This window comes from Paramisgurnus dabryanus, chromosome 17 (genome assembly GCF_030506205.2).
Source record: "Paramisgurnus dabryanus chromosome 17, PD_genome_1.1, whole genome shotgun sequence".
Taxonomy (NCBI): Eukaryota; Metazoa; Chordata; class Actinopteri; order Cypriniformes; family Cobitidae; genus Paramisgurnus; species Paramisgurnus dabryanus.
Genome location: NC_133353.1, coordinates 31,439,690 through 31,709,689, shown reverse-complemented (window position 1 = coordinate 31,709,689; position 270,000 = coordinate 31,439,690). Strand labels below are relative to the sequence as shown.

The window sequence follows — 270,000 nt, the reverse complement described above, 5'->3', positions numbered from 1 at the left end:
GGTTATATGTGAAATTAGATAATGTGATTCGACTATGAGATTGGTAGTCCAATCAGGCTTAAATCTTCGACTATTCGGGGTCACCCTTAATTACAATACACTATAATGTTAAATACTAGTAAAAACATAATATATATAACTAATATAATTTGAATTTAAGCAATAGAAGTCACACATCCCCCATCAGCTACACATACAGACAGAATGACAGATCAAAGCTCTTTAGTAAAGCCATCATTTCCTGCTTAACAGAAGCCTGGTTGGTCATAAGCATTAGCCATTCAGTACAGATGACAGTATTTGATGACTCATTCTCTACCGCTGTAACTTATGTCATCTCTGGCTGTATGATGAAGACCCCTCCCCGCAGACAAGAATGATTGCAGTGACTTTGGAGGGGGGTGGAGGATACCAGAGGTAATCCTAATACAGTCATTACTTGCAGAAGGCCCAGGCACTAATGTATGCCAGTGGATAATATCTGCTTATGTCTGTGACAGCTGAACGAGTCCTGCAGCAAGCTAGTACAACTGCGAGAAGAGAAATAGACAGAGAGAGAGGGAGAAAGTTGGGATAAAGAAGGTATGAATAAATATGGTTAACGCCGTAATGTAAAAGAGAGGAGGGCTAAATGGATAGCAGACACCAAAGAGAAAGTATGGTAAAGTAGTGTGTGCATGTATGCCTCTACATAAAGTATTGTATTAAAGTCCACCATGGCATCATTATGTATAATTATTTCTTAGTCTCTTTATTAGAATACAACCAGAAAATACAAGAATTTTGTATGTGGTATTAAAAAATAACAGAATAAATGATAAGCTAAAGTGTCACGTGTTTAGTGCGATCTCCTCAACCTGCAGGCTTTCTTTAACCTAAATGAAACGAAATCCTAATTCTGATCTAATGACTTCAGAACTTCAGTCTCTTCAAAAGAGAGCAAGATGTGTTTAGTGCCAACAGAGGTCAACACTAAATACTGACTTTTATCTGAAGAAGACATTTTGTGTAGATTTTTCCTGTATTTTCTGTTTGTATCTTAAAAAAGAGAGCAAAAAATAAATATGGATGGTCTTTAAAACTTTGCTGAAACAAAGCTGGTGGTGCCCTAAGACTTTGACACTATATAGCCTATACATGATTATCAGTCATGTGACCTTATATGTCATTCCAGTTGCCTGCCGCCATCTTGAGTACCTACCGTGTACTGGCTATAGCTAGCTTGCTACGATTTACAGCATATTTCCGGCACATATCTTATTTTCTTGTTTTTAGTTTGTATATTCTATGCATTAGATTCATATAGCCATAAATATGATGCATTTACATATCATGTCATAGAAAAATGAGCCCATGTGTCTTGTGTCTTAGTCATCTCCACTGTTATTTTTATAATCAAAAACAGCTAACATGAAAAAAACTTTAAATATATGATGAACATAACAAGTACATGACGTAAGTTGAATCCTTGTAATCATTTCATGATTGGTTACTACCCCCATCAATCAAAACTTTGCTGGATAGACATTGGCTGGCTTTATTTTGGCTTCATATAGTCAAAAGCGAAGATGCGCAAAATGACACCTCGCTTACCCAATGTGCGCTTCTAGGACATTTTAAGGTCTCAAATCTGATTTGACTAAACAGAAAAATAATGCGGAATATTTATAACAGTCTTACGAAAGCAGAAAGAGATGAAACATGATCATAAGCACGCATGTAAACAAAGGAGGATCTTGCGGGATTTTTCCCTATTTTTCAAGTTTTTTGGATATGTCAGAAATTGTCAGAACCATATGGCAATAGGCTTGCAGCGATAGTCGGTGAAACGGTGATAACCGGTGCTTTAGCCTCTCACCGGTTATATCACTTGCCCACCGCGACACCGTCTTTCACCGTCGTTTTGATATTTTCGTGTAATTAAATCATTTAGTTTTGATGGAGAGAGCAAACACTTACAACTGAATGTGTTTGTTGTCTGAATTCAGCGGAGCTGAACGCGCGTCGCGTCACAGAGCAGCAGGTGTCAGATTTCATTTATTTCTGTCAGAGTTTGCAAGGTGAGCTGACTGACCAGATGATGACAGAAGCTGCGTGCTTACTCGTTTTTATTATAATATACCTTTATGATGTTTAATATAAGCAAGATCGTTTTGTTGTTGTGTTTTTCATCAAGTAAAATAATAAATCCATCATTCAAGCAGCGCTTTTATGGAGAAGTAGCCGGTTGCTCTGCTTGGGACTGGCGGGTTCTTTGAGAATTACCTGCGCACATTGACTCAAGCACTTAAGTAAACCAGCTGTTGCACTCGAATTGCACGCAAATTCATAGGCGATTTAACGCAGCTTACGCAAGCGCTGCATTTAAACAGTTGCGTAATTCAAAAGTGAAAGTAAAATGTGCACGTCTGCATGCGCATTTATAAGCCATCACCGAGTTTGTGACGCGCCGATTAACCAGTGGGAAAATTACGTCACCGCGGCAACCCTATATGGCAATATATTTGAGTACCAACATTTATATTAATATGCGGTCCATCTGTATTTCATTTAACCATTTTCACTCCAGTGTAATGATGGCAAAAACAAGCTCAGAACTTGAATCTTAAGTGTTTTAGCGTTCAAATAATGCAAAGTTTATGATTGATGATGGAATATTTGATGTAAAACAAAGTACAGAAACGCATAGACTGACATATCGATCTTGCAGAATCAGGTACTCAAGATGGCGGCAGACGAGTTTGAGAAGTGAGTGACGTACGCGGTTGACGTCATCTGATATTCATGTAAATACAGTCGTATGTAAAAGTTTGGGCACCCCTGACAATTTCCATGATTTTCATTTATAAATATTTGGGTATTTGGATTTCATTTTCATTTATTAAATAACTGAATAACTGAAGGACACAGTAATATTTCAGTTGTGAGATGAGTTTTATTGGATTAACAGAAAATGTGCAATATGCATCAAAACAAAATTAGACCGGTGCATAAATTTGGGCACCTTTGTCATTTTGTTGATTTGAATACCTGTAGCTAGATTAATTGGAACATACAATTGGTTTGGTCAGCTCATTAAGCCTTGAACTTCATAGACAGGTGCATCCAATCCAGAGAAAAGGTATTTAAGGTGGTCAATTGAAAGTTGTTGTTCTTTTTGACTATCCGCTGAAAAGTGTCAACATGAAGGCCTCAAAACAACTCTCAAATGATCTGAAAACAAAGATTGTTCAACATTATGGTTTAGGGGAAGGCTACAAAAAGTTTTGATGCATATTGCACATTTTCTCTTAATCAAATAAACCTCATTTCACTGCTGAAATATTATTGTGTCCTTCGGTTATTTGATAGATCAAAATGAAATTGCTGATCCAATCACCCAAATATTTATAAATGAAAATCATGGAAATTGTCAAGGGTGCCCAAACGTTTGCACGTGACTGTATATGGCATATGTGGTTTACAGGGACATGAATAGTGTATAATGACATGTTTATAATGCTATAAACATATTCCTAATGGTATTTTTATATAGATTAAAGACAGCCAACAGGTTTTTGTGATGGTTGGGGTTAGGGACTGGGGTAGGTTAGGGGAATAGACTATACAGGTCTATGGAATTGAGAGAGAGAGAGAGAGAGATAGAGAGAGAGAGAGAGAGAGAGAGAGAGAGAGAGAGAGAGAGAGAGAGAGAGAGAGAGAGAGAGAGAGAGAGAGAGAGAGAGAGGTTGTGTTTGGATTGTCCATCAGAATGATTTCCCTGGATATTATTTTGTCAAAGCGCTTTAAATCTGCATGACTTTGTTATATTGGTAATCAAATGAAACTTGCACTGTTTACCTCATTCACTCTCCCTTCATAAAACAAATAGTTTAGAGGTTAATGCTTAAAGGCCATCTGCTAACTTGCCCCTTGGATTTTTCCATTATTTTGAATGGCATTTAATCAGGATAATATCATTTCTGGATAGAATTAAAAGCTTAACAGTAAAAGCTCATTTCTGGACAGTGTATGTGTCCATCTGGCTTATAATTTATTCTAGTTTGACCTCTAACTTTCATAGATTTATACAATGTAATGAAACAAAATAATTGAATACAACTAAAATATTTTGGTTGTATTTAGAATGGAAATTGTATTTATGATATAATAATATAATTTTATGTAATGTAATAAGTCTGTGTAGTCCAGGGTAAAGATTAGATATTGATTTCAATCTTTGATATGATCTTACGCAGCCAATATTAACTCATTCCCTGCCAGCCTTTTTTTTTAAAGTTAATTTTTTGTGATTTTCACAAAAGTTTGACAAATGCCTTCCAGGGCTGCGTTCCCCGAAACCTTCTTAGCTCTACGTCGTTCTTAAGTTGTACCTTAAGCTGTACCTTATCGTTAATACGTGTTTCCCGAAACGTTCTTAGTTACGTATCCCTTCTGTAAGTCATTCGTTCGGAAGGTTGGTCTGGAGCACTCTAAACTATACCTTATCCCACTTGACTCCACTAGGGGCCATGACTGTGATAAAAGTTTGTGTAGATTGCAGTCTATATAACTAAATATCTGTAAAAAAAAAAAGTTGAAGTACACTCCGTGTTAAACTATTTTTAAATTTAAAGAATAAAACATTCACATAATAAGACATCATTAAACTGATGGTTGTTAGATTTTTTTATTACTTTTTTCCAAATAAACATCAGCTGCGGACTATTATTACAGGCTTAAGAAACTATAAAAAAAAGATTTTGGGTGGAGGAGACGGTGAAACTATGGCAGGCAGCTATACAACGAATCTTACCATTTCATTTGTGCATTTCATATCCGTTAAATCTTTACTTTTAAATCTTTACTTTTAAATCTTTGTTATTTTAGCTGCAATAAAACAAATCAAGTAAAAATCGCTTGCCATGGGAGCACATTGATCACGAAATCATAATTGTTGATATTCCTTAATATTATTATTGATGTTAAGTCGACTTTGCATCAAAGTTTTTTAATGTTTTCTAACTTTGAGGCAACTGCATGCCATATTCTTTATAAGAAACTGCTCCACTTGATTATCTACTGCTTGTATAGGTCAACATATTTTCCACATTAAATCTAATCAAAGCTAAAATCTAAAGCAATCATAATTTATATTTATATATCACATAATATATATTTTTATGTTATATTTAAGGTAAACAGACAGGCGCGGTTCCAGAAATGCGTCCATTAAGCGTTATCCGCATTGTAAACGCGCTGCTTGCGCATCCAGTGTCCAAGCACAATAAACGCGTGAACTAATGAACAACAGTTTGTTTTTATATATTTTAAGTGTAATGCACAGCCAAGCCAGGTGACTTGCACGACCCACATTTCCCTTGTGCAACGCATTATTGGGAACCCCTAATATAAATTATCCTTTAAAGTAAAGGAATAATGGATGCATTGGAGCAGTTTATGCATGATACTTTTGGACATGAAGTTGCGGGTTTTGCACGCGTTTGATATAAAATAAAATATACAAGGTTTATATTTAGTTGTTTGCAGTTTGAATTTTTTTTACAAGATATTCAAATGTAACTTGAACTATTTCAGAAATGTTTATTTAATAAAGAACACCGCTATCTCATAACGCAGCGAAGTCCCTATTACATAAAGTGAATAATTGATTGTCGAGCAATCGATATCAACCTATTCAGCACCATCGCCATGGACAGCACCTGGTAACGTCGTACGTAAGAAAGAATCCCGCTAAGGTACAGTTTGGGAAACACGCCTAGAAAAGGTATACCTGCAGTTAAGGTTTAACTTAAGAGCCTTCGTAGCACGCTAAGAGACAACGTTATCGGGAAACGCAGCCCAGGAAATTTTCTTCTATAAATATACACTCTTAGAAAGGATTAAGCTTTTAACACATTATGTGTAATTTTAACAAATTATGTGTCACTGTGCTGATTTTGTGTTAAAATAAACACAAGTTGTGTTAAAAGTAACACAAATTGTGTTGTTTCAATGTTAACATAGAGATGGGACAACACATTTAGTGAAAAAATAAGCTGAAATAATTGAATTTTTGTAAAGGAATTTTGTTAGAGATCAGATTCAGAAAGATTATCAAAACATACACAGAGTTTTAAATTAATTAAATTAGTTTTTGCTTCAGTTTTTTAAATTGGGTAAGATCGCCATCTAGTGGATAATAGCAGAATTACAGATTACCATAAAAACTTGTCATAAAAGCGTCATTGGCAGAGAGATGGTTTTTTTTTTGGGGGGGGGGGAGTTAAAGATATCAAGGATATCTTTTTACAGAATGTTTATATTATTTAGGATGATTTTGTGTAGAAAAAAAGAAATCACAAAAAATTACTTAAGCTAGGTTTTCATAGGCTGTGGTGCATATATAATGTAATGTAATGTAATACAATATAAACTTCATACAGGGTAAGTGGCATTAATTTGACTTACAGTTATTGCTGTAGGTATAGATTATAGGTTGTATTGTCTAAATTTTTGCATCTGTAAGATTTTGAACATTTTCACAATCCACTATTATTAATACATTATGTCAGATATGTCAGCTCCTCCAGTAGGTCAGCTAAAAAATGGCCATCATCATTTTATCGCCTTCACCTATTCATTTTCTTTTTGAATAAATGATGGGTTCAAATGAGCCATTCATGGCTTTTCATATGGCATCACATATTGACCTATTCACCTGAGGGAATTCACAATGAATTTTGAGCTTAACAGAGCTACATAATGTGTGGCCATTACAAGCATGCCTCTCTGAATAATAATCCTTTTATCAAGTTATCCTTTGTGCAGTATGCATTTGCATCATCTTTTCATCAAGAAAGATGAGTATGATCTCTATAAAAATCTCTGCTCGTGGCTCTGACGGTAACCACGACGACCCCGACATTGACCTCTCCGCATGCACGGCTCTCAGCCCTCTGCTAGCATTCGGTTTAATTGCTCCTCAAAAACCACAGCACTCGCTTTAGAGCTCAGGCTATCTGCTGCTGACCTTAAACCTCTGCCTCTGCTTTGATGAAATGCTGGGTTGAAAATGAACCGCCTGCGGATGCGTGACGAGCAACAGACCGAACTTCACACAATGCTTGGGGTTTGCAGGTTAAATCCTCTCTGCTCATCTGGACTACTGTTGGCTCCAGTCGTAAGGTGAAAAGTCATTGAAATACTTCACAGATAATTTAGCACTGCAGTATGCAGCACAAATGCTCGATTTCTGTTGCGTAATAGCACATGTTTGTGAATGCTGTTGATGGACACGTAAATAGATCATTAGGAAGAAACTGTCTCGGTGAAACCATTGCCTAGTAGTTAGCGCACATCCTCTAGAGCAATGATGCCTATACAAGAGACAGGTTTGATTCTGGCTTGTAATGCTCTTGATTATATATTTTAAATATTGCTGTTTATAGTTCATTCATTCAAATATAAATTTTGCAAAATGTTGCTTTTCTAATAAAGCAGGGTTTTTAAACAGAACATTTATTTCTCATCATTTTTGAGAAATTGGTGCAAATTAGTAATAGTGGGAAATTAAAGTTTTAAAGTAGACACAAGGGAAGCCACTGTGACTTTTTTTGAGGCACGTGTAGAAATTTAAATGTTTTTTCATCATATTTTATGTGCATGTTCTGAACAATGATCCACTCCAAGCACATACTACTCCAATACAAATGGCTTTTAGGGACTACAATTGCCTGTTAAATTTAATTGGTTAAATCAAAGATAAAGGATATAACAAGATTAAGCACTCCTATTAACTCTTTCCCCGCCAGCATAAAAAAAAAATTGCCAGCCAGCGTCAGCATTTTTTTATGATTTTCACAAAAGTTCACAAAGCCTTCCAGAAAATGTTCTTAAAATATGTATAAACATATATCAATATATAAAATAAAAGAACAGACCCAGATGCAGAGAGATCCTCAAAACTTACATGGACATACAGCTGTTTGCCCTAGGGCGATACTTCCGTGTTTTATACATTGCGACACTTGGTGGATAATAGCGTTATTGCGGAAAGCCAGAAATACTCGTCATTTGGCAGGAAAGCGCTTTCTCAGAGGGGCAACCTTTTGATCTCTCTGATGAAGCCAATACGAAAGTGATTTAAACTGCAATTCATAGACTGGCCACTAGAGGCTGGCTCCAAAAGGGAGTCAATTCCCATAGACCTCCATGTAAAAATGGCCAACTTTACTGTAGTAAATAACATGTTTACAGCCTGATACAAAAATTGTTTTTGGTCTTTATAGCTAATTTTGCCCCTCATGACAACTGTGATGGGGTGAATTTTTTGTATCGCGTCGGTTTAAATTATATTAAGCCTAAAAGTTCTGCATTATTAAGGACGTGGCCACTTGAATGACGTGTGAACTGCCACTGCTGTCACCACAGTCAACCAGTCACCTTCCCCACGTCCCACCTTTTTACCCATTTTCGAATATTCGCGAGTGATGCGCGGTGACGGGCGGCCAAGATGGCGACAGCAGGCACCGCTTACTTTAAGAATCTTCAGAAAACCTGTGGGTGACGTCACGGACACTAAATCCATCTTTTTTTACAGTCTATGGTTTTCTCTTAATTGACGAGTTAACTCGTTAATGGTGGGGAAAGAGTTAATTTAAATGCGACCCTCTATAAAGCTGCTCTGACAACAAAAGTCTTACATGACTGAAATAACTGCCCAAAGGTGTTGCAAATATAGCCGCCTAGTGGCGCAGCTTTCTTATCAGGACTTTTCTGAAATAGGTTTAATTCACATATCCCTGAAAATAATGCTAAGAATTTGCCACCCTTTACCAGCGTATGTGGAAATATAGGGAGCTTCGAAGATTTTGGAGATACTATCATTAGACAGTTCACTGAAGAAAATATTCCTCCTGATCCCAAACTTTTTTTACTCCATATATATTTTATAATCTTGTTGGTAAATGCAAGAAAATGGAAACTGATAGATTTTAGTTTGCTTCAGGTGTCATTGCACTAAAATGGAAAGCAACCCAAAAACACTCTCCTAGTTAATAGAAAAAGGAAATGACCTGTTACCTTGCCTTGGAAAACTGGCCTATGTTATTAAAAGACTATAAAACACATAGGCAGAGTTTGGGGGGCTGCAGAGGGGGCACTGTCCCCCAGACCAGAGCCATTTATGATTTTGTCTGAGCTTTTATTGAAATAGAAATATGAGAATTCATATTTAATTTTTCGAATTTTAATATTTCAATTGGTAGACTAAACGATTCATTTAAAGGGAAATGCTCCTTTAAATACATCAGTGCCCTTTGTTTGTCTCAAAATGCACACAAGTAATGTTTTTAGTAAGGCATGTTTGTTAAAACTAGTTAGATTTTCTAATTAAACTAAGGTCTAGTCCTGGCTTAAGCTAAACCACCCCTTTATGTTTCACTTTAATTTTATTTTGGTGGTTTTAAAACCCTTTAAAAAATTCCCCTGCTAGTTTGTATATTTTAGCAAAGTTTTATTTTTTGAAACATTTTGTTTTCCATTTTGGTGTTTTCACATGGCATTTTTATGCAATATCTCAAAATCCCATGAAAATACATGGACGGAAAACAAGCTTACCTGTCTGTCAATAAAAAAACAGGATTTGCCCATGTACAAACATCATTGTTCCAGGATATGTTGCTATGTCTCTGTCCAAATATCTGTGTGCCTGATGCAATTATGCGCAATTGAATGTGTTTACTCCAAAATAGCTACAATTTTAGAAGAGACTTAGCACAGAATAAGCAAACTAAAAGCAGAGGTGTGATTTTAAACAAAGTGGTGTTTTTAATGCACTTGAACTCAATTATCTCCTGTCACTTGTCAAGTGTCCAAATGGTCGCCCCACCTACCCAACAGCGTCTGCAACCTTCACCAGTTAAGGGGTTAATTGAATTCGTTTTCCGGGCATGTACCAGCAAAAACTACCCATTCACAATTAAGCACGCACTGATTCATCTGGACCAGCTTCAAGTCTGGCAATAATCGCCACGAAACCGATGGCTGTAAATATAAATCTGAACCTCAACACAGGATTTTTGCAAGAGGCAAAAACTGCAGACTGTAAAGGTCAATTGGCACTCTTGTCAATGCATGTATACCTTTGATGTGTGGTTAGACAAAAATGGAGGACAACACAGAGAAATAATAAATACATTTTTACAGGTGCAGTGTTTGGTGACAGTCGATCCTCCCTTATTAGGATGTGTAATTTTCACTTAAACTCTTGTCATTGGCATTGTGTAAAACACCTGGCTTACATTTGCATTACCTTGGGATAGGTAGGGTATTAGTGGAAGGGAATGGATGTGGTTGGCTTGTTAATTCTGCCATGAGATTATATTTTGATGATGGATTCTCATGTGGTCATGTTACTCATGCAGACGTGATAAATATGACTGCCTTGCACCTTAGACTCCTAACACCTAGGACTGAAGTAAGTTTTAATTGCATCTAAATGTGGCAAGGCTGTCTGATTATTAATGATCTAATATATTTTAATGAATGGATAATTGCAGTTAAACCCTGACAGTAGCAACCCACCATCTCCTCTGTTCTCGTTCGGGGCTCCAGGGTAGATGAAGAAACTTTTCTGCATTTCTGATGAGACAGTCGATGGAAACCTCTCTTTGATATAACGGTCTCATTCACCGCAGCCAGACCTGTCACGATTACATAACCGCATAATTCTCTGATCTAATCGTGTTTAAATGAGATAACAGTGCATTGCTTAGCATTTTAAATGCAGTATTGTCATTCAAATAAGGGAATATGTAATAATGCCATTGCATTATGTTTAGTGCATTGTGTAATCGAACCAAACGAATACGGGGTGTCAGTGAACCAAAGTTAATGCATATTATTAAAAATGTCTGTTCGTGCATATAGTTTGCCATCATACACTGTAAAAAGAAAAAGTTTGATCAACTTAAAATACTTCAATTGGTAACACCTATACACCTATTTTTAAAGTAAGTTTTACAAAAATTCCATGTAAATTTACTTTAAAAAGTGGATGCAAAAATCATGCATTATATTTTAAAGTAAATACAGTCTATTATTTTTAGTCCACTGCCTGGTTAGTTATATTTACTTAAATAATTCAAGTAGTTTCAACCAAAAATTATTAATTTAATTTTCTTCTTACAAATTTTACGTGACAAAATGTAGTTGAATTTACTAAATAATGTGTTCATTTAGAATTACTCACCTTTTTGTGTTATTTTTTATTAAAATTTGGTTAAACAACAAGAATACATTTTTTTTATATAGAATTTACTCATTTTATTTAGTTGAATTTACTAATCCACAAAATATTTTTTTTACAGTGTAGTTTCTTGTAATTATGACATTCAAACTGCCATTATTCATGCTTTTAAACAAAATAGGCATGTGTGCAGCAACGGGCTTTAAGACCCTGGGGAATGCCTAGGAGGGGTGACATAGGAGGGAACTTGTGCATTGATGAAATATCTTGAAATAAAACAACAGAGGACTAAATCACGATAACAAAATAAGTCTTCCGATGCAGTTTACGTTATTTACAGCAATAATTTGACATTAAATTTATCTAAACAGATTCATTAGTACTCCACCTCCAACATGACATCATCAACTAATTAGTTGAACCAACATGGTTCAAACAACGAATGTGCAACAAATTACTATGTTTTTGGGAAACAGTCTTGACTAGGTAGTTAGTTTCACCAACTATGCATCGTACTATGGTGGTTCAGCAGCGAGTTATGTCGTTGTTCGGGAAACACAAAAATAGTTCATGAAAAACATATCATTATTCCCCCTGCCCCCCTTATTTTTTTTAAACCTGTATGAGTTTCTTTATTCTTTTGAACACAATAGAAGATATTTTGACAAATGATGATAACAACAACACGGGTGACGATACCCATTGGTTTACAAAATTTAAAAAACTAATACAATGGAAGTCAATGAGTACTGTCTGTGTGCTTACCATCACTTAACAAAAAATCATCTTTTGGGTTCGGCCACATAAAAAAAAACTCATACAGGTTTCGAACAACATCAGGGTTGAGTAAATACAGTAATGACGTATTTTTATTTTCAGGTGAACTATCCCTTTAAATCTTTCCCCGCCATTTACGAGTTATCTTGTCAATAAAGAGAAAACATTTGCATTAAAAATGTGCTCCTGATGAGTTTTTAGGTTATTCTGTAATACCGTGATTATCCACTAGATGGCTTACCCAATTTATAAAAAAAACTGAAGCAAAAAAATGATTTACTAATTTTAAACTCTGTGTATGTTTTGATAATCGTTCTGAATCTGATCTCTAACCAAATTCCTTCACAAAAATGCAATTATTTTAGCTTTTTGCAAAAAAAAAATTTAAAAATAAAAATACCCATATTTAAGAGTTTATAAGTGGAGAAAAATATAGATAAGATGAAAAGTTTTTTTTCCATTTTTTTGTGTTTGTTTATTGTTTGTTTGTTTAAAGCAGATGGTCTGTATATTTGTATGTTTATATATATTTAGAAGAAATATTTCCTGGATGGCAATTTGTGAAACTTTTGTAAAAAAAAAATCACAAAAAATGCTGGCGGTCAACTTAAAAAAAAAAAAAGATTGGCGGGGAATGAGTTAAATTGCAACATAATCATCAAAATGTATTCAACTGCAGCTTTCCTAACTTAGGGTAATATGCAAATGTAACTTACAACAAGTTTGGAGTCAAACTGATGAAGTTGAGAAGAGATTTTTCGGGAAGACAGCTACTTATTCAAAACGACAAAGTGTTGGGCGGCGCATATGCAAATAAGTATTCCGAAGTGGAATATAAGAGCAGCGCGGATGCTCATCATGAGGGGATAAACTTGCCATCCTGATTAGTGGTGTGGAACTGGGATAAGCGCTCCAGAATACAGGAATATTTCTCTTCTTGGATGACACGGTACCAGCGTTCCGTGCTCGCTGTTCGTTTAGCATGGCATTCAAAGCTGGCTGCCAGCCTAATTAGCAGAGAGCTAATTTATTCCCTATAGTATTCATTTATGAAAAAGAGAATATATACTCACGCAAAAAGTGCGATTCAAAGCACCATCACCATTCATGTATCAAGCCCGGCTTCTACTCCCCCAAGAAATGCACAGGAATAGAACTAAATCTACATTATTGCTTTAGTTAACATTGAACAGATTGATAAAGAGCTTGGGACTTGTTAATTAATAGGTTTCAGAATACTTGTCTCAATGCGAGGCTGTTGTGTCGTGTAATTGCCTGTTGCACAACATTTTGCCCCATAGGTCAGAAAGAAATGGTTACGTACGGCTAAACAATCATAATGTCTTGTCTGTGAATGGGCTGTCTTCTGCGTGCAATTAAAACCCTTAATAATAATGGAGAAGACAGAATGCCTTAAGGTTTAAACAGGAGGTCTCCTATGGATTTTACGAGGCCATTATGCCAAGCAGTCAACGCTGTTCGACTCTTATTTCTTATCCTGCCAGAGCTCTAAGAAATTACCGCCTCCGTTCAGTTAGATCATTTTGTCAGAGATGCATTTGTTCTAGCGCTATCTGACATCATAGAAATGAAGCAATATATTCTTAAAACTTTATACAATAACATCATCGCGGCGCAGTCAATATGATACACAACTGTTATTAAAATGTGGGGATAAAATATTTTGCTGCGTACAGTTCATTTATTACCTATTTTGGACTTCTGGTCCTACACTTCCTGTGGCAAGCTGTTTGTATTTTCCCTTCCCTTGCATACACAATTGAATCCATATTGCTGACAAATCGATTTGCAAATGCTCACCGTTGCCGGTCGTCACCTGTCTAAAAGCGGGAGTACGCGATAACCCTCGTGACTAGTCCATCAAACCTTCATCCATCGGAAACATGTCAGTCGGAATTGGTTCAGTTCGGGAACCTCAGCCGTGAAATTCAGAATGACAAAATGCGCAGGGCCCGGGCTCGCATCATTGCCTGAATAAAGTCGTTGTTCAGGCTGAACTGTTGACCTCAGCTGTAAAAGATATTGTATTGCGCTAAATGTAATCCACTGTGCAGACTCCACATGTTGGTCATTTGGAGAAGGGGAAACAAAAGTCAGCACAACACTTTTTGAAGGCTTCGTTTAAAGTGGCTCAAATCTCTTTCTTGCTTTTGGAAAACCTACTATTTTTTCCTCCATGTCCTGCTCTCTGTTCTGAAATGTGCTTTCAGGGATACTGGACGTTATGTTGAACACATAAATGCACCTTTTAGCATTTATGTAAATGTACTTCTTTCCTGACTGACCATTTTATAGTGTGTGTTCAATTGAATATGGGAAATTGCCCGTGAGTGAAGTGTGATTAGCTTCAGTTATTGGATTTTGTCTCTGTATTGCATATAATGTTCCATTAATCCATGCAGAAGACATCCTTTATGTAATCGTACAGGTCATACAATTACCACAACAAACAAACGCAAATTCATTGGAAAAGATTTGACAGTGATTTGTATCCCATTGACTCCTGAATAAATGCTTTAACTCAGGGGTGTAATTTCCACTGGGTACAGGGGGGATATGCCCCCCCACCTTTTAAAATCCTGATCGCGTCCCCCCCCCACTTTCGAAGTCGTTTGTTTAGATTTTTTAACCACACGTTAATCGCCACTAAAGAGCAGGACAAAGAGAGCCTGCCTGCCCAACAGGGGCACCGTTGGGGGGGAGCTTAGGATGATTCTAAGGGCCCATGAACTTTTGTAGACCCAGCCATGGACTGTGCCGTATGCGCAACCCCCTTTAAATAGGTCCTAATATGTATCATTTAGGTACAGAAATGTACCTCTGAGGTACTAATATAAACTTTTTAGATGTAAGGACGCACTTTTTAAAAAAGGGACAGTTGGGGCGATTTTTGAGCATTTTTCTGGCTTTGTACAATCTGACAGTAAAAAAAAATGTCTCAATTGACAGCCATTCAAAAGTAAAAGTAAAATATTTGACAGAGGCTGTGTCCAAAACCTAAAGCCAAAGGTATACTAAGGACGTCCACGTATGTGCGCTGTCCGCATGACGTCATTTTCATCATCAGGAGGGTCCGCGGCCGTCAGCGCGCTGCCCAAAATTTTTGCCCGCATACGACAGCGTATGCGTGTGAAAATGTTGAGACAGGACACTACACTATAAACAATAACACAAAGGCAATAGACATCATTTGCACACACACCATCGTCTTTTCATCATTAATAGGCTTTATGCCCAGCTGCACTACTTCCTGAACTTCAGCCAGCTCCTTGTTTCCTGTCTGCCATTATTGGACAAACTGATTAATCCAGGTGTGCCTGACCTCAGTAATCACAAACAAACTGATTAATCCAGGTGTGCCTGACCTCAGTGGTCACAACAACAATAATCAGACACACATGGATTAATCAGTTTGTCCAATAATGGCAGACAGGAAACAAGGAGCTGGCTGAAGTTCAGGAAGTAGTGCAGCTGGGCATAAAGCCTATTTTCACTTCGTCCAAGAACAGAAAGCTGTGGAGCATTTTTGTCACCATAATGTTTGATTTCTGTTCTTTGTTTTTTTATTGTTTTAAACTTTGTGTGCAATGGTGGATCTGCTACTTTTCTTCATCTATCCTATTTTTTATGTTCTCTAAATGTTGCAAATCAGTGCTGCTCTGATAGCCTGGTAGAGTAATAATTTGAATAACAAATTATTTGTATTGCGTATATGTGTGTAGCCGCTGGGATTATATTTGGAAAGCTACGCGTCCGTGAGGCGAATGCGGAAAAAACTATACCCCGGCCTTAAGGCAGCTGACTTGTTGACTCGCTGCCTCATGGGGCAATGCATTCGGACAGCCTTATACTTTTTATAATTTAATAATTCCATATTTGAAAACTGCATTTCTCATTCCTCGCTAGAAATGCATTTAAAAGGTAAAAATATTACTTTGTTTTCACTATATTTGTGATCCAGCCTTTTCCTTGGCCACCATTTTTTTTTCCGAACTCGACCAGGCTCGACCAATCACATTCTCCTCAGACAAAACACACGCATAAAGGTGTGGGACAAGACGATGGAGGTATCTCAGGAGTCAGGATGTAAAGCAAATATTTGATTTGGGCGTGCCTTGATGTCTTCCTGCCTTAAGTTGGAATGCTGCCTCCGAAGGCATCATTTTAGAAATTTCGGATGCAGTCAGAATTTATTTCTAACATTTATTTAGCAAATAGTTCTAGTTATAGTAGATGGTTAAGCAGTGCCCATTTTAGATTTTTAACTCTTTCCCCGTCATTGACGAGTTAACTCGTCAATTAAGAGAAAACACTTCTTTGGCAATGACGAGTTTATCCGGCAATCCGTATTTCCGCTTTTATCCACCAACTTATAAAACCTGTATTCCTAGGGCAAACAGTTCAAACTCTGAATGTTTTGAGGATCGCTCTGAATCTGATCTCTATAAAAAGTCCTTTACAATACGCAACTATCTCAGCTTTTTGCTCAAAATGTAGTATTTTTTAAGAAACCTACCCATATTTGAGAGATGATAAAAAGAGAACAAATGTAGGTAGGATAGGTAGGATAAAACATTTTTTTTTTTAAGCAGAGGGTCTGTCCTTTTATTTGATATATTGTATGTTTATTTATTTAAAGAAAAACGTTTTCTGGAAGGCATTAAACTTTTGCGAAAATCATAAAAATGCTGGTGCTGGCAACTTAAAAACAAAAACCGCTGGTGAGGAAAGAGTTAAGGGCCCTTGAGATTTTTAGGGAATACTTTATTTTCTAGAATACTTTATTCTGATTGGTCAATTTTTGCATGTGGCTCTCAGATATTTTTGTAATAACAATAATTGCCAATAAAAACTGTATAATTGACCACAGTTCCAGCCCATTGACCTCTGTTCCAGCCCATTTCCAGCTCTTGTATGTTTAATTAAATAATTTCAAGTCAACATTTCAATATCTCCAAGTACTAGATTGCTCAGCAGGCATTTTAAAAGTGGAAAAATTTACTGTTTTCAGCTAGCGATAAACCCATTCAGAGTGATACTGTAAATCCTTCCTCCATCCCTGTGTTATAAGTAAGGTGTAACATGATTGACATTAAATTATAAATGTTCCAATTTCAGCTCTGTGTTTTGGCTCGCAGGTATCCACGGCACTGATTGAAAAGTGAAAACTTGAGGCAGAATGTGGTGTGTCCAGCAACTGTGTGATTTTTGCACATCAAGCGCTTTCCTCAAAGCTCACGACTCTCAGCGGACTTCAATAGAAATGCTGTGCACCACAATAGCACCATCCTCAAAGATTCTCCAAATCAGACAGAAAAACTGCAAACGTCGTGCACATGCCAGCGTCCTTTTAAAAACATCATATTATATATGATGATGTTCTCCCGGGGCTGGTGTGTGCATCATGTTGCATGTGCACGCGCGTTGGCTCGCAACACCATGAATCACAGATTCATGACAGGTCACCCTCTTATGAGCGCTGTGAGTCAGCAGTTATTTCATCTTTTGCTGCTTCTCAGTGTGAGCATAAAAGTTTTCAAACCCATCTGTGATCTCTCTACAGCTGCCGTGGCGCATCTTCAGAATTTCAAACTGGAGAATAAATGTCTGATTTGGCTTTTTGCGTTTTGAATGACGTTTGCATTTCCTGTCACAGGCTGTGATGAGTTTGCAGCAATTGATTTCGTGAAGACGTTTAAAACTCTTTCTTTTAGCGCAATTTTATCACTTTGTTCTCGCAACACATAGGGTTTCTTACGTGTATCGGTTTATTGACTGAGAAGGTGGCGGTGTTAAACCTCGCTTTAGTTTCTGATAAGAATGTGCATCCTTTGCTTTTTTCAGATCCCCCTGCTGTGGAGCCAGCGTATATGGAGATTAGGCAGGGTCTTGGTCGCCCGTTCTCACTGAGCTGCAGGGTCTTACGTGCCCACCCCTCGAAGGTACTGAAGTATGAATGGAAGTTGGGAACTAGACTGCTAACGATGGGCCAGCTTGATACCCGCGACGAGACGGAATATCACGTAAAGGCGTTAAACCGCGAGGGATACGGTGAATACACCTGTGACATCAAGAACGAGGCAGGAGCTGGACGGTGTACATTTCTTGTCACAGGTGAGACAACTGAATTTCAATTACATTTGGTGTCATCATTTTTCTGCTTTTATCAGATTGCTATATTTTTAAATAATTTAAATGCTGTCCAAATAAGTTAGTGTCAATACTGTTACCATCAAACTCTGTTACCAAGGTTGAGTAATACACATTGAATCTCTCTCTCTCTCTTTTTAACAGAGTTTAACAGTAACAGGAAATCGTCATTTTTCGGATATAAAACAATTTTTACAGAAATTATTATATTGTTATGGCCTGTAACATCTTGTGATCCTTGACAATAAGTATCAAATTATATATATATAAAACATTTCAAGAAAGCAGAAAAAGTAGTGCCTTTGGAACCAAATGTACCTGCAATTATATAATCACCCCCACAAAGCATTGAATTCAGTGGTGCTTTTAGGTCTGATGGGTCACTGATGGGTCATGACTATAAAATGGGAGGAAGGTACATCAGAATAGTGAACAATTTTAAAATCAAATATTACCTCAACTGGTAGATTAAGTAAAGGAGCTAGAAACAGCAGGAGCATGGGTTTATGATGTATAAATGTATACCCGAAATGTAAAACTCGAAAAGTTGATTTGCATAGAAGTGTATGCCAAATGCATAAATGTTAATGTTATGTTTTCTGTAGAAGGACAGCAAAAAAAGTGACTTGGTAAAAGTTAAATTAGACAGAGGCCGAATTGGACAGGTTGCACAACATGCTTTAATTCATGAAAACTGAATGCATTTTAATTTTTTCTCGAAGCAAAACCAGCTAAGAACTAGAGGTCTTCTCGGATTGTACCCGCCCGAAATGGCACTTTTTACCCGAACCCAAGATGCATAATTTTTTTTTAAAGGGGTCATATTATAAGATTTTTTTAAGACGTAAAATAAGTCTTTTGGGCAGGGTTTCCCACAGAAAATGTGTTCGTTAAGGTGGTAGGGTTGGGCGAGTGGGCGTGGCAGAGGGCATGGCAATCAAAGGGGCGGGGCATATGCGTCATGATAAAAAATTACATATTTTTATTTAAAACACTCAAATAAAACTTAATTTTGAAGAAACTATGACAGAAAATAAACACATACTAGATTATTAATTAATGAAATGGGAATAGCTGCGTGATGAAGTGAAACTAAAGGGTTAATAAACACAAACTAAAGCAGATGTTGTAGAACGTCAGGCGAACGATGATAGATGGTGCAAAAATGGTAAAAACTGATATTTCCCACTACTATTTTCATTATCTTAAAGGAGTGTTACGACTGTAGCATGTAAATAATGCACATAAATAAAGTGAGCAAGAGCGCTCAACAAATATATCTAATCAACAGGCACGTGAAACCTAGCTAGCAGGTTGCATCACCAGCTAACTTCCTTTAAAATTGCAAGAACTATAGACTAATACAATAACAGGCTTATATAACCCCAAAACATGTACGTACTATTCTCCGAGATGCACTTGACTGCCTTTTGTGCAGCGAAATTATATATATATTTTTGGACTACTTAGTTAAGGTGGTAGGGTTTCCAAACTTAGGCGGGCCACCTGAACTGAAGTGTACTGCGGGAAACCCTGTTTGGTGTGTCCTTTAAAATGCAAATGAGCTGATGAAATGCAAATGATGGTGGTTTGTTGCAATTGAAACTCAATTATGCTGTCAATTATTTTTTCTCTCTCTGCACTAAATGGCTGTGCCGTGGTTGGATAATGCAGATTAAGGGGTGGTATTGTAATTGGCCTTGCTACCTACCTCACAAAACAGGCGAAATGTAAACAAACTATTTTTCACATGCTTGCAAAAAATGGCTTATCAAAACAAATTTACTGGGTTGTTCTTTTTTCACGTTTTCTAGGTTGATAGAAGCACTGGGGACCCAATTATAGCACTTTAAAAGAAATACCCGACTGGAGACAAACCCAAGAAAATTAGACCCAAGTCCGACTCGAACCAATGGCAATTTTTTTACCTGACTGGACCCGAATGTAAACGGCACCAACTTTTGTGCAGTTTGGCCCGCCGCTTTATTTATTTTTTTTCTTTTGTTGTCTGATGATGTCACCAAGATAACCCCTAAAATGTGCATTCAAAATTGATTGACAGGTCTGTCTCAACGAAAATTAACCTACCGCTCTAGCAAAACGGGGGGTTGGAAAAGGACTCGATACACACACGCAAGATAGTTTGGGTCGTATTGGGTCCATTCGATAAAAACACATTCATTTTAAATTACCTGAGACTCGATGCCGCTATTTTTATACCCAAACAGTGTCTGATGCACATGTGCTACTTTTAGACCCAAACCCGCTCAGGGTCGGACCTCAGGTTTTCGGATCTAAGTGGACAATGCTGACTGTGGTAGACAAATGAGACACAGTACAATCATTCAGAAGTCTCTTTTATTTATTTTTTTACTGCCTATTAAGCAGATTTAGTTTTTTGCCCTTGAAATATTTCCTTATATGCATGCTACTCGGTGTACTCTCAGTCATTAATATGATGAAATGCAAATCTCTGCAACAAGCGCTTAACCAAGACAACTGCTTAACAACCGAATAGATTAAATTGCAAAAATACACTTTCTTAGCATGACGAAGAGCTTTCAATAATGTTTCACAAGCCACACATGCTTTTCCTCAGAGATTCGAAACACCATATCTGGGACTCTCCGGATGTCTGTTTTGGCACCGATAAGTCCAGCCCACCGTGTCACCTGGAACGTTCGGTTCGAGCGGCGGAGCAATTTCTCTTTGATTTTGTGCCATCACATAAGCAGGCCGATCTCGTGCCTGCTACTGCACCAGACATTCGTGTTTAGAAATGGGAACTGCTAGCTTGTGATTCCGCCCTCCCCTCTGTTGAATATTCATGGCTGAAATCCCAGCTGGTTGATGAGGCATCCTGGACCAGAGGAGGATGAGGGAGAGATGAGATACCTGCTTTCTGATGCATAGGTTATTTCTGGAGATGTTCGGTCCTAATCATTTAATTTGCATTGACAATTTCCTTCTCTGTTCAGTAGGCATAAAAGAGGATTATATCAATCATATCCGCTCTCCTTGTATCTCTCTCTCCCTTGCTCTCTCTCTCTCGCTCTCTGTGTCTCATTCGTTCTCTTTCTCCTCCATGCACTTCTGTAGGACATACCGAAGGCCATTATTTCACTCAAACCATGCATCTAGGATGAGCCTCTGCTCGCTGTAATGCAGGAGTGTGCCGCCGTGCCTGCATTCAAGCTTTCATTTATTGTTGTCATCATATGGGTTTTTATGATGCAAGCAACTAAATCCCACAATGAATCCATTTTATTGGAGGTTAAGCTACCGCAATGTGGTACCACGACAAATTCATTGAAACAAAGTCAAAGCCACAGAACAACAGACGAACGTCACGCGGCCGTCGGGTTTTGTGTGGCACTTGAACAAATGGCCAATGCATCAAATTGACATTTCACTTTGTCACAGCAATGCGCAAAAGATAAATGTGTTTGAAGATAAAAAATGCTGGAGTTTCTCTGTCTCAGACAGCAGTGAAGAATCGAGCAGGGTTACCAATTAATACACACTCTAAACACGGTTGAATTTACTTAAAAAATTGGAGGAAAGTTGCTGCACTTAAAATATTAAGTAATGTGAACTAAAACAAGAGTACTTAATTAACTTAAAGGTGCAGTGTGTACATTTTAGGAGAAACTATTGACAGAAATGCAATATAATATTCATAACTATATTTCAGACCTTACACAATAACTTTAACTCAACTGCTGAGTTATTATAACCCATGGTTGCATAACAACAACCCAACATTGGGTCTTTTTACCCAGCATGGGGTCATTTTTAACCCAGCATGTGTTTTGTACAATATTTACATATTATGGGTTAAAAATATCCCAGCCATTTTTAAAATGTAGTATTTCCAATATAATTCACAGCAAGTTCAATAAACTTCATTTTAAGGTTGATTTAACTTGAAATAATTTGTAATATCAAGCTCTGTCCAACATCTCCACTTAACTGAGCTCAAATATTTTCTATTTTTAATTTATTTATATTACTTTTAGTGTCATAAATTGTATTGTAACACAAAATTCATGACTTTAATAAACTTTGATTCTTCACAGAAACAAACACAAAACTATGTTTTTGACACACATTGTAAGTACTGTGAAGAGAACTAAATGTGCTGAACAGGGTGCAAGTAAGTAAACACTGATCACCTGAATGGTGAATTCACTAAATTATAATTTATAACAAAATAACATTATAAATAGCTTAAACCTCTGACATTAACAATGAACCTATGTCCAAACATCTTGTGGAAGTGGATTTTGCATAATAGGTGTTCTTTGAAACGCATGTAAGTACGCATGTGATAAAACATATAACACTGTGCTAATAGTTTAATGCAAAAATGTTGCAATTGTGCCTTTAAGTTGTACAACTAAGCATCTTACAATTGAAAACATTGTTAAAAAATGTACTAAACTACCAATTTTGTTTAATTAACTTCTTTAAGGCAGCCAGGTTGCTTTTTCAAAAACACTTCATCTTTTTTAAGGTTAAGAACATCTTAGTTGTAATGTCAAGTGCTTTCAAAGGACTGGGTTGAAATAATTAGCCCACGACGTTGTTTTTTTAAGAGTCCTACATAAAATGATGATGAATTTAAGATTTTTTTTGTATTTGCTTTAATGACAGCATGCTTGTTCCATAGGGTTGTGGAAAACCAAACGGTCCAAGTTATCCCACTCAGCATGATGTGAAATTGTTCCAGAGTGCATCATACATGCTTTAATGGAAATAAAAAATTTACATGATTATTGTCACAAATGTGTTTGCAGTAGATTAGTGAACTATGGCGCTTTTCCATTGCATAGTACCCCATGGTTTGGGGCTTTTCCACTGGGTGCAGTACGTAGTACCCCGATTTTTTTAGAACCACCTCTGTTGGGGTTACAAGCGACTCGAGCTGATACCAAAATGTAACGTGAAAACACTGTAGATCACTTATTGGTCTGAGAGAATGGTCACTACCAGTGGCATCGCTATAATGTAAAAGATTAGCTTTACCTTCATGCTAGCTTGCGCTGTATCGAGTAAACCTGTTGTCATCTGTGATTTGCTGTAAATTCCCAAACTCCCTTTTAGAGATGAAAAACATCCAAAGTTTGAGAATCAGGAACACCATAACAGTTTTTTTCCAGACTTGCAGTTTGCAGCGGCACATTTGTGACGCGCACGTCCGCATAAATGATTAAATGGAACTTAAATGAGGCTCAGCGGAGCGCGTCGACTGACGCCACCGGTGTTTGTACAGAAACTGGTAGTGATAAACGCGATGTGCAAACATCTATTTGTGGTGGTCAGTTTTAATTTTGTGGTGGACTGAGAAATAAATCAATGTATGGGAATGTACAACAACGCTCTCACTTGTATGATGTCACAGCAGTAGGCAGCGCAAATATAACCACACACCTGTAATCCCTCCCAATCTGAAGTGTTACTAAACTTGATGGAAAAGTTAACCAAGCCAAAGTGAGGTGACATGACCCGACCTGACCCAAACCAAACCATAGGGTACTATGCAATGGAAAAACGCCACTAGACATCTAGGCCTGGTTTCACTGATAAGGCTTAGCTAAAGCCAGGTCTAGGCCATAGTTAAATTAGGCTGTTTAAGGATTTTTTATAAACATTCCTTAGAAAAATACATTACTGGTGTGTATCTTAAGACAAATCAATGGCACTGGCATATCTGTACATGCAGGTTATTTTCAGTTGAGACACATCAAACATGTATCTACAGTAGGACTAGCCTTAAGCCTTGTCTGTGAAACCAGGATCATTTTTTAATCTTTTCATGTCATAACTGTTCCAAAATCCTACAACTTTGTTTATTTTCAGGTGTAAATGAAAATAATCCTGATTTTCAAGTAATATTTTAGATCCGACTGTACAGACAAACATGCAGCATGCACACAAATGTCATATATATTACGGATTAGTGTTTTTAAGGAGTCTACCAGATCAAAGGTTTGTGTTTAAAAGGATGTCTACGTCTCACGGAGGGAAGTCACTCTTAGAAGTCTTGGCTGTTCCAAATGTAGAAGCTTCTAGGTTTCATTTGCCAAGTGACAGCTGATTCATGCAGTACTGTCTCTCTTCATCTTAGGCTGATTTAAGAGTGATGTGTTTACGATGCTCCTGCTTTTTCTCTCCACCTTCACTCAAGCATTGATTCCCCAAGGAGTCAAATTTATCCCGGAGCCTTAAGCAGGGTAAACTCGATGGACCCATTAGCATTGGCTGTAGATTTTGTTTCCCCCTTAATAAGCTGAGGATAAAATAAATGCCGTTGACAGTCCTTATCCCTGACCTGCAGAGATCAGCAAATTTTCCCAATCACCACCTTTCCTCGCTCTTCGCAGACTTTTCTACTATCCGTGTGTCTACTAAAGGGCTTCTGGATGGAGTTTGATTGAAGATTTTTGTTCGTATTCAGCGTTTTTTTATTTAATGAGCTTACGTTGAAAGCATGTGGTCTCTGCAAATGACGTATCTGTTCATTTGTACTTTCATTCTGCATGTGTTCTCTTGGCTTGGCACGAAACAGACAGCCCTTGATGCTAATCGTATTTTTTCCTGTCTTTATATATATTTTTGTTCATGGGCTTGTCAGCTTTCAGCAGATAGAGAGATGAGATCTCCTAATGGCTTTGCTTTGTGTTTCTGTCTCCTTTGAACCACTGATGGAGAATGTTCTTCCTTTCGCTCATTTTTTTTTTTCGCTCATCTAATCGCATCCGCAATATCCGCCAGCATTACTTTAGTTTAGACCGCTTGACCTCGCGATTTATACAGCAGATTAGTGATGTATTTATTAATGATCTCAAAACTTACAACGTAATACAAGCGAGACACTTTTCCCTGAATTTTAGAGAAATCGGGTATAATAATCAAGTATGTTTACTAAGCATGGATTTAGTTTCATTAAGATCAAATAAGACTTTTGCTTGATAAAAAAGAAAAGAAAAATGAATCCATTTACTTTGAACATTTTCTTTGAATTATTTACCTGACAGACCTCTGATAGCCTCTAAATCAAGTATAAAAATTTGATCAAATTTACAAAATTAAATAATAGATTTTTTTTATAAATTTGCACACAATGCCTAAAAGTGGCGTAAGAATTTAAAGTTATTTTTATCTTTAATGGAGAGAACAATAGAGAGTAGTCCAACCAGCAATAGCCGTCATTTCACCATCTAGGTCAGAGCTAGTCAACTAGCGGCCTGCAGGCCAAATGTAGCCCTTCAATCATCTTTATCCGGTCATCTTTGTCTGATTTAAAATCCGTGTGGTTACTTTTACCTTTCCACTGTACATGACAAATGACGGCTGATAAAACTGAAAGAGAGTCGGAAAGGGGGATGCGTAATTAACGGATCTAATTGAGCTTTGAATGCATTTAAAAAAACAATATTTGTGCGACTACACCGCATTTGACACGGCGTCCAGAAGCGATATATTTCAGTGTGTTCCAATTAAAACACTATGTGCAAGGTGAAAATTATCAATCCTTTTTGTTAAACTTTATCAGTAATACTTCAATCCTTTAAAAACTATTACAAAAAACTTTTGCAGTTGCCACTAGGGGGCGAACTCCATCAGTCGGATCCGAATGTAGTGTACAATGGCAAAGCGGTTTAGCCTATATATCAGTAAAATATTAATAAAGAAAACATAAAGTGCAATTTTAGTCATTAAGGGAAGACATGTAACAATTTATGAAAATTAAACAGTTAAAAAACAAAAGAAGTTTAGGAGTAAGTGCTTGCACTTTTCTTATGCAATGTTCATAGTTGAACTATTAACATTTGGCTCTTGCAATGTTAAACAGCATTGTTTTTAAAATATTAATAAAGAGAGTTTTAATACAAGGCAAATACTGGATACAAGATGTGGCTAAACTGATCGGAAACAAATACCTTGTTGAAAATAAAATGACTTTGTTGTTATTGTTTCTATGTGGAAGTCTACTGGAATTTGCATTTAGTCAACTAAAGCCATTTGTTTATGTTGTTGCTGCTGAAATAGTCTATAGACCTGATATAGTAACACAATTCTAGCCAAAATAAACTTTAATTTGGTTACATGCATTTTTTTATCAAAATAACTTGCAAAGTGCATGATATTCCATAATGTAAGCAAAACAAACAGTTTGCTTTCATTTACTTACTTATTAGATTTTTTTTTGGCCATGGTTAAAAGTTTAAAAACATTTGCCTTATTTCAGTATAGACATCAGGGGTCTCATTTATAAAAGTGTGCGTAGAATCCTTACTAAAAGTCTACGTACACACAAAAGCAGAAAATGGCATACGCCAAAAATTATTAAGACTTATCAAACAAAGCAATGTTCACTTTATAAATCACAGATCACCTGCAAGTGTGCATACATGAATCATCCCCAAATCCCGCCCTGCAAGCCCATTCTCCTATCAAGTTTTTTTTTATAGATCACAATCTTTGCATGGGAACTGGCGTACGTATGTTTTCAGCCACGCACGGTTTATAAATAAGACCACTGGTCTGTATGGATGGCTATTAAATGTCTTTTAAATGCAAAAAGGAACTAGAAACAACAGTGAAAGTGATAAAGGAAATGTTATGACTCAAACTCTGGTTGCTTATAATATTTCTGTGCGATATGTCCACACAACTGTCTCTCTGACATCTAAGTTTTCTTTCAAAGAAAGATTTGTGTATGTTTTTACTGTTGATCTCAATTCCAGTAATTCATCAAATCACGATCAAACGACAGAGAAGCACATTATATCTGGGCGTATATCCAGAGGTAATGCGAAGGCAGCGTTATTTTGGCATTTTAAAGAGCTGATTCAGGTCTCTAAACTGCAATGCTGGAGTGATGCTGTACAGTCCCAACTAAGTGTGGCAGATCGTGGCAATCTGCTGCATCTGCCACAACCCTCGCACTCAGAACGGGCCTGCCAGATGGGGAATTGCACTGTGCAAATTGCGTTCAGCACAGATTTTTTGGGGCATGTTTGCGCTGTTACACGATTTGCATAATTCCTATAGTGAATCGAATGCTAAAACAACGAAGACAGCATGCGCAAATAACAAACAGCGATGTCAGCCGGCACAAATTGTTCTTAGTGAATTCTCTCAAGAATATTTCTGATGAAATATCCGGCTTTTGATGACATGGGAATGAGGAAAGGCAACTTATTGAAAATACCGAAATTCAGCATAAGCCATAGAAATCTTGGCATCTGGCTGGATTTGTTTGTTTTACGTTATAAAATGGTATAAGGATATCAGACCAGATGAAACAAAAATTTCCCAGTCCAGGATTTGGCCTTATTTTGTGTCGATGCATTTAGATGAAGCAGTGAATTCACAGTAATAAGTGTCTGCATTTCTGTTTTAGGCAAAGCCTATGCGCCCGAGTTTTACTATGACACCTACAGCGCTCTGTGGCAGAACAAGCCTCGCGTCTACGGCTTCAAACTCCAGTGGACTCAAATGAATCCTGGTTCGGTTGACCGCATCATGGCCTATCGACTTGGCATCAAACAGGTGAGTCAGGCTGGTCGCTTATTTAGGCAAGGCAAGTTTATTTGTATAGCACATTTCATACACAAAGGTCATTCAAAGTGCTCTAGAAATGAGAAAACATACATGATACATGAGAATTTTAAATAACAATAAAATCAATTAAAATGTGATTTTATAATGTGTTAAAAAGAATAAAACGGTATCTACATCCCCTGTTCTTTGTAAATAGTTTTGCTACAATTGAATTATAATTTAACGAGATATTTTAATCGGTCTTTGACATGGAGAACTTTGAGTAGTTTATTTTTTATTTTTTAAATGCTGTAAAAATGACAAATGTCAAAAACTGCTATTTTAAAACTGTCTTAGATCTCTTTTCAATAAAAAACTAAATATTAAAAAAAAGAATAAAACGGAAATTAAAGTGACTGGAGTTGGAGTTCCGTTAACAGGTTAACTATTGCTCAGAATAGGACCCTTGTTAAACCCAACTAAATCCTAGATGCTATACGTTGACAGCGAGAGGCAATCTTTTAATCTCTCTGATGAAGCCAACTGGATGTGACTTTAAGGGATAGTTCACCCAAAAATGAAAACTCTGTCATCATTTACTCACTCTCATGTTGCTACAAACCCGCATACATTTCTTTGTTCTGATGAACACAAAGGAATATATTTTAAGAAATGTTTGTAACAAAACCGTTCATGGACCCCATTAACTTTCACAGTAGGAAAAAAGAATACTATGGAAGTAAATAGGGTCCACAAACGGTTTGGTTACAAACATTCCTGAAAATATCTTCCTTTTTGTTCATCAGAACAACTGGCGAAATAGGCGGGCGTGGTTTCAGCAACCAGCCACCTGCAGTTTCACCCACGACCTGCATCTTTACCCATTTTTGATTATCCGCGGGTGATGCATGGTGATGCCGACTATTGGTTTCGAAAATCTCTTTACAAACCAGCTCATTTGCATTTTAAAGGACACACCCAAAAACAGCACATTTTTGCTCACTCCTACAAAGTGGCCATTTTAACATGTTATACTAAATTATCTAGATGGTATTTTGAGCTAGAACTTCACATTATTGTACGTACTCTGGGGACAACTAAAGATTTATTTCACATCTTAAAAAAGTCTTGTGAAATGTCCCCTTAATGACTATTTCAAAGATGCTAATTGCACATAGTTAGCAAGCACAATTCTGAACAGTTGTATACAGATAAAAACGGAATTTTATCAAAAAATACGTTTGGTAGTTTCTTACAGTTACAAACATTTTCATAATTTTAAACATATTTGCCTCAAAATGGTGGGACCTATCTCAACTACTCACCAGCTATGAGAAAGAGAGAGATCATCCTACATAAGAGAAATCATACGGAGAAGTCTAATTTCGAATCGTTTTTTGCTTTACTTTGATGTCATCCGCCTGTCTGTTTTTCAAACACCGCATGAAGTGAAACAAGCCTATTATTTCCTCATTAAAAATGTAGGGGTGTGGTTCAAAATCAGTCTCAGCCAATGGGCTAAAAGACATACACTGTTTCAGTAGTGACATAAAAATGTGGGACACCACAAGTTTCATGATTTAAATATAAAATAATTTTTTACTAATTTTATTATTAGGTGTTTACTGATTTTAAACTCTGTGTATGTTTTGATAATCATTCTAAATCTGATCTCTAACAAAATTCCTTCACAAAAATGCAATTATTTCAGCTTTTTGCTTAAAAAAAACTATTTTAAAAGAAAAATTCCCATAAAAATTCTGTTTTGTTTGTTTATTGTTTGTTTGAAAGCATATGGTATGTTCTTTCTTTTGATATATTTGTATGTTTATATATTTATAGAAGAACATTTTTATGGAAGGCATTTTGTGAAACGTTTTGTGAAAATCACAAAAAATGCTGGCGGGCAACTTTTCAAAAATGGCTATCGGGGAATGAGTTAAATAAAATGTTGTTACAATGCTAAAAACAAAGTTGTGACTGCTGAGTTAGCGCTATATGCTAGTTAATGCTAGCATTTAGGCTAAATTTCTACAATTGACGTTACAGTTTTGCTTTGCAGATCCATACTGACTACTTACCACTCAGAAATGTCTATTTTTCCAAACAATTGATTATTCTTCAAATTCCGTATATTGGTCTAATACAGGCTCAAACATAAGGTCTGTTTACACACATACACAGCTATTCAAAAAAGCTGCTCTGACAAACAACCAATCAGAGCAGAGCTCAACATTACTATTCATGACCCTTTCAAATAAGGTAATAATAGACAATTTCATTCTAAGGGCAAATCCTAGAGTTTTAAATGAACATGTAAAACCATCTCTGGATAATTTTTGCACCTAATAATGCCACATACATTCTATGTAGATATCAGAGAACAATTTTTAACAGATTATTTCAATGCATTCGTTGGCACCTTTAAGAGTCTTATAAAAAATGCTTATAAACAATGTCAGATGCACTTATTGGGTTTTGCATCTGAGCTCTTAAATAAAAAGATGCCAAGTGTTCTATTCAAAAGCTATGCAAATGAAATGCACCTGTTTGTCTATGAAAGGGTTGTGCTCGGAGCAAATTGTCATATATAATTGTTATATTCAGTTATTGGGGAAAGTATCTCTATTGTGTTTGTGTGTTTCGTTCATGCTAATGGGACTTGTGGCGTGTGTGCAAAATGTTGCGCATAATGACTTTAAAAGCACAGAGAACATTTGGCTTTGCTGGCATCCTCGAATAGTACTTTACCCTGCATCATCCACGCATAGGATTAGTGAAGGAGCATTATTAGGATTCATGAAAGACATGGATGTTTACTATTGATATAGTTCATGTCAGTGAAACAGATACGTTCTGTTTATTGAGCCTGGATAATATTTGCAGAAAGGCTTTAGCGCTCTCTCCAATGTTCTGTAGCTACTGTTCTGCCTCGCCGCATGTGGTCACACAGTGCAGCGCTATTGTCAATTACGAGTCATCATCACTCTGTTTGTCACCTTCAACTTCACACTTCCTCTGCTCAGCTGGAATGGCAGCGTCCATGGCCATTTATAATGACATCACATGGGGTGATTTATTCCTTGTCAGATTCGCCTTTTCTAGTTGGCGCCTACGGTGCTCAAAGTCAACACAAAGTATACGTACATGTAGCACGCGTGACGTTCTTACAACTTCCCTCCTCGTTTTTGTTCCCCTCACACTGTTTATTTCAGCCTGTTGCACATCGCTCGTCTGCGGGGATCGTATGATTAATAATGTTTACAGGATAGTGGAACATATTTTAGCACTTCGGTTCATTCCCAGGGGATTGTTGAGTTTGAGAAGTTTGGTTTTGAGTTGTACTTTGGTTTTGGGTAGATCATGATATTTTGTCCAGAGACTTTTTTGTTATCATCACCACCATCCATTCTATAAATGTGCTTATCCTCTGTAGGGTCACAGGAGGGTTGGAACCTCAAGATCAACATTTTAGGTTAAAATATATGTGTGTATAAGTGTATGTGAGCATCACAGTTTGATTTTAAATCTTTAACATAGCCTTACTCAGTTAATATTACAGATAACTGGGGGATATTTTAACAGATTGTTCTTTACATTATATAGGACGAGTTTATGTACTCATCATGTTATTTTTTGTGTTATGCTATTTAACACATTATGGGCCAGATTTACTAACAGCTTGCACCAGCGCAAATCATGACATCATTTGCATTAATAAACGAATGTCGGTGTGGAAAAAGTGTGGTCTAGTTATTGCATATGCATTTCTAGGAGTTTCCCTTCCAGATGCTAAATTTATGGGAGGAGATTATTTTAATGATTTACGCACTGCATTTACTAATGTTTGAATGTGTAATATTACTGGTATTTGCTGCATTATTTAACACGAAAAGACATCATTTGGGCTTGAAATGGCAGCAATTGTAGCTGATAGGAGAAGGCTTGGCAGGGATTAGAAAGTATGTGGTACAAGGCAGAGGATTTTTTTCCACACGTAACAGTTTATTTGGAATGCCATATTTAAAAATATTGTTTGCCAAGCCATGTTATTTTCTATTTGCTGGAGGATATAAAAAAAGAGTCACTAGGAGAAGGTGTTTTAAAACTTCTTGTAAACCTTCATCTTTTGTCTTCCAGTTTTTTTAGTGTACTATGGCTTTATTAGCTGTGATGTCCTTGGTGCTGAACTCAAGCACATCAGGCATTAGTAGATCACCCGCACCTCATCAGCTCTGCTTATTTGCGACCCTAAACTAATTTTCCCTGCTCTTAGTAGATTGCATTGATCATTATGTGAATCAGCTGTTGTGCCTGTTATTTATTTTGTGTCTTTTTAGTAAATAACCCACAGATATTACGACTTCCATTGGTGTTTTTTTGCAATTGTGCTCTCGTGCTAATTTGCCTCGTCTTGTAAATCTGGCCCTATGTGTCATTTTAAAACATTACATTCTAAAAATGACTGGATTATTTTTGACCCATGTTGGGTAAAAATTGGACAGAACACACCGCTGGGTTAAAATTGACCCAATGCTGGTTTGTTTTAACCCAACTGCTGGGATATTATAAACCATGGTTGCATAACAACAACCCAACATTGGGTCATTTTTAACCCAGCATGTGTTCTGTCCAATATTTACCCATTATGGGTCAAAAATAACCTAGCCATTTTTAAAGTGTATGTGTCATTTTGTGTTGATTTTGTGTTAAAATTAGGGCTGTCAAAAGATTAATCACATACAAAATAAAAGTTTATTTTGTATATATAAATACACACATATGGATGCATGTATTTTATACATTTAGATGTGTGTATTTTGATATAATTGATATTATATATATAAAAATATATACATGATTTTTTTTCTTAAATGCATACATGTGTAAATACATAACAATTACACACAACACACACAAATATATTATGCAAACACAAACTTTTATTTTGTATGCAATTAATCGTGATTAATCTTTTACCAGCCCTAGTTAAAATAAAACACAAGTTGTGTTAAAAGTAACACAAAGTGTGTGTATTCATATTTACATAATTACACGCAACACACACAAATATATTATGCAAACACAAACTTTTATTTTGTATGTGATTAATCATGATTCATCTTTTGACTGCCGTAGTTAAAATAAAACACAAGTTGTGTTAAAAGTAATACAAAATGTATTGTTCCAATAACAACATAGAGATGTGTGCATTCGGGGAAAACTCATTTATTACACTCTTAAACCACCCGAACACAAGACAAAACACCAACACAGGGCAGAAATGTCATGGGTATTTCAGCATTTTTATTCAAGCTTTCATTTTAAATGTTTCTGCAGTGTGATAAAAAAAAGTCCATGCAGTCTTTGAATACAAAAAGCTGCACGCATTAAAAGTATAAAATAATTAGCATAAAGCTGTTCAAACACATTTTAACAAAAAGTAACACCGCAGGACAAAAGCATATTTAATATCTTTGGGTTCTCTGGGGCCAAAGTGTTTTTGTGATACCTTGCTAACTAATGCGATATACAAAATATGGTATGCGATAATACTTTGACATGGAAAATCTATCAAAATATATTTAAAAGCTGCAAATTATATAACAAACATACACTCTTTCAATCTCTGCAGTGTCTCTGCTATCTGCATTGACCTACTGTAAAACTTTCACTATACATAACTTTTTTAGGCTATTGCAAACCATCACAATACTGTATGCACATATGCTGTATTTCGATATATCTTGCAGCCCTAATCTATAGGGTGGACTGAAGAATCAAATAATAACACAAATGCATGCATCCCAGCATGTAGCTATTGATTTACCCCATTGGTTTTGAAAATGGAGAGAGCAGAAGCTGGCTTTCTCTAAAAAAAATTACAGGCTCAAATGGCAAATACCATCCATTATGAACCTCGTTCACCATTATTCATCGTCACGTGTCACATTTCAGCCCTGTTTATCCGAACCATTTGATTCATTAACGCTTAAACAAAATAACAGCGCGTGCATTATTTGCACTACAGAGAGGAGTCATTGTACCATCCTTGATGACTTAGCAACAGAAAGCACACCTGGCACCGCAAAGAGAGAGAGAAAGTCAAAAACAAGAGAAGGGGGCAGAAAACTAATTAACAGCTGTGTCCGGTGGGACGAAGCTGCCGCAATAAGATAAGCTTTACAGGAGAAATCAAGGATGAGACCCTGGTGAACAGAGGTTAGCTGTGTGAAGTGATTTCGACGGTGTATGTGTGTTCGCCCGTGTGCATGCACGGGTGGGTTGTGTGTGGCTGTGTTGGGTGGGTGGTGATTGACTCATCTGTTCTGATCATGATGGAGTGGTCTGGCCCCTTCATTAATGCCTTATTTTCTCCACACAGCCTCTGCACATCTTTTTTGTTCGCCGACTGTTGTCCCGCAGTTTATTTGTTCTGTTTAACACGGCGCTTTTCCTCCCGCGCGCTCATCCATCATGTCGTTTTGCCCGGTCACCTGTCGACGCAAGCGCTTGGGAACATTCCAGAGCCGGGGTGCATTTGTGGGCTCTTCAGCACTTTTGGCCGCTGACATTTTCAGGACGCGACAGGCACGGGAAGTCGGCTTGACAATCGTAAATGAGAGCGTTCGGGGTGTGTACGAGCTAACCGAGACACTGCCAGCCAAGCATATTAGGCAGAGCTTCGGCGCCTAACTCCAGGACGGGCAATTTTACCGCGGGGGTCTGCGTGTTTATGTATCCACTAGGAATGAGATTGCTTACCTTTGCTTTACTATAATGACACACTTTGGAGGCGTGAAAGCACACGGTGGTCAAAATAAACATTATGAATACCCCCAGGAAAGATAAATTACATATGGAGATATCTCAGCTGTTTCTCTCAGTCCACAATAAACATTAGCCAGCGTCCACCAGCACGGATATAAATGAAGGGAAGTAATAGATATTAAAAAATGCACAATAAGTATAATCTTTTATTGCACAAGGAGAGGTTTTAATGCAGTAGACATCCTGGATGCACAACGATGCGCTTCAATGTAACCTACAGTAAGAGCTTGAACTTGCCTGTGTGCGATTCAGCTTGCTGCACGTTAGATAAGAAATACCGCATGTGAGTGACATCCAGTTCACAACATCAAACAGTTTCTTGAGCTTTGAGACTTCTGCAGGCATCAAGGAGCGAAATAATCAGACTCCAGAGAAAAAAAAAATCTTATTTGGTAAGAAGTAAATCTGTGCATCCTCCAGTATTATTATTATTATTATTAACATTGTTCACATTTGAAGTCACTGTTTAATGCAGCAGAGCTTTAAATGAGTGAAATTAAAGGGACACTCCATATTTTTGAAAATATGCTCTTTTTCAAGCTCCCCTAGAGTTAAACATTTGATTTTTACCTTTTTGGAATCCATTCAGCTGATCTCCTGGTCCGGCGGTACCACTATTAGCATAGCTTAGCATAATCCATTGAATCTGATTAGACCATTAGCATCGCGCTAAAAATAACCAAAGAGTTTGGATTTTTTTCCTTTTGAAAACTTGACTCTTAAAAAAATTAAAAGTTTTGATTTTCTAGGCAGATATGGCTAGGAACTATACTCTCATTCTGGCATAATAATCAATCCTTGTATTATGCATCAATAAACAATGTTTTTTTTTTTTTTGGAAGGGCTGCACAGTTAAAAAAAATATAAGATGAAGAAATTTACTTTCATGCCTCCAAAAAGTATCTTAACAAAAACACATCAAAACATTTCACAAATTCACAGGAGATCATCTTCTGACAGTAAGAGAAAAAGACCAAAAGCACAGATTGCTCGGTCCATATAAATATGTAAAGTAGCCGTGTTACAATTAACCCCGCGTTTGTGTTTGTGCCCCGCTCACCCTTACGTCAAACATAAGAAATACGTCAATGAAACATTAGCTGATTAAGTCTCTTGAGATATCAAAGGGCAGCCTTTTTTCCGTAGGGTATCTGCAACGTTTCTCTGTCATTACTAATGTGTTGAATAGGGCAAGCTCTGACAGCTATTGTAAAATATATTGTATATGGTGGCTTTTAAAATGATTAATTGATATTTTCATTTGTTATGTTCAAAAGTAGTGAGGCAATGTGACTTATGTTGAAAAAGTTGTTGACTGTACTTTTCAAAATAATTGAAATTACAATAATGGTTACACCGATAAATTATTTATAGCTTGGTTTACAAATATATTAAAAAACAATAAAGCAGTTCTCTAAACTTTTTTTTATGTTTGATCCTTACAAAAATGCTGGATTGTTTTTAACTGATTGTTGGGTAATAATGTTCTGTCCAATATTTACTTAGTTGTGGGTTAAAAACAACCCATACAGAATACCACATGACATGCGGTTGCCCCACACAAAATAGATATTTCAAATCATGTTTTGGTTCAGTCCTTATTTTGTGTACAATCTCTGAGGTCGTCTTTGTATTTAATGTACTGTATTGTAGTCCTCAAGGGTTATTAAAGACGTTTCAGATCTGCGCTAAAGGGCAACACATAACCATAGTCATGAACAGCCTTAATGTTTCAATGACCTAATATTTCACTATATAGCTTACTCATTTAAAATTTAACGAACCCTTTTAACATTTTTCCTGGACATATGTGGCTTTAATAGACTGTTGTACAACTTAGCTGACATACTTTAAAGTTACAGCCAAGATGGCTGAGCTTTAAATTGCAATATAACATTTAAAATAAGTTTTCTTTAAAGGGCCAACATTATGTCCATTTTTACAAGATGTAATATAAGTCTCAGGCAGTGGCTGTTGATGACTTCTTTTTCGAGGGCGCACGATGTGAAGCATGTATTTAGCTCATTATGTGGGTGGCTCGTCAATTCAAAATATGTGTTCGACACGTCGTGTAAACTTTTGTGCATCACGTGTCACGTCAAAACAACCAGATGCTCACTTAATCTCATGTGAAATCAGTCTTGCAAGTATTTTGTAAATGTGAGCATCTTTTTTATCTTTTGACGCATGTGCAGCAGGCACATATTTTGAAATGATGCATGAAGCACATGGTTAACATGACGCAACTAATACATATTTTGACATGAGGAGCAACACACATGACACATAATTTGTTTTATCAATGCATATTTTTAGTGTGGTAGCATGGGGTGTTATATAGTAATCGACAATCTATATTAACTTGTTTACTTGTTTATTAGTAAAGGCAGGATGTTCTGGTTGGTCAGTGTAGTATTTGTCCCGCCTCTCCTTCATCGTGATTGGACGGATGTATAAAAGAGACTTTTTGGAGTGCCACGTTTGGATAAATACATATATTATTACCAGATAAAAAAACTATATTACAAAGTAATGTTAATTAATGTGTAGTTTTGTGACATTATTTATTTATTTAATAAAAATCCTTGTAGCCAATGGTGAGCCAGGCTAAATGTCGAAAATACTCGTATTGTTTCTCAGTTTAAAATCCTTTGTCATTGTTTTCCTCACATTCCCCCCAGTTCACTAAGTGTTCCAATTTCAATCAAGCTCAGTTTATTTTAGTTTGACTAAAGAGAGGTTTGGTCGAGTTTTTCCTATTAGCTTATCAAGTAAACACTCTGTAATTATCAAGCTGTGGAGCCGTGAAGCGTGTGTAGGACGACAGGTGACCGCATCTGACCGCTCGGCCTTCGGTTTTGCCCCCACGAAATTGTTGTAGCGTGTTTGAAATTGCATTTATGTTGTAACTATGTCATCATATTTCTGCAGTGTTTCAGCAGCATTGTTAGAATCTCACTATTGATCACACTTTCCATGCAGCGCAGAGACGAAACCTTGTGCCTTGGGGTACTTCAGGGATTTTGTTGCACATTACTTTCACCCTCGAACTTTAAAGTGGGGAATATGCCTGTACTTCTAGGTTTTTTGTGAAAGCAGGCATTTTTTTTACCAATTAAATAAAGTGTTGTGTATGTTGAAATACAGTTTCGTTAGCTATCCAGGCTTCTTGTTACGCCCATAAATGTTGTGCCGACACAGGGGCTTGGCACTTCTTAGATTTACATCTATGCAATTGGCAAACTCATTTATGTAAAGCGACTTACAATGCATGTGAGTTTTACATGCATTTTATCAGTATGTGTGTAAGGTTGGGTATCGTTTCTATTTGAATGATTCCGGTTCCGATTCCTTGTTTCGGTTCCGGTTCATAACGATTCTCAATTACGATTATTTTAAGAGGCAGGGTCAAAAAAGTTTTGGATATTTTAAATGAGCTAGCTAACCAATGGTCTTTTTAAAGGAACTAGTCTGACCTTCTCCATCAATTTGAATGTGAACTTTTTACTTTTTGTGAACTTTACTATGAATTTTCAACTACAATATAAATATCAAATCTATGAACTTGTACAATATAAATATTATAAATTATGAATATATTTTCACAGGGGTACACTTTCCTCAAGAGGGCTTTATTTTTGAAAACCTCCTGAAAACACATTTATACATGAGTATATGATGCTGGAGGTACAGTATGTTACCGTGCTCCCACTGATGGGCTAACCTGGTGCAGAATAGAAACAATAAGAAACAACCCAGTCCAGATTAGTAGCAGGTACAGTATAAAATCTGAAACAGTTATTGTTTAGAAAAATGATCATATCTGCCTTTTTTTTCCGGCAGTATGCGTCAGCGTTTTAGACAGATAGTATCTTCTGCTGTGGAGAAAACACGTTCGCTCAGCACATCGCGGAGTTGTGGAGTCACCAGCCTGGCTAACGTTCACAATCTCAGTTCGTAAATTGTCTATGGAAAAATAAGTTGGCTAAATTGTTAGCTGCCTCAATGGTGGCCCAAGACATATTATTTATTGTATATTGTTTTACATACCGGATTTGGACTGCAGTGCAGTCACTGCGTTGCCAGGCTGGGGGTCGGAGTCAGAGGAAGAGGCAGCGGAGGATGGTCAGCGCAGCGCGTCATCACGTTCGACGTGCACCCTCCTATGCACGAAACAATCTTGCCGCAAATGTAGCATTTTGCCGAGATTTCGTGTCTGTTTAGAAAAGTTAAGTCGCACTTTGGACCGTCGACGCATGCAATCCACTTCTGGTAGACGCTTCTTCGTTGGTGTTCAGCTGCTTGTATTTCCGTTCAGCGGACTGTGAATCGAAACTAGGAATCAGAATTTAAATTTTTGAACAATTCAGGGAAAAACGCAAAGCTAGTCCCGGTTCCACTCGATACTCGATACCCAAGCCTATATGTGTGTTCCCTGGGCATCAAACCCACCACCTTTGTGTTGCTAAAGCAATGCTTTACAAATTGAGCAACAGGAACTCTTGTAGACACTGCTATTTAACACTTATAAGTTTGGCACTTGTAAAACTCTGTAGTAGGGCTGCAACTAACGATTATTTTCATAATCGATTAATCGGGCGATTATTTCTTCGATTAATTGACTAATTTACTATAATATATTTACTTAATTAGATGTTTTTACGTATTAAAGCTAAATAAGGCACTAAATTAGGGTATTCACGTGTAGAAGCGTAAACTACAGCGTTTTACTAACATAATATTTTTGATTTAGATATTTTAATCCTTAAATAAAAAAAGTTTGTGCAGCTTTTAAATAGTAAAACATCTTTAAATGTCAAAATATCAATTAACAAAATTAATTATGTCTTCAGGGATGTGCTGAGAATTTTGCCACAGATGAATAAACTAATTTTAATCTCAGCTTTAGACCTTGATGATGAATATTAAGATTATTTGTTATTAAAGGGCCCATGTCACAGGACTTTTTTAAGATGTCAAATACATCTTTGGTGTCCCCAGAGCACATGTGTGAAGTTTTAGCTCAAAATACCATATAAATAATTTATTATAGCATGTTAAAATTGCCACTTTGTAGGTGTGTGCAAAAATGTGCCGTTTTGGGTGTGTCCTCTAAAATGCACATGTGCAGATCAAGTGCAAACACTGATCACAATGATGGTGGTTTGTTGAAATTGAAACTCAATTGTTCTGTGAATTATTTTCTCTCTGCACTAAATGGCAGTGCTGTGGTTGGATTAAGGGGTTGGATTATTATAATAAGAGCTCCTTATGACATCATAAGGAGAGCCAAATTTCAACGACCTATTTTTTCATGTGCTTGTAGAGAATGGTTTACCAAAACTAAGTTACTGGGTTGATCTTTTTCAAATTTTCTAGGTTGATAGCATCACTAGGGACCCAATCATAGCACTTAAACATGGAAAAAGTCAGATTTTCATGTCATGGCCCCTTTAACAAAATAAATAAGCCATTATGATATGAAAGTGCTGAAATACATGCGTTGTTACAATACAAAAAAAACTGGATTTCCCCCTTTCTTTAAAACAGATGCTTGCGGTTCATAACTATTTTTATGAATTTTTATGTCACTTATATTAAAGAAAATTAAACCTTTATTAACCAGCGTTCGTTTGCATTTTTGCAGAGAGACGCATCACGTTTACACCTGGTATTTAAATCCGTCTCTTTTGTCCACTTTTGACCGCTTCTGTCCTGAATACTGTGAGGGGGTGGTCTGTGAGACGGTGGACGAGTCCCTCTGCTGTCTTTTAATGACGAGTTTATATGGACGCAAACTAGTATTATGTCAGAGTCCGCTGCTTGTGTTGTAAGTAAACATGCTGCAGTGTTTTGTACATGTATATGTTAAAGCTTTCTCTGAATTTTCAGCGCAATTGATAAAATAAGATCGTGCAACTTTCACACGCTTGCAAAATGAAACTACGCGTAGATCAGCCGCAGTTGTTGCAGCTCTAATCTGTAGTGAAATATATAAGTTATATGTATGTATATGGTCTAAATAAGAAGCTTTTTGGTATCAGTACCTGTAATGTAGTTACATCATCTACCGCACTGGCAGGGGATAAGCGAGGCATGCTAACCAGCCAAACCAAAATGTACATCATGCAGTTCAAGGAAATAAACTGTTAAAGTCAAGGCAACCCTCTGCTTTAAATCCCTTCTGTACAGTCATACAGCGCTGCCTTAATAGTGAGCTCAGCGGGGCGCACTTATCAGATCTCTTCCTCACGCGACTTCCTCTTTTCCCTTCTAGTCTCCAACCTCATGCCGCTCGCCCTCGTAATCCCCGCTCCCTCCCAATGACTTAACATTTATCTCACACACACACACTTGCATTCTAATACATCATCATCGCTAGATACAATGACACTTTTTCGCTCCCATGCACAAACACTGCACATGCAATTGCCGATGTGTTTGGCGAAAATGACAGCAGGCCCACCTTTCGCACCATGAATTGTTTATTCAAAATGACACCGGGGTTGGATACGGCTTCACTTTAATGGTATCATAACAGGCCATAACAATATTCATCTCCATTGCAGTAGAGGATTTGTGAAGGTACAGTAGCCACGCACAACGGTGCTTTTACAAACAGTCATCAAATTGGCCTGTAGGCTAATTCAAACACTCGCTCGATATCTATGCATGGCCGTTCAGTGGAAAGATGCAATTTATATTACTCCAAATAAGATGCCTCGGAGTACGAGTCCGTCTAACGCGTGGGCCATAGGTAACATAAAACCTCATTTACAGACTGAAGCTCTTTTTTATTATTGCGCATTATAACAAAATAAGTCTTGTGTGAAGTTTTATTACTGGGGGAGATTGCAGTAATGCAGGTGATTCATACAGTATTTTGTGTATGCAGCAGGTATGTGTGTGTATAATACTGTATGTGCGTATACTGAAGTATTTTAATTTATTACAACAACTAAACATTGTGAACAACCAGTAGTAGTAGTAATTGTGTACTAATTTTACTTTAAGTAGGGAATTTAGTATCAGACAGTAACAGATATTGGTTTATTAAGAAACAGTGGTTCAGTAAGTGTATCAGATGATAATGTGAATGAATGAAGACGTTTATTTGTAACTAATTTGCGAGTCGTTTTAATCAATTTGTTAAACAGATGAAAGCTTTCATTCTTTCTATTCACGTTCAGTTTAGACAAACTAGATAAGTATTAACAAAAAATATATATTAACAAAACAACATGAAAACCGTTTCGTGCTGTTATTTTTTCATTTTTTGATGAACTGCTTTTGAATAAGAATTGGTTATTGATTTTTAGCTCTGCCGGCAAAGTATCAACAGGGCATTCACAGTCTCATGATTCAAAAATGCATTAAAAATGCAGCAGATACAAACCAACATAATATGCAAATGGAAATGCGAGTTTTCATTGCTTCAGTAAACTTCCATCTTTTGACTAGATAATCTAGTGAAAAGCAGAGGTTTATATTTGGTGCATCTTGTGTACCTACTCACTATATACCGCTAACAATGCTTTAGTGGGCATTTGCATATTTCACAATGAAGATGCAAGGCTGGATGGAAAGTATGTATTGCATTTGCCGTAAATGTGTCTCATGCATTGAAACATGTATAGGATTTAGTGCCGATTGTTAGAAGCGCTTCAAATTGCTTAAAAGGAGAACAACGCCATTTTTCCATATTTTACTAAGTTCTTACTTCAACTTGGACAGATTCATACATACCTATCTTTTTTCAATGCGTGCACTTAATCTTTGTACAGCGCGTCGTGAATGTGTTAGCATTTAGCCTAGCCCCATTCATTCCTTAGGATCCAAACAGGGATGAATTTTGAAGCCACCAAACACTTCCATGTTTTTACTATTTAAAGACTGTTACATGAGCTGTTACACGAGTAAGTGTGGTGGCACAAAATAAAACGTGCTGATTTTTTTTAAGCGGATAAAAAATAAGAACTATATTGTATGGTGGAAGAGCACTTAGTTTGCAGCACTCGGGCGCAGTAACATTGACAGAAGTTTGAGCGAGAGGGGGTTTAGTCAGGAGTGATGATGTTACTGCGCACCAAGGTCGAAGTGCTGCAAACTTAAATGCTCTTCCGCCATACAATATAGTTCTCATTTTTCATCCGCTTAAAAAATCACCACGTTTTATTTTGTGCCACCATACTTACTAGTGTAACTACTCATGTAACAGTCATTAAGTAGGGAAAACATGGAAGTGTTTTGTGGTTTCTAAGGGGCTGTTTACACTTGGTATTAAGATGTGTTTTCATCGATCGGATCACAAGTGGACGAGAGAGACACATTATGTTTACACCTGGTATTTAAATCCGTCTCTTTTGTCCACTTTCGACCGCTTTTGTCCTGAATACTTTGAGGGGATGGTCTGTGAGATGGTGGGCGAGTCTCTCTGCTGTCATTCAAACCCGAGCAAGAGTAATTATGAGTTTATATGGACGCAAACTAATATTATGTCGGAGTCCACTGCTTGTTTACCAAGTAAACATGCTGCACAGAGTTTTGTACGTGTGTATGTAAGAGCTTTCTCTGAATTTTCAGCGCAATTGATGAAATAGGATTGCGCAACTTTCACACGCTTTCAAAACGAAACTACGGAGATCAGCCGCTTTAGTTTTATCAATGAAAGGCTAAAAATAATGCTGTTCACCGTATGTTCACGCCAGAAGTAAAAAAAAGACGTAAAACTTGTGTTTAATACCTCAGATTAGATAAATGGGCGGAGAGAAGGCGGTCGCGTGTGGCTGTTCGAACACATTCAACCACGTATGCGTTCCGCAACTCCAAAGCGATCCGATCAAAAGTGGTTTCGACTACCTCTGGATGTGGTTGAAAGTGGTCGAAAGTGGATGAGCTCAAAACGTTTTGAACACTGTTTACACCTGGCATTATTGTCGTCCACTTGTGATCCGATCTACGAAAACGCATGTTAATGCCAAGTGTAAACAGCCTCTAAATTCATCCTGTTTGGATCCTAAGGGATGAATGGGGCTAGGCTAAATGCTAACACATTCACCACACACTGTACAAAAATATAGTGCACGCGTTAAAAAAAGATAGGTATGTATTAATTTGTTAAAGTTGAGGTAAGAACATAATAAAATGTTGAAAAACGGTGGTCTTTTCCTTTAAGAAAAGTTTTGGCTTTGTTTGTGCGCTATATTTCATGGGAATTCATACGTATTTGACATTTTGGCTAATTTGAAAGAATTCATACGAAGTGAATCGTATAAAAATGTACGATTGCCATAAAAAATAACAAAACCCTGCCCCTAACCCCAGAATCACGGTGGCAAAAGCAAAAACGTAAATGATGCTGAAGTAATGCGAATTAGCCACTTGTAAAATACGTATGAAATGGTTAGATCAACAAAGTTTCACCTTTGAACTTACCCGCAAAGGCCTGTTATGAGAAAAGTTTTGGTTTCACTCACGAAGCCCACTGTTGTATATGCTTTACCTTTAACCTCATTCGTAATTAAGCCGGCTGTTCAAATAATTTGCTTGTATAAACTTAGTATATTAACATTTGCAAAGAGTTCTTTTATTATGTTTCATAGGTTGCCCCCAAGCATACGCCGAGAACGAAATCATCATAATTTGCTTTAATTGCCACGTTTTGAATTGCAAATCAGCTATTTTATTTTGCTAAGATATCTTCGATCAGATACTAATGAGGTTCTTATTTACACAAAATATAATTTCCTTTCTCCCATGTGGAGTCGCTGTATCTCGGCGCACACAAAAGTGTTTAGGTTGGAATTTGCATGAGGGCAGAATGTCTTGTTCTTTTCATATCGCCCCCCCCCCCTCCATCCCCAACCCCTTCTCTGCCCGTCTTTATACAACAAGATTTGCTGAACGATGTCATGAATGAGAAGTGAGCCCAGTTGCCATGGCAACAAGCCATTTTACCTCAGACCTGCAACATATATTACAATGCAGAACATAAAAAAAGGTAAAACAAAATGAGGCAGAAGTACTTGGATGAGAGGAGGTGAATTGAGAAGTTTTTTATGCTAGAATCACAAAAACAGCTGTTGTTTAGTGACTGTAGTACACCGCCTTATATAACCGGCAAGTTTCAGTGACACCAAGAGATTTTATTGGACCTTTTCTTGTATTTGTAAGAACAGTAAATGGTGAGTGTTGATATTGCAGTATGGGATTAAAATGCAGCCTAATTTCCTTCGGCTACCGCTTAGTTTGCTTTTCATGCGTCCTCTGCGGGATTACTGGGAGAGTTCCACTTCAAAGGTTAACACAGATTTGGTTTTTTAATTAACCTCTGGGTTTTGAGAATAATGTTTCTTTGTTTCTCGGACAAAAAGAAGAGGCCTGAATTCATCTCTCTGATGCTGGTATTTGAATAAAGGTCATGTTCAGAAAAACAAAAATGTCAGGATTTTACCAAATGCAAAATGCACATTGTATCGTAATTGTGCTCGATTGGATTCGTAATCAAAATCTGTTGCCAAAACCACAGCGAGCCAATATTTACCGAAAGGGGAAAATATATGCGCTTCAGAGGACAGATTGTTTAGTGAGGAAAAACCAGGAGGGAAACTCGATGTCCTGTATTCTGAATTCTGAAACTATGATAATGAGACGCCAATGAAAGTAGTGTTGTAAAAATAAAATAATGTTCCTCTCTCGAGTGACCTAGAGGAAGCCTTTGGCGTCAAGCCTTTGCAGTTTGTGATACTTTGCTTTTCCTTCTGCTTTTGGTAGGTTTGCCACAGGTACCTCAGAGAAGAGCTGTGATGAAGCCTGTCGCATGTGTTTTTCTGGCAAAATAGATTAAAGAAGGTATCGTGCGCTGTGCCGTTTTGCCAGATGCTGCTGTTGTAAGTTTAATCAAGCAGTCGAAAACTATGATAGCTATATTTAAAGCAATAGCTCATGGACAAATTTTTCACTCGTACAGTATGTCTTTCCAAACCTTGTGATTTTGCTTCTTCTATGGAAGACACTAAAAGCATTTGTGAAGAATTTTATTGGTCATTCTTTTTCGTGTAACTGCAATGAATGGAGTCCGAAGCTTTCTTGCTTAAAAAAATGATGCAAAAATAGCAGACAATTATAGTAAAAGTGGTTTATATATGTAATTGACTTGTGAATTGGATGAGAAAATGTCCAAAATAAGAGGCTGTTTACACTTGGTATTAAGATGTGTTTTCGTCAATTGGATCACAAGTGGATGACGCTAGAGACAGGTGTAAACGTTATTCAAAATGTTTTGAGCTCATCCACTTTCGACCACTTTCAACCACATTCAGATGTAGTCGAAAACCCTTTCGATCGGATTGCTTTTACAGTGTATTGACGGTTTCAGCAGTAACAACATAAACAAGCGGCTGTCGTGGTCTGCACGTAACTTCCGGTAAACTCTGCTAAGAATAAATAACAACAAAGTTCTTTAAAAGTAGTTTATTTATATATAGGGGTGTCACGATTCTCTAAATCCTCGGTTCCATTACATTTTCGATTCTAAGGTCACAATTCGATTCAAATCTCGGTTTTTACTTTTTTTGAAAGACAAAAAATGCTATGCCATTATTATTTATTACTATTATAGTTTCACATCAACATGCACATTGCGTGCTTTTCCTCGCATGGGGGTTTGTGGGCTTCACTTTTCGCGAGAGAGCTTGTAGAGAGAGACGTCCTTCTTGGACACACCTGATTTAAAAATAAATCGAGCGTGTCATAAGCGGCTGCGCTTCTCTCTGTCTCACGTGCGCCTGCTCTCGCATCTGTCCGAACCCTAAACAAACTAAAATAGTAATCCTTACGTATTTGTTCAGTTTTATGCGTTTCCTGTGAGCTGAGGCAAACTGTCCCTTTTGTTAAAAATATTACCTGCTGCATCTTGGCGCCACTCTCGCGCACGTGCAGAGAGCTGTGCTCTATCTCACTCGTTCACTTGTGATCTGATCGATGAAAACACATCTTTATACCAAGTATAAACAGTCCCAAAATGTCACTGACAAGAATTCACTCCAATTCATTCATTCATTTACTTCGAAATTAACGCGTATTAAAGGTGCATTCATAGACTGTAAAAAATACGGACGTAGTGTCTGTGACATCACCCATAGGTTTGTAAAGAGCTTTTTTTAGATTATAGTAGGCGGTGCCTGTCGTCGTCATCTTGGCTGCGCGTCACCACGCATCATTCGCGGATATCCGAAAATGGGTAAAGAGGCGGGACGTGGATGAAGCGGATCGGCTGATTGCTGAAACCATGCCAGCCTGGCTCGATTCTAGTGACATCAGTGGCAGTTCACCCCTCACTCAAGTGGCCACGCCCTTAATTATGCATAAACAATTATGAACTTTAAAGGGATAGTTCACCCAAAAAATGAAAATAATGTCATCAATGACTCAGCCTCATGTCGTTCCAAACTCATAAGACCTTCGTTCATCTTCGGAACACAGTTTAAGATTAAACCAAAGTCACGTGACTGCAGTTATGCACATGACGTGTTATCCTCAGACATGTTTGTGAAGTTTTTTTTTTTCAAACTTGCAGCGTGCGTCTCCCTCAGACTGTAAACGAAGCCCGGGCGCACAAAAAAACCCCCAAAAAACAGCTGGGGCGCACCAGATAACACGTCAGTCGCGTCGTACGTCATCCACATCACTCAATTGGCCACGGTTAATTATGCATAAATAATTATAAACTTTAAAGGGATAGTTCACCCAAAAATGAAAATAATGTCATCAATGACTCAGCCTCATGTCGTTCCAAACTCATAAGACCACTGTTCATCTTCGGAACACAGTTTAAGATTAAACTAAAGTCACGTGACTGAAGTGACGCGGATGACGTGCTTTCCTCAGACATGTTTATGAAGTTTTTTTTTTCAAACTTGCAGCGTGCGTCTCCCTCAGACTGTAAACGAAGCCTGAGCGCACAAACCCCCCCCCCCAAAAAACAGCTGGGGCGCACCAGATAACACGTCAGTCGCGTCGTACGTCATCCACATCACTGCAAGTCACGTGACTTTAGTCTCGCACAGAGATGTCTTATGAGTTTGGAACGACATGAGGGTGAGTCATTAATGACATTATTTTCATTTTTGGGTGAACTATCCCTTTAAGGCTTTATAATTTAAACAGATGAGATACAAAAAAATTCACCCCCCTCATACACATCTACATACACCGAAGGTCCCCATACATGGAAGTCAGCATTTTGTGCCATCATGTTTCTAAAGTAGCCCTAAATGGACTAACCGCTTTACAGAGTGTGTTTCATCACTATGTTGTCTCATACGATGACATGTTTGTCCTCTGGCGCTACCGTAGCTTCTCTATGGGTTTAGATGGTGATGCTTAATGTGAAAATTAACCTTTTTATAAAGTTTTACCGTTCACAAAACCATATGGGATTGAGGAACCATAAAGGAGAGAAAATAATACCAATTTTAATTTTGAGGTGAACTATCCCTTTCATTACTATTAAATCTCTAAATAGTGCCTCTGCTACGGTTATTGCACAAGAACTATTGACTTTCTTTGGGAAGAATACATTTTTCTTCATACATGCAGTCAGGCAAGGTGACTTACACTACTATCACAATAGATTATTTTTCACATTCAACATCTTGAGTTGGATATTATATCAGCAGCACCAAAGTTGTAGTATAACGTCAAAACTGGTTCCTTCTTCAAGGTTATTTTGTCAGCGTGCTCTTCACACTCTCCACCAGCGTGAGGGCCTTACGCTTCAATATCGGCCCTTCGCATCCACAACAAGGTTTGGAGTGTCTCGCTCAAGGATGTGTTAAGATTTGAGTGCTGTGTTGGATGAAATAGAAGGTCCCTGGAGCTGCGAACGCTGCACCACATGAAAAAAAAACATGGTTGTGTTTTCACTTCTTTAATAAAATCGCACCCAAATGCAAAGCTGAAGGATTCTTCGAGTCAGGTGTTTTGTGCCAGCGTAAAAAAAGTTTTGTTTGTAAAAGATTTGCAGTCTATTTCAGCGTTTGGAAACCATTGATATTGATTCTCTTCAGTGAGGCTTAATTGGGTTTTGGGCTCAGCAGTTTTACATAGATAAGATCAAGTGCTGCTTTGAGCGGCCTGTGATGATGCCACTCTCTAATGTATTGATTTTTTGCGTTATAAAAAGAAAAGCGGAAACGTCGGAATAACCCGTTGTCGTATGATGCATTGCATGAATAAGGTGCTTTGGGGGAAGAAAGGTCTATCTTTTCTTACATGTGCCCGTATCGATGCTTTCCCCTCTACTGCAGGCATGGAATTAGAAATCTCACAGAAGCAATAAACAGTAATTGGATTTGGCGATGGAAATCTCATTACCAGTAGAGAGAGAGAGACCCTGATGGGAACACTGGCAAGTTCTCAGGGCTATTGCTGCCACCTCCCCATCCCCTCGCCCCACTGACTTTACCAATCATCATGTATTTCAATTCGGAGAGACCCGTACCCGACTGCCGGGGGGAGTGCATGTATGCCTGTCATTCAGCCTAGCTCCAAGATAGTGGCCAAGATCAACAACCAGTAGTATGTATCCACAGCCAATAGTCGTCACATGGCACAAGTTCAAAGTTGCAAATGTTCGAAATTAATCTGCTGTTTCATCTGTCAAACTCCGAAGGCAATGCCCAAAAGAGCTTCATAATTTTTTGTTAAAAGCTTTTTTAATTTCTGCACCACTGGTGACACCAAACAGAAATAAAGCCCGATTAAAACAACCTTATCCTCAGTTAATCACAAAACAGGTATTGCCGCCATCCATTCACAGCTGCATCGGACCGTTTAAACAGATTGAGGTTACGTTTGGTGGTGCCAACAATGAACACATTTTTGCCAAAAGAGCTTTTGTATTTATTCCACACTGAAAAAACTTTCAAAACATACAGGTACTAATTTAATGGAAGATATACATATACAGTGTCTGTCTATCCACTTGTTATGTCATGACTTAAAGGTGACATAGAGTGATTGAACGGGGTATTTATCCTTGTTCTGTGATGTGACATGTAGTCAAAAAAAAATTTGTTTGGGTCTGTAATGCCTTAGAAGCTTCCTAAAAACCTCTCTCAGATAGCTCTATTAGGGTGGGGGATTTTAAACAAGTGGTTTTGCACCTATTTGGCTCCCCCTACTGGCTTAACTTGCAATCTCATTACTTATTGGCTGACTTTGCTGCCACTCAAAAAATGTAGCCAATTATTTTAAAGTGGAGGGGCAGCTAGATGCCTGTGATATCATAAGCATCAGTTTTTCAGATTGGGCCGTTTTCTGGCTGACATTTTTAAAAGAGGAATTTCTATGAGACTGAGATGTTTAGCATGTCTAGCACTTTTTGTATGTTTGTGAATGCGGGTAGACTACCATTATTTAACAAAGACAAGGTACAATTGTTTTTCATTCTCTGTCCCCTTTAAGGAATACTGTTTTCGGGTTCACTCATTTCAATAGAGGATACAATTTAAACGCCAATTATGATCTATTCACGATTTATTCATATTACACATTTACATGAAAAATTTATAAACTCATAGTGTACACTTTAATCTATGTCCATGAGTCCATGTCTGGTCAGCTCTGATTTTTATATGGAGATAAAAAAAATTTTTTGGTTTTCAATTATGATACCAGTGTGTATTAGAGTGATTTTTTTGTTATTCCCCTTTTGAGATCAGTAACACCCGGAAGAGTTTGGTTCCAAAACGCAATGAATCCATTTTGACTAATTTAAGTAAAAAATTGTTTTCTATACCAAAAAAGTGACAAAATGAAAACCAATATTTTCTGTTACAAACTTTCACATAGCATCTTTAGGTTAAAATAACATTAAAATATTAAAAGTTAAAAGTTAACATGAAAGTTCAAATCCATAATTTGATTTTCAAAGTTTTATTATAAAATCTTTTCAGCAAAATGCAATAAAAAAAAGTTTTTTTTTTTTCAAAATGCTATAAATCTATTGACTTAATATATAAATGTGCATTCATCTTTGCCATGTTATATTCATTTAGTTGACTAGTGGTATACACTGATTAAAAAATAAACATTAATGGCATTAATCAAAACACTTTGTCATATTAAGAACACTGTCATTGCTGCTGTCATCCTTGGGACGGCGTCGCTGAACTTTTTTGACAGCGATCAGCTGTAAAATGCTTTGGTCCTGCTCGATTTTCATTGACTTTGAGTAAAATAATGGAAAGTTTTTCATAAGATCCCCTGGGGTCAATGTGTTAGCATGACAGAAGCTTGATGCTGTCGGGAGAACAAGCAACAGTCTGCTTTTTTCCTTCGACCGAGTGCCTCTCATGTAAATTATTTGATTTTGATGGCTTGCGTTTCTTCACAGCCACAGAAACCACCACAGGTTTATCAATGCCATCAAAAGTATTATTTTGTTTTTGTTTGTTTGTTGATCACAAAGTATAAAGTAAATGAGGAAAACTAGGATTCTGTGTCTATTCAAAGCGCCGCCATTATTGTTTACAATGCTTGGAATGGTGTGCTGTGATTGGTTATGTGGATTTATTGCATTCTGCAGAGAAGGAGGACTGCCGTTTATCACATTGGGGAAAAAAGGGAGAAAAGATGACAGAATAACATGGCGGATATCGGATTTTGCGTAAAAATTAAGAATTTACTTTTTAATACTGACCTGATACAATACTGATTTTGGTGGTAACATTTTTTTAAATGGTGTTTATTGGGTTTTGGAACCTAACTCTTCATATCTTTAACATAAATAACTGATGTGCGGTTACTGAATAAATGAAAGCCCAGAGCTTTCTAGACTTCTCTGTTTTTGATGATTTTGGATTGTTTGTATACTTCAGAACATTATTTGATTTATTTGACAGTAGGTTTAATAGGATATGGCCTCTCCCACTGCACCATAATAATAATAATAATACTGAAAAGCATCACCAAAAATCCATTTATACTTCCTCCAAAAGTTGAAGGGATACAGTAAACCTCGAATATTGGACTAAATTGGCTTGTTGTTAAAAGTTAATTGAGAAGGTCAGGAAGCAAAAGCGTCCTGTCAAAACCAATTACCCACCTCACACATCTCACTATAAACATAATAATGTTTATTCTTGCCCATTCAGAGACTTTTGTTGATTTTCACCTCCTTTACCTTCTTTCCAAATGCAGCATTGTTGAAAATTTCACCTCCAATATTAATTCATGACCATTATTGACCAGCTGCATTGTAAGAGGAATATTTCAACCTGAATGAAGATTGTGTTCTCATTTGCAAACAAATAGTCCATAATAGCTCTGTTAGTCTTCTGGAAACATTAAAATGCTCACAAAAAGAGAAATGATCAGCCATTTTTAATTGTATGCATAGTTGGTCTTATATTGTAATATACTTGCACTTTTCTATTGATCTAACTTTTTTAAATTGTTAATCTCTAATTTCATTCCTGATTCCTTTTATTTATTTATTTGCCTTGCATAGTGAATTTTATATATATATATATATATATATATATATATATATATATATATATATATATATATATATATATATATATATATATATATATATATATATATATATATTAGGGCCGGGACTCGATTAAAAAAAATTATCTAATTAATTAGAGGCTTTGTAATTAATTAATCAAAATTAATCACATATAAATATTTGACCTGAGAACATTGAGAAGTAATTTTTTCACATGGATTTTTAGTATACCATGAATAATGACTGAATACATACCCGGATTCGGGCTAACGTCCACGCTAGCTGCTATATGTTTAGCATTGAGATGATACTTGAGGCTCGATGTGCTGCGGGTTATATGTGAATTCCTTGTTGCATAGCTTACACACATCCATGCTCTTATCGACGCTTCCATCCGTTCGTTTTTTATTAAAAAAATTCCCATCCACGGGGCCAACCAAAGCGATCTCATCTGCTTCTTCGTTCATGTTCACTGTGGTTTGTAGTTATTTTTTATGTAATTAATTAATCTTAATTAATCTTAGTTAAAGTCCCCGCCCTAATATATATATATATATATATATATATATATATATATATATATATATATATATAAATAAAAAATTTCATATATATTATTTTAAATATATAATTTTTTTCACTACATGTTATATGTATATACCTGTGTATGTGACAAATTAATATAATCTTTAAAATGTAGAATATAGTATGTTGAAATTTTCAATTGATCTTACAGAGTAATCCTATATTATGATGTATGGTTTGATGTATCGTTTCTCTCCAGATGACTCAAAGAGGATCTATTGGTCGACAGTTGTTTATGTGCGTTTGGCTTGACGCTTAATCATAATGTAATGAAAAGTTTACAAAATCAACCTGGATTTATATTCTTCTGTTCAGACCGGGCATCAGAGGTGGTGGGAACAGGAAATCCCAATAGAAGACAACATCCAAAAAGGAGAACTGCTCACCTATAACCTCACTGAGCTCATAAAACCAGAAGCCTACCAGATCCGCCTCACGCCAATAACACGATTCGGAGAAGGAGACTCGACTGAAAGAATCATTCGCTACAGCGGTAAGTCAAAGCTTTCAGATGATTGTGGTTGGGTTTTTGCGGTGTTTGTTTAGCTGTTGTTTAGGTGCGCTGTAGTGTTACATAAAACATTTGAGCGTAGTGGAGATTTTGCAAGAAGAAAGACAATCTGTAGAAAAGCTCACTGTCCAAATATGTTGCATTCTGGTTTATAACAATGATCTTAAGGAAAGAAACAGAGAGTGCAGAAAAAAACCATGCTGGTGTATTGACTGATACTGACAGAGATACAGTGTCTATGTGTTTTTGTCTATGACTGAGATGTTTTTGTAAACCCTTAATGTGCTTTTAGTCCCATTACTCAATGTATATACACAACCCTACCTTAAGGCATTCGGTGGTATAGTCACAAAATATTTGATTTATGTATTTGTGTTCATGGACACGATTTTCCACTTTTTTTGTGTGTCATAGAGCACGAATGTCTTTTTTGTCTCACTCAGCACAAATTTCTATACAGTAAATAGTTTTTTGTGTCCCTAGCACGACTTTCTTTTTTGTATCATTTTATGGATTGTTTGAATCCACCCATCTCTGTTATTATTGAAACAACACATTTTGTGTTACTTTTTACATAAAATCAACACAAAATGACACATAATGTGTTAAAATTACACTTAATGTGTTAAAAGCTTAACGCACAAAGATGTGTAAAAACTTAACACATCTTTTCTAATGCTGCGTTTAGACCAGCCGCGGTAGAGGCGTCAAACGCGAGTGATTTCAATGTTAAGTCAATGTGAAGACGCGTTGACAGGCATCTGGAGGTCTCGCGGCGCGAAAGAGGCGTTTAGCGTGGTGTGGTAGACGCGATTACACCTCATTCTGTGTCTAGTTTGCGCGAATTATGCGTTGCTGCAAGAAAATTTGTAACTTTGGTCAAAAAAACGTACCGCATTAACCAATCAGGAGCTTGCTCTAATAGTGACGTTATTACAGAAAGCGAATTTGACGCCTCAAACGCGGCTGGTGTGAACCCACAGAAAGAGTGTAAATAACAACGATAGTTTGTGTACTTGGTATAATACAATGTTTTTGAGTGGTTTATGGTTAAACAAACACATTATTTTCCACATACCATACATTTTTGTAGCTCCAGATTTCGCTCTTTTTCTGTAACGCACAGATTTTTTCTGTAACGCACAGTACGTCACCAATCCCAGGAAGTACACTGCAAAAAATTATTTTCAAGAAAAAACGTACTTAGTATTTTTGTCTTGTTTTCAGTAAAAATATCAAAACATTCTTAAATTAAGATGCTTATTCTTGATGAGCAAAACGACCCAAGAAAATAAGTTTAGTTTTAGACCAAAAATATCAAATGTAAGTGATTTTGTGCATAAAACAAGCAAAATAAAAAAATTGCCAATGGGGTAAGCAAACTTTTCTTGAATTTTTCTTGAATTTAGTGTTTTTCGAAAATGTTCAAGATATTTTTGCTTATTTTGTGTAAAAACAAGACTTATTTTCTTGGGTCGTTTTGCTCATCAAGAAAAAGCATCTTATTTTAAGAATTTTTAGATATTTTTACTGAAAACAAGACAAAAATACTAAGAATTTTCAAGATTTTTTTCTTAAAAAGCATTTTTTGCAGTATAAACTGTTGCCTACAATCTGTGTGTTTGTTGTAGTCCAAGAAAAGAGATTTACGTTGGAGATGATAACTCGCATCATCGTTTACTTTGGGGTATGTACCTAAACCCTTAACATCAAATGAAATGTGAATCGGACAATTGGTGCTCTTTAAGTAGCCTAGTGGTTAGAGAGTCGGGCTTGTAACCCGAAAGTTGCCGGTTTGAGACTCACGGCCAGTGGGTTGCTACCTGCTAGGATAGCTGTTTACTACTCACTGGGAAGGGTTAAATGCAGAGGTCACATTTCGAGTATGCGTTACATGCTTGTCAGTTTCACTTTCAAAGTCGTTCTAACTCCAAGTGACAATAGAAAAGACAATACATAAAAATATCTATAGAAATTCATGCTCAATGATGAGACAAAAAAGCAGAAAGTCGTGTACATGAACATGAATAAATAAATCAATCAAATGTTTCGTAACTACAGCACGACTTGCCTTGAGATTGGGTTGATATACACATAGTGACCCTGTCTGTGAAAAACCCAGCTAAAGTCATTTTTTGTGATTTCCTATTCCAAAATCATCCCAGATAATGTAAAGACCATTTTGTTAAACTACACCTTGATATCTTTAATATTACTGAATAAGGTCATGTCAAAAATTGAAGTTAAAGTGAAATCAAACTTTTATGCATCAAATCTCATCATTAGATTATGACACTAGCCTATATTTCACAGACAGGGTCACATATATTTTATATCGAGATCATCAAGCAAGAACCTCATACATTCAATGCATTTTATATGTTGTGTAGAAACCTGCTTATCTGCCATATAACCAGTCTATGACATTTTAATTATTCATCTATGTACTAGAGACCTCTGCTGGTTGTTTATGTGATAAATAAGTCTCTCATCAAATGACTTGCAGTTTATTGCTATATAGTTATATCTAGTTATCTCTTTAGCCGAAACAACTATTGAGTAGTTCATCGATTGATTTTTTTACTTTGCTTTGTGTTTGTTTAAGAGGCCATTCGAGACGCAGGTAACGTATATCAAGTCACCTTAATCCTACGTGTGTGTTGCTTGAATCATTTTTTAATGGAAAACCAATGGTAATGTGCTTTATGACTTCACTTAATGACTGTACTGTATGCACACGGACACTTTCAGTTATTGTGCACAGTGTTCTGACATCAAGGTTTCACAGCTCCAGTGTTTTGTGAAATTAGAGACTCGCTGAAGGTTTCGGATTTTGAGTCCTAGCTTTTGGATAGTGCCATGAAATACTTTTGGCAATTTGGTATGTCTAGCATTGTGACTAGGGTTGCCAACTTTCTCACACTGAAATATGGGACCAAAGTTGGCTTGCCACAACAGTGCTGATATGATTTTTTTGTATAGAGTGTTTTTAAGCCATTTGTCAAAATGATAGCTAATCTCCTAAATTAATTTTCATTTATAACTCATATGACTTCTCAACATACGGTAAGTTTATTAAATAATAGTTTGTTAATTTACAGCAGTTGCTTTTAACACAGTCCTTTAATTGAACCATTAACTTTAATATCTGTCTAAAACAAAACACTTGGGACTTCCCCACTAACTGTGGGTTCACACCAGACGCGAATTCAACGATTTGCGCGAGTAGATTACATACAAAGTCAATGCAAAGACGCGATAAGACGCATCCTCTTGTGGGGCGATGCGAATGACGGGATATGGGCGGAACGTTTGCCACGAAAACACACGCTATTCGCCTCAAACACGTCTTCACCCAAGCTGAAAATAGAGCGAAAAATTTAATCCTGGGAGTAATCTAGAGCGAGCAACACGATGCTCCGTGTTTGGTGTGTACGTAGCATAAGGGTTAAAAAAAAATAAAACACACTTAAATACTGTGAGTACCGCAAGAGCATTTCGATAGCAGTCTCCTCTGTATGATTTCTCAAATCACTCTCGCAGGATTTTTATGTTATCTGCCTCTCGGTTCTTGTGGCAAGCCTGTTGTAGATCAGCGTAGCAATCAAAAATAGGACACAGGAGGTTCCGTACGGGACAAATAAATTAGGCTTCAAAATATGGGATGTCCTGGCTAATACGGGACAGTTGGCAACCAGTCTGACATGCCATATACCATAAAAACTTTCATAAGCACAATGCATCCATCCATACATATAATATTACTTTTAAATATGATTTTTATGAATAAATCAAGATATTAGCACCTTTCCTTCTAAAAGATTAAAATATTAAGCTTCAAGGATTAGTCAATTTTCTTTAAAAAAAATTCAGATAATTTACTCACCAGAATGTTGATGTCTTTCTTTGTTCAGTCGAAAAGAAATTATGTTTTTTGAGGAAAACATTTTTGAGGACTTTTCTCATTTTAATGGACTATAATGGACCCCAACACTTAACAGTTTTAATGCAGTTTAAAAGTGCAGTTTCAAAGGACTTTAAACGATCTCAAATGAGGCATAAGGGTCTTATCTAGCGAGATGATTCACATTTTTGGCAAGAAAAATAAAAAATATGCATTTTTAAACCACAACTTTTCTTCTTCCTCTGGTCCTGTGACGAGCCCGCGTGACCTCACGTAATTGCGTAATGATTTTGAAAGGTCGCGTGTCACATGTATTGTCGGATCCGTCCTCTTTCTCCACACTTGTACACACTGAGGATTAGTTTCGCATAAGTCATTTATGTGAGGTCACGCTGGTACTTCACAGGACTGGAGAAAGACGAGAAGTTGTGGTTTAAAGTGCTTTTTTTTCAACCGTTTCGCTGTCTGGATTTTTTTAAGAAAATTGACTAATCCTATAATGTTAGTGAGCGAAATGTGTCATCTACTTTTACTCAAAAAAACAATGGTCAGGTACTTTTTTTTCTGCTCCTTTGATAGGTGAATATGTTTCTGTACGATTCACTTCATACAAATTAGCCAAGTTGTAAAATATAAACAAATATCCATGAGATTAGAAGTAGAGAAAGTGGTCTATAGGAAAAAGAAACAAAAAATTGATTTTCATGTATGCCCCTCATAATTTATTCAGTCGCCCACCCGTGTTATCTGAAGCCCTATGGCTCTACAGCGTCCTTGTGTCCGGTAATGGAAATACTAGCGTTAAAAAATTGAAAATGTCTCATTCCATAACTCTCTCTCTCTCCTTTTCCATTCCCCCTAAAGTACATATAGGAAAAGACCATCTGTATGATGCAATGACTTTCACACCAGGAGCGTTTCCATCAAAGAGTCCGATTTTGCGCCGTGACATTATGCATTTTAATTGCCTCAAATAGCCTGGAGAAGGTGATAGCAAAATCACACCAGTCACAATCAATATTCTAGCGTTCACAATCATACGCTGACTTTTAAGCCTTATGTGAATGGTTAAAGAAGTCTGTTTGGATACCTTCTGCGTGACACTAATGATTTTAGAATGTCGAAATAACATTGATGGGTGATTTTTAAGAAATCCAGACTTAGATTTTTGCCCTTGAAGCCAATTTTTTTGCACATATAAGATTAAGGTCTGAACTTACTATAACCATTATTTTAAGAGGATTTAAAAAATATTTCCTGTAGAATTTTTTAATTTTTTTATATTATCAGTATCAAAAATGATCATTACCGCAACATGATATTACATTAAATATATGCATTTACAAACTCATGTTTCGGTAATGAGAACTAAAAAGATGTCTAGGTACTATGACAAACAAAATTTCAACTTTTATCTGAAGAAAAAAATTAGAACTGCTCACCTGGTAGCCATCTTGAGTGTCACAGTCAATTATGTCCCTTCCAACAAATAATAAAAAAAGTTAGTTCCTTGAGGGCTTAAACAATGATTGAAAATTGTTGCGGAGGATGAGAAAATTGGTCTTGGACACATTTATATTCCTTATTGTTGTCTCTACATTTACCAATGATCACCAAATATCACATGTATCTTTACTGTAAATGTTTATAGTATAACATGCACTGAAGCTTTTTATTTTTTAGATTTTTTAATTATAAATATTTCCATGTCAAAAAAAACAAATCCAGTCATGGACACGTTGCGGTAATGAAAATTTTCTCCTTAAATGTGGAAAAAATGATATGAAATCATGTGCAAAATAGTACATGAAGAGATGTTTGTAACTGTATGCTTCTTATTTTGACAGTGACAGCTTTTGTACCTTATTTCTCGCCTTGAAAAACAAAATGGCTTCTACTTTTAATACATTTGTAATATTCAAGTAGATATTTGTAACTGTGGTTACAATTCACTGTGGAAATGACAGTTTCAGATTCTTACCATTTACCATCGATGTGTCAGTAAATATTTGACATGACGGTAAACATTCAATATCTGCTGGTGTTGACCTATATCGAGAGGAGATAGCAAACACATTTTATAAGAGAATAGAAAGACCAGGATGCTGAAACATGGCTGAATATATTTGAAAAACCCTAAAGAGATTAATCTAAAATGTGTCCTTGGTACAGCACATGAACTTTTGTTTTTTAAATCTCTAGCTCGTTTTTTTTCCATGTCTTAAGGATCTGTTTTACAGTTTCCAGTGAATAAAGGACAATGATTTTTCTCTCTCTCTCTTATTTTCGGTATTATATTGGAAATGCATTGCAATATGTGGCAAACTCTGAGCAATGTTTGTTAAGACTTGCAGTGGCTTCAGCTTGGACACTGCCAAACAAATTAACAAGGTACTAAGAAGAATTGATGGACTGTGTCATTTGGTATCATTGCTTAAAGCAGGCGTTCAACACATAAACTTGCTGCAGTCTGTAGATTGCTTTGGAAAGACACCAACTGGCAGCTATTTATGAGTCTTTCAGAGAATGCAAACAGGCAGAGTACAATGTTAACAAGCTATTAGAAATGTATTGTCAGACCGTTTGTATACCTCACCGCACCTTCAATGTTATTAAGTTGTGCTAAATGTCATTGTTTGTTTACTGACTATATAAATATTCAGCGACAGGTCATTGCACTTGCATACGCATCTGTGCTATTATGTTACTATTTTAAAATGTCTTCAGTTTTCTCAAAATACATTTCAAGCTTCTTTAAGCTTAAATATTATATTATTTATACTCTTGAATATTTATATACACTGTCAGAAAAAAATGCACTTTTTGTTAACAATATGTACGCTGATAATATGAACGGTTTAGGTTCAAATGTGTAGTTTTTGCACTGCCTCAGTGATAGCTAGAGACCTTTTTTTGACATTTTTTTCTAATGGTGTAAAGTCACAATTCTTTAGTGTTATAATTTGCTTAGGAAGAGACGAAATTTAATTCGTAATGTGTAATAGCATGTGACACTTTAGTTTGATATTAAAATCCATTTACATTTACAGCAGATGCAATAAAGTCATATATCAGTAACTCAAAATTAAAATCAATTGCATATTAAATGCATCTTAGCCCTTAATTCATTCAAGCAGTGGATATTTCTTCTGCATTAACTGTGATTGAATCGCTTGCTTACGTTGTAGTCCACCAATGGTTTCCTTAAAGGTGACCCAGTTTGTAAAACATAAAATTTAACGCTTTTTGGTTTTAATCATTAAAAAATATTTGAGTTTGATTTAATTATATTTTTATACAAGCAACACACACATCTCTGCTACAAATGAACATTTGAAGTTTGTTTCTAGTCCTTACCGTTCTTGGACAATTACACCAAACATGACAGAAGTGCAAACGTTACAACTTACCCCATAGGTGGGTTTCATTGTAACAGGCAGGGGGAGAGTTGTAACACTTGCTAAAAATTAAGTTTGCGGGCAAATATTTCAATACTATTTTGTCTATATACTTGACGTGGATATTGTTTATATATCTGTCTATAATAGACCGGTATCCACAGTGTATTCATTCATCCAGACCTTTTCTAACAATAGTTCAATTATAAATGGATACAAATGTCTAAATATGTGTGAAAAAGCAGCACATTTATGACAAAAAATTTTTTTTATATGTGACCCAGTTTGTAAAAACCAGACTGAAGTCTCAAAATTAAATTCTAAGCTAATGAGCATCAAAGTCTGATTTTAGTCATTCATTTCATTATGATTTCAATCTTTGACGTGACCTTATTCAATTAATATTAAAGATATGAACAAAAATAAATTTGACACACATTTTTAATAAGACAGGCACATTTATTTTGTTGGCAGCCAGCAATCATTCGTTTGTAGCCTATTTAAAACAACGGCAAGAATTACGCTAACGTTAGCGGTTTTCATATCGTAAGTGCTGTGGGGTTAGTTGTAACACAGCTTTACAATTAACCCCGCAGCGTCAAAATATTTTCAAGCCCACCAAAAAAGTCACTAAGAGCTGCAGACATATTTCAAAACAATGCTATGTTTTAGTCAACAAGACACTGATTAATATGACATAGCATTGGATTTGGTATCTTGCACACCCAACTTAGAAACCGAAAAAAAACATATGATGAAAATATTTACTTGCATGCCACCAAAACACTCGTTCATCAATAACTCTCTGGAAAAACATTATACATTTCCAATAATTTGCAGGAAAATACCGGATAAACAAAATGCTTAACCTTGTGCAACAATGTAAACAGTCCGTGTTACAACTAACCCCGTGTTAGTTTTTGCCCCGCGCACCCCTATATAAAATCATCCTACATAATGTAAAGAACATTCTTTGAAAATATAACCTTGATATCTTTAACTCATTCCCTGCCAGCCAATTTTTGAAAAGTTGCCCGCCAGCATTTTTGTGATTTTCACAAAAGTTTTACAAAATGCCTTCCAAGAAAATGTTCTTCTATAAATATATAAACATACAAATATATAAAATGAAAGAAAAGACACAGACGCTTTCAAACAAACAAACAAAATGGGGAAAAACATTTCATCCTATCTAATATGAGTATTTTTCTTTAAAAAAGTTTTTATTTAAAACATACACAGAGTTTAAAATTAGTAAAAATAAAATTTTGCTTCAGTTTTTTATAAATTGGGTATGTGCGCCATCTAGTGGATAATCGCTCTATTACAGATTAACATGTAACCTAATCAGGAACACGATTTTTATGCATACGTTTTCTCTTAATTGACGAGATAACTCATAAATGGTGGGGAAAGCATTAATATTCACTGAGTAAGATCATGTCAAATATTGAAATCTGTGTGAAATCAAACTTTGATTCATTAATTTCATGAATATGATTTCACAGACAGGACCACAGCTATGGCATGGAAATGTTGCTTAACTTTTTTCCCCACCATTGACGAGTTTTCTCATCAAGAGAAAATTCCTTCCTACCAATGGCGAGTTTTTACAGCAATCCACATTTCCGCTATTATCCACTAAGTGGCGCACTTACCCAACTTATAAAACACTGAATCATCCACTGATCCAAAAACATGTTCATCACTCTGAATCTGATCTCTAACAAAAATCCTTTACAAAAATCCAATTATTTCAGCTTTTTGCTAAAAAAAAATTATTTTTGAATAACCTACCCCTATTTGAGAGGTGATAAAAAGAGATAGTAATAAAGATAGGATAAAAGTTTTTTGTAAAAGCAGAGGGTCTGGAAGGATGAAAATTTTATTATGATGAAAAAATGCACTGACTGGCAACTTTAAAAAAAAAACGCTGGCGGAAAAGAGTTAATTTTTCTTTGCTAAAATCAGCAGCCATAGATTATGAGCATGCATTGTATTCACAATAGTGTTTATTAATTTTTTGTTAGCTTTTGTTTACGTGTGGTATGCATTGCTAGGATTTGCTTGAGCTCTGTGTTGAAATATTGTGTCAGAGTGCCTCTGGGTTTCATATTGGTATCTCCAAACCCAGTATCTGTGATAAGATGTGTTTCCTGCATAAATACTGCATTGCTGCAGTTTATTACGCAGCTCTGTGTTGTTATCTCGCTCGTTTTAATCATAGGCCTAAATATAGTGGAATTTCTCCTTAAAGGTTGTCTCTGAGCGGGACGCCAGTGAATGCTCTTGGAGTGAGAGATATACTGCGTCTAATTGCTTGTGTGTTTAATGTTGTTGACGTTCTGTTTTTCCATCCTGCTCTGATAGTTCTGGATGTTCTTTTACGGGGAAAGCAAGAGGCAGAAAACGTGAAAAGATGGAGTCCATCAATTATCATGTGTGTTAATTCACCACGTGTTTCCAAATATGCAACATCTGCTTGGTTAAAGCAAGACAGGCCTCCTCCTTAGCTCATTTAGAAACATCTGGACAGTTTACTGGAAGGGAGATGTAACCGTTGCTAAATTAGCTTCAAGATTGCAATTTTGTTAAAGGAAGTAAGAGCGAGCCGTGAATAGTTATTATGAAATGTGATTAGTGAGGAAGAACGTGAGAGACATTTTGATCGTGGCTGTGTTGTTGTGAAACTAATGTTTAGATGAACATTGTTCAGTGTGCTTTGACAGAATCACATTTATAGCTTTTTCCCTTAAGGTTGCTTTGAGACCCCATCACTCATTAATTTATACTTTCATTTTTCATATCTGTTTATGGAAGCATATATGATGATGTATTTAAAAAAATCTCATAAAACTGTGGCCCGCCTGGCCTCCAGTTTGAGATCCACTGCCTTATGCTATATCATATCAAAATCTTGGACTAAACTGTTTTTTGAGTCAGTCACCACAACAGTCAAGGGACCCACAGTTTTATGAAACCCCCTGTTTTATGCTGCGTTCACACCAGCGACAAGAATGGCATCAAACGTGAGTGATTTCAAGTTAAGTCTATGTAAAAACGTGTTTACGCGTGTCTGAAGGTCTCGCGGCGCAAAGAGTGTTGCTGCAGAAAACACGAGTTCAAAAATCTGAACTTTGGCAAAAAAATGCGCTGCGATAACCAATCAGGAGCTTGCTCTAGTAGTGACGTGATTACAGTAAGCCAGGGGAGTCGCAGAAGCCCCTCCCATCAAGCAATTTTCAGCGTGAATGTCTCTAATGACTGGAATTTCACATGTGAATGAAGCAAGGAAACTCACAATGTTCAAAATGTAGCCGCGGCGGCGTAGGTTCCGCGTCTGTTTTCATTTATACTTTTGCGTCTGTGTCGCGCCGACGTGCAAATACATGCGCCGACCGCTGGTAGGCAGTATCCACCACGCGTGTAACCACAGTAGCAGCGCGACCGTCAAAGAAGAAGATGCTTGGCAAATTAACCCATAAACGAAGAAGTAACAGCATCTTGTTGTGTATGATTTGAGAAGACCAGCAATGATGGAAGTAAATAAACAGCAACTTTATTGCAGTTTGAGTTAAATCACTCCTCACCTTGGCCCATCTTTGTTTTCACTGTACCGGACCGTTTTGGTACAGGGCTTTCGGCATGGTGCACATGTGCACCGAATGGCCGAATGCAATCTTTTGTGTGCAGAACATAGGTCGATTTTCTTGTTTCCACACGAACGTATTAAGTGGCGAAAGTCTCCGTGTTCAGCGCAAGTCTTCTGTCAAACATATAACATAATTTGGCCCACAGAAAGATTTTTATTTACTTAGTTGTATATTTGTTTGATTATTGATGTTAAAGGGGTAGTTCACCCAAAAATGAAAATTCTGTCATCATTTACTCACCCTCATGTAGTTACAAACCCTTATAAATTTCTTTGTTTTGATGAACAGAAAGGAAGATATTTTGAGAAATGTTCATAATCAAAATATCCGTGGACCCCATTTACTTCCATAGTATTTGTTTTTCCTACTATGGAAGTGAATGGGGTCCACGGATGGTTTGATTACAAACATTTCTCAAAATATCTTCCTTTGTGTTCATCAGAACAATGAAATTTATGTGGGTTTGTAACAACATGAGAGTGAGTAAATGATGACAGAATTTTCATTTTTGGGTGAACTATCCCTTTAACGTTTACGGTGCTGCTTGCGTGTCGCGTCTAAAAGCACGTGTTAAACGCGTGTCAACGTGCTGTTTTGTTCTTTCAGAGTGCGTGAGAGGTTGCGCGTCTTTTGTTGCTACGCAATCATGAGTCGCGCTTTCAGTGACAGCGAGAATAAGGAATGCGTGATCAGATTTTTCATCTGCACCTCACGTCAATCATATCATTGTCACAATGCGATCATCTGTTACTCAGCTGCGCAGGGGTTCGTTAGTTTATGTCACAGCTTACATTGGCAACACAAGCAAAGATTAGGAGAAACATGCAAAAGATAAAAGATGGCTATGTATGCAACTCACTAATCTCAATATGAGTGTATAATAAATATATCTTCATGTTGCTTGCTATGCAGTTACACATAGAGCAGTAATATTATTTTTATACAGAGATGGAACATAACCAATTCAATACTGTCCAAAATAAATCAAAACAGGTGGCAAAAATGTAGGCTAATAGTTCATAAATGTTTTCAGGAATTGCATTTGTTAGTTTAGTGCAAGGTTTTAGTAGAAAAAGTTTAAGAGACGGTTAAGAAAAGATTTACCTACTGTTATAAAATAATGTAAAAAGTATTTTATTTAGTGGAGAACTTTGCAGCAGTATTTTATTTATTCTTTTTTTATTTTATATATATTTTATATATTATATTTTAATAAAAAGTGTTTAAAAAAAGTGTAAACAAATTGTTAAAAAAACAATTAGTAATAAACATCCTGGGGCCCTATCTGGCACCCAGCGCAATTAACTTTGTCAGTGACGCATGTATCATTCGTATTTTGCACCGGCGCACAGCGGGTTTTTCCCTCCACAGACACACGTCGGCAAACTAGGGAATGAACTTGCGCTCCCTGGGCGGTTCAGCGCAAAAAAGGAGGTGTGTTGCGGCGCAAAACCATCCCTGATGCTATTGTGCATTTCAAAAAACAATTGCGCTACTGACCCAAAAAAACTAGTCTAAAGTCAGTGGCGTGTTGCGCGTGGTTCATTATGCTATTTTAAGGGCGCATTCTTGACCATAATGTATAGCGTGCACAACGCGCACACACTTTGCTTATCTAATCTACACAGACGCAACAGTTATTTTTGCAAATCATAAATTGTTACAATAAAAAATATTAACACATGAGATAAGGGAAATCATAGTGGTGAGCATTGTGGTGATAGTTTTTATTTATTTTGTGTGGCTGCGTTAAAAAATTATCATGCAAATAACAATTAAAATATTTTCATAAGTTTGTTGTGTGGCTGTATTACGTTTATTTTATGTAAATAATAATTAAAATGTTTTCATAAGAAACCTTATGTGAACTTGATTTGTAAGTGTACTTTGGGGTTGGACTGCTTGCGTTTCTTGGCTTTCAGCGGTGAGGGTGGAAACAGCGATGTCCTCTGCTGGCGTCAGGTGCTGTGTAGAGGCAGATCCACCTCCCGTTACACGGCGTGCCAGATTTATGCTGGCAAGCTTGGGATTCCCCCGTCTCCTGACATCATTGTAGCGCTTGGCGCAACGATGGGGATGCCAGTTGATGAGACAATTTTGGCTATTTCCTCCACCGCCTGTTTAACCTACGCTGATTTGGGCGGGTTTCTCCCATCCCCATACAAAACAACTTCTCTGTCTTTGACTGCTCTTACAAGAACGTCAGTCTCCTCGGCTGTGAACCGCTCCTGGCGTGCGCCTGGTTAATCCGTCATAATAATAGCAACCCGCCATGGAACTTGCGCACTTGCGTTTAAAGGGAATGTTGGATGACGTTCTGATTGGTTTATTTGACATTACGCCCAAACCACACCTATGAATAATGAACCTACTTCAGACCAACCCCTTATTGTTTTGCGCCTGGCGCAAGAGTTATTTCTCCCGCCGGGAAAATAGCAACAGCGCCCAAGATCCGCCCACAAAGTCACTTGCGCTTTGCGCTCCGCACTTGCGTTTCAGATCGTTAAAATATGGCCCCTGGAGTTTAATGTATGCATTTTTCCCCTTACTGTACCGAAAATGAACCGACCCGTGGCTTCAAAACCGAGGTACGCACCGAACCGTGATTTTTGTGTACTGTTACACCCCTACCTATGACGCTGTATTTTTACCTGATCGGGGGTTCTGGTGGACCAATCACAGCGCTTGCGGTCCGCGTAGAACTGACATTCTGTTAGAAAGTTTGCGAGGTGCACATCAGGCTACGCAAAGCTATCCACAGGCTATGGATAACTTACAACGTAGCTTATGCACGACTATAAATCGGGCTTCAGAGTACTGTACTTAAAGACACACTTTGTTCTGTTTTCTGTAGGCCTGCCACATCATCACAGTAAAAACTTTTTAGATGATCTGTTGTATCTAACAAAATAAAAAAACAAAATAAACTATGCTGATCCCTTTATGGTTCAGTCAGATTGCTCTTTCTGTTCTAGGTCAGGGATTGTGGTCACTTTAATCTCCTGAAAGCATCAGACCTTTAGCCCCAATCGAAGCAGCTAGTTTTCAGTAAATGTGAAGAGAGATCATATTGTATAATAGCAGATGTTTAGGGGAACGAGACCTGAATAGACTCTAACACAGTGGTTCTCAAACTGGGGTCCAGGGCCCCCAGGGGGGCCGCGAGAAGGTGCCAGGGGGGCCCCCATGGGGGCTGCGAGAAGGTGCCAGGGGGGCCCCCATGGGGGCTGCGAGAAGGTGCCAGGGGGGCCCCAGTTTTATGACATTTTATAAAATACATTCATTTATCATGAATTCGGTACAATTACACCTAGAAAAATAAGGCTACTAACCAACAGCACTACTTTGTATAACTTAATATGTTTTGTTTAATTAAAACGCTAAATTTCAGAACAGTTTTTTGTCATAAATTATCTTTGGGGGGGCCGCGAAGGAATGCACCATACACAAGAGGGGCCGCTTGCGGAAAAAGTTTGAGAACCACTGCTCTAACAGTTCTTATCATAAAAAAATTGGGTGTCATTTAAGCAGACATTTTATAATTGATATCCCTGCTTTGAATCTTCTGTCAACTTTGACTTCCTCATTTAGAACAATCAATTTTGTGTGGCGCTTCTTCCCCCCACAGTTTTCAAAACAGACACACTGTCAACCCCTCGCCAACATCTGCTAGGTTTGAATGCTGTTGTGCTAATCTCTCTCATTATAAAAGCTCGATCAAATGCCAAAAGATCAAATCCCATAAGGCAACTGTACTCATTTAATTCTAGGATAAAATCTGAGAGACATAATTAACATATTTCTCGAAATCCTTCTAATACAGTTAAAGCCGTGAACGTAAAATTACATTTTCAAACATTTTAAGATCCTTTAGAGAACGTTTGTGGATTTTTATTACCATGCTTAAAAACGCACACCACAATCGGTACTCTCAGGGGAACAAAGCGTATATTTTCAGACGTTTTATTTTGTTTATTTTTTTGTGTTCTCTCACGACACCGGCTTAGTCAGTGAAACGGGGATACGGTTCAGTGTCACTATCTTTTGCACCCAAGCCCTCTGAAACCTTTCTTCCACAATGCACTTTAGCCCTCAATGAGACTGCCTGCAAGCACGCGGCTTTCTGCTCCGCTCAGATAGGCCGCTTTGGAATTGAATAAGGAGAGATACAGGTCTTTATGGTTCACCTGAGCATTGCACAGACCCGTAGCGACCTCTCCCTACACAAACACTCCCTCCTGCACCGACGCACTATTTCTATAAGCGTGTGATACATGATAATGATGCCCAATGCACGCACAATACACCACACACTCCAAGGGCAAACAGCATTCTGGTCTCTCCATGTCCCCTGCTGTTATTTAATATGGTTTATTATTAAACTATTAACTATAAGCCTTATTCAGCATTGATATCGCATTCATAACTTGTTTTCTCTTTTATGTTTCAGCGCCGGTGAATCCTCATTGGAGTGAGTATGTTTTAAATTTGTATGAAATAGCAATGAGATCACTTTAATGAAAGTATTGATTTTGCCAGTAGGGTCAATGACAAAACAAGCTCTTAAAAATTTATTTTTAAAAAATCTTTTAGAATTTTGCATATTTTTGACTCAGGAACAATGTGTTTAGTTCAGTACATTTAAAAAAATATATGTTAATAACAATTAAAAGAACAATAATTAAAAACGTATAATAACAATTAAAGACTACATTAGTTTGCATTTAGTAAAACTAAAATTATTTTCTAATTTATAAGCTTATTAAAACAATTTAGCTTAATGTTTTTTATTTAAACTTTTCATTCAGCGATAAAGATCACATTGGGTTCACTGGATGATACGAAATCAAGTTTACTGTTTATACTTGTTAACTTTTTAATAAAAGGCCCATAATTGCGGTGGTACCACCTTGACTTTTGAGAACATTCAAATGTTGGACAAAAGTTTTTCGATTATCCCGACATCCCGACTGGATCATTTGTAGTTTTGTTAGTTTAGTTAGTTTACTTAGTATACTTAGTTACGATAAGTTAGTTTACTAAGTTAAGTTAGTTAAATGAGTCAAGTTAAGTTAGTTTAGTTTAGTTAAGTTAGTTTAGTTAAGTTAAGTTAAGTTAGTTTAGTAAGTTAAGTTTGTTTAGTTAAGTTAGTTTAAGTGAGTTTAGTTAGTTTAGTTAGTTTAAGTTAGTTTTGTTCGTTAAGCTTAGTTATGTTTAGTTAGTTTAGTTAGGATAAGTTGGTTTTGTTATTTTAGTTAAAGCTAGTTAGGTTAGGATAGTTAGTTTAGTTAGCATTAGTTAGTTTAGTTAGGATAAATTAGTTTTTTTAGTTAATTTAGTAAAGATAAGTTAGTTAGTTTGGTTAAGTTTGTTTAGTTAGTTTTGTAAGTTAAGTTAGTTAAATAAGGTTTGGTTAGTTTAGTTCATATAGGTTAGCTTAGTTTGTTTAGGTTAAGTTAGTTTAGTTAGTTAAGTTAGGTAAAGTTAGTTAAATTAGTTTAGTAAGGTTAAGTTACTTACTACTGATACTAATATTTGGGAAATGGTTTCATCATAAAATATTTTATTTTGACTTTTTAATAATTTAAACATCATTTTTAAATGCATTAATCTGATAATATGTACGAACAGTTGCCCCGCATGTCATTTTACAAGTTTGAGATACCAAAACAAAAATATGTATTTATTATAAAAAATACTGAAAATGTACATGAATAAAGTGACACAAATGTGTCATAAATGTATCAAGTTTTTTGTTTTTTAGCACATAATGCCCGGACATAAACATAATGCAAGTCATGTTGTTAACCCATTAGCGTATGCTTAGCGTAAATATTCAACATGATCTTATTAGTATTCATAGGTATTCATACAGGAAGTGCATTTCTTAAAAAGAGTTTAAATAGATACGGTTACATATGATTTGGGTGTATGAACAGCTTCTGACAAACTCCATATGTACATATGAATACATTTAGATTTGTGTTTATGAATCATCTGAGGTTCATACTGAATTTATGAAAGTCTTTGGTTGGTTTTATTGCATTTATATTGGCCGAATATGTTTAATGCCATCACATTTACTTATCGTAGTTGAGATTTAACACAAACCAACAATTTTAATGTTTATTTTTCATTTTTGAGCTTTGATCGTTATTAAATTTACTTTGTGCATGCACGCACATGTATAGGTTACATACAAATGAGAGTTGGAGTTTAATGATACGGCTGTGGAAAGGTATTCTGTGCATTTAACTCTTTGTATGTGTGCTGTGTCCTCTATAGATAAGTTTCACTGCAACTTTGAAGAGGAAACTATCTGTATGTTCACCCAAGATAAAACAGAAGAGTTTGATTGGACGAGACACAGTTCTGCCACCAGGAGCACTAAATATACACCCAACACTGGACCCAGCAGCGATCGAACTGGATCTAAACAAGGTATACCTCGCCTCTGCTAATACTTAAATATATATTATTATATTGCTTATAGGCAAATCACACATCTGATGATTCAAATTTTTTAGTTGAATGAATTGGCCTTCATCAGTGGATGTTGAGTCTTTTCAGCAGAGGAAAGGCTTGCAGAAAGAGTCTGTAATAACATTACTGTCCAAAGGCACTTTCAATTTCTCATGTTGCTGAAGGAGGAAGACGGTCCATGGTTTCCATTAGCCGCACTCTCAGTGAAATTGTGTCAGTCATTAAACCTGACATCAGATCATGACAGATCCAGTTTAGTACTGGATAAGTTTCATGGGTCAACACATCGCTAATGCAATCAGCACTTGTGGTACTCAAAGTAGAGGAAAAGTTTAAATGGGTATTGTCAGTACTTTCACCTGTACTGCATATTGAGGAAGATTTCATATAGCTGATGCAAGGGTGATGCAATCAAACTTGCAATAACAACACCCCAATATTTATACAGTTTTATTGAATATACATATACAGTACGGTTGATACCTCACAATGTTCAAACTAAATGTACGCCCTTGAGCTGATGTGTTTGTTTGTAACTAATATTTGAATGAATAGATGTTTAAGGGCATGCCGTATGTATTGTAAGTCAAAAGCTTTTTAAGACACTTTCTTCAATATGAGAGAAAGCAAAGTCTTTTAAAAGAATATGAGAAATGTGAATTGAAAATCATTTGTCCTGTGCTGTGGAGTCAGTAAGGTTTTATTGATTATTCTTCATCAGTGTTAGGTTGAATGGCGGTATATTGAAGCTTTGTGAACTCGTGTGTCCTTATAGTTTAAAAGGTGTTCTCTCTAAATCAGATTTGAGCTTCTTTATGTTACAGATAATACGCAGTTTCTATTCTGTCCTTTAAGCATTCACTATTTATGACCCTGGACCACAAAACCAGTCTTTAACACAGGTGTATTTGTAGAAAAAGCCAAAAATACATGGCAAGGGTCAAAATTATCAAATTTTTTGAAAGGCCAGAAAATCAATAGGATATTACTGTTCCTTGAAGATATTTTGTAAATTTTATTTGGCAAATATATTAAACTGAGTGTATGCAGTTGCTTCCAATATTTAGATTTTTTTTTTGCACCCTCAGGTTCCATATTTTCAATAGTTGGCTCAATTTTGCCCCACTTTACCAAATCATACATCAATCGAAACCCTAACCCTTTTTTTTAAAGTGGCTAGCCAGCGCCAGCATGTTTTATGATCTTCACAAAAGTTTTATGCCTTGCAGAAATTGTCTAATAAAAAAATATAAACATAATAATTTGTTACATTTATATAGAGCTTTTTCTGCAGACCTCAAAGCGCTTTACATATGAATGGGGGAATCTCCTCGACCACCACCAATGTGCAGCATCCACCTGGATAATGCGACGGCAGCCATATTGCGCCAGAACGCTCACCACACACCAGCTTATTAGTGGAGAGGAGATAGAGTGATATAGCCAATTAGTATATGAGGGGATGTTTAGTAGGCCAATGGGCAAGTTTGGCCAGGATGCCAGGGCACACCCCTACTCTTTTTTGAATGACATCCTGGGATTTTTAATGACCACAGAGAGTTAGGACCTGATCACAATGTATCAAATGAAAGAACAGACCCTTTGCTTTCAAACACAAAAAACTGTTTCATCTTATCTTAATCTGTTATCTTCTTTTTATCACCCCCCAAATATGAGTAGGTTTCTTTAGAAATACCTTATTTTCATCAGCCAGTTTTGAGGACAGTGAAAACAGCGCTATAGATAAATAAAAACACGTCAAACATGAACACATGTTATATTGCATACTGTAAACACAATCAAAGCTTCAAAAACACAGAATAAAAAAATAAAATAAAAATAAATTAAAAAATTAAAAAAAGAACGGGATCTTTACGTTTTTTTAAAGAACTTTTTTAAGGAAAAAATAAGAACTTTCTTAAGAAGCTTTTTTGAGAAAACTTTTTTCTTTAGCTTGAATTTAAGATAAAAATGGCAGTTAGGGGGCGTGCACACCAAAGCTTTTACGCCCGCGGCCGCCTTATGTTTTTAATTGTTTCCAATGCAAGCGCTGCGTTTTTCAAAACAGCCAGCAGCTGGCAGATTTTTTCCTTGCTGAAAGCCGGCGCTCGGTGGTGTTTCCGCGCTCAGCGCTGAGCGTCGAGAGTTAAAAAGAGAATCAACTTTGAGTGAAAAGCTTCGCTTTGGTGTGTTCCTCCCCTTAAGAATGTTTTGTGAATCCGGCCCCAGATTCAGAAACATGATCAAAATATGCACTGATTTTTTACAGTTTTTGGATCAGTGGATGCTTTAGTTTTTTATAAGTTGGGTAAGAGCACCACCTAGTGGATAATACCACAAATATGAATTGCCATAAAAACTCGTCATTGGCTGGGAAAGAGTTAAGTAGCTAGGACTTGTTCTCGTATGCCAATTATGGCCGCAGATTCCGAATACTTTCCATAAAGAGACTTAGGGTCCACCCTGCAAAGATAGCATTGTACTGTTAAGAGCATTGGGATCAGAGATGGAGCAAAACATTATCTTAGAGTTGTCAACTTTTCATAAGCGATGGTAGCAAAAAAGTGTAAACCACCTGAAAGCTGCTTATGAAGCTGAATATGGTGTCTAAAGCCCTGGGTAAAGTCTGTTTTTATGCATATGTGACCGTGCACGACCACAGTCAATCGCACAGCCTTGCAAAGCATAGTTCACGTACTATACTTCGGCCTTAACTTGAGCATTAACTACCACTGTCTGAGTTTCCTAATTCTTGATCAGATCCTAATTCTTGGTCCTTTGACAGAAAACTTCTCAAAATCTTCTGAAGATAGCAAACCTGCGTCATGAGATCACATTTATATGTTCTTCAAAGCTGCCACAAAAACGTGAAGGTGTGAAATTTCAGAACAATAATAAGGAGATTTCTGAGAATATTTTCGTAAAATATCGCTTGCAACACCTTTAATTGACTTCTTGCATTCTCTGGGGTCTTTTATGTCTTGAAAGGTTAAAGCCAGACTAAAAAATATCATTCCAGCACTTCTATATTTAAAGCTACAAAGAGAAGTGTCACAGCAAATATAAGACAGAGACGCTGCGCTTTTGGCTCTGCCTTTACAAACTGTCGCTACTGTGATGGCGAGTTTCTTTTTATTGACTTCTCTTATGTCTTTTACGCAGGCTTCTATATGTACATTGAGACTTCACGGCCGCGTCTGGAGGGAGATAAAGCAAGAATATTGACCCCATCCTTCACAGTTGCTCCTAAAAATCCTTATGGGAATGTGGTCACCAACCCAACTTATTGCTTTAGCTTCTACTACCACATGTATGGAAGGCATATAGGTGAGTTACTGGTTTATTATGTAAACCTAGCATAGTATAAAAACAGATCAGAGCTACCTCTGATCATGCTAGCATGTACTCTGATGAAGTCGTCATTGTGTGCAAGTTTATGCAAATGACTCTCTTCAATTGTTTGCACTTTCTAATTACTGCCAATGTGCAGTCGACCAGAACCTCGGCACCAACTAACAGATGTTTGACATCACAACTCGACCGTTCAAAATGAATGCATTACGTCCTCGACGGTCAGCTACGCATTCCCAATGAAGGCAACAAACGTATAGTAATGTCCAGGGCATGAAATTAACACCCGACCACGCGCCAAATGCGGGTGGATTTTGCAATTGGCGGGTAACACTGTCAATCTACCAGCCACATTGGCGGGTAGCCAATGCGAATCAGTGATGCGCGGGTCATTGTAGAAACAACCCACTCCCGACCGACATTTTCAACTAACCCGCCCGCAATTATTCAAAGTAGTTTTTAAACTCGACCGACTGACCGCGGCCTGAATATCATTAAAATATTTTTGGATGACTCGTAACCGGCACCCGCTCATTTCTTATCAACCTGCGCATATCACCGATCCAAATTGAGTGATTCATTGAGAGGATGCGACTGCTGTTTCGCAACTTTCATGCGATTGGAAAGAAGATGAGGCACTTCTCTGACTACGTTGGATGTGCGAGTAAGTATTAAACTGTTGGTGAGATGGGAAGAGAATTCAATGCTGACATAGACTACAGTATAATCACAGTTGCACAGATGTGTAGGGCTGCTGTGACGGATCAGAACTCTTGATGTGTATACTTTGCGCTACTATGCCTTATACTGTAGTACATTAACATACATTTTGCGAATATAGTAATGATGAAAAACAACGTATGTGCGGCGTTTATGTGCGCAGTTTGTGCCCCCTCTGTCTCTGTGTGCGTGCGCGGGTTTAAGGGGACTCAATAGGGCACATCGGAGAGACGCGTTCCTAAAAGCATGCGTACATAAAATCTTTCTGCTCTTGACAGGGCACATATAAACAAAATGATTTCAACAGTATTCTTTTTCTAATAAAACATTTCTTTATGTCTCAAGTGTATGCATAGAGAGTCAAAAACCAGTCTGTGATGGTCTTAAAGAGACAGTAACCTCAATTTACCTACTTAAGTCTGTGTCATTAATGTTAATCAAACAACCTAAGACAAAGAGAAATTCACGTTTGTAGCTCTGAAATTTTTTTTTTATATTTAATTCATACAATAAAGACAGTGTTATCATTCACTATTCAGGCAAAAAAAACTGGCTGGTAAAAAGTCTCTGTGGCAGGTGGATTTCTAAATCCACCTGCCACAGTGGCTGGTGGTCAAAAAAGTTAACTTCAGGCCCTGGTAATGTCATAGCAAATGACTTATTTTGTCACATAATCAGTACAGTATTTACATTTTAAAAATGTGACTGTGAAAACCCATCTGAAGTCACTTTATAGTGATTTTCTGTTTTCTACATAAAATCATCCTTTATAATGTACAGAACATTCTGGTAAAATATAAGCTTGATATCTTTAATATTGACTTAGTAAGATCATGTCAAAGATTGAAATCAATGGTTATTAAACTTGAGCCTGGATTTCACAGACAGGGTGACAGATGTCACATCAGATATTGCAAATACGCATTTATTTATCCAGATATTGTTATACTTACAGTAGCTTGTTTCCATTTTTATTGCAGAATATTTAAGTACATACATGAACGTTCTCAACATGAAATGTAACATGAAAACTAAATGCTTTATGTATAGAAAAAATGCTTAGCGTTACATTAAAAAGCAAATCTTTAAATAATTTAAATCATAATTTGTATATTAATTTGTATATTTTACAATGCATACAGTATTGTTTCAAAGCTGCTTTACAGAAAATTCATATTTATGTATGACAATAAATTTATATTTAGTGTATTTATTTTTTATATTTTTACACTGTAAAAAGTGAAAGTTAGACCTTCTTAAACAAATAACTTCAATTGGTAACACTTAAAAAATTGTTTTGTTAACTTGAATGTTTCACTTGAAGTGAGAAAATTCAGGATGAAAAAACTTTTTAAAATTACTTCAATTAGTAACACCTAAAAAATGTAAGCTTTTTTAACTTTTTCTTAAAATGGAGAAGAAAAAAATCTTTTTTTAGATGTTGCCAATTGAAGTTATTTTTAAGTTAATCCAATTTTCACTTTTTACAGTGTAATAAAGCCATACTTATAAAGCTATAAGTATAAATTATGTTTTTACAGTTAGCAAATTATTGTGTGTTTTGTAGCAATAATAGGTGATAATAAAAGGTATTTTATGTGACCCTTAACCACAAAACCAGTCATAAGTATCATGGGTATATTTGTAGCAATAGCCAACAATACATTGTATTGGTTGAAATTATGTTTTTTGTAATGCCAAAAAGTGCCAAAAGTAAAGATCATGTTCCATGAAGATATTTTTTTAATTTCCTGCTGTAAATATATCAAAAATGTATTTATCATTAGTAATATGTGTTGCTAAGGACTTAATTTAAACAACTTTAAAGGCGATGTTCTCAATATTTTGACCCTTAGATTCCAGATTTTCAAATAATTGTATCCCCTCCAAATATTGTCCTATCCTAACAAACAATACATCAATGAAAAGCTTATTTATTCCAGGGTCACATATACCAGGGGTTCTCAAACTTTTTCAGCACCCCCCTTGTGTACGGTGCATTCCTTCGCGGCCCCCCAAAGAAAATTTATGACAATTTTGTACTAAAACATAACATTTAATTAGAACATATTAAAGTATACAAAGTAGTGCTGTTGGTTAGTAGCCGTATTTTTTTTTTTAGGTTTAATTACACAGAATTTATGAAAAATGTATGTATTTTATAAAATGTCATAAAACTGGGGCCCCCCAGCACCATCTAGCGGCCCCCTTGGGGGCCCCGGCCCCCAGTTTGAAAACCACTAGTGGCAAGAAAAAGTATGTGAACCTAATTTCATAGTTTTCCAAATACAAAAAAAAATCTGATCTTTCATGTCTTTATTGAGAACACCCAAAAAAACTCAGTGCTTATGGAAAAAGTCAACCCAGTCTCACCCCATGGCGTCAATATTTGACGACACTTGACCATGCGTCAATATGTTGACGCGGAGGGTATACCTTTCGCGTCATTTTTTGACGAACTGGGGACTTCAATACTATTACGTCCGTTGCATTCTCTTTCCTATTTTCTTACCATTTTCGCGTCGGTTTAGGGTTAGATTTACATAATGACATCCCTACCCAAACCTAACTCTAACCCCAACGCCAGGTGACAACTGTTTAATTTCGCGTACACTGTTTAATTTTGCGTAATCTAACCCTAAACCGACGCGAAAATGGTAAGAAAATAGGAAAGAGAATGCAACGGACGTAATAGTATTGAAGTCCCCAGTTCGTCAAAAAATGACGCGAAAGGTATACCCTCCGCGTCAACATATTGACGCATGGTCAAGTGTCGTCAAATATTGACGCCATGGGGTGAGACTGTGTAGAAAAAGTATGTGAACCCTTGAGTTAGTGACCTCAAAAAAGCTATTTAGAGTCAGTTTTTAGCACACCTGGAGTCTGGTTAAGATAATTCTTTGGAGGTGTGGACTCCAGCTACTTTGACTGATGAAAATCCCTCAAACTTTTGGAGTTTGCTCTGCACAAGAAGAACACGCTTATGTGAGCTACCATCAAGAATTGTTGCTTTACATAAAGCTTGAAAGGGTTACGAATTTATTTCAAAGACTTTAGAAATTTACCAGTTTACAGTTAGGCAAACAATCTACAAATGGAGACGCTTTGAGACTGTTGCTACTCTACCAAGAAGTGGGTGCCCAATCAAAATGACACCAAGAGCACAACAAAGACTCATTGAGGAAAAGAAACAACCCCGAAAGTTAGTAAAGGATTTGAAGGCATCATTGTAACTTGCTAACATCTCTGTTCATGCGTCAACAACACATAAAACACTGAACAAGCAGGGTATCCACAGCAGGACATCACGAAGGAAGCCACTGCTTACTAAAAAGAACATTGCTGCATGCCTGAAATTTGGCAAAAGAGCACATTGACAGTCCACAGCGGTATTGGTAAATGTTTTGTGGACTGATGAATTTAAGATTGAACTATCTGGAAAAAACACACAGCGATACATCTGGTGTATAAAGGTCATCATCCCAACTGTAAATTATGGATGAGGAAACATCAAGATTTGGGCCTGCTTTGCTGCATCAGGGCTTGGACAGCTTGCAATCACTGAGGGGAAGATGAATTTCCAAATATTTCAGACAACTCTTCAGGATAATTTGACGATGTCTGTACATCAGCTGAAACTGTATAGAAGGTGAACGATGCATCAGGACAACAACCCAAAACACATGAGCAAGTGCACAACAGAATGGCTTCAGAAAAACAAAATCTGCCTTTTGGAGTGGCCAAGTCAGAGCCCAGACCTCAATCCAATAAAGATGCTATGTAGTGACTTGAAGAGGGCCATACACATGAGACATGACAGAGCTAAAGAACTTTTGCCAGGAAGAAAGGCTAAAATTCCTCTTCAACAGGTCTTCAGGTCTGATCCACCGCTACAGGAAGAACCTGGTTAAGGTTATTGCTACCAAAGGGGGTCAACCAGTTATTCATTCTAAGGGTTCACTTACTTTATCCACTGCCATTTTGAATGTTGAATGAGTGTGTTCAATAAAAACATGAAAGATCTGAATTTTTAAGTGTTTTTATTTTAGACAAATCACGTTTGTCAATACCCTTGACTAAGATGAAGATCAGATCACATTTTATGACAAATTTATTCAGAAAACGATGAAATTCCAAAAGGTTCACATACTTTTTCTTGGCACTGTATGTCATTTTTGACAGTTTTTATGATAATCTAGAGATAATGTCATTAATCCAGAGCTAAATGCCCCTGCCCTCATTGCATTTGACCTGTTACTTTCAAGTCCTAATTTTAAACCGAGCCAGAGCGAGAAGCTTTTAGTTCACATCTGGGAAAGATGCCTATAGATTTTATTTTAATGACCATGAAACTTCCAAGAAGATGGAGCTCAGTTACCGGCAAATTACCGGTGTTATTGTCAGTTGGATAAATATATTGTTCATATGCGTATACATGCAAGTCAGATAATTGCAGTCTGTCTGTTGCAGTCAGGCTTTCTCTGTGATGGAAAAACTGGTGGTTTCTCATGTAGCATGAGTGCTGTAAATGACTTTGACCTGTAACTCAATTTGCACTGTAAATACATTTCTTTGGTTTCTTTTCATACCCGCTTTGACTGCAGTTGTGCCGGACATATAGTTGCACCTTTGGGATGGAGATGACCCAGACGGCCTCACAGACAAGCTTGTAACTGCAATTTTCTGCTTCACAAAGCCGTGTGCTTTCAGAATAGAAAGTGTGACGCTAATTCCAATTCACCGGGGTGTGCTTCTCCTGGCTTTTACACGTGGGCTCTTTGGGCGTCTGAGGTTAAAAACCCATGTGCCCAACAAGATCTTCTGTATGGCTGCACAGCAAAGAACTGACACAACATGGTTAGATTGCTCTTTTGATATAAAAGCCAGGACAAGTGGGCACAAAGCACATGGAGATGGGCTGGTTTGCATTTATTTATTTTTAAATTGCATGTGCTATTTTTTAGAAATGAATTGTACTTCAGCATCATGTTAGCAGCGTGAAAGGTCATGGGTTCGATCACAAGGAACACACATACTGATCAAATGTATATTGTAAGTCGCTTTAGATGAAAGCGTATGCAAGATGCATAATTGTAATGTTAATGTGGAGAATGCGGTCGTATCAGTGGCCTATTAAAAACTGATTTATGATTTACACTGTGCTGGTCCCCTCATGGGGTCCACCATGATGAGATCACGAAACCAACTAAATACTGCTGATAAACTTCATTATCAGATGGTTTGCGCACAGAATAAATGAGTTGAACTGTTTTTGCTTTAAACAGATGAAGAGTTCAGATGCAAAACCCTCTAAGTGGGCATGAACACCAATATTTGAATGCGTCTGAAACGCCAGGCGGATGCCGACTGTGGGTGTTTTCCAGCTTTTTTCAGCTGATTTGCAAGATACTTCTGTTGTGTCGTTAAATGATGCGCCAGTTGGTTGTTGTAATATGTTTGTCCCGCTCATCCTTCACTGTGATTGGACGGCCGTGTTGGTCTTCCAATGTAAAACCCTAAAATCTTCAATTCTAAAAAAAGTCTTCACTGTCCTTTCTGAATATAGGATTAAAAATGTGGTCAATATCCTAATATATTCGGTAAACCTCCTATGTACACGTGCCGTCGTTCATCAAATTCTTCTTTACGCTTAGAGGACTTTGCCGAAAAATTGGGGTAGCGTTTAACAGATTCTGCTAACAAACTGGTATTTCTGAATGGCCTTATGTAGATATTAAGCAAATTTGAAGTGAAAGTACTTAATGAACATGCTTGAAACATTCAGATAATATTTTTATCTTATTTTTCACGTTGAGGTGACGTTTAGCAGCTTTTGCATCTGAGCTCTTCATATATTAGCATTATGTCTCTGTGTTTTTTGTTTCGTTGTCTTCATTCACAGGAAAATTCAACACATCACTTGGCTCAATTTCTAACTGTTAAGAAACCAGCTTATATCATTAGCTTATATTAGAGTCCATTTTAAAAATATGAAACAACAGCAGTGATTTTGTTCGTGATTCTTTATCATTCATTTTCCTAGAGATGTGCAAGTCTATTCAAGGTCACCGAGCCTTGCGGTTGCTATGTAACACAGAGGAAAGGTTCAAAGTACAGTACATTATGTATTTAACTGGCCACATTGCTTTTTTCAAGGAACGTTAAACGTGTATTTGAGGCAGAAGAGTCAGACGGGTCCAGATGTCTCTGTGTGGACCCTTAGTGGAAACCAAGGAGATCGTTGGAGGCAGGCCAGAGTTAACATCCATCCAACATCGTCTTTTCAGGTTAGAGAATGCCAGAGTTCTTCATCCCATTCATTTTTCTTCTTTATAAAGAAACAACTTTGACGATCATTTCGTGTTGTTAGCTTTGCAAAATATAGTTAGCTGAATTTTGAGTTTTGTACTTATCTATAGCTTTCTTTATTGTAAACCTCTTGATAGAGATAAAATTAGGGTGCTTTTGAAACCTGGCAAGTGGGTTGTCACAATTATGAAATTTGGCTGACGGTTAATAGGCTTTATGCCCAGCTGCACTACTTCCTGAACTTCAGCCAGCTCCTTGTTTCCTGTCTGCCATTATTGGACAAACTGATTAATCCAGGTGTGCCTGCCCTCAGTAGTCACAACAACAATAATCAGACACACCTGGATTAATCAATTTGTCCAATAATGGCAGACAGGAAACAAGGAGCTGGCTGAAGTTCAGGAAGTAGTGCAGCTGGGCATAAAGCCTATTGACTAATATATTGTGACGATTATGACTATTTAATTTTGTTTATTATTATATATTTTCATATTTTTCAGTTTGTTTATTTTCACACATTGTTGTGATTATATAAATATTTTTTTGCAAGGTTTACCTTGCAAACACATAAAACACATATTTAAAAGTAATTATTTAATGAATATATCTTTCAAAAACTGACAATTCTTCATAAGAAATAAACACAATAAAGTGTCTGAAAAAGAAATAACAAAAAAAATTAAAATGCAATAAAAATAAACTGACTTAACCAGAACATGCCTTAAATAGTAGCCAACCCTGTTAATGTCATATTAGTACTGGACCACATGTCTGTAGTGGCTGCAAAGAAATCAATTCCTTACAGATCCATAAGAATAGCATCCTTTACTTCCCTAAATTCAAAATTGCTGTTTTGGAAATGTATGTTTTACCTGGCAGTTCATACTGCTTAACAAAGTTTTGCAGCATTTTTTTAAATGCTGTTTTTCCACTGTATTGAATGGCTTTGCAATGTATCGCGTTAAACTGTCAGTTAAGGAGCGCCATCTGATAGAGTCTCGTTTATATAGGCGCTGCAGCTCCCCCTTGTGTTTTTTAGAGAGATGTGCAATCATTGTGGTGATCTGAAATCATCACAATGAGGTCAAACAATCACGATGAGATGATTATTTAATCATTGTGACAGCCCACTGGCAAGCTTTTCTTCTCTCATACTTATGTAAAAAATATATTTTTCTTTTGTATTTGTATAATTATTGTATATTTTATGTTATTTACAAAATTATTATTTTCCTGCCTGTTTGTGTAGATTATTTTGGAGGGTATTCGGGGTTCTGGTATTGAAGGGGATATTGCCATAGATGATGTGATCATAGAAGAAGGGGAATGCCGAGACCCTCCACCCAGCAGTAGTGAGTATATTAAACATTTATCATTTAAAATGTATAGCTTCTTGTTTTTGGAGCATTAAGCATCAAGTTTGTATTGTTGTGTTCATGTCTATGTGGTGTTTTTAATATATGTAACCAATCATACCACAGTTGAATGAGTGGCTCAGTAGTTTAAGCCATAGATATTGTGTATGGATGATGCATAGACTCAGCACTGAAACGATCGCTTTACCTCTGTGACGCAAGCATGCGTTGCTCACACATATTTACGTTGCACGCAATATAAAACCATAAGCCTAAACTTTAGAGTGGTAAGGTCCCCCAAAAACATAGTAAAAGCTCTGTAACCCAGACCCCCCATTTGTATATTACATATATTTAATAAAGCAATAAAGATTGTCTTATTGCACAAAATGATCAACATTTATTAACCAGTTTTTCAGAATCTCATGTGAATTATAAGAAATATTTTAAAAATTATAAGCAATATTTTTATTTTCTGGTGAAAGTAAAACATTCTTTACAAATATATTTAAATCCATAACACTACATACTATTTACAATTACAATGCATCAAAGTGAGTAACAGAAGCTACATAGTTCACAAATTTGTTTAAACTATGTTTAAAACAAATCTAAGACCATTTACAAGCAATGTATCACACTCCACTATAATGAAAAAAAAAGTTTTTATATGCTTTATGTTTCTGCAATTAGAATATTTTTTTTAATGATTTTAATATTTTTATTTAGCCCAGCCAAGACCCCCCTGCATTACTGCGGTGGCCCACGGGGGGGAGGTGGGGGGGGCAGGGTTGGGCGCGGCCCACAGTTTGGGAAGCACTGCCATAAGCTATATGTCTGGAACCTGCAAATGCAGAATCTATGTACATATATATCTATGGTCCAAGCTCTATGATTGAGTAGATGTGGGGACTAATTCACATTTTCATAGATCTGCGTATACTAAATGAAGCAAGTGTGTAGAGCAGGGGTATTCAACAATTCCTCTTCAAGTACCAGATTTTAAAATTGTAAATATGATGCGGGCCAAACTTTTACCCCTTACATATATTTTTTTACTTTATTATATATGTTATAACTTGTGTTGTTTTTTATATTTAATTACTGAAAACTTATATTTCCTTTTTAATATTTTAAAAACAGTTGCAGTTTTACATCGCAAATGCAAAATGTTAATAGTTTAACTATGAGTCACACACATTTTTTTATGCATCCAAAGCTCAAATTGGATCCAATAATTACGCACCCGCAGATGGTTGGTACCCCACGCAGCCCCTATCCGCCTCTCCTTTCGGTTTCTCAGCCGTCATTTGTCATGTACAGTGGTACAAAACAAGGTAAAAGTAACCACACTGATTTTAAATTAGACAAAGATGACCGGCGGGCCGGATGAAGATGATTGGGGGGCCGCATTTGGCCCACGGGCCACCAGTTGATTAGCCCTGGTGTAGAGTTACAATCAAGCTATTTTAAAGTATGATACATTTTTTTCAGAATTTTTTTATAAATACTATTTAAATGCTAAAAGATGAGTTTTAAGGGATAAAATGATTGACTACAGGAAGACTTTGAGAGTTAATTGTCTTCGAAATCGAATAAAGATTTTATGATATGATCAAGAAACGCAGTTGGTTAAAATGAATTATAAACTATAAAAACATTAATGTAATTGAAACATTTTCATTTTTCAATTAGAATCGTTTTGTCTGGCTTTTTGACACAGCACGTCCCAAAAAAGGCTGATATGTTATAGAGATAAAGACAAATCTCATTAAATGAATTAAATTACTTAATAAATACTTACATGTTCCTGTTGAACAACTGGTAGAACACAGCAATGGCAAGGGTTCGAATCTTAACTTAAACAAAATCTAACAAAATTGTAAATGTGTCTGCCAAATGCATGCATAAGAAAAAAAAACACAGAAAAGTATGACTAAATATATAGAATATGTGCTAGATATTCTTTTCTTTATTTCTATAGATATAAGATCCCTGGCCTCTCCCACCGCAGTGCATATATGGCAGCTTTGTCTGACGCTACTTTTGATCTTGATCGGCCTCCGGAGGTGACCTCATCACACGAAGGTGGAACCCAGATTCGGCATTCATAGAAATTTCGGCTGACTCGGACTGCCTGAAAACAACAACCAAAGATTCATCCCGTCAACACAAAGGTTTGAGATCAGTGTGAATGAAAAGGAAGAGAGAGAGGATATATGTCATTCTCTGACAGTAGCGCAGCCACTACAGGAAAGTCTTTTACAGATGTCAGTGTTATTGAGAAGACAACAGGTGGACCTGGATTCCTACAGCAGGATGGCTTACAAGAGAGACTTCATAGGGGAATCTTTCAAAGCACAAAGACATAACATGTATTTCCATTATTACATGTTTTTGCTTTGTTATATGTCCGCCGCTGTCATCAGAGACCCTGTTACGCCATATTTCATCACATGTCGGCCTGGTACGACTGAAAAAAAAGTATGTTACCGGCAAACACTGAATGATCGTTCGAAAAAATTAATATTGATTTCTTTTACTTTCCATTTACTTCTTACACTTTAGGTGTATGTCTAAAAATAGAGATGTGTCAAATAAAGTCACGCCGCTTTTGTACTTCCCTGTACTGTAATGTTATCGATTTGATGTTAAGATCGGGGCTCCACAAATGTGTTATGTTTTAATGGTGTGTGGAGGTTTGATCTTGATCTTGAACGTTCATATGTACACTTCCTTTGTGTTTTAACAGATATTGAAGTCTCATGAGTTTCACATAAGCTTGGCAAATCATGTATTTTTTTTATTCGGCACCATTTTAACTGCTGGTGGTCATTTGACACACTGAACATCGTCTCTCTCTCTCTTTCTCTCTTTCTACCTGAGTTGCCCTTTCGTTCCACTAAATAAAGGTAGAGGAAAGGGAAAGATAACAGGTGTAGACAATTGTAAACATCAGAAAGTACTTGGCGCAAGTGTGGTTCGCTCAATTCCCTACTGTGTCCGACTAAGATCATGCCGTTGTTTTCTGTAGGTGCGTAAAAAGATAGCCGTCCTCTTACAAGTCCGGTCACCTTCGGACTCTCGCTGTCTGTAATGAAATCAAGTGCCTTCAGAAAATTCATTCAGAGTCAAACTGTTTTTGCTATCATTTATAGCATTTTCTTTTGGCACAGTTATAACATATTATATATCCGACCCTCGCTGTGAAATCCAGGCGGAAGTCTCATCATCTAATGATGAGATTGGAAGCATCAAAGTTTAATTTGACATGACCTTACTCCGTCAATATTAAAAATATCAAGGTTATTTTATGTTCTTTGCATTATATAGTAAAAAAGCAGGGGTTTTACAGGTTGGGTCACATATATGTGTGCTATATACAGTATATGCTATATATATATATATATATATATATATATATATATATATATATATATATATAGCATTATATGTGTACATGAGATATAATATATACGGTAGGGTGAGATGAAAAGGTGAAATACAAAGACCGAAGTTTGAGAGATGGGTGACCGCAGTGCCATGCGACAGCCAAATGTTTCATCGCTGATGTCTTGAGTTTTACATATAATGTTGACAGTGATGAGTTATTTTTTGACATCCACCACTTTTAAAGTATACATGGCATCTGCTCCACATGATATAAAGATGGTCTGAACTTAAAGCACCATTGATTCATCAGAAGAACATCTGGGAGCTATTATCACCAGGTGAAAAACAGCCAGGAGGGTCACTGTGAAACCTCCTTTAAACTGATGAGATCTGTGCCGGTGAAAAAAAGACATTTTTCCAACATCCTGAAGACTCAAGGACTGAGATGAAACTTCAAAAGACTGATGAAAGACGCTCAGCCTTGAAGATCTGGATCCATTCGCTTGGATTCGTACAACAAATGATATTTTATTACTCGAATGGAAATGACTGCTCTTTTACAACAAACAAAAAAAACTCTTACAAACTCTGAGCTACCTGAGACCATCTGTTACCTTATTCAGCTGGTTTTTGGAAATGTATTGTAAAGTCACTTTTATCATACATTATTTTCATTTCTGAGGAGGATTTACATTGATGGAAATGTTTGTTTTTGTCTTAAAACATTAATTTACCAGATCCCTTTGCATTATTATATTATGGCATAATTTGAACTTATTATAAGGTAATATCAAATATATGAGATTATATGCAAATACACATAGGGAGGTTTATGGAAAAGGTTTCACAATGATGAATATTCAGAAAAAGAAGCACAATGTGAAATAATATTCATATAAAATACAACAACACGGTACTTTCAACACACAATAAGTTGTTTTTCTCAATTTTATTAAGATCACAGTCAATAAACTACAGAAAAGTTCTTTATGTAAAGAAAAAAGAAATATTTTACATCTCGGCTCAATAAAAGGCTTTCATGGTAATGTGTGCCAATTTTCTCATTTGATATATATAATTTATTTGACATATAATTCAGTTGCTTAATATCTTACAAACTGTTCACAAAAACATGATTACATTGTAAAAAATTACAGTATTACTGGATATTACTGGCAACTAGCTGCCAGTAACTTACTGTAGATTTTACATTAATGTTATTTACTGGCAACAGTTTGTTCAAAGTTCAATTCAATTTTATTTATATAGCGCTTTTCACAATTGTTAATTGTTTCAAAGCAGCTTTACATGAATAGATGTAGGGAAAACACAGAAAAATCAATAGAAGAAGCAGAATACAGCGGCTAATAATAAACGGTACAAGCAAGCGTAGTAATAATGTAACATATAAAGTTAAATGAACATAAAACATTTTCAGTCTTTATTATATATATATATGTATATATGTCTAAATCTATTTTGTACTTAATAACATACAGCTTAATGAACGGCCACATGTTGAATCAAAGTTTATCACAAGTAGCCTTTCCATAGATCAATCCTCATAATATAATTTGAATATTTTACTGTAAAAGTGAATGTATAATCCTGTTAAATATACTTGATTTTCACCGTAAAATATCTAGTAATTCACCACTCTTACTTTCAACAACTGTTCATTTTACTTTATTTTACCGTAAAATTAGACAGTGTTAAATTTATTACCATTTTCAACAGCATTGTAAAAAAAATTGCTGTAAATATGCAGCTAGTTGCCAGTAATACCCATTAATACTGTAATTTCTACAGAAATTGTTTGCAGTGCATGGTTAACCAAAAAAAGGGTTTTTACCGCTTTTTTTATTCCGTAAAAATTACGAGGCAAGCAAAACATTTGGCAAATTTCCAATCTCAATCTTGTAAGTGGGAACAGACAGAGAGCAGACAGAACTCTCATATAAATTGTTATTACTATGAAATCGGTTTTCCTGAGAATTCCTAAACTGGCCATCCTGTTATGCGTCAAGTCTTTTATTTGTAAATTAATCAAATCACAATATCTAAGTTAGTATTGCACTTTTTACTGAAATTTAATGTAGTGGTAAATTTCAAACAATGCATTTCAGACAGTTACATTACAGTGGTATTTTTCATTAACTTTCTTACACAAGAGACTGAGCAAGCACAGTAAATCTTAAAAAGAAATGAAATTCATCATTTTTAAAGCTGATATAATTACATGTGCTTCATGTTTCACAAAAGTTTTAATAAGAAATGAAATGTTAGAAAAAGAAACTTATAAGCAGATTCTGCACTTAACATTATCAAGTTCTTTTATAATTTCACGGAAACTCGCTCACATCTGAATGTTGCAATCATCCAAGCTCACCCGTCCTAATCATGAGTTGGGAAAGAACGTCATTACCACGTGTATTGACTAATTTTGTATCATTTCACTAGCTGTATGCTAATAGCGAATGATACCTGACGAGGCTAGAAAATAATGAATCAGGTAAGTACATTATGATAATTTCCATTACCGTAAGCCTTGTCCATGACCTGATATTCTGAAGGTAGTTCATGAATAAAAGATTTCTGGTTTACAGAGATGATGATCTGTGATAACCTTCATACATGATGATGTAGACAAACTTCAAATCAGTTTCATTTTTGTAAGAAAATTAAAGCATTAGACTGTTCTTTTTAATTTGCTTTCCAGATATCCAATGTTAATGGAAAGGTATAATTCATATATACAAATACATACATACATATATACACTCACCAAATGAATTATTAGGAACACCATACTAATACTGATTTTGACCCTCTTTCGCCTTCAGAACTGCCTTAATTCTATGCGGCATTGATTCAACAAGGTGCTGAAAGCATTCTTTAGAAATGTTGGCCCATATTGATAGTATACCATTTGCAGTTGATGGAGATTTGTGGGATGCACATCCAGGGCACAAAGCTCCCATTCCACCACATCCCAAAGATGCTTTATTGGGTTGAGATCTGGTTACTGTGGGGGCCATTTTAGTACAGTGAACTCATTGTCATGTTCAAGAAACCAATTTGAAATGATTCGAGCTTTGTGACATGGTGCATTATCCTGCTGGAAGTAGCCATTAGAGGATGGGTACATGGTAGTCATAAAGGGATGGACATGTTCAGAAACAATGCTCAGTTAGGCAGTGGCATTTAAACAATGCCCAAATGGCACTAAGGGGCCTAAAGTGTGCCAAGAAAACATCCCACACACCATTACACCACCACCAGCAGCCTGTACAGTGATATCAAGGCATGATGGATCCATGTTCTCATTCTGTTTACGCCAAATTCTGACTCAATCATCTGAATGTCTCAACAGAAATTGAGACTCATCAGACCAGGCAACATTTTTCCAGTCTTCAACTGTCCAATTTTGGTGAGCTTGTGCAAATTGTAGCCTCTTTTTCCTATTTGTAGTGGAGATGAGTGGTACCCGGTGGGGTCTTCTGTTGTTGTAGCCCATCCGCCTCAAGGTTGTGTGTGTTGTGGCTTCACAAATGCTTTGCTGCATACCTATAACGAGTCGGCCCATTCTCCTCTGACCTCTAGCATCAACAAGGCATTTTCGCCCACAGGACTGCCGCATACCGGATGTTTTTCCCTTTTCACACCATGTTTTGTAAACCCTAGAAATGGTTGTGCATGAAAATCCCAGTAACTGAGCAGATTGTTAAATACTCACTATCAACAACCATGCCACACTCAAAATTACTTAAATCACCTTTCTTTCCCATTCTGACATTCAGTTTGGAGTTCAGAAGATTGTTTTTACCAGGACCACACCCCTTAATGCAGTGAAGCAACTGCCATGGGATTGGTTGAATAGATAATTGCATTAATGAGAAATTGAACAGGTGTTCCTAATAATCTTTTAGGTGAGTGTACATCCCTAATGTACATATCTATCTATCTATCTATCTGTCTATCTATCTATCTCTACTGTAGCCATCCATTCCTCCCTCCCTCTCTCTGAGAGACGTGCTGTCTCCCACCCAAGGCCACGGCTCCAACGCTTTTCACAATTAGACACTAATGTATTGATTCAGACTTAAAATCTTTACTTCCATATATGTTCTGGCAACCAATAAGTCTTTATTGGTAATTATGGGATTTTATGGGGTTAATTATTGCCACCGATTCACATTACTCCAAAGCTTGAAGGTATTGCTATTGCTCATGGTACATCATGCACATAAATTTGTTATTGAGCAAAACATATTTTTGAGCCTTTACGGTTACAGCTTTACTAACCAACATCACCTAACAGAAAATTTGCCATGTTGATTAGGATAAAACCCATCCATGCATGGTAAAGCCTTGGGCTTCAAACCCACTTTAAGTCTTAAGAAGTGCCGGCAAAATGACGGAAATAGACTGTCACTAATCCTTACAAAGATGCTTCTTATTTTCTAGTTTTAGTGAATCTCACCACAGGGTGTCTGGTAGTTTCATCAAAAATACATTACAGATTTATTACAAAATAACAGACTTATTTACTGTGTTAACTGCATATTTTTTCCATTATGCCCATTAGTAACATTTCAAATATTTGGATTATCAATTATCCCACCCCAGTTCCTTATAAATCAGTGGTTTGGAAAAAGAAATGGTTGATTTCAATACATGTGATTTAATAGTGAAGAATAAAATATTTCATATACTGCTACTTTTGACCCACTATTACAAAAAAAGAAGAAACTTTCAAGTGTGGTAGATTTTTGCATTTAATGCCCTCAGGCTTACGATGCTAGGGATGGTTAAAGACCCTCCATTAGGTTATTTCATAAGTACCCAAATTATTATCTGTAATTTATGGTCTGAAAGTCCCTGCAAGCAGGCCCATTTGTCACCAATGACAACCTGTAGTGAAAATACACATCGTAATGTAAAAAGCTAAAGGCAACTTTCCTTTCTGCCTTCTAGTACTGTCGTCTGAAATGAGATTATAGCTGAACAGGTTGGACACCATTCTATATTTATCTCATTAAAATGATTTAGAGGTAGAAGTTAATAGCTATCATACATCAAATGTAAATTCAAGCTTTTATTTATTTATTTACATTGAGGCGGTATGGGGCTTTTGGGGAGGATGATTTGCGTGTGCACGCGTGTTTGAAATATTTGAATATAAATCTATTATGTCGTGGTGTGAAATCTTCCAGCCAAAGCAAGAACATGTCTGTACATTTTTTTGGCCTGCTGTACGTTTCGCCATCATGCCCTCTCATGTGAAAATATTAACTTAACATACAAATGAAAACGTTTCAGACCAGTGATGCAAACCGATGGTGTATTGTTGAGGAGATCTGAACTGATTTGAGAAAGATCCAGAGTGTGACTTCTCAGTAGTTCATAATATACAACCAAATTCATTTTTCAGGCATTTCCACATCTAGGCTATATGTCAGAGACCAGTGGGGTTTTAATGGGGTTTTAATGAGTTTCTGAAATGTTGTGTTACTGATATTTCAAATGCTACCTGTAATGTACTATTGAAACTTTATGCAATTTTGTTGTTTCAAATTAATAATTGAATTAATTTACACCTATAATTAAATGTGATGATAAAGAGCTGAAAATACTAAAAGGCTAATAATAATGCTAATATTAATAGTGATAATAAGAATGATAATATTGATCAAATTAATAATAATGATGATTCTAATAAGAATGTTAATAATGGTTATGATAATGATGATAATAAGAATGCTAATAATGGTAATGATGATGATGCTAATAATAATGATAATAAGAATGCTAATACTGGTAATGATGATGATGCTAATAATGATGATAATAAGAATGCTAATAATGGTAATAATGATGATGATAATAATAATAAAGAATGGTAATGATGATGATGATGATAATAAGAATGTTATTAATGGTAATAATGATGATGATAATAATAATAAAGAATGGTAATGATGATGATGATGATAATAAGAATGTCATTAATGGTAATAAAGACGCTGCTAAAAATAATCGTAATAAGAATGCTAATAATGGTAATGATGATAATAATAATGATAATAAGACTGCAAATAATGGTAATGATGATGATAATAATAATAATAATGATAATAAGAATGCTAATAATGGTAATGATGATGATGATGATGCTAATAATAATGATAATAAGAATACTAATATCGGTAATGATGATGATAAAGCTAATAATAATGATAATATGCATGCTTTAAATGGTAATGATGTCGATGATAATAATAATAGAGAATTGTAAAAATGGTTATGATGATAATAAGAATGCTAATAATGGTAATGATAATGATGATAATGCTAATAATAATGATAATAAGAACGCCAATAATGGTAATGATGATGATGCTAATAATAATGATAATAACGGTAATGATGATGATAACAATAATAATAATAAGAATGCTAATAATGATAATAAGAATACTAATATCGATAATGATGATGATAAAGCTAATACGGATGCTTTAAATGGTAATGATGTCGATGATAATAATAATAGAGAATGGTAAAATGGTAATGATGATGATAATGCTAATAAGAATGATAATAAGAATGCTAATAATGGTAATGATGATGATGATAAGGGTAATAATAATGATAATAAGAACACTAATAATGGTAAAGATGATAATAATGATATTAAAAATAATAATAACGGTAATGATGATGATAATAATGATAATAAGAATACTAATATTGGTAATGATGATGATGATAATAATGATAATACGAATACTAATATTGGTAATGATGATGATGATGATAATAGAAAATGGTAATGATGATGATAATGCTAATAATAATTATAATAAAAATACTAATAATGGTAATGATGATGATTATAATGATAATAAGAGTGCAAATAATGGTAATGATGATGATGATGATAATGCTGATAATAAGAATGTTAATAATGGTAATGATGATGATGGTAATAGTGATAATAAGAATGCTAATAATGGTAATGATGATGATGATGATAAAAATAAGAAGAATTTTAATAATGGTAATGATGATGATGATGATGATGATAAGAAGAAGAATATTAATAATGGTAATGATGATAATAGAAATAATGATAATAAGAATGCTTATAATGGTAATGATGATGATGCTAATGATGATAGTAAGAATGTTAATAATGGTTATGTAATGATAATAATAATAATAATACATAAAATTATAATAAAATAGTTGTTTTGGTTCACACTTCCTCACTTGCTTTAGTTCCTCTGCTCTACAAAGTGTGCTTTGACAGCTCCCTAATCAAAAATTGAAGATTTTATTATATAATACAAGAAAAGCTTTCACCCTCTGCGGCTGGCGGATTCTGCGGTTCAATTAGACTTAAATCCTGTGATGTGTGCAAGTCTGAAACACTAAAGAACCCGAGATTTCATCCGCCAGAGATTTCTCTATGAAGTTTCTGCTTTGCACTTCAACAGGCCAACGTCGTCTTCACAGGAGTGCATACTCGGAGAACAAACCTGCGCTTCTGCGTTTGTTGCCACTTTTATGGTTTTGCTCACACTTTATATCCAGCGCAACACATCGTGATGCCTAATCACAAGTGACATGGAAGAAAATCAAACAAACATTTTAAGAGTTTGATAGAACGCATATAACGTTCAAATGTCATTTCCCTTGCTGATTCTTGAAATAATCTTACAAGCAATATTTGATTCCTTCTTACACGGTTTATGCTCGGGATACAAACAACAGGCAGCTGGGTGCTTTGGATTACTGACGTTTCAAATTCTTCTTGAATTAGACAGAGGTTTAGTCTGGGTTTATAGGGGAAGTGTGTCATTTTATTGATGTTAAATACTTTCTCTTATATTATTACGCAGAAATGACTGTAAGACATTAAAATATTGCTGTTTGTTTGAATCGCCCATGAACATCACACTCAACCAGTGCCATTACTTTAGGCCGGGACCACCTGATTATTATTTGTGCTCATTTTATCAGACTTGTTCACTCTGCTAAATCAACTTTATATTTTTGATTGTGTTTAAAATGTAAACACAACTGGTTAAGCATGGTAGCTGTACAAAGGTCATGGGTTTAAATCCTATTAAACACATTATAGGAGCATCAAAGTTTGATTTTAATCATTTATTTCAATCTTTGACATGACCTTACTCAGTCAATATGAAACATATCAAGGTTATATTTTCACACAATGTTATATATATTTAAATAGTATATGTCTGAAATATCCATTAAAAATGGCTTCAAAAGTTTGAACATCAACATAAGTTGTTGGATTTTCAATGAGCGTTGCAATAATAAGCAGCAGTTTCTTCCCCATGCCAAATGAGAAGTGTTTCAGATATTGCATGCAATGCCTAGTTTGTTCGGTGTTATCTGATGTAGGATTTATCATCGCTGAATAATCCCAGCTCTGTCAGGGGATCCTATCTCAGCAGATGTTGCTAGGATAAACACTCAATGGGTGGTGGAGGTTTAGACAGTAAATATGATTCATTAACATCAGTAATTAGGATGAAGCAAACTGAATGTATGTCTTCCTGATATACTGGCAAAGCAGTACCACAAAAAGTCAATTTTTGTGCCATTGTTACAAATGCGTAAATATCACTACTTTGTATTAACAAAATATTAAACTTACTGTTCATGAAACTCTTATTTAAAGAGTAATACCACACACATAACATTTCAGATGTTTAAATATAATATAGACAACAACAGATTGGCTAATGTTCAAGAAAGACAAATTATTTTAAAATGATTTGCTGGTTCAACTCAAAAAGTACTGTAAGTTACCTGGTTGCCTTAAATTTTTCAATTTTTGAGTAAATTCAACAAAAAAATACACATTGTGGAAAAATTGTTGTCAATGAATATTTTTTTAAGTTGAATTCACTCAAAATTTTAAGGCAACAGGGTAACTTACTTTTTTAAGTTGAACCAACTTATTTACATTTTGGATACTTCCTGGTTCGCAAATTAGTGTAGCATATCCATATTATGGGATGCACTTCTGGTTGCTATGCTAGAGAATCTTTTTAAACTGATACATTCATACACGGATGCAGTAGCTCGATTGGTAGTGCTTTGGTTTAGCTGTGCCAAATTTGAGGGTTTAATTCCCAGGGAACACAGAGTAATGATACAATTCATAAAATTATCTGCTAGATGTGACATCCATGAGCTTGTGAGCAACTGGTTATTTCATTAATTAAAGTAATTTCTGTGGTTAAGTATTAAAATGTCACCAAAGCATCCAAATACTTTTTGTGTCCACAGCATGGGTCTTCAACCGGGGGTCCGCGGCGGAACTGCAGGGGGTCCAGCAAATGTTTTTAATCACAAGCACTTTTCTGTTTAATGATCAGTCATCTTCATAAACTGAAAGCTCAGGTTCAGGTAAATGTGTAATTGTCCATCTGACAGTAAAATAATTTATCAATAAAAATAATACACAGAAAATTCTACATGCATTGCATAATAGTGCTAATGTACTGATTTGACATAATATTGCTGTGTGACAATATGTTTGTTTCTATTTATAAAACAGTTATTGGTGATTGGTGGGGTCTAATACAATAGCCTCGCATACATTACTGCTTGCTTAAATAGCTCTGTTTAACATATTTAGTATCAGGGGGTCCCTGCTCCATGCTTCTCTTGCCCCAAAAAATGTTGAAGACCCATGGTCCACAGTATAAGCCTGTGTGTGTTGTCCAGCATGCAGTTTTGTTGTACTGAGTTGCATCTTCAACCATAACATTCTGTGCAAATGATGTAGGGTGTGTTTATGTGTGTGTCTTTAGGCAAACAATGTCCCTTTACCCTTCATGGAGGTCTCAGTAATGCTGAAATTACTGAGGAGGCACATTTCACTGTTCTCCAGGGAGGGAGTTAAAGGAAATTGCATTGTTAAAAATGTATAGCTACATATTTTCACAACAGAGATATTCCTTAAGGCTTAAACATGAACATAATAGGATTTCAGTGGTGTGTACTTTACCGAATTGGATTTTTGCAGTCAGCCCACTTTACTGTATACAACCAACACTTATATATAGGCCTATAGGCAAACTCTTTGTCTACGACATCTTGCAATTAGAGGAAACCAAAGATGGTTGTTACACATTTTCTGTATCGACTACAATGTCGGAAAAAATGGTTAAAAAATGGACCCTAGCTGTGACTGTGGTGGAACCCTTTTAAAAAGTAAAGCTTTGCAGCTTAAGAGTTCATATTAGTACCTCAGATGTACACAGTGGCGGAACTAGAATTTTTTTAATGGGGTGGCCAGGGGGTGGCCAAAGCTACTTTAGGGGGTCCATAGTCCATAAAAGAAAATGACGTGTAACTATGTATCAAGAAAGCATAAATTAATCTTTTGATCGCATTAGATGTAAACATAATAAGGGTGAATTTTAAATCTTTCTACTGTATTTCTTACATCTGATTTACTGTCTGTTAAAGGGATTCACCCAAAAATGAAAATTCTGTCATCATTTACTCACTCTCATGTTGTTCTAAACCTGTATTTTATTTTAATAAACACAAAAGAAGATATTTTGATAAATGATGGTAAGCACATAATTAATGGTATATCCATTGAATTCCATCATGTTGTTTTTATTCCTACTATGGAAGTCAATGGTTACAGCTGTGTGCATACCATCATTTATCAAAATATCTTCTTTTGTGTTCACCAGAAAAAAGAAATTAGTACAGGTTTAGAACAACATAAGGATGTAAAAATTATTTTCATTTTGTGAACTTCCCCTTTAATGAAGCAAAAGATCAGGAAATCTAAACTCCATGATAAACCTTAAACTTACTTCAAATAGCAGAGCTCTACACAAGGATGTTTATTTACGAAGATACAGAAGATGCAAAAGTTTTCTTTTTTCTTTTGATATTTAATTAACTTTAATGACAGAGAGACTTCAACAGGTTAGGCTAAGACAGAATGCAATAAAATGTTTATTCGTTTAAGACGTACAGTAACCAAATGTTTAGTATGAAAATCACCAAGACAGCTATTTTGACATATGAGCATTTGTCCGTTTAAACCAAAAAGACGCGAAGTTGCGATCATGAAGGCGTTTAAGCTCTGGCTGTGCATGCGCACTATCGGATATGCGCAACGCGCTTTCAAGTTCAATGTGGCAATCCAGTCGAATTAACAATCATACAGTAGCCTATAAAGATCACGTCAGGAATGAAAACATGGTGCTGGGTTTTGTTGTAAACAGAATTGGCAATCTTAGACTTTATTCAGTCCACAAGAAAATTACCACACTTCCAGCATATACGGTGAAATCATGTAGTATTAGCAATGTACGACTTCACTTACATCATTTTAAAGAGATTCCAAGCATTATGTAGACATGACATTTATCTTCTGATGGTATGAAAAGTATTCGTTAAGTTACAGTATTTGTTTCTGACGCGTTTTTGAAAAGACATCACGATGGAGAGATAACAGAACGCGCAGTATGCATATTTTCTTAATTTTGTGAAAAGCACAACATTCAGTTTCTATAGACATACAAAAAATGACACTTTAACGTTTTAAATGATGTATAAATAATATCTGTATGTCCAAAATCAGCAGAGTAATCCAAGTCTCTTTGTGCAGTGATTGAAAAATAAAATGTTTGTGCCGTGACCGCAGGGAGGGTTAATATTCATAATGTTTTTAACAATGTGCTGCGCTGCCGCACGTCGAAAATAAAAATAGCGATTAAGTGAAAGTAGCGCATTAAATTTGGGGTGGCACACGGGGTGGCCAGTGACCTGTCAAGGGTGTCCAGTGCCACCCTGGACACCCCTCTGGCTCCGCCACTGGATATTGGTACCAAATGTGTATATATTTGTACCTATATGGTATTAGGACAGTTTAAATTGTACCACTCCTGTGACAGCTTTTTAAAGAGGACCCATTTGGTTATTTTGTGTATTTGGTATAATACAATGTGTTTGCGTGGTTTATGGTTAAAAAACACATTATTTTCGACATGCTTTTTGTAGCTCCAGATTTCACTTTCCATGCTCCTTACCATGTTTGAAAGATTCGGTTGCTAACAGGAGTTAACTTACAGGCTGTGAGTCAAAGCGGGAGGAATTATGATACTGTCGGTCTTTAATATATCACCAGTCCCATAAGTAAACTGTTTCCTAGAATCTGTGTGTTTGTTGCAGTCCAAGATTTTTTTTCACATTGGAGGCGATAACTCACGTCATCGTTTACTTTGGGGTTTGTACCTTTTGCATATCGTTAACATGTAGTAAAACACACCTACACACCAAAAAAAAAGTAAAAATGTGAAATGGACAATAGGTGCTCTTTAAAGGCGTTCTAAGGGGTTGTGTACACCAAAACTTTTACGCCCGCGGCCGGCGCATGTTTTCAATTGTTTCCAATGGAAGCTCGGCGTTTTTCAAATAAGCCAGCAGCGAGCGGGTTTTTTCCGCGCTGAAAACCGGTGCTCGGCGGTTTTTTACGCGCTCGGCGCTGAGAGTCTAGAGTTGAAAGAGATTCAACTTTGGGAGAAAAGCTCCGCTCGTCAATGTCAGTTCTCACACGGCCTCCCAATCACAGTGGAGCAGGGGCGGGACATTACCACAGCAACCAACCGGCTCGCAGCTGAAGTATCACAGCTATCAAAGCGCTCAGCTGATGAAAGCTGGCACTCAGCTGAAAAACAGCTGGCATTCGGCGTCCTCAAGGCGTTTTCTGACGCGTTTAAAAGTTTTGGTGTACACAGCCCCTAAGCGAATCTGCGAGACGTTAGTTTTTGTTGACGTTTGAATTGTTTTCAAACAGACGGAGCGTAGCTAACTCCTCCCCCTCCCTTCCGTGCTTTCATGAACGCGCCCAACCCCCACCCTCAAATCCTTCTTGTCGTTTATTGGCTGGAACACTTTGTTATGGTTTCTGTTTGTAGGTTTGGCCACGGTGTTGTTATTGCCGTTTGTGAAGCCTGGGCTGTCTACAGAGATCGCGTTTTTTTACAGTTTGATCAGCGGACAGGCAGCAAACAGATAGTGAGGAGATGTTTGCTGTATGTAACAAAAAATGTTTTATGGTCTAAAACGCGTCAATTCGCTTAGAGCGCCTTTAAACTTTATTTCTAACTGGGCGTTCACACCAGACGCGGTAGAGGCGGCAAGCGCGGGTGATTTACATGTTAAGTCAATGCAAAGATGCGATTAGGCGCCGCGGGAAAAACATGAGTTTAAAAATCTGAACTTCTGCGGATTTCCGCGCCGCGTTAACCAATTAGGACCTTGCTGTAGTAGTGATGTGATTACAGGAAGCAGGCGGAGTCTCAGCAGAGTCGCAGAAGCCCCTCCCATGACGTGAATGTCTCGAATGACTAGAATTTCACGCGCTGCTTACACAAGCGAATGACTCTACCACGGCTGGTGTGACTGCACCATAAGAGTGTGAGGTTTGCTTTGTTCAAATTCAAGTGTCTTATTTTTTTTTCAAAGCTGTATAGGTTCATAAATTATACCTAATGTTCATATATGGCTATACATATGATTTCTGTTTGATGGCGCGTTTGAGCGTGAGCATGTCACGCTTTTCTGTTTGTGTCACTGTCACGTATTGGTTACTCAACTTTTTTGTCCTATTTTCAAACCATTGTCGCTTCGGTTTAGGGTTAGATTTGGTGCTTGTGTTATATGTCACTTTAAGTATTTGTCACTTTAAGTATTGGTTTATAAAAAAAAAAGATACAAAACTTATTCTTTTATATTTTCTAAACTTTAACCAATTGTCACCTGACGTTGGGGTTAGAGTTTGTTTAGGTAAGGGTGTCATTTTATGTAAATCTAACCCTAAACCGAAGCGACAATTGTAAGAAATTAGGACAAAAAAGTTGAGTAACCAATACGTGACAGTGACACAAACAGAAAGCGTGACATGCTCACGCTCAAACGCGGCAAAGCGTGACATTGTCACGCTGGTCCATGAGTGAAATAGTCACGCAATTTCGTGATACTGCGTTGCTCTCAGATAGCTTGTCCCTTATACCCTATTACAGCTTGAACCCCCTTACCTCCATAAAACAAACACCACTTACCATCTCATGACATGTAGACTTTAAACTACAGGCACACACACAGCAAAATCACCAGTGTTAAATTTTCAGGGATGGTGTTAAATACACAGTGTTGATGCTGTTTTAACACTATCTGGTAATAAAATAACACTGCCATTGCTAGGCCAGTGTTATATTCACGACAGTGTCAGTGTAAAACAAGGGTGTTATCAGATTTCACTCTGAGCGGTGTAAATCAAGCCCCGCCTCCACTAAACATATCCTGTCAGGGATTTTACCGCCATTTTCTTTCACAGGAGGACTGAAGAGATGAGGTAAATCAGTTTCATAATATTTACATGGTTTAGCTAAATTAAACTGTTATTTCTCTGTCTGACTCTACGCAGCCATATGCCAAAAAACCTAAATAAGATATTTTTCCCATTTTATTTCCCCTTTGTTCGTTATTTGGTTCAGTTTAATCAGAGCTACCTTGTGTTACGTTGTTCCCTTGTTAGTTTAGTATAAAGTTAAACTGCTAGCTAAAAGTTTAAAACCAAGAAGGATAATTTTAACAGGAGATATGAACGAAAGAATTGAACCATGATAAAACGCGACATGCACTACAAATTGAAGGTATGAAATTAAGTTAAATGAAAGCTCGTTTATTCACCATATGATGCTCGTTATAAGGTAATCATATAGGCTAGATACCGTGAGTTAACGAGGTCGTTTACATGCACGTGAGTGCACGGATATCGGTTAATTATTCAAATTACTGAAAAACACGGAGAAAACCGCAACCGCATCGTCATGTGTTTTTTTAAGATGTATGCAAACGGGAAATATCGCCAAACCAACAATTAATTTGACCAAAACCTCACAATATATCAATGCACAGATTGGATGCATTGTGTGTTGTAAGCTATTCGTGGCGCTAGATGTCAGACAGATGCAAATGGCAAATACATACGAAAGTGTAAAACGTGTATGGCGAACATTTTTTTTCTGTCATTATAGATGCTAGTTTGGTGAAAGTACACACTGAGTGCTTCAAATCATTCAGACGAGATGCTGTTTTTAGGGCAGTTTATTAAAGAAGACCTGGATGACTTCCAATGAGAAACGACTGCTAATACTTATATAAATTCATTACAGAAGGTAAGTTTATATATTTATACATATAAATCATTTTATTTGACATAACTGAACAGTTAACCAATCTTTTTAGTATATGTAGTTTTGTACATATTATTATTATTAATCTGGAAAGAAACTCACATGACCTGCTGCCAACTTTAATAAAAATATATTATCTTCTCATACATCGTTTTGCTATTGATGTCATATTAAATAGCAATCAAATTGATTACTATTTTGAAAATGTATAAATGAAGATTCATATTGTCTTGAGTGCTGTTTTTAATATAAAAAGAATGTTGAGTTTTCAGAGTCTTTATTGTCATTTTTTTGTGATAGGACCCTACCAGACTATATTTGAATACGGCATACCCATGAATTCTGGAACTGTTATTCCTTAACCCAGTTTGGAGGATAAGAGCTTACCAACTAGTTATGTGAGTACACACAGTACATTTGTACTGTACACTGTCTCTAACATGATTTATTATACTGAGATGATTTTGATTCAAATAACGGTTAAAACTGCACCCTTTTTGGTATTTTCTTGACTCTTTTTGTCTTTGAAAATCTGCAGAAATATGCTGAGGTGATGTATTGCAAAATAGCCAACATACAACAATATGGATGACCCTCTGTCTGGTCAACAGGAGTTGAAATATGGTAAGTGTACATGGGTTTGCTACTTTTACGGTTTTAAAGTTTAACTGTATACTCATGGTGTTTAAATTCTGTTTTGCTAGGACGGGGCAGTGATGTGGCAGCTCTTCCCTGGCTCATTCACCTCTTGCCTTCATTTGTGAAAGGAAGAAAGACTGGAGAGGGTCAATGTGCAACTGAAGCTACTGATTGTGCGGTGTAAGTTTTTTAGTATTTTGTTCTAGTTATTTATTCAGCAGTTAGTTTGCTTGCATTGTTCACCCCATGTAAATGCATACAAGTTCATAAATACACACCAGATACATTCATCAAATACACTCTTTTAAAACACTCTTAGGTGATTAGCATCAATCCATGCTTTGAGGTGGATGAATCAGCACAGCCCTGCCTGCACTGCGTTGGGAACAGAAGTTGCATCCAGAATTTTTGCATCATTCTGGACCAAAAAGCCCTTCCCTCCATGATGAAGACCACTGATGCAGCCTTCCACTACATCATGAGTAAAACAACTACAGAACTAAATACCAGGTTGGAACGTATTTAAGAAAAATGAAACGTCTTTTGAATTGAAATGTCTGTTTTGTTATGGAAAAATCTTTAGTATTGTGAAGGATAAGCATTTCTGCCTGCCAGTAAGGTAATTGCAGTGTATTTTAATGTTCAAGTTTTGAGTAGGGTGGCTAATTGTTTTTAACTCTCATTTGATTTATTAAAGACCTTTTATAATAAGTGGTTTTCATGTCACTGCGCTGTGGTATAAGATAACTTTCATTATTCCATACTGTATTCTGTTTCTAATTGTAGCTGAGGTATTTAAATAAGCAGTGTTAAATGCAAAGTGTTGTGTGTATCAATGTAAATATTAAATGTGATGTACTTTAATAAAAAGAGGTTTTGCAATATTTCTTGTCATTTGTCTTTTATAGAAACAACCCATTAGCAACAAAAGTGGCTATTAATCAGTATTTTAACACTTAACATTGTTGAATTCACATTACACTGGTGTTGACCTTAAATTAGGAGTGTTAATTTTTAACACTGTATTTCTGTGCCAACACCAGTGTAGTGTGGAAACAACAATGAATAGTGTGAACAAAGTGTAAAATTTAACAATATTGAGTGTTAAATTAACATATAATGGGTGTTGTTAAATTAACACTACACTTTTGACTAAATTAACACAGTGTAGTGTGGACACATATACACACTTTTCCAGTGTTAAATTTGACACCCTGGGTGTTATTTTAACACCAGTGATTTTGCTGTGCACATACTCCCAGAATGACACTAACTGGGACAGTCCCCTGACGGGTCTGAACTCGGGTACTCGCTTCACCTCCATTACGCATTAACACTTCACGTCAATTTGATCTCAAGTAATTCCAAGACCGAGAGTCATATGGGTCAAAAAGCAACACACACACACACACAAATCAATCATAAAGTCCTTGACCCTCCAGCATCCAGAGGATGCATCTCCAGGATCAGCACGGCGGCCCGGCAGATAAGAAATGATGAATGCAGATTGTTCTGTGGCTGACACTATCATCAGTCTATAGTGACTTAGTATCAGCAGGAGTCTACACCCAGGGCACAGAGCTTCATGAGCGATGACCGGTCCCACAGGATCTTCAAGCGCATACCGGTGACTGCCGTGTACCAAAACCAAATACCAATCCTCTATCAAACCGCCTCCAGAATTGCTTCTTTATCTTTGTCTGCGACTGTATGACAAAATGAGCCATCAGGTCGCTGCTTTCCTTCTATTAGTATTCTTCTGGAACGTTGTCAGTAAAAAATAACAACATTTGTTGATAGAATTCATTTATTGATATAAGGACCTGTCATGTATTTTGTTCGGTAATGCAAAGTGACACAAGAGAGAGACAGGGCTTGCTTTAACCCTTCTGTATGAGATACAGTAAAGAAATATCATATTTAAAAATTAAGTGCAAGATTGAAACGTCACGACTTTTGCAAATCTGATTTTAGCAAAACTTGATAAAACGTTGCAAACGTCCTTTATGGAGTATGTTTCTTTTTCCTAGAGAGAATTAAAAACCTAATTTTTAGCCCTGCAATGCTGGCAGTTTATTTTTATTATTGCGCTGTGGGGTCAGTCTGCTTCCAAACAGATGTTACTATATTGGATAAGTCAAATTTCTGATAGAGGTACGTGTACTATGTGATGACAGACAGGTTAAGATTTAAAGTGCACCTATTTCATTGCTTAAAAACGCTGTAATTTTGTGTATTTGCTATGATACAATGTGTTCGCATGGTTTATGTTTAAAAAACACATTCTTTTCCACATATACTAAATTTTTGTAGCTACAGATTTCATGCACGGATTTTGTACAAAACTCATTGATTTGAAAAGCGCTGTGTTCCTGATTGGCCAGCTAATCTGTACGTTGTGATTGGCCTGAATACCTCTGACGTCAGCCGGAAATGTGACGCTCCTTACCATGTTTGAAAGATTTGCTCACAATGCAATCCTTCAGGAGTTAACTTACAGGCTGTGAGTCCGAAGCGGGAGGAATTATGATAATGTCGGTCTTGTCTACATCACCAATCCCTGGAAGTCAACTGTTGCCTACAATCTGTGTGTTTGTTGTAGTCCAAGAAAAGAGATTTATGTTGGAGACGATAACTCGTGTCATCGTTTACTTTGGGGTTTGTATCTTTTGCACATCGTTAACATGTACTAATACACACTTACACACCAAAGGAAATGAAAAATCATGAATCGGACAATAGGTGCCCTTTAAACGAATCATTAAACGAATCAATGTTCAATTGATAATGACTGATGATTCTCTGGGGGAGGGGCTTGGTACAAAGTCACGCAAGGCGCTTTCCAACTAGCTAAAACGACCTTAAAAAAAGTGTATTGGCGCAGTTTCTGCATAAGAAACAATATGGTACAGTGACAGTTTAATTGTTGGTCAGAAATATGTGTTTTAATTGTGATTTTAGCCCACGATTTTAGAGATATCTGTCAATTCAAGTAGACAGGACTGAAATAACTACCTGGAGGCATTGCAAACATGGCCGCCCGGTGGTGTGACTTCCCTAAAGGGACTGTGTTTAAGACCCTTAGTGATGTATACATACACACCCTTGAGGATTCCCAAAGAAGTAAATTCAATGCTGACTGAACTTGAGCTAACTGTTTGACTGCAAATTTTGCCATTGAAGACAATTTAGTTGCTGTATTAGCTATAACTGCTGTGTTCATCCAGCATCTTCTTACATTTTTTGTGATTGAACTCACAGGCTGTGAATGTCGTGACCGTGTCCTCTTCGAGTCCAGCTGTTCAACTCCAATAATGATTTTGTGTCTCACTCTCACCTATGATTTATTAACGTCGCATTGCCTTTAATTATTCTCTTTAAAATAACTATTTAAAATACTTCACCACACATACCGATAATTTTTCAGTATTGCATGATTGTATTCACCACCAAATCATATCTGGTTTAAAGTATTTTATTTATGAAAATGCCATCATTAGATTTAACTTTTTGTCTTCATCTCCTGGTGGATTGCAATGTTCCAACACAAGTTCAAAGAATGAAATTATTTATTCATTGTTTGTACATCGACACTTTCAGCAGCTTATGAAATAGAAATGCTCTTTTGGTACACAGCCACACATTCATTATTTTCTCTGTTCTCTTGCTCTCTTTTGATATAAATGTCTGTTTTTAATATAAATATAAATGAAAATTTTGTTTGGATTATTGAACTAAAACCCTTGAACGTCAAAACCTGGGCGTTTTGGATATTTATTTTTAACTCTTCAACCTATTGACTCATTCCCCGTCAGCCATTTTTTGAAAAGTTGCTCGCATTTTTTGCAATTTATTTTTGTACGTTTTACAAAATGCTTTCCAGCAAAATGTTCTTCTAAAAATATACAAACATACAAATATATCAAATGAAAGAACAGACCCTCAAACAAACAATAAACAAACAAAACGAAAAAAAAAGTTTCATCCTATTTATATTTTTTTCTCTGGTTATAAACTCTTAAATATGGGTATTTTTCTTAAAAAAAAAAAAAAAATTAGTTTCATTTTTTTGTGAAGGAATATTGTTAGAGATCAGATTCAGAACAATTATCAAAACACACACAGAGTTTAAAATTAGTAAAAAAAAAATCTTAAGTTTTTTAATAAATTGGGTAAGTGCGGTATTACAGATTAACATAAAACCTCATCAGGAACACTTTTTTAATGCAAATTTTTTTTCTCTTAAGTGACGAGATAAGAGTTAAGGTTCATCTTATAAATTTTAAAGAAAATCAAGTTTTCAGAAGATATTAATTTTATACACTTTGGCTGTTTTTACTTCAAATGTGCTTGCTTCTATGTTCATTATATACAACTTAAATATGACCCGGGACCATAAGTAGCACGAGTAGGCCTACATTTGTAGCAATAGAGAAAAATACATTGTATGGATCAAAATTATACATTTTTATACCAAAAATCATTAGTATATTAAGCAAAAATCATGTTCCATGAAGATATTTTGTAAATTTCCTACCGTAAATATATAAAAAATGTATATATCATTAGTAATATGTGTTGCTAAGAACTTAATTTGAAAAACTTTAATGGCGATTTTCTCAATATTTAGATTTTTTTGCACCATCAGATTCCCAAATAGTTGAATCCCATCCAAATATTGTCCTATCCTAACAAACCAAACATCAATGGAAAGCTTATTTATTCACATTATATATAAATCTCAATTTCCAAAAATTGAACTTTTTGGCTTTGTGGTCCAGGTTCACAAATCTAGATTTTTATTATTATTATTTGTTTGTTGCATTGGTGCTTATATTATTGGGCTGATAAATGGCAGTTTCTTCCCCAAACTCCAATCCAGATCCTCTTTTTGCTTTCAAAGCTGACACAGCTATCTGGGTCTTTTCCATGCATGCCATCCTTTACCAGGGAGAAAAGGGGTTGAGGGAGAGAAAAGGTTGGGTTTGTGTTATTGTGCCAAAAAGATGCTGGGTTTGCATTCGGATGAGCTGGCAGGCAATCTCCCAGATAGTCTGTGTGTTTACAAGGCATCTCCCGCCGAACGCTTTCTCATAGATCAGAATGCATGGTTGGCCATTTCATAATGATGGAGAGCTTGGACTTTACTGTCTCACGAGAGCAAATTGCTTTCTGATAAGAATAGAGAAGTCGTTTACTCACAATAGAGTGGGGGCTTTGCCATTCACATACTTGAAATGAGAAATGATTGTGCAGGGAGGAGAATGCAAAAGCTCAAGGTCCATAATGGATGAAACTAACAAGATGATACCATCCACTAAATGGAGCTGATTATGTGTGACCATGTGGGCAGGTGCATGCTGTCCTCTAACCATTGTTGTATAATTTCTCTATTGTCGTTATCATCTCAATCAAAACTATATTAATGGGGGTGGCTTGTTCGTGATTCATACGAGGGTCCATGGAAATTCGACTACAGGTACGTTTCGGTTATTTAAATGAAATTAAGAATTAAGGGTCCTTTTATGACTCTCATTATGGGAGTCTGTTCTGAATGGGATTCGGTTAAAATAGGCTACTACATGTGCTTTCATGAAGACATTTTGCCCCATCTTCAAAACAAAGGTAATTTCAGCTGGGTGATTTATGCAATTCTATGATTGAGTGAATTTCAAAATTGAACTTCTTCTGTCGGTTAGATAATCTTATCTGCAAATGAAAACAAAACACTTGGGGTTTTTGTTCATTTAGAGGCAATGCTTTGTTCTCGGAAAACCAACACTAAATTATAATTGCAATATGGGAATCTTCAGACAACGCCTCTGGAAACATACCCATTTCCTATAATATACAGTATTGTGCAAAGTGTTAAAGGCAGGGTCCATCATCTCTGAAAGCCAAAGTTGACATTTGAAATCACCCCAATAGAATCTGGATCTTCTTTTGATAGACCCGCCCAACACATACGCAACCCAGGCAACGAGGTCATTTAGTAGACACGCACCTTACTGCGGATTGGCTACAAGTGTGTTTTGGTACTCAGCCCAACTCCCTTTTCCAAAGTGTTTTTCAGAAATCGTGCACACTATTATTATTTTTTTTACATATTTTTTTTGTGCAAAGTGTGCAAAGTGATAATTTACTCACCACCAGATAATTTACTCACCACCATGTCATCCAAAATGTTGATGTCTTTCTTTGTTCAGTCGAGAAGAAATTATTGTTTTTGAGGAAAACATTTCAGGATTTTTCTCATTTTAATGGACTTTAATGGACCCCAACACTTAACAGTTTTAATGCAGTTTAAAATTGCTGTTTCAAAGGACTCTAAATGATCTCAAATTAGGTATAAGGGTCTTATCTAGCGAAACGATTGTCATTTTTGGCAAGAAAAATTAAAAATATGCACTTTTAAACCATAACTTCTCATCTTCATCCGGCTGTCTGACGAGCCAGCGCGACCTCACGTAATTGCTTAATGACGTTGAAAGGTCACATGTTACATATATGAAACGCACATTTGCGGACCATTTTAAACAATGAACTGACACAAAGACATTATTCAATATCATTGGACTTACAACAACGTCGGATCAACCCTCTTTCTCCACACTTGTAAACACTGGGGCGTAGTTTTGGAAACGTCCTCCGTGACCTCTTGACGTGATGACGTATGTGAGGCTGCGTTGGCACGTCACAGGACCGGAAGAAAATTAGAAGTTATTTTTCTTGCCAAAAAAGACAATCTAACACTAGATAAGACCCTTATGTCTCATTTGGGATTGTTTAGAGGCCTTTGAAACTGCAATTTTAAACTGCATTTAAAGTGTTGGGGTCCTTTAAAATGAGAAAAATCCTGGAATGTTTTCCTCAAAAAAAAAACAAAAAAAAAATTTCTTCTTGACTGAACAAAGAAAGACATCAACATTTTGGATGACATGGTGGTGAGTAAATTATCTGGATTTTTTTTTAAGAAAATGGACTAGTCCTTGAAGAATCCTGGTTAGGTCACAACCATCCAAAACACAACTTAATGGTCCTCTTGACAGGGTAAATGGATCCCACATGTTCTAAACTCTAAAACTAACTTATGCAAATTTTTGTCAAAATTGCACATAAATTCACGTTGTAACTTTGCTGTCTTCTAGATGGACGTTTTCTTTGCAGTCATGCAGCATCGCACGGCATACCAACGTGCTTTCACTCAGTCTACATTGTTTCTTGCGAGCACATTATTTCTCTCTCAGTGGTGTATAATGTGGAATGATATGTTGTCCTTGTCATCTCTCATTTGATAAATGCTCAATCCTCTGCTAATGGAAGTTTTCACACAGTTTCAATACACTGTAAAACATCTCAGAGGCTTTTACAGCTGTATAACCTTGAGGAGGATTAAAACAGTAATATGTATGCAGTGATGTATCAGCTTTACTTCAGCTAATTCCTGTACAAAACAATTGATTTATATTATATCATTGCCTGGGACATGTTCAGTAAAACCTAATGGAATGCCTTTAAATTTAAATTAAAAATTAATAGAAAAAGCATTGATTTATATGTCTCTTTATGTTTTTTATATCACACAAATTATTAGACTCCAATGTGGATGAACAGGATGAAATCAAACTAAATGAACTTGCCCTTTTTGAGATGTAAAGACATCATTTAAATAAACAATATGAAAACTAAACTTAGATTCTAAATATTTTAAATGTCATCTTAGTAGTAAAGATATGATTCATTGACCTCTTAACAGGACTTTGGACAAACATATTGTTTATTCTAAAAAGCTTTAAATTAAAAATCTAAACATTTTAATGAAAAGAAATAGAACAGTATTTTACACAAAAAATGCATTCATTGATTTATTGTACTTAAATTGTACTTGAAATGAGAGTAGATTGCCACCTTGTGGATGTGATTGGATGTTAAAACTTTGGTTCATGACATAACCTTCTCATAAGAATAAAAGATTATTTGAGTTTAATTCTTTATATGATTACAAAAATAACAGATCAAATAAATACTGATGGTCTTATCAAGATGCATTGTTTTGAAACTGGTCTCAGTAAAAACCACAAGAGCAAGAGGTTTGGTCTTTTGGGCCTACAGAATGAAGTACACGGATCCTGTTGTTTGTTTGGACATGAAGTTTTTGAGTCAGATCTAGGACAGTAGGACTGGGGCTTTGCGGTGCATCCAGAATCACTAACCGCTCAAGTCGAGGCAAGTCCTGAAGTCCAAGAAACACTGACACTGGAACATCATGGTGTCTAAAAGAGACAAGTGGATTCAAAGAAAAGTTAACCGATGCCGAAAACGCATAAGGAGTAACACATCTGTGACAAAGCAGTGCAGTTTGAGCTATTTTGGAAAAAAAAATAAACGTTACCATCTCACCTCACTTTCAGAGTCTGCAGGTTTGGGAAAATCTGAGGCATTTCTTTGATTATATCACAGCTGTCGTGACAGCACAGGTCCAAATGAAGATGCAGGAGATTCGGCACCTGCTCTCCCATAATCCTTACAGACTCCAGTTCAGCTCTCACTCCAATCAGAGACAAACTAGTAACAGTCCTGGGTATTGATTTAGCATATACACTGAGTGGGTATCCTACTGGAAAACAAAAGACAATAGAAAAGATAAGAGACTTGTTTTAACAAGAAAAGGCTGCACAATATTAAAGGAAAATGTGATAACTTGCTAAAAGTGTGATATAATAATGCATTAGGTTTGTAAAATCAAATTAAATAAGAATATATATATTTTTTAAACTTAGAAGTATATAACCAACATACGTTATGTTTCACATTCTGTCTGGTACAAAGAAGGCATTGCTATCTTTGACTCACCAGTCTCCCTGCTACCTGCATTCATTTAAAACTATGACTAACGTATTTGCTGGACTATAAGTAGCTCCAGAGTATAAGTCGCATCAGTCAAAAACGCGTGATGAAGATAAAAAACATATGAGTCGCACCTAACTATAAGTATCAGGAACAGCCAAACTACGGAAAAGGTGCAACTTATAGTCCGGAAAATAAGGTATATGTAAATTTTTAAGGCTAAATAACAGCTAATTGCAACTAATCGTTTGCAGAATAAAAGTTTTTGTTCACATCGTGTGTGTGTGTGTGTGTGTGTGTGTGCGTGCGTTCACAAAATACACAGTTTTGGGAAAATTATGACATTGTGAGAGTCAGTTTTTAAAAGGTCACTGGCCCACAGGTAAGCCCAATTTGGTTTGTACATATTTATAACAATAAAACCGTACTCTAAACCTAAAAAACCTTGACAAACTACATATCACTTGAAAGCTTTCAGAATGTAGTTTTCATATCTCAAAGTCATCTGATGATAGAAATAATGTAGTGACAGTTTTTGTTTTGTTACATGACCTCCCCCTATAGAAATGCATAATAATTATTATTTTTCATAACACTATATCCTATTATAAATCTTCAAAAATGTTGACAAACTATATATTAATTGAAAAGCTCTAAGAATGTAGTTTTCATATTTAGAAACCTTTTTGCATTAATAGACGGTTTCATCGGACGCACGTGATACACGTCTGGATCCGAACCTTACTTCCGGTTTCGTTTTTTTAATGGTCTGACTAGTTACTAAACTGATCTCTTGAATGAATGCCTCGTCGAAAATAACAAATGTTTTGGTTTCCTAGGTAATCTATGTGTTGTTTTTTTTGCTTGTTATATAAATAAACTATGTTTAAAGAACTTTGTTGTTATTTATTCTTAGCGGAGTTTACCGGAAGTTACGTGCGGACCGCGACAGCCGCTTGTTTATGTTGTTACTGCTGAAACGGTCTATAATAATTTACTAACAGTAATTTAATAATTTGTGATAAGAGTATGCAACAAACTGTTGACATCTAGTGGCCATTGTAGGTAAAACCACTTAAAGTGTGACACAAACCTAATTTTTTGTGATTATAACTTACATAACTAGTTTAGACTTAGGTCTTACATTTTCTAGCATTTCTAGTGTGAAACATTTTGATTTCTATAATTTTTATGTATAAAATATATACTTTTATTTATTACATGTAAACTCCCATAACAATTGTCTTTGTTTATTATTTTCACCACCATGAAACACCCAATACCAAGACTAGGCTTCTAGACCAAAAAAATGACAGATATATTAAAGATATATTAAAATATATTTAAAAAAAATTATAAACACACCTGTAAATATTTCTTAAATATACATGCATGTGTGTGTGCTTATATATACATAATTATTATATCATCTTTTATTCTGTAAATGATTAGTTGTGATTAGTTGTTATGCAGCCCTAAACTTTTTAAAGGTGACATAGAATGGTTGAACGGAGTATTTATCCTTGTTCTGTGATGTGACATGTAGACAAAAAAATTTTTGTTTGGGTCTGTAATGCCTTAGAAGCTTCCTAAAAACCTCTCTCAGATAGCTCTATTAGGGTGGGGGATTTTAAACAAGTGGTTTTGCACCTATTTGGCTCCCCCTACTGGCTTAACTTGCAATCTCATTACTGATTAGCTGACTTTGCTGCCACTCAAAAAATGTAGCCAATTATTTTAAAGTGGAGGGGCAGTTAGATGCCTGTGATGTCATAAGCATCAGTTTTTCAGATTGGGTTGTTTTCTGGCTGACATTTCTAAAAGAGGAATTTCTATGAGACTGAGATGTTTAGCATGTTTAGCACTTTTTGTATGTTTGTGAATGTGGGTAGACTACCATTATTCAACAAAGACAAGGTAAAAATGTTTTTTCATTCTCTGTCCCCTTTAAAGTATTACAATCATTTAGTTATTGCAAACCAAAATGCAATATTTCAATACTTTTGATAGTATTTCTGTCTACCATAAAATAAGATAAAAGATAGCTATTTAAAGATTAACACATGTAACACTTACATCATACTGTATCTGTGATAGTATCATACGGTTTGTTCATGTAGCCTAATTGGTTAAACATTTTTTTGCAACGGAAAGAACATTGGTTCAATCTCAAGGAACACAAATAATGATTTAAAAAATGCATAGCCTGAATGCACTGTAAATTAGTTGGATAGAAGTGTCTACCCAATGCATATACATTTAAATATAAACCATAAGACAAAGTTAACACAAATGAGATTACATTTCAACATAAATACGACTTACAAGATATAATGAGTTCTGAGAGTATAGGGAGGCCTTGCAGCCAATTTGCAAGGTTGTTTTGATTTATATCAACAATCCATCCTTTATAATGTACAGTCAGTTTTGTCAATGAGGACAGCCTTGTAATGGCAGCAGATGGGAGATAGGGATCTTCATAGTTCTTCAGCTCCAGACAGGTCAGACCACCCTGAGTCACCCCTGTGTAAAAGATCAATCATGTACACTTTTAATAACACAAAACAGATTTACTTTATAACAATTCGTCTTAATCTCTTTCTTCAAAACATTCATACCTGGACTTTCACATGCTGTGTTACAAAAATAATCATCAGGAAGAATCCCATACTTCGGTCCCATTCTTAGGGAAAGGTGTTTCAAGTTGGGCAGGCACTTCAGCATACCATGAAGAGCATTTTTGGGGATGGGGTTTTTATCTTCATGGTAGTGTAGTGTGGTCAGATTGACAAGTTGTGAAATCGCAGTACTTATCTCCAATATTGAGGCTCGCTGGACCTCACACAGGCAAAGATGTGTCAGCTGTCTGAGAGATGAAAGTGAACGGGTCAGACTGGGACAAAGACACTGACGGATAACAAGCCTCCTGAGGTGTTTTAAAGTACCTAGTGTCGACAGTGCTGTGCCATCTGAACACTGATTCAAAGTCAACGAAGAGATCCAGGGCAGCCAGGTCACGAGTTTTTGCACATCTTTAACATTCGCCTTCTGTACAACTATGCACCTCGTTTTCCTTTTACCAAGAGTCGACCAGAAATGCGAATCGTACTGTCCGATCTTCTGCATGACAACGACGGCGTTTTTCCATAAGGACCAATGATCGATCAGTCTTAGAAAGGACTTGCAGGTTGAACGAACATTCAGTTTATCCCGATTAGATAGAAATCCAAACACGTGGATCCAAATCTCCTCCGGTAGTTGGGACATTGTCACTCATGTAATGTTAATTGCGCGTGTTTACTAACATTTTAATATCATTCATATCTGTTAAACTCTGTGTTTCCTTCATTTTTTTAACGCACGCGCCATAACGCAAATTTATTTTGATACGAACTTGTTCGACATGACTTCATGCGGAGTCGCACGGAGTCAAGTACCGCGAGAGTAAGTGGAAAGATGTGCTTTCGAATGGCTCTCGCGTTACTTTTATGTCATACGCTGTTCGGTCTGCGCAGAGCAGCGTGAAGTCGGCATTAACGGAAGTGACGAAATCTTAACGCGACGTGAGACGTTAGCCGCGCACTGGGGTAATTCAAACGAGCCAAATGGTGAGCGAGTTGTTTTTCTTTCATTCGTGGCTGTTTTTATAAAATTTTAAAACTAATATATATAATTAAACTATGCATTATGTTAGGATTTATCTTATTTTTTTATCACTGATACCCAATCGAGTATCTAACACGGGTGTGTCGATTCATTTTACATAAGGTTATTTTCGCTTTACGTTGTTATTTTTTGCTACTTTACATACAGACCACTGAAATGAATTATTTAGATTTTAGATTTTGAACAAAATAATTGATTAAGATTCGAAAATTTACCGTGTTTTTACTTTTGTTTGTTTGCATTAAAAACAACAGTAACCACAATTAACAGTGGTCTCGCCACCATAACTACACCTTTTAAATGTCATTTAACTGTCATTTTAAATTAGTTCAGTTTTTTTGTATCGGTCTTGTTTTAGGATTTTGCTGAGAAAATTGATCATTTTGGACAGTAAAGTTTTTCTAACAGCCTCCTATTAAAATATCCATACAATGTATCATCCACTAGACGATTATTTCATAGTTCCTCGAGTCCCAAAGGCTGGTGACATGATCACACCAGTCAAAACGGGTCACAACTGGGCAAGCGGTGTAACTAGGTCAGGCAGAAAGCTTTCAAACCGAGATGTTTTGGTGATGAACTCCACGGCACAGAATGCTGAAGAAAATAGCCCAACTATCTCATGTGAACTCAGCAGTATTAATGACGCCCCGGTGCCTCTTCCGGACGAAGCAGATCTGATGCTGAAGAAGACCACTGAGACGCCGGCAAAGATTTTTGCCAGGATGAAAGCGAAGGTTCAGAGACAAAATGCTGTGGGTCATGGAGTAGCTTCTGATCATGAGATGTGTAAAAGTGTCCCTTCAATCGGCAAGACCCAGAACTCCCAAATGGGTAACACCAACCAGGAGACTTATGTGTTAGCCATCTCTCCTCCACAGTCACCTGAAGGAGCCCAACAGGATGAAGAGATGGATGATGAAGTGCCTGACAGACAAGATGCAGAATCATTGGCTGGTTAGTTTTTTATATTGTTTCATGTCATACTATAAGCCTGCTTTCATTGAATTTTATGTACAATTTATTTTTCATTTTTATGTGTATATCTAGAGTCGTATGTATTACTGGAGAAGATGCCTAAGGAGGTTTTTGCAAAGCAAAGGCAAATGCCAGAGATGAGTCTTTACAACAGACAACAGCGTACGATAAAACATTTTTTATCCTCTTATGCTTTGTGTACACCTAAAGACTTTGAAAAGATTTAGAAAAGACTCTATAAGATTATCAGCTCACATCTAAAGACTTCGGTTTACAGTTTTTAGTCTCAGACTAAAAGATTTTACAAACACTGAATCTTGTAGTGACACTATTTACAAGACTACAACAAGATTATTTTAGCTTTTTATTACCACCAAATTCCTTCCATCATGCTCAGCAGTGTATAATAAAATATATATAATATATATATATATATATAAAATATATAGTGTATAGTGTAAAATGTAGGAGAAGCAGCTACAGTTAGCTACTGTGGCTTTTGCCATTGCAGTCATTTGCAGTGAAAGAAAAAAGAAGTGAAGGCCTTGTCCCCACTCCCACTTAGAGGTCTCAGCAAACTGTGTCCTGAGAGACATGCTGCGTGTTTTAACCTCAGCAAATGGAACATAGGCTACATAGGGTAGCATTAGTTACATTTTCCCAGTTTGTGCAAAGCTAGATTTTCTCTTTTTCATTCAGTCTTTCATTCGTGCTTTTGTACAGTAATGTCAATATCAAACATTAGTACGCCGGTTTCAACAGCGTTTGCAGCGCATACTGTGCAGTTTAATAACAGTATAAAAATCTCAAGTTCACATTACTTTATTTTATATGCGTTAATGAGCAAAACCTCTTCAAGACGGTTTTTGACGGTCAGTGTAATTTATTTAACTGTGATTTGTTTAACCCACATTGTTTTCGTGCTGTTCTGGTTCGTGTAATGACATATATAGACACAATACACAATTTTAGACATAACAAGCCCATGGCACATTATAAAATATGTTTCTATTAAGTTTTACGATAAAATAAAAAATTCACTCAGTGATTGACAAGCATGAAGCAGTCGATCGTGTTTCCCTTCAACAGTTTAAGCATAAGATTTAGATTTATAGATGTACGTTTTCTGTTTCTCTGAAGACTATTAAGGTATATGAGGACTCATTTACGAGGCTGAATCCAGCTCCCGATTCGCCAGCTCCTTATTCGCCTAACTATCCGTTCCACCTTAAAAAATATCAGAGCGCTTCAAGCTCCTCCCTTGCAATGTCATTGGCTGTGTATTTAAAGGAACAGTTACCACAAAAATTTGAGACTTGTCAGCCTTCGGTTTGAACAGAAAATAGTCAGAAACCTGTAAAATATTTATTACTTTTATTTGTACATGTTTATTTCAAATGAAATGTGTGTCTACAGCATATTGACTTTAATCACTTTAAATGTAAACTGCACATAACCGACGAGATCAACTTCCACTTTAGCCAGTCTACCGTTTCATATCATTTTCATGTAATTTATATTCAATACCATCTGCAGAAAACCACCCGCTATATTAACCATGTAGTGCACATATACAGGGACGTATTATGACTTTGATGGAGAGAGAGAGCGACGTGTGTTCGATAGAAACCGAGTTAGGTTTCCACCGCACATGATGCTGCACTCATATGGTGTAAATAATTTCCCGACTTACAGAATTCACGTGAATGTGAAACTCGGAAAGCTTTGATAATACATAGGATTCAAGTTTAATTTCTTCGCTTAACCTAGGGATGTTTGTCCATGTTTAATATCGTTGTGGTTTAATATTGATAAAAACCCGCAAACCCATTTGTTTTGAAAATCTAAGGATCTTTATATTTATTTATATTATAAGGCTGGTAAATTGTTTTCTGTCTATTCGTTTTGCTAAACGTTCTGCTTAATTTAAGCGAGTCATTTTAATAATGTCTCTTGTTCTGTTTTAATAAAAAAATAATAATGAACAAATAGTAAGAATTCGTAGAACTAAAAAATTATGTCTTTCATTAATTTATGTTATAACGCAGATACCATCCGTCAAATTCGTTTTAATAAAACAAGCTGTTTAATATAAAGTTTGTCATTGTACTATTTTATTGGTGTTTAGTTCTTCGTTAAGAATAATAATGATCAAACATAAAAAACATTTTAAGAAATGGAAACATTCATTTATTTAACTTTAAAAATAAAAGGTAATCTACTACAGATTCCTGTAATAACTTCAAAAAATTAAGGGTTCTCAAAAAAATCTCAACGTAGGGTGCTAGATAAAGTTCATCTCTAATGAATTCCAGCGTTTCATTCTATTCTGATATTTTCTCTTTCATATTTCATCCACAGAAGAATGCCCCCATTATTATGCTATTTTAGTCAATAAAACACACTGCACCTGTCATAACTTCAAAAAATCAACAGTTCTCAAAAAAAGCTCAACGTAGGGTGCTAGATAAAGTCCCTCTCTAACGAATTCCAGCGTTTCATCCATTTCTGATATTTTCTCTTTTATATATCATCCACAGAAAATGCCTCCATTACTATGCTATATTAGTCAATATAGCACATTGCACATGTCATTACTTCAAAAAATTAATGGTTCTCAAAAAAATCTCAACGTAGGGTGCTAGATAATGTTCCTCTCTAACAAATTCCAGCGTTTCATCCATTTCTGATATTTTCTCTTTTATATATCATCCACAGAAAATGCCTCCATTATTATGCTATATTAGTCAATATAACAAACTGCACCTGTCATAACTTCAAAAAATAAATGGTTCCCAAAAAAATCTCAGAGTAGGGTGCCAGATAAAGTCTCTCTCTAACGAATTCCAGCGTTTGATCCATTTCTGATATTTTCTCTTTTATATATCATCCACAGAAAATGCCTCCATTATTATGCTATTTTAGTCAATATAACACACTGCACCTGTCATAACTTCAAAAAATCAACAGTTCTTAAAAAAATCTCAACGTAGGGTGCTAGATAAAGTCAATCTCTAATGAATTCCAGCGTTTCATCTATTTCTGATATTTCCTCTTTCATATTTCATCCACAGAAGAATGCTCCCATTATTATGCTATTTTAGTCAATATAACACACTGCACCTGTCATAACTTCAAAAAATCAACAGTTCTCAAAAAAATCTCAACGTAGGGTGCTAGATAAAGTCCATCTCTAATGAATTCCAGCGTTTCATCCATTTCTGATATTTCCTCTTTCATATATCATCCATAAAAGACTGACACCCTTTCCTGTAATAACTTCAAAAATTTAAGGGTTCTCAAAAAAATCTCAACGTAGGGTGCTAGATAAAGTCCATCTCTAATGAATTCCAGCGTTTCATTCTGTTCTGATATTTTCTCTTTCATATTTCATCCACAGAAGAATGCCTTCATTATTATGCTATTTTAGTCAATAAAACACACTGCACCTGTCATAACTTCAAAAAATCAACAGTTCTCAAAAAAAGCTCAACGTAGGGTGCTAGATAAAGTCCATCTCTAATGAATTCCAGCGTTTCATCCATTTCTGATATTTCCTATTTTATATATCATCCACAGAAGACTGACAACCTTTCCTGTAATAACTTCAAAAAATTAAGGGTTCTCAAAAAAATCTCAACGTAGGGTGCTAGATAAAGTCCCTCTCTAACGAATTCCAGCGTTTCATCCATTTCTGATATTTTCTCTTTTATATATCATCCACAGAAGAACGCCTCCATTACTATGCTATATTAGTCAATATAGCACATTGCACATGTCATAACTTCAAAAAATTAATGGTTCTCAAAAAAATCTCAACGTAGGGTGCTAGATAATGTTCCTCTCTAACAAATTCCAGCGTTTCATCCATTTCTGATATTTTCTCTTTTATATATCATACACAGAAGAACGCCTCCATTATTATGCTATTTTAGTCAATATAACACACTGCACCTGTCATAACTTCAAAAAATTAATGGTTCTCAAAAAATCTCAATGTAGTGTGCTAGATAAAGTCTCTCTCTAATGAATTCCAGCGTTTGATCCATTTCTGATATTTCCTCTTTCATATTTCATCCACAGAAGAATGCCTCCATTATTATGTTATTTTAGTCAATGTAACACACTGCACCTGTCATAACTTCAAAAAATCAACAGTTCTCAAAAAAATCTCAACGTAGGGTGCTAGATAAAGTCCCTCTCTAACGAATTCCAGCGTTTCAGCCTGTTCTGATATTTTCTCTTTTATATATCATCCACAGAAAATGCCTCCATTATTATGCTATATTAGTCAATATAACACACTGCACCTGTCATAACTTCAAAAAATAAATGGTTCTCAAAAAAATCTCAACGTAGGGTGCTAGATAAAGTCCATCTCAAATGAATTCCAGCGTTTCATTCTGTTCTGATATTTTCTCTTTCATATTTCATCCACAGAAGAATGCCCCCATTATTATGCTATTTTAGTCAATAAAACACACTGCACCTGTCATAACTTCAAAAAATAAACAGTTCTCAAAAAAATCTCAACGTAGGGTGCTAGATAAAGTCCATCTCTAATGAATTCCAGCGTTTCATCCATTTCTGATATTTCCTATTTTATATATCATCCACAGAAGACTGACAACCTTTCCTGTAATAACTTCAAAAAATTAAGGGTTCTCAAAAAAATCTCAACGTAGGGTGCTAGATAAAGTCCATCTCTAATAAATTACAGCGTTTCATCCATTTCTGATATTTCCTCTTTCAGATTTCATCCACAGAACAATGCTCCCATTATTATGTTATATTAGTTAATATAACACACTGCACCTGTCATAACTTCAAAAAATTAATGGTTCTCAAAAAAATCTCAACGTAGGGTGCTAGATAATGTTCCTCTCTAATAAATTACAGCGTTTCATTCTGTTCTGATATTTCCTCTTTTATATATCATCCACAGAAGAATGCCTCCATTACTATGCTATTTTAGTCAATATAACACACTGCACCTGTCATAACTTCAAAAAATAAACAGTTCTCAAAATAATCTCAACGTAGGGTGCTAGATAAAGTCCATCTCTAATGAATTCCAGCGTTTGATCCATTTCTGATATTTCCTCTTTCATATTTCATCCACAGAAGAATGCCCCCATTATTATGTTATTTTAGACAATATAACACACTGCACCTGTCATAACTTCCAAAAATAAACAGTTCTCAAAAAATCTCAATGTAGGGTGCTAGATAAAGTCCCGTTCTAAAGAATTCTAGCGTTTTATTCATTTCTGATATTTCCTCTTTCCTATAACATCCACAGAAGGCTGAGAACCTTACCTGTAATAACTTCAAAAAAATTTACCGTTCTCAAAAAAATCTCAACGTAGGGCTCTAGATACAGTCCCTCTCTAACGAATTCCAACGTTTTATCTTCCTCTGATATTTCCTCTTTCATATATCATCCACAGAAGAACGCCTCAATTATTATGCTGTTTTAGTCAATATAGCACACTGCACATGTCATAACTGCAGTGTGTTATATTGACTAATATAGCATAATAATGGAGGCATTTTCTGTGGATGATATATAAAAGAGAAAATATCAGAACAGGATGAAAGGCTGGAATTCGTTAGAGAGGGACTTTATCTAGCACCCTACGTTGAGATTTTTTTGAGAACCATTAATTTTTTGAAGTTATGACATGTGCAATGTGCTATATTGACTAATATAGCATAGTAATGGAGGCGTTCTTCTGTTGATGATATATAAAAGAGAAAATATCAGAAATGGATGAAACGCTGGAATTCGTTAGAGAGGGACTTTATCTAGCACCCTACGTTGAGATTTTTTTGAGAACCATTTATTTTTTGAAGTTATGACAGGTGCAGTGTGTTATATTGACTAATATAGCATAATAATGGAGGCATTTTCTGTGGATGATATATAAAAGAGAAAATATCAGAACAGGATGAAAGGCTGGAATTCGTTAGAGAGGGACTTTATCTAGCACCCTACGTTGAGATTTTTTTGAGAACCATTAATTTTTTGAAGTTATGACATGTGCAATGTGCTATATTGACTAATATAGCATAGTAATGGAGGCGTTCTTCTGTGGATGATATATAAAAGAGAAAATATCAGAAATGGATGAAACGCTGGAATTCGTTAGAGAGAGACTTTATCTGGCACCCTACATTGAGATTTTTTTGAGAACCATTTATTTTTTGAAGTTATGACAGGTGCAGTGTGTTATATTGACTAATATAGCATAATAATGGAGGCATTTTCTGTGGATGATATAAAAAAGAGGAAAAATCAGAACAGAATGAAACGCTGAAATTCATTAGAGAGAGACTTTATCTGGCACCCTATGTTGAGATTTTCTTGAGAACCATTAATTTTTTGAAGTTATGACATGTGCAGTGTGCTATATTGACTAATATAGCATAATAATGGAGGCGTTCTTCTGTGGATGATATATAAAAGAGAAAATATCAGAAATGGATGAAACGCTGGAATTCATTAGAGAGAGACTTTATCTGGCACCCTACGTTGAGATTTTTTTGAGAACCATTAATTTTTTGAAGTTATTACAGGAAAGGTTGTCAGTCTTCTGTGGATGATATATAAAATAGGAAATATCAGAAATGGATGAAACGCTGGAATTCATTAGAGATGGACTTTATCTAGCACCCTACGTTGAGCTTTTTTTGAGAACTGTTTATTTTTTGAAGTTATGACAGGTGCAGTGTGTTTTATTGACTAAAATAGCATAATAATGGGGGCATTCTTCTGTGGATGAAATATGAAAGAGGAAATATCAGAAATGGATGAAACGCTGTAATTAATTAGAGATTGACTTTATCTAGCACCCTACGTTGAGCTTTTTTTGAGAACTGTAGATTTTTTAAAAGTTATGACAGGTGCAGTGTGTTATATTGACTAAAATAGCATAATAATGGGGGCATTCTTCTGTGGATGAAATATGAAAGAGGAAATATCAGAACAGAATGAAACGCTGGAATTCGTTAGAGAGGGACTTTATCTAGCACCCTACGTTGAGATTTTTTTGAGAACCACCATTAATTTTTTGAAGTTATGACATGTCCAATGTGCTATATTGACTAATATAGCATAGTAATGGAGGCGTTCTTCTGTGGATGATATATAAAAGAGAAAATATCAGAACAGGATGAAACGCTGGAATTCGTTAGAGAGAGACTTTATCTGGCACCCTACATTGAGATTTTTTTGAGAACCATTAATTTTTTGAAGTTATGACATGTGCAATGTGCTATATTGACTAATATAGCATAGTAATGGAGGCGTTCTTCTGTGGATGATATATAAAAGAGAAAATATCAGAAATGGATGAAACGCTGGAATTTGTTAGAGAGGAACATTATCTAGCACCCTACGTTGAGATTTTTTTGAGAACCATTAATTTTTTGAAGTTATGACATGTGCAATGTGCTATATTGACTAATATAGCATAGTAATGGAGGCGTTCTTCTGTGGATGATATATAAAAGAGAAAATATCAGAAATGGATGAAACGCTGGAATTCGTTAGAGAGGGACTTTATCTAGCACCCTACGTTGAGATTTTTTTGAGAACCATTAATTTTTTGAAGTTATGACATGTGCAATGTGCTATATTGACTAATATAGCATAATAATGGGGGCATTCTTCTGTGGATGAAATATGAAAGAGAAAATATCAGAACAGAATGAAAAGCTGGAATTCATTAGAGATGGACTTTATCTAGAACCCTACGTTGAGATTTTTTTGAGAACTGTTGATTTTTTGAAGTTATTACAGGAAAGGGTGTCAGTCTTCTGTGGATGATATATGAAATAGGAAATATCAGAAATGGATGAAACGCTGGAATTCATTAGAGATGGACTTTATCTAGAACCCTACGTTGAGATTTTTTTGAGAACCGTTTATTTTTTGAAGTTATGACAGGTGCAGTGTGTTATATTGACTAAAATAGCATAATAATGGGAGCATTGTTCTGTGGATGAAATCTGAAAGAGGAAATATCAGAAATGGATGAAACGCTGTAATTTATTAGAGATGGACTTTATCTAGCACCCTACGTTGAGATTTTTTTGAGAACCCTTAATTTTTTAAAGTTATTACAGGAAAGGTTGTCAGTCTTCTGTGGATGATATATGAAATAGGAAATATCAGAAATGGATGAAACGCTGGAATTCATTAGAGATGGACTTTATCTAGCACCTTATGTTGAGCTTTTTTTGAGAACTGTTTCTTTTTTGAAGTTATGACAGGTGCAGTGTGTTATATTGACTAATATAGCATAGTAATGGAGGCATTCTTCTGTGGATGATATATAAAAGAGGAAATATCAGAACAGGATGAAACGCTGTAATTTATTAGAGAGGAACATTATCTAGCACCCTACGTTGAGATTTTTTTGAGAACCATTAATTTTTTGAAGTTATGACATGTGCAATGTGCTATATTGACTAATATAGCATAGTAATGGAGGCGTTCTTCTGTGGATGATATATAAAAGAGAAAATATCAGAAATGGTTGAAACGCTGGAATTCGTTAGAGAGGGACTTTATCTAGCACCCTACGTTGAGATTTTTTTGAGAACCATTTATTTTTTGAAGTTAGGACAGGTGCAGTGTGTTATATTGACTAATATAGCATAATAATGGGGGCATACTTCTGTGGATGAAATCTGAAAGAGGAAATTTCAGAAATGGATGAAACGCTGTAATTTATTAGAGATGGACTTTATCTAGCACCCTACGTTGAGATTTTTTTGAGAACCCTTAATTTTTTGAAGTTATTACAGGAAAGGTTGTCAGTCTTCTGTGGATGATATATAAAATAGGAAATATCAGAAATGGATGAAACGCTGGAATTCGTTAGAGATGGACTTTATCTAGAACCCTACGTTGAGCTTTTTTTGAGAACCCTTAATTTTTTAAAGTTATTACAGGAAAGGTTGTCAGTCTTCTGTGGATGATATATGAAATAGGAAATATCAGAAATGGATGAAACGCTGGAATTCATTAGAGATGGACTTTATCTGGCACCTTATGTTGAGCTTTTTTTGAGAACTGTTTCTTTTTTTAAGTTATGACAGGTGCAGTGTGTTATATTGACTAATATAGCATAGTAATGGAGGCATTCTTCTGTGTATGATATATAAAAGAGGAAATATCAGAACAGGATGAAACACTGTAATTTATTAGAGAGGAACATTATCTAGCACCCTACGTTGAGATTTTTTTGAGAACCATTAATTTTTTGAAGTTATGACATGTGCAATGTGCTATATTGACTAATATAGCATAATAATGGGGGCATTCTTCTGTGGATGAAATCTGAAAGAGGAAATTTCAGAAATGGATGAAACGCTGGAATTCATTAGAGATGGACTTTATCTAGCACCCTACGTTGAGATTTTTTTGAGAACCCTTAATTTTTTGAAGTTATTACAGGAAAGGGTGTCAGTCTTCTGTGGATGATATATGAAATAGGAAATATCAGAAATGGATGAAACGCTGGAATTCATTAGAGATGGACTTTATCTAGCACCCTACGTTGAGATTTTTTTGAGAACTGTTGATTTTTTGAAGTTATGACAGGTGCAGTGTGTTATATTGACTAAAATAGCATAATAATGGAGGCATTCTTCTGTGGATGATATATAAAAGAGAAAATATCAGAACAGGATGAAACGCTGGAATTCGTTAGAGAGAGACTTTATCTAGCACGCTACGTTGAGATTTTTTTGAGAACTGTTGATTTTTTGAAGTTATGACAGGTGCAGTGTGTTATATTGACTAAAATAACATAATAATGGAGGCATTCTTCTGTGGATGAAATATGAAAGAGGAAATATCAGAAATGGATCAAACGCTGGAATTCATTAGAGAGAGACTTTATCTAGCACCCTACGTTGAGATTTTTTTGAGAACTGTTTATTTTTTGAAGTTATGACAGGTGCAGTGTGTTATATTGACTAAAATAGCATAATAATGGGAGCATTGTTCTGTGGATGAAATCTGAAAGAGGAAATATCAGAAATGGATGAAACGCTGTAATTTATTAGAGATGGACTTTATCTAGCACCCTACGTTGAGATTTTTTTGAGAACCATTTATTTTTTGAAGTTATTACAGGAAAGGTTGTCAGTCTTCTGTGGATGATATATAAAATAGGAAATATCAGAAATGGATGAAACGCTGTAATTTATTAGAGAGGGACTTTATCTAGCACCCTACGTTGAGATTTTTTTGAGAACCCTTAATTTTTTGAAGTTATTACAGGAAAGGTTGTCAGTCTTCTGTGGATGATATATAAAATAGGAAATATCAGAAATGGATGAAACGCTGGAATTCATTAGAGATGGACTTTATCTAGCACCCTACGTTGAGCTTTTTTTGAGAACTGTTGATTTTTTGAAGTTATGACAGGTGCAGTGTGTTTTATTGACTAAAATAGCATAATAATGGGGGCATTCTTCTGTGGATGAAATATGAAAGAGAAAATATCAGAACAGAATGAAACGCTGGAATTCATTAGAGATGGACTTTATCTAGCACCCTACGTTGAGATTTTTTTGAGAACCCTTAAATTTTTGAAGTTATTACAGGAAAGGGTGTCAGTCTTTTGTGGATGATATATGAAAGAGGAAATATCAGAAATGGGTGAAACGCTGGAATTCATTAGAGATGGACTTTATCTAGCACCCTACGTTGAGATTTTTTTGAGAACTGTTGATTTTTTGAAGTTATGACAGGTGCAGTGTGTTATATTGACTAAAATAGCATAATAATGGGAGCATTCTTCTGTGGATGAAATATGAAAGAGGAAATATCAGAAATAGATGAAACGCTGGAATTCATTAGAAATTGACTTTATCTAGCACCCTACGTTGAGCTTTTTTTAAGAACTGTTGATTTTTTGAAGTTATGACAGGTGCAGTGTGTTATATTGACTAAAATAGCATAATAATGGAGGCATTTTCTGTGGATGATATATAAAAGAGAAAATATCAGAAATGGATCAAACGCTGGAATTCGTTAGAGAGAGACTTTATCTGGCACCCTACTCTGAGATTTTTTTGGGAACCATTTATTTTTTGAAGTTATGACAGGTGCAGTTTGTTATATTGACTAATATAGCATAATAATGGAGGCATTTTCTGTGGATGATATATAAAAGAGAAAATATCAGAAATGGATGAAACGCTGGAATTTGTTAGAGAGGAACATTATCTAGCACCCTACGTTGAGATTTTTTTGAGAACCATTAATTTTTTGAAGTTATGACAGGTGCAGTGTGTTATATTGACTAATATAGCATAATAATGGAGGCATTTTCTGTGGATGATATATAAAAGAGAAAATATCAGAAATGGATGAAACGCTGGAATTTGTTAGAGAGGAACATTATCTAGCACCCTACGTTGAGATTTTTTTGAGAAGCATTAATTTTTTGAAGTTATGACATGTGCAATGTGCTATATTGACTAATATAGCATAGTAATGGAGGCGTTCTTCTGTGGATGATATATAAAAGAGAAAATATCAGAAATGGATGAAACGCTGGAATTCGTTAGAGAGGGACTTTATCTAGCACCCTACGTTGAGCTTTTTTTGAGAACTGTTGATTTTTTGAAGTTATGACAGGTGCAGTGTGTTTTATTGACTAAAATAGCATAATAATGGGGGCATTCTTCTGTGGATGAAATATGAAAGAAAATATCAGAATAGAATGAAACGCTGGAATTCATTAGAGATGAACTTTATCTAGCACCCTACGTTGAGATTTTTTTGAGAACCCTTAATTTTTTGAAGTTATTACAGGAATCTGTAGTAGATTACCTTTTATTTTTAAAGTTAAATAAATGAATGTTTCCATTTCTTAAAATGTTTTTTATGTTTGATCATTATTATTCTTAACGAAAAACTAAACACCAATAAAATAGTACAATGACAAACTTTATATTAAACAGCTTGTTTTATTAAAACGAATTTGACGGATGGTATCTGCGTTATAACATAAATTAATGAAAGACATAATTTTTTAGTTCTACGAATTCTTACTATTTGTTCATTATTATTTTTTTATTAAAACAGAACAAGAGACATTATTAAAATGACTCGCTTAAATTAAGCAGAACGTTTAGCAAAACGAATAGACAGAAAACTATTTACCAGCCTTATAACATAAATAAATATAAAGATCCTTAGATTTTCAAAACAAATGGGTTTGCGGGTTTTTATCAATATTAAACCACAACGATATTAAACATGGACAAACATCCCTAGGTTAAGCGAAGAAATTAAACTTGAATCCTATGTATTATCAAAGCTTTCCGAGTTTCACATTCACGTGAATTCTGTAAGTCGGGAAATTATTTACACCATATGAGTGCAGCATCATGTGCGGTGGAAACCTAACTCGGTTTCTATCGAACACACGTCGCTCTCTCTCTCCATCAAAGTCATAATACGTCCCTGTATATGTGCACTACATGGTTAATATAGCGGGTGGTTTTCTGCAGATGATATTGAATATAAATTACATGAAAATGATATGAAACGGTAGACTGGCTAAAGTGGAAGTTGATCTCGTCAGTTATGTGCAGTTTACATTTAAAGTGATTAAAGTCAATATGCTGTAGACACACATTTCATTTGAAATAAACATGTACAAATAAAAGTAATAAATATTTTACAGGTTTCTGACTATTTTCTGTTCAAACCGAAGGCTGACAAGTCTCAAATTTTTGTGGTAACTGTTCCTTTAAATACACAGCCAATGACATTGCAAGGGAGGAGCTTGAAGCGCTCTGATATTTTTTAAGGTGGAACGGATAGTTAGGCGAATAAGGAGCTGGCGAATCGGGAGCTGGATTCAGCCTCGTGACTCATTTGCTGGGCAGAGAGTGAATGACAGCGCAGTCTTCTGGTGTTTTTAAATATTTAATTGCTTTCTTTTGAATTGCTCAAAGTCATGACTGTTTGAAACACACTTGGCATCACATTTATGACCGCACGCGTGCGGTGTACATGCTTGTTAACATGGGCACCGAAAAAACACGCGCCGCTTACGCGTTGCTCACGCTTTTCGGCAATATCGCTCCACTTCTTTTCTTTTTCCACTCTGTCGTGGTATGAACGGCAGTTTACATCAAAAAGACACGGCTGCTCTGCCCACCGCTCGACAAGGCGCTCCTCTCATCCACGGTCCATTTTCGCCTACTTGGCGCTCGTTCTGTTTACACGTCCGTCTACATGTTTCTTTGTTGTGACTGATGGCTTCCTGTTTCCGGTTTTCGGAGAACGAATTTATTGGTTGTTAATTGTTTTACGTCACGAGACTACGCTGGGACTTGCGATAATATCAAACATGTTTGATATGAAAGACTAAAGAAAGACTGGCATAAATCGGGTCGCCGACTGCAGATTATCACCTCACAGTTAACGATCGAGACGACGGGAGCGCGCCGAGACTCCAGTTAGATTCCTAAAGACTGCCGGTCTTTAGTCTGGGACTGTGAAAATCCTTTGGTGTACGCCATGTTTGAGGACAAATATATTTAGGATAATTGTTTTGTTTTTTAGAGCCTACTGTGTTGCTGGAGAGGATTGTTCCTGAGGAGACATTAACTCTGCTCCATCGGAAACCCATACATTTTGTCAGTGGTTCAAAGGACATCAAAACAGGTGGTTGTGTTGTATTTGGTGAGAGGAGTATTGTGAGCGATTCAACAGATCAAGAAAATGAGGAAAGTTCTCAAACGGGGGTTTCCAGCAGTCCTGAATCTCCTTTTCAGTCGGAGTGGACAGAACTTGCCGCTGGACCCCTTCAGCCCTCTCATAATCTGCTGGATGATCCTCTCCTGCAACTCTCTCCTCGTGTTTTCATCCCACGGAAGAAAGTGTCCGTGTTTCAATCTAAACAACAAACTAGGCAAATAGATTTAGTTCAGCAAGAAGGATGTGATGTAAGTAAATTAGCTTTATTTCACAATGCTTTTGATTATCTGGATAGTGCATTTATGTTTATTGGCCTATATGTTATATAAATGTGAGTGAAAATATCATGGTTTTGTGAGCTTATATTGATATTTAACTCAATGTTATTTTTGCATTTTAGGTGGAAGGGGTTCATCTGAGAGATTGGGTCTTATTGCTGCACAACAAAGACCTTATGGTTGATGGTATTCGAGTGTAAGACATTTACTTTTGATTTTGCTATATGCTGGTTGTGTGTCTTCAAAAATGATATTAGTTAACGACTGCATCTCTTAAGTTATTTTTTTTATATTTAGAGACACTAAGATACCCTGGCACAGCAGTTTTATTACTGAAAGAATTTCAAGTAATGTGCTTAAGACATCGTCGGGGAGCACCTATGTCCTTATAGGGAAAATGGCCAAGCATTCCAATGAATGTAATTTTTTTTTTTTTTTGAAGCAGGTTTTACCATTGTGGTGTGGTTTACTTGGGTTAATTATATTGTTATTATTTCCCCTACAGTGTTTCCACCGTGGTTTTTAAAGAAGTTTCTTTTTGGTTTTCCAAAATTGTGGAGGGAGTACCTGAATCAGTTTTTGAAAGATCATGCTGGGTATGTTGCATTTGCTCAATATACTCACAGTATTTAAAAAGATAAGACTGTAAATTTGATCTGTTCTTAATTTAGATCCCAGATCAGTCAGAAAGCCAACAATAGTGTGCGAAATTCCAAAGCCAGAAATCAACAAACATCTAAAAAGTCAACATCTACACAATCTAAGCCTCAAAACCTTTCGACTTGTGAGTATATAATTTCAATATTTGCTTTTGATATCAGTAGCTTAAATTTTTTAAAGGGGTTTCTGACTACTGTTACATGCTTGTTTATTGCAAAGTTGCCATCTAGCTGCTAGTAGAGACACGTTTACCTTGAATTGCCATTTTTTTTTTTTTTAAAGGGGACATATCATGAAAATCTGACTTTTTCCATGTTTAAGTGCTATAATTGGGTTCCCAGTGCTTGTATCAACCTAGAAAATGTGAAAAATATCAACCCAGTAACTTAGTTTTGGTAAACCATTCTCTGCAAGCATGTAAAAAATAGGTCATTGAAATTTTGCTCCCCCTGTGATGTCAGAAGGGGATAATACCGCCCCTTAATCTGCACTATCCAACCACGGCACTGCCATTTAGTGCAGAGATCAGCTTGTTTGCATTTAAAAGGACAAACCCAAAAGGCAAGTTTTTGCTCACACCTACAAAGTGGCAATTTTAACATGTTAAATAAATTATCTATATGGTATTTTGAGCTAAAACTTTACATATGTATTTTAGAAACCCAAAGATTTATTTAACATCTTAAAAAGTCTTGTGAAATGTCCCCTTTAAATAAAAAATATTAAATTGGTCATCCTCCAATGTTTGAAATCGTTAAGTTAATATGTTGAGGTTTTTGTGGTCCAGCTCCCAGCACACCCACCGACAGCGTCCCACCAGGTAGTGCAAAAGTTTCACGGAGTGGCCGAATCATCAAACCACCTCTGCAATACTGGAAAGGAGGGAGGATTATTATGGATTCTGACATGAATGTCACCATACATGAGGACTATTCGACTTCAGTGCTTTCTACGGTATCCATCACATTTTATTTAGCAGTGTGACAAAATATCTTTGGCCTTTAAAATTAGTTTATTTATTGTTAGAGCTAGGTTATTTCTTAAGTTTAATGTTTGTTTATTTTTTGCAGCCCAAAAAGCCTTTAACCCCAGCAAAATCACAAACCACAAAGGAGCAATCAATCCCTGAAACTCTCAGAGGAGGTGTGCACTCAGAATTTACTTGTTATTTCATGTAGTGCATTTGCTTTATTATTGCATGTTAACTTTATTTTATTTTACTGAAGGGAGGCGTAACACCTTTAGCAGTGAAGATGAAATCTCTGTGCCAATCAGGAAAATCAAGTCGCATTCCAAATCCCAAAGGACAGTCCCGACACAAGCCAATCCACTTCCAGCAGAGAGCACGACGCTGCATAAACCCACAAGAGCCCAGAAAGAACCCTCGGGTCATACAGCAAAACAAAAATGTGATGAATATAATAGGCCTCAGAGAAGTTCACAGAGGAAAAAAGAGTTGAGAAAAGAAACTTGTTCACCTCTCAGGTCACAGGTGACTGAGAAATACACAAACAGTATAGGGGGGAAAACTTTACATACTCATTTCTCAACTGGAGAAGATGTATCTTCTGATGAACAGGGTCAGAAAGCAAAGGGTAAGACCCAAAAACGAAATCAGGGTGAATCGCGCACCGATTTGTCTTCTGATAACAGTTCCTTACGCAGAAGCTCTCGCATATGTTCCCGAGTTCAGTACTCCACTGACTCTAATAGTTCATTTGCATCTCCGGACCCTCCAAAAAGGACAAGAAGAAAAGGCCCTGCAGACCCTAAACAGCTCACAAAACCTCTAAAATCTGAACCACTCCCATCTGTGTCCGAAAACTCAACCAGTCAAGAGGAAAATAATGAGCAAGATATAGTTAGACGCTCACGTAGGGCAAAAAAGACCTTGCAGAGAAATTCAGATTTTATTGAATTCCCTTCAGATTGTGATGATGAAGAGCGAGGACAGCAAGGCAAGAAGGCCAATGTTACATTGAAGAAGACAAAACAAAGGAAGGTTTCAGAAAAGCCTGAACTAAAGCCAAATAGACGCTTGGCTTCTTTGGAGAACGTGCATTCGGAGCCCTCGGAAGATGAAGAAAGTGTAAATCGTAAAATTTCGAATAACAGATCTAAGAAGTCCAAAGTTGGAAAAGAAACCGGGAGAAGCAAAAAGACAGAGACGGCGCATACCAGTATGAACAACCAAGAGGAATCAGATGGAAAATGGACAGAAGAAGAGCTACAAAAATTGCATGAGTAAGTCAAGGTTGTTTATGTTCCGATATCCTTTTTGGCAAAGCTTTTATGCGTTTTGCATTAGGGCTGGGCAAAAAAAAATCGATTTTTCGATTAATCGTTTTTTAAAACGTGGTCGATTAAAAATCTATTCTCAATGAGCAGAATCGATTTTTTTTTTCATATTTATTTCTGCAAACATTGAACGGAGGAATGGAAGCATTTTAGATTTCGCAAGCAAGACGTGTTGTGGCTTTTAATTTCTTTTTATTTATTACCCACTTGTAAACTGCTGTTCACTGTTCTTTTTTATTAATATAGTATGTGTATTAAATCTATATTCATTGAGTTAAATCGAGTATAAAAACCTACCTGAGAACCGGAATCGAAAATTTAATCGAGAATTGGAATCGAATCGATTTGATAGCTTGTGAATCGAAATCGAATCGATCCGGAACATCTGAATCGATACCCAGCCCTATTTTGCATCCGCAAGACAAGTTTGAGATGTCCTTGGATTGTGTTGATAGTGGTTGCATTTGTTTCTCTGGGCAGGGCGGTGAATTTGTTACCCAAGCACAAGAGTGGTTACTGGGAGAACGTTGCTTATGTTGTTGGTACCCGTTCGGCTGAGGAGTGTCAGGAACAGTATAATACCCATCATCAGTCCAACATAAGACCTAGAAAAAGAGCACAGAAGAAACCAACTACAACCAAGGAACCAGGTACAATCCAATACAGTCAGAAGAGGGGTTTTTTTTTTTAGGTTTTAATAGTTTCCAAAAAGGGAAACCATTTTTGTTTTTACACTCGCAGAAAAGGCAATCGTTGAAATTACTGCTAAAGCTGGAACACTTAAAAGGCGACAGCAGATGAGGTATTTTGTGGACCATATTCCCAAGGATGACCATGATGACGTTTTTGCCAGCTCACCTATGCAGAAGAGGCAAATCAAGGTAGCTTCCGAGCCACTATAACAGATATGATGTCGCTCACATGCATGATTAAGTCTGAATATGTAAGGAATAATTGACGACGGGCCATTGAATTAGAAGAAAATAATGCACACCCAAGGTGGTAATGCGGCGCGAAGCGGAGTGCCGTTACACTGCAGGTGTGCATTTTTTTCAAATAATTCAAAGGACCGGAGTAAATTATTCCTCTTATACCACGGTTACCACAAACATTGCTCTGGTGGCTATTTTTAAGACATTTGACAAGTTAGGTGTGCGGTTATCAAAAAATAATGCATACCCACGGAACATTTCTAAACCAATCAGAATACAGCTTTCAACAGACCCGTGCTATAAGCATTTTTATTTCCTCCCTTTGTAGTTGCCTGTATTTTCTGCGAATGGAGATGAGGAAGATTTCAGCCAGCTTCAAGACCCTCAGACGCCAAGTTGTAGCATGTCTTCAGCTGTTAAAACCCCTCAGTGTCTGCATATCAGCCCAGGAATGCTAGGATCCATAAATAAGTATGTTTTAGTTTTAATTATTCCTGTAACTCAATGGTAAAGCATTGCGCTAGCAGTGCAAAAGGTTGTCGGTTCAAACCCAGGAACACACATATAAAAAATTGTATATACCTTGTATAAGTCCCTTTGCATAAACATGTTTGCCGAATGTGTAAATGTATTATCTCTCAAAGCTTTTCACGCTTGTGTAGTAGCAGTGGAGAGATAAGTATTATTTTATTAGTATTATTGTGCAAATGTCTATTTTTTACCTTGGTGTACACGATAGTTTAACCTAATTTTTTTTTTTTCAAGGAATAACATGGACAAGTACATTTATCATCTCCAGAAGAACAAAAAAGGACGTAAACAAGACAGAAAGGCTGGACCAATGGTAACAATAATGGCATATCCCACTATGGTCACAACAATAAAGTTTCATATATTAACTTTAGTTTATGCATTAGGCATTATGAACTAGCAATGAACATTTTGATAACAATTTATATGAAGACTTCATTATAAGATTAATAAATGCTGTAGAAGTATTGTTCATTGTTAGTACATGTTAACTAATTTAGTAAACTAATGTTATTGTTAACTAGAGTACATTAAAAAATCTGAATAATGAATCTTTATTGTATTCATGTGATACTGCATTTTTTTTAACAGAAATAGTCATTAATAGTGAAAGTTCATTTTGCAGGGTTCCCACGGGTCCTTGAAATCCTTGAGTGTTTGTGAATCTGGTGAGAAAAATTCAAGGCCCTGGGAAGTTTTGGAAAATATACATGTATAGATACAAGTCATTGACAGTACTTTAATCTAATTTATCCAAGAAGTTTTCTGGAAAAAATCCATATTATTCCCGGTGTAGTGTAGGATAATATCAAAAAATTCTAGACTTTTTAAGCACACGTGCTAAACTGTACGCTTGAAATGCTTATATCTTCTGTATGTGAATGTTGATTCATACCAAAATGCTTTTTTGCATAGTTGTGTTTGACACATGAAAACGTCTCGGGTTACGTATGTAACTGTTGTTCCCTGAGAAGGGAACGAGACGCTGCGTCTCCCTTGCCATACTTCCCGCGTCCCTGGAACGCCGTCTTTGGCAATATTTCAGATAGCGATATACTTCCTTGCTCCCGCGTCACCCTGTCTTTGTCGTTAAGCTTTACAATTGGTTGAATTTGATATACACATTCAGACGCACCCAAAGTGTCACTGCAGTGAGGCAGTGCGAGTTCCCTCGAAAGGGAACTGTAACAATGTATCTTAAAAGGTAACACGATGTAACATTGCTCTCACTTGAAATGTGTCCCCACATTAATCCTTGAATTTGAGGGTATTGGACCTGGAAAGTCCTTGAAAGGTCCTTGAATTTGAAGTTGACTAAGGTGTAGGAACCGTGATTTATAAATGTAGCAGGGTTTATTAAATGTTTGCTTTGTTTGATAACTAACAATGTTAGGATATCTGTGATTAATGAAGTTAATTTCTAAGTGTTGTTTGTTGATACTAACCAGTATGTAGGCTTAATAAAAGAAAAATGTTTTTCAGTGTATATGATCAATGACTCTATTTATTTTATGGTGTAGGATAAACTCACACCAACCCCTGCAGGAAAGAAGGCCTTAAAGAGATGTGTTGGTATGTAAATGAGTTATAAATTGATTTTTAAAAATATTTTGTATATATTTGTTTAGTGGGTTTTAATGGTTTCATCTATTTTTCATTTTTTAGCTGAAGATGAAGACTTTGTTGTCTGGAATATGCTCTCTGATAAGGATATTCCATCCAGAGCCGATGACAGTGATGAGGAAGATGACTATTTCATGGAATACTGCTGAATTTCACTGTTCAGTAATTTTATTGTTTAGGTTGTGTAAAATGTTTCTTAAATGATGGTTCTTAATAAGTCTAATTTTTCGGGACAGTGTTGCCAATCATATTTTTACGCACTTTTAGCATCTTCACAACATCTTGTTTTAAAATATTTTTTGAATTGTGTTAAAACACTTCGGCTCAAGCATGAACTCAGTAACTATACAATTATGCAGTTTTATACGTAAAATGTACTTCTGCATTTTTTTTATCAGCTTCTCACTGAAGATGGTACATAGAAATTAATAAACATACAACAGTTTAAATTAGTTCAAAACACGTTCAGTTTGCTCAGTTTTGACTGAAACATACCCAAAAAGGCAGTTTTTAGATATTTTGTTGCACTGTAAATATGTAAACAATGTATGAACAAATAAATGGTAAATGCTTACTATTTGTCTTTTTATTATAGGATATTATAGTTTGTTTTAACTGTGTGCGGGATCTGTTTGATTTATAAAAAAAAGGATATGAAACAACTTCTTTCGACCTGTCTGGTAGAGAGAATTATATGACAAGGTTTAACCATTCTGGTTAAGTTAAACTAGACTCATGACTAGATAAAAAGAGGCAATTAAAGTCTGTCTCAAAATCTACTGACCGGTCTACTTCGCATTTGTGAAATTGCAAGTTATGAAATGGATATTAATCTATATTCCGTAAGGTGTATTCAACTTCATACGGTTCTGCGCAGGGTGATCTAATTATGACATCAAAGTATCGCGAGAGCGATAGAAACCTCAGTTTCCTAATCGTTCTCGCGATTTGTTTGCGCAGTGCTCAATGTAGTCGAGATTGTGCTGTATGAGTCCCTCTAGCGGTCATCTCCCTTTAACGTGCCTGCCTGCGCTTCACAGTTTGACTCGCACTTTTCATGCGAAGCAGATGTCTTTGAGAAATTACACACAAACAGTTGTCTTGAATAGGAATATTGTTTTCTCTTCAGGGTTCTCCCAAGAACAGAGTTGATCTATTTAGCAGGTAATTCATTTTTTCCTCATTATCTTTCTAATTTTAAAGACAAGTCGTTGCTTTTGAAGATGAATCCTGCTAGCATTTCAGTCAGTAAATTCGTTAGCATTGGATATAAGCTAGCAATAGAATTATATTATCTCAACTCGACACCGGATAAAATACTTAACAGTTCGTACATTACAAACAACTACATGTTTTTAGAGGGTAACGTTACTTTCAGGTATTTATTTAAAAGTAACTCTGTCGGGTGCTTTCGGAAGTTTGCGGCTTTAGCCAGGTCACTTAGCCTGGAGGCTGTCTGATAGACAGTGTCTAGTCTACATAAGTAACTTATAAGGTTAACAAACGTTTGTGAAAATAGTTGTAACTTATTTGTGTATTGTTCGCGTGTACAAACTTGACTTTTGTCAAGCTCTATAGGTTAATACCACTAGTGAAACGTTTATGCAGATTTATTGTGAACCAGACTGTGAAAACCGAGTTGAAGTAATTTTTTTCTCATTTCTTGTTTTCTACAGAAACCATCCTATATAATGTAAAGAACATTCTGTGAAAAAAGAACCTTGATATATTTAATATTGACTGAGTAAGGTCACGTCAAATCAAACTTTGATGCTCCAAATCTCATCATTAGATTGAGACTTTAGACTGGATTTCACAGACAGGGTCACAGTTTAGACTGTTACAAATTTAAAACTGAAACTACTGGATTTTTAGCATGGATACTGCTTTAGGGATTGCTAAACTGAAAGGAAAAGTAGGGAATCTCCCTCCTGTCTCATTCATCATGGGCCACCCTTTTATTCAAGGAAGCACTTGGATGACTAGACTAGATCCACCCTACTGGGTTTAACTGTGGCAAACATATGTGACCCTTGAAGGACCAGACCACAAAACCAGTCATTTTAATTAGAATTTATAAATAAGCTGAATAAATAAGCTTTCCATTGATATATGATTGGTTAGGATATGACAATATTTCGCCGATATACAACTTTTTGAGAATTTGAGGATGCATAAAAATTAAAAATAAAGTTTTGATATTTCTAGGAAATAACTTCATTTAACATGATCTTTACATAATATCCTAACGATTGTCATTGACATAAAAGAAAAATTGATAATTTTGACCCATATGATGTATTTTTGGCTTTTGTTTGTTATAATATACCCATGCTACTTAAAGGGATAGTTCTCCCAAAAATGAACATAATGTTTTCATCCTAATGTTGTTCTAAATCTGAATACATTTCTTTTTTCTGATAAACACAAAAGAAGATATGTTGATAAATGATGGTAAGCACACAGCTGATTGTAACCATTGACTTCCAAAGTAGGAAAAACAAATACGATGGAATACAATGGGTACAGTCAACGGGGTGCTTACCATCATTTATCAAAATCTTCTTCATTATTTATCACAATACTTCTATAATATTTGTTTACCTACTATGGAAAGCAATTGTTACAGCAGCTAGAGCTGCCTGATGCTGCGTTTACACCAGCCGCGGTAGAGGCATCAATCGCGAGTGATTTCAATGATAAAGCAATATTCCATTTTCTTAAAAGAAAAATCCAGATAATTTACTCACCACCATGTCATCCAAAATGTTGATGTCTTTCTTTGTTCAGTCGAGAAGAAAGTTTTTTGAGGAAAACATTGCAGGATTTTTCTCATTTTAATAGAGCCCAACAATTTCAACGGAGTTTCAAAAGACTTTAAACGATCCCAAACGAGGCATAAGGGTCTTATCTAGCAAAACGATTGTCATTTTTGACAATAAAAAAAAAACAAATATATACTTTTAAAGCACAACTTCTCGTCATGTAGATCCGGTCGTGATGCGCCAACGTGACCCCACGCAATACGTCATGACGTCAAGAGGTCACAGTGGACGAACGCGAAACTAAAAAACATTTGTATATTTACACACACACACACACACACACACACACACACACACACACACATATATAGAGTTTCGTTGCAAAAGATAACGAGACAAAATTTTTGTCAAAACATGTTTGTTATTCAATTCAATTCAATTTATTTATATAGCGCTTTTCACAAAAGTCAATTGTTTCAAAGCAGCTTTACATAAATAGAAGCAGTGAAAAGCACAGAAAACGACAGATAGCACAACAAAATACATGATAGCATGAGCATTTAAATTTGCTGCGGCTATGACTCAATATTATAATTGCCCGTATTACTAAAGCAACGTATAGAAGAGGAAGCTAGGTAAAGCCCAAAAAGGCTGCCTCCCCAGGGTGAAAAACCCCCTAGGAGAAAAAAAAACCCCGGGCTTTTATCCGAGGAAAAATAAGTCCTAGGAGGGAAAAACCCTTGGGAGAACGGAAATGGAGATTTAGCAGAGATTAAGCGGTTCTGCCGGTGATCGTTTGTCAGGTATCAGCTGGGCATAACGTTGAAGGACAGCCAGTAGATCAGAGGTGTGCCGACTTTCACATCTACCGGGACTGGGTCTGTTTGTCTCGTCCTCGGGTCGAGGACGAGACAGGGAGAGAAAAACAAAATCGTATTAGCGTAGCGGCCGTTCATATGTATTGAAGTGTCACACAGTGATGTGGTTTAACTCAGCTTAGTTCCAGACAGACTAAATATTGCGGCATAATTATGTTATCCACAGTTGAGGATTTAGCAAATTGGGGGCCCAATGCGAGGGTATATATGGTAAATAAGGGTCGCCTTCCGATCTTTAAGAGAAAATGAAACCTGACGACCCGTTTGACTAAGGCCTAAAGCCCCACTGTCGTCGTTAATGCAGGTTCAGTGGCAAACGGGTCTATATTGTATACCATTTACAGGACCAGGAGAAAACGTCAAAAACATCGCAACCCGACCATACGTGTTAACCCGTTTGACTAAGGCCGGAAGCCCCACTGTCGTCGTTAATGCAGGTTCCGTGGCAAACGGGTCTGTATGGCATACTATTCATAAGACTTATGATAGCGCCAAAATCGCAACCCGACCATACGTGCCAACCCGTTTGACTAAGGCTGAGAGGCCCCACTGTCGTCGTTAATGCAGGTTCAGTGGCAAACGGGTCTGTATGGCATACTATTCATAAGACACACGAAAGCGCGAAAAACGCAACCCGACCATACGTGCCAACCCGTTTGACTAAGGCTGGAGGCCCCACTGTCGTCATTAATGCAGGTTCAGTGGCAAACAGGTCTGTATGGCATACTATTCATAAGACTTACGATAGCGCCAAAATCGCAACCCGACCATACGTGCCAACCCGTTTGACTAAGGCTGGAGGCCCCACTGTCGTCGTTAATGCAGGTTCAGTGGCAAACGGGTATGTATGGCATACTATTCACAAGACACACGAAAGCGCGAAAAACGCAACCCGACCATACATACCAACCCGTTTGACTAAGGCTGGAGGCCCCACTGTCGTCGTTAATGCAGGTTCAGTGGCAAACGGGTCTGTATGGCATACTATTCACAAGACACACGAAAGCACCAAAATCGCAACCCGACCATACGTGCCAAACCGTTTGACTAAGGCCGGAGGCCCCACTGTCGTCGTTAATGCAGGTTCAGTGGCAAACGGTGGCAAACTATTTAATGCAATTCATTTTAAGTGTTCATGCAGAAAAGGTTTTTATTTATTTATTTGGTTGGTCTGTGTTATGACCGTGAGTGCTTTGTTCCGTGAAAAAAAAAAAAAAAATAACTATTGCGAGTTAAGAACCTTTACTAGACAAATTATGCGAATGCTTTGTTGAAGAGAAAAGTTTTAAGTCTAGATTTAAAATGATCGACTGTGTCTGATTCTCGGACATCGGTTGGTAAATCATTCCAGAGCTTAGGGGCTAAGTAGGAAAAGGATCTTCCACTTTTAGACACTTTTGATAGTCTAGGGATAATCAATAGGTTATCATGTTATTATTTTGTTTTATGGTGCTGCTTAGCTGTATTTTTTAAGTTATGAAGGTTTAAATAAAAACAAACCAACTGCAGTTAAATTTATATTAATTGTAATGCACAACCAAAAAACGAGATTTCTGAAAAATAAAGAAACTAAGTTATCTATCTAAGTTAACGAAACTCTTCATACAGATAGATATATTATATATATATATATATATATATATATATATATTTTATATTTTATATTTTATATTTAATTATACATACATATACATATATATATATATATATATTTTATATTTTATATTTTATATTTAATTATACATACATATACATATGTATATACATATATACATAATATTTGTTAATGTACTGTGTACAATAATTATTTAAACAAAAACTTTTATTCTGCAAACGATTTGTCGTGACTAATCATGAGGCAGCCCTACAATCAGCTGTGTGCTTACCATCATTTATCAGAATATCTTCTTTTGTGTTCATCAAAAAAAAAAAAAAATGCATACAGGCTTAGAACAACTTAGAGGTTGAGAAAATTATGACAGAATTGTTATTTATTGGGTGAACTATCACTTTAAGACTGGTACAGGTTCACATAGAGGATTTTAATATCCTCTGAAGATCTTGGGTGTGCTGGTTTCACTGCACACTGTGCAAGCCCAGTGCGAATCATTGCATTATTCATAAAGGCAGCATATACGCTTACAAGCTTTGAGGTTGTATTACATACTTTACACATTGATTGATTTGTAAATGTCATACCGTGTTTAGAAATGTTAAAGTTATGAAATTGGACACGTAACATCCTCATCTCTAAGTGTGCAGCTTTAGATACAGCAGAGTCATATTACTTGCATCAGTTTCCTTATTACAACACATCTTTGGCATATCCTATGTGACATCTCTGTTTTATTTTCAAGTGACTCGCTTCTGGTGTGCATTCAGGGAAGATGGAGATGTCCGGAGGGCGTCCCAAGTGAGATACTGGCTCCGTGACTCACTCAATTTGGGTGAAAAGCTGAGGCGAAGATGGAGCAGGCTCATAGTTTACTGCTGAACGAGAAGGCCTGCAATCAGCTGATGGAACACCAGAAAGCTGAATTTGTCTTCGAGTGGTTGCGTTTCCTTAAGAAACTGCTGCCCGTTACAGACAGGGTGAGTCGAGCTTTGACAATAACCTCTCTGTTTGAGAAGAAATGCTGATCAGTTCTGTCTCTCTCGCACACTTGGAACAGACTCTGACTGCTTTTCCACCGGCTGTCTCTCTATCTGGAATAGACTGTTTATATGTCTGTCAGTTCTTAGTGTTGAAACGCCAAGAGTGTGTCTGTATGCCAGTCATTTAAACAATATGCCGATGTCTGTTTGTGTGGCAGGCCGACGTGAAACAGAACCAGAAACGCCTGGTGGAGCAGCTGACGACGGTACTTACAAGTTCTCCGGGTCCCCCGACGCGCTGGTTGTTGGCACACTGTCTGGCGCTGGTCTACCGTGTGGGCGACTCCCTCACGTCAAGCCTCACTGTGGACCGCTGCAATGATATCATCCGCAGCAAAGATGACTCTCCTAGCTTCTTGCCTACTCGACTGTGAGTGGAATGTGTCATAAATCTACACCCTACATGCTCATCATAAGCCCACGCACCCATCGACTGCACTGCAGATGGGGTTCTAGCACAGCTTGATTTGCTGCCACTGAGTTTATTTATTGCTCCCTACAGGGCAGCTGTGGCCTGTTTGGGTGTTTTATATGAGCAACTGGGCCGACTGCTCATCAACTCATTTAAAGAGACGGTGGCAAATCTTCTGAAAGCCGTGAAGAGTGCGGAGGTGGGTGTGACTACTGAACGCAAAGATGTGACTACAAACCGTGATATTTTTATTTAAACTGCAAACAGGAAAAGAGAAGTGTATCACAGACAACTCTGACCACCAAACATTGTGTATATATAAATATTTATTAATAATGCTTGTTGCATGGCAGGCAAACTCAAAGGATAATGTATTTTGTTGACACTGGGTTTATTAATATTTCCAGTCTCAGGGTCGCTGTGAGATTATGCTGTGTATTGAGAAGATCCTGAAGGGTTTAGGAGTAAGTGCCGTGTCCTGCCACAGGGACATCTATAAAGCTGCCCGCGCCTGCCTCACTGATCGCTCGATGGCAGTACGATGTGCTGCCGCAAAGGTACAAACCGCATGCCTCACGCTTGGTCAAAAAGCAATTTTAGGTTGTGGTTTGTTTGAAATTTGACAATGCATGTTAATTTCTCTCACAGTGTCTCTTGGAGCTCCAGAGAGAGGCCGTCTTCCTTTGGTCCACGGAGCTGGAGAGCGTGGCCACACTTAGTTTCAGAGCCTTTGAGGGCTCAAACTATGATGTCAGAGTCGCCGTCTCAAAACTGCTTGGCACGTTGATAGCATCGGCACTGGAGCCAAGACAGGTCATAGGTAGATGGATTTAGCTAATATCCTCAAGTAATGCTCAGCTGATCTTGCAGTAATGGAAATGTTAACTTCCTGTATCTTCCCCGTGTCCCCCATGTCCTGCCTTATTTTTCCCAAATGTATCACTCATCATTGCTCTCCCACTCTTTTCCATCTGCTTTGTCATTTGTCCTTGGCATCTCGTCTCAGCTCCGAGGCCGGGCTCCAAGCGAAACTCCCTGGAGGAGGTGATGGAGCTGTTGAGTTCTGGTTTCCTACGTGGAGGAGCCGGCTTCCTGCGGGCCAGTGGAGACATGCTGAAAGGCACCAGCTCGGTCAGCAGAGACATCCGCGTTGGCATCTCGCAGGTCAGACTCCCTCTTGCAGTTTTTCTCTCTTATCATACAGCATGACTGGCTTGGTGTCTAACAGGAAATAAGTAATTTTTACCATCAATACTACCTTTTATCTCTTCTAAGCAGACGTGTGTGGTGTTTGTGTCTATTCTGGGCGGCACGTGGCTGGAGATGCACTTCTCCTCTCTTCTCGCTCTTCTCATGGAGTGGGCGTCTCACACACGGGCGACACAATACCCTGCAGATGCCGTCTCCAGCCGCCGCTGTGTCTCTTTCATCCTGCGGGCCACTGTCGGCACTTTGCTGGGGGAGAAGGCCCAGATTGCAGCTGCTAAGGAGATCTGCCAAACCGTCAGCAAACAGAAGAGGATTGTAGGTAAGAGACTGTAGGATGAGGATTTAGGTCACACTGATGTTAATCGACAATTGGGTATTGACATTTGTAGTGTTGTTATGTCTAAAGTGTAGCATGCCAGTGTTTCCTCTAGGATTTTTTTCAGCTGTGGCGGCAGGGGGCGCCCATGAGGATTATAAATGTAAAAAAAAAATTAATGTAGAATATAGGCTACAGTAAACTAACATGTATTTTTTTTATAATTTTCACGCTGTCATTTACTTTTCCTTATATTTATAGCATATTGCTTTTCTATGTTTGATCTAAACTGTATTTTCTTAAAAAAACGTTACACAGCTACGTACGTAGTTCGGATATATCATTGTAGTTTTAATGTAGTGTGCATTGCAAGTTCGTCCTTGTGTTTAGCGCACAGAGCTGTTACAAAGTCATGCAGTCCTGTTTGATAATCCGCACCGCTGTGATTGACAGAACAACCGACCAGTTATCCGACATCAGCAGAAATTTTATTTCACACCCGTACCATTTGACATAAAGACTGTGACCCCGAGCCGGTCACACCGCAAATCGCGCAGTTAAATATAAACCTTTACCGGTCTTCAGACAGATCTTAAACACAAATAAGCACGGGACATTTAAAAACGAGTCGAATTTTGGTCTTGGATGTTAGACCCGCATTTTACTCTTGTCTATTGAGTCCCGACCTGCATCTACAACACAAATGACACGCAAATAGCCTATTACACCCGTTAGATCAAATATTATGCGGTTCACCCGCGGGTACCCCGACCCTGCTGTTTCGTCTGAAAACAGATAAAACAGTCTCACCGTCTGCCTCAAGTTTCTATTACCAACGTTCTTCTCTTCCACGGGAATAATGTAAGTTTCCTTACAAACAGATTCGACTATTAATGTCTTGCAGTCGCATATAAGTAGTATTCAGTATTTAGCCTTTTGTTTTTGGACAAATATCTTATCATTTAATGTGAAACTTTGTGAGTGTCGATCTAAAGCACAGACGATTGACTGACAGCTGAGCGCTCAGCAGTGCGCTGCGCTTATAGCCTATACTGAATAACTAATGGCCCGATAAGTTGATAATATGAGTACAGTGATTCCAAATGAATGTCCAAAAAACTCGCAATATGTTAAATCAAAAGTTTAATAATGTCTTTTCTCGCAGCCTTGCGCTGTGTTGGTGTAGATATGCGCCGGTGAACATCATATGCGTGATGACCTTGCAGCTTAAATTACCCTAAACTTCAAATGATGTATTTTTATTTGTGTAAACTCACAATAAGGAGAAAACCTTGTGCTTATTTATAATCATTAAAAACATGACGTGCTTTCTGCTGGTTTGGTTTTAGAGCGCGTCACAAAAAAAGAACAGAAACTCAAATACTTTTTTATTCGTTTTGTCAATTTAATAATTATTTAAGTGCAACATATTTCGTATAGGCTTATTTATTTTATTATTATTTCTCAAAACAGAAACGTAGCTTAATAATCCTCTGTTGATTTAAATCTATTTGTGCATGAAACTAAACCCATGGAGGAAATTATGATATTTTAGGAGACTTATTTATAAATGAGTGAACAACGCAAATCCAGAAAGGAATTTATTTCTAGACAGCCAGTCTCGCAGAGCGGACATTTCGGTAGCTTTTTGCGAGCTGACGCTGTGGGTTTTGTCTAGAAGGGATACAGCAAATGCCGAAAAGTTAAGGATTAGATTTGGAGGTAGGATTATTAGGATGAAAACAGCGGTTCTGGCTAAATTGGATACAAATACATCCTACAATCGTGTGAAATTTTGTGTTTAGAGTTGGGTTTGGTTAAAGGATTAGGATAAAACAGTGCTCATCCAACGAGATTTCGTTTGCTGTATCCCTTCTATCCACAACCGCAGGCGTGGCGGGGATGTTTTAGGAGTGGCGGGCCGCCACGGTTGAATGTATATAGCGGAAACACTGCATGCATTTGTTTGCCTGTTTCTATTAGACGCAGCTATGCACGAGGGCAACACGGAGACACGCGTGAGCCCCGCGGATGTAGTGGCTAGTCAGCATGTGCTGGTCTGTGCCCTGCTGGAACTGGGCAGTCTGCTGCAGGACCTGAGCTCTGCTTCTGCTCCACTGCTGCAGGACACCAGCATAGGTTTGTGTGCATTAGTCATTTACTGACCAACAAACACTGGACTTCCTATCAGACCCATTAAATGAAATAATTGTGAAGATGTTTAAGTTTTACTTAAACTATATTTTTTTTTCAACAGGAATGTTGGACATGGTGATCTCTGTTCTTCTTCACCCCAGTGCTTCTGCTCGTCTGGCTGCCGCCTGGTGCCTGCGGTGCATTGCCGTAGCGATGCCTGCTCAGGTGGCGGTGTTGCTAGACCGCTGTGCAGAAAGGTTGAATGCTTTGAAGTCATGCCCCGAGGCTGTGGCCGGGTACAGTGCTGCCATAGCAGCTCTGCTGGGAGCCTCGCAGCTTTGTCTGCTGGGTATACCTCACTCTAAGAGCAAGGTGTGAATGTTATCTGTGTCCGCACATGTCTCATGGCTTGTTTTCTTTAGGCTTGTGTTCTGTTTGGGCTTCTTTTTAATTAGTATTTCCAGAAGTCTTCACACAGAGAATGATAAACTTGCTAAATGTCAGCGTGTTGGTTGTTTATGCATCACTGCAGTTTCCAACCGTCTCAGGAGTGTTGATCTATATCTCTGTTCGATGCAATAAAAATAATGACTTTGGGTCTGAATTGGATGCAGGTTGTGATGACTTTGGCTGAAGATCTTCTGCGGTCGGCAGCTCAGAACAGCCGAATCTCTGTCCAACGCACTCAGGGAGGCTGGCTGCTTCTCAGCGCCCTCTCCACACTGGGTATAAATGAATCCTTGAATCATGAATTAATTATTTATAACAGCAATTTTATATAGGAATTTTCTCATCTCTTCCTTCAAGGACCGACTGTAGTGAAGCATCACCTACCTCGGATGCTGTTGCTATGGAAATGTGCCTTCCCACTTTCAGTGAGGGATGTAGAGAGCGAGCTGCGGCGTGGAGATTCCTTTACCTGGCAGGTGACCCTGGAGGGCCGAGCAGGAGCACTGTGTGGTGAGAGAGTCTTTTTAGGTCTCATGAGACTCATAGGCTTTGAAAATTAGTTAATTACTGGTACATTAGCCCATATGATGAGTCACTTGACATAGCAATAAACGTTGTTGTGCTGTTTACCTCTCTAAATATTATGTGTCTTCTACCCTGTAGCAATGAAGAGTTTAGTGGTGCATTGCAAAGATCTTCTTACCGATGATGTCATCAGTCATCTACTTCCACTTATTTCCTGTGCAGTGGCTCTGCTTACTCAGTGAGTGTTTTTTTTTTTGCAAATGTATCATGCGTAAAAATCACATTTCGTAATTTTATTAATTAACCATTACTTTTGGTCGCCCTTTACATCTGTGTGTAGGTTTGCAAATATTTAACCAATAAAAATATTAAAAAGAACTTGTGGCTAAACTTTTTAACTCATCTCTGCTTGTTTGTAATGCAAGGGTAAATAAAGAACATGAGATTTTGCCAAAAAACTGAGCATCTGCATAGCTACAATAAAGTTTATAACCTGTAAGTTGATAAAATAAAATAAATGGATGCTCTTGCCTTTCGATGTTCAAACACTTTGCACTCCATTTGATTTTGGTCTAATGTTAATTATATAATGACACGTGCATGTGTCTGACCATATAAAAACAAGCCACAGTATTAACTTTAACAGCAATAATATCAATAAGTTGATAGTTATAAAACCTTTATGACTTTAGTCATAAGTAACTTCATACATAAGACACATACATAAGTTGATACGTGCCTTTCTGCTCTTTTTTTGTTTTTAGGCTCCCATCTCTTGTCAAATCTTATGGCAACCAAATCAAAAATGCTGTCATTGTCTTTAGATTGAGAATCTATGAGATTCTCACATTGTTGCAACCTAAAACATATGAAGGTAAGTTAAAGATGTATTATATCTGGATTTCTGGAATACTTAAAGGCCAAAAAAGCTGCCTGGATTCTTAACAGACACGAAGGGTCTTTGATTCCATGCATTTATTTATTTGTTTATTTCGGTTTGGTTGTGTTTGTACAGAAAGTTTTGGCACAGTGTTAAAACAGCTGCTGAATGATCTGACCGGACCGGAAATCACACCATGTGCTGAGTTGAACCTGCTGCATTCACTGTGCTGCAGCCAAGACCTGGCATTATTGGGCCCGGGACTGCAAGATATGGACCAGCACTACATAGAGGAGCAGGTTGGTACCACAGCCAGTTTATCTTTATAACACCCTACCAGCGCCTTTCTCGCTGTGTGTCCCCTGTCACTTTCAATGAGACCTTAAGGAGGCATTTCTAATTCTGGTTGTCTTAAACAAATGAGTACCGTCCACTGCAGTAACTGACGAGTTAAGTTGGTCATCATTTGCATAAAGTTAAACTTTTCTTAACTTTGTTGGGTCGATCCCGCCGCCATTTATTATCATAATATTTAGAGATGCACTTAAAATGGCATTATTATTTTATGACCAAATAATCAAAAAGGCCAAAAATATTTCACCCTGCCTCTCCCCTGCTCAGCATTATTATTATGCCTCTAGTCTCAGCCTCAGACGTGAGAGAGGCGTGATAATAATACTGTATAAACTCCAATCTTTTTATTTTTTAGAAAACACATTTACAGGCATGCTTGTAGGAAATTGTCTTGTTAACCACACAATTGTTGATGTCCTTTGATGTCCTTCATATTTATCTCATGTATTTTTTATGTATAAAGCTCTGTGGAGGTGGGTCAGGGGGTGGAACGTTAGAATATGACCCTTTCACCATCTTTGGGAAGGCTCAAGTCATACCTGCCCCTCTTCCTCCAATCTCCGCTCTGACCGGTGCAGCTGTCCGGCTGTTTGGGGTGATTTTTCCCTACTTGGGCGTTCAGCAAAGGTACTGTGTAAATATACATCATATACATCCAAGATCTGTTTTGTTGGTTAAAACAGGGCTTTCTGAGTAGGGCTGGGCAATACATCACATGGGATTGTCATGCGCATCTCGTCAGTGAAGCCGGTTCCTTGATTAGTAGTAGTATGACAATCCCATGCGATATATCGTCCAGCCCTATTTCTGAGTAACATAGCTTTATTAGCATAGTGCTGATGTAAGTTTGTGACTTAAAGGGACACTCCACTTCTGTTTTGAAAATAGGGTCATTTTCCAGCTCCCCTTGAGTTAAACAAATAATTTTTACCGTTTTGAAATCCATTCAGCCGATTTCCGGGTCTGACGGTACCACTTTTAGCATAGCTTAGCATAGTCCATTGAATCTCATTAGCATCGCGCTCAAAAATAACAAGTGTTTTGATATTTTTCCTATTTAAAACTTGACTCTTTTGTAGTTACATCGTTTACTAAGACCGATTGAAAATTAAAAGTTCTAGGCAGATATTGCTAGGAACTATACTCTCATTCCGGCGTAATAATCAAGGAATTTGCTGCCGTACCATGGCTGCAGCAAGTGCAATGATATTACGCAGCGCCCGAAAATAGTCACCTTGGTAACTTTCAATAGCAGGGGACTATTTTCGGGCACTGCATAACTATAAGAGAGTGAAGTTTTAAATATGAAAAATATTATAAATTTTTTAGCGCAATGCTAATGGTCTAATCAGATTCAATGGATTATGCTAAGCTATTCTAAAAGTGGTACCACCAGACCCGAAGATCGGCTGAATGGATTCCAAAACGGTAAAAATAAAATGTTTAACTCTAGTGGAGCTGGAAAATGAGCCTATTTTTAAAAAAAGTGGTGTGTCCCTTTAAATTTGAATTGGGTCACCGGTTCGAGCCCCGGCTAGGGCAGGTGGCCTTTCTGTGTGGAGTTTCTGCATGTTCTCCCTGTGTCAGCGTGGGTTTACTCCGGGTACTCCGGTTTCCTCCCGCAGACCAAAAACATGCAAGTTAGGCAAATTGGTGATATCAAATTTTCCCTCCCCTAACCTGTGTATGGATCAACTTGTCTGAATAAAACTTGTCTATGACTATGGATTAACTGGTTCTCGCCATGAATATATCCATAGATGCTATATAAAGGAAGAAGAAGAAGAATTTGAATTGGAAGGATACACTGAGATTAAAAAGTCTTATTTATTCAATAAATTCAAATGAGACCTTGATGCAATACACTTTGATTTGCATATGCAAATTAGCAGGTAACACTGATGAATAGTTAAACAGTACATTTAGGCTATATACTTAATTGCTTGGCTGCTGTGTTACAGTGCCTTGATCCTAATGATCAAATTTCATGCTTTATACATCACGTACCATATATATTTTGTTTTTGCTAGAAATTTGTATCCTCTTTTACTGATGTTTACAAACATTACAGATTAAAATGATTTGCATTGTTAAAAGGAAGTAGACTGCTACTTGTAATTCCAGCAGGAACTGGCCTTAATGAGGACCAGAGGCTTTTTGAACCACTTTCTTACGCAGCTTATCCAAATTTGCATTCATTTGCATAATTGGGGCAGTTCAGGTCTTGTCTCATACATTATTAAACTTAACAGTGGAGAGGAAACTATTCTGATCATATGGGGCCACCTGTCCTTTTGCAATGCATCTTTTATTCTGTGATTCACCACTAGCAGGTTTTCGTATCGTTTTAAGTTTTTTTCCAAATGATCATAACAGACAACTTAAAAGTATGCATTTCTTGTGATAGATTTATAAACTCCAGTTCATTTTAAAGGCTGTGTTATATGAACAATTATATATGTTGTTGAAATTTTTGTTTTTCCTATCTTAGGGCACAGACTCTGGATCAGTTCTGTGAGTTTGTGAGACAGCTTAAGGGAGTGAGACAGCAAACAGTTCAGATCAATGTAGCTGCTGCTTTCTGCTGCACTTTAAAGGTATGGAGATGTTTCAACGCTTTGTCATGATGTGTTAAAGGGATAATTACCCAAAAATGGAAATTGTGTCATCATTCCCTCCCCTTTTTGTTGATTTAAATAATTTCTTTATTCTGTTGAACATAAAAGAAGATATTTTGATAAATTATGGGTACAGTACTTACCACTATTTATCAAAATATATTTTTCTGGTGGAGGGAATGATGACACAATTTTCATTTTTTTGTTGAACTATCTCTTTAAAGGCGGGGTGCATAATCTCTGAAAGCCAATGTTGACATTTGAAATCACCTAAACAAACACGCCCCCACCCCAATAGAATCTGGACCTTCTTTTGATAGACCCGCCCCACATATATGCAACCCAGGCAACAATGTTGGTTAGTAGACACGCCATTTACTGCTGATTGGCTACAAGTGTGTTTTGGTAGTCAGCCCGACTCCCTTTTCCAAAAAATCATGCACCCTGCCTTTAAGTCTATTGCGTCACACTGTATTAAGCTATACGTCTGTTACTCTCTCTTATCCTGCATAGTGTTTAGCCTCAAGTCGGATGGAATTGGGACCAGAGGAGGTACAAAGACCCGCGCTGTCTCTCCTGGTGGGGGCGCTAGAGGGCTCAAACCCTCAGTTGCGCTGCATGGCTGCAGAGGGATTAGCCAGACTGGTGCAGGTCCTTAATGACCCCAACTTCACTGTTTCCCTCACGTTAATGAGTTTTGACAAGTGAGTCACTGTCACAAAAACAGGTGCGTTATAATTTAAGGCAGAATATGAATTTAACTTGAGATGGATGTAAATGTATTTCAGGCTTAAGACGGCAAGGGATGCAATCACACGCACTGGTCACGCATTGGGACTCTGCGCTGTCTATCGTTACCTGGGTGGTATTAATTCCTCCCAGTACCTCAGTGCCTGTGTTGGGGTCCTTTTCACGCTGTCTCAGGACAGCACCTCACCTGAGGTCCAGGTACAAATGCCTTATGCATTTTATCACTATATGCATGTATAAAGTTGATGAAACTGAAAGTTCGTAAACAACTTGCATTCCAGATGTGGGCTGTCCACGCTTTGTCCATGGTGGTGGATCTAGCGGGACCTCTGTACCACACTCATTTGGACGCCAGCTTTACCCTTGTGCTGCGATTGCTCCTCTCGACCCCACACACGCATGTGGAGGTGCAGCAAAGCCTGGGACGCTGCCTTAATGCACTCATCACCTCCATGGGTCCTGATCTGCAAAGTATGCATACATTTAGATAAGCATTGACACCTTATGTGCATTGTGACTATGCAAGCGAGAACTTCTATATTATGTTATTGTCCCCAGGTGATGGTGCAGGAGTGTGTGCGGTGAGGACCTCATGCTTGGTGTGCTGTGCTGTGATGCAGGATAGTCCAGACTGTCTGGTTCAAGCCCAAGCCATCTCCTGCCTCCAACAGCTGCACATGTTTGCTCCATGCTTCGTCAACCTTGCCAACGTGGTGCCCAGCCTATGTGTACGTGATTGCATGCAGCCCAGCATGCCTACAATCATACATTACTATGCTTTTTATATTTCTAAATGAAACATGACACTGCAATGTCAACACTTTCCAATTGTGTATAACAGAATATGCAATGTGAAGTGATGGAGGATGGGTTATGCACTGGGCATTATTAGTTAATATTAATTTTCTCGCCCCCGTATGACCTTGGTTAAATCAGCAAAGACGTTTAGAGGGAGGAAAATATTTGTAGAACAAGATTTTTGTCTTTAGTACTGATGGATCACACACAATATCATCATGGACATTTATTACCACCCCACCAACTGTAAATAGGATTAATTTAAATCTCATGGCATCTTTATTTGATGTGTTTTAACATCAGGGATGACCTTTCAAGACATTTTACTCCGAGCCATTCCTGCTTAATGTCTTACTGTAGCAGTTTCCATTCTTCACATTCATTTATTTTATGGTATAGAGTTAGTGATAAATGAATGTCATTGAAGTAGAGGCGAGTAGTGACCGTGCTTGTCTTCTTTCTCATACAGGAGATCTTATTGGATTATTCGGTATTGGTAGGTTTTCTTCTCCTCTCTTCTGTCAGGCGACTGTGAACCTTTTCTTTTCATGTTCCTCTTTCTCTCCTCTGTTTTTTCCCAGTGTGAAACTAACACATACAGGAGATGTGGATTTGAGACTGAGCAGACAGTGTTCACTATCTCGAACTACAGGGTTAATGATAAGGATTAGATTTGCTTGGCTTGGTCTTTTCTGTAAAATCTTTTAACAATGACCACACACACACAGAGTACACATGACATTCACCTCCACGGCTGTTGCCTCATACTAATTCAAGCTATTAGATTCATTAAATTTGTCTTCTCTCTCGCTTGCTCACTTTCTTTCTCTCCCTCGCACAGCCACACGTGCCCAATAAGATGATATTAAGCTGCATTTCATTTACCCTTCAAATTGCGCCAATCGGAAACAAAGCAATTTTGCATAAACTCCCATATATTGCAAAAAGCTTTTACGGTTGGGTTATGGAATATATGTGACCCTGGACCACAAAACCAGTCGTAAGTCATATTGGTATTTGTAGAAAAAGAAAAAAAACATTGCATGGATCAAAATTATAGATTTTTCTTTAATGCCAAAAATCTTTATTATATTTTGTAAAGATCATGTTTCATGAAGAAAATATATCAAAACTTTATTTTGGTGGATGCATCAAAATCGCGCAAGAAACTTGCCTACAAATTTCGCTTTGCTACCTGTTTCTTGGGGATTTCCCATTCATTTTGGTTTATATAAAAGCTTACAACTTCCATTTATTAGAGAAAAAAATATAGATAGGATGAAACTTTTTCCCCCCTTTTTGTGTGTTTGTTTATTGTTTGTTTGAAAGCAGAGGATCTGTTCTTTCATTTGATATGTTTGTATGTTTATATATTTTTAGAAGAAAATGGGTGATGTCAAAGTACCGCGAGAACGATTAGAGAAATCATACAAAGTCTAATTTCGTCTGGCTCTCGCAATACTTTAACATCATCCGGCTATTGCTTCTTGCAGCGCCGCGTGAAGTCGAACAAGCCTAATATTTTTTTCCCAATTAAAGGTCACCTGACTTAAGTAAAAGTGACATGATCCTTCTTTAAATACGGTGCAGTATATGTTCAGAATTGATAAGCACATGACATCAAAATACAGCAAGAGCGATTCGGGAGTCGACTCTGTATGTTCTCAAGGTATTTTGATGTCATCAGTAAGTCGGTCTGCGCGGCACCGTATCAAGTCGAACACACCTGACGTCATGACTTTTGGAATGACTTCTCACGAGAAAACAAAATCATGCTTTAGTCGCATAACTTCGGTTAATTAAAAAGCCGTCATTTCCCAATCGTCTTTTGACAACATTTTAAAGCTAAAATTTTGCGCAAATAGATGGTAATTGAAAACACATGCTTTGCTTAAAGGAATAGTCCATTTTCTTTAACAGAAATCCAGATAATTTACTCACCACCATGTCATCCAAAAAATTGATGTCTTTCTTTGTTCAGTCGAGAAGAAATTATGTTTTTTTTTTTTTAAACATTGCAGGATTTTTCTCATTTTAATGGACTTTAATAGAGCCCAACACTTAATACTTAACTCAACACTTAACAGTTTTTTTCAACGGAGTTTCAAAGGACTATAAACAATCCCAAACGAGGCATAAGGGTCTTATCTCGCGAAACGATTGTCATTTTTGACAAGAAAAATACAAAATATGCACTTTTAAACCACAACTTCTCGTCTAGGTCCGGTCGTGATGCGCCCGCATGACCCCACGCAATACGTCATGACGTCAAGAGGTCACAGAGGACGAACGCGAAACTATGCCTCAGTGTTTACAAGTGTTGAGAAAGAGGACCGTTCCTACGTTGTTGTATGTGGAATGATATTAATTAATGTCTTTGTATCAGTTTATTGTTTAAAATCGTCAAATGTGCATTTCATATATGTAACACGTGACCTCTCTACGTCACTATGCATTTACGTTTGGTCACGCTGGCGTATCACAGGATCGGACCTAGATGAGAAGTTGTGGTTTAAAAGTGTATATTTTTTATTTTTCTTGTCAAAAATGACAATCGTTTTGCTAGATTAAGACCCTTATGCCTTGTTTGGGATCGTTTAAAGTCCTTTGAAACTCCGTTGAAAAAAACTGTTAAGTGTTGAGTTAAGTATTAAATGTTGGGCTCTATTAAAGTCCATTAAAATGAGAAAAACCCTGGCATGTTTTCCTCAAAAAACATAATTTCTTCTCGACTGAACAAAGAAAGATATCAACATTTTGAATGACATGGTGGTGAGTAAATTATCTGGATTTTTCTTTTAATAAAATGGACTATTCCTTAAACATGCTCTATTTCTAGATGCTTTGATTTATTGTCCTATTTTTTTCTTTTAATAACTCACTTGCCACATCATTTAAAGCTCAAAACAAGCCTTGACAATAGCCCTGCGCTAATATTCTCTTCTCCTACTGGCCTCCTATACCTGAGAAAAGGTTTTGTGTGGGATCATTTTGACACAATGGAACTAACTTTATTTATCACTTTATGTGTCACTGTCTGCTGAAAAGTCTTTAGCTATGCAGAATTTTGTTTCAAGTCTTGTTTCCTTTGCTTAATATAGTTACTTTAACACCCCTTTCTACTCAGGAGTTTCAGGAGTCTGGTGTTAATATGACTTTTGAGTCACAGAATGGGATTGACTTTGGTTACTTGATAATACAGACTGTAATTTAATTTTATATCTGCAGTTATATTGTTTACATGACAATTTGTAGCCTATACCTGCCTGTGAAAACCCAGCTAAAGTCATTTTTTGTGATTTACTGTTTTCTACATAAACTCATCCTAGATAATGTAAAGATAACCTTGGCATTTTTAATGTTGACTAAATAAGGTCATGTCAAAGATTGAAATCCATGAGTGAAATCCAACTTTGATGCTCCAAATCTCATCATTAGATTATGAGACTTCAGCCTGGATTTCACAGACAGGGTCACATTTGATTGTCACACCTGTTTTGTATCCTATATGTCCCATTTGTGCTTTCGTCTGAACTCTCTCATGCAAAGTGTGATGAAGCTGATAATCACATTTGATGGAGAGTATTTCTATTTTCACCCACTTGGTCTCAGAGCACCTACTGTACATGTGAACGCAACCAATTCACTCCATACTAATAAGACTAACAGCCCAAAATCAATTCTAATCAAGAGTATTAAAGTGTCTCCAGATGCAAACACTCAACGGTTCACTTTTTATTAGTATGACCGCACCAGAGCTCATATATTTTTCCACTGATCTCATTTGTGCATGTGCAGATAAACCTGTGCAGCTCATACCTGTCCCTGCGGCGAGCGGTCGTGGCCTGCCTGAGACAGCTGGCTCAGAAGGAGGCGGTGGAGGTATCCGAGCATGCCGTAGCGCTGGTTAAAGAGCTGCCTCGCAGAGACAACACACAACTGGGTGAGTCATCATCGCAAACTACACAGTGTGGTATTTCACAGGGTTCCCACGGGTCCTTGAAATCCTTATGCAAGAAGTTTTCTGGGGGAATAAATCCATATTATTCCCTGTGTAGTGTAGGATAATATCATAAAAATTCGAGACTTTTTAAGCACACATGCTAAACTGTTCGCTTTAAATGCTTATATCTTCTGTATGCGAATGTTGATTCATAACAAAATTCTTTTTTGCATAGTTGTGTTTGACACATAAAAACGTCTCGGGTTACGTATGTAACTGTTGTTCCCTAAGAAGGGAACGAGATGCTGCGTCTCCCTTGCCATACTTCCTGCGTCCCTGTAACGCCATCTTTGGCAATACTTCAGATAGCGATATACTTACTGGCTCCCGTGTCACAGTGTCTTTGTCGTTAAGCCTCACCATTGGTTGAATTTGATATACACATTCAGACGCACTTACCCCTGGAGGCGTCCCCAAAGTGTCACCGCAGTGATGTAGCGCAAGTTCCCTCGAAAGGGAACTGTAACAATGTATCTTTAAAGGTAACACGATGTAACATTGCTCTCACTTGAAATGTGTCCCCACATTTAGTCCTTGAATTTGAGGGTATTGGACCTGGAAAGTCCTGTAAAGGTCCTTGAATTTGAAGTTAAATAATGTGTGGGAACCCTGTCATTAATATCAGTTCATTATGCGACCCTGTCTGTGAAATCCATGCTAAAGTTTCACAGTCTAATAAATGACATTTGGACCATTAAAGTTTGGAGCATTGATTTCATCTTAATTTCAATCTTTCTGTCAATATTAAAGCTATTAAGGTTATATTTTCACAGCATGCTCTTTAAATTGTGTAGGATGATTTTATGTAAATCACAAAAATGACTTTTTCACAGGCAGGCAAACATATATTTGCCCTAGTTAGTGTTTATACATCACACCCAAAACATTTGATTATCACTGCATGTGCATTATATTAAAATAAATGTTGTTTGGTTTTATGTTTTGTAAACAAATGCCGCACAAGCACACTTTTTGCATTTAAAGTTTCAAAAACTAGAGGAAAAAGTGTAGTAAAACTTACTTGGCAATGCAATTTGATTTCATATTCAAATATGAAATATTAGATTAGAAAATGTGATTATATTCCAATAATCTTTGTCTCATATATTTAATGCATTAAATATCATGCATGTCAATTTAGCATTCAAATACTTTTGGAGCCACTCTAACTAAATCAAAAAATCAAAAAAATCAATCATTTTGCCTTTTTTATATTATTTCAGAATATAGCATGGTCATCAATCTTTGTATGCTAAATTTTTGCAGATGTCACTATTAAGGAGGTGGGCCTGGAGGGAGCTCTGTTTAGTCTGCTGGACAGGGAATCCGACCCGCACCTGTGCCGAGACATTCAGGAGACGCTTGTCCACATGATGAGCTCCGCTTCCGAGTGCAACCTGGCACACTGGTTAAAACTCTGCAAGGATGTGCTGTCTGCCTCGGCAGGTGAGCTTAGATCCCAATTCCAACAGCAGTGTACCAGGGAAACAATGATAATCTTAATGTTTCATTTCAGAGGTCTTAATCTTTCATATCTTAAGTAAAACATGGCCTATTTCCACCAAGCGTAGTGTAGTAATAAAGTGCCACTGGGATGGTGTATTTTTTGTAAGCAAAACCCGGAAGCAAGTTACATTTCGGCACTTCCGGTTCTGTCATCCCGAAGTACATGGGTTTTTTGAATGGGTTTTGTTTAATCTTCTTAAATAAGATCTTGGGTTAACATAAGCCCAAGATATTTTCACGTTTTATTGTACTATATAAAACACACCAGTAATACCCCGTGACTTTTCTTAAAGCTTTAAAATGTGAAGATCGCTTGTAGCCTAAGGTTAGCTTTTTATTTCTAGCTTATTTTTATTAAATGCATTTTTAGTAGTTTACTAAATTTATAAAAGTTGTTTTTATCTTTTGAAGACTATCTTGTTGGACAAAACGTGTAAGTGTCATAAATATTTGTTAAAGGATTAGTCAATTTTCTTAAAAAAATCCAGATAATTTACTCACCACCATGTCATCCAAAATGCTGATCCATTTCTTTGTTCAGTCGAAAAGAAATTATGTTTTTTGAGGAAGTATTTTAGCATTTTTTCTAATTTTAATGGACTTTAATGGACCCCAACACTTAACAGTTTTAATGCAGTTTAAAATTGCAGTTTCAAAGGACTCTAAATGATCTCAAACGAGGCATAAGGGTCTTATCTTCTAGCGAAGCGATTTTTGGCAATAGAAATAAAAAATATGCACTTTTTAAACCACAACTTCTCTTCTTCCTCCGGCTGTGTGACAGCCAGCACGACCTCACATAATTGCGTAATGACGTCGAAAGGTCATGTGTTACATATATGAAACGCACATTTGCGGACCATTTTAAACAATAAACTGACACAAAGACATTAATTAGTATCATTCGACATACAACAACATCGGAACGGTCCTCTTTCTCCACACTTGTAAACACTGGGGTGTAATTTCACATACGTCATCCGTGACCTCTTGATGTGATGACGTATTACGTGAGGTCACACTGGCTCGTCACACAGCCGGAGGAAGGAGAGAAGTTGGGGTTTAAAAGTGCATATTTTTTATTTTTCTTGCCAAAAATGACAATCGTTTCGCTAGATAAGACCCTTATGCCTCATTTGGGATCATTTAGAGTCCTTTGAAACTGCTATTTTAAACTGCATTAAAACTGTCAAGTGTTGGGGTCCATTAAAGTCCATTAAAATGAGAAAAATCCTGGAATGTTTTCCTCAAAAAACATAATTTCTTCTCGACTGAACAAAGAAAGACATCAACATTTTGGATGAGATGGTGGTGAGTAAATTATCTTTTTTTTTTTTTTTAAGAAAATGGACTAATCCTTTAAAGACCAAGCTTATTTTTGTGAAAAAAACATTGATCATGGTGAAATTTTTATTGATTTCAAAGTATCCCATAAAAATACCTGTTACATTAATTATATGTCCAACCTAAACTTGCAAAGATAAGAGTTTTAAAACATTAGGCCTTTCATTGTGGCACACTTTCTTTGTACAATTTCTTGAGAAATTATCGTTTTATTTAGGTCGCTTTGAAAGATTTTGATCATAGTTTGTTATGTTTTTGTGGTGGTTTTATGACACTTAAGACTCTGCTGCAGCCGCCTCGGTTGAGACTCATCAGGAGGAGGATGGAGATCGATTTGATGACTCCTCTGTATTTCACGCTAAGCCTGAATCCAGCGGCCCCTTCAACAACCTCCGCTGGTCTACTCGTGTGTTTTCTATGGAGTGCGTGTGCCGTATAATTGCACAGTGTGAGCACGGAGACCCAGCTCACTTCAATATGGCACTGGCTCAAAAACAACGTTTACATGAGTCCGCAGGTTAGACACATTATTCTTGTCAAACACACTTTTGCTTTAAACATTTTCTTTTCGGCATTAAAATAACTTCTGTTTATATGCCGCAACACACTGACTGACTGTATCGACGTGTATATATCTGTTGACGTAGTGCCATCTTCTGTTTTAAAAAGTATTCTGTAATCATTTAATCTTATGTTTCAAACTCATTTCTTTTTCTATCCTTCATGGAACACAAAGCTCAGCATGTGGATCTTAGTGATATTATCTTTCCTTGTTTGTTCACACACTGAAAGTAAATTGGGACTGAGGCTGTCAGTCAATAACGTTCTGCCGATTTCCAAGCAGTGTTTTTCCATTGATTTAAATTTTTAGGTGAACCACACCTTCTTTGTCTTGCAGATTTCCTTGTTCTCCACCTGGCTGATCTCATACGCATGGCTTTCATGGCAGCCACAGACCACAGCGATCAGCTCCGACTGGCCGGTTTGCAAACACTGTTGGTCATTATCCGTAAATTCTCCAATGTGCCTGAGCCTGAATTCCCTGGACATGTCATTTTGGAACAATACCAAGCTAATGTAAGCTTTTTTTATTTTCTTCTTAAAATCACATTTGTACACTTTCAGTTTAATCCAGAGAGCTGTGATGAAAGGATCTTTTTTGATCTTTAAAAATGTTTATACAAAATTTTATCGAATTGAAAGCAAGATATGTTTGTGCCGGTAATTTTAAGGTGACATGTCAAGGTGACATGACACGATCTCATTTTAATCTTGAATACCTATAGAGTAATATTGCATCCTTCTTATCTCCGAAGAGTCTTTAGTTTTAATTGCATTTATCAAAGACAAAGGCAGCTGTACGGCTTCTTGCCGAATGCATCCAAGCTCTTGGAAACGTGTCGTGGGAGGAGCAAATCAAGTGCATGCAACACACACAATACATCATCGCATTATCCCTGGATACCTTAGGATTCACTATACATTTGTGTTGTTTACATTATATGCACACACGCCAATTGCCAACAAAGCACGGACAATTGATGCAGTTTTACCTACCGCCTGCGGTTCTGACTCACTATCTGGATCTTATATTACTGGGACACTCCATATTTCATTTTTAAATGATTTGCAAAACCAGCGTCAAACTCGATCTTGTTTATAAAACATTAATCACCAAAATGCAGGGAACAAACACATTCTCCATCTACCCTTAAAGCTGGGTTCTTTGGTAAGCTGAAAAAGGTTATATTTCTCTCACAACCAGAAACAGATCTTTTAATGAAACTGTTGATATTGTGTCTAAAAAAACCCACTAAACTACAAATAAGCAACTCATGTGCAACGCTGGCAAAGATTTCTTAACTTGAACAAAGCACGTTGATGGCCGCTCTTGCGCCCATCCAATGCCCATGCAAGGAATTCCGCCCTTCATGACATCATACAGGACCATACTCAAATCAATGTGTTTGGCACTCCGTCTTGCATCCAAATACTTTTTTATGCTTTGTTTATGTTTAGCATAAGAATCCAACTCTTTAACAGTGTAAATACGTCAAAGTGCATGAAATAACTGTGTATTTAATATAATAATGGTGAACTTTAATTTGCATATTTTTCGTAGTATTTCCTACATGTAAATTTAATTGGTCGGAGCCGATGGAGTTGTGGACAGTGCTCCAACATGTTGTGCAGATGCACTTTCGGTGTCCCGAGTTCGATTTCTGTCTTGTGATCCTTTCCAAATCCTGTACCTCTCTTTCCACCCTGTACTTTCCTTTCCTCTACTTACACTGTCTGTCAAATAAAGGCAAAATGGCTTAAAAATATATATGTCAATTAAATTTGATATTTGAATGATCATCCCCTAAATGCACAGGTAGAGCTATAACTTAGTTGTTTAAAAACTGCTTGCTATACTGGAAGATGCCTGAAAGTTTGAAAGTCTTCATTTGTGTTATATATGCTGTTAGATACCCATCAGAAAGTACCTGAGCCTGCTCATCATTCTCCTGTTACTGTGTATGTGTGCCCGCATGTGGTGACACGTATCAATTTCACTAAATTAGGTTATCTGTGGGTTCACTGGGGGGCCCTAAGTTTCAAAGAGTGACATGAAACATTCAGTGTCATGTGCTAGAATGTATTACATAAACGTTTCTGAAAGTGTGATGCGGAAGAGGCGGCAAGCGCGAGTGATTTACATGTTAAGTCAATGCAAAGACTAATTGTGCGCTGCAAAATGCGCAAGTTCAAAAATCTGAACTTTGTCGCATATTCGCTCCGCGTTAACCAATCAGGAGCTTGCTCAGGTAGTGACGTGATTACAGGAAGCGAGCAGAGTCACAGAAGCCCCTCCCATGATGTGAATTTCCGCGTGAATGTCTCAAATGACCAGAATTTCACACACGAATGAAGCGAGTAAACTCAAAATGTTCAAGTGACCATCTTCGCCCGAATAGCGCGTTTTTTCCGCCTCTAACTCGTCTGGTATGAACACACAGTTAGGCTTGCTTTGTTGTGGGATGTAAATGCTGTACAGTGTATAAAAATTATTGGACAAATGCAAATTGCCGAGATAATGTTTTAATACATTTGTGATGATGTTGTTATTTTCTTAAACATTTAGGTTGGAGCTGCGCTTAGACCTGCGTTTCATGTGGATGCCCCTCCAGATGTCACTGCCAAAGCCTGCCAGGTGCCAAGATTAAACAACTTAAAAATACTGATTTTTAAATACTTCATCTGTTTGGACTTGCACACTTGTTGATTCAAGTCTTTCATCATTGTTGTACCAAATACATTTATTTTCGAAGCACCGCCATGTCCCAAAACAATCCCTTGCACTGTCTTCAACCTCTGTCATGCCTGTTTTTGAATCATTTGAATTCATGTGTTTGTGTGACCTACTTTTTTGAAATGTCTCTGTTGTCATTCAGGTTTGCAGTGCATGGATCGCCAGCGGGGTCATCAGTGACCTACGTGACCTGAGAAGGGTGCATCAGCTTCTGGCCTCTTCTCTCACCAAGGTTCAAGCTGGCAAAGACGTTCCCAGTCAACTTTACAATGAAAGCACCTTCACCATGGAGACACTGGCTGTGCTTAAAGCCTGGGCAGAGGTACAGAATACCACCAATAAACTATTAAAGTCAGCATGAACAGAAGCTGTAATTGTGTTTTTGTCTCTACTGTGACTTATGTCAGAGTGAAAGGGCTTCTGGAGTGAGATAAAAATGTAGGGTTTGACTCGATTTCATCCTTTGGGAATTGATTGGATTTTTGGAAGTTTGGCAATGAGACTGTCAATATCAGTCACACCCTCATGCTGAGACGTACTACATGCTAAGAAGATATGTTGTTTCAAGTGAACAAATAAAGTTTTTTATTGTTTTGATGTAATGATTTAAGATTTTGAGGGGGCATTCATTTATAATAAACCATTATCCATAAAAAAGTCATAATGACTTTAAACATTTGCTACTTGCCCACTATTTGCTTTGAAAAATGTCTTCCTGATGATGCAAAATCGTATATACATTTGCATGTATTTTGATTAGTAAAACATGAATGAAATTTTGCCCTCCCTTCTCATAGGTGTACATTACAGCTGTTCAGAGCTCCAGGATGAAGGAGAGCCCAGGGAGCTGTCCGCAGGAAAGTGAGGAGGTCGGGACTGCAGGTCCAACAGGAGCTGGTCTGCTTAAACTGGTCCAGGCAGATCTGGCAACCTTAAGCCGCCTATGGCTGGCTGCCTTGCAGGACCTCGCCCTGCTCACTCTGCCTCCACAATACTCCAGTCAACTCCCTTCGACGGGTCAGTCATCATAATCATATTACCAGACCATGACTGTAAAATCATTTCTCTGTTATTCGTTCTATTTGAAGATATGCTAACATGCATGATTGTTTGTCAGGTGGAGCATTTTATACAGCGGAGACGGTCGAACAGGCCCGTCCACATTACTGTAGCGCTTGGGCTACCATTCTCCATGCTACTGCTTTATGGCTCAACAGCACCGGATTCATCATGTTGGATGAAGGGCCCGCAAACTTCTCTCGACCGGTCACCCCCACCTCCATGGGCCAGTCCACATCACTGAGCAGTGTCAAATCTCCAGAGGATGTCAACACAGATCGTCTCTACCTTATTCTGGGTGTGGATCTGTTAAAATGTTCTGTATATAGGACGTTAAGGGGATGTATTTCAATGTGCACTGGAAATCCATTGCTAGATTTGCTTTTGTAACCTTTACCTTTTGCAGCGTACCACCACATATTTGCAATCTGAAGACAAGCAGTAATATCAGAAACTGATATATTTCAAATGTTTATTTCTTTTAATTTTGATAACTATAACTGACAACTAAGGAAAATCCCAAATTCAGTATCTCATAAAAATAGAATATTGTGAAAAGGTTCAATATTGACACCTGGTGCCACACTGTAAACAGCTAATTAACTCAAAACACACACAAAGCCCTTTAAATGGTCTTTCAGTGTAGTTCTGTAGGCTACACAATCATGTGGAAGACTGCTGACTTGACCAAAAGACGACCATTGATACCTTGCACAAGGAGGGCAAGACACAAAAGATCATTGCAAAAGACGCTGGCTGTTCACAGAGCTCTGATTCTAAGCACATTAAAAGGAAGGCGAAGGGCAGGAAAAGATGTGGTAGAAAAAAGGGTACAAGCAATAGGGATAACCGCACCCTGGAGATGATTATGAAACAAAACCCATTAAAAAATGTGGGGGAGATTCACAAAGAGTGGACTGCAGCTGGAGCCAGTGCTTCAAGAACCACTACACACAGACGTATGCGAGACATGGGTTTCAGCTGTCGCATTCCTTGCGTCAAGCCACTCTTGAACAAAAGACAGCGTCAAAAGCCACTCGCTTCTGGAATGCTGCTGAGTGGTCCAAAGTTATGTTCTCTGATGAAAGTAAATTTTGCATTTCCTTTGGAAATCAGGGTCACAGAGTCTGGAGGAAGAGAGGAGAGGCACACAATCCACGTTACTTGAGGTCCAGTGTAAAGTTTCCATAGTCAGTGATGGTTTGGGGTGACATGTTATCTGCTAGTGTTTGTCCACTGTGTTTTCTGAGGTCCAAGGTCAACGCAGCCGTATACCAGGAAGTTTTAGAGCACTTCATGCTTCCTGCTGCTGACCAACTTTATGGAGATGCAGATTTCATTTCTCAATAGGACTTGGGCTGCAATAGCATGTCATTCTCCTTTTCAAGTGGAAACATTCATTTTTTTCTTGCTCTGTAATAACTTACGGGGGGGTCAGTAATACAATTATGATTTAAAGTGTTACAGCCACTGAATTCTGCTCTGATAGACTGGTTATGAGGTATAATTTTGAGGATCATAAAATGCACAAAACGTTTAACGATCCCATTTAGACCACCATTTAGCACCTGAAACCTATATTAGGAGGCATCTTTGTTTTTAGTGCAATGATGTTTAATGTTCCACGTCTTTCCTTTAGGAATCAGTGTGGAGTTTTTATGTTCGCCTCGCTCCGGAGACCAAATGGAAAACATCATCTCGTGTCTTCAGGCACTACAAGCCTTATTAGAAGTGCCTTGGCCCCGTTCAAAAGTGGGCAATGATCAGGTACATTACAGTTTAGTATTCATTATTCAGACTTAATGGCTAGGATGACCTTAAATATAGTAACCAAGTACTTTCTTGTGTTATTTTTTATTAGTTGTCTTTTTAGTGTGGTTAATCTCTGATTCAGTCCTTCTTTGTTCCCTCTGTAGGCTTTAAGTGTTGAGCTGCTCAGCGTACTGCACAGGCTTATTGTCACTCGGGAATCTCCCAGCATTCAGCTGGCTGTGTTGGAACTGGTGCGCCAAATCGTTTGCGCCGCCCAAGAACACGTCAAAGAGAGACGTCACAGTGCAGAGGGTGAGTCTTGGCCAACAAATAAGTCCAGTTAAATCCCTGAATGGTGTTTAGATTATTTTGACTCCTGTCTGTCCGAATTCAATGTTCTTATGTTCTGTATTGTGTCAGTGGATGACGGTGCTGCAGAGAAGGAAACCCTTCCCGAGTTCGGAGAGGGACGGGACACTGGTGGTTTGGTACCAGGGAAGTCTCTTGTGTTTGGAGCTCTGGAGCTGTGTTTGTGCACGCTGGTCCGGAAACTTCCACAGCTCAGTCCCAAGCTGACGGGCAGCCCCACGGGGCGAGGAGGACTGACCTGTTCCCTCAGCAACACCGACTGTATACTAGTCACATCTGCTCTGGCTATCCTCTCAGAACTGCCATTCATTTGTTCACCAGAGGGTAAGAGATACAGAAAAGTGGCTTTGTGTTTTATGCAAAAACTTTCCACTGTTTTAAAGTCTACTTTTCAGGCAGTCTATTCAATAAGGGATTCTCATTTGTGAAGGTTTACACAAAATAATGGTGTTAATAAGACACCCAAGTGGATCGTGGAGGGGTGCACGGGTTGGTAGTAGCGTTTGGCAATCCTGTTTGAAACCTATTCATTCTGCTAACTCCAAAAGCCTTTGTGATCCAAAACATGAAACATATTGTACCCCTCTGCAGGCAGTGTGTCAGTGCTGCCCACAGTGCTTTATCTGCTGCTTGGAGTATTGAGAGAGGTGATAAAGGTTTCTGTTGGAGCTGAGAGCGGACAGCTGGTGCCGGGCGTCCTGCAGGCCTTACGCACTGTTCTCACCTCTCCCATGAGCAAAGCCGAGAAGAGTCGTGGGGCTTGGACTGATCTGCTATGCAGTGCGCTCCATACACTCTTGGAGTTTTGGAATGAAGGTAATCATCGCAGTTATACACAAAAAAATTTCTCATTCGCAAATGCGTCAAATAATTAAGGGACATTCTTTATGTACTTTTCTTGCACAGATAAAAATGAGCCTGGAGTGGATGAGGTTACCATGTTGACAGCCCTCACCATCTTCCTGCTGTACACCGGTGCAGAGGTTGCAGCCGTGGAGCCACTGCAGACTCGCTGCATCCAGACTTTTAGAGCCAGTGTTGAGTCTAAGGACCCTGTGGTAAGTGAAAGAGGAACATTTAAAATATATTTAAGGTGACCTTCACACTGGCAGTTTACTTTGAAACGGGGGCACTGTACTTGCATAAAAAATTGGTAATGTGTATGCTGACCCAAGAGCGCACCAGGGTACCAAAACCGACACTCTATCCTGTACGAGGTGCCCCGAGTTTGTTTACTTTGGGACTGTGGCTCAATTCACATGAATATGAAAACAGCTCCCATTTGGGAGTGCACTTGTACAGGTAGTAAAGTAACCTGCATGTGCAACATCATTATTTTCCACAATGAACTTACCATGAGTGGCAGTACTAAGATTAACTGCATGATGTGAACAGGATGAACTAAAGATTCAAAATTAATGTTTGCTAGCAGGAGAAAGCCCCCTTGCCCTGGTATACCGATGAACTGCGCATTGTGATGCACATACGTGCGGGTGTCACTACTTCTGCTGTGCATAACCACACCAAAATAGTGGAAATCAAAAATTATGCGAGGTGCATTTTGTTTTCCATCCTTTCGTGTGTGCATGTTGGTAGTGTTATTGGTTTGCATCACAGCAGACGTACCACCTAAATGTATTACATCCATTTCTGTACACTGCAAAAAATGATTTTCAAGAAAAAAAAATCTTTCTATTTTTGTCTTGCTTTCAGTAAAAATATCAAAAAATTCTTAAATTAAGATGCTTTATCTTTATGAGCAAAACCACCTAAGAAAAGAAGTCTCGTTTTTAGACCAAAAATATCAAATTTGTGCATAAAACAAGCAAAACAATCTGCCAATTTGGTAGGCAAATTTTCTTGATTTTTTCCTTGAATTTAGTGTTTAAGAAAAATGTTCAAAATTTTTTGCTTACCACATTGGTAATTTTTTTTGCTTGTTTTATGCACAAATTAACTTAAATTTGATATTTTTGGTCTAAAAACTAGACTTATTTTCTTGGGTCATTTTGCTCATCAAGAAAAAGCATCTTGTTTTGATATTTTTACTGAAAACAAGACAAAAATACTAAGAATTTGTTTTTTTTGAAAATAATTTTGTATTTTTTTTGCATTGTACCTTATTTAAATTTAGTAAATTAAGTGATTTAAAATGGTAAATACCTCAATATGTGACACTTGACTTGACCACAAAACCAGTCATAAGTGTAAATTTTTTTGAAAGTTAAGGGAATGGGTAATAAGCTTTCCTATTGATGTATGGTTTGTAAGGATAGGACAATATTTGGCCAAGATACAACTATTTGAAAATCTGGAATCTGAGGATGCAAAAAATGCCTTTTAAAGTTATCCAAATTGAGTCCTTAGCACCTGCATCCAAATAAAGTTTTTATACATTTACAAAATATCATCATGAAACATGATCTTATCCTAATGAGTTTTGGCATAAACAAATCTATCATTTTGACACATACAATGTATTGTTGGCTATTGCTACAGATATACCCGTGCGACTTGAGACTGGTTTTCTGGTCTGGGGGGGGGGGGGGTATTACAGAAAAATATTAACTTTTAAAATCTTATCTTAACTCTTTGGTAACCATGGTAATTTCAGTTAGGACCTCATTTAAGACAAAAGCTATTACAAAATAACGTTCCTAAATGCATTATCTTATCTTAACTGCAGATAGGAAGTGGTATTACAGAAGCATCTTAACTTTAAAAAAAAATCCTAAAACGGTCTTAACTTGAGGGTAAACCCACAGCTGTCCTAAATTAAAACTTAAATAAAAGCTAGCGGAATGCTGGTGAATGACATCACATTGTTTAACCAAGTGCAGGATGATTAACAGCAATGTTTGTTTTTGGATTACTCTTTGGATATTTTTTACCTTCACTACATCACTCCCATTATTCACATAATCACAATGTTTCTCACTAGTGGAGCGATCTTCCAATCTCTGTCATCCCTCATTATTAAAAAAACAAGTTATTTTATCCGTGAACACTTGAAAGGATCATACAGTACACACTTGACTCAGCATCTATTTCTTCTCATGTCTCTATCAAATGTTGAAATGTACAGTAGTATACTAGCACTTAGGAAGAAGTTTTCTCATTTTTAATTCACATTTGCTTAAAGTTTAAATTTAAAGGATAAGTCAGTTTTCTTGAAACAAATCCAGATAATTTACTCACCACCATGTCATCCAAAATGTTGATGTCTTTCTTTGTTCAGTCGAGAAGAAATTATGTTTTTTGAGGAAAACATTCCAGGATTTTTCTCATTTTAATGGACTTTAATGGACCCCAACACTTAACAGTTTTAATGCAGTTTAAAATTGCAGTTTCAAAGGACTCTTAATGATCTCAAACGAGGCATAAGGGTCTTATCTAGCGAAACGATTGTCATTTTTTGGCAAGAAAATAATAAATAGGCACTTTTAAAACACAACTTCTCGCCTATCTCCGGTCCTGTGATGTGCCAGCGCGACCTCACGCAATACGTCACGGATGATGTAGGCTATGCGAAACTACGCCACAGTGTTTACAAGTGAAGAGAAAAGTGGACCGTTCCGACGTTGTTGTATGTGGAATGATACTAATTAATGTCTTTGTGTCAGTTTATTGTTTAAAATGGTCCACAAATGTGCGTTTCATATAAGTAACACGTGACCTTTCCACATCATTACGCAATTACGTGAGGTCGCACTGGCGCTTCACAGGACCGGAGATAGACGAGAAGTTGTGGTTTAAAAGTGCATATTTTTTATTTTTCTTGTCAAAAATGACAATCATTTTGCTAGATAAGACCCTGGTGCCTCATTTGGGATCGTTTATAGTCCTCTGAAACTCCGTTGAAAAAACTGTTAAGTGTTGTGTTAAGTGTTAAGTGTTGGGATCCATTAAAGTCCATTAAAATGAATTTGATATTTTTGGTCTAAAAACTAGACTTATTTTCTTGGGTCATTTTGCTCATCAAGAAAAAGCATCTTGTTTTGATATTTTTACTGAAAACAAGACAAAAATACTAAGAATTTGTTTTTTTTGAAAATAATTTTGTATTTTTTTTGCATTGTACCTTATTTAAATTTAGTAAATTAAGTGATTTAAAATGGTAAATACCTCAATATGTGACACTTGACTTGACCACAAAACCAGTCATAAGTGTAAATTTTTTTGAAAGTTAAGGGAATGGGTAATAAGCTTTCCTATTGATGTATGGTTTGTAAGGATAGGACAATATTTGGCCAAGATACAACTATTTGAAAATCTGGAATCTGAGGATGCAAAAAATGCCTTTTAAAGTTATCCAAATTGAGTCCTTAGCACCTGCATCCAAATAAAGTTTTTATACATTTACAAAATATCATCATGAAACATGATCTTATCCTAATGAGTTTTGGCATAAACAAATCTATCATTTTGACACATACAATGTATTGTTGGCTATTGCTACAGATATACCCGTGCGACTTGAGACTGGTTTTCTGGTCTGGGGGGGGGGGGGGGTATTACAGAAAAATATTAACTTTTAAAATCTTATCTTAACTCTTTGGTAACCATGGTAATTTCAGTTAGGACCTCATTTAAGACAAAAGCTATTACAAAATAACGTTCCTAAATGCATTATCTTATCTTAACTGCAGATAGGAAGTGGTATTACAGAAGCATCTTAACTTTAAAAAAAAATCCTAAAACGGTCTTAACTTGAGGGTAAACCCACAGCTGTCCTAAATTAAAACTTAAATAAAAGCTAGCGGAATGCTGGTGAATGACATCACATTGTTTAACCAAGTGCAGGATGATTAACAGCAATGTTTGTTTTTGGATTACTCTTTGGATATTTTTTACCTTCACTACATCACTCCCATTATTCACATAATCACAATGTTTCTCACTAGTGGAGCGATCTTCCAATCTCTGTCATCCCTCATTATTAAAAAAACAAGTTATTTTATCCGTGAACACTTGAAAGGATCATACAGTACACACTTGACTCAGCATCTATTTCTTCTCATGTCTCTATCAAATGTTGAAATGTACAGTAGTATACTAGCACTTAGGAAGAAGTTTTCTCATTTTTAATTCACATTTGCTTAAAGTTTAAATTTAAAGGATAAGTCAGTTTTCTTGAAACAAATCCAGATAATTTACTCACCACCATGTCATCCAAAATGTTGATGTCTTTCTTTGTTCAGTCGAGAAGAAATTATGTTTTTTGAGGAAAACATTCCAGGATTTTTCTCATTTTAATGGACTTTAATGGACCCCAACACTTAACAGTTTTAATGCAGTTTAAAATTGCAGTTTCAAAGGACTCTTAATGATCTCAAACGAGGCATAAGGGTCTTATCTAGCGAAACGATTGTCATTTTTTGGCAAGAAAATAATAAATAGGCACTTTTAAAACACAACTTCTCGCCTATCTCCGGTCCTGTGATGTGCCAGCGCGACCTCACGCAATACGTCACGGATGATGTAGGCTATGCGAAACTACGCCACAGTGTTTACAAGTGAAGAGAAAAGTGGACCGTTCCGACGTTGTTGTATGTGGAATGATACTAATTAATGTCTTTGTGTCAGTTTATTGTTTAAAATGGTCCACAAATGTGCGTTTCATATAAGTAACACGTGACCTTTCCACATCATTACGCAATTACGTGAGGTCGCACTGGCGCTTCACAGGACCGGAGATAGACGAGAAGTTGTGGTTTAAAAGTGCATATTTTTTATTTTTCTTGTCAAAAATGACAATCATTTTGCTAGATAAGACCCTGGTGCCTCATTTGGGATCGTTTATAGTCCTCTGAAACTCCGTTGAAAAAACTGTTAAGTGTTGTGTTAAGTGTTAAGTGTTGGGATCCATTAAAGTCCATTAAAATGAAAAAAATCCTGAAATGTTTTCCTCAAAAAACATAATTTCTTCTCGATTGAACAAAGAAAGACATCAACATTTTGGATGACATGGTGGTGAGTAAATTATCTGGATTTAAAAAAATAAAATCAACTAATCCTTTAACTCTTTCACCGCCAGCGTTTTTTAAAAAAGTTGCCAGCCAGCGCCAGCGTTTTTCATGATTTTCACAAAAGTTTAATGCCTTCCAGAAAATGTTCTTCTTTAAATAAATAAACATACAATATACCAAATGAAAGAACAGACCCTCTGCTTTCAAACAAAAAAAAACGTTTCATCCTACCTTTAGTGGTTCTTTTGCAATCAGCTTTTGAATATGGGTAGGTTTTTGCAAAAACACCATATTTTGAGCAAAAAGCAAAAATAATTCCATTTTTGTGACTGACTTTTCATAGAGATCCCATCCAGAGCGATCTTTAAAACAGACACGGACATGCAGCAGCTTGCCATAGGGCAATACTTCCGGTTTTAAAAAGTTGGGGAAGGGCGCCACCTGGTGGATAATAGCGGTAGTGCGGAAAGACGGAAAATCTCTTCATTGGCGGGGAAGCGTTTTCTCTTAATTGACGAGATATCTCGTCAATGGCGGAAAAGAGTTAATGGTAACTCAGAGATAATATGTAGCACATTTATGCTTAAACACTAATAAAAAAAAACACAGACTATGATTACAATGAATTTAATAAAATTTATATTTTTAATTATTTTGTTTACTGTATAGATACAGCTCACATATTGTTGGTTGCTTGGTAACAGATCTAATGTTGATAGCCGAATGTGATTAAACTATTTAAGATTTCCTAACTAGAGATTAGATAAGATGAGAAACCTAAACCAACTTAAAATTTGCTTCTGTAGTATGAATTTGCAAAAAATCCTAATTTAACACATCATATCTTAAGTTAAGACCAAAGTTTTTGTAATACGCCCCCAGGGTCACATATTTTTAACAACTTTTCTATCTTATATATGATTTCTTCATCAGGTGCTGAGCCGGAGTTATCAGTTGCTAGCATCTTTATTTCAAGGCCCAGCAAACATTTCCAGGCCGTTTATTCTGGCTCTGGGTGGCCATCTGGTGTCACAGCTGGAGGAAGTTGAAAAGAGTCGTCCTCAAAGCCCAGCAGAACTACAGGCAGTGCAAGATGAAATCCGAGCCCTGGAAGCACTCGTGTTTGCCGCCGATGAAACTCACCGTAAGTCACGGCACTGTTAACCAATCAAAACAATGACATCTATTGTTACTGTAAGCCCAAGATGAAAAATTCAAAGGGGATACGGCATTACCATGTTTTTTTAATCCGAGCAGGTCCTCAACTGGTGGCTGTGCTGCTGCCCCTCCTCATCTCTCTGCTGCTAGATGAGAACGCTTTGGCCTCAGCCCCCGCATCATCTCGCGCACTGCACGAGTCTGCTTTGAAAGACCTCATGCGCATCGGCCCCCAACACTCGGATGTCTTCAAAGCGCTGATGGCCTCCTCCCCGCACATGAAAGCGAGGCTGGAAGCGGCAGTCAAGGGGAACCAGGAGAGCATCAACACTAAGACGCCAGCCCCTCGAGTCATCAAAAACACGCCTAGCATTCAACTAAAGATCAATTTCCTCTGAATTCAGCATTTTTACACGTGCAATGCATGATTTGAACTTTAGTGACGTCAATAACGTCGTGGTTTTATAGTTTAATCAGTTAATAATTTCTGTCTTTTATTAAATGTAGTGTTGCCTTTAAACTGTATTAACCTCTGTGAGGACGATCGGGAAAAATGCATTTTAATTCTGTGACATTGGGAGAACAGCTGAACCATGGGAAAGCATTTTTTTATGGTTTTCATATGCGTCAGTATTTTTAAGGGATAGCCTGTTATTAATAGCATGCATTTTTGTGAGATGACATTTTGCAAATGCAAACAAATCATTTCTTGCTGATATGCTGGAGCTTGCAACTAAACTTTATTCAAGATCAATGAATCACTGGGTTCTTATAAACTGGCGTATGATGACCTAACAGTTTTTTAGCTTAATTTTAATTTTCAGTATTTCGAAGACGTGTAGTTATGCTTATTGTATGTATTTATGGTCATGTAAATGCATTTCTAAAAGGTACTTGCATCTCTTATTATACTACATGAAGTCACTGCAGTACAGTATGCATTCAAGAGTGTCTAAATGTACTGCTGTCATGCATGGAAAATAAGACCTCATTTAAGTTGCACTACTGGTGATCGAAGTGAAATTGATGTTCCCTTTAGTTACAAAACAAATATTCAACAAGCATTACAATATTTACAGCACTATTTTTACCAGCACTACCAACTAATTAACAATGCAAATGGTAGACTTACAAATATTAGTCCAATGTTTTTAAAACATACATATTGGTGCTGCCTTCTGATGGATTCAGTGATAAATTTTTACAAGCTTTTGTAACTGTACCACATATTTTGTATTTTGTAACTTGTACAGATTTAAATTTAGGACATAATGTTTATTTTCTGATTCTACTTAATTAATAAAATCTAGTTTTGCGTCAAATGTTTGTTGTTTTAAAACATCAACGGTGAGCATAGCATGGCCCGAACTTTGTATATATCTTTTTTTTAATCTTTATTAGGATAACTGGAAATTTGTGTAATGTAGTTTAGTTGTTATTTAACCCTAATAAGACATTGGGGCCAATCTTAACCCAAGACACTTTTTCTTTAGTTAATAAACATAGTTCCCTTCATCTCAGTGGAATAAGATTTAGTGACTTTTCTAGATTATCTGTCAAGATTCATAAAAACTGGTCTTGATTCGGTCGTTCTAAAAAGGTGAACAAAAAATAGTCCCTTGGGGGTAAAAATGACCCCAATTGAAAATGAATGGGAAATGCAAAAAAAATTTGTTTTTTATTTTTGTCAAAAAAATCTATGCATCCAGAATAAATTTGAAAATTCTAACACAGACACACACACTTACATTCAGTCAAATTTCTGTGGCATTTCCAAATGCATCAAAAATTCTACTATTTGAAATGATATTTATTTTTAATGTCCCTTCTAATGTTTATATAAACATAAATTCACAAAATGTATCACTAAAGTAGTAATTTGAGAAGTTGGCCACATCCAGTAAAATGAATGGGTCTCTATGGGCATCTGCTGGTCGAAATGATTTATTTCCTAAACTTTAATTCTATGGGTTTTTTTCTAAACACCAAATGGCCGAATTCAACACACAACATCTAGATCAATATCTAAAAACAATTTAAATAAAATTTTGATCATATTTATGTGAATTTTTTATAAAAATGTGATATTTTACGGCAAGCTAATGGTGTTGATGAGGAATTGAGTGGTAAACAGGTACAAAAGTACCTAAAACAAAGCATTAATGTATAGATTGGAAGTAAACAAAAACATAAATTTTGTGTATCATTAAAATGTTATATATTTTTTGTAATCATTCTTTTAATTTCTAGGGTCATTTTTACCCCTGTCAAACTATATACGTATACAGGAAAATCTGGGGTTATGAGGGTTAAAGGGATAGTTCACTGAAAAATGAAATTTCTGTCATCATTTACTAACCCTCCAGTTGTTCCAAACCTGTATAAATTATTTTGTTCTGCTGAACACGAAGATATTTAGAAGAATGTTTGCAACAAAGCAGATCAGGGGCCCCATTGACTTTCATTGTAAGAAAAATTATACTATGGGAGTAAATGGTGACCCAGATCTATTTGGTTACAAACATTTTTCAAAATAATTTATACAGGTTTGGAACAACTTGAAGGTGGGTAAATGACGAAAAAAAATTTTTTTTCAGTGAACTATCCCTTTAAGTCACAGGATGAACGTTAAAGAGTGTGACTTGTCACTACACTAGTACTTTTCTTGCATTTTATGTATTTTTATACAATTCCACAATATTAAGAAGTGTCACGTTATTAACATTACAATGTAAAAATAAAATAATACATTTGCAAATCATGTAAATGATTTAATATTTGGCCGCCTCGTTGAATGTAAATAACGAGGTTCTTCAGCGCCCCCTGTCGCTCGGTTGCATTTGAGCCCTGCTGCGGAGCCTCGTGATATGCGGAGCCTCTAGTCGGTCTCTCGACGGCTCTCTCCATTTCACTCAATATATCTCACCCATCGCCTTCCCGTTTACTTTGACCTCTATCTTACAAACAACAGACGCAAGGAATGAAGAGATTTTCAAGTCGTACCGTCTGACACAACTTTCTCCAGATCCGAATTTTCTTCACCTTTGTGTGTTTTTCATCTCGTTTCGTCGTTTGGCGATAAACGGTGAGTGTTTGTATCACCCGACGGAAGGTTTATACCTCTGCCCGACAGACGAGCTCAGGCCTCGGCCTCTCACTCAACTTAGCCCCCGGCTTTACTGGTAAACACAAGGCCGCGTTCTTGTTACGTTGTTTGTTTGTTGTTTTCTACCTTAAATTGTATATAGAACTGGTCGTATGGGTGGATGGAAAACATATTTATGTTCAAAATACATTGAGTATTAAGTGGTTTGAGTTTATTAGATATCTTGAAGTGTTATAGCAGGACGCAGTTTAGCTAAACCAAGCTAGCTAAATACTGTGATAACCTAGGCCTTTTACAGGCGATATTTTTAATGGCTGTTTACTTAGTTTCTGTGAAAACATATTGTCAAAATTAAGACTTTTAAACAAATGGGGAAAAATTTAACGATATGGGAGCCTTGTCATGGCGAGAACGCTAACATAAGCTATCTGAACTTAAGAAAGGAGGCCATGAGAACAAGAGGATTGAACGTTAATAAATTGCAGTTTTTTACGTTTACCCACTTACCGTTAAATCGCCCTTTTGAAGGTTCATAACATTATATGTAAATTATCAGACATTTTTGGGACATCGTGTTTGTTCACCTGATCGGATCTCACGAACATGTTAGATGGACGTAACGTTACATTACGAAACACGCGATATAATATTATATATCAGACGTTCTGTGCTGACCCGTGTTGATGTTATGTAATGTTAATATAAGGACCTTCTGTGATCAGTTTTTGGGGGGTTGTCAGACCGGTATCATGATGACATCGGTTGCAATCGAGTTGTTTCTAAACTTCATGAAATTAGACATTAGTCAGCTGACCTGGCAGATCAGATCAAATATCTTGAAAACGCCACAGTCATATCAGAATTTAAAACAAGATGTTTTTTTATTAGAAGACTTGTGGATCACATGGTTAAGTTGATCTCCATGCTGTAAGCTCTACATCTGACACAATTTATACTTGAAATACCTAAATATACTTCCTTATTTACTCTTAAGCTCCTATAAAAAGTCCAAAAAGCAGATCTGGTTAAGTTAAAAATTGCTAAAATTACATTAGTAAACTACCTGGTTTTTCTTTCTTGTGGAGTATTTGCTTAATTTTTTTTAACCCAGGGCTTTGGCATCAGAACTTGTTTTGAACTAGTTCAGAGTTTAGTATATTGAATGTATTATAATAATCCTGTGTAAGAGTTAAACATTTATTTATTTTTTATCAGAAAGTAACTCAAATCTTACATTTTGTGGGTAAACTTTTCAAAAAATGTTCTGATCCTTTCTGACTTTATATATTTAAAGGGAATAATTCACACAAAAATAAAAATTTGATCATATTGCAATTGTTCTCAAGCCATCCTATTGTATTTTACTTTCTTCTTTCATCCAAACACAGTTGTTTTAAATATAATATTCTGGCTCTTTTCAGCTTTATACTGGCATTGGATAGTGCCCCATTTGAAAGCACCAAAAAGTGCATCCATCCTTTAAAAACGAATCCATACAATTATTAAATGTCTTTTTTTACTTTATAAACTATGGCCATACACATGGTCATGCTTAGTGGTCGACCGATATTATATTTTTTATATATATATTTATTCCCGATACCGATATTAAGAAAGCTATATGGTCGGTATATCACAAATGTTATTAACGTAAATAAGAGACAAACAGTAAATTGGTGAAACTAAATAAACATTTGTTATGCACGACAACATTTATAAATATACCATTTTAAAGTACTTAAAACATATTTACAGACTTATACCACGGGTCTGTTGAATGCTGTATTCTGATTGGCTGAGAAATGTTCCATGGGTATGCATTAATTTCAGATAACCGCACACCTAACTTGTCAAATGTCTTAAAAATAGGCACCAGAGCATTGTTTGTGGTAACCGTGGTATAAGAGGAATAATTGACTCCGTTCCTTTGAATTATTTGAAAATAATGCACACCCGCGCTATTGCACCTTGGGTGTGCATTATTTTCTTATAATTCAATGGCCCGTCGTCAATTATTCCTTGCATAATTAATGTGGATCTGACATCTCACGGTACTGTTTGAATAAGTGTGTTGAACTTGTGTGGTGTTGTGTGTGACACAACATAACGTCATGTTAAATAGTGAATAATGATTGGTCATTTTACTGTCTGACAGATTTTGGCTTTACTGAGTGTCCATTCATTACAAATTTAACGTAATAGAGATATTTACTGGCCGATTGAAAAGATATATTGGCATGTCAGGCTAGTTTTTATGGATGGGCTTTTTGATGCTTTAAACATGGGGCACTACCCAGTGCCATTATAAACCAAAAAGAGGAAAGTCATACACCTAGGTTGGTTTTAGTGTGAGTAAAATATGGGCTAATTTTGAGGTTTCATTTAAGGTTTGTGTGTTTTGTACATTTTTTCCATCTTGTTTTTTTGGCAAATTATGTTGATTCGAGTCAAACAGTCAAGTTAACAGGACATTCTTCGTGAATCAAGTTAGTCACTTAATCTGTTGTTAAGTGGATGTCCCAGTTAGTCTCTAAGAAGATGGTGGATCTGAAGCCTGTGTAAAGCTACCTAGAGTATAATAAAGGACAGACGTTTGCGATTTCACACAACTCTGGTTTATGCTCAAGTTTGGCTCGGTTTCTCCTGCCTTGCTTTTTTAGAACAGGGAAACTGTACTTGTTTTGTCAGTTTGCTTTACCGTGTATGTTTCAGTAAACAGCCACGCTGTTTGGCCACTACTGTGTGAGTAATAGATGAGCTATTCATCATGCAAACCGCTGTTGGCCAAGCTTACTAATCAGCTAATAACAGCAATTTCTTTCAGTTCTCCAATTACAGACAGCCGTTCATCACGTTTATTGTCTGTTTTACTCCAATTACAATGCCTAAATCTTAATCCGCTCCACCAATTCTGTAATTACTCAGAGTTTTTATTCAATTACTCAAGTTTGTTGTGCCGTACAAAGCCAAAGACATCAAACAAATAGAAGAAAGCATTGGTTTAATGCCTAAGGCAACATCGCAGAGGATTTTGTGTGCCGTGAACTCAGATTTTTTTTCTCTTATTTTTTATAAAGGTGAAGACTTAATGAAACAACAAGAGGACCAGTGACTGCCCCCGTTTATTTCTCTCCTGCTACTGGCGGATGCGTCCCCAGTTGGGCCTGTGACCGGGTGTTGGGTGGATCGGGAAGCCAGGCGTCATGGCGGACGTGGATCCGGACACATTGCTGGAGTGGCTGCAGATGGGACAGGGTGATGAGCGCGATATGCAGCTCATCGCCCTGGAGCAGCTATGCATGCTTTTGCTCATGTCGGACAACGTCGACCGCTGCTTCGAAACGTAAGTGAAAATGCAGATCCGGTGCTAGTTCGGATGTGTTGGGGGAAAAAGTGTTTGTATTATGTCATGGAGATATGTGTGCTGGTATGATATGTGCTTTGCATTTTTAAGAAATGTTGAACCCGTCTGTGAAATCCAGGCTAAAGTTTCATCAACTTATTGTGATTAGGAGAATCAAAGTTTGATTTTTAATTGTTTATTTCACATATTATGCTTAATTGATTGCCATTTATAAGATTAGATGTTTTTTTCTTTAATTGATTTCTTTATTGACCTTTCAGAAATTAACTTTGTCTGTGGCAACTCCTCGGTAGTCAACATTAATGATCGACAATACATATTCACTGAGTTTTAAGATATTTCTCGCTTTTATTTTTTGAAAAGAATAGATTTCATTTCATATTACCGTCAAATTATCCTCCATGTTGTGGATTTGTTGTATTGCATATTATCATCATGTTAGCTTTCATATTGTGCCGCCCTTACGTCCATTTTCTTCGGTCTACACTAATTAATAAAAATTGTTTTTGCTGTCCGTCTACCCCAGGTGTCCTCCGCGGACATTTCTTCCAGCTCTTTGTAAGATCTTTCTGGATGAGAGTGCACCAGATAATGTGCTGGAAGTGACAGCCAGGGCCATCACCTACTACTTGGATGTGTCTGCCGAATGTACCCGCAGGATTGTGGGAGTAGATGGAGCCATCAAGGCCCTGTGTAACCGACTGGTGGTTGTGGAGCTCAACAACAGGACCAGCAGAGATCTGGCTGAACAGTGTGTTAAGGTAGGCAACTCGATATCGATTGCTGAACTCCGTTTATCCTAATTACAAGTGCATCTAGGATTGTTTTATGGACTAATGTAACAATTGCCATTTAAAGGAAAGCACCACTGTTTTTCAGTATTTTACTATGTTCTTACCTCAACTTAGACGAATAATACATACCTATTTTTTTTTAGTGCGTGCACTTTTAATCTGTGTACAGCGTTTTGTGAATGTGTTACCATTTAGCCTAGCCCCATTCATTCCTATGGCTCCAAACAGGGATTCATTTAGAAGCCACCAATACTTCCATGTTTTCCCTATTTAAAGACTGTTACATGAGTAGGTACACGAGTAAGTATGGTGGCACAAAATAAAACGTTTGTTTGGAGCCATAGGAATGAATGGGGCTAGGCTAAATGCTAACACATTCAAGAAGCGCTCTACAAAGATTATTTAATACAAACCTATCTTTTTTCAATGCGTGGACTTTTAATCTAAGTTGAGGTAAGAACATGGTAAAATATTGAAAAACGGTGGTGTTTTCCTTTAAAGCTGTGATGTTTATGTCTCTTCATGTTACAATTGTTTATTTGAACATAATTAAATCTTTGAGTTAAATCATGAATTTGTTGTTATCAGGTTCTGGAGCTGATCTGTACTCGGGAGTCTGGAGCGGTATTTGAAGCCGGGGGACTGAACTGTGTGCTGAGCTTCATAAGGGACAGTGGTCATCTGGTGCACAAAGACACTTTGCACTCCGCCATGGCAGTAGTTTCTCGTCTGTGTAGTAAGATGGAGCCGCAGGACTCTTCCCTCGAGACATGCGTCGAGTCCCTCTCTAGTTTACTCAAACATGAAGACCATCAGGTACTACATGAGCAAGATTTACCAGATAATAAATGTTACTATAACCAAAAAGCTCCATAAAAATCATGCAAATGATCAAAAAATGGAAATTCGGTCACTTTTTGTATTGCTGAACTCAAGGAAGATATTTTGAAGAATGTTTGTAACAAAGCAGATCAGAAGCACCATAGTTGGAGAAAAAAATAATACTATGGAAGTGAATGGTGCCCCTCATCTGTTTGTAACAACATGAGGGTGATTAAATGATAACTTAAGAATTTTTATTTTTGGGTAAGCTATCCCTGTAAGTGCTATTTGTTTTGTATGATTAAATATTTACAAATCTTGCATCATTAAATAATAAATATTGCCCCAATGTGATCCACAGGTGTCTGACGGAGCACTGCGCTGCTTTGCTTCACTGGCGGACAGGTTTACACGCCGTGGAGTTGACCCAGCACCGCTAGCTAAGCACGGGCTTACAGAAGAGCTGCTGTCCCGTATGGCAGCAGCAGGAGGAACAGCATCTGGACCCTCCTCCACCTGCAAACCTGGCAGAACCTCCAGTGGAGCTGCTCCATCTGCCGCCGACTCCAAACTGAGCAACCAAGTGTCCACCATCGTCAGTCTTTTGTCCACACTTTGCAGAGGCTCACCACTTGTTACACATGTAAGATATATTTGGAGTATGATGTCGCAAGTACTGTGGGTTTCTTCAGTATTGTTATGAACTTTATCACATGGTGACGATTTAAAAAAAAATGTGTCAATGTTTGTGTCAAAAGTATGCTTAAGCTAAGTAATACAATGTTGGGCTTTTTTATATAGGACATTTTAATGTATAATTTAATGAATACAAATTATTAAAATAATTAAGTAAGGAATAATTTACGACGTGCCACTTGCGGTTGTGCATTATTTTCAAATAATTCAAAGGACCGTAGTCAATTATTCCTCTTATACCACGGTTACCACAAACATTGCTCTGGTGCCTGTTTTTAAGACATTTGGCAAGTAAAGGGCGATTTATAGTCGTGCGTAGGTCCTACGGCATAGCAGCGATGGCGTAGGTTCCGCGTCGGTTTTCATTTATACTTGTGCGTCGCCGTCCGCGTCGACGTACAAACACACGCGAAACCGCTGGTTGGCAGTAATCACGCGTGTAACCACAGTAGCAGCAGAAGTCGTCACAGAAGAAGAAGCTAAGCAAGTAAACCCACAAACGAAGAAGAAATAGCAACTTGTTGTGTATAATTTGAGAAGACCAGCAATGATGGAAGTAAATAAACAGCGACTTATGTTGCAGTTTGAGTTAAATCACTCCTCAACTTGGCTCACCTTTGTTTTCATCGTCTCAAATGGAAATACCTATGACGCAGTTTTTTTACCTGACGGGAGGGGTTCTGGTGGACCAATCACAGCGCTTACGGTCCGCGTAGAGCCGACGCGCTGTTAGAAATTTTGTGAGGTGCGCGTCAGGCTACGCAGAGCTACGCACAGGCTACGGATAGCCTACGCCGTAGCTACGCCGTAGGACCTACGCACGACTATAAATCGCCCTTAAGGTGTGCGGTTATTGAAAAATTATCAACACCCAAAGAACAAAATGATCAACACCCTCAGGGCCGTGTTATAAACACTTTTAGGAGGTGGTCAACAGAGATGTCTCATGCAAATTAAATTATTAATACTAATGAAAATCAGGAACAAAACATAATCATCTGCTTCACCCCATAGGTAGACTAGTAGAGACTGTTAGATAGTTTGTCAAATGGATGTTAAATGTGATCCTGGACCACAAAACCTGTCATGATGGTTATATGATTTATACATCGCCTGAAAGTTGATTTAAATGAGCTTTCAATTTATTTATGGTGTGTTAGGATGGGACAATATTTGGTTGAGATACAACTATTTAAAAATCTTGAATCTAATGATTCAAAAAATATTGAAATTTTTGAAATAATAACCCAATGATTTTGGCAAAAAATAAAAATCGATAATTATGATCCATACACATAATTTAGTGGTCCAGGGTCACACATATGATAAATACTTGCTGCGTTCTTTCTAATAAATGAGTCTTTAATAAATTGAAACCGAAATTTAATTACCTTTAAGGTACCTAAAGACCAAAACACAGTGGGCTCTATCTTACACCCGGCGCAATGCAGCGCAATGCGCGACGCAAGTGTCTTTCGCTAGTTTCCACCCTAATTTTCATGTTTAGCGCCGCGTTGTTTAAATAGCAAATGCATTTGCGCCCCCTTTTGCGCCCATGGGCGTTCTGGTCTGAAAACGAGGTGTGTTCAGGCGCATTGTTGGCGCGTTGCTATTTTGAGGCAACTAAAATAGACTACGCCATTGACCAACAAAAACCTGGTCTAAAGTCAATGGCGCAATATGTTTTTTTTTATTTAAAGAGCGCATTAGTAAAATGCGCCTATAAACGGGAGGACAACGCGGGTTTGCTTATCACAAGGTACATGAATGCGCAGCAGCACAAAAATGCTTTTAAATATGAAAGATTAAAGGATTGAATGTAAAAGATTATTATTGAGTCTCTTGGACATAAATGAGGACTAATTATGAGACATTAGAAGACAAAAAGAGCTGCTTCTGCAGCCTGGTAAGTAAATAAATGCTTTGCTTTGAACAAATGCGTCTGTTTTTAAATTTTTTTAATGCTACCTCACGGATTTATTGTATATGATTACTCTGTACCTGTGGATATGGTGAGATGAGAAACATTTTTAAGTAATGCTTAAAAAAACTCTTAGCTAAAAAAACCGCTGTCCAAAGTGCTGAAACGTGAGGAGAGCCGTTTGTAAATTCTTTATCTCCTGTTTGTTACAAATAAAGTATTTTTAGAGTACAAACCTTATCTTACATACTTGTAAATTATTTTTTGATGATATTGGATAGCCATACATTTAAAGCAATTACAAGCCTGCTTTTTACTTCCATGACTAAAAGAAAACTGGTTTTAAAGGTTTTAATTAAAAAATAACAATTTCAATACAAGTGAAAAACAACATAATTATTTAACATTAATCTTAAACTGGGGATCTTCTTCCTACGCTTAGTTTTTCAGTTTACAAAGTCCGTCATCTAAATAGGGATTAGACATAGCGCAAGAGCAACTTGCTTTTAAAGGGGATGAGAGCTGTGACTCTCATTGGTTTACTGCACGTTACGCCCAGAATACTCCCATTACAATAGGACCTACTCTTTTCGACCATGCGCTCAGCGCAAAAAAACATTTTTCCCGTCGTTAAATTAGCAAAAGTGGATTCGGACACGCCCATTTAGACGTTGCGCTGTGCGCTTTGGACAATGCGCTTAGATCGTTAAAATAGGGCCCAGTATCTGAGTCTACTTGGGTATCGTGTGTGATTTAAAGATTTACGCCTGTGTTATCTCTCATCCTCAGGATCTTCTGCGCTCCGAGCTACCCAACTCTATGGAAAGCGCCCTGCAAGGGGACGAGCGCTGCGTGCTGGACACCATGCGGCTGGTGGACTTGCTTCTGGTGCTGCTCTTCGAGGGCCGCAAGGCTTTGCCCAAATCGACTGCAGGTTCCACCGGTCGTATCCCAGGTCTGCGGCGTCTCGACAGCTCCGGAGAACGTTCTCACCGACAGCTTATCGACTGTATACGCAGCAAAGACACGGATGCTCTCATTGATGCCATTGACACCGGTGGTAAGCTTTTCAAAAAGTTTTGCTTAAAAAGTTATTTCAATGAATGTTGTTTTGATGTCACATCCATTCTTTTTTTTTTTTTGTCTTAAGCATTTGAAGTGAATTTCATGGATGATGTAGGTCAGACACTCTTAAACTGGGCCTCTGCGTTTGGAACACAAGAGATGGTGAGATATTTTGTAACGTCTGGCATTGTGCGGTTGTTTATTACGTACACAGAAATTGCCTTCAGACAGGGTGACTCATTGATCATGGTGCAACAGCGTGAGCAAACAGAGGTTGCTGACAAAATTTAGGACAACACTTTTTTTTTACATTGTGCAATAAGAGACCACCAGCAGAAGTGTTTTGAATGCCATGCATAATGAAAATTAATATGACCTCGTTTTCTTGACCCTTCTGGTCTGTGGAGGACTTGTGTAAGTGAGAGGGACAACGGATCAGTAGTATTCTCTTGGGGATGTGAAATCTCACCTGCTTCTGGTCTGCTTAAGGTGGAGTTTCTCTGCGAGAGAGGTGCTGATGTCAACAGAGGTCAGAGGTCATCCTCACTGCACTATGCTGCCTGTTTTGGCAGACCACAAGTAGCCAAGGTAAGGCATTTAATGCGTAACATCTTTGTGATTTTTAAATGACGCTTTTACTGCTTTTGTATATTAATATTTGTTTTTAAACTAGACTTTATTGCGCCATGGGGCTAACCCTGACCTGAGGGATGAAGATGGGAAAACTCCATTGGACAAAGCTAGAGAGAGGGGTCACAGCGAGGTCGTAGCAATTCTTCAGTCTCCTGGTGGGTCTATCAGCTTTTTCTTGTTTGTTATAGTTAATGATCTGTTTCGTTTAAGAAAGTTGTTTGTTTTGGCGTGTTAAGGTGCTATCCTATCTTAATTTCCTATTTGTAAATTGATTTCCCCTAAAATGTGTCTGCTCAGTATGTGGTTGTGTGCTTCAATGGATTTCTTTAAATTTTCAATTCTGTTTGGCGACGCTAGTGGTGCATATTTCAGCTTTAATGCATTCACTCACCATTAATTTCATTTTGGATTTGGGTAATTGAAAGATTTTAATGTGCTTCCCATGGTGTGTGGTTTAGGAGACTGGATGTGCCCCGTAAACAAGGGGGATGACAAGAAAAAGAAGGATGTAAATAAAGAAGAGGAGGAGGGCAGTGAGCCAAAAGGTGACCCTGAGATGGCGCCTATCTACCTGAAAAGGCTGCTTCCAGTATTTGCACAGACTTTTCAGCAAACCATGCTGCCTTCAATAAGGTGAGAGGCTGAATCATTTTAAACCGGACTTAAGGTAATAATGTAACGCTAACCTTGTAGATGTTATTGCTTTCTAGTTAACCATGTTTTGATGTATCGTCCTCCTTTCACAGGAAAGCTAGTTTAGCTCTGATCAGGAAGATGGTGCACTACAGTTCTGAAGTTCTCCTAAAGGAGGTGTGTGACTCTGATGCTGGACACAACTTGCCCACTGTGCTTGTGGAGATCACCGCAACCGTTTTGGATCAGGAGGTCAGATTTTTTTTCTCACAGTCCACATGGCAGATAGATTTTCATATTCGTTGGTTGGTGGTTAATTCTCAATGACCTCTACTTGGCTTTCACAGGATGACGATGACGGTCATCTGCTTGCACTACAGATCATTAGGGATCTGGTGGATAAGGGAGGTGACGTGTTTTTAGACCAGCTGGCCCGGCTGGGTGTCATTAATAAGGTTTCCACTCTGGCAGGACCCACGTCAGATGATGAAAACGAAGAGGAGGCCAAGCCTGAGAAGGTCAGACTTGCTCACTTTAAATGTCTAAGGGGCAGTTTTTTTGGACGGGGCTTACCCTAGACCCCAGATTAACTAAACTTGCCTTGACGTTACTTAACATATCAGTGCCAATTTTTTTGTCTATGCACACTAGTATTGTTTTTAGTAAGGTGGGTCAATGACGTGACGTAAATTATTTTGTGTCCGTATGGTTCAATTTAATAATATTTTAACATCATTTGTCAAAGATTATTTAGAAAACAGAGCTGTTGTCAGCACATGTCGGGACAAATATTACAAAAACGCATTAAAATTTACATTTAGAAATTACTTGTATTAAAATGTTTTTTTATGATTACGCATGCATGTCATCAAGGTGTTTAAAATATTTAATATTTCTTATTCTTTGGCACAATTGGCGGTTACACCATTTGACACCATTTCAGGTCCATTCAGTCTTAACTTTCATAAAAATGGTGCAATTGTAATTTTTTTATTGCATAAAATATTCAAAGCATTGAAATAAACCTGATACATGCTTTAAATTTTATTTATTTTTTTAAGATTTTTGAATTTTATTTCTTGCCAAACCATTTTTGTCCCTGACCCAGGTATGTTTGTAAAAACAAATAAATGTCCTAATTAGGGATGTTCATATCAGTTAATTTTCTCGACCGACAACCGCAGCTTATTAAACAAACTGTTAACTTATTCGATTTTAATATTCAATTGTAATTGAGTAAAAAATACAGTTGACAGTTGTCTGTGACTTGGTAAAAACATAAAAATGTGTTTAATTTGAACGTGCAAACAGCAGACAGATCAACAACAGAGCCAGGATTCTTACATTATCAGATATTCACGCAACACAACAGTCCAGAGAATCAATATCCAAAAAGTTCAGATTGTCTCTTTTTCATCTTTCACAGTGGCCATTTCTAAAGCAGGACGCATTTCAAAAAGTTTTGCTTTTATGTCGTCTTTCTCTGTTTGTGCAAAAAGAGTTTATGGTCCGTGTCAGAGGCCATCAGCGAAGGTCTGTACGAATGTGCGCGAGACGGACAGCTTCATCTTGCGCGCGTCTCCTTTCAGCTTCCAAATCGTACTCAAACATGCACACAAATGATTTCTCATACAAATGATTACTTTATCAGCCCGTCAGGGCAGCAATAATTTGTGTCATTTACAGGACATTCACAAATTAAAGATAAAAAAGTGGCAAAATGTCTGTCGGCTCATGACGCACCGTACGTTAACAAATTTTTTCTTTTAATGTTAATCGGTCAGAAATTCTTACCTTCAGTTAACAGTTAAACGGTCAATTTGAACATCCCTAGTCCTAATATTACTAAAGCCCGGTATACTCTGTGCGATTTTAAAAAGTCCTTTAGGATTGTTGTAGGGCTGGGTTTCGATTCAAATTTCAAGAATCGATTCGATTCCGATTCTCAAGATCTTGGATCGATTATCATTGTTCGATTCGATTCAATTCGATCCGATCCGATCTGATCCGATCTTCGAGATTTAGATAAGTGTTTTTGAAAAAAGCCCGGAATGGTGCCAGATAGGGGTGCATGGCATGACCAAAAATCTATTCCATGAGTCATTTTATCAGTATATTTCATGGTATACATGTTTTTCAGTTTTTTGGATTATAAAAATGTGCAGTTATTTGCCACTCACTATAGCTTTTAACTGCTCACCACAGTTTTAAAATATGGACAATTTAAAGTTAATAATGTTAAAGTGAAAATGCCCAGATGATAACAACAGATTAAGTCTTGATAGACAGAATCTTGTTTTTAATTGAGTTATTAATTTTAAAGACTATTGAAGCTATAGTATGCATTGTATTTTGTATTTATGCATACATTACATTAAAAATAGGCAGTATGTAAAATGAACAGGTATAAATTTATGCACAAACCTACAGACAGGATAAATACCTGTATATGAGAGACGGACCTCTTTATAGATATTATGACGGGTGCTATGATGTGATGAAGTCTGTTTTGACGCTCTTTACTTTCTATTACACGTTAATATTTTCGTCTCTTTCTCGTCTTTCTGAACAAAGATGTTTGTACTATAAGCAAATTAGGCGTCAAACTACAGCGCACGTGTCACTGATATAAACGCGAGTTTTGTAATTAGCTTGCTTAAAGTTCAGAAACCTTTACAACTATTAGCATTATTATGTGTAAGAAGAACTCTTTATTTGGCGACCCGTTGCGCGCGCCTCAAGAAACCTCTGCCCGTCAGAGACCGGCTGCATGAGCACAGAGGGAGGGAGGGAGGGAGGGAGAGAGAGAGAGTTTCACTGGAGACCCGCGGTGGATTCACTGCATGGCGCTTATTATAAAAATTACACAAATAACTCGTTCATTTGTTATGAGTGGATTATTTTACATGTAGATCGCAGCTTTGAGCGTTTCTAGAGTTTTCAAAACAACCGCTTGCTTAACGTTCCTGACGGCTATGTTCGTTTTTTTAATGTCCTTCCACCTCGCGCGCATGCGTAAATTCAATGATGCGGCAAGTTTAAGTTATTAATTATTAAATCGATTCTTTGAGTTACGGATCGATCTTTAGAGATTAACATGAAAATCGATTCAGAATCGGTGAATCGATTTTTTCAACACAGCCCTAGATTGTTGCTTGCCACACGGTGCGATCAAGATCGTAGTTAAGTCCATGTCACACTGTATGATCTCAGTTTCCATCAATGTCAGACTGTACGAGTTTAAAGACTTTCAAAAATCGGACGCACACAAACAAACGCGTCCGCAGTTTTACGTCATCGATGGACGACGGCTGGGCGAACACACGCTAAAACGAAGGCTAGCAAACCGAAACAACATCTATCATTCATTTTAATCATGACTTGTCTCAAGCATAAAAGAAGAAAAAACGAAGGAGACGAGTACCTGGCATTTGTATTTTCAGCGCGATTTCTCTCCAGGCTGCTTCATTTTTATCCTATACAGTGGTGATGACACATTGTACAAACACTCTTTATGTTTCCATAACTCCACAAGTACAGTCTATCTGGCTCTTTTTGACATTTGTCTGCGTTGATTTGTTGTTGTCGCCTCACTAATTGCGTCATTTGGTTCTGTGCTTCTATTGGGTCTTGATTTGCCGGTTGTCGTAGGGAGATGTCACACAGCAGGATTGTCTCACAAAATTTCTGACACTGCCATTTTAATTTTGATTGCAACGTCATTAATCGGCTGTCTGTGAACATGTCAAACTAGCGATTAAAGATGGCAGATTTTAGCCTAGGATTCCAGAAATCTTTTAGGATTTCAAAATTTGTCCCAGACAGCTAAATCGTGGCTAAAATCTCACAGTGTGCACCGGGCTTAAGGCTTAGTCTTGGCTTAATCTAAACGCTGTCTGGGAAACGGCCCCTTAATGTCTTTTATGCGTATCTGAAAAGTCACCATTGAGGACTGAATTACAAGAAGTATTCAGGATTTACATCAAATTAATTATTTTAGTATGATCTACTTAATCCATGTCCATTTCTCAGGATGATGAACCACAAGAGGATGCCAAAGAGATCCAGCAAGGAAAGCCCTACCATTGGAGAGACTGGTCCATCATTAGAGGCAGGGATTGTCTTTATATCTGGAGCGATGCAGCTGCTTTGGAGCTCTCCAACGGCAGCAATGGTTGGTTTCGCTTTATCTTGGATGGTAAACTGGCCACCATGTACTCCAGCGGAAGCCCTGAGGGTGGATCTGATAGCTCTGGTACGTTTCCTCCAAACAGATGGATCTGAAATCCAGTTATCTTTTTGGGTTGTTCTCCCACTTTGCATGTTTGAGCCCCGTTGACATGCTATTGTACTGTTTTGAGGCACTGAATAAAAAATAACTGGAGCTTATGGGTCAACCACAAACCATTCAACCACACCTTCTCGGTTCCCTGTTATGCATTTAATTATGGTCTTGACACTGCTTTACAAGTGCTTAGTTGTCACTGTAGGTCTAGATTACAACCTCCAGCATAATTATGTTTATCCATTTGGCAGACACTTTAACCCAAAGTGACTTGCAGTGCATTTTAAGCTATACATTTTATCACTAAGGGGACAGGGCTTATCTTAGTCCAAGACTAAATTGCATGTTTTAGCTGCACACCAGTATTGGTTTTTTGTAAAAACTACTTAAATGTACTTTAATATAACTTAAGGCCTTGTCCTGGATTAATCTAAACTATGCATCTATCATTAAAGCTCCAGGAAAAGTGAAACTTATGTCTTTTGCATTTAGGCCGTTGTAATTTAGGCTTTTTTTGTGGACTTAAATCTTTACGGTTGGCCTTTAATGCTCTGGTTAGCTATACAAGCTAATGGTTTCTTAACCTTTCTTCTTTAGAAAGCAGAAGTGAGTTTTTGGAGAAGCTGCAGCGTGCTAGGAGTCAGGTCAAACCAGTGACCGCAAGCCAGCCCATCTTGTCCACACAAGGTCCAACCAAACTCACAGTGGGCAACTGGTCCCTTACCTGTTTGAAAGAGGGTGAGATTGCCATCCACAACTCGGATGGTCAACAGGCCACCATCCTCAAAGAAGACCTACCAGGCTTTGTGTTTGAATCAAACCGAGGAACTAAACACTCTTTCACTGCAGAAACATCTCTAGGTAAAAGTAGGGAACGTCAAATTCTGATTTGTTTCAAATCAGCTGCTTGTCTCTCACGCATGTCTTAATTTGTGCTGTCTTTTTGTTTTTTTTTTTTTAACAGGGTCTGAGTTTGTTACTGGCTGGACTGGTAAACGAGGGAGAAAGCTCAAATCCAAATTGGAAAAAACTAAACAGAAGGTATGTGATTATGAATATTGATTTCCTGTGGTGATACTAGGGGAATATTGCATGGCTGGAAAAGCCTCTCAGCCAATCAGATTCTAGAACCGTTGTACCATGCCTAATAATTACTGTGTTAATTGACTGTAATACACTTTCTGTTTGTAGGTCAAAACCATGGCCAGAGATCTTTACGATGATCACTTTAAGGCCGTGGAGAGCATGCCAAGAGGCGTCGTGGTCACACTGCGAAACATTGCCACACAGCTGGAGTCTGCCTGGGAGTTGCATACTAACAGACAGGTAAAGCGATGCCCGGTTACTCAACTAACCCATGCTAGTAAAGTGTCTCGTATGCTTCTTCACTGTTATTGAATTTCAACAGTGCATTGAGGGGGAAAACACGTGGCGAGACCTCATGAAAACGGCTCTTGAAAATTTAATAGTCGTTCTCAAGGATGAAAACACAATTTCTCCCTATGAAATGTGCAGCAGTGGCCTGGTGCAAGCACTGTTTACTGTCCTCAGCAATGTAAGTCACATCGTAAATGTTCTGCGTAAACTTTTATTGTTACTATATATATTTTTTTTGTTTAAATTATTGTTACTTTGCTCGCAGAGTGTTGAACTAGACGTGAAACATGACTGTAAGCCTTTGATGGAAAGAATAAATGTATTCAAGACTGCGTTTACTGAAAATGAAGATGATGAAAGGTAAATACATCTATTTTTTTATGTTTGTTTGTTTGTTTTGTCTTTTATTTTGCTAACATAAATGTCCCTGTTTTTTTAGCCGACCCGCAGTTGCCTTAATTCGCAAACTGATAGCAGTGTTAGAATCAATAGAGCGGCTACCTCTCCACCTATACGACACACCCGGCTCAACTTACAATTTACAGGTGATTGTCTCTTTTACATCCTCTTGCTGTAAATTTAGTTTATTGCAATGTGGCATCTGTCTTATGAATGATGTTATATCATTGGAATCTTTCATATGTGTTAGATTTTGACTAGAAGGTTGCGTTTCCGTCTGGAGCGCGCTCCTGGTGAAACTGCTTTGATCGATCGTACCGGCCGGATGCTCAAAATGGAGCCACTCGCTACGGTCGAATCACTGGAGCAGTATCTTCTCAAAATGGTCTCAACAATTTCTTTTTATTCAACATATTCTGGTTTGCCTTTGAGAAAAAGTGTTAACTTTTCCCTCGTCTCTTTTCCCAGGTGGCCAAGCAGTGGTATGACTTCGACAGGTCCTCGTTCATCTTTGTTAGGAAGCTTAGGGAGGGCCAAAGCTTCACCTTCAGACACCAGCATGACTTTGATGAAAATGGGATCGTGTACTGGATCGGCACCAATGCTAAGTGAGCAGCTTTGTCCTATTTCGGATTTTGGATGCGCTTCAATTATTTAAAATGCAATCAGCAAATTGAATCTTAACAAGAAGTCTCACAATGGGTTGAGATAAATCATGTACATGCTTAACTCTAACCCTCATGCGTTTGTCTGCAGAACCGCGTATGAATGGGTAAACCCTGCTGCTTATGGATTAGTTGTGGTGACCTCCTCCGAGGGCAGGAACTTGCCTTACGGCCGACTTGAAGACATCCTGAGCAGAGACAGCTCTGCGCTCAATTGCCACACAAACGACGATAAAAACGCCTGGTTTGCAATCGACCTCGGCCTATGGGTCATTCCCTCTGCTTACACTCTTCGTCACGCCCGTGGATATGGACGCTCTGCTCTTCGTAACTGGGTGTTTCAGGTGTCCAAAGATGGTCAGAATTGGATGACGCTCTACACGCACGTGGATGACAGTTCTCTTAATGAACCAGGGTATGCTTTTCATCTGCATTCAGGAGTTTATTTACATGCTGCTGGGTATATTGTTTGGTTGTGCCAGTTGCTTTTTTCGTTAATGCTGTCTGCACTTTATTGTGCCTACTACTAATATGACTCTCGCTTTGTTAGGTCGACAGCCACATGGCCGCTGGATCCATCCAAAGATGAAAAGCAAGGATGGAGACACATTCGTATTAAACAGATGGGGAAGAATGCCAGCGGACAAACGCACTACCTCTCCCTGTCTGGTTTGGAGATCTATGGCACCGTTACTGGTGTGTGCGAGGACCAGCTGGGTAAGTGCCAGTAATGAGTAATGTCACTTTTTTTAACTTCTCTTGTATTAAGTTTCATTTTCAGTAAGGTTTTCATCAGTTTAAATGTTTATGCTTGCGCAAATACTATCTGTCTAGGGATCCAAAAATGTACTATTTTATCTAACTGGGGTGACGCGTAGATTTTTCTGTTCAGATGGAAAATGTGATTTCAAAGAACCAATATAGCAGAATCGTTTTGTCACTGATTTTTAAGATACAACTAAATATTTAGTTGCAAGATTACATCCAAAACTAGACATCTAGTATGCTGTGGGTAGCTAGAAAAATCTGCATTTCAAGTTTATCCCACTCAAATACACCCACTTAGTTTTTACTATATGACCAAATTCCAAACTTTTCGGCATGTAGGGTGCATCCCTTTGCGGCCCCCTAAAGAAAATTAATGACATAAAGCAATCTCAAAATTTAAATTTGAATTAAACAAATATTAATCTATACGATGTAATGCTGTTGGTTTTCACGTTAATGTGTTATTTTCAAAAAAACCTTTTCAACTGGACACAACACATTTTATTTTTAAGCAACATACAACATGTATGCCAGGTAAAAGTAAACCCTTTAAATTATAATAATATTTTAAAAAATATTTTTGAATCTATATGTAAACCTCAAATCAATTATGACTTAATGATTTAAAGGATTAGTCCATTTTCTAAAAAAAAATCCTGATAATTTACTTACCACCATGTTATCCAAAATGTTGATGTCTTTCTTTGTTCAGTCGAGAAGAAATTATGTTTTTTGAGGAAAACATTTCAGGATTTTTCTCATTTTAATGGACTTTAATGGACCCCAACACGTAACAGTTTTAATGTAGTTAAAAATTGCAGTTTCAAAGGACTCTAAACGATTTCAAAGGAGGCATAAGGGTCTTATCTAGTGAAACGATTGTCACTTGGCAAGAAAAATAAAAAATATGACTTTTAAACAACAACTTGTAGTCTTCCTCTGGCTGTGTGACAAGCCAGCGCTACCTCACGTAATTGCGTAATAAAGTCGAAAGGTGACGTGTTACATATATGAAACGCACATTTTAAACAATAAACCGACACAAAGACATTAATTAGTATCATTCGACATACAACAATGTCTGAACGGTCCTCTTTCTTCACACTTGTAAACACTGGGGCGTAGTTTTGCATACGTCATCCGTGACCTCTTGACGTGATGACGTATTACGTGAGGTTGCGTTGGCTCGTCACACAGCCGGAGGAAGACTAGAAGTTGTGTTTTAAAAGTGCTTTTTTTTTCTTTTCTTTTTTGACAAAATGACAATCGTTTTGCTAGATAAGACCCTTATGCCTCGTTTGAGATTGTTTAGAGTCCTTTGAAACTGCAGTTTTAAACTGCATTAAAACTGTTAAGTGTTGGGGTCCATTAAAGTCCATTAAAATGAGAAAAATCCTGGAATGTTTTCTTCAACAAAGACATCAACATTTTGGATGACAAGGTGGTGAGTAAATATCTGAATTTTTTTTAAGAAATGGACTAATCCTTTAATTTTGTGTACCTGGGAAAGGTATCACAGAAAATGTTAGTGGTTATGAAACCTTGACTCTTTAAAACCTCTGTATTCTTTGAAACCGGTAACCGGCCCATGCCTATGTGTGACAGATATCAGCAAAATAGTATTTTTACCAGCACATTTGTTTGTGGTTTAGTAATTGAAAGTAGGCTATTTGACAAACAAGCATGCATAATTGTCCTATTTGTTTGGTTAAGGCTGCATTGCCTGTACATCGATGTCACTTGGGCTTGTTCTGCATTTCAGGTAAAGCAGTAAAGGAGGCAGAGGCTAACCTTAGACGCCAGCGGCGACTCTTTCGCTCTCAAGTGATGAAGTACATCGTTCCAGGGGCACGGGTGGTACGTGGCATCGACTGGAAGTGGCGGGATCAGGACGGCAATCCTGCTGGAGAAGGCACAGTGACTGGGGAGGCCCACAATGGTGAGTCGACTTTGGCGGTGGTAGCTTGTATAGTATAGCACAATGTGTAATGCTTATGCGGTAGCAGTTATCTGTGCAACAGACCACTAGATCGGACCACTATACTGGCCAGTCCACAATGGAGTTCAGTGGTACTTCAATATTTAAGGGAAACAAATTGTGAACATCAAGTGCATTTGCATGTCTCGAATAGCTTTCTCCAGCAAATCCATCACAACAGATAAGTGAGGGGGGAGACGGAGTTACCGTTATTGATGTTCAAAGTGAAGTTGAAATCACAGTGGACTTCCCAGCATGTTTCGGAGAAGGACTGCTTTCAAACCAGCCACTTCCCCATTGAAGTTTTCTTTCTAATACATGTTCTTGTGTGTATTTAAAAATAAATATGCTGTGGTAAAGACATTGATAGGGCTGATCTGAAACCAGTTTCTCTTCCTGTATTTACTTCCTTGTATGGTGCTTTTCTCTTGCTCTTATTCTGCATGATGATGTAAAGCATATTTAAGAATCAACCTGTTTCATACCCTCAAGGTCTATTTTAAGTGTTCGATAACTATTTTCTTGCTGTCTGCTACTGTCATTTCATACTTTTTCTTTTTATCCGTTTGATATTTTGAAGTGCAACCTTTATCCCTCCCCCCCAACTTAACAGGTAACATTTTCAATGTCGTACTTGTATTATCTTAAGCATCCACTCTGTTGCTATTGAATTCTTTGGGCAACCATATTTCAGTGTATAAAACACCCCTTTTAACCTGTCTCCATCAGTCAAGCCAAGTGCATGTTGATGTCACAATTTGCAAGCTCCGAATGAACTCCATTGCAAGTATATTTTACACTGACAGAAACGATTCTTCTGTTCTTTTTCCTAAGTGGCTTTGTAGCTTGGCATTTGCAAAATTCTACTGCTTTTTGTCATTTTTCTGTGCTTCATGTTTCTTCACTGCTTCACCTGGACCAGAGTTAACTTTCCAGTAGACGATCGTAAAAGATTTGGTTTTAATGTAACCTCGCAAAACAGTCCTGTTTTATCATCGCATTTCTGGTCCAGTGTCAAGCTGTTGTCTTTGACTTGCTGCTGTCTCTCTCTGCTCTCTTGCTGGGTCTCACCCGTACATATTCCCTCCTCCCTACCCCCTTTTCAGGCTGGATTGATGTCACCTGGGATGCCGGTGGCTCAAACTCATATCGTATGGGTGCGGAAGGAAAGTTTGACCTCAAGCTTGCGCCAGGGTACGACCCTGAATCAGCCCCGTCACCCAAACCTGTCTCATCCACTGTTGCAGGCACGCCGCAGTCTTGGAGCAGCCTGGTGAAAAATAACTGTCCGGACAAGGGTGGCTCATCCTCCACAGCGGGGGCCAGTTCCTCCAGCCGCAAGGGCAGTAGCAGTTCGGTGTGTAGCGTGGCCAGCAGCAGCGATATTAGCCTCAGCTCCACCCGAGTGGTGCAGGGGGTAGGAGTCGTCGCAGGACCCCCGGGAGCAGAAGGACAGGAACCGATTGTTGTACTTTCCTCAGCAGAGGCCGGATCCGCTTCCAGCACCAGCACGTTAACGGCGGACACGGGAAACGAAAGTGGAGAGCGCAAGACACTGGGACCCGATGGCACTTTGAGACAGTCGGCCGATTCGACGGCCATCTCTATGGGGATTGTGAGCGTCAGCTCGCCCGACGTCAGTTCCGTGTCGGAGTCATCCAGTAAGGATGCTGCGTCCCCAAGGCCCTTGTGCTCCGCCACCAGCGCACGGCTGTCCGTCAGCTCTCTTTTGGCCGCTGGAGCGCCCATGAGCTCCAGTGCCAGTGTCCCCAACTTATCCTCCCGTGAGGCCAGCCTGATGGAGTCTTTCGTTCGCAGAGCGCCCAACATGTCTCGTACCAATGCCACCAACAACATGAACCTGAGCCGAAGCAGCAGTGACAACAACACTAACACGCTGGGACGTAACGTGATGAGCACTGCCAGTGAGTATCTGCCGCCTCATGCTTTTATAAGTGACAGTACTGAGGGGTTTTCTTGTGTTGTGAGTGTACAAAGTTGTAATTTGACAATCACATACAATCTGAACATTTTTAATTACATGGTTTAGGCCAATGAGATTTAACCCAAAAAAAAAACTAAACAAATGGCACTTTTCGACTGCGTAGTACAACTAGGTTCGATTTGCTTTTCGACTGCAATTTAGTGCCGCTTCAAAGTGGGGGAATTATAGACTTAACATTACAGCTGCACTGCCTCTACTGTCGTGACATAATCATAAACGTGACACAAACAAACGCATAACATAAGAACAATGGAGAATATAGATGAAATGGGGTTGTTGAGCTCATCATGTGTTTGTTTTTCACTGTTAAAAATTGAATTTGAGAGTTCATACTAGAGCCCGACCGATTTATCGTTTTGCCGATTTTATCGGCCGATATGAGCAGATGTATCTGTATCGGCGTATAAGCCGCAGATATGCAGCCGATATGAACGTTCCTTAATTTCCTTACAGAAAACATTAAATGCTTTTAAAAGATGTAGGTACTTGTTTGTCCAGCAGAGCGCGCCCTATTGGTTGCTAATGGTGACCCAGGTCACTCACTGTAGTGACACCAGTCAACCCCCCTTCACTTCAGTTAGTCTCTCAGTTCAGGTGGAGGCAGTTTAAAGTCCCGGCAGAACACTGTGGGTTCGTGTTATAAAAACGTTGTGCAGTACATTAAACATTAGCCTACATCATTATGTTTTCAGTAAGTCAAGCATTGTCGTCTTAACAGTAAATTTCGAATTAATTTGTGAAGTACATAACTTACTGTAAAGTTAATAAACAATGAAATGAAAGTTTCCATTTTATAAAATAAGCCCAATAGACGGGTTGCACGGCGACGTCACTAACTGGTTGCGCGCGCAACCGAGGGGCAGAAAGAAGAGAAGTGCATTGTGTTGTATGCTCGTAGCGGTGTCTGTAAGTCAAAATGCCAAGGAATTGTTGCGTGGAAAATAGTACCAACAGAGTCAGTGCTGGGTGCCTGATGTTAACATACCAGTAGATGTGACTATTACGTTACTAGCATTATAATTATAAAATTATAATTTATACATGTATCACAGTAAAACTGCAAAAATAAAGACAGAAAAACAGATCCAACTAAAATCAAGTCTTATTTATATACAAACAATAAAGAACGCTTCAATAATTAAGGTTGTTGCAGTAGCAGATCAGCTCACCAATCGGGCTTTCTGCCCCCTGGATGCGCGCGCACCCTGCAATGTTTGTAAACTTGCAACCCCTCTATATAACATTATTCTCGTCAAAACTGACAATGAGTTAAGTTATATGTATTTTGTTTTGTTTGTGTTTTAAAGTTATTTATAATAAGTCAAGTTTACTGTTTTGTGCACTGATATCAGAATAATTTTGGATAATAAAGTTTATTGTTAACTTGTAAAACACACCTGCCTATATTACATATCTTTGTCACGTTATTTTAAGTGTTTGATCACCACATTTGTGAGTGATCATTGCAAAAAAAGTATTTATATATAGTATATTCTGTTAATGTATATAGTGTATTCTATGTACAGTACTGAAGTAGTATAATATACTGTAGTATATGTGTACTGTACTATAATATGCACATAAAGAATATCGGCCGATATATCGTTATTGGTCTTTTTTACTCCCTAATATCTGTATTGTCATCGGCCCAAAAAAATGCATATCGGTCGGGCTCTAGTTCATACCACTACTTGCAATTGATGACATTACTTGGTTTGCTTGATGGTGCAGGACGTTAAGCTTATCTTGCATTTAGCAGTGATCCTGGTAGTGACATAGAATGATTGAACGGGGTATTTATCCTTGTTCTGTGATGCGACATGTAGACAAAAACATTTTTGTTTGGGTCTGAAATGCCTTAGAACATGGGTCTTCAACCGGGGGTCCGCGGCCCCCAGGGGGTCCGTGATGGAACTGCAGGGGGTCCTCCAAATGATGTTCAACAAGCTATTTTTTGCTTAAAACGTAAAATATATGTACAAAACGTTACATGTCTCCTTTAAGTTGTGCACGTGCGTGGCCGCATAGGTTTGAAGGCGCGCGTTCAGTTTAGCCAGCGGACCAAAATAAATTATCTAAAGATTATAAATGTCCACTCAGGAAGCAGCAGTAGCGACAGAAAAGTCATCATAAAACGGGTAAATCTTATGTGTGTCTTTCTTTCAGAATGTCTTTTAAAATCAGTGCAACATGTTGTCTCCTCTGTATTTCTGAACTTGGACGTACGGCTGTTTCACGCGGTTCAGATTTAAAGCGCTAATTCAACAGGCAAATTACACCACACCGCGTCTGCATTTTAAACTGTGACAAAACTATCGCTCGCATTTAAAAATTAATGAAACGCGCGCCGTGATGGTGCTTTGTGCAAGATTCATAGTCAGGTTGAAATCCGCCTCTCAAAAAGTTTCCCCAAAGAGATGAGCTCGGACTCGTTGCATGTTGTTCTCCTGAGTCTGATATGAAGCTATACAGAAAATAAACCTGCGTTACTCAAACTCGTGACAATGACAATGATGATACACGAGAAAGGCAACAGACCTCAGAATTATAAAGTAGCACAACCTCTATCCCCACCAGAATAGACAGTCTTTGTGCCATTCACCATGATCAGTCTTCTTTATAAACTGAAAGCCCTTGTCCAATTCACAGTAAAATGAAAATATATTACACTGCAAATACCTTAAAATAATATTATTATATTATTATCATTTAGAGGTCGACCGATATGCTTTTTCTCTGGCCGATGCCGATGCCGATTTTTTAGAAATCAGGGCAGCCGATGGCCGATATGTTTGGCCGATTTTCTATATGTACATAATAGTCAAAATGTTCTCATCATTGTTAGCAGATATTTTAAATGCAAAAATGTCACTATTTAAGTCAAAGTATTTAAAAATATATAGTTTTACAACCTCCTCTGCACCATGCATTTATCAGACACAGATATTACCTGACACTCTGCCATCATCATCTTTGATCAGTTTTTTACCATGGCTTTTATTGCTTTGTAGGATAAAATCCTTATTTGGTAGACCTGATAAAATATTTATTCATCATAGAGTTAACATAGTAAATGTCTATGGTTTTTAGTTGAGACTGTTATTTAGGGCAAATCTTTTTAAACACATTTACATTCTCATTTCTGAGACGCTATAAGTGACTGATTGTGCTGACAGTGACGTCTTGTGACTTTAGTGTTGGGACAGATCTGTTGTTTCAACCGTTCATTCAAACGAATCCGTTCAAAGGAGTCAGTTCGCGAATCGGACGCGCTGTGTTCTAATCCAGGCTGAGCAGCGCAAAACTGTAAACAAAGTCTTACTGTAACAACACGAAAAACATTTCCTCGGTGGATATGATTTGGTCTTCCGAATTTCGCCATCGGGTCAGTTTTGTTTTGAGTAATAAAAGCAGGGAGACAGAAAGCGTGCAGGCGCGGCTCTTCTCTCTCTGTCACGCAAACAAAACTCATCATCACTCATTAATCACATGAAATGAGCCTAATCTTTGCACGGACAGTGCACCGCGAGACATAAGCCCGTCGCGCTGTTGTACTGGCTGCTTAATTCGCGCGATCCGCCATCATTTAGTAAAGCTGTTTGTGAACAAGGCATGGCTGCACACACACGAGACGGGAGCGAGCTGCTTGCAGCAAGAGGCAGGCAGCGTCACGAGTTCTACAACAGCGCTTAGGTGCCCGCAGATGCGCCTGCCTATTAATCGGCCTAATTTTGCAGCAAAATCGGCCAAAGCCGATTTTTTAAAATATGCCAAAAATCGGCCAATTAATCGGCCGGCCGATAAATCGGTCGACCTCTATTATCATTAATATATTAATATAAAAACGAAATCTACTTTAACAAAAAAATTATGCAATTTATTATAGTATGGCTGTGTGACAATATGGTTTGTTTCTATTTATAAAACAGTTCCAGTCCTTGATTCTGATTGGTCTTCAGTTGTACTTTACTCCACTTTGCGTTGTGCCTAATACGAAAAGGCAGACTCTTGAACCTTACTGCTTACTTAAATATCTTTGTTTTACACATTTAGTATTAGGGGGTCCCTGCTCCATGGCTCTCTTATCTAAGGGGTCCCCGACCCAAAAAACGTTGAAGACCCCTGACTTAGAAGCTTCCTAAAAACCTCTCTCAGATAGCTCTATTAGGGTGGAGGATTTTAAACAAGTGGTTTTGCACCTATTTGTCTCCCCCTACTGGCTTAACTTGCAATCTCATTACTGATTGGCTGACTTTGCCGCCACTCAAAAAATGTAGCCAATTATTTTAAAGTGGAGGGGCAGTTAGATGCCTGTGATGTCAAAAGCATCAGTTTTTCAGATTGGGACGTTTTCTGGCTGACATTTCTAAAAGAGGAATTTCTATGAGACTGAGATGTTTAGCATGTCTAGCACTTTTTATATGTTCGTGAATGCGGGTAGACTACCATTATTCAACAAAGACAAGGTAAAAATGGTTTTTCATTCCCCGTCCCCTTTAACGATAAATGTAACATTAACTATAATCAAACTGTATTAGCATCATCATAACCCACGATAACTTGAGTTCGCTCACGCGTACAGTATTTGTGCAAATCACTTACCTTTTAGTGGCATTAACTGATATTGCATTTTTTCTGTAGTATAAAAACTTTTGCAATTGTTTGTCACTGAATGTCTAATGCTGGGTACACAACAAAAGATTTTTTACATCTTATACGATTTTCAAAATGTGATCACAAACGTGAGGATAAAAAATCCTAGATTTAACTGTTTTGCTCCTATAGTGTGTGGTGTGCCATGATGTTTCACAGACCACACACACGCAGATTTTCAACCAGTCTCGACTGTGAGAACAGGAAGTCTTGCGCGACTTCAAAATAAGCATGGTGGACGATATGCAGGAAGAAATTTAAATGATAGTATTTTGAATGTTTTTTACAGAAAAGTAAAGAGAAAAGAAAAGGGTTTGGGTGAAGTCATTAAAATCGCTGTCGACATCAACTTCACTTTGTGATGCGCCATGACTACTTCAGTCTTCCATCATCTTGCTTTCTGATTGGATATTGTTTTGTTTCATGTGATAATCTCAAGAGCGTGCGTATGTGCGTTTGTCCTCGAGGTTCCCCCCACACATCAGGATTTCTGATCATAAATATTAAACATGTTTAATATTTACGATTCGCGATCGGGGTGGCTCTGACGTTCTTCCGATCCGGTTCGGACACTCTTAACCACCTCATACCAAAGGAGAATTTGTTAATCTCACAGTTTGTATAATCTAATATCTCACCCTTTGGTGTAGTCAATGTAGTAGAATAAAAATCATTACATAGTCAATTTCACCGCAACTGCATCAGTGTGGATACCTTAGGAGGTTTTTATGTTATGGACTTAAGAAATGAGCTGCTTCACAGTGTCATCTGTCCTTTTTAAAGGGGCCATGGCATGAAAATCTGACTTTTTCCATGTTTGAGTGCTATGATTTGGTCCCCAGTGCTTCTATCAACCTAGAAAATGTGAAAAAGTTCAACCCAGTACTTTAGTTTTGGTAAACCATTCTCTACAAGCACATGAAAAAATAGGTTGTTGAAATTTGGCTCTCCTTATGATGTCATAAGGAGCTCTTATTATAATAATACCACCCCTTAATCTGCACTATCCAACCACGGTATTGCCATTTTTTGCCGAGAGAGAGAGCGAGAGAAAATTCACAGTACAATTGAGTTTCAATTGCAACAAACCACCATCATTGTGATCAGTGTTTGAATTTCATCAGCTCATTTGCATTTTAAAGGACACACCCAAAACGGCACATTTTTGCACACACCTGCAAAGTGTCAATTTTATCATGCTATAATAAATTATTTGTAAGGCACTTTGAGCTAAAACTTCACAAATGTGCTCTGGGGACACCAAAGATTTATTTTGCATCCTTAAAAAGTCATGGCCACTTTAAACGCATGTGCACTTGAATTTCAAATAGTTTTGATTTGCTGTCAATGGTTTATTGTTCATCAGTTGGATGAAAAAAGTTGTGAACTTTGTTATTCTCTTTAATATAAAACCGGTTTTAAAACTGTATATTTTTTTAAAGTTCTCATGTGACCGGCCCTTTACACTTCAAGTTTTAGTAAAGTGAGACGTACTATGCAGTGGAAAAGTGCCAAACTTGTCCAAAAAAAACTTCGTATTACTTGAATTAAAAATTGGATTTACATGGAAAAGGGTTCCTTCATACAACAGAACTTATATTTTTTACTTGACGGCTTTTTTGCAAGTGCTTTGATTGGAAATTGCATTATTATGCAATAATGATGTTTCTCTGTAAGCTTGTCTCGCTTTTGCATGTGATCAATTAATGGTAATAGTAATTTGGGTTGTGTGCAGCTGCAGCCTGTTCCATGATAATTTAATTACACATGTATTTTTATGATATTAACATGACTCATGCCATGATTTTGCAGCATGTTTTTGTCTATAGAGCAAGCTTTTAATTTCGGGTTACCTGCTTATTTAGTTATTTTCTTGAACTAATCACAGTTTTTGGGTTGTGTTTGCAGCTTCTCCTCTCATGGGTGCGCAGAGCTTTCCTAACCTTACCACAACTGGTACCACTTCGACTGTTACAATGTCAACCTCCATAGTAACCAGCAGCAATAACGTAGCCACGGCAACTACAGGTTTGTCTGTCGGCCAGTTGCTCAGTAACACGCTGACGACCAGCCTGACCTCTACATCTAGCGAGAGTGACACAGGTCAGGAGGCTGAGTTTTCCCTCTATGGTAGGCCATGGTTTTTCACTTAAACAGAAACTCCTCTCCTATCTCACCTTCATCAGCATTAAACCTCTGCAGATTAATCTCTATTTGTGTTTCTGCACTGCTACTAAACTCATACTCTTGTGGTTTGAATTCATTTCCTGTTGTTAGACATTTTTAGTATATGAAACATCTCCCTCTTTCTATCTTCGTCTCAGACTTCCTGGATAGTTGTCGTCCCAACACGCTGCTCGCCGAGTTAGATGACGAGGAAGACCTACCAGAGCCCGACGACGACGACGATGAGAATGAGGATGACAATCAAGAAGAACAGGAGTATGAGGAAGTTCTGGTACGGTCCAGGGTCAACCTTGGTTACCACGTTCATATTCATAGGGTAAAATCTGTTGAAGTTTCAATAATAGTACAGTGCAACTCCTTCATTTATTTACATTTTCGTTTCCTCTCTATGGTTTGTTAGAATTTAATGGTGGTTGTTTTTGTTTTATTTTTTTAGTTTGGTGAACAGTGGTGTATTAACCGTTTAGGATCGTACTCCGTGTAGTGTTTTTAGTTCATTTTTGTTTTGACCGGCATGGTTTCCACGTGTTTATAGCATGATATTAGGTAAGATACATGTATGTGCATGCAGTTGCATTAAAAACTATTTGACCATCCATGTTGACCTGACAGGAGGAAGAGGAGTATGAAACCAAAGGGGGTCGACGCAGAACCTGGGATGATGATTTCGTGTTGAAGAGACAGTTTTCTGCTCTGGTACCTGCATTCGACCCCAGACCGGGCCGGACTAACGTCCAGCAAACTACTGACTTGGAGATCCCTCCACCAGGTGCTTTAAACACTTTGAGTTTGGTTCCAAAATGCAATAAATCCAATTTGACTAATTTTCGGTAAAGACTAATTTCACTATTTTTTTGTTACAAACTTTCACATAGCATTTTTAGGTTATAATAACATTATAATGTCAAATCCATTATTTGATTTTTCAAAGATTTATTATAAAAACTTTATAATATTTATAAAATATTATTTTTTCCGCAAAATGCAATAAGTTTTTTTTTTCAAAATGCTTTAAATCTATTGAATCAATATATAAATGTGCCTTCATCGTTGCCATGTTATATTCATTTAGTTGACTAGTGGTATACACTGATTAAAATAATAAACATTAATGCCATTAATCAAAACACTTACTTTGTCATATTAGGAACACTGTCATTGCTGATGTCATACTTGGGACGTCGTCGCTGAACAGCGATCCACTGTAAAAAAAATTGGTCCTGCTCGATTTTTGTTGGCTTAGAGTAAAATAATGGAAAGTTTTTCATAAGTTCCCGCCTGTGTTAGCATGACAGAAGCTTGATGCTGTCGGGAGATCAAGCAAGAGTCGGCATTTTTCCTTCGCCTGAGGTTCTCTCGCATAAATTATTCGATCTTTATGCCTTACGTTTCTTTCCCGTCCCAAAAAATACCACCGGTTTATCAATACCAACCAAAGTGTTATTTTGCTGGTTTGTTGATCACAAAGTAAATGCGTATTCAACGTGATGCCATAGTTGTTTACAATGCGTTGAATGGTGCTCTGTGATTGGCTGAGCGGATTTATTGCATTTTGCAAAGAATGAGGACTGCCGTTTATTGCGTTTTGGGAAAAAAGGAGAAAAGATGACAGAATAACATGGCGGATATCGGATTTTGCGTAAAATTAAGAATGTACTTTTTATATATTGACCTGATACAACACTTATTTTGGCAGTATCTAATTTTTTTTTTAATGCCGTTTATTGCGTTTTGGAACTTATTTTTTGAAAAACATGTGTTTCTTACTCCGACATTCATTTAACACATTCATTTTATAGGTACACCTCGATCAGAGGTACAGGAGGAGGTGGAGTGCACACCGTCCCCCCGCCTGGCTCTCATCCTAAAAGTAGCCGGGCTGGGAACTACTCGAGAAGTCGAACTACCTCTAAGTAACTACAAGTCCACCATCTTCTATTATGTCCAAAAGCTTCTTCAGCTCTCGTGCAATGGTGCTATTAAACCCGACAAGCTTAGACGTATCTGGGAGCCTACTTATACGTGAGTCTTTAACTTTTTGTTAAACTTGGGGGTTGTGTAGTGTGTGTTTGTTACTCAAAAGTTTTCTTTGTTTTGTAGAATAATGTACAGAGAATTGAAGGACTCGGACAAGGAAAGAGAGAGCGGAAAGATGGTAATGAGAACTTTCTACCTCGTCTTCTCTCTCTTACTCACTCTCTCCCCCTCTCATTCGCTCTCTTCTTCGGCTCATTAAATTCTTGGCTATGATTTTTTTCTGTGCCTGTCCCAAATGTGTAAATGCTCCTCCTCAGTAAACTGTCTGTCAGTCGTCACTAACCTTAAAGCTAGGAGAGTTTTGGTAAATGCACGGCCTCTTAGTGGTTCAACCTACTGTAATGCATGTTTGTTGCGTGAGACTTTACAATCAGGAAAGACCAACATTTGGTTCTTCCTGTTGTAGGGTTGCTGGTCTGTAGAGCATGTGGAACAGTACCTTGGCACAGATGAATTACCAAAGAATGACTTGATAACCTACATGCAGAAGAATGCAGACTCGACTTTCCTGCGCCACTGGAAATTAACCGGCTCTAATAAAAGTATTAGGAAAAACAGAAATTGTTCGCAGCTCATAGCTGCATACAAGGTATAGAACGGCATCAGATGTGCATCTATATCTACTGTATATATACACATACCATCTTTATTTTCCCTTCTCTGTTTTTCAAGTATTTTTTCCTTCTTGCCTGACTATCAATAGCTGTCCTTTTTTGCCTGATGGGCGTAAATGTCATATCATTAAAGTATTATGCTGTCATTGTGAACATTGTTCTCAGTTTGGTTTGATTTCAGTTCTTTATTCGTCTTCGGCCATACAGTATTTGATTTAAATAAGAATGAAGTTTCATATTGTACGAGCCTGTCGTGATAAAATAGTAATGGTCTGGAGAGGAAAGGTTTCTATGTAACCGCACATACTTGATTTTACAGGATTTCTGCGAGCGTGGCTGCAGATCTTCAGGCTTGAGTTCGGGAACGCTGTCCGCTACGCAGAGCTGCGATATCCTGAGCGCTGCGCGGGAGCAGGCTCAAGCCAAGGCGGGTTCGGGCCAGAGCGCCTGCAGCGTGGAGGACGTGCTGCAGCTCCTACGCATCCTCTTCACTATCGGAGGAGAACCTTCATCTGGACGCACACTACAAGAAGGTGAGGGGCTTTAACTAAACACATTCTGGTTATTATTATTTTTTTCACATTATTAATGCGTATTTGTGCTTTTTTGTATAGAAGTGGAAGAGCTACAGTTCAATGCGTCACCTGAGGAATTCGCCAGCAAAAAAATTACAACCAAAATCTTGCAGCAGATCGAGGTATGTGTTTTGCTTAAGGCTGTCATGATTTTAAAATTTGGCTGACGGTTAAAGGATTAGTCAATTTTCTTAAAAAAATCCAGATAATTTACTCACATCCATGGCATCCAAAATGTTGATGTCTTTGTTCAGTCAAAAAGAAATTGTTTTTTGAGGAAAACATTCCAGGATTTTTCTCATTTTAATGGACCCCAACAGTTTTAATGCAGTTTAAAATTGCAGTTTTAAAAGGACTCTAAACAATCTCAAACGAGGCATAAGGGTCTTATCTAGCGAAATGATTGTCATTTTTGGCAAGAAAAATAAAAAATATGCACTTTTAAACCACAACTTTTCTTCTTCCTCCGGCTGTGTGACGAGCCAGCGAGACCTCGTGTAATTGCATAATGACGTCGAAAGGTCACGTGTTACATATATGAAACGCACATTTGTGGACCATTTTAAACCATAAATGGACACAAAGACATTAAGTAGTATCATTCAACATACAACAACGTCGGAACGGTCCTCTTTCTCCACACTTGTAAACACTGGGGCGTAGTTTCGCATACATCATCAGTGACCTCTTGACGTGATGTCATTTTACGTGAGGTCACGCTGGCGCATCACAGGACCGAAGGAAGAAGGGATGTTGTGGTTTAAAAGTGCATTTTTTTTCTTGTCAAAAATGACAATCGTATCAGTAGATAAGACCCTTATGCCTCGTTTGAGATTGTTTAGAGTCCTTTGAAACTGCAATTTTAAACTGCATTAAAACTGTTAAGTGTTGGGGTCCATTAAAGTCCATTAAAATGAGAAAAATCCTGGAATGTTTTCCTCAAAAAACATAATTTCTTCTCGACTGAACAAAGAAAGACATCAACATTTTGGATGACATGGTGGTGAGTAAATTATCTGGATTTTTTATTTTATTTTATTTTTTAAGAAAATTGACTAATCCTTTAATTATCAAATAAATTGTGACAATCAATTGTCTGTTTTATTGCTTTGAAATTTAATTCACGTAATTATTTTTTGTTTGTTCATGAAATAATTTTCACACATTTTTGTGATTTATTTAAATAAAAATTTTTGCAAGGTTTACCTGGCAGTAAATATTAATACACACAAAACATATTTAAAAGTATTTATTTTATTAATATAGGTGTCAAAAACTGAAAATTCTTTACACAATAAAGTGAAAATAACTGAATGAAAATGCAATCAAAATAAACTGACTATACCAGAACAGGTCATTTTAGTACTGGACCACATGTCTGTAGTGGCTGCAAAAAAAATCAATTCCTTACAGATATAGCATCCTTCACTTCCCTAATTTTGGAATTGCTGTTTTGGAATTTTTTTTAAATGTTGTTTTTTCCACTGTATTGAATGGCTTTGCAATCTATCGCGTTACACTGTCAGTTAAGGAGCGCCATCTGATACAGTCTCGTTATATACACGTGCTGCAGCTCCCCCTTGTGTTTTTAAAAGAGATGTGCAATCATTGTGGTGATCTGAAATCATCGCGATGAGATGATTATTTAATCATTGTGACAGCCCTAGTTATGCTGTAAATACAAAATACACACCATGCTGGTCTTTAAATGGGGCCATAATGCAATTTTTGTCTTTCAGGAGCCACTGGCACTGGCTAGCGGGGCTCTTCCAGACTGGTGTGAGCAGTTAACCAGCAAGTGTCCTTTCCTCATCCCCTTCGAAACACGGCAGCTTTACTTCACCTGCACTGCATTTGGAGCCTCCAGGTTTGTGCGCACACTATACAAAGAAATCATTACTCAGTTCTTTATTATTATGCTAAACGATTTTGCATCTTGCATGGAAACGGTTTTTACAAAGAAAAGAAGAAATGGAGTGTAACATGCATAGAGAATTGCAATAATATTAACAGGAGTATAACATGTATAGGAATAACTACAAGATGAGTGAGTGATTGAGTTTGTTTCTCCTACAGGGCTATAGTCTGGCTCCAGAACCGTAGAGAAGCTACTATGGAGCGTTCCCGGCCATCAACCACGGTGCGTCGTGATGATCCCGGGGAGTTTCGTGTGGGCAGGCTCAAACACGAGCGCGTCAAGGTGCCTCGTGGAGAGAGCATGATGGAGTGGGCCGAAAGTGTGATGCAGATACACGCTGACAGAAAGTCTGTGCTGGAGGTAAAGACCACACACTGGTCTGAGTTATACTTTGTTAAATCTGTTTTGAAGACTAACAGATGATTTTCGTCTCTCACACAGGTTGAGTTCCAGGGAGAGGAGGGTACGGGTCTTGGTCCCACCCTGGAGTTTTATGCTTTGGTTGCTGCAGAGTTTCAGAGGACCTCACTTGGTATCTGGCTTTGTGACGACGACTTTCCAGACGACGAGTCTCGTCAGGTTAGTTTTACAAATTGTTTAGGTGTTTGACCTTGCCAATGACGAGTTTTTACGGCAATCTATATTTCCGCTATTATCCACCAGGTGGCACTCTTACACAACTTATAAAACACTGAAGCATCCACTGATCTAAAAACAACAGTAAAACTCTGTATGTTTTAAGGATCGCTCTGAATTTGATCTCTAATAAAAGTCCTTTAAAAAAATGCAATTATCTCAGCTTTTTGTTCAAAATTTTGTATTTTTAAAGAAACCTACCCATATATGAGAGGTGATTAAAAGATATCAAATGAAGAAAGGATTTTTTTTAAGCACAGGGTCTGTTTTTTCATTTGATATGATATATGTTTATATATTTTAAGAAGAAATTTTTCTGGAAGGCATTAAACTTTAGTGAAAATCATAAAATGCTGGTGCTTTTTGGAAACTTTTTTTTTTAAATGCTCACAGGGAAAGGGTTAAGAAACTCGTCCAGTTGTAACAAATTTTGAGTTTCTGTGTTCTTCGTTCATCAGGTGGATCTGGGCGGTGGCTTGAAACCACCAGGCTTTTACGTTCAGCGTTCCTGCGGCCTTTTCCCCGCTCCGTTTCCCCAGGACAGCGATGAACTTGACCGTATCACCAAGCTTTTCCTGTTTCTCGGCGTCTTTCTGGCTAAATGCATTCAGGACAACCGGCTCGTGGACCTGCCCATCTCCCAACCGTTCTTCAAGTTGCTCTGTATGGGTGACATCAAAAGCAACATGAGTAAGCTCCTTTACCAAACTCGTATTGAGTCGGATTGTCACTTTTCCGAGATCCAGTCGGAGGCCTCCACCGAGGAGGGTCAGGACACGTATTCCGTGGGTAGCTTCGATGAAGACTCCAAGTCCGAATTCATACTCGACCCACCCAAGCCTAAGCCACCGGCTTGGTATCACGGCATCTTGACCTGGGAAGACTTTGAACTGATTAACCCCCACAGAGCACAGTTTCTAAAAGAGCTAAAGACACTCGCTGTAAAGCGAAGACAGATTGTGAGCAATAAAAGCCTGTCTGAAGATGAGAAGAACACGCGGCTACAAGATCTCATGCTGAAGAACCCTATGGGCTCTGGTCCACCGCTTAGTGTAGAAGATCTGGGGTGAGCACTTTGCATATTTATCAAGGAAATTGGAGAGAGAGATTTCATGATTTCTTTAACTTTTTTTATCTGATCTGCTAGTTAATATATCGGTTACATGTGTTTGTGTTTACTAGATTAAATTTCCAGTTCTGCCCATCATCCAAAGTACATGGTTTCTCAACAGTGGACCTTAAGTCCAATGGAGACGATGAGGTAGGTTGTAACTTAAAAGGACACTCTTTAAAAAAAAAAAGGCTCATTTTCCCGCTCCCCTAGAGTTAAACATTTGATTTTGGAATCCATTCAGCTAATCTCCGGGTCTGGCGGTACCACTTTTAGCATAGTTTAGCATAATCAATCGAATCTGATTAGACCATTAGCATCGCACTCAAAAATAACAAAAAGTTTAAATTTTTTCCCTTTTTAAACTTGACTCTTCTGTAGTTACATCGTGTACTAAGACCGACAGAAAATTAAAAGTTGTATTTTTCTAGGCAGATATGGCTATGAATTATACTCATTCTGGCATAATAATCAAGACGCAATAATATTACGCAGCAGCCTAAAATCGTTTTCTTGGTAACTTTCAATAGCTGGGGACTATTTTTGGGCCCTGCGTAATATCATTGTGCCTGCTGCACCCATGGCACGGCAGTAAAGTCCTTGATTATTACACCAGAATGAGAGTATAGTTCCTAGCCATGTAACTACCGAAGAGTCAAGTTTAAAATAGGAAAAAATCGAAACTCTATGGTTACTTTTTGCGCAATGCTAATGGTCTAATCAGATTCAATGGATTATGCTAAGCTATGCTAAAAGTGATCCGGCTGAACGGATTCCAAAATTGTAAAAATGAAATGTTTAACTCTAGCGAAGCTGGAAAATGAGAATATAAAAAAAGTGGAGTGTCCCTTTAATGCTGGATGTGTACTCGTGTACGTTATTCAGAGGTTTACAATATATACCAACAAAAATGTGTTTGGCCCAGTGTCAGACAGTGGGTGTGAATGTTAAAACATTTGTATTTCTCTCCTCAGATGGTCTCTATGGACAATGCAGAGGAGTATGTAGAGCTTATGTTTGATTTCTGCATGCATATAGGAATCCAGAAACAAATGGAGGCTTTCAGAGGTAAGACACGTGTAGCCGACGTCAAACTGCTGAATTTACACTGCTTATCACTTGATGCCCAATTTCGATTTGTTGACACTCCCAATTTTTTTGACGACCAGCCTACATCTTCATTTAAAAGCGACTTAATCTGCATTTACACTAAACACTTGGCAAAACAATTCAAGGTAGACCTAGTGACCCGGAACAGCTTAAACCATAAAGAAAGTAAAACGTGCAATGGGCACAGACAAAATGATTATACAATATTAAAATTCAAGATTTTACAGCTTTAAAACATGAAAGGTAAACATTAACTCTTTCCCCACATTAACTCGTCAATTAAGAGAAAACGCTTCCCTGCCAATGACGAGTTTTTTCAGCAATCCGTATTTTTATAATCCAATAGATGGTGCTCTTACCCAACTTAAAAAAACAACCCAGAAGCAATCCCTCAGGTCAAACAGTTCAAACTCTGTGTATGTTTTGATTAGGGCTGGGTTTCGATTCAGATGTTCCAGATCGATTCGATTCACAAGCTACTAAATCGATTCGATTCCGATTCTCAAATAAATTTTCGATTCCGGTTCTCAGGTAGGTTTTTATACTCAATTCTCCATTCAACTCAATGAATATTGATTTAATACAAATACTATATTAATAAAAAAGAACAGTGAACAGCAGTTTACAAGTGGGTAATTAATAAAAAGAAATTAAAAACCACAACACGTCTTGCTTGCGAAATCTAAAATGCTGCCATTCCTCCTTTCAATGTTTGTAGAAATAAATATGAAAAAAAAAAACGATTCTGCTCTTTGAGAATCGATTTTTAATCGACCACGTTTTAAAAAACGATTAATCGAAAAATCTAATTTTTTTTTGCCCAGCCCTAGTTTTGATCATCAGATTTCTATCGGAAGTCTTTCACAAAAATTCAATTATCTCAGCTTTTTGCCCAAAATGTGGTATTTTTGAAGAAACCTACCCATAGAGGTGATAAAAAGAGAACAAATCAAGGTAGGATGAAAGGTTTTTTTTTTTGAAAGCAGAGGGCCTGTTCTTTAATTTGATATATTGTATGTTTCTATATTTAACAAAGAATTTCTGGAAGGCATTAAACTTTTGTGAAAATCATAAAAATGCTGGCGCTGGCTTTTTTTTTAAACGCTGGCGGGAAAAGAGTTAATAAGTGGAGCTGTTTTCCTTCATTGTGCTGCCAATAAGAGTATTGTGATTGCTTTCTCAATTACGAACGACACGTTTTAAAATGGGAATATCCGATCCGGAGAATATCAGTTCCCACGTTCGTGGGTCATGTCCGATCTGTGCCACATGAGAGAAAAAAACATCGGAATTGAGTCACTTCAAACATGCAGTATAAGGGACCGTTTACATATCGTTTCTTTTGCGCGCTCAAGTTCGTTATTTCAAATGTAGGCACGCGGTATGAACGCTCATAATGGAAGCGACGTGGTGCTACACGCTCGTTTTTTCCACCGCATAGTTAAAAACATCTCAACTTTTAAGAATGCCACAAGGGCACCGCAGGTCATGTGACGAGAACCTACGCACCTAGCGTTTTCCACACGTTTTTAGGCTCGACATGTGAACAGCCTGTAAATGTGGCAATACGGCCTTTACTCTTTTCAGACATTGAGTTGGACTCTGTTTGAACCCATCTGATTATTCGAGTACTGTGTAGTTCTATGTAAATGTATAGTTTAAAACCATTTCATTATGAACAGGTTCTTATGTATTCATCAAAGATGATGCCACATTGTTAATAGAACACGTTTTGTTACAGAGGGCTTTAACAGAGTGTTCCCTATGGAGAAGCTCAGTTCATTTAGTCATAAAGAAGTGCAGATGATCCTTTGTGGCAACCAATCTCCATCCTGGACTGCTGAGGACATCATAAACTACACAGAACCCAAACTGGGCTTCACGCGGGACAGGTAGATAGAAATATAAACGTTTCATTTATTTTTAATCTGCTGTATAGTAGGATGTATTGGTTTTCTCAGAGAGTACCTTTTGGTGCGGTTAATCGGACATTTTTGTTTTATTTTACCAAATCAGTAATGGGAAATCATTTTAATACTTCAATACATTTCATTATGTTAATGGATTTGGCAGATGCTTTTATCCAAAGCAACTTAAAGTGCATTCAAGCTGTTAATCCTGGGAATCAAACCAATGCAATGCTAACATGATCGTCTACCAAGTGGACCAGTGCAGGTCTAGAATCATTATTAGAAGTGTTGTCAAACTGATCATTTGATTTCATTGCAGTCCTGGTTTTATCCGCTTTGTGCGAGTGCTATGTGGAATGTCATCTGATGAGAGGAAAGCCTTCCTTCAGTTCACTACAGGCTGCTCAACTCTGCCACCTGGTGGACTAGCCAACCTACACCCCCGTCTCACAATAGTCCGGAAGGTATAATGTATTTTCTATCTGTTTTAGGGATGCATAACGATTAATCTATAGCAGAATAAAAGTTTTAGTTTACATCATATATGTGTGTAAACTGTGTATAATAATTATGTGTATATATAAATATGCACACATGCATGTATAATATGTATACATTTATTTATACAAAGTTATTATACACAGTTCACACACACACATATATATGATGTAAACAAAAACTTTTATTCTGCTATAGATTAATCGCGATTAATCGTTATGCATCCCTAATCTGTTCTGTCAAATCAAGTTGTTTAATGACTTGACTTGACTACTACCGTGTACTATTTGTCTTCTAGGTTGATGCAACAGATGCCAGCTATCCTTCAGTTAACACATGCGTGCACTACTTGAAGTTACCAGAGTATTCCTCCGAAGAGATCATGAGGGAGCGCCTCCTCGCTGCCACTATGGAAAAGGGCTTCCACCTCAACTGAGCATGCTCTCCCCGCACCTTTGACCAACTCTCCCATACTGGTGAAGCCTGTTGTGTTTTGTTGCAGAAAATAAAAGCTGTGCTCTGATGAATTCCCAACCCCACTGATTCCCCAAACACCCCACATCTACTCAAAAAACAGGAGTAAAAGACCCATCGCAGCTCCCGAAGCAAACTCCTTATTCACTTGACTGCTCCACAAGGCCTTTCCCAGGTCACTCTACTGCTTTAAGGGCTTGAGCCGCTGGCAGCCAGGGTAGTCTGTCCTCATTCTACTGTGTTTACCGTCATATTCCAACTTCACTGTAAATTTCGGCATAGATCGTCTCTTTTCGAGATCCAGACATCACCACCATCTACAGCATCAGACCCCCGGTCTCCCTGCACGAGGGGGACGTAAGCACACCTGCTTCAGTAGAGCTAACTTATAGAGTGTTTGGGCATTAACAGGTTTTAAGTTTTACTAGTGCCTGCGTTGTTGAAATATTAGGATTATTTTCATTTGTTTTACTTAATCTGTCAGCATACAATCATGCACATGCTTTGTTTTTCTGGGTATTTTTTCCATTTTTGCTTCCGTTACTGTGCGAGTATGTTTTCAACCGTTCCTTGCCCCGCTTAAGGATCAAAGTCCCCGAGTGCGTTTGTGTAATTTTACAAATAAAGCTATAGATACAGGAACACTGGTTCTGTGTGCAAGGCACATTTAAAAGAAATAAGCAAGCTGTGCTTTCCCTTGTATTTTCTTTGTATATTATAAACATTTATTTAACTCAAGTTGCAGTTTGAAGTAAACAGATATTTTCAAATGTGTATGCTCCAAAAAATAATCATTAAAATGTTTGCAAAGTATAGTGTGTAATGTCTTTATTTAGACTTTTCTGTGCACTCCCGTAAGGGAAACACTGGAGATAGTTGAATTAGTTTTGCATGAAGTTTACGTGCATTTATTCATTAAGCAGATGTTTTTATTTAAAGCGACTTGCAAATAAAACATCTGGCATTTTGTCTAAGAGCCAGCAATAAGCGTAGTGTACAACATTGGTAAATGTAGTTAAAAATTGTATTCTTGGATGATTCTCACCAAATAAAGACTTAGAAGGTGTCCAGCATCAGATTTTTTACAAAGCCTTTGAAGCCAACTTTTTTTGCACATATAAGATTAAGGTCTGAACTTCATGTCATCATTATTTTCAGAGGATTTAAAAAAAATTATATCAAAGATGATCATTACCGCAACATATTACATTAAATATATGCATTTACAAACTCATGTTTCGGTAATGAGAACTAAAAAGTTGTCTAGGTACTATGACAAACAAAATTTCAACTTTTATCTGGAGAGAAAAATAAGAACTGCTTACCTGGTAGCCATCTTGAGTGTCACAGTCAATTATGTCCCTTCCAACAATTTTTTTTTAAATGTTAGTTCCTTGAGGGCTTAAACAATGATTGAAAATTGTTGTGGAGGATGAGAAAATTGGTCTTGGACACATTTATATTCCTTATTATTGTCTCTACTTTTACCACCACATGTTTCTTTACTGTAAATGTTCATAGTATAACATGCACTGAAGCTTTTCATTTTTTAGATTTTTTAATTATAAATATTTCCATGTCAACGAACCCAAATCCAGTCATGGACATGTTGCGGTAATGAAAATTTTCCCCTTAAATGGGAAAAAACAACAAAATTGGTTTGTATGATGTCATTTGAAATCATGTGCAAAATAGTACATGAAGAGATGTTTGTAACTGTATACTTCTTATTTTGATACTCTTTGCATTTACTTTTTTTATCAAAATGTTTCATGACACCTCATAAGTCTAATTTCCCGAGAATCACCCTCTTGCATATAATGCATGCATGCTCAGTTTTCTGTAGAAACATCAAATACTTTGGGTTTAATACAGAACTCAACAATATACAATTTTGTAAAACAATGCAAAAACTTGGTTTAGATTTAGTGAGTATTTTTCTTGTTGAACATTAATGTTGAATTTGATCAGCCTTCGGTCATTTTGTCCAGAGCCAGTAGTGGTGCCAGTATCCGGTTCTTATTTGTCTCCACAATATGTCCATTCAGGATTATTTCGTCGAGGATGATGTGCACTTTATCTAAATTGAACATTATCTATTTTTTTGCATTAAGGAATTAAACACAAAAAATACATAAACGCATGGCACCACTGATGTCACTACTATTGCTTGAAAGGGAAAGTTCACCCCAAAAATGAAAATTGTCGTCATGTACATGTTACAAACCTGTATAAATTTCCTTGATCTGCGCTGAATGTTTGTAACCAAACCGTTTTTGAGCACCATTGACTTCCATTGTATTTTTCTTTCCTACCATGCAAGTCAATGGTGCTCCTGCTTGATTACAAATATCTTCCTTTGTGTTCAGCAAAACAAAGAAATGTATACAGTACAGGTTTGTATCAACAAGGGGGTGAGTAAATAAAGACCGAATGTTCATTTTAGGGTGACTATCCCTTTAACAGATTAAACAACTTGTTGCTTAAAACTGATAAATAACATTGTCCCTAAATAACAATAGCAACAAAAATGGTTGAGGTCAATGACTCGTGTAATTTTGGGAGCTTGCAAAGGATACGTCCAGTTCACTCTGTCAAGAGAAGAGTACAGATACCATCAGTGACTTTACAGCAGAAATACTTGAGCCCGTATTCACAAAACATCTTAAGGCTAAAAGTAGCTCCAAACTTGAAAAAAGACCATGTCAGGCCAAATTTGATAACTCCTGCATTTTTTCAGTGTTTCACAAATTCTTCTAGTGCTAAAAGTATAAAAGGTTAGGGGTAGTTAAGAGGACTCTTAAGTCACTACAACCAAATTACAAACAATACTAAAATGGTTGTTGCCTTTCATGTATAAGTTGTGAAAGGAGTTACAGCTGTTTTTGTGTTTTTTTCCTTTTTATCTTTGCATGTCTGTCTTTATGATTATTATATAGTCTGTTTAAGGTACACGGTGTATCTTTTAGGAGGATCTTTTGACAGAACTGCAATATGATATACATAACTATCACTTTTTGACTCTATGGTTCCATAAAGAACCTTTCTAATTCACAAAAAGAACCTTTTGCCTGAATGTTTCTTTGGATCTTCTTTCGAAACGCTTTAAAGAACCTTCTGTAGCCCCTTTTTCAAGATTGTCTAATAATTGTTTGTAAAATGCAGACAAGTAAGAGAATGGTAATTATATCATGATACTTATTTGCAAATGGCATCATGATACTTCGTTCTACAATACATCTATGATTAAAATTACAGAGACCCATACCCTATGAGCCAATAATAGTTGGTCATCTTGATGATGTCATCCATAGCAACAAGTTCAACCCCTACCCTTTCTTATAACTTAAGATTTCAACCAATTCCTTGGTAAAAGATGCTCTCAGCAGCATTTTGAATAGGAGAAAACTCTTAGCTAAGAACTTTTAGAAGTAAGATCAAATGTTTTGTAAATAGGGGCCTTGACTTTTATCTGGAATATAAAAATGCCAGTACTCACCACACGACTGAAGTACTTGTCTAACACTTCAACAAAGTTGTGCAGAAGCTCATAGATTGAGAGTTCATTCTGTGTTGACAGAATAAGGGTGAAGTGTTTTAATCTAAATGTAGCAAAAAAGTTGGATCTACTTAAAAATATTACTTCAATTGGTAACAAACCTAAAAAAGTATGTTTTTTTTTTTCAACTTAAAGTTGCCAAAAAAATCCATTGAAATTATATGTTAAAGGGGTGGTTCAATGGTATGTCAAGCATTCTGACTTATTAACACAGTTATAGAGTTGTTTCCTCATGCTAAACGTAGGCAAAGTGTCAAAAAAGCAGTTGGGCGTGTTACAGAGTATTTCTGTGCCAAATGCACTTCCCCAGGGTTCGTACAAGTTTTGGAAAGTTTTTTCGATGCCGTTTTAGGGGTTTCTATATGTATCACTTCTTTTTATGGAAACTTCCCCCGGAAAACCCCGCCCACCCGTCAATCAGCAGGAGACGCTAGAACTTGCAAACATCGGGCCCTATTTTAACGATCTGAAACGCAAGTGCGAAGCGCAACACGCAAGTGAGTTTGTGGGCGGATCTTGGGCGCTGTTGCTATTTTCCCGGCGTGAGAAATAACTCTTGCGCCGGGCGCAAATCAATAAGGGGTTGGTCTGAAGTAGGTTCATTATTCATAGGTGTGGTTTGGGCGTAACGTCAAATAAACCAATCAGAACGCTATCCAACATTCCCTTTAAACGCAAGGGCGCAAGTTCCATGGCGGGTTGCTATTATTATGACGGATTTACCAGGCGCACGCCAGGAGCGGTTCACAGCCGAGGAGACAGACGTTCTTGTACAGGGGAATCCCAAGCTTGCCAGCATAAATCGGGCACGCCGTGTAACGGGAGGTGGATCTGCCTCAGTACCTGATGCCAGCAGAGGACATCGCTGCGTCCACCCTCACCGCTGAAAGGGTTTGGGGGCTTTGAAATCAGACCCAAGAAACGCAAGCAAGGTCCAACCCCAAAGTACTCTTACAAATCAAGTTCATATACATTAAGGTTTCTTATGAAAACATTTTAATTATTATTTACATAAAATAAACGTAATACAGCCACACAACAAACTTATGAAAATATTTTAATCGTTATTTGCATGATAATTTTTTAACGCAGTTAAAAAATAAATAAAAACTATTACCACAATGCTCACCACTATGATTCCCCTTATCTCGTGTATTAATATTTTTTAGTGTAACAATTTATGATTTGCAAAAATAACTGTTGCATCTGTGTAGATTAGATAAGCAAAGTGTGTGCGCGTTGTGCACGCTATACATTATGGTCAAGCATGCGCCCTTAAAATAGCATAATGAACAACGCGCAACGCGCCACTGAGTTTAAACTTTTTTTTCTGGTCAGTGGCGCAATTGTTTTTTGAAACTGCAAAATAGCATCAGGCATGGTTTGCGCCTCCTTTTTTGCGCTGAACCGCCCAGGGAGCGCAAGTTCATTCCCTAGTTTGCCGACGTGCGTCTGTGGAGGGAAAAACCCGCTGTGCGCCGGTGCAAAATACGAATTATACATGCGTCACTGACAAAGTCAATTGCGCTGGGTGCAAGATAGGGCCCATCATATCACGCGACACAGCTTTGTTTTAATTTCAAAACTCAACAATGGCACGGAAGAAGAAGTGTGTTTTTGGATGTAAGGAGAAGAAAGTCAGCCTTATGGAAACGATGGATATAGTTTATGTGTGTTTGATGCGCTGGATTTCATTGAAAAGTCCCAACCGGGTCATGAGTTGCATGCGGTAAGTAAGACTTCTGACTTATGTTGGAAAAAGTGTTGCATTAATCGTACTTGCTACTCCCGCTGTAGTAACTCATCCTTCTTCATTTTTTCGTACGTTATCGAAAAGATTCGGTAAAGCTTATCTCTCTTTTACTCTTCGAAGATATAAAGGATGTAATTTTACTCCATAGTAAAATGAGAACTATATTGTATGGCGGAAAAGCACTTAGACCTCGTGCGCATTAACATTGACGGAAGTGTGAGCGAGAAGGTGAGTAGTCAGGAGTGATGATGTTACTGCGTGCCGAAGTCAAACTTTTCAACATTAAAGTGAGAATATAAGTGTTACCAATTTAAGTATTATTTGCAAGTAGATCCAACTTTTACTTTTTACAGTGTTTGAACCAAATTTCTTATTGGCACACCTTAATATTTACAAAAACACCTGTGCCTTATTGTCAGTAATAAAAAAAAGTCACCAGGAACATGAATAACTAACCTCATTTTCAGTAATGCCAACGACAATAAAAAGTGCTGCATACTGCCGATATACCAGCTTGTAGTCTTTATACTCCACAAATGAACACTGAGGAAACAAAATGACAGAAATGTATAGATATGTTCAGTAATTATTCATTGTAAATACACTGATGTTGCTGTTATTTAGCATTAAATCTCCCCTAGAGATTAACAACACATGCATAAACATTATAGTCTTGTTTAAAAAAAATTTGCAAACCATACCCCAAAAATAGTGCTATAAAGCTGTGTGGTTAACCAGTAAACTGAAAGCGAAAAGGAAACTGACCTCTTCCTTCCTCCGGGAGAGACATCCCCTGACCACATCAGCTTCAAGAGCTGCTCTCTTCCCAATGTCTACATGTTCATAATACTTAGACAAGCGCGTCTGGCCCTGTTTATTCATCATCAGAAGAAACTTGATCATGGTGAAGCAGAATAATACTCTCCACTAGAAAGATAAATAATTAGTTGTTAGTTTGTAACTGGGAGGGTAGCAATAACCAGCTGTAATGAGTTGTGCACTCTTTTTACAAAATGTACCACTATAAAATCTGATTCATTTTAATATTGCAAAACAAACTAAACACAATCCTAAAGATTATATTCATTTGAACCTTAATTTATTTTAACAGTGGTGTCTAATAATAACTGTGGCATCTGGTATTACAATATTTAACTATGGTATGATTTAGGGATGCAATAAAAGGATTTCTTTACAGATACCGATATTCAGAAACAACTATTGGCCGAATATTTGCTCACTTATTTAAACTTTTGTCATTATAACACGTCACTGTTTTGATCAAGTTTTGAATTAGTAAAGTAAAAAACATATGCATTGAGGTATACTTTCTAGTTTATTGCTGCATCATTAAATCATTTTATTTTCAAATTTTTAGAATTAGATCCATTTAAAGGGGACATTTCACAAGACTTTTTTTAAAATGTAAAATAAATCTTTGATGTCTGAAGTTCTAGCTCAAAATATCATATAGATAATTTATTGTAGCATGTTAAAATTGCCACTTTGTAGGTGTGAGCAAAAATGTGCTGTTTTTGGGTGTGTCCTTTTAAATGCAAATGAGCTGATCTCTGCACTAAATGGCAATGCCGTAGTTGGATAGTGCAGGTTAAGGGGTGGTATTAACCCCTTCTGACATCACAAGGGGAGCCAAATTTCAATTACCTATTTTTTCACATGCTTGCAGAGAATGGTTTACCAAAACTAACTTACTGGGTTGCTCATTTTTACATTTTCTAGGTTGATAGAAGCACTGGGACCCAATTATAGCACTTAAACATGAAAAAAGTCAGATTTTCATGATGTGTCCCTTTTAACATTATAAGAGAGGCACAACAGTAAGATAAAAACTAAGTACACTGAAAAAAATGATTTTCAAAAAAAAAAAATCTTAGTATTTTTGTCTTGTTTTCAGTAAAAATATCTAAAATTCTTAAATTAAGATGCTTTTCTTGATGAGCCAAACGACCCAAAAAAATAAGTCTAGTTTTTAGACCGAAAATATCAAATTTAAGTGATTTTGTGCATAAAACAAGAAAAAAATCTGCTAATTTACTTGATTTTTTCTTGAATTTAGTGTTTAAAAAAATATTTGCTAACGTTTTGCATCTTAATTTAAGAATTTGTAGATATTTTAACTGAAAACAAGACAAAAAAATACTTGAAAATATTTTTTTGCTGTGTAGAAGTAATGCATTACATGACAAACTTCAGTAGTTAAGTTTGCTATTAAATATTATTCTCAAATATTATTAAACACCTAGAGAAACTAAAAAATTTGCCCATAAATTTCACCAGCTGATAAATCAGTGCGATATCTCAAATATTATTAATTTGCGCCACTATCCACAAATGGGGGCTCGTCCGGGATATAAATCTTTATAAAAGTATTGCTGTTATCAATGTCTGGTTATTATATCATCATGTTTAGAAACTATAGAAGATCAAAATTACTTAAAGGAACTATTCACCCAAAAATGTAAATTATGCATTTTTTTTATTCACCTTCAAATAGGGTGGCCATTCGTGCCAGTTCCGCTGGACACGTCCCAAACAGGATTTCGGGTGTGTTCTCCGTAAGTCACGTTGGTTGACCGCATACGTCATCAAGGTTTAATATTTCAGGTTCAATTTCAGAAAAGCAACCGTTACATTTCAAGGTAAGAATGAAACTACAATGGTTGTATGTCTTAAAAGAAATAAATCTTAATTTTCGAATGTATTTTAACTGAAATGTGAGAACCTCGATGACGTATGCGTTCGAGCAACACGACTTTCGGAGAACGCACCCGAAATCCTGTCCGGCGGAACTGGCACAAATGGCCACCCTACCTTCAAACAATTACGTATCATATCTGACCTAAACTCTTCCATGAACTTGCATATGGTCGTAGTTTATAAAGTTTGAAATATGCTGTCTTACGAAAACCCATCGCTTCAAATCAGAAGACATTTAATAACTGGATTAGTTTTTGATGGATGATGGGTGTACTTTTGGATCTTAAAAAATGGGGCACTATTCAATGCAATCATGAAGATGAAATGAGCCAGGATATTATTTAACATAACTCTGACTGTGTTGGGCTGAAAGAAGAAAGTCATGTACACCTAAGATGGCTTAAAGAGGAGTCAAACAGGGGTTAATTTTCACTTCTTAGTGAACTATTCCTTTAAAAACCATTCTTTCATTTTTCTCTTTATCTTTATTTACTGCATTTATTATAGTCAAGTCATTCCTCGTCTTCCATCATTGATTGAGTCACACTATCGCCACACACACACACGCCCGCCCGCCCCGTGTCTTCCCGTGTAGTCCCGTATTCAGCAGGGTTGGGTGAACGCGTCCCATCATGCAGTGCGCGCCAGTCCTCCCTCACTCACCCCCGCAGTAAGGAGACTCACATCCAGGGATCGGACTAATGGCGGTCGGCAAATCCGTGCGCTGACACGAAACCCAAAACACCGTTTCACCCCGCTCAGGTGCCAGCCTATTTCGTAGGGGGCAGGGCGACATCGCATCGCTACGCGGACGGTGAATAAGGGAGGGTTGAGGGGAAACAATTGAAGACTTCTAGCAGGACTTTCCTATTTTTAAATATGGATGAACAGCCCGGCGGAGGAGGAGGAGGAGGAATGGCCGCTCAGAGACAGCAGCAGTCCGCACCGCAGCAGGGTAACAACGGCATTAATCCCCAAATCGGCAGCGCTGGAGGAGCGGCTATGGTCCAACAACAACCAGACGAGATGCCCAGGCCCCAACAGTACACTATCCCGGGGATTTTACACTACATCCAGCACGAGTGGGCCCGGTTCGAGATGGAGAGGGCGCATTGGGAAGTGGAAAGGGCCGAACTTCAGGTACAAACACCCCGAAGATGTACTAAAACGCTTTGGTAACTAAGCAGGAACCGCACGGGGAGGAAATAATCGACGTGAAGATGATTGTCTTGAATTAAAAAGTGCTTTCTAAACGTTGTCCTTGATAGTAAGAGATTGACTAAAGATCCCGCGAGCTTCCTGTCCGCCCCATTCCGCACTGCTAGCGACGCGACAAACTATAACGCTTTTATTTAAGGCAACAATCCTCTGTGTATTTCAAGTGTCCACTAACTATAAACTAACTATAGTATAAACTATATAAAATAAAGAAGTACATGACCCGAAACCTTGTTACGTTACTTGGAGCGGTGTACTTGATAGGCTATGCTAAGCTAACGTGACATCGCTTTAGCAACGATGTTTAGCGACAGCGGGCACGATCGATTCAGTATCATCTTACCCATGAACACGGTACCAGATTTGTTAGTCGTCGATGTGTCGTCGTTTCGTGCCGTTGGAAAGCATCTGTCAATGAAAGCCAGCAGACTTTGTCAACTATTCACTCGTTCTGCCATTTTGCTTTGGTCAATATGGCGTCCGTATGGGTCTCTTCTTGTATCGATTCAGCCTGTTAGCACACTCACTTTAACACCTCACTGTAATGTGCAGTATTTTTAGATACTGTGTGAGATTAAGTACACAAAATATAGACACGACAGACGTCTGAATGCACGAGGAATACGTGTGGCTAACAAATTTAAAGCTAAGCTGTTAGCAAATCCTTCTGTGACACTGTTAGCCATTGCTAGTTTCTGCTCTTTAGTTTTTATTTTAAACTCATTTTTCTGACAAATCAGTGTTATATAGTCAGTTGAAAGTGTCAGTTTATGTGTTTAAACCATAAACTTGATATTTTACAAAGATGTAATGTCATCTTTACTTTTTCTTTAGCATCTCAGGTTAGCTGCTAAGACACTGTGTTGTGTAATGGATAGGTTTGTTAATAATAGACTAATATACTAGGACGACTGAAGTTGATACAAAAATAACAAATATTTGGTTTTATTTCAGCTTGGCTGACACCTGCACCCATTCACATTAAAGACATGTTTTAAGATGTGATATCAGGGCAGGTTTGCTCTTTTTTGGGGGTGTACATAGCAAATATCATTGCAGGGAGGTTTGACAAGGGTAACTTTAACAGCAAGTTCATGTTTTTTAAATCTCTCTAGCTTTGGGGAATGAGGAAAAAGTAGGGTTTTTGTTAATGTAAACACTGTGACTTTTGTCGTAGGATGCTTCAGTGGTTTTTTACCACCCGTGTATAAACTTGTTCAGTGACATACTTTATAGGTGACTCCCACTTTAAACCTAATAGGCAGGAGCTGTCATTATTTAAAAGCAGTCAGCTCTCCCACATTCATACCAATCCAGGATTTCTCCGAGAAGGGATTGGTCTTGTTTATCTTCTCCACATTCCATGTTTTAGATGTTTAACTTCTGCCCTGAAGATTGAGCAAAAAGTCAACATTACAAATTAATTTTACATTTATGCATTTACGCGTGGTGCAATTTTCGTCCTCAGAAGTGTGTGCACGCGCACCGACAAAGTTTTGTGCATGCATTGATCGTCTTTGTACACATACGAGTTAAATAAACTATACTTTCAAGGCTGTAAAAACAGACTATACTCCGGGCTTTATAGTGCATCAGTATGTGTGTTCCTTGGGTTCAAACCCATGACCTTTTGCATTGCTACCACAATTCTCTAGCTCTACCATTAAGCTATACATGACCACAGATGTGAAAAATTAATTTGAAAGTGACACCGGTGATTTGATACATCTATCCATTGGATATTTGGATGTCTGGGTTTGTTATCAGTACTGTAGTTACCTTCTAAAGCAAGGGATTGTGCACATTTGGCATCTGTGTTGGAGATAAAGCTAATGTTAGATAATGGGTAGTAGTTTAATGCTACTTTATGACACTGCCTGGCCCTAATTGATGTGAAACTCTTCTTGTCAGTTCGCCAGGGTTTGTAAGCATCGCTGCTAGCTGAGATGTCCTAAGGAGTCACATCGGGAATAAAGCCGAATAAGATTATGTGGGTTAGCTCGGGGTTTGTAGGTCATTCTAGTACCATCTTCTGTCAGTTTGCATTGCATCTCTCCAGCTACAAGGAATAACGTTTTCTGTGGGTTTGTTTTATGTTTATCACATTGTAACTTAAGCTATTTTACGCAACAACAATGTAGTAAAAATGTGAAGTTTTTCCTCTATAAAAAATGTTAAGCTGTCAAAAAGATCTACGTTTATACGGATGCACAAAGATGGCTAACTATGCTTTATTACATGTGCCAGGCTGGTCGATGCCAATGGTATTTTGTAAAGAAAACACTTATGCATTCTTCCACAGAGCGATAGATTAGGGTCCCTGTCATGCAAAGTTTAACTCCATCTCTAATCAAAAACACCTGAAAATCCTAATCAAAGGCTGCAGGATAACTTGGAAATGACATTTAGGTGTGTTTAACCTCATTTACACAGCACTTTGGTCCCAGAAAATATCCGTAAGATTGGCAGACAGGCTTCTGTAAATGTTCTTTGATCGCTACCAGAAAGAGGACCTAGTAAAATTGCCGTAAGATACCCGGAAAAGCCCTCTGTGTAAATAAGATGCAGAAACCGTGCCGTAGTCAGGACGCGCGTGTCATGGCAACTTAAAGTTATAATTCATCTCTTTAAAACGAGGGGTTTCCAAATTAACATTCACATCAAGAAATGTCGGCAACCTGGACTGAAGCAGATATCAGGAAGCTCGTCACTATTCGCGCTGAAGCGAAGATCATTCAGCAGCATAAAAGAATAGCGCAGCACACGCGCATATGAGCTTATAATACAAAAATGCACGAGCGTCATCTCAACAAGGTATATCATTCAGCTCTTTAAAACGTGTGTTTTAAATGCACATTAACATTAATGATGAGAAATGTCTGCAAACTGGACTGAAGCAAAGATCATGGAGCTCATAAAGAAATAACGGATACTAAGCAAACTTCAGACACTGTGGAGAAAAATACGACCAAGCGCAGGACTTTAAACACGTCTCGTGTCTTTACGGGATATTTACAGTATCTGTGTGAACGCAAGCACAGATTCCAGCAAATTATTGGCAGTGTAAATGAACCAAAAATCAAACCATCCCGGACAAATCCCGAATGCGTTTTCCTTGTATTTTCCGTAATGTCTGTGTGCAAAGGGCTTTTGATTAGGCTTAGAGCTAAATTGCAGGATATAAAGGAATGCCCACCCCTGGTTTAGATGGACGATTAGATAGATTTATTGCTACAAGTGACCCTGGACTATAAAGTGCCTCAATTTTGTAAACTTTGTTGGAGAAGCGTTACAAAAAACCTAGTATCTTGAGCAGCACAAACACAGTCCTGTGGGCTATAAACTGAATTAACACATGCGTATCAGGGTGTCCCGCAGAAAATTTGTTAGTTAAGGTGGTAGGGTTGTGTGGGTGGGTGCAGCCGGGGGCATGGCAATCAAAGGGGCGGGGCGAACACGTCATGATGAAAATATTTTTATTTAAAACACTCAAATAAAACTCCATTTTGAAGAAACTATGACAGAAAATGAACACCTACTAGATTATTAATGAATTTAATGTTTTATCAACTGGCTAGTTATGCTCCAGACAGTGACGGACCATGTCTTTCTTTCATTTCGGTCATGTAGCGCGCGTGCCCGCTCATGGTGTGAACCGCGTTAACGCTATTCTCCGAGATGCACTTGACGGCCTTTTGTGCAGCAACATTTTTTTTTGGACAAACTAGTTAAGGTGGTAGGGTTTCCCAGCTTAGGTGGGCCGCCCGAACTGAAAAGTGCTGCGGGAAACCCTGCGTATGATGTCACCGTTTTCACCTATTTACATATTTACTTGGAGACAACAAGGTGTCGTTATCAAAAAAGTTCACTTTGAAGCCCATTTCCACAACTTTGCACATTCAGGTCCCAAAAATGTTATTGTCATGTAAACAAACAGCCAAACAGCATAAAAAATTCAGTTTTCTGGTAAAACGTCATCATGTTAAAAAGCCCCCTTAGTTGAGCCCCCAACGTCTTTATCCATTTGACGTGAAAGGTGTATCCGTTCCACAGAAGTAAAATTGCATTTATAACTGAGCTATAAGTTATGAGAAACTGCTATATTGTGAGTTACATCTGAAGGACGTTGTTAAGCTTTGTTATGTTGTGTCGGCATTACTTTTAGCCGTGATTATGTGTGCCCTATAGCGTAAATGCTTTTGTTGCTGATTAGTTACTACAGGTAAAGACTAGGGATAAAAATATCATGAAACTCAAATTTTTTGTTGCATCTATCCATAAACCATATTTAAATCTTAACAGAACGTTTTTCTATAGGTGTCTTGATATACACAGTAGCCTATGTGTTTTGCATCGTATCTTTTTATTTACTGTTAGCTTTGCCACAATGCTGTTTAGCTTTCTTAAAGTGCAGCTATTTTATTGCTAAAAACAAAGTTGTTTTGTGTATTTGATATAATAAAATGTGTTTGTGTTTAAAAACACATTATTTTCCACATACCATACATTTTTGTACGTCCAGATATCCTGCCTTCCTCAAACGCTTTGATTTGATACAAAACTCATCGATCTGAAAAGCGCTGTGTCCCTGATTGATCAGCTAATCTGCATGTTGTGATTGGCCTGAATACCTCTGACGTCAGCAGGAAATGTGACGCTCCTTACCATGTTTAAAAGATTCGCTCACAATGCAATGCTAACAGGAGTTATCTTACAGGCTGTGAGTCAAAGTGAGATGAATTATGATAATGCCCGTCATCGTTTACCTTGGGGTTTGTACCTTTTGCATATCGTTAACATTAACTAATACACACTTACACAGCAAAGGAAATTTAAATCGTGAATCAGACCATAGTTGCTCTTTAAGTGTTCATGTAGCTCAACTGGTAAAACATTGTGTTAGCCATGCATAAAGGTCATGGGTTTGATCCTCTGTGAATAAAAAGTAGATTCAATGCTTTGGATTGAAGCGTCTGCCAATTGCGTAAACATTAATACTTTTAAATATCGTTTAGATTTATGAACTTAAAGAGTTTTGATCGAAATGACTTTGAATATGCCTGTGATGTGGGTAATCTAAGCATTTTGCGTCACATACTATTATTAAACCCATAAGGTCCCCTCATTCAGCTGCTTTTCTCCCACAGCATGTCGGGTATTTTTAGTGTCTGCGTTCAGTCCGCACAGCTGAAATGCTCTTCTACCGATCTTTAAATCCGGTAGGTGACAGAGATTTCCACCAAGCATCAGAGTCTTGCTCGGGGCAGTGAGCAGCCAGCTGTTCCTGACCATATGTGTAGTGGCTGTCCTCGCTGTCTGCTGACACAAGCAATGCTGTGTTTTAATAGACCGGTGTTCCTTAGCATTACCTGCCTGCTTACGAAATGTATTTTGTAAAATGCAGGCCTAGTTAAGCTAGTCTTTGAATTATTGATATTCGCTCATAACCGGTCCAACTTAGTAAGGTGCATTCTGAATGCCTTAATGCTGTACTAATGCAAGCTCATGTCATTAATATTCAGGTCTTAATGCACATATTGCATTACAGAGATAAAGTGAAGTAGTAATCTGATAGCTCCAAGCTGCATGGTTGTTTTGTTAAAGCACCCATGAGTCCTGCACGTTTACTTGAAACTAAAAAAACAGGGGACTATGGTTAAAACTAGGCACTGTGGGGATGCTTTTGTTTTAAGATAACCTGGTAGATCAAGAGGACCAATGCATAATATGCGCCACAGATATTACGTGATTCAAACGTATATCAGCAGTACATTGGCCAGGCATGTTATGTAAAAAGGAAGTTTTTAACCCTCTCAGTATTTTGTGACATGTTTGTGAATCAGATTTCATAGTTGCAATGGTCGCATAAAAACATCCTTGTTGAATAGCTATGCTGAAATGCTATGAATTACTATGAATATCATGCATTTTTGTATAATTAAATCATATTTTTGCATATTTAGAGATTTACCCTTTATTTATGGGTTAAATCTTACACCTATGACCTCTGACCCCCTGCACTGTCATAAAAAAAGGGAAAAGTGATGTCCCAGGGGTGGTAGCCTTTTAAAAAGTATACCTGTGTACCTAAAGGGTGCATATTAGTACCATAAAGGTATATATTGGAAACAAATGTACCCATATCCGTACCTAAATGGTACATATTAGGACCTTTTAAAAGGGTACCAACCCAGTGAGTCTGTGATGAAGGGACTGAAAAGCCCTTTCAGACTGAATGTGACGATGATGCAAATGTGGCTATTCACATTGCATGCAATGATTCTTGGTGCGACAGATCGAGGACCAGTGTGTTGATTTTTTTTCCTGCAACATCACTCCATGATGAAACACACAGCCCATCTTATAAGATTTGACTATCGGTGCTTTCATCATGCTGTAATAGCAACAAGTGATCTGAAATATAGAACGAGAATGCAATAATACTACCAGTAAACACACATTTATGTCACAAATTGTGACATTCTGACATTATGTGAGGTCTTGTTTATTTGTGTAGTGATTTAACGCCCGGAGAATTGGGGTAAAAAAGCCTCCTAAATGAAAACTGTAGATCAGTAACACTAAAATGACTTGTGTGTTTGTACTGCAGTATATTTTTTCAAGTCTAAAGTGTTAGATTACTTTTGATCACAATTTTTTCTAAATAAAAGCAGTAAAAAAAAATTTTTTATTTAGTCTACAATTGTGTGTTTTTTTTAAAGAAAAAAATAAATGATACCTTGCACTTGATGACAGCACATTGCAGGGTTTCACGCAGCACTTTTCAGTTCGGGCGGCCCACCTAAGCTGGGGTACCCTACAACCTTAACAAGGTCATCCAAAAATAAATTCGCTGCACAAAAGGCCGTCAAGTGCATCTCGGAGAATAGCGTGGACGCGCTTCACACTGCGAGCGGGCACGCGCCACATGGCCGAAATGAGAGAAAGACATGGTCCGTTAACGTCTAGAGGATAACTAGCCTGTTGATAAAACATTTAATTCATTATTAATCTAGTATGTGTTAATTTTCTGTCATAGTTTCTTCAAAATTGAGTTTTATTTGAGTGTGTTAAATAAAATATTTTCATCATGACGCATACGCCCCGCCCCTTTGATCGCCCACCTGCACAACCCTACCACCTTAACTTACAAATTTTCTGCGGGAAACCCTGCATTGTGTTAGAATTTGACAGCCTAAATAAACAATATGTGTGAAAACCTATTTTTTCACTTCAGGATCTTAAAGGTTAAAGCAGCAGACTGAGGATGATGTTCATCAGCATGAAAGAGCCGGAAAGCAATTTCTTTTAATTGACATGATTATTCGTTGCATATTTAAAGCTCCACTGTGTAAGATCTACTCCCATCTAGCGGTGAAAGTCTATATGACAAGCAACTGAATATTACTTTCTAGCCCTCCCCATTCGGAACGCGTTTTAACTCGTACGGTGGCCCGGCCGTGTCATGCCAAGGTTAACATGGCTTCCAGTAGCTACAAAGCAAAAGCAATGAGAAAAAATGAACAATTTGCAATGTCCTTTGCCTGTGATCCATCAATGCACACAGATTTATGTTTAACATGAAAAAAGTCTGATTGTCATGATATGTCCGCTTAAAATCACATACAAAAAGCAACCATGATGGGTTTAAATGGACGCGAACTAATATTATGTCAAAGTACAATGCTTATGTTTTAAGTAACGTTAAACGTTACATGTCCGTGTATATGTAAGAGCTTTCTCTCAGATTGGTGAAAAAAGATCGCGCAACTTTCACACGCTTGTAAAATGAAACGAAAGACGCGCAGATCAGACGCTTTTATCAGAGTATTATGTCAGACATTATGTCAGAGTACAATGCTTATGTTTTAATTAAACGTTAAATGTCCGTGTATATGTAAGAGCTTTCTCTCATATTGGTGAAAAAAGATCGCGCAACATTCACACGCTTGTAAAATGAAACGAAAGACGCGCAGATCAGACGCTTTTATCAATGAAAGGCAAAAAATAGCGCTGTCACCGTGTGTTTGTGCTAGAGGTCAGAGAAGATGAAAAACATTTATCTCAGTACCTCAGATTACATAAATGGGCGGAGAGACGGCGTGTGTCCTTTCGAACACATTAAACCACATGCATGTTTACACTAACAAGTGTTATGCATAATCATGCTAAAGTTAGCCAAGGAACTATAAAACTTCAAGTTTACAACATGGACTGTATAGATGTAAACGAATATGCTGAATTACCTGTGGAGAAGATAGAAAGTGCAACTTCAGTGTCCCATGAGCCCCATCTTGGAAAACTAACTCCAATAGTGACTTTGGTCTTGATGTTTTTCCTGTCACGTTGTCGTTTAAAATCCCCGTTTCGCATCCTTGGCGATTTGTTTTAATGTCCTCGAGAATATGTCTTCAACAGGCTTTCAAATCAAAGCATTAGATCGCAGGTTCATCACGGTGTGCGGTTGTTGTAAAATCCGAAGGATTCAGCTACGCAGGTCACAGGCTGGATACGTCATCAAGCCTGGTTTATTTAAATTAACTGAGAATTACATTCGCAAGTCATACGCATATTACATCAATTTACAATTAACTAAGAATAATTGTCAGCTTTATAATTGTTAATATTCTGAAATAAGACTGTCTTGATGACGTATAGCGCCTACACATGCAACCTCTGGAGGCTTTAGCTATCGGGCAGCGTGAGTGTAGAGTGAAAGCGCGAAAGGCGGAGCTTGAATTTCAGGAATGTCCCTCGTCGGCGAATGTATTTCAAAGATGGAGGCACAACATGGATTCAGCCAGAGAGCGCCTCGACGGTATGCATTTTAAATAGCAGATTCTACACTTACGAGAATACTTTCATTAGTGGGTGGGAAGTAATTACACATGAATGAGCACATACTTTTGAAAGAAAACATGGGTTTTTGTTAAGAAATAACTCAATAAAGTACACAGTAGAGCTTTAAAAAAGCGTTTATTAGCAAAATTGTTTTTGTACCAAAAATTACATTTTAATTTTTTACAATGGTATTGATACTGACTACTACAATTTTGGTAACGTGAAAACGTTACTAGTAATGTCTACGTGCATGTTAAAGTATCAATGCAAAAGAAAAAGGCAGCTTGTTGTGTACGTTGTTTCAGAAGCATCAGACGTAATGAAGGTAAATAGACAGCGCCTTTGTTGTAGCTTGAGTTCTTCATAGGGCTGCACGATAAATCGCATGTGATTGTCACGTGCATCTCGTCAGTAAAGCCAGTTCTTTTATTAGTAATAAATCACCATCAGCTGCTTTTAGATGGAGCGGCATTTCCTACACAGAGCCTTAGTTCACTGACAAGCGAGAAATATCACATTCATAATCACAGATGAATCGCCTCAGATTATGAATGCAAAATTTCCCCGCTTGTCAGTGAACTACGGCTCTGTGTAGTAAATGTCGAACGTTGAAAATAACGTTATTTGTGCATTTACTATAATACAATGTGTTCGCGTGGTTTATGGTTAAAAAACATTATTTTCCACATACCGTACATTTTTATAGCTCCAGATTTCACTATCTTCCTGAAACGCACTGATTTATACAAAACTCATGGATTTAGAAGCTCTGTGTCCCTGATTGGCCAGCTAATCTGTACGTTGTGATTGGCCTGAATACCTCTGACATCAGCTGGAAATGTGACGCTCCTTACCATGTTTGAAAGATATTATCTTCTACTGAAGATTCAGATGTTTTTCCATTATGCCCCCATAAACTTTCTGACATTTGTTGCTCGCCTCAAACTCACCTAATGGTTGAACCAGTGATGTGGTTTTGTGCTGGTCATTACTTATTTAGATAATTAATTTTAGAAACCAGGTACTCAAGACAATTACTTAAAATATCTACGTTGAAGCTCGAGCTGTAACTAGGAAAGAGTTTTTAATAATTTACAAGCATCAACTAAACTATAATGTAACATGTTAACTTAGGCTTTTATTTTGTACATTACGTTAATACTGCTTTCATTATTATGGTCCAGTTACATCACTTTAGGATTATTATACTATTACCTACAATGAACAATCGTGAAAAGCAATATATAAACAAAATGTAATTGTTTTGACAGTCAAGGTTGTTATACATGGCAACTTTTAGTGAACATCTTCAAAACGTAAAAAAAATTGTTTTTTTATAACATAGTGCCATTATTGGTATTTAAGTTGTCTCATAGCAAAATGTTTCAATCATCATTAGCTTGTAACATACCATTTCCATTCCTCTCTCAGTAACCTACATATTTTTGTGCTGTGAGCCGTTATCTGACGACTGTACGGGGGAATGTGTCATGCGTCCGCCAGGGCTATTCTTGCCTGCCGGGTCGCAGCTTTGCCTCTTTGTAAGGCTCTGGTTTAGGGCAGTGATCTCACTGAGTTTCCCCCGGGCGTCTCACTGGAGTGACCTCACACATCGATTCCAGAGCTGTGAATGATGGGGTGGATCGAGAAAGCACACGCTTGCCTGACGCATGTGTTGATGCTCTCAACATCATCACCTCAGAATGATGAATAGACATTACCTTAGGTGACATAAGGTTGGTTTTGGTAACTGATTTTGTTTTTGCTGTATTTATTCATCCATGTATGGTTTTTTAGTCAAATAATGAATCATGCATATTTTTCGGGGCCATGCAAAGCGGGTCTCTATGCGCCGGTCTCCAAAATGTCTGTAGTCTTAAGACAAGCACAGACAGCTGTCTCTGTGAAAGTCTCATCCAAGAAACCCAATGGCTGTGACCACCCAACCACACTGGCCTTCTCATCCCTCTGATGAACTCCTAAAGGAATAGTTTGCCCAAAAACTCTGTTATTGTTTAGACACCTTCATGTCATTCCAATTCTGTATGCTGCTGTTTCCATGAAAAAAATATTCACTTTTATCTTTTCCTCATGACAACAGTTCAGCGTAACCAGCTGTGACGCCATATTTCATCCATTACATTGCATTGAATGCATTGCAAAGTTTTGTATCTCACTAAGAATGCATTCATTATTATTCTCATATTTAACAACATCCAAGTTAGGTTTTGGAAATTAATAGGCAGTGCTATTTAACTTACAGAAATATCTCAACGGTTTCACTTACTGAATGATTTTAATACTTCAAAAAGGTACTTAAAGTTTTAGGTTGACGCAGATTTCAGAGAGAGTGGCAAGAAGATGAGAGTGATGTTTTTTTTCTTCAATTTTTTAATATGTTGGAGTTTGCAAAATGTATTTCAATTTAAAGAATCATCATATCGCATATTATTTATTGTAACATTAAGCAAGTTATTACATTTTACATTTCTATTATTATTTAATTTGATTGTGCAAACTTAATATATTATAATTTTGCATATCATACATTGCATTTTAGCAACTTACCTCATATCGCATTTCCCTTCAATATATATAGCCCTATATGTTGGTTGTGTAATTTTAAGTGTTTGTTTTTTTTAAATATTAGAATTTAATTCGATTTTACAAACTTAATTCATTATCATTTTGCATATTGTACTTTGCATTTTAGCAAGTTATCACATATCGCATTTTTCTTTAGTATCCTGAAACCCTATGCTTGCTTGTTATGTAATTTTTAGTTTTTTTTTTTTAAATATTAAAATTTAAATTAATTTTACAAACTTAACTCCAGCGTTTAAAAAAAAAGTTGCCAGCCAGCACCAGTGTTTTTCATGATTTTTACCAAAGTTTAATGTCTTCCAGAAAATGTTCTTCTTTAAATATATAAACATACAATATAACAAATGAAAGAACAGACCCTCTGCTTTCAAAAAAAAAAAAAAAAAAAACCTTTCATCCTACCTTCAGTGGTTCTTTTGTAATCAGCTTTTGAAATTTGGGTAGGTTTCTGCAAAAACACCACATTTTGAGCAAAAAGCGGAGAAAATTCCATTTTTGTGACAGACTTTTCATAGAGATCCCATTCAGAGCGATCTTTAAAACAGACTCGGACATGCAGCCGCTTACCATAGTGCAATACTTCCGGGTCTAAAAAGTTGCAGAAGGGCGGTATTGCGGAAAGACGGAAAATCTCGTCATTGGCAGGGAAGTGTTTTCTCTTGATTGACGAGATATCTCGTCATTGGCGGCGAAAGAGTTAATTCATTATCATATCGCATATTGTACATTGCATTTTAGCAAGTACCACATTGCATTTTTTCGTCATTATCGCAGTATCGTAAATCCCTAAGCTGGTTATGTAATTTTTTCTTTAATATTACAATTTAATTTTACAAACTTAATTCATTGTAATATTGTTTTTGCATCATCATAGCAAGTTATCACATTGCATTTACTTCAATACAGAGGTGTAAAGTACTCAAGTAAATGTACTTCGTTACTGTACTTAAGTATTTTTTGGGCTACTTTGTACTTGTACTGAGTATCAAAAATATAAGCAACTTTTACTCTCTACTCAATTACATTTTTGATTGGGTATTTGTACTCTTTACTCCACTACATTTGAAATGACACTTAACGTTACTCGCTACATTGTTTATTCGTCAAATAAAAACGAGACGAAAGTGTCAGAGGGTGATGATGGATAGAATCTGTGGTCGCGAGGTTACACGCACACACACAACTGAGGGACTTCATTTGGCTCTGCGCAGAGCAACCGTATGAAATCAAAGTACTGCGAGAGCGAATCAAATGCATATAGAGAAGTCTGGTCTCGCGGTACTTTGATGTCAAACGCTGAATGGCTTGCATTGAGCCACCGTAGCGGGACATCTGCGTGCTGCGTATGTCATAAACTGTAGAGAAAAGTTCGCGTCTGGTCTGAGAGAAGAGATAAAGAGCAAACATATGGATGCATATCACATTTGCTTCAGTCAAGGGACCCTTTGTTAAACATGTGATGCTACAATCAAAACAGAAGTGATGCGCGATTGCAGGAGGGTCATCCCGCAACTCAAAGGCAAGCACAAATGTTTATATACTCTGATGCTACCTTATCAGCTAACCTGAGCTGGTACATAACTTGATATAACTTACTATATAAACCAGCGAGGTCCTGTACTGATTGCCCGAGTAACTTAAGTACATTATAAGATTGATAATAAGTGTACAATTTTACTGTCCTCACATTTAATCAAGTATGCTGTAATGTATTTACTGTAAGAGGGATGCATGACGGAAGAAATGTAGTGCACTTAATGTGAGAGAGTGGTGTTACGTACTACATGTGTTTTCAATTAATCTTTCAAATGAACAACTTCACGTTTTTAATATGCATTATCATATTTCTGTTAGTGTAATTTTAGTTTACTGGAATTTTCTAAATATAAAAATTATATCTTTTTTAGGATAGGCCTATATAAGAATATTTGGTAACACTTTACAACAAGGTTCATTAGTTAACAGTAGTTAATGTATTAACCAACTTGAACAAACCATGAGCAATACATTTGTTACATCATTTATTCATCTTTGTTAATGTTAGTTAATAAAAATGTAAGCTTTAATTGTTTGTTCATGTTAGTTCAGAGTGCATTAACTAATGTTAACAAGATTTTAATAAAGTATTAGTAATTGTTGAAATTAACATTAACAAAGATGAATAAATGGTGTATAAGTGCAGTTCATTATTAGTTCATGTTAACTAATGTAGCTAACTAATATTAACCAATGAACCCCACTGTAAATTGTTACCATATATTTATATCACAAAGTTAGGCTATATATTTTTCAGCATGGCACATTCAAGTACACAATGACACTAGACAAAAATTAAATGCGTTTAAATTTTATGTAGATTTCTAGACTAAAATCTCATGGCATTTAGTTGAATAAAATTAGACTATAACTAAATCAATTCAGATGACAAAAATATGACTAAAACTAAATAAAATTTTAGTCAAAAGACTATGACTATGTTTAATCTGTGTTTGTTCTGCCCGGTCAAAATTTTGAGGTGTTTGATTTCTTTTCTATATTAGGAAATAAAACCTCATAAATAAACTTTCTTAGTTTTCACTGCCCAGACCTACAATGTCTCTTTGTGTTGAGGACTAGTGCATCTTTGAGCCAACATTCAGTACGAGTAAAAATACTTGAGTACTTTTAAATTGGGTTACTTTAATACTTTTACTCAAGTCGTATTTAAATTGGTGACTTGTAACTTGTAGTGGAGTAATTTTTACAGTAAGGAATTTGTACTTTTACTCAAGTATGGCTTTCAGCTACTCTTTACACCTCTGCTTCAATATCGCCCAGCCCTATATGTTGGTTCTTTTTTAAAATATTAAAATTGAAATTGATTTTACAAACTTAAATCATTACCAATTTTTTTTTTGCATACCGTACATAGTTTTTTTATTTTATGAAGTATGGCGTATCGTATTTTCTTCAATATTGTGAATTCCTAATTCTTGTGATTAATGATCAATGCACCTTTAAAAACCTAAATATTGCTAATATATAATTTATGCTACACTACACATCAACTATATGCTGTAATATCTGCTTTACGATAAATAATAACTGTATTATTTGCCATTTGCTTGACACGGGGCTCTTAGCTGTTCCAAAAAAGTTAAAATACTTTTCAAGTGTTTTGTTTGTGTGTGTTTAAATTTATGTAAGAGTTCAAGTACATGAGGTGCAGATAGTGTTGGCTCTGTCAGTGCACTGTTGTCGGGCATGTAGGCTATAGTCAAATTCCACTGAAGCATACCACAATGTTCCTTCTGTCGTCATAAAATGTAGGAAAACATTGCATCACAGGAATGTAAAGAACAAGTCTAAGGTTGCCCATCTCGCCTACCCCCTTTCCACGAAAACCACAAAGGACATATTTACCTGATAAACACATAGGGTTGTCATGCAAGCTTTTTCTTTAGAACAGGTGTCTCAAACAAAATCTGACTTGGGGCCGTTTCTGAGATGAACATCTTGTCTGAGGACCGCATAGCTATTTTAACATAAAAAACACAATATTCAGGGCTCGCAATTTTTTTTTAATCCCTGATAGCCCTTCGGGCAGGCACTCTTTCATTTTTGGTAGCCCGAAATGAATACAAGTAGCCGAATAAAAAATACACTGTTTAATGTAGAATATTGATAAATCCTGGATTTCCATGTAAGCCAACTATTTCTGCCCATCAACAGCTAACAATTTGGTCCCAAAACGTTCCCCTAACATTAGTTTTTGGTTTCTAGAATGTTATTTTCCAAGGTTTTTGTTTAATAGCAAGGAATGTTTTCTTAAAGAAAATAAACATTCCCCTAATGTTATTTTTAGGTTATTTTAACGTTCCCCTAACGTTAGAATAATTGAATGTTATATTACTGAAATATTATATGAATGTATTATAACACAGGTTATTTTTAATTTAATTTAACATACTAAAATACCTCAACACATATTTAGATAACATGGTATTTTATCAAATATATAAACAACCAGTGACTTTAACACAATATAGAAGACTTAAAACAGATATTTATTAAAAAGGAATAAACATTTAATTCCCTTTAGGTTAACAGATCTTACCATAGCCGTTTATTTTCGCTAGAATAATGTTAGACTCTGAGGTAATACGAAATGACCAACACACATTCTATTCGCTTTAGGTAAACGAATATCTTACCACTGCGGTTTAGTCACCTATCAAAAGCTTCTAACATCATATTCTCTTAATAGCGTAGACGTGTCAAATCGATCGGAAATCACTCAAATATATTTTCCTTCTCATATATTTAAGTTACTACCTGAAGAAACAAAAAGAAACGCTAAAACAATGTTAGTCTATGAGGTAATTTTTTTTTTTAATGACTTGAGTTCGCGCTGAGCACAAGAGCAGGCAGGTGCTTGTGAAGAGCGAAGCCGGAGAAGCGCGTGCAGAGGGTTGCGTGCATTTCAAATGTGCACATTAAAGGATGGGTTTATTTATGCTTTCACTTCATTTCCTGACAGTTTCACTTGTTACTTGAGGATAATGACTGACAAGAGGACGCCGAAATACATACAATATAATTACCTTACTAAATCTGAGACAAAGCAAAAACATTAAAATATTATTTCCTCCCCAAGATAGCCCGACGGGCAGGGCAAAGATACATTTTGGTAGCCCGACAGGAATTCACAATAGCCCCGGGACGTCGGGCTAGCGATTTTGCGAGCCCTGATATTTATGTATATATACTGCATTTAAATGTAATTATTAAACATATAATAATGCTTAAAAAATCACCCGCTCGCACTTCTTATGATATGTCACCAATGGAATCACGGCTCATGATTGCGCGCAACCTCTCAAGCACTTTTGAAAGATCAAAGAAGCACCTTGACTCATATTTAACACGTGTTTTTAGACACGACATGTGAACGTCCCCTTAAATGTTTACATCAATAATCAAACAAATAATTTTCTTATACGTTTAAGACCACTGCTCTAGAGCAGGGGTAGGCAACGTCGGTCCTGAATTGCCGACGTCCTGCAGATTTTAGTTCCAACCTACCTGTAGGTTTCAGGTGACCCTTTAGCCCTGCTCTAGAGGAAGGAAGGTTGAGGGTTGGGGTTGTCTATACATAAGCCTTCTCTCATTCACTTACAGACCTTTAAGAGGGGTCAGGTTTCACAGCTGCTCTCATTGCTAATGTTAACCTGCTTTAGAGAGCTCTTTTCCTCTGGGTCGCTGCCTGCCGGCGGCCTTATGTTGCTTCCCTGTATGCGTCTTTCAATTGTGGTCCAAAATGAAATGGACAGATCTAAGCGTCTTACATCTAAACTGAACATAATCTTTAGCAGTTGGGTAGTGGTCGAGGGTGTTTTTAAACATCAATTTCATAGTTCATGTAATATGAAAGTGCAACTTATGCTTACTGTACAGATTTGGTTCATTTCAGCACTTATTCATCACTTCTATCACTTCTTTCTTTGTTAAAGGAATAGTCTACTCATTTTCAATATTAAACTATGTTATTACCTTAACTAAGAATTGTTGATACATCTCTCTATCATCTGTGTGCGTGCACGTAAGCGCTGGAGCGCGCTGCGACGCTACGATAGCATTTAGCTTAGCCCCATTCATTCAATGGTACCAATCAGAGATAAAGTTAGAAGTGACCGAACACATCAACGTTTTTCCTATTTAAGACGAGTAGTTATACGAGCAAGTTTGATGGTACAAAATAAAACCTAGCGCCTTTCTAAGCGGATTTAAAAGAGGAACTATATTGTATGGCGGAACAGCACTTTTGGGAGTACTTCGACTTATTGCGCCGAGTCGAAGTACTCCCAAAAGTGCTATTACGCCATAAAATATAGTTCCTCTTTATTTTATGTACGTTTTATTTTGTACCACCAAACTTGCTCGTATAACTACTCGTCTTAAATAGGAAAAACGTTGATGTGTTTGGTCACTTCTAACTTTATCTCTGATTGGTACCATTGAATGAATGGGGCTAAGCTAAATGCTATCGAAGTGTCGCAGCGCACTCCAGCGCTTACGTGCACGCACACAGATGATAGAGGGATGTATCAACTCTTCTTAGTTAAGGTAATAACATATTTTAATATTGAAAATGAGTAGACTATTCCTTTAATAAATAAAATTTTATGTTCAGAAATCGTTTATGAATAAGCTTTGGTTCTCTGTAAAGACATTCTGTGGTCTTGCTTACAAAACCTTTCGAATGGGAATTTACTTTTGTTCATTTGGCTGACCCAATGTTTTACCAGTTTAAAAAACATAAAAACACTATAAACAAAATATGACCCAAATAAATATCCTTCTGTGCAACAAATCATTGTTTTTATCGGTTGATGGCAATTTTGTGCAAACAATGTGGTCGATATGAGGCTGATGTGATGGCAACAAATGAGAGACTATTGATGAAACTAAAAGAACCTTTTTTGTGCTTAGTTGGCGGCTTATAGGGCTGCATGATGTTGAAGAAGATGCGCTATATCGCATGATGTGATGTGCATTATATGAAACAATAGTGCTTTAGGTTTGAACCTACTAAAATATGTTTAAAAAGAAAGTTTTAACTTTTTCTGATAATTGATCATCTTCTTCACGTCAGAATTAAAGGATTAGTCAATTTTCTTTAAAAAAATCCAGATAATTTACTCACCATCATGTCAACTAAAATGTTGATGTCTTTTTTTGTTCAGTTGAGAAGAAATTGTGTTTTTTTTTTTTTTTTGAGGAAAGCGTTTCAGGATTTTTCTCATTTTAATGGACTTTAATGGACCCCAACACTTAACTGTTTAATATAGTTTAAAATTGCAGTTTTAAAGGACTCTAAACGTCCTCAAACGAGGCATAAGGGTCTTATCTAGCGAAACGATTGTCATTTTTGACAAGAAAAATTAAAAATGTGGACTTTTAAACCACAACTTCTCGTCTATCTCCGGTCATGTGACGCACCAGCGCGACCTCACGCAATACATCATCATGTCAAGAGGTCACGGATGACGCATTTGAAACTACGCCCTTGTAAACTATGTTTACAAGTGTGAAGAAAGAGGACCGTTTCGACGTTGTTGTATGTCGAATAGGGATGTCCCGATCAGGTTTTTTTTGCCCTCAGGTCCGAGTCATTTGATTTGAGTATCTGCCGATACAGAGTCCCGATCCGATACTTCTATTATACATAAAAATAGAATAAAGAAGAGCAAAAAACAGATCTAGGATGTTCCTTATGTCATGCCGCACGTGCTCCTGTGTGGAGTCAAAAGAGTCTAACTCTGTGCCAGCGCATAACTATAGATGTGTTAAAAAATAATGAGAATATATATAGTATATGTACAAGGGTTAAATTGGGATTTGTTTTGTGGGGATGCTCTGTTAGGAGGGAGGGTTCGAGCGGTAACATGTTTAATCCTGATGACAGCAAAGCCACTTGTGTGTTTCAATGACATTTTGTACCTCTGATATGATTTTAAGTTTCAGTTTTAAAGCTGTGCCACAGGTTGACCCAAACTTTAAAACCTGAACTTTAAATTATGCAAATCTATGAGTCTGACACCCTATATGCATTTGTTGCACATGTCATTATGCACAATTGATCAAACTTTGAAGGAAGTTATAAGACTCAACCTCCTTGACTCATTCTAGGCATAAGATAAGCTTCCCAAAAATACTAATTTTACAAGAAAAACAACATACTGATTCAGCAATATGTCTTATAAAATAGCCATAGAGATTCCCTAAGCAGTTAGTTAAAAAATACCTATAGTTAGGTTGTAATTAACTTGTATAATCAAAATACATTATTTTATTAAACTATACAATAAGTTGTATCCAGTTATCTAGTGTAATGAGATGAGTGACATGGCTATACATACTTTAATACTTTGTTTCTAGACTTCTGTTAAGTTTTTTCGACGTGGGCACCATTCTTACCTCTATCTCTCTCTCTCTCATCTCTACAGTAATGTCAAATGACCCTGCGCGAATGCGCGTTCTTGGTTCTGAGTGAGTCTCGGAGCTGCGTCTGAGCACATGATGACAAAAACGATCAACGCGTCGTTTAAATGAGCGGGAAAAACGCGGTTTTGTCGTGGGTTCCCTGCACGCACAAGTTTGAAGCCTATGAATGAAAACATGTCAATAGGCTTGTTCGACTTCATGCGGCGCCTCAAAGATCGACAGCCGGGTGACGTCAAACTACCGCGAGAGTGAGCCGCGAAATCATATGAAGGAGTTTGCTTTTAAATCGCTCTCGCGAAACTCTGACGTCATCCGGCTGTCGGTTCTTGTGGCGCCACATGAAGTCAAACAAGCCTATTCTCTTCTCGTCAGTTCACACGCACCAGCGCAGCACGTACACTGGCGCGGAGCAGAGCGAGACCTTGACGCCGGATTTTAAACCCTGCATATGTATCCGAGTCCTGATCGGGAGGTAACGTCCGATTCCGATCGAGTCTGAAACCACGTGATCGAATGATACTAATTAATGTCTTTGTGTCAGTTTATTGTTTAAAATGGTCCGCAAATGTGCGTTTCATATATGCAATGCATGACCTTTCCACGGCATTATGCAATTGCGTGAGGTCGTGATGGCGCTTCACAGGACCGGAGATAGACGAGAAGTTATGGTTTAAAAGTGCATATTTTTTATTTTTCTTGTTAAAAATGACAATCGTTTCGCTAGATAAGACCCTTATGCCTGGGTTGGGATTGTTTAGAGTCCTTTGAAACTCTGTTAAAACTGCAATTTTAAACTGTTACGTGTTGGGGTCCATTAAAGTCCATTAAAATGAGAAAAATCCTGAAATGTTTCCTCAAAAAAAGATAATTTCTTCTCGACTGAACAAAGAAAGACATCAACATTTTGGATGACATGGTGGTGAGTGAATTATCTGGATTTTTTTTTTTTTTTTTGAAAATGGACTAATCCTTTAAAGGTGCAATGTGTAACTTTTAGGAGGATCTCTTGACAGTAATGTTATATAATATACATTACTATGAGCGCTTGTTTGTCCTGTGGCAGCTGCCGTAGCTTCTCATTGTGTTTTGAAATTGCAGTTGGTTGCAATTTGCAATGTCACTGCTAGATGCTGCTAAAATCCCACATTTCAACCTTTAACATTATTCGGTTTTTGCAAACTATGGCAATATGCATATTTAGATTTTTTATATATTGTACCGTCCTCATTACAACAGATGTGCACACATAGATGGGTAGACTTCACACATTATATTGTGTTAACTGTGGAGAGTTATATATTAACCATGGTGATATCTGTTCGGTTGACCACTATTTGTGAATATGTCAGAGGAGAGCGTGTTGAGAGAGGTTTTGTCACAAATGTCTTTATGGCTTCTATATTTGTCTTCCAGGCTCGAATAGCGTTCCTGCAAGGAGAAAGAAAGGGTCAAGAAAACTTGAAGAATGACCTTGTTAGAAGAATAAAAATGTTAGAATATGCATTAAAGCAAGAAAGGTTTGTACTTTTTTTTATCACTTAATTTGAGATTTGGTTGTATATGTATATATTTTGGAAAGTTTTTCAACAAATATTCTCTTCACCATTACCAGAGCGAAATACCATAAATTAAAATATGGCACAGAACTAAATCAAGGTGAAGTGAAAATGCCCAGCTTTGAATCAGGTAAGAATACCTTACTTTGTTTTTGGCTGCATGGTTTCACTTGGTATTTACTAATCTGGTTTCGTTTGTGTTTTTATTGATTCTAAAGAAGATACCAAAGATACAGAGGTCTCGGCTATACCTCAAAACAGTCAGTTAACATGGAAACAGGGCAGACAACTCCTCAGACAGTAAGTTGGCCATGAGTCATTATGCATTTCTAAACACTTTGGTTGTGAAGGTTTCTCACTTCCTGCCGAGGAAGTCCATGGGTATCTGTGATGATTATTTATATCTTCTGATTGTACGAGCTTCATATGAAGTTCTCTTTATGCCTCTCTGTTCCGTTCAGATATCTTCAGGAAGTAGGTTATACGGACACGATATTAGACGTTCGGTCGCAAAGGGTTCGGTCATTACTGGGGCTGTCGGGCTCTGAGCAGAACGGTTCAGTGGAAACCAAGAACCTAGAGCAAATTCTCAATGGAGGAGAGTCTCCAGCCAAAAGAAAGGGACAAGATATGAAAAGGTACAAATTTCCTCATTCGTGAAAAGAAATATGACATCTGCCATGAATTGTGTATACTCCTGTATTAGTAGTCATCAGTTTTAAGTCCCCCTGTGGTAAAAATAAAGCTATTATTGTTGTTTATATGTCTTTGTGGTGTTGTGTATGTGAATGCTCTTACCTGCGCTTAAGAAAATTTGTATTGTAAACGTGCAGTTCACGTATGTAGCATCTATCGTAGATATACATCTTGTATATATCTGGTGCGAAAAGATGGAGGTGGGGAGTAATTTGCATATTCAATGATCCGTTGATAACAGGGTTATTATAGTTTTTAAAATAAATATTAGATTTTATTTTGTTTTGCATTTTTTTTTTGTTCGATTCAACAGCATTTAAAATACGAAAACGAAATTTTTGATTTCCTAAATTCTATTTAGTTTTTAGTTAGTTTTGGAGGTACGCATTATAGTTGCAGTTAAGTTTTAGTTTTTTATTGGAAACGTTTTTTATTTCAGTTAACGAAAAGGTTTTTTATTAATAATTTCACGATAGTTCTCGTTTACGATTTTAACCCTGGTTTGTACTTAATGAGGCAAATGTGTTGAGTTACATTTATGCTGTTTTAAAGAATGGAAAAATTACTATCACTGGAAAAACTTTTCATATGCTAATATGCTCACAGATTAGTTTTAACTGATGAAATTATTGACTACAGGGGGACTTTTAAGTAAGGATTTTGTACTTGTAATTTTTTTAAGATGTCAAATAAATCTTTGGTGTCCCCACAGTAAATATGTGAAGTTTTAGCTCAAAATACCATATAGATATTTTGTTATAACATGTTAAAATTGCCACTTTGTAGGTGTTCAAAATGTGCCGTTTTGGCTGTGTCCTTTAAAATGCAAATAAGCTGATGAAATGATGGTGGTTTGATGCAATTGAAACTCAATTTTGCTATTTTCTCTCTGAACTTAATGGTAGTGCTGTGGTTGGATAGTGCAGATTAAGGGGCGGTATTATTATAATATGAGCTCCTTATGACATCATAAGGAGAGACAAATTTCAATTACCTATTTTTCACATGCTTGCAGAAAATGGTTTACCAAAACTAAGTTACTGGGTTGATCTTTCTCACATTTTCTAGGTTGATAGAAGCACTGGGAACCCGATTATTTAGCACGTAAACATGGAAAAAGTCAGATTTTCATGCCATGGCCCCTTTAACTTGGTAATCATATCCTTTGCTTTAACAGGAATCCAGAGGTTCTGGAGACATTTAATTTTTTAGAAAATGCTGACGATAGCGATGAAGACGAAGATGAAGAGGGAGATATAATGGAGGATGTGCCGGACAGAAGTGATAAACGCAGAATAAAAAAACATAAAATTAAGGTAAGGATGATAATGTAAACTGTACATGATATTGTTTGTTTTTTATTAATAATAAATATGATTTATTTTATAAATACACATAATGGAATGTTTAAGTAGAGATTACTGTAAAAGAAAAACTGCTTTTTCATCAGGTTGGAAATGAAGGTTTAGCTTCAGATTTGCCAGAGGATGCAGACACAGAGGAGGCATTGAAGGAGTTTGACTTTCTGGTGAATGCAGAGGATGGAGAAGGTGCCGGAGAGGCCCGGAGTTCAGGAGATGGCACGGAGTGGGGTAAAAAAAAAATAGTTACTTGAAGGATTACTCCATTTAAAAAATCTGGAAATTTTCTCACCCCCATGTCATCCAAAATGTTGATGTCTTTTCCTGTTTAGTCAAGAAGTTACGTTTTTTTTTTTTTTTAAGAGAAACATTCCAGGATTTTTCTTAATTTAATAGACTTTATTGGACCCAACAGTTTACAGTTTAAATGCAGTTTAAAATTGCTTTTTCAACGCAGCTTCAAAGGGCTCTAAACGATCCCAAACGAGGCATAAGTGTCTTATCTAGCGAAACCATTGTCAGTTTCGGCAAGAATAATAAAAAAATGTATACTTTTAAACCACAACTTCTCATCTTGCATCAGCCATGTAATGCACCAGTGCGACCTCACATAAATGCATCATCACGTCGAAAGGTCACGCAGGACCTACCGCCCCAGTCTTTTACAGTCCTTACGCAATGGCCTCTATGCACGCTTAACTTCCGCGTTTGACTCTTCAGTTTCGGGTACGGGAGATTTAAAGCGGAGTGACGGCAGAAACGCTAAAATGTACTCGTCGTTTGCTGGATTTACCCAAATTTACAACTTGTGATGTGTGAAGAATTTTCCAGATGTGCAAACTCGAAAAAGGTTGCAATTTTATGTGTCATCTTATCTTTGAAATCATTAAGATATGTTCAAATATCCTGTACTAGCGAAGCCTACATTGTGCTTTTTTACGATTCATCCAGCATTGTTGTCATTGATATACATTTTCTATTTGTCTTTTGCATTTGTTATTAATAAAGCATACATAAATACGCAAAATACGAGTTTTTACTGTTTTAACATTTAGCTTGTCTAACCACAGATGTTATCTTCGCTAGTACTGATGATAACAATTATATAAATTCATAAGTATATCAACAACAGATGAATAACACTGTTATCAATGCAATTTCTATCTAAAACTCGTGGTAATGCAGATACAGGGTAGCAGTGTAGAAGTTGGCGTGCTTTCTAGTGAGTCAAATGCTGTAAACATTATGACACACAGCAGTGATGGCTATAAGTTCTGTTCTCCCGTCTTTAAAAATATACTTTCATACGTTTAAATGTCATTATGGTATTAAGTGTGGAGTACAAGTTATTTCTATGTAAAGTAGTCCAGCATCCTGAGATTTCTCCAGAAATACGTCAAGGGGCCCCGTGCATAGTCCATTATGCTGGTGCGTCATACGACTGCATGCAAGATGAGAAGTTGTGGTTTTAAAGTGCATTTTTTTTTCTTGCCAAAAATGACAATCGTTTTGCTAGAGAAGACCCTTATGCCTCGTTTGGGATTGTTTGAAGCTGCGTTGAAACGGCAATTTTAAACTGCATTGAAACTGTAAAGTGTTGGGGTCCAATAAAGTCTATTAAACTGAGAAAAATCTGGGAATTATTTTCTTAAAAAACTTATTGTTGACTATACAAAGAAAGACATTAACATTTTGGATGACATGGGGTAAGTTAAATATCTGGATTTTTTTATTTTAGTCAAATAGACTTATGGAGCATGCGTGGCAAAATCGTGTATGTCTATAATAAATGATTTCAAAACGTTTAAAGATTCAAGGGGACATTTCATAAGACATTTTTTAAGATGTCAAATAAATCTTTGGTGTCTCCAGAGTACATATGTGAAGTTTTAGCCCAAAATATCATATAGATAATTTATTATAGCATGTTAAAATTGCCACTTTGTAGGTGTGAGCAAAAATGTGCCGCTTTGGGTGTGTCCTTTACATTTACATTTTACATTTTGTCATTTAGCAGACGCTTTTGTCTAAAGCGACTTACAAGTCAGGTAAACAATAGAAGCAATTATGGCAACATAAGAACAGCAATACATAAGTGCACTGGAAATAGTCTCATCAAGTCCAACACAATATACATAGCCAAGGGTATGTTAGTAATGGTTTTTTTTATAGATAAAGAGGAAGGTAAATAGAGAAAAATATAAAGAGAAGGGTAACTAAAGAAAGATAGTAAATCTGTAATTAGGAAGTTAGGTAATGGTGTTAGGTAAAGTTAGGTAAAGGCAATAAACACTTGCCTTTAACATGCAAATGAGCTGATCTCTGCACTAAATGGCAGTGCCGTGGTTGGATAGTGCAGATTAAGGGGCGGTATTATCCCCTTCTGACATCACAAGGGGAGCCAAATTCCAATGAGCTATTTTTTCAAAAGCTTGCAGAGAAGTTACTGGGTTGATCTTTTTCACATTTGTTAGGTTCATAGAAGCACTTGGAACCTAATTATAGCACTTAAACATGGAAAAAGTCAGATTTTCATGATATTTCCCCTTTAACTTCTTTTGTTATGACTGTTAAAAACCTGTAAGATATTAAACTAGGCGACTGTTTTATATTAACTGTTAAAATTAGTTTATTAATATGCACACATGTATTGTTTGCCTTTTTTTACAATTGACATAAAAGTTGTAACTCTTGCATTGGACTGTGAACTAATAAACACTTGCTCACGATAATGTTTTCTTTTCGGTAACATACACCATGATTAGTTGAGTAACTTCAGTATTGTGTTTTGCGGGTTTCCCACTGGTCCGACAGTCCAATCTCAGTCAGGTCAGACAACCTTAAGCGATTCTCTCACCCTGATCCAGAGCAAGCTGTGTCACACACATCAGTTTATGTCCACCACACACCATCATTTCTTTATCTCTGTTTCTCTTTGACTTAAGCTCTTCTGTCACTCTGACCCACTTCTAAAACTAAGAACCTAAATAGGACATGTATTCTTGGAAAGAGACTTAAATTGTCATATTAAGTAAGTGTTAATGGGATAGTTCGGACAAAAATATTAAACCCTTGATTTACTCACCCCTAAGCCATTCGAGATGCATATGTCAATCATTTTTCAGACAAACACATTTTTAGTTATTTTAGAAAATGTTTTGATCTTTCACTTAATCAAATGTAAAGTTACAGGGTCCACTCCTTCAAGTCCAAAAAATGTGCATCCATCCTTCACAAAATAAATCCAAATGGCTCCACGATGATAAATAAAGGTCTTCTGAGGGTAATCCGTGCGGTGGTGTTTTTATAAATAACTAGCTTCCGGTAACACCGCCATCTTGGTCGCGTCTGCATTCAAGATGAGAGCGTACGCAGTTTACAGAGGGCTCTGTGCCTCCGCCCTCTGAATTTGTCATACGTCTCTAAGAAAAGTGCGTACACTACGCTGATACTCTCTCATTAATACAGATGAGTCTAAAGCCTAAAGTATACTAGGGACGTCCGCGTATGCGCGCCGTCCGCATGACGTCATTTTCGTGCAGCCCAAAATTTGAGACCGCGCAGACAGTGCGCGTACAGTCCGCGTACGACAGCGCATGCGCGTGAAAATATTTAGACAGGGCTCTTCACTATAAACAATTATACAAAGGAAATAGACAGCATTTGCACACACACTATCGTTTTTCTTCTTTAACTTTTACTTCTTCCAAGAACAGAAAGCTGTGGAGCATGTTTGTTTGATTCCTGTTCTTTGTTGTCTTGTTGTTTGTTCTAAACTGTGTTTGCAATGGTGGATCAGTTACTTTATTTCACCTATCCTAATGTTTTAATGTACTGTAAATGTCGCCAAATCAGTGCTGCCCTGACAGCCTGTTAGACTAATAATTTGAATAAGAAATCATTTGTATTGCGTATAGTGTCGAACGCGGCCATCCGCGTGTAGCGGCGGGAACTATACTCGGAAAGCTGCGCGGACGCGTGCGCGCGCGAGCCGGACTCGGACGCGAAAAAAAGTATACCCGGGCCTTAAGAAGGGGACATTAACAGAAGCTAGTTATTTTCGTTTATAAAGTTTTAAATATGGATATTTCTACAACAAAACGGCACAGGTTACCCTTAGAAGGCCTTTGTTTATCATTGTGGAGCTGTTTGGATTTATTTTGTGAAGGATGGATGCACATTTTTTGGACTTGGACCCCGTAACTTTACATTTGATTAACTGAAGGATCAAAGACATTTTCTAAAATAACTGAAAACGATGGACATATGCATCTCGAATGGCTTGGGGGTGAGTAGATTATGGGTTTAATATCAATTTTGGCCGAACTATCCTTTTAATATGTTGATCATTCCTAAATATGGGAGTTATAGCTATAAACGTTTCTTATAGATATGTATTGAAGTCTTAAGGGTTTTGCTGTATTCTTGTACTACAAAAATACATTCGTACCAAAATATATTTGTGCATTACCAACATATCAGTTGTTTTCGACACTGTTCTGCTTTTTAGCACCTCATCAAACAGTACTGATTTAGTATCAACACCACTGGGCTATGTATTGGCATTCATTTGCTGCTTAATGTGTTTGTAAAACAGTTTAAGTGGATAGTTCACCCAACAATGAAAATTATTCTAAAGTTCTTACAAACCTGGATACATTTTTTATTTTGCTGAACACAAAGGAAGATATTCCATAGTAGGAAAGAAAAGGAAATACTATGGAAGTCAATGATGCCCAAAAACGATTTGTTTACAAACATGTAAGAAATGTATACATGAGGATGAGTAAAAAATTTATTTTTTGGGTGAACTATCTCTTTAAATCATTGCTCAACCTATCAGGTGCTCTGGCCTTCACTCCAGACTGACACCTTGTTTACTGGGCCTTCTTTTTGCTTTTCTATTCTTAGCCGAGCCTCTGCCATTCACCCCTGGGGGAGGCAAGTCCTTTATCATGGGATCTGATGACATGTTGGAAAGTGTCCTGGGAGATCTCGCCGATCTGACCGTGTCCAATGACGAGGCTGAATACAGCTATGATGTAAGCGTGCTGTCCGATAAAGTCTGCTCTTCTGATTATTGTGTTCCAGGAACTCAACATTAATGATTACAGAGTCTATTTATAAACCAAACTATATTTAGATAGCTTGGATCTGTTTGCAGTTCAGTTTGAATTATGTTAAAGGGGACATTTCACGAGACTTTTCTAGGATGTCAAATAAATCTTTGGTGTCCCCAGAGTACATATGTGAAGTTTAAACTCAAAATATCATATAGATAATTTATTATAGCATGTTAAAATTGCCACTTTGTAGGTGTGAGTAAAAATGTGATGTTTTGGGATTTCTGCACTAAATGGCAGTGCTGTGGTTGGATAGTGCAGATTAAGGGGTGGTATTATCCCCTTCAGACATCACAAGGGGAGCAACATTTCAATTTCCTATTTTTTCACATGTTTGCAGAGAATGGTTTACCAAAACTAATTTACTGGGTTAATCTTTTTCACATTTTCTAGGTTGATAGAAGCACTGGGGACCCAATTAAAAAGGAATATAACATTACTTTTTGTCTAAGGACAGTGCAGTTTCATGTGCATTCAAATCCCTCCGTCAGTCCACTGGCGATTTCCAGGTTTTATTTCACAGTTGTTAAAATGTCTCTCCGCCATCCTCTATTTTTAGCTGCCAGCCAATAAGGACGCCTTCAGGAAGACATGGAATCCCAAATATACCCTGCGAAGCCACTTCGATGGAGTGCGGGCCCTGGCCTTCCATCCTGTAGAACCAGTGTTGGTCACGGTCTCGGAAGACCACACCCTTAAACTCTGGAACCTTCAGAAGACCGTTCCTGCCAAAAGGTAAGAGACGGTTTCCCAACGGAAAAAATATTCTCGGAATGGTTGCATGAATTGTTTTGGTGATATATACAGTACTGTGCAAAAGTCTTCTCCACCATCACCAGACTTGTTGTTTTAGAAGTTTTAATGTCCATTCATATTTATTTTTCTATCTATTTTATTAAGATGTACAAAGTATAAAAATGTACAAAGAATAAAAAATTAAATTTTCAGGACTAAATGTTTTCTTTTGGCATCGTCGGTCTTTAGTGTGACCTCTCTTGGCACTAAACACATCTTGAGCGTTTTTAAGCAGAATGAACAGAATGAAGTAAAAAGACTAATTTCTTTAAAATTAGGATTTAATTTTATTTAGGTTGAAGAGATCCTGCTGTTTTCTGCTATTGCTCAAGTGGAAGGGGAGTTTACCCTAAAAACTTGACGCATAAGTTTATATTTTTATGGAGTTTTTAATATTATATACACATTTACTCTATTTTCTGGATGTATTCTATTAAAGAGTCTGAGAAACAATTATATATGATCACTATAACATTGAAAAAACAAATCTAATTCTTGCATGATGGCCTAAGACTTTTGCACAGTACTGTGTTTAATATATTAATTTATTTTATTGTTATGATATTAGATCATTTTGCTTGATTTAAATAGTAATACTAGTGATTTAAATGGTAATAATATAGGATATAATAAAGCAAACATGTTGCCATCGAGCCCAATAGTGTTGTTAACAATTTGTATTTTTTCGGTTCAATAAACGTGGCTGAACTTGTTTTTTATCTCTGCTTTGCAGAAGTGCCTCTTTTGATGTGGAGCCCATATATACATTTAGAGGGCATACGTGAGTATTGAATCCATGCCTTTAATCCTATGTGTAAGTTTTGTTATGTTTGGTCCACTGTGTAGATTTTTAGCGGCATCTACTGGTGATAGTGGCTGCGTTTTTATTACCCTTTAAATTGCACAAATTGACATATACAGGAAATGAAAACACATCAATTTCGCAAAAACTCCCATATATTGCAAAAAAGTTTTCAGGCTCGCATGAGGTGATTTTTCAGTTCACAATTCGGAAAAGGTTTCCCTCCCTTTCAAAACCAATAGAGAAGCTACGGTAGCCACCACAGGACAAACACATCAACGTAGTGACAAAACGTGCACTTTTTAAAGAAGTTTGTCCGGTAAGGGCTACTGTAGAAACATGACAGCAGCAAGCGGCGACTTTCATGTAAGGGGACCTGCGGTGTATGTAGATAAAAATGGCTCATTCTAAGGTAATAAAAACTATTTTTTTAAACGTCTTTATACAACACTAATTATAATATACGTAACTAAATTTTGCATTTCTGTCAAGAGATCTTTCTAAAAGTTACACAATGCACCTTTAATGAAAACGATTTGGGGAAATTTTGGTTTCACTCATGAAGTAAAGCCTAAATGAGCTCAGAAGTGAATACTAAGTTTGTCGTTCCAAGTCATGCACTATGGATTTCCCCAAACATCATTCCTTCATTAAACTTGATTAATGGCATTATGCATTCAAAAAGGTTTTGGCATGTCCTGATCTCAGATCATCCATCAGAATGTGACGCGTGATTCATCACTCTACAGAGAATGTGTTTTCACAGTTATATGTTCCTCTGGGTGGTGAGCATTACCAGTGTTTCAAACAACAGCGCACACAGATCTCAAATTTCAGTTTAAACTTAGTTTGTGAAACTTCAGTAGAGCATTTTTTGTTGTTTAGGAGGTGGGTTGGAACCTAATGGTTGTAATTGAGACCCATGTTTATACCTGCTATTGCTCCTGCACAGAAACTCTGTGATATCTTTGAATTTATGTACATACCGAAGATATTGTACAACCCCAAATCAGAAAAAGTTGGGACACTGTAGAAATTGTGAGTAAAAAAGGAATGGAATAATTTACAAATCTCATAAACTTATGTTTTATTCACAATAGAATATAAATAAAATATCAAATGTAGAAAGTGAGACATTTTGAAATGTCATGCCAAAAAATGGCTCATTTTGGATTTCATGAGAGCTACACATTCCAAAAAAAGTTGGGACAGGTAGCAATAAGAGGCCAGAAAATGTAAATGTACACATAAGGAACAGCTGGAGGAGGACCAATGTTTAGGAAGAGGAATGTTGTCCCATTCTTGTCTAAAACAGGCTGGTTGCTCAATTGTCTTAGGTCTTCTTTGTCGCATCTTCCTCTTTATGATGCGCCGAATGTTTTCTGTGGGTGACAGATCTGGACTGTAGGCTGGCCATTTCAGTACTCAGATCCTTCTTCTACGCAGTCTTGATATTGTAATTGATGCAGTATGTGGTCTGGCATTGTCATGTTGGAAAATGCAAGGTCTTCCCTGAAAGAGACGACGTCTGAATGGGAGCATATGTTGCTCTAAAACTTGGATAAACCTTTCAGCATCGATGGTGCCTTTCCAGATGTGTAAACTGCCCAGGCCACACGCACTCATGCAACCCCAAACCATCAGAGATGCAGGTTTCTGAAATGAGCGCTAATAACAACTTGGGATGTCCTTGTCTTCTTTAGTCCGGATGAAATGGCATCCCAGTTTTCCAAAAAGAACTTCAAATTTTGATTCGTCTGACCACAGAACAGTTTTCCACTTTGCCAAAGTCCATTTTAAATGAGCCTTGCCCAGGGAAAACGCCTGTGCTTCTGGATCATGTTTAGATATGGCTTCTTTTTTGACCTATAGAGTTTTAGCTGGCAACAGCGAATGACACGGTGGATTGTGTTCACCGACAATGTTTTCTGGAAGTATTCCAGAGCCCATGTTATGATTTCCATTACAGTAGCATTCCTGTATGTTATGCAGTGCCATCTAAGGGCCCGAAGATCACAGGCATCCTGTATGGTTTTACAGCCTTGACCCTTACGCACAGAGATTGTTCCAGATTTTCTGAATCTTTGAATGATATTATGCACTGTAGATGATGATAACTTCAAACTCTTTGCATTTTCTCTGAGAAACTCTGAAAACTCGTCTTTGCCGCAGCATTGGGGGAACTGGTGATTCTCTGCCCATCTTGACTTCTGAGAGACACTGCCACTCTGACAGGCTTTTTATACCCAATCATGTTGCCAATTGACCTTATAAGTTGCAAATTAGTCCTTAAGCTTTTCCTTATGTGTACATTTACATTTTCTGGCCTCTTTTTGCTACCTGTTCCAACTTTTTTTGGAATGTGTAGCTCTCATGAAATCCAAAATGAGCCAATATTTGGCATGGCATTTCAAAATGTCTCACTTTTAACATTTGATATGTTATTTATATTCTATTGTGTCCCAACTTTTTCTGATTTGGGGTTGTATATAACAAGATTGAGCACTGCTATAACTATGAATAATGGGACTCTATTTTGTCACAAAAGTCCCGCCTTCCAATTAAACGAACCAATCATCAATCGATAAAGACTGGCAGAGGAGGGGCTCTGCACAGAGTCACGTGAGGCGCTTGGCCAACCTGTGCATATGCGCAGGAGCTGAAACGACATCGAAAAAGGTGTTTTAGCAAAATTTGCGCTTAAGTAACAAAAGTTGTGGTACAGTTTAACTGTTATGTTTGAAAATATGTTATTTTAGCACATGATTTTAGAGATGTCTGTGTTTCCCCATTTAAGTAGATAGGACTTAAGTCTTGCATGACTGAAATAACCACCCGGAGGCGTTGCAAACATGGTCGCCTAGTGGCGAGACTTCCCTAAAGTGACTTGCTAAAACATAATGACTGTGCATTAATTATCTATTTATGTAGGGGTGAGCGGGGCACAAACTAACACATGGTTCACTGTAACTTGCACTGTTGACACATTTGGTGTAATTGTAAGATAATAGTAGGTCCCACAAACAAACTTTAAGTGTTTATTTGTGGCAAAGATGTGTGTGCTTATGTGTAAAAAATTAAATATTTTAGAGCCAAAACCAAAAAGCGTTAGGTTGTGCCCCGCTGTCCCCTACATATATGTATTTGGCTTCAAGTAGTATCTGGACACACTTAATATAAATATAATTTGTGTTAGATATCACATCAAGGTCAGTCTGCAAACTTCTTAATGTTTTTATTTTTTGTTTGCTCACTGTAGCGGACCTGTGCTCTCATTGGCTGTGACCTCGAATGGTGAGCAGTGTTTTAGTGGTGGAATCGATTCAACAATACAGTGTTGGAACATCCCCAGCTCAAATGTAGACCCTTACGACACGTACGGTGAGAGAAAGAAGAAATCACACAAGCATTTTCTGATGTTTGGGACCACTGAGATCATATCAGCTGATCCTTGTCTATGTTTTGCTCAGATCCCAGCGTGTTGGCTGGTACGTTGTTGGGTCACAGTGATGCGGTCTGGGATTTGGCTTACAGTGGTATCAAACACCGGCTGCTCTCCTGTTCAGCTGATGGGACGATCAAGTTGTGGAACCCTGAGGAGAAGTCACCGTGTCTTAACACATTCAACTTGGATAGAGGTGAGGAAAACCTTGAAAAGTTAAATGTTAGCAATAAGGTACGGGAAGATGTGCTGTGTCGTGAAATAAGTCACAGCTGAATGGCATTGTTAGGCACAATGCGAAGCGTAGTAACCCCTTCAGCCATGAGGCTGTTTACACTTGGCATTAACATGCGTTTTCGTCGATCAGATTACAAGTTGACGTCATTAATGCAAGGTGTAAACGGTGTTCAAAATGTTTTAAGTTTGTCCACTTTTTACCACTTTCAACCACATTCAGAGGTAGTCGAAAACCCTTTTGATCGGATTGCTTTTGAAGTGTAAATGCACATGTGGTTGAATGTGTTCGAACAGCCAAAGGACACCGCCTATTTATCTAATCTGTTGTACTGAACACAATGTTTTACGTCTTTTCTGACTTCTGGCGCGAACATGCGGTGTACATCACTATTTTTAGCCTTTCATTGATAAAACTAAAGCAGCTGATCTGGACAAAAGCGGTCAAAAGTGAACAAATGAGACTGATTCATATACCAGGTGTAAACTTGATGTGATGTGTCTCTCTCGTCCACTTGTGATCCGATTGACGAAAACACATCTTCATACCAAATGTAATACCAAGCTCCCTAGTCACGATACAGAATTGGCCTTAAGAACCTTATTGATTTAATAAAATGTGACCCTGGACTAGAGATCTTCTCGGGTCCAAAGAAATGTACGATCCGAAAATTACCCGAATCATAATAATAATTAAAAAAAAATAAAGACCCAACCAGAGACAAACCAGAGAATATTAGACCCGAGTCCAACCTGACCCAGAGGCAATTGGGTCAAACCCGACTGGACCCGAATGTAAATTTAAGTTATTAAGTTGGTTATTATGACCAACATAATAAGAGAGGCACAAATTAAGCTAAAACAAATATAATACGACAGCATGACAACCTTCAAAGGTGGTTTTTGCGATTCAGCATTTATTTTATTAACAACATTAACTCATTTTTTCAAATTCATCAATAATCGGCCGATAAATATCGGCGGCCGATACATCGGTGCATCACTAGTTTAAATGTTTGCTTATAAATGCGTAACTGTAATTGTTTCAGGTTTTTTGTGAAATCTCTTTTTTGTAGTATGCTGTAAGAGATTAATGCTTGGTTTATTTGATTACCAATTTATTTCTTTTCTGAATTCCAGATCATGGTATGCCCACATCCATTAACTTCAGTGGGTGTGATCCAGCTCATATGGTGGCGTCCTTCAACACAGGAGATGCTGTCATCTATGATCTGGAAACATCTCAGCCCATTGTGGTGTTTTCTGCACAGGGAGAAAGTGGTACGTTAATTTTTTTACATTACAATCTTCATGATCAAAGTTTTCATTCTAGTTTGACTATGGACAGTCGTAGCCTGGTGATTAAAGAGTCGAGTTTGTAAGTCTCATGGCTTTCAGTAATCTAACTGGATATACTCTCCTTGGTTTTGTTGCAGCTCTTCCCTTTGGGAATCATATTAATAAAGTAGTCACCCACCCCACCCTGCCAATCACAGTCACTGCTCATGAGGATAGACACATCAAATTCTTTGATAATAAATCAGGTGAGTGTTTCACATAATTATTTTATTATGTTTGGCATTTTATATTAGCATAATTTGTTTTGTTAGTAAATTGAAGAAATGCAAATGTTTGGCATCGTAGTACCCCACGGACATATCATTTATACTTAGTTATATGTGACCCTGTCTGTGAAATCCAGGCTAAAGTCTCATAAACTAATGATGAGATTTGGAGCATCAAGGTTTAATTTTATTTTTAATCTTTGACATGACTTACTCCTGAATATTTAAGATATCAAGGTTATATTTTCACAGTTAATCCCAAACAATGACTTTAGCTAGGTTTTTACAGACTGAAATGTGTATATAATAAAATATAAGTATGCTTAATGTTTGATATTTCATGTAAAGTCTTACATCATCTGTTTATTTCGGTGCAGGTAAAGTCATCCATGCAATGGTGGCTCACTTGGATGCGGTCACTAGTCTGGCTATAGATCCAAATGGCATCTACTTGATGTCAGGAAGTAAGTTCAATTCACTTCTATTAGATTAACACGTGACATAAACAGCCTGTTTATAACAATTCATATGTGACCAACAACATTCGGCATCAAAACACTGATGCAAAACGGTGTACAGTTCATATACAACACATAGAGTTGTGTCCAAAATTTGCTTTTAATGCCCCTTCAGGTTAGATTAAAACATCAAAATATGGGTGAATGATACCAAATGGACAAACACTAAACATTTAAGCCATTTATTTTACAAAATAGTTTGGCAAAAAGGTAAACCACACTGTATTAGGAAATCTAGGGTTTATTGCATTGTACCAAAAAATATAACAAAAAAACTGTGGGGACATAATGGGCCAGTTTTCCAGACAGTGTTTAGATCAGGGATGGGCAGCTTTGATTCTGGAGGGCCGATGTCCTGTAGAGATTCCTGAAAATCTTCTTAAAATATATAAACATACAAATATATCAAATGAAACAACAGACCATCTGCTTTCAAACAAACAAACAAACTATACAGGAAGATCCTGTTTCATCCTATCTATGTTTTTTCTCGGCTTATAAACTCTTAAATATGGGTATTTTTCTTCAAATATATATATATATATATATATATATATATATATATATATATATATAGCTGAAATAATTGCATTTTTGTGAAGGAATTTTGTTAGAGAGATTCAGATTCAGAATGATTATCAAAACATACACAGAGTTTAAAATTAATAAATAATCTTTTTGCTTGTTTTTTGTAAGTATATTGGATAATCGCGGTATTACAGATTAACATTATATATGATATGTCAGTACAAGGTGTTTTGAAATTAATTCAGCTCAAACATGCATTTTAGTCCAGGACAAGGATAAGCCCTGTCCGGAAAACCGCCCCATTGAGTGCAGTTTTATTTGTTATTAATGTTTGTTTAATCTTTATTGTGGTAATATTTTGTAGTCATTGTCTTTGTAAACTTTGCACATATGTCTTGTGTAAAGCATGAGCTTTTGTTGAGCTTCAGTTTATACTCTAAACACATCAATGCAACATTTTTAATGCATCTCTAATAAAATATTTATATATGGGATCACTTTTATATGAAGAGTTTAGTTCCAAAACGCAATAAATCCATTTTGACTAATTTGGGTAAAAATGTGTTTTCTATACCAAGAAAGTGACAAGATGAAAACCACTATTTTCTGTTACAAACTTTCACATAGCATCTTTAGGTTATAAAAAAATAAAATCCATAATTTGATGTTTTCCGAAAAATGCAATAAATCCATATTTTAAAAAAAAATGCTATAAATCTATTCAATCAATATATAAATATGCAATCATCTTTCTCATGTTATATTCATTTAATTGACTAGTGGTATACACTGATTAAAAAAATGTTATTAATCAAAACACTTACTTTGTCATATTAAGAACACTGTCATTGCTGCTGTCATCCTTGGTACGTCGTCGCTGAACTTTATTGACAGCGATCAGTTGTAAAATGTTTTGTTCCTGCTCGATATTTGTTCACTTCACGTAAAATAATGGAAAGTTTTTCATAAAATCCCCTGGGGTCAATGTGTTAGCATGACAGAACCTTGATGCTGTCGTGTGAGAACAAACAACAGTCTGCATTTTTTTCTTTGTCCGAGTGCCTCTCATGTAAATTATTCGATTTTGATTTGCATTCTTCCCCGCCACAGAAAACCAACACAGGTTTATCAATGCCATCAAAAGTATTATATTGTTTTTGTTTGTTTGTTGATCACAAATTAGATGAGGAAAACTAGGATTCTGTGTGTATTCAAAGTACCGCCCTTATTGTTTACAATGCGTGGAATGGTGCTCTGTGATTGGTTAAGCGGATTTATTGCATTCTGCAGAGAAGGTGTTTGTCGCAGTGTGGAAACTTTCATATGTTAAAGCTGTTTCACAAATCGCAACTTCTTTACCTTTTCATGAAGATGTTTCAATACACCTTTTTTAATTAAGCTTGGACTTTAACATCTCTTTTTCACCATCCGTCAGGTCACGACAGTTCCATCCGTCTGTGGAACCTGGACAGTAAGACTTGTGTACAGGAAGTAACTGCTCACAGGAAAAAGTCAGATGAGGCCATATACGACGTTGCCTTCCATCCATCCAAGGCGTACATAGGAAGTGCCGGAGCCGACGCCCTGGCCAAAGTGTTTGTATAAAAAGCCCTTATCCGCACCTGACTCGTGGCATAATTTTAAGACGGAGAGAAACGGACTGCTTCACTGCCTTGTGTAACAAGAGTAGCATTTTTCACACTACAATGAAGTGGCTTCCACCACCACAACCTTCGCTGTCAAACTCACCACACGCACACAACGATACCAGGTGCCAAGAGGGGACGTTCAGTTTTTGCCAGTGTGGAGTGCTCGATCGGTTTTAAAAAACATTATCTGTAATTTACTGTAAGTCGAAGCCGGACGCCAGTGTTTGTAGCCTTTTAACTGGTTTTGATCTGAACTGATAATGTGTCCTGTAGGTATGCTTCAGTGACCATGAAGTGGTTTTCATGTTCATCATTAGGTAGCCATCGACTGTCACCTGGACCGGAGCCCCGCCTACCTCGGCGAGCCATAAACCACACCCTAATCTAAGTCACCTTCCTCATCCTAATGTAGCGAACAATAAAACAATACAGTTCAACTCGGAATTCATACCTTTAGAGTTTGTTTCATGTTTGTGTAAAAAAAGTATAGTTTTTATAATCAATTTTATATAAATAAAGACTGTCGTAAACCGCTGAAAATCCCTTTTTTTTAAGAAAAAAAAAAGAAGGGACTGATCCCCATCAAACCCTTCGTTTTATCCTTCGTTTCTCTTTAATGAATGGTCTCGTGTCTCTGGATGAGTGCCGCCCTATTGCATTACCGCTATGTGACATTACTTTAACCTTTTTATCACATAACATGAAGACTGTACACTAGGCATGGGCCGATTACCGGCTTCAAGGTATACCGAGGTTTTAAACAGTCAAGGTTTCAAAACCACTGAAATATTCTGTGATACCGTCTCCAAGGTATGAGCTGTGTTTATACAAAATTCATTAAATCATTAAGTCATGTGATTGATTTGATGTTTACATTTAATATACATTACAAAAATATTATATATTTTTTGAAAGCATGTTATAATTTAAAGGCTTTATTTTTACCTGGCATTTAAAAAATAACACATTTTAGTGTTGCAATGGCAAAACCGTAACACCGTGAAACCGTGGTATTTTTGCTAAAGGTTATCATACCGCCAGAATCTTATACCGGCCCATGCCTACTGTACACTAGTAGAAACATAATGCTTGGTGCTCTTGAGAGCTTTTAGGAATTTACAGATAAACGGCAGCATCACATGATGATGTTTTTGTACACCTTACTGTAATTGAGTTGAATTGGCTTATTTATTATTTTTAGTTTGTGAATAGTCTTATCCTTTGTTATATTGGTAACCAATAGATGGGCTGTTGCAAACCGACAAGATCTTGTAATTCATAAATAAGCAAACGTATAGATTAATATTAATGTTTTATTTTTAAACAAAACAGCTTCTTGGTTATGGTTTTTAAATTGACCTCATGAAGCTGTTCGGCAGTACGTTAAGGGATTTGAAAACTTATCACACTTGGAATATTTGGTTTGGTTTTTCTGTCTCAACCTTTTTAAAGAAACAATGCAGTTTATGGTGTAACAAAAGACCTTTTGTTTGTGTAATGCATGATTAATACAATAAAGTATTTTTTTCTAGTCTTCCACAAGTTCAGTTTGAAGAGTTTTGTAAGTTTTTGTTTGTTTTCTGTTTTTTTGATTTGCTACCAATCAACAGATTTTAAAGATTGTACCACAAAGCGAAACACAACTGTTGAAAAGAAATGTATATAAAATGTCTATAATAAATATTAAATGGTGTATCTGTATATGCAACATGACCCCCTTGTCTTGACAATTCATGCAATCAGTGATAGACGTTGAATTTTAATAAAGATTGTGCTTTTATTTGGGAAGATGAAACAAGACCTCTGCTACATTACATAGATGAGAGCTGATGACAGTGTTGTTTCAATGTTTACTGTTGTCTTGCGTTATTATTATTAACTTTAGGTCAAGTGGCCTTACAGATGCTCAGCGGGTGTGAGCGTAGATTTCATATATGTTTGATCGACAGCTGGTCAGTTGTAAAAACACCTTGTCTTTTATTGAGAGGAAAGTAATAAATTAAAAACAAATGTACAAGCAGTCTGATGCCCCCTCCTCCCTGTGTTGTCTTTATGTGAGAGTAAAGCATGCATATGGGAAAGGTGCGCTGGTGTAGCTTAATATATGATCAAAATTGCTAGCTAATCAAATACATTTCCAGACATTGTGAACGTGTGATGAAAAAGTGGTGCATGTACTACAGTGCATGTTTATTGATTGGTACCCCTCGGAAGGACCATATTGTATTTATTATATAACATAGATGGAGTTATGTAATGATGTGAATTAGCAAATTTATAAAATGATACATAAAAACTGTACTTCCAACAGAATGCACATGAGGATGCTGTTTCACTGCAAATCCTCCTCATAATGCTGTTCAGAAATCTTGCACAACCTTGCATGAATCAAATCTTGACTCCCAAAGTTAATATAAAAGAGCCTTTTGTTACAGTAAACTCTTTGGCGTAGTCGACAGGATCGCAAAGATTACAAATCACAAATAATGACATATTTTCCATATTACTGAGAGGCTGATGTAAAAATACTGTGTGATGCGTTCTCAAATACAATTTAAGATCAAATGTTGCATTACCGTGCAATCTTTTCCCACAGGAATAAAATCATCCCGTCCCTGCCTTGAACAATTCATTTAAATACGAAAACTACATTATTGGTCTTATTTCAGTTCTAAATAAGATATGTAAGAAAAGCCAAATATGACAATAAAAATGATGCTTTTATAATTAAGCTCGCCCATTTTTGCCCATGTTTTCAATTTCTCGCAAATAAGTTGCACTCCCTAATTAAACTCTGTGAAGTCCCTGCAGATGCCTCGCACGATGGGCTGATGAAACTGCGCCAGGCCGGTAAACTCTCGAGTGAAAAACACATGGCTGTCTTTGGGCTCGGACGCCATGGCCCTCAAATCTTCCATCGGAGCCCAAGCCACACCAATGGTATACACGGTAATCCCTGCGAAAAAGATGCACATGGTCAATACGGCCTTCCATACACTGAATCAAGCAGATAACAATTAATTCACCTAGTATCTTTTCTTAAGGTGAAAATAAACGTACCCTCTCTCTGGGCAGCCATAGCTGGAACTCTCACATCATCGTAAGACTGTCCGTCAGTGATGATTATGAGGTACTTCTTGCTAGAGCCCGTGCGAGGTTTAAAGAGATTGCGCACAGCAAAGTTGATGGCATCTCCGGTGGCCGTGCCTCCGCTCATGTACGCGATGTTCTGCAGAGCCTTCAACGCATCGTCTTTAGTGGTGTAGTCGTTGAAATTGAACTCCATCCTTTGGTCGTATGTGAACTGGATGGCACCGATGCGAGATCCGATGTCTGAGATATCGAAGCTGCGTGCGATGGAGACCAGAAGTTCCAGCACTAGCCTGAAGTTCCCATCGCCTACACTGCTGGATCCGTCGATCAGGAAGCCCAGGTTCACGGAGTTGTAGCACGTCTTGCTGCAGAGCATCTGATCGATGGAGCAAAGCTTATGAGCGAGGGGCTTTACGAACTTGTTGGTTCCGAACCAACTGGGCATGGTGAAGGTGAAGAACTCGTTGTCTTTGCACACCACCTGTCAACACACCAGAAGTGTAAATCAATTTCGAAAAAAAACGAGTCTTTTTATGCACGTGTAGGTTCTTTCCCTATCATCTCACCTTTCTCATGAAGTCTGGTTCGCTCACCATACTCATCTCCTCGGGTGCAGGTTTGGCCACAGACACAAAGAACACATTAATGCCCGACTCTCTGGCCAAAACCGCTGCCTCTTCTACATTATCAGAGGGCCAGCCATCCACAAATACCACGATGACCCGTGGGTAACCTCTCCTCACGCCAAAATCCGGATTGAAGAAGTTCCTCACAGTGTGTAGTATTGCCTTACCTGTGCAAAAGGCAATAGCTCAAGTCTGACGAAGCATCTTTAAAACATCCTATTCAACTAATGCCAGGTGTTTGAAAAAAATGTTCCATGTTAAGTAAATCCAGCTTCATCAACAATATAGATAAATGATAAATGTGGTTGATAACCACTTTAAAATACTAAAAAGATTTTTTACTATAATATACTATTAAAGCCAAGGAGCAAGGCATCTTAAATGTTTACAAATTAAAAAATGTTGGGTTATTTTCAACCCAGCATTGGGTCAAAAACGGACAAACCCAGCTGTTGATTTAACATGAAAATGTCAATATTTGGACCAACCATGGGTTTGAAACAACCCAGCAAAGATTTGTTTAGGCCAAACAATGGAGTTTATCCATATTTTACCCAACAATCTTTTCTTAATAATTTTCTTTAGAACATTATAAAACATCTTACACTTCTGGCATTGGCCCAGTAATGTTTTTTCAGCCTGATCTCACGGTTATTCGTATGGTACGCATTTCAGATGTTAACTACATCGAATGAATTTGTAGATTGAAGTAAAAGTAAATTGTAAAATTATTATTAAAAAAACAATAAGGAAACCTCTAACCACAACGACACGGGTAAAAAAAGATTTTGAGTTAATTCAACTTAAAAATATTAGTTAACTCAAAGTTGTTTAAAAATTGTTATCAACTAATATTTTAAGTTCAATTAACTCAAAATTTTAGGAAACCAGGTAACTACTTTGTTAATTTGAACCAACTTTGGTTCAAAATGTACGAATGTGGTCGTATAAATTAATATAATTAACCATCTAGTAAAACACATACAAATTGCCATGAGATTGCAGTGGTTATTTTCGTCTAACCAGGCTTTACTTGATATTTAATTGTGAAAGACTGAACAATGAGCAGTTGTTTAAGGGCCACAGGCGGTGATTCAGGCATAATTCCTTAAAAAGTTTTTTCTGCCGCTTATAAATCGCTATATTCTGATGCAATGCCCCTTTCTAGCAAAGTTTGGGTTACAATTAATACACCAAAACATTCCTTTAGATGTGTATTAAATGTTATGCTATAAACCTGTATTTGTGTTGCCCCCAATGTATGGAATCTCTTTGATGGCAAAAGACAAGTCTTTGACTGTAGTGTAGTTTGTCAAGTAGAATTCAGTTCGAGGGCTCTCGCTGCAAGAAAAAAAAACATGTATTAAAATTTTGGCAAACAAAACCACCATATATGGTAAATACTAAGATGTTTACCTGGTTTGCACCACTCCTACGTGAGGTCCCGGTGATCCAACTTTTAGCATCGACACAAGTTTATTTATAAAGTTCTTCTGCAAGTTGTACCGTCGCTGTCCAATGTTATAACTGCTGTCCAGCAGCAAAGCCATATCCACTGGGCAATCTGCCATTTACAGAGAATCTTGTAAGTCATGACCATAACCGTTAAATCATTTTTCATATTTGGTAAATAAACAGGAATGTAGTCATACAGACCTCTGTTTGGTGTTGCAGGAGGAGGTTTCCTCGGGACTTTAACTGGTTTCTTGGCTGTAAAGGAGAAGTTCGGATACTCAGTACTGTATATACTACAGATGTAAATAAACCTCCGTCATCTGATTTCCTCACGTTACCTGTTCCAGAAGCAGCCGTGGCAGAACTGCTGGTTTTGCTAGACACTTCCAAAGGCAAGCTAATTGTTCCTATGATCAATGAATAAATCAATTAGAATAAGATACCAACCGTTTAATGTCATGCACTATATGTGAATGTACATTTGTAATGATGCAAATCACAAATTTTCCACTCACTGGCCACAGTAAAAGATGAACTCCATTGTGCAAGAGATTGAGACTGGACACCGTGAGCATAAGAGCTGAGGTAGCTTGTCCTGCCCTGGAGTCCGTGAACCTCCACAGGTCCACCTGATTGACCTATGATTCCTCTGTGTGATGACAAAACCAAAAGATAAGAAAACATCAACATATATCATACACATCATACATTTTTTTAATAAATGTTCTTAAAGGTTTTTTTTGCTGTGATGTCATAGAAGAAATTGTTTTGATTTCGCTCAAAGAACCTTTCCTTTAAATATGAGAAACGAAATAGCAATTTCTTTTTAACATTTTTGTATTCTTTTTGTAAAATCCAACAAAGATTTGATAGTTTAGATTTAAGAGTGTAACTGGACTACAATTTTTCACTACAAAAATAAAGTTTTCATTCAGTGCATTGTCATCTTTCTTCTTGGTTGTTAGTTATTCATTGCACTTTTTTCTAATATTTCTTGCTGAATTTCATTTATGTCAGTATTCTCGTGAAAATTGTACCTGTGTATCGCAGCTCCACAGATGCTGGAAATTGAGGCATAAACTCCTGAACCGAACACTGACAGACTCCACAGAGAGCAGTTTGCCGGGCAGAGCACCAGCTGACGTGTGTCTGGTAGATCAGCTGCCCGGGTCCCACATGTAATCGGTGTTGGAACTGAGACATATATGAGGTAAATCAATATAAAGTGCATTTGTATGTACCCCATATGTGAGTGACATTTTACAGCTTTAGTATATATAAATAAATAAATAAACATTTGAACATGAATGATAACTATATCTAGGATAAGTGTCTCAGAGCTAAACTTAAAAATTCAAAAATAAATCTAAATAAAATAAAAAAGCTGAATAACAAAGCAAACAACCGAATTACCAGAGTTTATAAAAATGTAAATTAAGTAATTTGTTAAATTAAAATAAATTTACATAATTTATTTTAAAAATACAAAAAATCACAACACTCCAAAATGTCTGTCCATTGCTTATATTTTATAAAAAGAGTAATAAAAAATTACCATTTGCTTCAGAGCCTAAAGTGCAACGGCTTATAGACAGAAGACCTGTGCAAGAAAAAGACTGAGTTGTATATCATTGCACAATAATACTAAAATACATATATTAAATGCAGACTAACTCCTTAATAAATCACCTACCTAATACATAAAGTACAGCAAACCACAACGACATGGTTAATGAAGATATCTGTAAAGACAAAGGATCATTACGCCAGGAATAAACTCACCTCATTTTGAAATAAAGTATAAAGTTCATTTATTTATAAAGTTACCGACTCCTGAAAGTTTTCTTTTGTGTATATTCTTAGTTTTTTCTTGTATCTAAGTGTATTATATTTCTTTTGCAGGCAGAAATGAGATGAGAATATAATCTCTCTAGACACATCCATCACAAACAGTTCCTGTCGCATACTTCAGTTAATCCTCTCACAGAGCGAGCGAGAGAGAGAATAAAGGAAAGGTGGGTTGCATATACACAACACACATGCAGTAAACAGCCACACACCATCAACTATTTCAAATGAGATCCGACTTACAGATAACCTTTAGGATGAAGTTTCCTCGGCAAAATAGTAATTCCTTTACGGATGATATTCCAGAGGTGTCTGAATATTGAGCGAAGAGCTACTCCTTTAAATAATGTCCCTGAAAACCCCAATGATTCTCTGGTGACGTCCCAAAAGGCGGGACTTGCATTCAAACCACCTGAAAAGGACATCGTTTTAGAGTCGCCTTCTTTTTAGTCATTGACAAATTGTAAACATTCACTCGCTATATCCTTTTACAGGATAATCTACAGTGCATTAATTTAGTCAGGAAAGATATTTGCCAAATAGGCAAAATAAAGTGTGCACATTACACTACTACTGTAGGCCCGGAGTACTACTAAGGGATGTTGGGTCAAAACTTTATGGCGAGACCACCTTAAGTCATAAATAAATAAATACCCTTAATGCAGTGATCTAAAGACAACCCCTAGTTTGTTAAGTCTTAACAAACAAACCCCAAATCTGAATCATGATATTTGACTTCACTTCACAATCCATAGACAAACAACACAAAACAGATGAATTTTTATTTCATCTCTTGAACAACCTTCATCTTCTAAACTTTCTTTATCCACACCATTGCATGTAAATAATTTGTGATTTGTAAGTGAAGTATATGCTAGTTATGCATTTAAAATAAAAACAAACAAACAAACCAGAAACTTGTGGCGTAAATGGACACAAAGCTATTTCTATCCTCTCCTGTTAATTTGATGTAATCATTTATCAGCTATGATTTGTGAAACATTTCTACTTTAAACCACCTGGCAGCAAACAAGAATAAAGTTAACTGTATCATCTCCTAATGTAATATTGATAGTGTCGTCTACTGATGATGAAGTGCTGGAAGTTTGTAAGGCTATGTGTTGTGTCCGTGTTTTCAGAGCGACAAGAATGAAACCAGACCCATCTGTTATGGCTTCGTTTGAACAACCGCTCATTGTAACAACTGGGAACTCAACCAAGGCCTCAATTAATGAATATTTCACCTTGCATAAAGTAAATTTTTGTGAAGGATAGCGTGAAAATCTAATTAATCGACCTATAAGAGTGTGCATTTGATATCAAGTTAAACTTGGTTAGATGAAAACAGCCATTACTGGGTCAAAGCCAGAAGTGTAAGGCGCT

At 37.1% G+C, this 270,000-nt stretch overlaps 8 protein-coding genes and 1 long non-coding RNA gene across 18 annotated transcripts in view; 6 read left to right on the top strand and 3 right to left on the bottom strand.

The window, feature by feature from the left end:
* The window catches only part of mdga2a (MAM domain containing glycosylphosphatidylinositol anchor 2a), a 236,887-nt gene extending 150,094 nt beyond the window's left edge, over positions 1-86,793 (top strand). Inside the window, exons 9-17 of the mRNA XM_065288298.2 lie at positions 17,873-18,142; positions 27,591-27,739; positions 52,986-53,163; positions 68,587-68,607; positions 70,422-70,577; positions 73,782-73,946; positions 80,847-80,977; positions 82,249-82,351; positions 84,339-86,793. Coding sequence (XP_065144370.1) covers positions 17,873-18,142; positions 27,591-27,739; positions 52,986-53,163; positions 68,587-68,607; positions 70,422-70,577; positions 73,782-73,946; positions 80,847-80,977; positions 82,249-82,351; positions 84,339-84,427 — 1,262 coding nt within the window. The 3' untranslated portion in view covers positions 84,428-86,793. The remainder of the gene's footprint in view (positions 1-17,872; positions 18,143-27,590; positions 27,740-52,985; positions 53,164-68,586; positions 68,608-70,421; positions 70,578-73,781; positions 73,947-80,846; positions 80,978-82,248; positions 82,352-84,338) is intronic.
* Positions 86,794-100,962: 14,169 nt separating this feature from the next.
* LOC141280945 (uncharacterized) lies at positions 100,963-102,725 on the top strand. Its single transcript, XR_012335296.1, has 5 exons — positions 100,963-101,004; positions 101,323-101,420; positions 101,561-101,646; positions 101,727-101,841; positions 101,981-102,725. It is a non-coding gene; the product is annotated as an uncharacterized lncRNA (long non-coding RNA).
* A 6,537-nt stretch (positions 102,726-109,262) lies between these two features.
* LOC135777960 (uncharacterized) lies at positions 109,263-113,922 on the bottom strand. The gene is made up of 4 exons (XM_065288281.2): positions 113,127-113,922; positions 112,834-113,031; positions 110,062-110,278; positions 109,263-109,934 (listed from the first exon to the last, which is right to left on the bottom strand). The coding sequence occupies exons 1-4, from the start codon at positions 113,773-113,775 to the stop codon at positions 109,727-109,729; spliced, it is 1,272 nt and encodes a 423-aa protein (XP_065144353.2). The 5' UTR covers positions 113,776-113,922; the 3' UTR covers positions 109,263-109,726.
* A 135-nt stretch (positions 113,923-114,057) lies between these two features.
* mis18bp1 (MIS18 binding protein 1) lies at positions 114,058-135,786 on the top strand. 2 transcript variants are annotated; one of them, XM_065288278.2, is made up of 17 exons: positions 114,058-114,116; positions 114,533-115,131; positions 115,225-115,314; positions 128,756-129,138; positions 129,291-129,364; positions 129,466-129,587; positions 129,674-129,764; positions 129,840-129,952; positions 130,616-130,782; positions 130,899-130,971; positions 131,055-132,072; positions 132,607-132,776; positions 132,868-133,007; positions 133,387-133,529; positions 133,824-133,902; positions 135,110-135,161; positions 135,255-135,786. In XM_065288278.2, the coding sequence occupies exons 2-17, from the start codon at positions 114,606-114,608 to the stop codon at positions 135,359-135,361; spliced, it is 3,348 nt and encodes a 1,115-aa protein (XP_065144350.2). In that variant the 5' UTR covers positions 114,058-114,116; positions 114,533-114,605; the 3' UTR covers positions 135,362-135,786. The 2 variants fall into 2 exon arrangements, with proteins under 2 accessions (XP_065144350.2, XP_065144351.2); XM_065288279.2 differs by having other exon boundaries at positions 114,091-114,116; positions 114,622-115,131.
* Positions 135,787-136,239: 453 nt separating this feature from the next.
* heatr5a (HEAT repeat containing 5a) lies at positions 136,240-173,735 on the top strand. Of its 2 annotated transcripts, XM_065288283.2 has the most exons (37): positions 136,240-136,376; positions 141,213-141,447; positions 141,669-141,880; positions 142,013-142,121; positions 142,330-142,479; positions 142,571-142,742; positions 142,929-143,086; positions 143,201-143,450; positions 145,431-145,586; positions 145,705-145,955; positions 146,198-146,309; positions 146,391-146,543; positions 146,697-146,796; positions 147,323-147,432; positions 147,574-147,737; positions 148,256-148,419; positions 150,284-150,389; positions 150,924-151,114; positions 151,199-151,358; positions 151,442-151,631; positions 151,719-151,888; positions 152,428-152,454; positions 155,757-155,901; positions 157,228-157,407; positions 159,092-159,328; positions 159,710-159,888; positions 161,939-162,007; positions 162,249-162,428; positions 162,904-163,123; positions 163,224-163,463; positions 164,805-164,932; positions 165,082-165,229; positions 165,338-165,610; positions 165,878-166,102; positions 166,193-166,344; positions 172,189-172,399; positions 172,513-173,735. In XM_065288283.2, exons 2-37 carry the CDS (start codon positions 141,322-141,324, stop codon positions 172,809-172,811), a joined length of 6,117 nt encoding a protein of 2,038 aa, XP_065144355.2. In that variant the 5' UTR covers positions 136,240-136,376; positions 141,213-141,321; the 3' UTR covers positions 172,812-173,735. The 2 variants fall into 2 exon arrangements, with proteins under 2 accessions (XP_065144355.2, XP_065144356.2); XM_065288284.2 differs by lacking the exon at positions 152,428-152,454.
* A 1,531-nt stretch (positions 173,736-175,266) lies between these two features.
* Positions 175,267-215,460, top strand: hectd1 (HECT domain containing 1). 7 transcript variants are annotated; one of them, XM_065288287.2, is made up of 42 exons: positions 175,267-175,498; positions 178,597-178,862; positions 179,410-179,644; positions 180,266-180,493; positions 180,861-181,142; positions 183,906-184,176; positions 184,267-184,343; positions 184,671-184,769; positions 184,855-184,969; positions 185,273-185,447; positions 185,561-185,699; positions 185,795-185,965; positions 189,480-189,702; positions 190,330-190,593; positions 190,697-190,773; positions 190,924-191,058; positions 191,141-191,287; positions 191,375-191,469; positions 191,549-191,654; positions 191,759-191,893; positions 191,977-192,116; positions 192,265-192,588; positions 192,724-192,890; positions 194,704-194,880; positions 196,167-196,844; positions 203,486-203,707; positions 203,902-204,080; positions 204,377-204,533; positions 205,564-205,786; positions 205,865-205,919; positions 206,208-206,390; positions 206,735-206,948; positions 207,030-207,112; positions 208,730-208,857; positions 209,067-209,268; positions 209,350-209,487; positions 210,003-210,610; positions 210,727-210,805; positions 211,630-211,723; positions 213,507-213,657; positions 213,995-214,139; positions 214,472-215,460. In XM_065288287.2, exons 2-42 carry the CDS (start codon positions 178,723-178,725, stop codon positions 214,607-214,609), a joined length of 7,599 nt encoding a protein of 2,532 aa, XP_065144359.2. In that variant the 5' UTR covers positions 175,267-175,498; positions 178,597-178,722; the 3' UTR covers positions 214,610-215,460. The 7 variants fall into 7 exon arrangements, with proteins under 7 accessions (XP_065144359.2, XP_065144358.2, XP_065144357.2 ...); XM_065288286.2 differs by having other exon boundaries at positions 196,026-196,844; positions 203,902-204,035; XM_065288285.2 differs by having other exon boundaries at positions 196,026-196,844.
* ap4s1 (adaptor related protein complex 4 subunit sigma 1) lies at positions 215,448-224,438 on the bottom strand. Its single transcript, XM_065288297.2, has 6 exons — positions 224,239-224,438; positions 220,725-220,886; positions 220,416-220,502; positions 218,147-218,215; positions 217,227-217,238; positions 215,448-216,743 (listed from the first exon to the last, which is right to left on the bottom strand). Exons 2-6 carry the CDS (start codon positions 220,860-220,862, stop codon positions 216,615-216,617), a joined length of 435 nt encoding a protein of 144 aa, XP_065144369.1. The 5' UTR covers positions 220,863-220,886; positions 224,239-224,438; the 3' UTR covers positions 215,448-216,614.
* On the top strand, positions 223,308-263,308 carry strn3 (striatin, calmodulin binding protein 3). 2 transcript variants are annotated; one of them, XM_065288295.2, is made up of 17 exons: positions 223,308-223,817; positions 244,740-244,843; positions 244,939-245,012; positions 245,104-245,182; positions 245,344-245,520; positions 246,756-246,894; positions 247,029-247,170; positions 251,851-251,981; positions 252,622-252,797; positions 253,591-253,638; positions 256,919-257,040; positions 257,130-257,297; positions 258,476-258,616; positions 258,772-258,879; positions 259,278-259,364; positions 261,382-262,313; positions 262,671-263,308. In XM_065288295.2, the coding sequence occupies exons 1-16, from the start codon at positions 223,557-223,559 to the stop codon at positions 261,549-261,551; spliced, it is 2,127 nt and encodes a 708-aa protein (XP_065144367.2). In that variant the 5' UTR covers positions 223,308-223,556; the 3' UTR covers positions 261,552-262,313; positions 262,671-263,308. The 2 variants fall into 2 exon arrangements, with proteins under 2 accessions (XP_065144367.2, XP_065144366.2); XM_065288294.2 differs by having other exon boundaries at positions 223,309-223,817; positions 245,101-245,182.
* Positions 263,309-263,804: 496 nt separating this feature from the next.
* Positions 263,805-268,963, bottom strand: coch (coagulation factor C homolog, cochlin (Limulus polyphemus)). The gene is made up of 12 exons (XM_065288296.2): positions 268,861-268,963; positions 268,463-268,511; positions 268,325-268,369; positions 267,807-267,963; positions 267,285-267,418; positions 267,108-267,176; positions 266,971-267,024; positions 266,731-266,878; positions 266,552-266,655; positions 265,255-265,481; positions 264,656-265,169; positions 263,805-264,551 (listed from the first exon to the last, which is right to left on the bottom strand). Exons 2-12 carry the CDS (start codon positions 268,494-268,496, stop codon positions 264,379-264,381), a joined length of 1,659 nt encoding a protein of 552 aa, XP_065144368.2. The 5' UTR covers positions 268,497-268,511; positions 268,861-268,963; the 3' UTR covers positions 263,805-264,378.
* Positions 268,964-270,000: the final 1,037 nt, after the last annotated feature.

Bases quoted from the DNA above. Each gene is read 5' to 3' on its own strand.
- LOC135777960 (XM_065288281.2), bottom strand. From the start codon at position 113,775: ATGTCCCAACTACCGGAGGAGATTTGGATCCACGTGTTTGGATTTCTA. The intron at 110,279-112,833 runs GTAAGTCGTATT...TTTGTTTTCCAG, and splicing joins CTCAGAACTCATTATATCTT to TAGGATACCCACTCAGTGTA. The intron at 109,935-110,061 runs GTGAGATGGTAA...TGTCTCTTTTAG, and splicing joins CTGCAGACTCTGAAAGTGAG to ACACCATGATGTTCCAGTGT.
- mis18bp1 (XM_065288278.2), top strand. From the start codon at position 114,606: ATGTATCATCCACTAGACGATTATTTCATAGTTCCTCGAGTCCCAAAG. The intron at 129,139-129,290 runs GTAAGTAAATTA...TTTGCATTTTAG, and splicing joins TTCAGCAAGAAGGATGTGAT to GTGGAAGGGGTTCATCTGAG. The intron at 135,162-135,254 runs GTATGTAAATGA...TTCATTTTTTAG, and splicing joins GGCCTTAAAGAGATGTGTTG to CTGAAGATGAAGACTTTGTT.
- heatr5a (XM_065288283.2), top strand. From the start codon at position 141,322: ATGGAGCAGGCTCATAGTTTACTGCTGAACGAGAAGGCCTGCAATCAG. The intron at 151,115-151,198 runs GTGAGTCACTGT...AATGTATTTCAG, and splicing joins ACGTTAATGAGTTTTGACAA to GCTTAAGACGGCAAGGGATG. The intron at 166,103-166,192 runs GTAATCATCGCA...TTTCTTGCACAG, and splicing joins CTTGGAGTTTTGGAATGAAG to ATAAAAATGAGCCTGGAGTG.
- hectd1 (XM_065288285.2), top strand. From the start codon at position 178,723: ATGGCGGACGTGGATCCGGACACATTGCTGGAGTGGCTGCAGATGGGA. The intron at 189,703-190,329 runs GTACGTTTCCTC...TTTCTTCTTTAG, and splicing joins GGGTGGATCTGATAGCTCTG to AAAGCAGAAGTGAGTTTTTG. The intron at 209,269-209,349 runs GTAAAGACCACA...TCTCTCACACAG, and splicing joins ACAGAAAGTCTGTGCTGGAG to GTTGAGTTCCAGGGAGAGGA.
- ap4s1 (XM_065288297.2), bottom strand. From the start codon at position 220,862: ATGATCAAGTTTCTTCTGATGATGAATAAACAGGGCCAGACGCGCTTG. The intron at 220,503-220,724 runs GTCAGTTTCCTT...TTGTTTCCTCAG, and splicing joins TCTCCCGGAGGAAGGAAGAG to TGTTCATTTGTGGAGTATAA. The intron at 218,216-220,415 runs GTTAGTTATTCA...CTGTCAACACAG, and splicing joins TTGGCATTACTGAAAATGAG to AATGAACTCTCAATCTATGA.
- strn3 (XM_065288294.2), top strand. From the start codon at position 223,557: ATGGATGAACAGCCCGGCGGAGGAGGAGGAGGAGGAATGGCCGCTCAG. The intron at 247,171-251,850 runs GTAAAAAAAAAA...TTCTATTCTTAG, and splicing joins AGGAGATGGCACGGAGTGGG to CCGAGCCTCTGCCATTCACC. The intron at 251,982-252,621 runs GTAAGCGTGCTG...CTCTATTTTTAG, and splicing joins AGGCTGAATACAGCTATGAT to CTGCCAGCCAATAAGGACGC.
- coch (XM_065288296.2), bottom strand. From the start codon at position 268,496: ATGTCGTTGTGGTTTGCTGTACTTTATGTATTAG. The intron at 268,370-268,462 runs GTAGGTGATTTA...TTTCTTGCACAG, and splicing joins TGCTGTACTTTATGTATTAG to GTCTTCTGTCTATAAGCCGT. The intron at 264,552-264,655 runs GTACGTTTATTT...TCTTTTTCGCAG, and splicing joins TATGGCTGCCCAGAGAGAGG to GGATTACCGTGTATACCATT.